The sequence below is a fragment of the Microtus oregoni genome, unplaced genomic scaffold, assembly GCF_018167655.1.
Source record: "Microtus oregoni isolate MIOR12 unplaced genomic scaffold, Mior012 000010F_ref0000083, whole genome shotgun sequence".
NCBI classification, from domain to species: Eukaryota; Metazoa; Chordata; class Mammalia; order Rodentia; family Cricetidae; genus Microtus; species Microtus oregoni.
Window position 1 is genome coordinate 11,951,415 of NW_024543069.1, and position 288,358 is coordinate 12,239,772.

General features: G+C 44.7%; 2 protein-coding genes and 1 pseudogene across 7 annotated transcripts; 2 read left to right on the forward strand and 1 right to left on the reverse strand.

Annotated features, from left to right (window-relative positions):
• The first annotated feature begins 10,935 nt into the window (after window positions 1–10,935).
• On the forward strand, window positions 10,936–28,815 carry B3galnt1 (beta-1,3-N-acetylgalactosaminyltransferase 1 (globoside blood group)). Of its 6 annotated transcripts, XM_041659359.1 has the most exons (5): window positions 10,936–11,159; window positions 23,046–23,301; window positions 23,705–23,770; window positions 25,256–25,403; window positions 26,709–28,815. In XM_041659359.1, exon 5 carries the CDS (start codon window positions 26,806–26,808, stop codon window positions 27,799–27,801), a length of 996 nt encoding a protein of 331 aa, XP_041515293.1. In that variant the 5' UTR covers window positions 10,936–11,159; window positions 23,046–23,301; window positions 23,705–23,770; window positions 25,256–25,403; window positions 26,709–26,805; the 3' UTR covers window positions 27,802–28,815. The 6 variants fall into 6 exon arrangements, with proteins under 6 accessions (XP_041515293.1, XP_041515292.1, XP_041515296.1 ...); XM_041659358.1 differs by lacking the exon at window positions 25,256–25,403; XM_041659362.1 differs by lacking the exon at window positions 25,256–25,403 and having other exon boundaries at window positions 23,046–23,259.
• Window positions 28,816–36,564: 7,749 nt separating this feature from the next.
• Window positions 36,565–238,549, reverse strand: Ppm1l (protein phosphatase, Mg2+/Mn2+ dependent 1L). Its single transcript, XM_041659137.1, has 4 exons — window positions 237,478–238,549; window positions 90,067–90,241; window positions 41,803–41,964; window positions 36,565–39,629 (listed from the first exon to the last, which is right to left on the reverse strand). The coding sequence occupies exons 1-4, from the start codon at window positions 237,874–237,876 to the stop codon at window positions 39,283–39,285; spliced, it is 1,083 nt and encodes a 360-aa protein (XP_041515071.1). The 5' UTR covers window positions 237,877–238,549; the 3' UTR covers window positions 36,565–39,282.
• LOC121453005 lies at window positions 146,017–147,173 on the forward strand (annotated as a pseudogene).
• Window positions 238,550–288,358: the final 49,809 nt, after the last annotated feature.

A 288,358-nucleotide genomic window follows, 5' to 3' on the forward strand; every position in this document is an offset into this window, starting at 1 on the left:
AGTTCAAACTTCTAAAGAAGCACGCGGCTACTAAAGTCTTGATTGTGAGCCTGGAAAATTGCTAGTAGGCTTAACTACCTGACGGATGCAATGATAGCTGGGCATGAAATGTGACCTCATGGTGCATGGTTTTCTCCTGGAATCTGTAGCCAATGGTGGGTTATTCATTTGCTTTGCCTCTGGGAACTAAGCAAATAGCCTGTCTTTATTTATTTATTTATTTTTTATTTTTTTGGATTTTCGAGACGGCAGGGTTTCTCCGTAGCTTTTGGTTCCTGTCCTGGAACTAGCTCTTGTAGACCAGGCTAGCCTCGAACTCACAGAGATCCGCCTGCCTCTGCCTCCCGAGTGCTGGGATTAAAGGTGTGCACCACCACCGCCCGGCTAATAGCCTGTATTTAAACCTCATTACAGCTTAGTGAGACACATACATATCTATGAGTGAGATGCATACGTATCTATGAAATATGTTCCAAGTTGTGGCAGAACCGTAGGGCCCTGGTTTCTTTGCCCTGGTAGCTCATAATGTCATGACAGGCTAGCTCAGCGTGGGGAAAGGGCGGAAGAACAATGGGTAGCAAAGAAGTAAAATGTGGAGATTTATGTCACAATTTGAAGTTATTTAAATCTAGAAAATCTGATACTGAAGTAACCATAACCTCTTAAAAAGTCCCTTGGTTGAATGTGTGGTAAAATCTGCCCCTTGGTTGTCTTCGTGGTTATAATAATGTAACTCCCCACTGAGAGGCAGGGTCGGTTTGTTTGTCTCCAGAGTGCAGAGAGACCTGATAACTTGCTTTGATGTATAAAATGCTGTATATATGACCTTGTGTGACTTCATGGCTGTGGCTTAAGAAGGTCACCTGATTCTGCCTGTCCTCTCCTGGATGAGGCCAGAGCCAGGCAACTTAACCCACACTGGACGATGAGAGGCTTCACACTGCTCACAGACGTGTGAGTGGGACTACCTGTGACCTTCAGCTCAGCTGATCCTCCGGTTGAGGGGATTACATCACGCTACAGGACAGATTCCTGAGATGAGCCAATGGTTAAAGATTACAGCTTCCTTTAGCTCGCAGTTTGGGGATTCTCCGTATATGGCCAACTGGTCCAATGGCTTTGGTGCCTGCATCAAGACAGTGCTACACCGCATTGCACTGGGGAAGAGAAAACTCATTCAAATCTCAACTTAAAAAAAAAACAAACCACTATTGGTACTGGCGGAGGGCCAAGCCTTTAGCATACATTGTAGATGCAAACCATAACAGAAACAAAGCCTAAAACATTTACCATCTAGTCTTTTAGAGAATACCTTCCCAGCCCTTAAATCCTTCAAGCAGAATGTAACTCTGTTGAACCAGCCCAGACAAAGGCAGAGAGAAGTCACCCAAACAACTCTCAGAACTGAAAAGTATTACGATGGGTGATGGTGACGAAATGACAATTTTGCAATCCTGGGGATTGAACCTAGCACCGTATGCACGTCAGCTGTATGATGAAACTTCTCCTGGGGAGATGCAATGCATGTCTTCTCAGCCCAGCTAATGTTGCCAAAGCACCAATACCACCAAAATCCAACCTGGTAAATCAATGAATTTTGTCGGGGGTTACTGACAGAAGCAGAATGATTCAAAGACAGCTGCATCACCAGGGTCCAAATCAGCATGGATGACAGCCCATCAAAACTGGGAACCTGGAGCGTACCGCACAGCCTGCAGGCAGCTCAAAGAGTGTCCTTCCTGAGTAGTCTCAGTCTCTTCCAGACAGTTCGGCTGGTTTCTGCTTTTTCCAGGCAGCTGGGCTGGTCTTCCTTGCCGTTTTTTCTTCTCGCAGAATCTTTTCTGCTGCTCGGGTTGTTAGAAGTCACCTTAGCAGTTGAGCTTCCTTCCATCCACTCAGCTTTCATCCGGTACTCTGGCAGAAAGGGACCTAGTGCATCTGGTCAGTTCCAGTGGTTGTCTGAAGCTAATTTGAAGTTGTTTACTTTCCTGCTTAAGGAGCCTCCTGCAGAGTGGAACGTTTCAATCTGGGAGGAAACTGTTACACAACAATGCCAGGCAAATACTCTACCACTGTTGTGGGAGAATTGTTTGTATAGCCATTCCACTGTGCCAATAAAGCCACCTTGAACCAAAGGACTGTGGTCAACGATTGGCTGGGATTAGTCATAGAGTTCTTGGAGGACTCAGGAGGTCTGCAGAGAGGACAGGAAGAGAGAAGGGGGGATTTCTGCTGCTGGTGGTTCAGGAAAAACGTGGAGAGAGGATCAGCTAATTGACTCTACTGTCCATGAATTTATCAGGTCTTTATCTCAATTTCTGACTCCTTAGTTTTGATTACACTGGAACAGTTTAGATAATCATTACATCTGGCATCCAAGGCATGGAATTATTAAACCATGCCAAGGCAATGAACCCTCTATGTCACAACCTCAGCTGCCTGCTGCTGCAGAGGCCAGCTTTGTCCCCCTCTCCACCGGCCCTCTGTACCTGTTTTTATGCATCCAGGGTTTTTTTCATTACAGTCTTTAAACTGCTACCCCTGGCCCCCAAATGCTTCTGGGGCTACCTGCCCCTCCACCAGCCTATGCCCTCACTTAGGGCCACACAGGCCTCCCCCAACTTCCCACTCCCAATCAAGTCATATAACAGCTTTGAGTGCTTCAGACAGGGTTGAAGACTCAGGAAAGAGGACCGGGTCATTTACTAAAAGTATACAAGGCCCCAAAGAAGTCTTCATTGATTTTGGGTTCTGTTTTTTTTTTTTTTTTTTAACAAAGATTGACTTCAGTTGTAAACAGAATAATATCAGATCCAGGAGTACACAAATATTAATTGAATCTTTGGCCTTTGAGAATGCTAATTCAGAATACAAAAAGGTAATTAGGCTTTTAAAGGCAAGATCAGCACCCATAGATGGACGGGTCCAAAATACAGCTGATATTAGATTTCGTGCTTATGAGGCTGTTTTGATAGAAGTAATTTCTAGAAATTTTAAGAAAAATCAAAATATCAGATTTTTTTAATTGTGGTAAACAAGGGCATCTGAAAAGAGATTGTAGGCAAGGTATTCCTAGAAAAAAATGAAATGTCTTTTGCAGAGATAATCCAAACTAAAGGCCCCAGTCCTCTGGCATTTGCCACAGATTCTGGATATTCCAGAAGATTGGGGCCTTTTGATTAACTGACAAACTTGTCTGGGTAGAACACTGATCTTTGGCATCCAAAATTACAGGCATTAGAACAGCTGGTACATCTGGGCGATGGTGGCGCACACCTTTAACCCCAGCACTCGGGAGGCAGAGGCAGGCCGATCTTTGTGAGTTTGAGGCCAGCCTGGTCTACAGAGTGAGTTTCAGGACAGGCTCCACAGCTAGTGAGAAACCCTTTCCCAAAAAGAACAGCTGGTACAGGAACAGCTAACTGCTTAAAGCATTGAAGAATCAACCAGTCCTTGGAATTATCCTTTATTTGTCATTAAAAATAAATTTGGAAAATGGAGAATGTTAACAGATAAAAGAGTCATAAATAAGGTGATTCAGCCAATGGGTTTTTTTTTTCTTTTTTCTTTTTTGGATTTTCAAGACAGGGTTTCTCTGTAGCTTTTGTTTTTTTATATATATTTATTTATTTACTATGTATACAATATTCTGTCTGTGTGTATGCCTGCAGGCCTCATTACAGATGGTTGTGAGCCACCATGTGGTTGCTGGGAATTAGTCATAGAGTTGGCAGAAAAGAAACTACAGGATGTGCATGCGGATGACTTGGATCCAGAACATTGTATCATACTATCTTCTATGCATTCTCCTACATGAATTATTTTATTTTATTTTATTTGGTTTTTCAAGACAGGATTTTTCTGTAGCTTGAAGCCTGTCCTGGAACTAGCTCTTGCGTACCAGGCTGGCCTTGATCTCACAGTTATCTGCCTGCCTCCCAGGTGCTGAGATTAAAGGTGTGCATCACCACTGACTGGCTTCCTACAGGAATTATTATGCAGAGAGATATAGTACTTTATAATGGATATGTTTGCTACTCAAACAGAGTAAAAATTAAAGTCCTAAGTAGAAAAGTTGTCTGAATTGATTCTGAAAGGAAAATTGAGACTGTCAATTAACAAGAATAGACCCAGCAGAAATTGTAGTATCTTTTACTAATGCTGAAATTTCCCCATTATGGGCAGAAAATGAACACTGGCCAAGAGCTCATAGTAATTTCTTGGGAGATATTAGCAACAAATATCCCCAAAAGCAAGAAACTTCAGCTTATAAAAAAGAATTAATTGGATTTTTTCCTCACCTTGTGCAAGAAATAACAATTTCTGGTGCTCCTACATTCTATACTAATGCCAATAAATCAGGAAAGGCAAGTTACAAATCAAGAAATTTAAAGAAATTTACACAAAGGACTTATGATTCTGTTCAAAAGTTAGAATTATATGCTATTCTCATGATATTATTAGATTTTTTCAGAACCTCTTAATATAGTTAGTGACTCTCAGTATGCAGAAAGAATTTTTTTTTAACTGCTAAATTGCTGAACTTATTCCAAATGGTTTAGAATTAACTTTGCTATTTGTTCAATTACAAGAAATAACCAGAAATAGAAATCAAACCTTGTATATAACATATATTAGATCCCATACAGGTTTACCAAGTCCTTGAGCACAAGGAAACAATTAATTTTATCACCTATTACTGGGAAATGTGCTAGAAGTCTCAGAATTTTGTAAGAAACACTATGTTTATAGCAAGATGTTAAAGAAAGAACTGTCTATCACTTGGCAACAAGCCAAGAAAATGATAAGGAAATGTCCTATTTGTTCAAACTCCACTGCCTGCAGGAGGTAACCCAAGGAGTACACAAAGAAATGAAATTTGGCAAACAATGTGTCTCATTTGCAGCAGTTGGAAAATTAAAATATGTATACCATACCATAGATACATATTCCGGATTTCAATGGGCAACTGCTTTGAATTCTGAAAAGGTTAATTGTGTAATTATACATTTATTAGAAGTTATAACCATCATGGGGATACCTGTACAAATTAATACTGACAATGCTCCAGCATGTCTCTAATAAAATGAAACAGTTTTTTACATATTATAACATAAATTACATTGCAAATATACCACACAATTGAAATCTAATCAATCCCTTAGCATGAAAACCAGACATGTCAAGAACACAAAAACCAATCAGTCCTTGAGCATGAAACCAACCAATCCCTGGGCATGAAATCTAACCAATCTCTGAGCTTGGTCTCAGTAATTGATATCCTACCAATTTCCACTCTCAAAATCTCCACCTTGGAATGCCCTGCCCCGAAAAAACCTGATATAAGTCCTGTACCTGTTCAGTTTGTGGCTAACCTTTTTCCACCCTGGCAGAGCAACCACACTCCTGGATACCTCTATTCAATAAACCTCTAGAATGAGCTTTGTTGCAAGGAGTTTCTTTTGCTTAAGAAGAGCAAAGTAGAGCAGAGATGTAACAATTTTCACCAGAGCAGAGCAGGGCAGAGCAGGGCGGCCAACACTTCTGCTGGGAAAACATTCCCTTACTGGAGCAGAACTGTTACACTCAGAGGAAGCTGAGAAGAGCTGTAACATTTCCCTGGAGCACAACGGATCAGAGCTGTAATAACCTTGCTCAGAGAAACCCTCCCCTGCTGGAGCAAAGTTGTTATGCTTGCATTAGAGAAACCTTTCCCCAGAGCAAGGACCGTAACACTTTGCTTGGGAAACCTTCCCCCCCCCACCAGAACAGAGCTGTAACAATCTGGTGTGGTCTATTTCCTTTCATTACTGTAGGGACTCCTTGGTTTCCGACTGCTAGGACACATTTCCCTTCTGAACTATACCTTGGCTTCCAACTGTCAGGAAACCTTCCTTTCGGAGCTGTAACACTTACATATATACCACTAAGTTATATCATCAGATTGAATTCATATTTGTATAGGCAGCTAAACTTTGGGACGGATTGTTCTGAGCATGGATAGCTGAATCCCCAGCTGTTAGATGCTATAAGTACAGGAGAGGGAGAGGGAGAGGGAGAGGGAGAGAGAGAGAGAGAGAGAGAGAGAGAGAGAGAGAGAGACATCTTAGGTTGTGAGTGTCTTCTCACATATTTTGAGAACTTAATTCTCCTCATCTGAAACCCCAGAGTCTTTGCATTGTAGAGCATTCTGGAAGTGCACTTACTAGTTATTCATGGATCATTAAAAGCACTTTAGAAATAGGTGGTGCTGTAAGTTTCCAAAAAGTAAAAATTTAATGTTAATATCTTGAGGTCCATCCCTTTTTCAGTATATTAACCCGTTTGCAATGGAGCCTGCCTACATTGTCAATAATAGACCATGCCTCTGTGAGGTGAGCTGTCAACCCCGATGGGTGAGGAACGGCTGTGATGGATGACTGTGTAGCAGGGCAGCAACCACTTTACTCTCTGCAAAGGGCACAGCTACCTACTAAGCCTGGAACTAAGCAAAGAATCACAACTGTGATTTAGATCCGAGTCCTTACACTATGCCAACGAAGTCCTGGCTTACGCTGCCAATGTTTAAACTTACTTTTGCTGTATTCCCACTTCAACCTTCAGTTCAATCCCTGTTTTCAGAAAACTTTCTGATGACCACAAAGATTTCAAATGTGTTCATTCTCCTTTTTTCTCTTGCAGTAAAGAACAGTAAAGAAACTGCCGAGCCAAGCGAGAACGAAATGGACCGTGTGTTGATTTTGAGCAAAGGGACAAGATAATCAGTTCTCCCCATCTGAATTTGGTTTTGCCTATGACAGTATGATATCTGATTTCCAAATTGTGTCCCAAACCCTAACCTCATCTGGTGATGATGTCCTTGCCTAGTCCTTTCACTTTCAATCTCGGACAGTCTTGTGCTTGCTTCTGATCATTAGAATGTGCTAAAACGTTTGCTACATGACTCGTGTGTGTGTGTGTGTGTGTGCACTCACATGGATACAGGTATACAAGGAAGCCAGAAGTAGTGTTCCTCAGGCACTGCCCACCTTTGTCTTATTGTTCGTTTGTTTTGTTTTTTTGAGGAGGGTTACTTGCTGGCCTGGAGCTCACTGATTAGGTTAGACTAGAAAGAAAGCTTCCCGTGTTCTGCCAGTCTTTGCTTCCCAGTGGGATCTGGGATCAAACTCAGTTCCCCTTGCTTGCACAGCACATTTTCCAACTGAGCCACCTTCCCAGAAACACATGACACTTGCCTCGCTGTTATCTTTCAGCTTGGCTTCAGCTCTTAGATCGTTGGTTTTGATGACGTTCAGATCAATTGTCAAGTGTAAGTGTAGAAATATAATCTGCTTGCACAAGTGAAAACCACTAATAACAGCCAATGATTTAGACTGGAAAAACTGTCCTTGTTAATGTCTTTTGAGTATTCCCTTGTAGTGGGGAGATGGTCATTGTTCATTACAGCACACTTGGCAGAGCTCTTGCCTAGCAGAACTTGAGAGAGTTTAAATGGAAGTATTTTTTTTTTTTTTTTTGGTTTTTCGAGACAGGGTTTCTCTGTGGTTTTGGAGCCTGTCCTGGAGCTGCTCTCGTAGACCAGGCTGGCCTCAAACTCACAGAGATCCGCCTGCCTCTGCCTCCTGAGTGCTGGGATTAAAGGCGTGCGCCACCACCGCCCGGCAAATGGAAGTATTTTTGACATAAGTCAGAGACCAGATGATTGAAGGTAAAGATTACATAGTCTTGATTTCTCTCCGCTATTGAAAATAGATATGGGAAAGCTGACCTTACATGCCTAAGTTAATATAGGAAACACTTGGATTTTGCCACCACCACCCCCTTTTTCTTTGGTTTTTCAAGATAGCACAACAGTCCGGGCCGTCCTGGAACTCACTTTGTTGGTAAGACTAGCCTCAAATTCACAGAGGTCTGCCTACCTCTGCCTCCCCAGTGCTGGAATTAAAGGCATGTACCATCATATCTGGCTAAGATTTTGTAAAATCTTAAAACATACATCACATGATCCTACAGAACATCACTGCTTTTAGCAGAAGTATTCACAGGTATTATCAAGAGGCCCCAACTGCACAAAAGACAGAGAGCTCTGGGACTCTGGAAGGAAAGCTAGCATTCAACTCAATTCTGATCTACCTCCTGCTAGGCTACCTGACGTCATAGGTGCCAGAAAAACCTAGAGGGTTATTATGCTACGTATCTAAGTACATGGGCTTGTTTCCAAAGTCTCATGACTGATGTCACAATTCCTTGTATAGAAAAGTCACAGTACCATGTGAAAAGGGACAAATGATCAGAGCTGGTTTGTTCAGCAGTGTCGGTAGGGTTTCAGTGGTGTGGACAGGGTTCTGCTTATGAAGACTCTCCCACCACATCTCCACAATTCCACGGCAAGTCTGCTCAGCAGAGATCATCCTGTGCGGGACTGACTCTCAAAGGCCTTGGCCTGCCTTAGCCACTGATTTGGCCCCAGTGCCTCTGACATTGTCTGGATTGGTTAAATGAAGCAAAATACACTCTTGATGGTTGATTTTCTTTTCTTTTCTTTCTTTCTTTTTATTTTATTTTATTTTATTTTTGAGACAGGGTTTCTCCGTAGCTTTTTGGTTCCTGTCCTGGAACTAGCTTGAACTCACAGAGGTCTGCCTGCCTCTGCCTCCCGAGTGCTGGGATTAAAGGCGTGCGCCACCACCGCCCGGATTGATGATTATTTTCATACTTAAAACTGTCACAGCTCATCTAAAGGACAGGCCACTACAAGTCCTAGCTGACCATTTTGGGAGGGTGACTGCGTTATCTACACATTAGTCTTAAGTACTCTCAAGTCCTGAAGGCGTTTAAAGCCCTGTCCTCCCAAGAATTTTTTTTTTTTTTTTTTTTTTTTTTGCTTTTTCGAGACAGGGTTTCTCTGTGGCTTTGGAGCCTACCCTGGAACTAGCTCTGTAGACCAGGCTGGTCTCGAACTCACAGAGATCCGCCTGCCTCTTCCTCCCGAGTGCTGGGATTAAAGGCGTGCGCCACCATCGCCCGGCCCTCCCAAGAATTTTTGAAATCTTCATTTGACAAATTACCTATTAACCACTTGTGGAGACCCAAAGACGGGAGCCTATTTCCACCTTGTCTGAAGGTCAGAGAGTTTCAGTTGTTCAAAGTTGTTGACGAGTGTGGCTGCACCCCCTGACCTGGTCAGGAAATTCAAGCCTACTTCTGCTCCTTATTTTGAAATAGGAAGTTTGACCTTGGGAGTGATTGCCTTCAGGACACTCGGTCTAGGGTGGGTTCACTGCCTAAACAACAGAATGCTAATGACTTGATGTCTCAAAGTATTAAAGCAAATAACTGTTCTAATTAACTGTCCTTTGTATCATGTTAAAGCAGCCTTTTGTCTTCCTCCCCTGTTGTGTTGGGGTGTAAAATTAAACAGATGCGTACTCACTGGAACTCCCTCCTATCCTATGTCTTGTTTTGTTATTTTCTTTTTTTTTAAACTTTTTTTTCCAAATATTTTATTATTTATTATGTATACAATATTCTCTTTGTGTGTATGTCTGCAAGCTAGAAGACTCCATTACAGATGGTTGTGAGCCACTATGTGGTTGCCGGGAATTGAACTCAGGACCTTCGGAAGAGCAGGCAACGCTCTTAACCTCTGAGCCATCTCTCCAGCCCTTGTTTTGTTATTTTCACTTGTGTCTTCTTCCTCTTTGCTATTTTCCTGATCCCCATTTTGTTGAAGCTGGTCTCTGACACCACTAAAGAGAAATACTCTCCACCCTTGCTTATAATGGAAAAAAAATTGGAAAACACCGCTCTTTACTTCAGCGGTAGCAGTTTTGAGACAGCCGGGATAGTGCTGAAGATTTCATATTGTCCCCCATGGGAAACAATATGAAGAGCACCATGGGCTGCATGAAGGAGTCCTACTGTTGCAACCAGCCTGTGGCTCAAGAACCAGCTTAAACTCTAGAGCTAAAGGTAAGTTAAAATCATGCCAGGAAGGCAAAACATGAGACACACAACTTCCAAAAGTACTGTCATGGAGGAAAACCAGGGAGATTCATTGAGGCAATATTCCAACCTTTATAAGATCACCTTCCTAGGAAACCCCTGTGACTTATCCACAACTGGGAAAGCTTGACTATGGTATCCATTCTAGGTGACTTTAGAGATCTCTAGTTTCTCAAAAGCAATAATGCTGATCTGGTCTGGTAGAAGTCGTTAGTTTAGGAAGTGCCGTCTGAAGCATCCAGGAAAGAGCGGGAAAGCCATTCTTGTAGAGTGTTAAGCTGTTGAACTTTGCATGCAGGTATGTAGGTGTGCACTGAAGAATGAATTCTTCCCTTTGCGGTGGAGGGAGGTCAAGCCATCTATGGTTCTAAAGCCGAGGCACCAGAATGAGTCTTTGTTTTCAGATGACTCTACTGAAGGGGCCTTTTGGCAAAAAACAAAACAAAAACCCCAGGAAGTTTTATTTTGGAATGGAACCACCTCCACCCAAAGTACGGAATGAGCAGGGCCAGTGTAGCAACACCCAGCTCTCTTGACCAAAGCCTGTTCCCTCCCTTATCCTCCCTCCCTTTATTTTCCTCCCCTCCCCTCCTCTCCCCGAGGGAGGCACTATTTGGGTGGGGACGACTCAGAGCGGTAGATGATTAAGTGTCCATAGGAATGAACTGTTTCTGGAAGCATTTGGGGGTGAGGGGGTGCGGGCTGCGTGCCAGCGACTGACTCCCTGAGCCTCCTACCCACAGGGACCTAAGGCACCAGGAGTGTCCTCAACCTTTCATTCCCCGCACTCCGAAATCCTGCCCAGGCTTCTTCTTTCCCAGTGAGCCCTGGGATGAAGTCCCGCCCTTTGGCTAAGCGTTTCAGGCAGCTAGTGGAAGATGGCACGTGCCACGGAGCAGGGCGTCTTAAGCAGATCTGCACTTCAGTCCGGAGCCTGCGGCGGAGATGCCAGCGCCCGCGGCCGTGGCCGTGGCCGTGGCCGACAACGGTGGCGAGGACAGCTCCGGGCTGCGGGTGCCGGGTGCTCGCGCGCGCGCGCGCGTGTGCGTGCAGGAGGCGCGCGCCGGGCGTGCGTGCGGCTGCGGGGAGCCTGTTGTCCACGCGCAGGAAGCGAGCGCGGCCAGCATCGCAGCGGGTGCCAGCGGCTCGCCGAGGTGAGTGCGGGGCGGGCGTGCAGGGAAAGACGGTTGGGCGGCGGCGGAGCGGCCCTCTCGGGGCGCAGCCTTCTAGGGACCGCGGGTCCGGGCTGCCGGGCCCAAAGCTCCTCTGGTCGGTCGCTTGTCGCTCCTCGGTGGAGTGCCTCACCAGGGCGAGCTGCCACGCCCTGGGCCCCGGCCACCGCGGCTGCTCTCGGCCGACTCTCGAGGCTCGGGGACAAGGCACCCGGGAATCCGGGACGCTTGGAAGAGCTCCGGTGCGCGTGGCGAGCCAGGCCCCGGGCGCTGTAAGCCTGGCGGCGGGGGGGGGGCGCGCGGTGGGGGGTGTGTGTGGCCTGGTTGTCACTGTGGCCGAGGAGAATTTGGGAATAGTGTCAGCGCGCTGGTGGACCCGCAGCAGGCCCAGAGGAACGCACATTCCTGGCAGGAAAGGGCCGGTGGTCCCCTGGGTAGGAGAGTGCTTCCTGGGGAGGGATGGCGGGCAAAATGGACCCTAGGAAGGGAATGGAAGATTTTGGCAAGAGGAAGGAGAAAACTCCCAAGGTTTAAGGCCTCGGAATTAATAAGAGATCCGAGTGAACCAGCAAAGCATTTTAAAGAAAATACTAGATGGAGGAGCGTGGAAAGGATGATGTCAGCAGCAAGCACAGATGGCTGTATTCGGTGGCTGTGACCGCAAGACTAAAAGGCAGGGTTTGATTTTGAACTGAGTAGGTTTTATTTTTCATACTGCCAGCCTTTGGGAGAAGCGGCTGCTTTCTTAGGAAAGGCGACTGCCAAGGAAGACATTGCCCAACCGTTTGTTTTCGGAGGTAGCACGAGTGGAATTTGCAATCTTCACCCAGAGAATATTTGTGTTTTGGCTCTGGGTGTTCCAGGCAGATGCAGGGGGGGTGGGGGGGTGGGGTCTGTGCTCTTTGAAGTGTTGACACCTCACAGGGAACTTGCGTCCCTCTAGAGAAGGGACCCACCTGGTACTGAGAGGAGAGTGTGGTGTTTTCTCTTTCACGTTGTGAGGTTTGTTTAAAATGAATGGCCGTTGGGGAATTGCAGCATTGAGAATAGAACAGTCCATTATCGAAACTGTTCAGATACAATTTTCGGTTTGCTCAAGGGACAGGTAGAGAACCGAGAATTGAAGAGAGCATCGAGGCCTATCCGGAAACGAAAAGCCTGGCTGCCGATGCATAATAACTTATCCTAAAGCAGTTTGCCGGGAATGGAACATTGCTTTTAGCTGTCGTAATGTTGCTGTTTTGTATGATACTTTAAAAAATTATTTAAAAAAAAACCAAAACAAAAAACTGTCTGTTCTGCCTACATGTGTGTATATATGTACGTATGTACGTATGTATGTGTTCCAGAGGCATGCCTGGTGCCTCCTGAGGTCAGAAGTGGGGCATTTCATCCCGTAGAATTGGAGTTACAGATCCGGGTGGATCCACCACATGGGTACTGGGACGTGAGTTCTAGTCTCCTACCAGAGCAACAACAAGTGCTCTTAACGACCAGGTCATCCCTTCAGCCCCAAGATGGTGTCTTCTTCCATTCAGTTGTTTGCAGGACTTGTATTTTAGCTAAAACACAGAATATGGAAATCTCCCCCCCCCCCCACACACATATATACACACATTTATCTAGTGGTTTCATCTAATCTGAAATCCTGTGAGTTTAATGTGTTTTTGATTTGAATTTATGCAGTTGGAAATGCCCTGCCGGGGGTGGGTGATAACCTACTCAGCCTCCAGCTCTACTCTGCCATGGTGAAGGTGGCATCTCATTTCAGAACATCCCTTTATTCCGTTTACACCTGTGTATCAATCAACTTGTCTGACGCAGTTGGCTGTGCTGTAGGAACTGTAGTATGGTGAAGGGCTGCATGGTATCATCTCGGGTAAGGTCAGCTGGATGGTCAAACAAGATTGAATGAACTTAACCAACAGATGCTTTCAGAACTACCGTTCAGCAGGCTGTTTGGCAGCATCTCCTTGGGGGTTGTGGGAAGTGATTTTCTTTTAATAAATAAAAGTTGTGTGAACACTGATTTGCCTTCTTTAGCAGGATTCTTGCCTTAGTGTGGATTAGAGGAAGGGGGATGGTAAAGGTATGAGTTAGGGCTGGGCCTGGGAGCTGATTGGAGCCCTGTGAAACGAAGGAGTAAAACACCAAAAAGCCAAGTCAGATAATAGCTGTCCTCTGTCATGTGTCCCTGACCCTGACCCTAGTTAACTAGGAAGTCAGGCCTTTTGCCTTCCCGTTGTACATACAGCCGAGATACCAGTTCCCATCTCAGTCTACCCTTCTGGAGCCATTGCACGTAGGGAACATGTTATTGGTTAGTCTAGGAACCCCTTTTCATTCTGTGACTCCTTTGGATCACGAGGGGAAAAAGACAATAAAATCTGGACATTTTATTGCTGCTTTAGGGGATGACTTTTATTTTTATTTTTTTTAATTTTTTTTTATTTTTTCGAGACAGGGTTTCTCTGTAGCTTTGGAGCCTGTCCTGGCACTAGCTCTTGTAGACCAGGCTGGCCTCGAACTCACAGAGATCCGCCTGCCTCTGCCTCCCGAGTGCTGGGATTAAAGGCGTGCGCCACCACCGCCCGGCTTAGGGGATGACTTTTATGGATTAGCTCCAGCAGGTATTTCCAAACTGATATCTGTTTGATAAATACAGTCAGTCCTTCGGGTGCCTAGGTTCTGTATTCATAGATTCTGCCAACCATGGGGTAGAAATGTTTAGAAAAGGTGTGTCCTAAAAATGTACAGATTGTGAGTGTTGCAGTTGTGAGAGGAAAGGATTCCCCATTGCATGCATTACAGCTCTGAGGGAGAGAGGTGTCCTGGCAGCCAGGATCCAAGGAACACCACAAAGTCACATGGCACAATAAACCTCACACAAGAGATTCCTAGGGAAAGATGCAAGAGGGTGGCTGCCTCTGCTCAGGCGAGAAAGAGCAAAGAACTAAGCAGGAGACGGTGTTGGGCAGGGCAGTGGGTCTCAACTTGTCCATCGCTCCTTGGAATTGAGCAACCCTCTGACGAGGGCCACCTCAGACCTTTGGGAAACGCGTATTTACATTACAGTTCATGACAGTAGCAAGATTGCAGTTATGAAGTAGCAATGAAAATGATTTTGTTTTCATGGGGAGTCACTCCAACATATCAAGGGGGAACTATATTAAAGTGTCCCAACATTAGGAAGGTAGAGAACACTGGTGGACGTTTTCTTGTTGGTGGAGCTTGCCAGGGTGGGGATTGGTGGGATTTGTAGTCTTGAGCTCGGAGTGAACTCAGGCATTGGTGGGTTTTTAAGCCCCAGAATTGAGCTCAGGCTTTTCACTCTCTAGGGCAGAGAGAGCTTGGCCACCGGAGTCTGGAGGCTCTGGGTCCAGCCTTTGCTGCCTTAGAGTGCTCTGTGGGTGGAGCCTGATAGAGTTCTGCAAGGGCCTGGCCACTCAGGTGCTCAGTCAGGGGCCTTACACACAGACATTCTAAATTATTGTAGTATTAAATAGTTCCTGTATCCTAGCGTAGGCTGTGTACTTTGCACCTTTATTGAGCATCAGCACAGTCGGAGAGCACAAACTTAGCTCCCTGCCCTGCACACCGGTTGCTAATTTAGGAACATTTGAGCTCGAGACGTCCCCAGTTTTCTCCAGACTGGTTTCACTCATGAGGTGCAGGCTAATCTTGGAGTCATGAGTCCGGAGACTCGGGGACTGGATGTGAGGTCTGACTCCCAAGCAGGCGCCTTGCTTTGGGAAAATGGGCACAGCATTTGGAGTTGAAAAGCTTCAGGTTCTAGGTCCATGTGTTCGTGGGCTGTTCAGGTCTTTGAAAAATCTAGTGTTGTAAAATGTTGCCTTATAAATTTGCCTCGGAAGTGCTATAGACTTCTACAGAGCCTCTTTCAAAGCAAAACAAAGAAATGAAAACAGACAAACAAAAACACAAACCCCACTCCCCGCAACATAAAGCCCTAACCTCACTACTGATAGCCAAGAGTGGAGTTTTTGTTGTCGAGTGTCAGTAACGGTGGCAGAAGCAAAATTAAAATTGTACAGGTATGCCAGCTCCTGCTGCTTTTGGTTCTGTCTGCTAGGAAGCCCAAGAACCCTGCGTACTCTGATCCCCAAGTCTAGAATAAAGCACCATCTTCAGGGTTGCTTTGACTATAACGTTCTTGGGGAGCAGGACATGATGCTTGCAAACTTTATTTAAAAGCCCACTCATCTTCCCAGCACACAGGGGCAGCAGGCCTCGGTTCCCATCAGGCGTGGACGAAAGCCCCCCTCCCTGGTATCTCAGATCACACTTGACTCTGGTGCTGCCGCAGCCGGCTGGGACTTCAGGAGCAGAGCCGAGAAATGGCAGCGGAATGATGGGATTTAAATTCACTCCCTATTGGAAGTGTGTGACCGTCTCAGGGAGTGGTGCTCAGTGTGGGTGTTTTCTGAAAGTCAGTGACTATTTCAGGTTCATTGTTTAAATGCAAGCAGGTTAGGGGCTGGAGAGATGGCTCAGGGTGGGGAGGAGGGCCGTGCATGTGGAGGGCCAGCGTTTGGTCCCTAGCACCCACATCCGGTGGCCCACAACCACGAGTATCTCCAGTTCCAGGGAATCTAATGCCTTTGGTGTCTGCAGGTGCACTCAAGTGCACATCCATACACACATACATATGGTTACAAATAAAATCTTTTAAAAGCTGAGCAATTAAGGCTTTTGTATAAACACGAAGCGTAGCTATGATGGGTTAGCTACATTCCGAGCTATCTAGCTTCTGTCTTTGGATGTGCAATTTTCCACTTTGTTCATAAGGAGCTTTAAACACCTCGCTCTCATCATAGAATCTAAGTTTGGGCTCTTTCGGGTGTCTCTGGACCGTCTTTGGAGGAACCCTGAAAAAGTGGGATGAGGTCAGTCAGATGCCAACTTTATTGTGTTCCAGGGCAGCTTATATAGTGCCTTCCCTGACTGATGGCCACGCCCTAGCTCCCAGAATCCTTCAGCTGCAAGCCACCAGAAACCATTCCCCTGCCTCGTGCTCAGAGCAGCTGCAAGCATAACAAGTTGTTTACTCAGGCAGGCAAGGGTTAGTGATTAATGAAGAAGGTTAACGAAGTCATCACACAAATAGAAATACAAAGACAGCTCACCTGCTCCAGTACCCAGACCACATTGGTAAAATGATGGAGAGGGAGAGTGTAAAGATGCTCAGTAGAAAAGAAAGGAAGTGTTTTTAATGTGAAGCTTTTATTTGCTCTGGCAAAGTAAAACATTTCATTTTTTTACGCTGTTAAATTAAGTAAATATACCAGTTGCTGTCTTGAGTAAAAGTCAGTTTCCCACGGATGCCCGACTGTGCCTCAATGAGGAGACAAATGTAAATTTACATAGTAGGCTGGAGAGATGGCTCAGTGGGGTGGACACCAGGACCGGCATGGTGGGATGAGAGAACTGACTCCCACAGGTTGTCTTCCGACATGTACCTGTGTGCACTGGTGTGCACGCATGACACACACACACACACACACACACACGCACACACACTGTAAAAACATTAAAGATATGCATATCCCTCAAAGTGTCTCAGTGCACACTACTATCCTGGGCATCCGATGGAAAAGGCTCCTGCGTTCCGTGGTTGCTGCAATTGCCTAAGGTAGGACTTGTAGCGATACAAGTCATGCCGGAAAAGGAGAAAGGAAACTCAGTGCAAAATGATGGCGGGGTAGGAAGAAAAGGACCGTAGGGAGCAGAGCGTGTGAGGACAGGAACCAGAGTCCACTTGCAGCAGCTGGATCTCCTCCAGGAGTGCCAGGGACACCGCGGAGGAGTAGGAGAGCAGGCACTTGACCTTCTGGAGAAAGCAGAAACCTGGGCCTCTAGAAGGCAGGCTAGCTGGAGGGCAAAGGTAGACCCCTTGGGGTTTATCTGCTGTCTAACCACACCGGAACATGCGGAATCATACCACATTTGGGATAGCTGCAGATTTTGTAAACAACAAATACAGTCATGTAAGAGCTAGGAGCATCGAGGGTGGGTGCCGATGGCAGCGGTGTGCCTACTGAGCTCTTGGGTACCAGCCCCACCCTGCTGTGTTCACGTGGTTGTCACAGAAGGACCCAGGCAGAAGGCATTGTTGTTCCTTTTCATAGAAAAATTAGCCAGTGCCTCAAAGGGTAAAAGATGTGTACAAATTGGTAATCGGAGCTTCTCAAATCCCCTAAGCCTGTGAGTCACTTAGGGATATTGTTTAATGGTACCAATTTAGGAATTCTGGGCCCGCGGTTGGAGCTCTGCGAGTCTCACGAGTCTCACGTGAGGGCTCACTGGGGTCATCTATCTGGGAGTTGAAAACAGTGCATCCCTTCACCCTCGGAAACTGAAGTGGTTGGTTTGGGGTGGAGCCTGGTCCCCGGGTATCCAGCAGTGTGAGCCCCGGGTCCACAAGAGTGGTGGTGGTCAGATGGCAGAGGAGTCCCTCAGCCAGAAAGCAGCAGTATGCTGTGAGGACAGAGGAGTGTGACCGCAGAGAAGAGTTATTACCTGTTCCAGAGTACAGCTTGTCAGATTCTACCTGCCCCTTTTTGTGATTTTGATGTGCGTATTCTCATTTTCCAACTATGTCTGTAAAAACTAGAAAGTTCGTGGAGATTAGCCCTTAATCTTACTCTTCCCGCTACTTCTACTTCCTCCCCTTTCTCCTCCTCCTCCTCCTCCTCCTCCTCCTCCTCCTCCTCCTCCTTCTCTTCTTCCTCCTTCTCTGTGCCCCCTTCACTTCATTTTCTTCCCTCACATAAAAAATAAAGAAGATGCAGAGGTAATGTACTTGAGTTCATCTTTTACCCTCTGATCCTCGCCGGCCATAGGCATCCAATTCTGAGCCCGCGAGGGGGTACTAAGGCTGATACTCAAGGCCCCTGATATTGGTGGGCCCACAAAAAGTCACAGGGACTCAAAGCTGAGCCGGGGAAACACCGATGCTGAGTCCTGACATTAAGGTAAAACACATCAGGTCATGACCTGAGGCTCTCATGACGGGAACCGTTGCCGGGCCTCAAGTCAGCAGGTCTGTGTAGACAGCTGCTTACCTTGACCTCAACAGTGACAGCTGGGTAGAAGGATCTGCCAGGTTCTCAGGTGTGACTGACAGAAAAGTGTACAGGTTCTGAGTTGGCCTGCTGTTATGAGCCTTCTTGTTTACTTTGGGAGAGGATCCCTCACTCATGAAGACTTGGACCCCATTTGCACATTTCTCGGTGGTGTTTTGTACAGACAAATTAATGTGAGTGTTCTACTGGAATGGACTTGCTGTGTCACAGGAAAAATAAAGGCTCAGCTTTACTGAATTATGTAAAAGGAATTGAGCTGATTTGCATTTGCTTCAAACTATTACTCAGAATAATTAATATAAGCCTTTTCAATGGGATGTCTATGAAGGTCTCCCAGGACCAGATTTCTCTGAATGGTTTCCTCCCTGCTAGAGACAACAAAAGCTGAAACAGATTCTTTTTTAAATAACGTAATAAACATGGCATATTATATCCTTAGAGAATACATGTTGAAATCTCAGAGAAGCCCTCCATTGGGAAGACAAAAAACAAAAAACGTAGTTTAGGTTTGTTTGAATTACTTCCAGGTGTTTTTTGTCCCAGGCATTTCTAAGATTACTGCATCTGTCTGTGGGTTAGATGCAGCTGCAGTTGGGCGTGAGCAGAAAGTGGGAGAGGTTGGACATTTTGGGCTCAGTAACTGAGATGCCCATTCCTTCTGTGAGAATGATTGAGACACTGGCATGCATCATGGAAGAGGGCAGGAAGGTTGTAAAAGCTGAAAGTTAGGTGTAAGGGACATGGTGCTTGTAAGCATGAACAGAACACTCCATCATGGATGGGAGACGGTTTCATGGAGCCCCACCCTTCCAGGAAGAACTTTTGGCAGTTAATATTACTGCAGGGAAGGGAGCGGGGTTATTTTCTTCAGTGGTGTAGCCACTGGCTAGGTTACCCACATCCCAGTAAATAACACCCTACCGCGTTTGCGTTAGTAAGGTGGCCTTCAATAAACAGCGGGTTAGGAAGAAGCAGAAGGTGGACTAGGTGGGAAGAAGGGGGTTCAGCAGAAGTGGGAGGGGTAACAGAGGGTAGTACAGTGTGAGTAGGACCTTAGTACACTGGATAAATATATAAAGTTATAGCCAAGCGTAGTAGCACAGGCCTTTAATCTCAGTACTTGGGAGGCAGAGGCAGGTGCATCTCTATGAGTTCATGGCCAACCTGGTCTACATAGTAAGTTCCAGGACAGCCAGAGCTACATAGTGACACCCTGTCCAAAAAAGTCAAAAACAAAACAACAACAACAACAACAACAACAAAAAACAAAAAAAGCCCAAAAGCCAACCAACCAAACAATATATTTATAAAGGATAAGTAAAGAGATTTAATAAAACATTTACAGCTTATAACATTAGAAAGTCTTTCACCCCTTCTCTGATCTACCCCTTTCTTCCCATCTATCACATGTCTCTTTCTGTTACTTTTCTGACATACATTGTCTTTTATTTCCACTGCTGTGGAGAGACACCATGACCGTGGCAACTCTTGTAAAGGAAGACATTTAATTGGAGCTGGCTTACAGCTCGGAAGTTTAGTCCATTATCACCATAGCATGGCAGCGCACAGGCAGACATGGGGCTGGAGAAGGAGCGGAGAGTTCTCCATCCAGATCAGCAGTCAGCAGGAAGAGAGAGAGAGACTGGGCATGGCTTGAGCATCTGAAACCTCAAAGCCTGCCCCCAGTGACACAACACACTTCCTCCAACAGGGCCATATGTACTCGAACAAGGGCACCCTTCCTGATAGTGACACTCCCTATGAGGTCATTTCAAACCACCACAAATATATATATTCTAAATTTTCTAATACAAAAGTTAGTATGACAGGGTCATTGAGGTGGCTCAGCCGATAAGAGCCCTACCAGCAAGCCTGTCACACTAGACTTACATGGTAGATAGGGAGAACTGACCCCACAAGTAGTTCTCTGATTTCCACATGTATGTGAGTACACACACACACACATACACACACACACACACACACACGTGCAGGAGAAATAAATGTAAACAATGTTAGTATTGTTTAGTCCACCTCTAATTTCTTTACTTCATATTGTCTGGGAGTCTTTTCATACCAGTAGACACAGGGTATCTTTGCTATTTTCGCAGAATGGTAGCTTTGCAATTAAGTGATTTCAAGGACATTTCTGGCTTCAGTTTTTCTGTAAAAAAGGCCATTTCCTTATCAACTAGGGCTATTGGTTTCCCGTAAACTATGCATCATCCTTTGAAGTGGGGAAAAAATGCTTTCTGGCCACACACCAGGAAATAATTTTCAAATTAGGTGTTGGTGACCCACTAAGTTGTTGAAATGTACTACATTGTTGATGTTCAGTTATAGATTAAAAAATAATTTACAATGTGATTGAGACCCTCTGTGGATTGTATTCGCAAACGTTTTGAGTTTCTAAAGAAGGTGTGTGTGTGTGTGTGTGTGTGACTCTGTGACTCTGTGTGACTGTGTGTGTGCGTGTGTGTCTGTGTTGCTAGAAGTTGAGTCTAGCAATCACAGGCTAGGCAGGCTTTCTACCACTCAGCTGTATCTCCAGTCTTAAACAGATTTTTTTTTTTAAATGTGTTTTCAAATTACATGAACATTGGCGTTCATGTTGTGGGTAAACAAGGTAGCCTGTGTTTTAGTGTTTTAGGATTGCCAAGGGGTGGGGAGGGAGCGATGGGGGCAGGACACACACACATACACACACACACAGGACATTGGCGTTCATGTTGTGGGTAAACAAGGTAGCCTGTATTTTAGTGTTTTAGGATTGCCAAGTGACATCCGTGTCTTAGTTAGGGTTACTACGGCTATGATGAAACACCATGGCCAACAGTGACTTGGGGAGGGAAGGGTTTGTTTATTTGGCTTACGTATCAAGAGAAGCCAAAGCAGGAACTCAAACCTAGCAGGAACCTGGAGACAGGAGCCATTACAGAAGTCACAGAGGTGTGCTGCTTACTGGCTTGCTCTCCGTGACTTGCTCAGCCTGCTTTCTTAAGAGCATCAAGGACCACCAGGCCAGGGGTGGTGACACCCACAATGGCCTGGGTGCTCCCACATCAATCACAAATTAAGAAGATGTCCTCAAGTTTGCCTAAACCCCAGTCGTATGCAGGCAATCTGTCAATAGAGATTGTTTTCTCTGAGATGACTCCAGCTTGGGTCAAGTCGACATAGAGCTAGCCAGCACAATATGTAACCTAGTATCAGGTCTTGTTGTTGTTGTATTTTTTTCTTTTTAAGTAAATGTTTGATGTAGCTTTAAAAACAAGTTCGGGGGCTTCTAGGACTCCTGTGGGCTCCCAGATCCTCTCACACTCAAATCCCTATCTACAATGGTGTCATATTTGCATGCAGTCTGTGCACACTACAGATTTAAAAGCCCAATGCAGTGTTTTAAAATGGGAATGCCTAGCTGTTTCTCAGTGTTTCTTAGAGAATAATGACAGAAAATAAGTCTGCAGGTTTTATACAGAAGTAAAGACATATCTTACCTTAGGGGCAGTGGTAGTTTTTGTGTTTTGTTTGTTTTCAGGGTATGGTGGTTTGAAAGAAAATGGCCTCAAAAGAAGTGGCATTATTAGGAGGTGTGGCCTTGTTGGAGAAAGTGTGTCACTGTGGAGGCAGGTTTTGAGGGATACTGCCGAGTGTCTGAGTTCACTTCTTGTTGCCTGGGTAAGATGTAGAACTCTCAGCGATTTCTCCAGCACCGTGTCTACCTGCCCACCACCATGTTCCATAGCGATAATGAACTGAACCTCTGGACTGGAAGCCACCCAGCTAAATGGTTTTCTTTAGAAGAGCTGCTGAGGTCCTGGTGTCTTCACAGCAGTAGAACCCTAAGTAAAATACAAGGAGAGAATTGCTTAGACTGGGTTTTACCCTATAGCCCAGGCTGGCCTTAAATTCACTATGTTGCTGAAGATTATTTCAAACTCTCAACTCAATCTTCCTGCTTCTACCTTGTAAATGTGTGTGTGTGTGCGCGCGCGCAAATAATAAAAAGTGGTCGATTTGAGAGGGAGTGAAGAGGACAAGGGAAGAGTGGATGGGAGAGAAAGGGTTGGAAATGCTATAAACACAGTACTTATGTGAGGTAGCTCAGTGGGTAATCGTTTGTCACTAAGCCTGATGACTTGAGCGCCATCCCCAAGATCCACTTCTCTATCAAGTCCTGGAAGTTCTTCTCTAGTCCCCAACCGTGTATGTACAATCAAAACCAACAAATAAGTGTAATTTTCAGATTTTAAGGCAAGGATTATTCGTCTGGCTTCTCAAGAGGGTCTGTATGCTGTTTCACGTAGAGCGGAAGGAAGTGGGATGTGTCCGAGAGCGCGTGTGCAAGGGGGGCTGAGGGAAGCCGAGAGGCCCGCTTTATCACTCCTGACTTAAGATGGCCAACTCATGTAATGTCCCAAACCAGCTGGAATCAGGACCCCGATTCCAGTGGGGTGTTGAGTGGGAGGAGCAGGGATGAGAAATAGAGAGAATGGGAAGACAAAAGCAATAGCTGGGGCTGGGGGTCTGGCAGAAGCTGATGACTTGCGCCAAACAAATGTTTTCCTTTTCCTTTTCCTTTTGGTTTTCAAGACAGGGTGTCTCTGTGTAGCCCTGGATGTCCTGGAACTTGCTTTGTCGACAAAGCTGGCCTCAAACCCAAATGCTTCTGCCTCTCGGGTACTGGCATTAAAGGCCAGTGCAAACACACCTGGCCCAAGAAGTTTATTAAGCACAACTTCTTATTTTATACTATCTGCAGGAGGAAAAAGGCCAAGGTCAGCAGAGCTCTGTGTTAGACAGCGTCGGCAGAGAGACCGTGCAGCACCTCCGACGGCTACCCAAGGACTGATAACCACAGCCCAGAGGGAAGAGTCGGGTCTCCAGAAGCTGCAGCCTTGACTTCTTCGAGGCACTGGCTTGAGCCCAAGACCAGCTTTGACTAGCCGGCTACTGGACAAGGACACAGAACTAAGGTCACGTTTGTCCTTTCATCGGGACCGCTGAGGAAGTCTTGGGTCAGTCTGGCTCCCCACACTGATGCTTTTTTTGTGTGTGATGTAGCTTTATGGTCGTTAGTTACCTTTGTGGGGGGTGCTTTCGTTGAACTCTGACCTTCACATACTTCCAAACACACATGCAATCACATCCGCATGGCACATAGAAAACAGAAGCCAGCTGCTGTTAAGTGCAAACGTCCATCAGTATGGGGCAGTAGCTCACCTTAACTAGGGGCCCACACAAAACACATGGCTAAAAAGAGATATGTCATATAGATACTTTGTTCGCGGCAAGTGTTTGTTTCTTTTCAATGCGAATCACTTAGAAAACATGATGTGAATGGCTAGTTTGTTGATTGGCATTTTCCTAGCACATGCTTTCCTGTTTCTTAAGTTTTAAACACTTTGTGTTTTGTTTTAGGTGTGAGCCTTTTACGTAGCATGTGGCAGAAATTTGGGCCAAGCTGTGAAAACCCCCGTGGTTCAGGTGAGCTACTGCCCCGTACTAATGTCCGTTCGCATTGACAGCAGCTGGCTTCTGTGATTTTCTTTGCCATACATTTTTCTCTGCTTTCCCCTTTTTCGTCTTCCCGTCAATAGCTGGCTTACTTGACTTGTTTGTTGTTTCCATCATTCAACTCAGAAGATATATGTCCATATTTATTCTTCTACTAGTTATGCTGAAGGCTTATATTATCTATTCTTTTTAAATTTCTTTAAAGTTTTTATTTTTTTTAAGTATTTTATTTAGTCATTTTTTATTATCTATTCTTTTTAAATTTCTTTAAAGTTTTTATTTTTTTAAGTATTTTATTTAGTCATTTTTATCTTAGGTGCATAAATGTTTGCTTGCAAGTGTGAAAGTGTACCACAGAGAAGGAGACCAAAGAGGACATAAGTTACAAATGGTTGTGAGCCAAGTGGTGGTGGCACCCAAACCTGGGTCCTCTGCAAAAGCAGCAATCGCTTTGAATCACTATGCCGTCTCTCACCCCAGTTTAGAATAGATTCTTACATATGATGGTTTTAGCAAAAACTGTGTTTATCCTCATCCTTATTCCTACTGAACAAAGTGTGGAGAGTTTCTCATTTATGATGTTCTTTTGCAGGCAGGTAGGGGTGTGTGTGTGTGTGTGCGTGTGTGTGTGCACGCGCAGATGTGTGGAGACCAGAAGTCAACATCAGGCCTTTCCTTCAGTTTCTCTCCAAATTTTTTGAGACTAGCTCCCTCACTGAACCTGGGGCTCACCAATTTACTTAAACTGGGTAGCTAGCAAGCTCAAGGAGTCTACTCCTCTCTACCAAGCCTCCCCCACTCCAGTGAGGTTACAAACGTGTGATACTGTATCTGCCATTTATGTGAGTGGTGAAAATCTAAACCAGGGTCTTCATGCTTGTATGGCAAGGATTTTCCCACCTGAGCCATCTCACTTTTACCTGGTATTTCAGTTTCAATTTGTGCATGTTTACTTGTTCATGCGAGTGCATGGGGGAGCCTGAGGATGTATTCTATCATCTTGTCACTCAGGAGGCAGCTTTCGCATGCATGGCTCCTGTGTTGGCAGGGCAAGCACTTAGTCAACGTAGCTGTCATCTTTCTACAGCCTCTTGGTTCTCCGCCTTCCTAATGCTGCAACCTTTTAATACAGTGGCTCCTGCTGTGGTGACCCCAACCATAAAACTGTTTCCGTTGCTACTTCATAGCTGTAATTTTGCTACTGTTGTGAATCATAATGTAAATGTCTGTGTTTTCCAATGGTCTTAGGTGACCCCGTGAAGGTTAAACCCTCCGAAGAGGTCAAGCCCCACAGGTTGAGAACCACTGCACTAGGTTCATTCTCTTCACTATATGAAAAAAATTATTTGTGTTCTTCGTTGTCTATTTCCATTCTTTCGGCTGTGATTACAAGTCTTTCGTATGTTTTAATAATCTCTGTTTTACCTTTGCTTCTTACATTCCTTTTCCCCTTAGAGTCAGTGTTTTTCATAGTGAAGAGACCCTTTAATAGCCAGTCTTGGTGGCCCATGCCTTTAATCTCCGAACTCTGAGTGAAGGCAGAGACGAGGCAGGTGGATCTCTGCGAATCCTACTCTTTTTGAGAATATTCTTTGTATTTCATGTGAGTACTCCAAAATCCACTTATAAAATAGGTACAGTAAAACCCATCTTTCTCAGCAAGCCGTTAGGTGGATGTCCGCTCTCAGCACCACTGTGAGATACCTGCACATCCAAACGGGCTTTTCAGAGCATGCCCCGGATTGAGATGATGTGTATTAAAACAGGAGAAAATTTAAAATGATAGAAATGCCATGAATGGTTCAAGGTCACACTTGTGGGGTACAGCTAAGACAGGGTAGCACTCAGGCTCCCAACCTCTACACAGGTTCAGCACCACAGTGGAACGTGGTGCCCTGTGGGCCCAAAATCGAGTGTTTTGTTTTTATTTACAGAGGCAACACAGACAATCCAAAGCAATGCATGTATAATCCCGTGACACACAAAGGAAGAGCGTGAGCTCCCAGCAACCCCAAAGACGAGACCGTTGGGTTGGTGGAGCACATCCTTGCTCTGCATATACGCACGTAGAATTCTAGGTGTTTATCATCCTCTCTTTTCAAAAGAAGTGTACATCATGTATACTGCTCCATATTTCAGTCAGTGATATGAATGTAGGAATTATGGGAAGCAAAATTGCAAGTAATGGGTGAAGGTATCCTGTTGAATGAGGTAGCCATAATTTCACTTCAAAGGTTTCCTATGATAGACTTTTAAATCATATTTTTTCTATATTATAATAAAGGACCCACACAGTTTTCTGATTAGTATTTAGGATGAATTGATAGCAGTGATGTTACTTGACTTGGACACAGTCTAGAAAGCCTGCTTGGGATACAGTCAGAGGCAAGCAAGACCCGCTTACGTATTGCAGCACAGTAGCCAAGATGCAGAACCCGTTGTAGAGCCGAGCGATGGGTTAGTGGATAAAAACAGTGTGGTAATCTACAAGATGGAATATTATTCAGCTAAAAATGTTAGAATCCTGGCATTTGAAGCAACATAAATAGAGTAAAACGAGCAAGGACAGAAAGACAGATATTTCTAGTTCTTGTTTGTGGAATATTTTTTTAGCTCTCATTTTCTTTTTTACTTTTAATTTTGAGTTCAGGGCTCTCCAGGTCACCTAGGCTGGCCTCGAACTTGTGATCTTCTTGCCTCATCCTCCCAAATAACTGGGGTTACAATTATTTGTGTCGAATGAGAGGTGTTGTTTGAAAATGATTCTTGGGTCTGTTTTAACCTGGGTCTTGCTCTGCACCCCCTGGGTGGTGGTTCATCAGTGTGTTAAATGTAGCCAGGCAGGCTGAGGTCAGACTGTCTACTGTTGATTGGGAGCTTTCTCTCTCCATTCTCTCCTCTTGACTAGATGACAGCAACTGACGTGTGCTGAGGAGGTGGACACTCACCGAGCCTTCGCTCCGTCTTGTAGAACCCGTGCCTTCCGTACTGCTCCACTGCTGTGAATGGCCCCGGCTGTCTTGACCACCCTTCTCAATAGGATGTCACTGCGATCCCTCAAATGGAGCCTCCTGCTGCTGTCCCTGCTGAGTTTCCTAGTGATGTGGTACCTCAGCCTTCCCCACTACAATGTCATTGAGCGTGTGAACTGGATGTACTTTTATGAGTATGAGCCAATTTACAGACAAGACTTTCGCTTCACGCTCCGGGAACATTCGAACTGCTCTCAACAGAACCCATTCCTGGTCATCCTGGTGACCTCGCGCCCCTCAGATGTGAAAGCCAGACAAGCAATTAGAGTCACTTGGGGTGAAAAGAAGTCCTGGTGGGGGTATGAGGTTCTTACGTTTTTCTTATTAGGCCAGCAGGCCGAAAAGGAAGACAAGGTGTTAGCGCTGTCCCTAGAAGACGAACACCTTCTCTATGGCGATATTATACGGCAAGATTTTTTAGACACATATAATAACTTGACCTTGAAAACCATTATGGCTTTCAGGTGGGTAATTGAGTTTTGCCCCAATGCCAAGTATATCATGAAAACAGACACCGATGTTTTCATCAACACTGGCAATTTGGTCAAGTATCTTTTAAACGTAAACCACTCAGAGAGGTTTTTCACAGGCTACCCTCTAATCGACAACTATTCCTACAGAGGATTTTTCCAGAAAAACCATATTTCGTATCAGGAGTACCCTTTTAAGGTGTTCCCTCCCTACTGTAGTGGGTTGGGCTACATTCTGTCCAGGGACCTTGTACCGAGGATCTATAAAATGATGAGTCATGTGAAGCCCATCAAGTTTGAAGATGTTTATGTTGGGATCTGCTTGAATTTGTTAAAAGTGGACATTCATATCCCAGAAGACACAAATCTCTTCTTTCTGTATAGAATCCACTTGGATGTCTGCCAGCTCAGACGCGTGATTGCCGCCCATGGCTTCTCTTCCAAGGAGATCATCACGTTTTGGCAGGTCATGCTGAGGAACACCACATGCCATTATTAAGGCCGTACTTCAGACGTCCAGGGCAGGGAGGGCTCAGAGTGCTGGCTTCCCACACTGAGACTCACGGGGAGCACGCCCAGACGGAAGCTCCGCGGCATAAACTTACTAGTGATTTGACTTCACAGACTTTCACGCGGACCCCTTAAAGGCGATGGAGGAGTGGAGCAACGCAAAGGGTTTTGCTAATGCAGTCAAAGGAACAAACGTCGTCTGGATGACTTAGTCTATAGATTATTATTCCTTAAGATTTCCCTGAAAGAAGAGCTGACTCGTCCACAGCAACAAAACCGTGCGGAGTTGTATTTATTAGATAGTCTAGTCTCATGAAGCTCAGCGTGGAGCTTCGGTGGTATTATTTATATATATGGGCGTGTGTGTGTATGCATATATACATATATACACATATATTTCTCGTAAAAGCTTTACTGAAGTTATATTGAAGAAAATTTCATTTGTATTGTTTTCATCCACAGGATACTTGACAATGTGGTATTTCCGAGTTATAAGATAGTATTTAATGTTATTTCAGGTTCCTAAGTGTTTAAAGGTTATGGAGACTTCAGTGTTATTATATAGTGAATCCCCGTTCACATTTGAGTTTTGTTTTACTTCCTCCACTCAGCAGTTCACCTTTGAAAGCCCCACTAATGTGATATCATAGCTTATTACTGACTGACAGCAATCTCCTGAGCTTTGTTGGATATTTTATTGTAGAAATATGGAGAATCAAAGCAAGAAAATTCAAGATTTCGTGCTTTTTTTAAAATGTAGTACAAATATGTAGTCAGTGTTTCTAGATGTCACTGCATTTGTGCTTTTTTTTTCCTCCACAGACCTTGGGAGTGATGGAAAATATTTCCTAAAAGCAAAGAGGCTAAGGTGGTATTAGAGTATGCTACAGCAGTGTCTGAGTTGGAAAGGGGAAGCAGAGGATCCACGCTGCTGCATTGTTAACCCACCCAGTGTGTTTTCTGCTTAGTGATCAACTTGTGAATAAAGAGTTTCCAAAAACAAGAAAAGCTGCTTCTGTTGTCACGAGCTCATCATTGAGACGAAAGTCTGAGGTCGAGTCTGATTTTAATCTCCTGTGCCTTTACAGTGCCGGCGTTTCCTTGCTGGACCTGTTCCTAAGGGAGAAAAGAGGACGCCTTGTCCACAGGTGCCAGGGATTAAGCAGCTTTCTCTCAGAGTTGATAAAGAACAGGTAACTCCTTTCTTACTAGTTACCTGGTAGTAAGAGCTCAAACCTTCCTCAGAAAATATAACCTCAAAACCCGCAGTCAGGTCCTGTGATGGCTGATTTATAATTCTGTGTGGAGACTGCTATGTTGCGTGGTTCCCTATAATGGGCCTGTGACCTTCTCCCTGGGTCATCAGTCTATGGGAGTCTCAGAAGACTCCCGAGTGTATGAATACCACCGTGTGTTCTTTAAGCTCGCGTTGCTTGCCAGTGATTGCCTAGCACCCTGCACCCGGTGTCTTCTCATACCAGGGCACAGGTTCAAGGGCAATCCCCAACTAGAACACACCATTCTTACGGAGATAAGGAAAAAAAAAAAATCACTGGTAAAAATTGGAAGCTAGGGCTCAGTAAAGAAACCACCGTCAAAAGAGCTCCATAATTAGGGGGGAAGGTTTTATTGTAGATAAATATCAGGAGCCATCTTGAGGGAGAGGGAGACTGTCATGGCTACCTCTGGGGACAGAGCGAGGGGCAGACAGCAAATATGGTGGGAGTGTCCTGCCAGTTATGAGGGGTTATGTTGCAGAGGGAGGAGGGCAGCTTAGTGGAACAGCCTGGGAACTACTAGCATGGGGCTCTGCCCTGTGGGGAGTTGCTTGAGTTCACAGAGAACATAACGGCTTTTGCTGGCAAACAGAAACTTTACAAGGTTTCTGAGCGAAGCTGAGTGTTTATGGGGTCAGTGTCCAGCCTGAGCTGAGCCCAGACTGCCATCTCGGGAATCCCACATCATTCTCTAATAGAACATTACTGCAGAGAGAGGAGTAGGCAGGGCTAGCTTTAGGTGGGGGAGAAGGATGGATGCTGTAATATAACTAGCCCATGTTAGTGTCTTTGGAATTCCTACATCCTTGCACCTTTTAATCCATCAGGACTCAAACTTGCAATCCTGTCACCTCACCCAGCCTCCTAGATGCTAAGATTATTGTGCCACCGTTCCTTGTAACTTCCTTAATGTTAAAGTGAGGCCTTCAGATTTGGATTTGGGGGTACTCAAAGACCAGTTCTCACTGGAACTCCTTCAAACTCCATCCGCTCCCTGGTTAGCCCAGTGTGGTTAACATGGGACCAGATTTCCAAGGACTTCCTTCAGATACTTGGCACACATCAACATTTATAAAAAGCAGTGGGGTTTTCTTAATGATCCTAGGTTTATTTATAATAGTAACGAGATGTGTGTATATGGAGAAGTCAGAGCGGTGTTGCCCGAATAGCTCCAAATCCCTGATCATCTAATCTTGAATAACTTTTACCGTCTTACACTGCTTTAGAAGCTTCCTTTGCTGTGCCCAGAAGATCCCAGGGTCCATCCTATCTCTTCACTGTTGCCGTTTCTTGCTGTGGCCCTGGAAGCCTGTAGCATGTCACTCCTTTCTCACGGGTGCCGCCATCCGTGTAAAAATGCCTCTTCCTTAAAGTAAATGAGAAACTGGCTTTCTCGTTCACATCCAAATATGAATGTTCATGGCCAAGAACGTGGGTTCTGGTTACCACAAGTGATGTGCTTTGCCAGGGAATACATTATATGAACTTTTGTGTAACGGGTCTAAGAAGGTCATGAGGCGTCGTGATGTGGGGGTCCCCTCTGTATGTTGTGAATACCATTAGTTAATAAACTGTCTTGAGCCTATAGCAGAGCAGGGTAGAACAGAGCTCGGCGAGGTAAACTCAACTGAATGCTGGGAGGAAGAAGACAGAGTCGGGAGAAGCCATGGAGCCACTGCCAGAGACAGACGTGCTGAAACTTTGCCAGTAAGCCACAGCCTTGTGGTGAGACATAGATGAATAGATAATTTTGTTTGCTTGAAGCAGGGTCTCTCTGTGTAACCCTGGCCAGTTTGGACCTCTGTAGACCAGGCTGGCCTCGAACTCAGAGATTCTTCTGAATGCCGGGATTAAAGGTGCCACCACAGTCAGCATACGTTTTGATTTTTTTAATGTTCCATCTTTCTGTTGATATACGTTGTTTTCTCATTAGGGCCATAGTTACCTTTAACTCTGAACACATCTGCAGCCATTCTAAGGTCTTCAAAGTACACCTTGTGAGCTACAAGGAGTTGGTTGCTACTGACTACTGTCTCTTGACTCCCAATCACATCTTCTTGCTTCTTTACCTGCAGTGATTTATTGATAGGCGATTGTCTTGAACAATGGGGTAATGTAAACACACACTACCCTGGACTGTTTTCTTCCTCTGAGGACTTCTGGGCTTTTAGTTGGAGGCAGCAGCTGAGTCATTCACTGACTATGCTGGACTTGGGGGCTTTTCTTTTTCTTTTTCTTTTTTTTTCCTTTTCTGTAGAGGAGAGTTTTAAGGGTTACTTAAGCCAGTCCGTGAAAGCCTAAGTCCCGTGCTCCTGGGAATTGTTGGCTCAGTTTTCCAATTTTGATTTCCTTGTAGCTCTTATCAACAGTTCGCTTTAAGCTCATGTGGACTAAGTCTGCAGTAGGCCTTAGCCCAGAGTGTGGGCTTTACTTCTGAAGCATGGCATACAGGTGTTAGCCATGTTTAGATGAGGGTTCTCCACTTCAGGTGATCAGAACCTGGCAGTCCTCAGCAAAGCTTCACCCCTGTACTCCCTTCTGTTCTCAACCTCTATAGCAGCTACTTCAGTTAAGCTATCTATTGCTCCGTGCAGTAAAGCCCTCAGCTGGACGCGTGAGGGATCTGTACATGAACTGTCAGCCCCTCCTCCATCATCTCTGCAGATTCTAATCTCTCTGCTTGCCCTGATCTACATGTCTGCAATGGCATCCTCTTCAGTGGACTCCAGCCTGCTGCCCTGAACTGTGATGCTCACGGGACAGCTTCCTCCCTCCCAGGTTTGCCGCCTTGGGCTTCCGGGAAACCGCTGTCCAGCATATTTGCCCAGTTTCTTAGTTGCTTACCGAGTTCACCTTAGCCGGTGACTAGCGAGTCCATCAGAGTTAGACGAGGAAGCCTCTCACATGTATTCTAACCAAGTGACAAAAGATACCATGTCATACTTTTCATTCTGTTAGAAAAATTCTACCCAGGAAAGGCGGGTTCCATTGTTTAATATCTGTGATTAATATTGGGAAGATCTTGCTAGGCACCTGGTTTGCCTTGGATTTATGCTTCTTCTGACCCAGAGTCTTGTGTGCTAGGATTACAAGGGTGAGTTATTGTGTCTGGCTCATGTTGTTTTAATGAAAAAGAGGAAAACAATCAAAGGCCACTTTTTATTTGTTTGTTTGTTTGTTTTTTGAGACAGGGTTTCTCTGTAGCTTTGGAACTAGCTCTTGTAGACCAGGTTGGCCTCGAACTCACTTACGTTGTATGCATTTAAAACCTTGCTGATGGGCTGGAGAGATGGCTCAGTGGTTAAGAGCATTGCCTGCTCTTCCAAAGGTCCTGAGTTCAATTCCCAGCAACCACATGGTGGCTCCCAACCATCTGTAATGAGGTCTGGTGCCCTCTTCTGGTCTACAGGCACACACACAGACAGAACATTGTATACATAATAAATAAATAAATATTTAAAACCTTGCTGATTTTGAACCATCGCCAGGCTCACTCCTGATCCCAACTGCCAGCAGCTCCTCCCGCTTGTGTCTGTTATGTTTAGGTGGCCTCCTCCCATGAAGTGATTTTTCTGTAAAACCCCAAACCAGCAAAAACTCAAAACCACCTATTTTCCAAACAGACATTAGAACAGAAAACGAGTCCAAGGAAAAGAATAGTAGGAGCAAACAGTTGAATAGCTTTAATGTGTTTGCCTTCTCTCCTCCAGCTGTTCATTTCTATACAACATAGAATTTAGTGATTGCATGAGCACAGCAGTCTCTACAATGTCAACTGTACCCAGCACATCATAGGGACCAAGTGACACGCCATGCATCTTGAGGGACTACATTGCCACCGGCTCTGAGCTCCTCCCAAACCCACTGCAGCCTTGTTCCTCACGTGTCTCAGAAACAAGTATCAACAGTACAAGTGGAAAGCTCTAAGTAGCCCCCAGCACTCTGAGGTTCCTGCAAGGTTTTGATGTGCAGATGGGTTTTAGGGATTGACTTCAGAAAGCCTGGTTGATGCAGCTGTCACACCAACGTGTGACTTCATCATTAAACACAATGTCAGGAGTTTTCAAACACGGCTGATACACTGAGGATCTTGGTGCCTTCTGATAAACAACCCCTTCTGGCATTTAAAGTAGCAAGGGAATGCTGCCAATGGGAAGAATTCCATGATGTCAAACGGATCTCAAGAACAGCTTATACAAAGCCAGCATTTCCACCGTCTGCATAGGCTGGTCTCAGAACTGTTGAGCTGGGGTACCACTCACTGAAACTACTGCGTAGCTAGTACAGTGTCTCTTTCCCTCTTCCTCTTCCTCCTTTATTAAACACTCGGCCCCACCTACGGTCTTAATCCTGTAGAAGCTGGTGAGGTTTCTTCTGCAGGTGCTCGTGATTAAAAACAGCAGCAGACTCCAGAGTCCAGCGAGAGGCTGGTTCTTACCAGTCCGCTCTGCTCAGGCAAAGGACTGTAACTCAGAGGTTCAAAGAGTTTAGGGAAAGGTGGGGTTGACAAACGTTAAAGGTGATGCTTCTTTGGTTAAAAAAAAAAAAAAGTCTGACTTTTTTGGTTGCTCCCCCATACAGATTTTACTATTCTTGTTCAAAGTATAAAACTTAAAATCATATGTTTAGAGCTTGCAATGTGCAATGCTAAGAGACCATTTATGTTATTATTGTTTAAAAAATCTGTCATTTACTGTTTGTTTGCATTCGAAGTTAAGTAATTGTACTCCTGACATATGCTAGCTTTCCAAATGACAAATTCGCCATCTACATAGTCAGTTGTCTTTTGGGGCATGAGATCATTACAGTTTATAGTCTCTTGAGATCAGAAATAGAAAAAGCACACGGCACAGTTCTCATTCCTCCCTGTCCTCACTTCTCCCACGCCCCACCGCTCCTTCCCTGGACCACGGCTTCTCCCTTTGCTTCTTCATGAACACACTTTAAATTACGAATGAGCTAATTAAGTTGTCCGAAGGATGCATGCTCACCCATTCCACATCTGGATTGTCTGGAGTGTTGTGAGAACGTGTGACTGATAAAGTTCCTCGTGGGCTGAGACACTGAGGGGAACCGGTAGATTTTCTTGCCCCTCCTCAAAACCTGCTAGCCCCAAGCTGCTACCAGAACCATTAAATATTCTGCTTGTGCTGGTTGCCGGTCTTTGGAGGCTTTCAAAATTCATTTCAGTGTGGCAAATGTGTAAGGATTTTATGGTTAGACAATATTAAGACTTGGGGAACAAACGGGAATATAGCCCTAAATGTGGTCTGTTGCTCTGCTTCATGCTGGTTTCCCGATGTAATTCTGAACAGCAGAAATGCCCCTGATGACTTGTCAAAATGAATAGCACATGCTCTCCTCACTGACATTAACTCGGATTCTACCGTGTAGTTATTACCAGATGCATGAAATGATTACAACACCTGGCTTAACATATGGAGCTTAGCAGTGGTAAATCAAACAGATAATGGACAAAGCCCCAGTGTTACTAAGAATCGCCAAAGCTTCTGTATTAGGGAACATTTCGAAACGTAACTATGGACCTCACTATACCAACTGGCCCTTGCCCTTTGCAATCTACAGCCTAGCCTAAGGGATGCTATTTTTAGTTTTAGTTTTTACTATTTTATATTGTATAGGTGGTATATCCCCCAAAATGTTGGATGCAATTTTAAGTTAGTGACTTTACCCCAGATTTACCACTTCTGTTTCACCCCTTGTTTTGGGGTTACCTGCCACAGCTTCCGAAGCAAACTGACCAGGCTGAGGATAACGGCTAGGGAAATAATGGCCAAGGCTTATAAGCTGCCAGACTTGACAGGGGCGTGTGTTGTGTGTGTGTGTGTGTGTGTGTGTGTGTGTGTGAGATGTGAAAAGACAGGATATGAATTTCAGAATGCATGAGCTCTGAGCTGCAAATTATTTCATGGAATCTGTAGTGAACAGGGGGAAGATATGTACTAAAATTAGCAGCTGACATTTCTACTATATATTTAAAAAGTTAAACTATTAAAAGTGATTAAAATCAAGTATGTACTTGTCCCATTATATATGTGTGTGTGTATATACATATATATGTGTATATGTGTGTATATATATATGTATACTATCTATACACACACACATATACTATCAACGATGAGAGAAAAATATTTTGGTTTAATCTGGAAATCAAAGACAGCTACAGAGGAACACCAAAGGCCGTGGTAGCACAGCTGAGAACTGCCCCGCCAGGCAAGGCCCCCGTTCCCTACTCACAGGAGGGAGGCCACATCTGTAGTTTCAGGTATGACTGCTGGGCTCCCACCGTCAATGGGAGACTCTTGTGGTCATATTAGACCCCAGCAGCCAGTCCTGATTCTGTCCTTAGCCGGGCTTGCAGGTGGAACACTTTGCTGTGGCTTACACACTGTACTGTTACTCATCCCAAAGTGGTGGTTAGGAGCCCGTTGAAATGTCAGGAGGGCTAGAGTTTCCTGGGATCGAGTTATTGGGGAAACAAGAAGCTCACAGACACTGTATTAGGGCTTTGTATGAATTTTCTCCTCTCCTGTATGGCATTTAGCTTAGTCATGAATTTATTTTAGACTATGAAGTATAGTTCCCTGACTCCCGTGACAATGAAACCATGTATTTGGAAAAACATTTCTAGAATATGTGTTATCCTGTATTGAGGGCCATTAGGCTCCTCTGTTCCTGCAAGGTGCATCCAGCTAGCCCAAAGGCCTCCATAAAAATGATTTAGCCAGAAGCAGCTCACATTTTACACTTTGCAGCCTCCATGGGGGTGGGCGGAAGCATGGGACCGGCGTCTTTTCCAGAGCTAAACGGGGATGCTGCTGTGACAGACCCAGGCAGTTCTGGGTGACGACTCTGGGAAGATTATGTAACAGTGGGCCAAAGGAGGGAAAAGCATTTCTGAAGTCAAGAAGAAGATGAAGTGAAACAACAAAAACACAGGAGAGACAAGGTGAACCTGGCAAAGGAAAGGGGTCACACCTTTGGCGAGTCTTTCGTGCATTTCCAGATACTCTAGGCAATAGTGGAGCCGGTTCCCTGGAGCCACTTCAGAGAGGGTCAGAGCAGCAACACTGGCACCCCCGTGCAGAATGTCCAAATCGCTACACTGTGTGCCACAAAGCATGCCTGAGATACCTAGCCTGCAGATGCTCTATGCTGCAACCTTCTCTTGGCAACGTTCTTGACACATACCAGATTCAAGAGGCCAGTCCCTCCAGGTCACAGCAAGGAAGTTAACACTGGCCACTGGGAGTGAGCACATACAGTCACGTGGTACTTCAGTGATCCAGATTGGCTGGGGCAAGTTGGTCACATTATAAAAAAATACAGATCCTGGGGACGAGCTTTGGGTTGTTCTAGGTTAGTATAGTTTATTTATATGATTAGGTAACTGCAAATGCAGTGAATCGTTAAAAACCCTTTCCCTGCCCTCCCTCCCTCCCCCTCCCCCACCTGAAGAGCACAAATTGCCAGGAAAGCAGCAGCGGAGTGGTTAGCGGGGCCTGGGACCAGCATCAGCTGTATTTCTGAAACACTGTAAAACCCTCCCGAGATTTGGCACCGTGGGGACGATTGGCAATTCGAACTCAGGCTGGGCAGGGAGTCCGGGCAGCCTTGGGGGATGATCCCCAAGCTTTGGCAGTGCTGTTGATGGAAGCCTCACACGTTCTCCCTCAGATCCATTTCTCCTGCAGCTAGATCCACCCTGCCAGAGCCGCTGGAGGACGGGGGTGGCCAGTGTGCCCAGCCACAACCAACTGCAGACTCCCCACAGCTGGACCCAGGTCAGAAGGAGCATTCCAGGAGGACACGGGGAAGGGCAAGGGTACTCTGGTTGATGTGTAACTATTCATCAAACCGCTACCATCCTGCTTAGCATTTCTATCTTTAAAAACGTCTACAAGCCATGGGGGAGGGGAAGAGGCAAGAAAGGAATAGGAAATTTATATTTATATATATGATATATACATATCATATATATATATATATATACTCTATTTGGTTGCAGTTAGAAATAAGTTATGTCTTCAGAGCAAAATTCACAAGCTGTCCATAGCCTCAAGTAGAAGGTTTTATAACTAGTGCAGGCAGCACCGCCCGCGTGCTCAAGGAATACCAGTGGGCTAATTTGGTATCTTCCCTTTTTTCTTCTTCACCAAAACCTTATTTCATTTTTTCTTTACAATAAATGTTTCTCAAATTATTTTTCCTCTTGTTTTATACACTTTTGTGTTAAGCAAATACAAAATCAAAAGAAGAAGTTGCCCAATGGACTGTCAAATCTGGAGTTTTAGAAGAGGCGTGTGGGGACTCTAGAGCATCCTAAATCAAGAAGCGTATCTCCATCACTTGAACCCACATCTGTTTCCTCTGTTACCCTTGACCCAGAATATACATCCATGTGTCTGTGTCGCCACAGGCCAGTGCACTCATGGAACATGAGAGAATGTACTTTGCACTAAAACATTCTGAAAAGCAGTAACTAAGACCCTAATTCAAATGTTGAAAACACAGGATACAAAAGTAAGCAAATTCCCTGGGAAACCATAATTAATTCTCAATGCAGTCAATGAAAAGCAAGTTCCTGGAGGAGTCGAGACAGTCTGCAGTCCCGGAGTCCAAGGTACCCTTTGTCCTCTGGGCTTTGGGCAAGCTCTGCAGCTGAAGGACAGGGCTGGGCAGCGGGGCAGGGATGGCTAATGGGTGGGCCTTGAGAGGCCACGCTGACAACACCCACCCTGAGAAAGAAAACCAGGTGGGCTCCGGGCGTGGGTCTACAGTGAAAATCGTGGTTGTTTGGGGCTGGTTCATTCAGTCAAGAAGGACAGCCTACTGTGTTCTGTCAAACTTATAAAGCACAGAGACCGGGGAAAACCCCGCAGCTTTGGTGTTAGGAAGGGCAGAGCAGCAACCCAGGCCCCCAGATAACTGTGCTGCACATCTCTTGGGGCTCTTGCTTGCATTCCCAGCCAGCTCTGCTGCCAGCGCACACAGGGCCCCCAGGAGCCGGTCTGCTATTTTCCCTCCAGGCTATCGCAGTCCGTTGGTGTTTGCCTGGGGAACGCTACAGGGTATGGACAGAGATTTGCAGCGAAAGATGAAAGGCCTTTCTCTTGCCCAAAAGCATGTCTCAGCGGTTTGCCACCAAATACCAATTTGGGGTGGCTGGGAACAGCACTTGGGCGATTCTAGGCTGCTGTTTCTCCCAACACTGTTGGAAAGACATGAAAGCCACCAGGATGGGCTCGGGAAGGCTGTGCGGAAAAGCAGAAGCTGGTGAGGGTGGAGTGGAGATTCCCAGGGCTCATGCCTGCCTCTCCTATGTGGATAGTGCATCTCCACGGGGGGCATTGAGACTGATCCCAGCCTTATTCCTCACTGGGGATGGACGGTCACCCTGTGCTGTCACGTGCTCGTCACCCTGTTTCATTCCTTTCTGTGGGTTCTTGGTGAAGTCAGCGGCTGTCCTTCACGCACTGAGGTGTGGGCAAATGGGAAAGCTGTGCTCCATGGGTGAGGCACAGGGCTGGTTAACTGTATCCGGAGTCTCCTACACTAATGAAGGAAGGGGTGGGGAAGGGGTGCTGTCTGGGGTGCAGGAAGCTGCCACCGACCCCCCATCCTCTCTGCGTTCCTCAGTCTCCAAGAGCAGGCAACAAATAATAAAGTGTTGTGAGTCTCCTCCACAGGCTGCTGGAGTACTGAAATCACAAGCTCAGAAGGGGAAAGTGTTTCTGCTAGGCGGAGGGTACCACCACCACATCGTCAGGAGATGCCCTGGCATGGTGCCTGCAGCTACAGGCCTGCCCTGTCCACGGGTGCTGAGAGGACACCCAGGAAGCTGAAGGACCACGGAAAAGATCATGAAAAGCACATTAAAGGGAATACATGGCCTACCTTCCTTTTGCCTCATATCTGGGGGTCGATGGCTACTTATAGATGCATTTCAAACACTGGCGAGAAGGGCTGGGGGGACACAGACTCCAGCCCCTCCACAGTGTCAGCCAGGGAACTCCCTGCTCACCACCTGGTAGGGATTCCAGGTTGCCAGGGAAGGGGCTCTTTGTTGGGACACATGATCCTAATTATAAATCCCACACCTTTTCCTACATTAAGAGAACAGTATGTCGAGAGTCCTCTGGTCTAGGGTAGCTGAGAGCCTATGGGGCTCACTGCTCTTCCGTTTTGCTACTATTCCTGAACTTCACCACCATGACTGTGATGTTGTCGGGGCAGCCTCTGTAGAAGGACTGCAGGACGATGCTCTTGGCTCCGAAGTGCGGTTCATCCAAGCGCTCCTTGATGAATCGGACTGCCTCCTCGTTGCTGAAAGCATCCCACAGACCGTCTGATGCCAAGATCATGAACTCGGGCTGCAGCTTGTCCAGGTCGAAGGTCAGGATATCTGGGTCTGGGATGACCACGTTGAGATTTTTCAGCGGATAATCTCCCAGGGATCGAGACATGGCTAGGATTCCCTGGACCCTCCAGGAGCCATTGAAACTGATGAATCCACCTGGAAGGACAAAGCACGTGAGCCGGTTAGCTTGCCCAGCCAATACCGCTCACACTTGGTAAAGTCTGGGTGGGCGTACCATAAGCTACATGTGGGCAGAGCCACGGGAGGTGCGCCTCCTTCCCCTTTGCCAAAGGCAACAGCATTTCGCTGCAGGACCTGGGATGGACCTGCATGCTCTCATCCTTGGCACCGCTAATGCTGGCAAGAATGCTGAGGGGAGAGCATGGGTGAGGACGGAGCATCAGCTTTAACAACGCACCACGGCCACTCAGTGATTGACATGTATCCGCAGCATGGGGATTCGAGGAGAGGGGCCGAGAAATGCCAAAAAGCAAGTGGACAGGCAGGGAGACAGCTCTGAAACAATCCGTGAGCCCACTCTCGGATGCACTGATGTGGGTCCCAAGCAGAACTGGGGTTAAGTAAAATCACATTTTAGGCATATTCAGTGACACCACCCCCCACCCCATGAGAAAGGCTCCCCTCTCGATGCTTCATCTTCCGAGCTGCCGAATGAGTATAATGTTCATCTTGTGGTATAGTGAGACCAGAAGAAGTTGTTCTGTATAGATCCCACAGCCTGGTGCCCGCCAGCACATTCACTCAATGTTATCTATCTATCTATCTATCTATCTATCTATCTATCTATCTATCCTGCCCCCTTCCTTTTTTCCTTTGAGAGGGGACTAGAGTCTCTTAGAGCGCAAGTTAGTCTTGAACTCACTGTATGGCTGAGGCTGGCCTGAATTTCCGATCCCTCTGTCTCTGTCTCTCAAGCACTAGGATCTTTAAAGATGTGCACCACTACTCCTGGCTTCTACGTTGCTTTCTTTAAAGGAGCTTGAACTTTGTTCCTTTACAAAGTTCTATCTGTCAGATATTTACTCAATATTTACACTGTAGAGGGGATTTTTTTTCAGGATGTGAAAATTATGTAAGACCTAGATTTTTCTTTTGAAAACCTGGAGGAGAGAGAAGCCACGTTTGTTAGAAGTCACCGGCATCCAGTGGTACTCTTCCAGGACTGGTTGGTGTCCGCTACCCACTGAAGCAAGGGAGAACGGAGGAAGGACTTCTTCGTGGAGTGACATCACAGAGCAGCCGTAAAGGAGCAGTGGGCAGCATAGCAGTGGTCAGGGGCAAGGGCTCTGGAGTTAGTCATGGTTTTCATTCCGGCCTCGTCACTCGCTAGCTGTGCGGCTGTGAACTTAAGTCTCCGAGGCTCCAGTTTACTGGCTATGAAGTGATTCTAACATAACCATCTTCCCAGAATGCATACAAACATATGTGGTGTATCAGGCTCGGCTCTTAGCACGGGGAGCACCATGAAAGGCAGCTGATACTGACGCCATCAGTGACACAGCAGAGACAGAAAGGCCAACATATATAACATCTGATCCAGACTGGCTGGAGCTTCTTGTCATGCTAAGCAGGAGGAACAGAGATGGCCTGACGTGTAGGGCCATAATAAACTCCAATAAAGATGATAAAAGTCACCGCCCTCCCTTAAACTGTCCTAGGGCAACTGAGTCACAGATGCACAGCTAGTCAGAATATGAGACTGCAGAGGGCTCAGCCCTAACTGGGACCTCTGGAGCATGTCCCCTCATCGAGGCAGAGCGGGCAGAAGGGGTCTAAGAGCCAGAGATGGTGGATGACTTCATGGGAGCTATTTCTTTGTGTTTGTGCGCTTGTGTGGTTTTGCACACAGTGGGATAGCTGCGTATATGAACTCACAAGAGTTGTGACAAAATGCACAAGTGGAAGCTCACGTCAGAGGGTTCAAGTGTGGAGGTGAGAGCCGCACCACTGCCTGAGAAGCCACTGGCAACTGAGAGCTGCTGGAAGGGAGTGAGCCAGCTTCTGTCAGGGTGCGGCCCTCGGTAGTCAGACCATGGTCCCAGCGGATGACCTCACATCTGAGAGTGTATGAGCAGAGGTCCAGTGATCAAATGGGACTTTCGACAGGGAAGGGCTGTCTTTGGCCATTCAGAGTGGCAAATGAAGTCCTCATCAATGAATAAGAAATGTACAGTATAGGAATATAAACCAGGTGACAGTCAGGTCATATTGACCCCGTGTGCTCCTGGGAAAGTGTGTTCCCTCTCCAGTGAGAACCTAGACCACCAGACACCATGGCAGCCTCCCTCCGGGGGGCTCACAAACTCACCAGCTCTCTTTATCCTCTTCCTCTCCTTCAGCTGGTAAGGCTTGTGGTCATGTGACAAGGGAATGGCGTTCCCATCCTTGTCGCACAAGACTCCTCGAGAATCACCAACATTGGCCACGGTGAGGTCTTTATCCGACAGTAGAGCAATCAAACACGTTGTGCCTGCAAGACAGAAGAGAGAGGGGGTGTGAGCAGGGGAGTGACTGACGTTCCCTTGTGTCTCCTGGTCACCAGACCCTTCCATCGTTAAAGCATCTCTCGCTAGGAGGGAGTGTGACTTCAGCTACTCCGGGAATGAGCACGGTTCGCTTCAACATCATTGATCAAATCTGACAGTTCATTTTCTGAGCCACGCTTCACCGTCATTAAACAGGCTAGAAGAACAGTATCATTGTCCTAAATCACTTTGTTTCTGCCACTCTTAATTTAAAAACACCACATTTAAAAGGATTAGAGGAGAATCACAATCAGTTTGAAGCCCTAGACAATTGGTACATGTTGTTGTCTGCTCATAGGCGCTCAGTCTCTGAGAGGTTCTAGTGACGAGCGTGAAGCTGGAGACGCTGGGGATGGGGGTGGGGTGTGTGTGTGGGATGGGCTCCTGAGGTAGAGGCAATGTCAACAACCATATCCAGTGGCGCTGTGACAGAACTGGCGGGGTCAGGGAAGGTCAAGCCTGAATATAGAAAGACTGAGGTGGTCAGAGCACCAGCTTGTCTGAAGCCCACATAAGACACACCAAGCCGAACTCTCCCCAGTTCCTTTCGAAATGAAAAAGAATAAAGCAAAGAGAATTGCGTGCGCAGTCTTTTGCCTCCTCCACCTGGCCTGTCCCCTGCCTGTCACTGTCAATGGTCAAGTGTCTGCTGGAAGGCACTGCTCACACTCAGTCCTCAGATCGATGGCTCTTTTCCTCATTGAAAAGCACTCCCTGGTCGTCCCTAACAGTTCCTTCCCCATTAAGAAAGTCGGAGTCCCTGATGAAAACGTAAACCGCATCTAAATAACATTTTAGTTTCTGCAGAGCTACAACTAGAGGGAGGGCTCCATTCTTAAGCAGGAAGAACAAATACAGGTTGGGCAGGGGCGTAGTTATAATCATCGGCACATTCAATTATGATTGTGTGGCATTCTGTTCTTTTTAGGTTAAAGAATGGTTGAGTGGGACTGGAGATGGTGGGACATGCAGACGGGTGCCCGTGCCCACCACAGCTCCTGTGTGCAGGTCAGAAGGTAACTTAACCCCAAACGGCTCGAAGACCTCAGCATAAAACCAGATACGCTGAGTCTGACAGAAGAGAAAATGGAGATGGCCTTGAACCCATTGGTGCAGGAAAAGACTTTCTCAACAGGACATCATTAGCACAGGCCCTAAGATCAACAATTAATAAATGGGACCTCATGAAACTGAAAGCTTCTGCATGGCAAAAGACGCCACCACTCTGACAAAACAGCAGCCTACAGAATGGGAAAAGATTTTTACCAACTACAGATCTGGTAGATAACTAATATATAAAAAAATAAAGCTCTCAAAAAACTAGATACCAAGAAAGCAAACAACCCAATTTAGAAATGGGATATAGATCTAAATGGAGATTCCTCAGAAAAGGAAACCTTAATGACTGGGAAACACTTAAATGTTCAGCATCTCTCTTTGTTAGGGATAGAGATACAATGTCTGTGATGAAACACTATGACCTAAAGCAATTTGGGAAGGAAGGGGTTTATTTGGCTTCTGCTTCCGTATCATTGTTCATCATAGAAGAAAGTCATGACCGGAACTCAAACAGGGTAGGAATCTGGAGGCAGGAGCTGATGCAGAGGCCATGGAGGAGTGCTGCTTGCTGGCTTGTTCAGCCAGCTTTCTTATAGAACCCATGACCACCAGCTTGCGATGGCACCACAATGGGCTGGGCCCTCTCAATCACTATTGCAAGAGCGCCCTACAGGGTGGCCTATAGTCTAATCTTATGAGGCGTTTTCTCAATTGTAGTTCCCTCCTCTCAGATGACTTGAGTTCGGGTCAAGCTGACATAAACTATGCAGCATAGCATCCTTAGCCATCAGGAAAACGCAAATCAAAACGATTTTGAGATTTCATCTTACACCTGCCAGAATGGCCGAGATCAATAAAAGAAGTAACAGTTTATGCTCGCTAGGATGTGGAGTAAATGGAACACTCATCCGTTGCTGGTGGGAGCGCAAATTTGTACAGCCACTGTGGAAAATGGTGGCAGTTCCTCTGGAAAATGAGAATCTATCTACTTCAAGATCCAGCTATACCACTCTCGGGCATACACCCAAAGAATACTCTATTCTACCACAGAGACACTTGCTCAGCCATGCTCATTGCTGCTCTGTGTATAACAACCAGACGTTAGAATCAACCTAGATGACCCTCAACAGATAATGGATAAAGAAAATGTGGTACATTTACATAATAGACTATTACTCAGCCATTAAAAAAATGAAATACTGAAATTCAGTAAATGGATAGAACATCTAGAAAAAAACCTAGGTGAGGTGATCCTAACCCAGAAAGATGAATATGGTATGAATTCACTTATATGTGGATATTAGCAGTTAAGTCTATGATGACTGTAAAATACAATGTCAGCTCTACGTCTGTTGGTATGCGAGCCAGGAACTGGGCTGAGAGACTTGAAAACATACAAACACAGAGACAGAGACATGGGTCACTTTTGATACAAGAATGCCAAGTTTATTGTGCTCAGGGGGAAGCTAATATAGGGCTCTGGCCAGGCCCCAGCTCTCGGGATATTTCAGCTGCAGACCCACCAGCCCGTCATCAAGGTCTCATGCTCAGAGCAGCTGCAGGCTGCCCAGAGCAGAGGAAAAACAATTTGTTTTGCTTAGAGCAACTGCAAGCACAGGAAAAACAAGTCACTCACAGGGAATTCGGGGTCCAGGGGTCCACAGCCCAAATAGCTCCCAACAGATGACCAAGCTACAATCAGTGGAACCACAGAGATTAGGCATAAAGAACTAGGGGGACAGACAGATCTCCTTAGGGAAATAGACTAGATATTTATGGCTAGATGTGGGGGGCTGTAACAGAAGGATCAAGTGTGGAGGTGAGGGAAGAGGAAGATGAGGGAAGGAATATGGGGAGAGGCAGCTAAAATTAAAGTCCATTTTAGGGGTTGTATGGAAACTTAATATAATAGAAACCTTTTAAAATATATACATATAAGAAGATGATCTAAGTGATATCACTAAAGCAATTTTAACGTCCTATAAATACACTCAAATAATCAGAAATCATGCCCCCCCTCCAAGTTTTTAATATTGGTTGAATTTCATCTGCGACTGCTTTTACTTCGTTCTAAGTATCTGCTTGGCTAAACTTGTCCAACACAATCAGAGGAGAAATTCTTCCGGCGGTATTTTAGTTTGGGTGGTAAACAGAAGCACTGATTTCCTGGCGTCATCAGGCATGTGGATGCATGTGACAGAGCTTATGGGCCTATGAGTTCTCTCTGCCCCTTTGCCCTTCTCCATGCTCAGGGGAAGGATGTCCCCACTAATGGCCCCTACATTATTTATACTTATGCTGTTAGCCTAGTTGATGCTCAGGTCATTGCAGCTTCTTAGCAGGCATTACCTTCTGCCTGTTTTACAGGGGTCCAGAGAGGGGATCCACCTAGCTGGGGTCTGGGCCCTTCCCCAACACCATCCTGCCAGTACAGCTCTTCATCTACCTAGTAGATTACTGAGCTGTCAGATAAGGGGGAGGAGAGTCATCATTGCAGCCATGAAACCACCTGAGATTTTATCCTACCGATGACTAAGAATCCCTGCAGGGTTTTCAACGGTATAGCATCATGTTGTGGGACATTTGTTTACCTAGGCAAAGGTGTGTTATGTTTGTCTATGTTGAGGAGTATTACTCTAACTATGTGAAAATGTATTGCATGTGTTTCTGCTGCCTTTGGTAACAATGTAAAGATGCGTTGCTGCTTCACCATGCCTGCCCAAGGCACCTGATTGGTCTAACAAAAAGCTGAATGGCAGGCCGGGCGGTGGTGGCGCACGCCTTTAATCCCAGCACTTGGGAGGCAGAGGCAGGCGGATCTCTGTGAGTTCGAGACCAGCCTGGTCTACAAGAGCTAGTTCCAGGACAGGCTCCAAAGCCACAGAGAAACCCTGTCTCGAAAAAACCAAAAAAAAAAAAAAAAAAAAAAGCTGAATGGCCAATAGTTAGGCAGGAAAGGGATAGGAGGGGCTGGTGCGCAGAGAGAATGTAATAAGAGAGAGAGGAGAAGAGAGAAGAAAAGAAGGGAGAAAAAGAGGGACGTGCCTGGTGCCAGAAACCAGGCAGTGTCTAGTCAGGCAGACATGAGAAGCAGGGAAGCAGGACATACAGAAAAGAAGAAAAGGTTAAAAAAATGTCTTGAGGCAAAACGTAGATAAAGAGAAACAGGTTAAAATAAGATCTAAGATAAGGTCAAGTGTTCATAACTAACAATAAGTCTCTGTGTCATAATTTGGATTGGTGGTCCAAAAAAGAAAGCCTGCTATGGTATCACAAGGATGTTTTTGTTTTATAAGGTTATTCCGGTGGCAACAGAAAAGTCACCAGAAGCAGTGTGGACAGACTGAGTTAATGAGGATCGGAATTAACGTGGTGACCACAGGGACAGAGGATGGCACGCGGATCTGAAACCAGACTGGGTCGGTCCATCAGGGAGGGAGGAAGGAAGAAGGGGTGCGGTTTAGAATAATGTCTCTATCTCCGGGCAGGAAACGGGTACTCCGTGCAACGCAGGGGTGTTTACTGTGAGCTTCTGGGAAAGACTTTGCTTTCCCTGACGCATACAGAGCAGAAAAGGACCACTTCTTTGGTTCAGGATTGTCCTGTGAGTTTTACTGAACAGGGGCAGCTATCTTGCAACTGAGGGGGACAGTCTAAGCATTAAAGAGTGGAGACGAAACAGCACACAGTCCCTGTCATTACAGTCAGCATGGGACTCCACAGTGGCGGCTCTGCACGATCTGGCCCCATCCCAACTGTCCAACAGTGTGGAAACTTCTGAGCCAGTGTGTCCCACAGGAGTTTGCTCTGTGAGATGATAAAGGTCCTTTCTGTTAGAGTCATGTGACGCAGGTTTAAGCTCTACCTCAGGATGCAGGTTTCAGTACTGCACTGTCGACATGAGCAAGAGCATCTTAGGCTTGGCCAAAAGTGGTTAAACGTAGGTGGCAGAAACAGAGTTATAGGTAGAGTTCTGAATAACCGGAATGTGTTCAGTGTCCTCTCTACAGAAAAACAGCAACGAGAAAAGTGTGTCCATATCCCACGCAGGGCCTGTGTGGATCTGGAGAAATAATCTATGTAAAAGCAATGCAGCACAAACCAACGTATTGTTTGGTCTCTGCAGTCTTCGCCCAGGGTTGCAAAACCATTCATAATATACTATTACTCAACAGGACAAACTACTCTGTTGCCAAGAAACTCCATAAAAACACTTCCCAGGAGAAAATGCTTGCAGTTGCGCTTTCTTCACTAAGACGGAGAGAAATAACCTTGATTTCCTTGGTTACAAGTTTTGACATAAATTGATTTATTCCATTCTGATGCTATTGATCAAAATACCAGGGCATAACACGATTCCTTAATTATGAACCTGAGGATGTTTTTATATTAGCAAGTTTAATTTTATTCTTCATGAGATTGTTAATTGGGAAGAGCTCTTAGAAACTTACTGTAATCACCTCACCTTACAGATTAAAGAAAAATCGGAACCTGGGTAGAGTGGTACATACCTGTGAGCTCAGCATCCTGGAGGCGGAGGGAGGATGAACAGGAGTGAACAGTAAACACACACTGAATGTGAGAGCGGCCTGCTCCACGGGAGGCCCTGTCTCAAAGAACGAGAACAACAAAACTCGCAGCAAACGTCTGGAAAAGTGAGTCTGCGCAGGGCAGACTTCAAAGTCTATGCTGAGTGAAACCTGGTGTGCCATCTGACCTTTATATCTGAGAAAATGGCACTACGGTCCATCCAGCTAACCTAGCCAGAAGCCCAGACAGCATGCTTGGTTTTTCTCCGTTCCCCAATCGAGCCGTCTAGGGCGTCACTAAGTGCTCTTAGCTCTAAAACACATCAACGCCTCCGGTTTTCTTGTTCACACAGTATTGATGCCTGTGTAGGCCACTGTCATTTTGGTCAGCAGGCTACATCAGGTGTCCAAGTAAGAAACAACAGTGGCAGATTCTGCGTGACCTGGCCCCTCTCCAATGGTCCATTATCACCTCCTCCCTTGTTCCAGGCTTCCCTTTGGTGGCTAGTATGCCAAGCCTTAGTTGTTTGGGGCCTTTGGATACACAGTTTCCCCTCTGCTGTTCTGTCCTTGATACTGGCTAGGACATCTGCTCTCGTCTGAGCTCAAGAAGGAGGTTTTCAGCGAGTCCTTTTCTGGGGGACTTGTCTCTTTATTTATTGCTCTCCAGCACAGCATAAGGTAGGTATCTTGTTTATTCAATGAAAGCACTGACTATCAATCTTGTCCTAGAGCATATAAGCTTCCCAAGGATAAATGAGGCTGCTTGTTTCCCTTGATCTAATGCTGCCTGCACTACTTACAGGCACTCAATATTACGACTGAATAAACAATCACCTAACGCTCTTCTCATCACCCAACAGGCCGTTCAGTTCGATGCCATATTGCACATGGCCTTCTAGACACGATCACTCAAGAAACCACTCAGACTTTTGTTTGTTTTGTTTTGTTTTTAACCCACTCAAAACATGATACCCCTCCAGTTGTGGGCACAGCCCATTCCGATAGGTGGAGAGATCATTCAGCCCAGGTGTGTCGCCATTCTTTCCTCTGACCCAGGATCCTGGTCTAGCGCAAAGGATCATGGGCGGGCCAAAGTGTCTTCTCCATCATCACATTGCTCAGACGAGCCAATGATTATGTGTTCAATGATTAAATAGGCCAAACCCAACTATCTTGAATTATTAGTCCACCCCCTAACAATGGCCCCCTACCCTATTGCTTACGTACTTTACTACCACGTAAACATGTGTATAATATACATGTGACAGAGAAGTTTTGAAAACATGAAGAGTTAACTGGGGGAGGGGATTTGACCCCTTGTGTTTGCTTCTTTTAAACTTTTCTGTATCGAGATAAATTTTATATGCTATAAAGCTGCAGCTCGTTCACAATAATTCATAATTCAGGAGAATATTTACTGCATAAACAAGGTAGTCAGAACATAAAATGGTGGAGGAGGAAAGAGCCAATAATTTGGGCTACAGAGAAGGAGCTGGCACAGATGGGAAAGGGCAATAATGATGGCGGGGCACTTTCAACTGTTCAAGTTCAGATTCGGATTCAGCCGTCAGTGCCGAGCTGCCAGCATCTCGGTGATGGAGGCATGACCTGCAGCTGTCTCTGTGTCACCTAGCATGGCTTTACATGTCTCTGGGGAGGGCGCCTGATCTCCACAGAGAAACACTCGGCTTTGTACAGCAGCCACACCATTTCCCCTTCATTCCCTGGAAGATCCCTGTACTCGCTTAGGCACATGTCAATAGTCTGAGGTTACCAGAACCCTTATTTTGTGGAAACTCATCTTTACTGTAAGATTTTCGCTAGGTCAATGGCTCCAGATTTTTGTCGCTGTGCCAGGGGTGGCAGTCTTGTTCGGTTGAAGAGAGTCCTGTGTGAGCCTGGAGAGATGGCCCAGAGGTTAAGAGCTCTTGCTGCTATTGCAGAGGACTGACGTGCACCTCCCAGCAGAGACGTCAGGGGTTGACAATTGCCCCTGACTCTGGCTCCAGGGCTCCGACAACCCTCTTCGCGCCTGTGGGCACCTGCACATGCGTGTGTATGCTAACACCCTCATGCATCGATACACATATGTAAAAGGAAACATTTTTCCTAAAAGAAAGTCTAGAGGAACGGACACACCTTATGGCTTTGCTCAGTACAGCCAGGGACACCCACTTACACAATGCTGGACTGCTCATGCTAATGACATTGCTGTAGCATTGATGTGGGAGTGTCATATATCAATCTGTTGATTTCATTGGCTAAGTAATAAACAAACTGCTTGGGCTCATAGCTTAGAACATGGGTGGGTGGAGTAAACAGAACAGAACGTTGGGAGGAAGAGGAAGTAAGCTCAGAGACTCGACAGCTCTTCTCTCGGGAGCAGACGCCTCAGAGAGACGCCAAGCTCCCGGCTCCTGGGCGATGAAGCTCTGACCCAGGATAGATGTAGGCTAGAATCTTCCCGGTAAGCGCACCTAGCTGTGCTACATAGAGTATTAGAAATGGGCTAGTCCAGGTGCGAGAGTTAGCCTAGAAGGGGCTAGATAGAAATGGGCCAAGCGGTGATTAAAAGAATACAGTGTCCGTGTAATTATTTCGGGGCATAAGCTAGCCAGGTGGCCGGGGTGCTGGGAACGCAGCCCCGCCGCTCCAATTACTACATAGCATGAAGTATGAAGAATGAGGAAAATTGCCATTTTGTTTTCTTTTGGAAAAAGAGGAATTGGCGAGTTTGGGAAAGGGATGGCAAGGGGTGGGAAGCAGGTGTGCAAGGAGAAAAGGGCAAAGACACAAAGTCAGGGCCACCACACCTCAAGGACTTCAGTGGCGTTCGTGATAGCCAAAGGGCCATTCTTTATACCCAGCATAGAGGAGCCCAGACATTTCTATGATCAAGATAGATTACTCTCTTTCTTCCTCCTCATTTTATGTATCAAATACTTTGCTTCGTGCAGTAAATATCCTTCTGAAATGCTGTGAATAAATCGTGCTTTTTATATAGCATATAAAATTTATCTTAATACAGAGAAGCATCAAAGAAGCGAACCAAATGGGCCAACACATTTCTAAGACATTAAGTCAGTTTATCTGGTGGAGGTCTGACAGTGAATGTTAGCTCAATAACACAATTTCAGAGCCTCGATCCACTGGGCTTAATGATGAAGAGAAACCATACTGGCAAGAAACATACCGGGGAAAGCGGAGGAAGCGGGTCACTGATGAACATGTCACCCAGGAATGCTAATGTCACTGCAAGCAGAACTTTCCAGTCATGCCTCCCCCAGCCGACGCGTGGTCACTTCTGTCCGGAAGCACAGAGGACTCGCCAGGTTGCTCTCAGAGAAGAGTCTGCCCTACCCCATTAGCGTAAATAATCTCTAGGTCTGTCAGCGGCTGACCTGCCTAAAGCTTTTCTAAAGTTAATGCGGAGGCCGAGGCAGAGCTGTCAGGACAGCACCTGGTCTGGAAGGAGAAGCAGCAGGTTGTGACCTTTCTCACTGTCCTCCTTCTTGTCCGTTTCCAGAGTCCTTGCAAGCCTGCTCCAGGTGTCCCCACAGGCAGGGCCTCTCTGCAGCCAAGGCTACGGACAAGAGGTTTGACTTAAGGTGTGGCTATTAACAAAGATATCTTGACCTAGGCTGTGGTTACTTGGTGTTTTGGGTATTAAGATCATAACCACTTTGTTTGTTCCTTGTACAATGAAAAAAGGTCATTTTGCTTTCTTCTCTTTTTGGATTGGGGTATTTAAAGATCATTAAAAATAAACACGGGTGGATTCAGTATTCACTGGATTGTCCTCCCAATTCTATTCCGCCTCTCTGTCTTTTTCTTTCGTATCTCCGTTTCTTCCGCCTAAAATTTCTAATCCATATGCCCCTACCCTGGAATGTGGGAACCCCGTCGAGCTGGACCCCGACCCCACACGGTGCTAGAGCAATAAAAATTAACGAGATACAGACAGCCCTTACCACCATGGTGATTACTGCCTATTAGCAACACTAAACCAGACACGTGGAGCCAGGACTGGAACACCACGGCATGCTGTGAGAGCCTGGGTGTGTGGTTGTTGTTACGGTAGAGGGGAGGTCTTGGCTCCGTCTGAGGGGAGGTGATGGGCAGGAGGGGAACTATAGGAAGGCATCAGGGAGGAAGTGAGACCTTACTTTCTCGGAAAATGCAATAGGGTGAGGCATTTATTCAGCGAATGTGGCTCTTGGCACAATAAAGGAGGAAGAGAAAGCATCTGTTGAATAAAAATGAAAGACAAGAGCAGCTTTTAAAGGAGGATTTCTTGATTTTTTTCACTTTCCAAATAAACAATAGAGCATATCCTGGCTTATATACTCTGACCCACTAATGCCAGCTCTTGAGTTCTGAGCTAAGAAAATAGGCAGGGATATAAGCAGGGCTTTACAAACAAGGGTTCACCTCACAGAAATGCTTATAGCAGAAAGAATTAGCTGAAATGGATAAACATAAGAATGTCAGAATGCAGTATAAGATACCACATGAAGATGCATTATAAAGACAGTGGCGTAGCATTTCTGGAGAATATGCATTGCTATTTTGTCTACAGTGCTTATGGACAAAAAGGAAAAACCAAAAATGTGTATTAAAATTTTAGAATATAGCATTTTTTTACTTAAAAAGAACTACATGTAAATTATGCTAACTGAATTTACTTCTATAAATAAATATGCATATAGATATAGGTCAAATGTTAAAAGATAACATTGGTTATTAAAGTAGGTTTTAAACATATTCAAATTTTTTTCTGAAAGCTTCCATATTTTTTACATGTAGTGAAATGATTTCCTATCTACCAAACTCAGCATGCTTAGGTTCATGTCCCTTGGTTTTAGCTATGTTCCTCCTCAGTGAGGGCCTTCTGCAATGGTTCACATTGTTTGGGTGTTTGCTTTTCCAAGGTAAGCCGAATGTCATTTCAGTCGTAGGAGACTGAAGCTAAGCAGATGAACACTGCTAACCCTAACTGTCTCTCTGGTGTCATTCTGGTCTTTGTGTTTCTAGGGAAATAGCCTCTATCAGGAAAGCCGGGGATACCAGAACTATGACTCATAACGAGAGACCAAAAGAGCTGTCTCCTGACACTACACTTCCAGACTGTATCACACCCCAAGATTAGCTGTTACTGCCCAACAAGGACAGGATGACCATGGGAGGCAAGGGAAAGTGGAATAGGCTAATTATGAAACACAATACATGGGACACCATGACCAGGGAGACACAGCTCCTAATGGCAGTAGCTGGTGAGCATATTACCATATGGACAGTAGCTGAGTGGATGCCATATTACAGGGTGCCAGCTTCACAGGCAGGAGGTGGCGTGGGAGGAGTTCCAGAGAGTCAGTCTCAAGCCAGATGCTAAGTCTCTCTCTCTCTCTCTCTCTCTCTCTCTCTCACACACACACACACACACACACACACACACACACACACACACATGAGCGTATGCTACAGTAGTCAGGCACTCCGCTTGTTGCACGTGCATTGCTGATTTTATTTTATCAATAGCAATCCTACAGACTATATGCATATGATTATGATCCTCTCACCTCCTTGTCTGCAGATAACGTATGGGAAGCTCATGACGATCACATAGCTTTTGGGCAGAAGAGCCAAGTTTTGAACTTTAAATCAAGTGCTAACTTCCCCCCGAGAGGCAGAGCCTTCCTAAGAGTGTGGGTGTAAGACTTTAAGACAATTCTGAAGCCATTTCTGACAATTCTGAATCCTCTCAGCCTCTGTGCCATAGTGCTTCCCCTCCTCCCCTGGGAACCAAGGACCTAATAGCTACACTCGCACGTACTCAGTTCCTGAACAATTACCCATATTCGCATGTTTTGTTTTGGTCCCCTGGGAAACGGGGTCAAAATGACCTCTTACCTCATCTGATCTGGCAACAGCTCTCCAGCCAATTATTGGTAATAGCCCTTTCGAATAAGCCAATCACAACCCCCCTTGCTTCTGTGGCCTTCTCCTTTAAAAGTAGCCTGTGCCAGCTCTTTGAGGTCTCTCGGCTTCCCGAATGCTGAGGGACCCTGTCATGACAGAATTAATAAAATCCTCATGCTTTTGCATCGGCTGTGGTGTGTGAGGTGGTCTCTGGGGGCGACTCCTCCTCGGTGTTTGGACGCTAGAGTCCAACATGGGAAAGAGGCATATCCACATGGGAGGCAGACAGCTTCATAGAAAGAGTCTTTACTCTTCACCCTTGCCTCCCTGAGAGAATACAAAGTATTGGTTTTGTTGTGGTTTGGGATATAAAATGGCTCCAAGGCTTGCATGCTGAAGGCTGGATCCTCAGTCTGTGGTATTATTAAGAAGTCATTGAGGAGTTGGCTCAATGGGTAAAGGTGCTTGCTGCCCAGCCTGACAACCAGGTCTTAATTCCTGGGACCCACACGGTAGATTGTTCTCTGACCACTACACATGTGCTGAGGCATGTACACACAGACACAGACGAATGTAACAAATTCTTTGGGGGGTATGGTAGCACATGCCTTCAATCCCAACACTTGCAGGAAGAGGTGGATGGATTTCTGTGAGTTTCAGGCCAGCCTGGCCTTATGTAGCGGGTTTTGGGGCAGCCAGGGTAACCCTTGCTTCGGGAAAATAATTAAAAAAAACAAAACAAAACAAAACAAGAAATCACTGAAGAATGTGGGCTCTGGTAAGATTAATCCATAGATTAATATAAGGATAGAAACCAGAGGTACGCTAGCCGAGGGAAGTCCGTCGGCAGGGATTGCGGTGGGGGGCTGCACTGTACTCAGTTACCGCTTTTCCCTGTTTCCTGGCCACAACCAGGTGTGCAGCTCTCAGCCTTGGCAGCTCATCACAGGCTCGGGATTAATGCAGCCAGTGACCGAGGACTGAAGCCGGGAAGGCAAATCAATCTTAACATTGTTTATCTTAGCGAGGAAACAAAATCAGAATCAAACCCCCATACCCCAGCTAACCTAGAATAGTGGTACCGAAGGTGGGGTTATGATGTAACTGCATATAATTATAGGCCCCAAAGGGTTTTGGGACTGGTTCTATAAAACGACAGTCCTGACTTTCACTCATCAAACGGGGCAATGGACTCAGGGAGCAAGAAACCAGCTCAAGATCCGTGGAACCCACCCGCACTTCCACTATTAAAGCAATCCCGGGGCTCTCCCAAGACTCCGGCATAATCTAGGCTGCTGGCATGAATGTCTACTGAGTAAAATGTGAAGGCTTTACTTTCCGGGCGTAAGAAGAAAGTCTCAGCAGTTACAGGCCTGGTAGTTTGCACTTAGGGCACGGGCTATGTGGCTGCAGCAGAGAGGAACTGGTGGGCAGAGTCCAGATGGTATGCTTTATGTTAGTGGTTCTCAACCTGTTGGTCTTGACTCCTTGGGGTTAAGCAACCCTTTCACAGGGGTCACCTAAGACCACCAGAAAATACAGATATTTACATTATAAGTCATAACAGTAGCAAAATTGCAGTTATAAAGTAGCAATGAATACAATTTTATGGTTGGGGAGTTGCCACAATGTGAGGAACTGTATTAAAGGGTCACAGCATCAGGAAGGCTGAGAACCTCTGCTTTGTGTGGATCTAAATCTCCTCTCTGTGGGTCCCACGGCTTCACTTGTGGACTGCAGGGGACATCTTTTTGAACTAGGGGCACAACCTCCATTTGTCTAAAGCCCACATCCTGGGCCCTGGTTCTGACTCACAACTGAGAAACAAGGCTTCTCACGGCCCCCGTGTACCCCAACTCCCCTTACGAATCCACTCTTGACTAAACTGGCTTCTGAAGTAATTCTTTCACTCATTCCCACTGGTATATTTTCCAGGCAAGAGTAGTCAGCTGACTTGAGCGAAAAGGTTTTTAACAATCAGTCATAATCCATGCCGTTGAGTTTTGTTTAAGATTCCACAGGGAAAACACGGCTCTTGGCAATTTTTTTTTTAATTTTTTAATTTTTTGGAGTTCTTGAATAAGCCAAAAGGTCTTCGGGAGAGGTCTCCCACATTGAATTGGCCCAGGCCCACAGAGAACACAAAAGTGCTAAGCAGCAGGGAACTGGGGAGGAAGGGCTTTCCAGTATGCAGCTGCTGCCAAGTTGCTGGGCCTTGTGCAGCCTCTTAAGGCGTTAGAAGCCCTAGGGTGGCATTGTTGCCGATTTTCAAGGTTTCGGTAGCTCTGGCTGCAACAAGATTCTTGCTGAGCTTCTGAATGGTGTTTGTACAGCCTCTGAACTCAACCGCTAGCTCGCCCCCAGCTGAAGTCACTCATTCAGCCGCTGGGCAGGTGGGCATTTAACAAGCACTTTGTGCCAAGCATGCTGGTAGGTGCTGGGGCTCAGAAACAAAAAGGCTGTGGTCCTTAGATAGTATCAGGGTGGGGGTGGGGGGAGAGGGACCGGTGAGTAGGCAAAGGGGACGGAGAACAAAAAAACAGCAATCCTCTTAGGGTTGAAACCGACAAAGAAAGCACAGAGCCCGGCCCGTGGTGCTAAGAGGAGTTCTCGGAACCAGAACCGAGATTGCCGGGATAGCTAGAAACTAGCTGGAGAACCCGTCAGGGAAGCTGCGTGTGTGACGTCCGTGTATGCGCTAGTACCCGGATGCTGCATGAGCACGGGAATATGAGAGAATTATCATTTCTTACACACTTGAGGAAGATTTTTACAATAAAGGACAACTGATAGTGTGAATCCAGATCCCTGTCAAATCCCAATACGGAAGTGTCTGACTTTGAGAAACGCCACAGCTCTTCAGCATGGCTGACTTGCAAATATCGATGGTGCCCTACACAAAACCCAAGAAAGCTGTGGGAAAAAGAAGCAGGTCCCCAAACAGACTTTAGATTGTCACAAGTCACCCATGTCCATGTTCTGGGATGACTGAATTAAGAGTGGAGATGGGGACTGTACACGGTGCCCAATAATAGCACCATAGAAAGAAAACCACGGTGTGAGTGTGCTCTCTGTGTTCAGTCCATAGGCTTGATCTTTTGATAGTCTTCCTTCCTGTTGCTAGGGAAACAAGCTCAGGTGAGTGTTCTACCATGGAGCTCTACTCCCAGCCCTACACGTTTACAACAGAAAGCCAGGAAATGCATTAGTCTATGTTTACAATGAGGATTCTTAGCTCTAAGGATCTTATTAAGTTCTATATCAGCCTCCAGATACAGCGGCTGATGTCCAGTAAGAACTCCTACGAAGGTGAGGCAATGCCTTAGCAATTCTTGCAACAAATAAATTAGACCACAACTTAGGAAGAATTATCAATGTATTGAGCTTACAATTTAAAAACAGCTTCGCTTATTTTATGTGTGTTTGTCTACACGGATGCCCATGTACCGTGTGTGTGGTGTAAACAGAGGCCCGAGGAAGGTGTTGGATACCCTGAAACTGGAGTTACAGAAGGCTGGGAGCCATCATGTGGGGGCTGGGAACTGAACCTGGGTCCTCTGCAAGAGCAGCCGGTGCTTTTAACTGCTGAGCCATCTCTTTGGTTCTGTACTTACATTTTTCTTAGTGTTGGAGTGTCAGTTACTGAAAGACTTATTTAAAGAAGAAAGCAAACACTTTACCAAAGTATTTCAATGAGTACTAGCAACTATCCAGCTAGTGCGCTTTTTAAACTGTGGTGAACTATGAATTCTCATAGCCCATAGACGGTGCTGAGATGAAAGATGTGCACCAGCATGCCCAGCTAGCAAAGTCACCCTTAAACACAACGTCCTGGGAGGATTTTAACCTTCAGATAGTTTACTCTGCAAAAGCACCAAATGATCCTAACATTCATTTAATACTGGTAGGGGGACAGTGATAAAATCTATCCTAAATTCAAAAGCCAATGTGAAGTCTTCTTACACAGCTTACACACACACGCACACACACACACACACACACACACACACACTTTGTTTTTATTTCCGGCTGAAGCTTTAAGTGAATGACTTTAGTTTTGGGACGTAGAAGAGCGGGGAAAGATTCAATGATTCTTGGCCCGCGTTTCTTCAGCTGTGACGGATGGGTTTGGCTAGTACTCTGTTTTTATATGAAAAACCCAAGCACCATAAACAAATTCTTTTTGATGGTTACACCTCATTTTCATCAAATTCATCTAATTTTATATGGGGTAAAAGTGGCCCAGGTGTGCAGGAGCTCGTGGTAGAGCCAAATTTGTCATAAAAGCAGATTATCAGCCTTCTGCTTAACATGGCCATTTCCAGACAAGGGCTGTGGTACAAGCATAAAATGCTCTAATTGCAGAACGCTGGAAGCACCGGCCGCGGAAACAGCTGCAGGCATCAGTCACAAATGGTTGTTTTGTGTTCCTGCCACTTCGGATGCTTCGGGATGGTGTTTCTGAAGTCATTTTCAACAGCTCTTGGCACAAATAGATGGGGCACTTGGGACACCAAACACAAAAGAAGTCAGTGGCAGCCGGACTCAAACTTACAGGGAAATTAAAATTTAAAATGAGAATTGGCTTCCTTGCTTTTCCTTTCTAAGGGCTGACTCTTAAGTCGGTTAAAAAGAAGTATGTCCTTTCTGAGTGGTAATTTCATGTTTTCCATAGGGAATCCATCTGACTGTGACCAAAGACCGTATCTATTACTCATGGATATTTATAAGGGTGCGCAAAACAAGGGAAAGAGTGGGTGTGTGGCCACGGGAAAAGGAGGAAGTTCTGCCTTCTCCCACAATGCAATCGCTTGTCTAGGCAGCAGGGTTGTTGCCGTGCCTAGTTTGTACCCATGGTTAAGCAGAGAGAGCCTCACAGATAGGAGTTTGCATTTTATCTCTGGAGTGTGCAGTACAGCAGTTACCCTTCTATATAAAAAAAGGGGGTCTCATATTTTATATTGTCTATTGTTAGAATTTCAGTAACCTATCTCTACTATGATGAGGGCTTTCCTTGGAGAGAAGTGGGAGGAGACATTTGGAGTGCAGATTTAAACTATTAGAAGCATCTTTCTTTTTATTATGAAGGGATATCAATACCAGTCCAGACCCAGAAGAGGAGAACGCTATGGAAATTCGTGGAAAGGGGAGAAAGGATAGACCAAGCCAGGCTGCAGTGGAGTTACTTAACAGTGACATACGATAAACATAACCAGCCAGGCAGTGGTGGCACACACACGCCTGTAATCCCAGCACTTGGGAGGCAGAGGCAGGCGGATTTCTGTGAGTTTGAGGCTACCTTGGTCTACAGAGTGACTTCCAGGACAGGCTCCAAAGCTACAAGGAGAAACCTTGTCTCAAAACACTAAAAAACAAAAAACAAAACAAAGCAAAAAAACCTCAACAACAACAAAATAAAGATGTAACCAATTCTATTATTGTAACAACTTACTGCAAAACTAGAAGCTTCAAACAATCCAAATTTATTATCCCCTGAGAGCTGGGAGTCTGGACCCAGCTGTGCTGGGGCCTCTGCTTAGCCTTCCAAAGCTACTGTCAGCGTCAGCAGAGCCGGGGGAGCTACCTGGAGTTGGTGAGCTTCGCCCAAGTTCCCTCAGGGTGTTGGCAAAACTGGGCTTCTTGGATGGAAGGGTCCCATTTACTCAATGGCTTTTGGCTGGGGTGGGCCCGGGGGCCTCCCAGCTCCTAGCAGCTGCTGACTTCCATTCCTAAGCAACCGGCAGCTTCAAAGTGAATCTCAGAAGATGAGACATCACCATGGGTTCTCTGCCCCATCACTTTGCTTAGACAGCAGAGTCTAATTAAGGGAGCCATCAGCCCTACACATTCCCAGGCCCCTCCCCCTGCTACCTGGCTCAGGTACATGAAGGGGCTATAATCTCTGATATCATTTTAGAATCTAGCTACCAGTGGGGCTGGCGTGAGGAAAGGCCACATCATTCACTAAGGGAAAACATTAGATTTTCCTCTGTAGTTATGTCAGACTGTTATTATTCATTAAAATGATGTTTCTCGGGCTGGCGAAACAGCTAGTGGATAATGGGGCTAACAGCACTAAACCTGATGACCTAGGTTCAATCCTTGGGAACCACGTGGGAGAAGGAAAGAATCGACCCCTGCAACTTGTTTGCTGACCTCCAAGCATGCACCGTGATGCACATGCCCACAGTAGATAAAAGTAAATGAAGAATACTTCTCTGTCTGCAGGTCAGGAATGCAAAAACTCATTTGCAGAAGAACTCAAATGACCAGAGCAAGGTGCTACAATGCTTTTAATTCTAGCACTTGGGAGTCTGAGGCAGGCCTGTGAATTCAAGGCCAGCCTGTTCTACATAGTGAGATTCAGGACAGCCAGAGAGCTATGTAGAGAGAACCTGTCTCAAAGGAAAGATAAATAAATAAAAATAGAAGCCCACGTAGTGGGAACCTAGGGCTGTGGAACTCGGGGTAGTGGTCTGGAGACGGTGGGTGTGAAATTCCTCCATAAATGTATTTTCCTTTGTATTTTCCTATTAAGAAGTCTGACCAAAACCTCACATTTCGAAACAGAGAGAAGCAACCTCCATACCTCATGAAGCCAGGGCCGTTCACCAGCCACAGGGACAGATACAGGACAATGGAAACATGCAGCCTTGGCGCACTATCTCCTGGCTTCTCTTTACAGCCTAACCAATACGGTCAGTCGGATTTATCCGTGTTGAGGTGTGAAGCTGCAACTGGTTCGCTTGCTTCTCTTCCTGCTGGTGAGTATGTTTTGTGGCTGTTGTTGTTCCTAGGTCTTCAAACTAAACATAAGTGGCCACAAATGTCCTTATAGACGTTTTCTGATGCAAATGTACGCTTCTCTAAGAAATACACATGGGGATGTAAATGGTAAGTCACGATGGGCACCTAGGATTCTAGTTTCATTTCTGCTGCTCTAATAAAGTACTCTGGTTAAAAAACAAAAGCAAAGAGGGCTGGAGAGATGGCTCAGTGGTTAAGAGCACTCTACTCTTCCAGAGGTCCTAAGTTCAATTCCCAACAACCATCTACCTATAATGGGATCTGATGCCCTCTTCTGGCATAAGGTCAATAGAGCACTCATATACATAAAATATGTATGAATAATAAATTTATAAATAAATAAATCTTTAAAAAAAACCCAACCAAACAAAAACAAAGAGCTTGCAGTACTGGGCTGGAGAGATGGCCCAGCAGTAACAGTATGGGCTGTTCTTCCAGAGGACCCAGGTTTGTTCCCCGGCACCCACATGGTGACTAACAATTATTTGTAATTCCAACCCTAGAGCATCTGACACCTTTTTCCCTCTGTAGGCAAACCCCATAGTTGTGTCCTGCCATAGAAAATTCTTATAAAGTCCGCCCTTCATAAAGAGACCCTACACTGACGTGGTAGATGTTAAAAAAAAAACCACCCATCACAAACGGTTGGGTGCAACTGATCGCCTTAGAATCTGATCAGTTTAATGCTTGCAACTCAACTAAATGTCCAGCTGGACCCCCAATTTCTGCTTTTTAAAAAACATTTAGATAAAATTTATCAAAAAAATCTTGCAAGTATAAGAAATATCACACACTGAAATCCACCAGACCTCAAGTCTCTAAGTTTTAATGACTAACTATACTGTTAGAATGGCCATTCTTCCACTGTCAAAATAGATTTTTATGTACTTATCCATCATCCAAAATGAAATTAGAACTAATGAAGCAATTATCTATATGCTCACTTTCATAATAATTTCTTCTTAGTATTATTTTTGAAGATCCACTAGCTTGTTTAATTCGTTTTGAGTTTAACTTGGTAACGGTGGTAAGGAAATTTTTCTAGGATTTCTTCTGTAAATTCAGATGTCAGATTTTTTTTTTTTTTTTTTTTTTTTGGTTTTTCGAGACAGGGTTTCTCTGTGGTTTTGGAGCCTGTCCTGGAACTAGCTCTTGTAGACCAGGCTGGTCTCGAACTCACAGAGATCCGCCTGCCTCTGCCTCCTGAGTGCTGGGATTAAAGGCATGTGCCACCACTGTCCGGCTATACAGATGTCAGATTTTTATTTGGAATAAAACGGACTCTTCATTACTATAGGTCATTTATGCTTTGCAAAAATTCTCCATTTCCTCCCCATGTGTATTCTATTTAACCTTGGCTTCCAGAATCAAAAGGATATTTTCCTTCTGTTTTTCATCCACTGTGGAAACCTCAGCAGCAGACAGCAACTGCCCTAGGTCTGGCGAGGAGATGCAAGCCATGATGCCATTTGTCTTTACGCAGCCAGGTTAGCACCTTTACATAAGGGACACAATAGGACACAGAAGAGGATGTGAGCGAATGGCCTTGACCACTGAAGTGCTTGGTGGCGTGTCGTGGTCCAGGTTTGCTGCAATGCAGTGCGCACAAGGACACTCATTCTAAGGGTAGAACCAAGTGACCTCCAGAGACGCACTAAAATGCCAGTAGCTCTTTTTCGGCTAGACAATAAAAACTCGGAGGTTTTTGGAAAACAGAAGATTAGGTGAGGAAGTAAACACAATACGAGCTCAGCATCCCCAGTTAAGCCGACAAGCTTGGAGTCTTAAGTTCAGCCTGAAGATGAATGAAAATGTACTATTCTCAACACTTCCTTTCCAGGAAGCGACACGCCAGAATGAAACCATGAATCCTCTCTGCTTTGAAATGAGACAGTCCACAAGCTTGTCCTCAGCAAGAAGTACCAGTGAAGTGTTCCAGACAGCCTCTTTCGGGATCTTTAAGACAGCTATAAACAAGAGGAAACCAGAGTGGACGGTGGCTGGTTCCAGCAACATTCCATATCCCTCTTCCCAGAGCGCAGAAGGCAGAGTCCCGTCCTCTGAATGATGACCAGTCCACGGGCAATTGGTCTTTTAATGGCTGTCTGGTTATTCTCTTGGAAAGTTTCCCAATCCTGGACACAGACAGAGTCAGAGCCACTTTAAAACGGGAAGAAGTGAAGGTGTTCTTTGACTGACCAGGCTGACCTGTGACCTGCTACCGCGGCCTCTTCCTGGTGTGTAGACAGCCTTCCTCCAAGCCTGCTTGTATTCTCCTTTGCCCCCCAGCAAGGATGCTAAGAAACAAGATTCTGAAACAAGAAACTGCCTGAGAACACCTGAAATCCAGTTGACTATTCCCTGCTCTCTCTCTTTCTCATGTCACCTGTTCTTTCTTCGGCATCCTGTATCTTAGTAGAACATCATCCTCCCACCCCCACTGCTGACCTAATTTAGAAATAGGACAGACAACTTACCACATTATAGTAGAATTATTTGTTTGAATATCTGATTCATCCCCAAGACTAAAACTTTCTTGGGGGAAATACGATGGGCCTCTCCTACAATATAATACCATGCAATACCACAGAAAATATTTAAAACAAAGACCACAGTCTAGTGCAGTTAACTAGCTGGGACAACACTATTTCCTTTTCTCAGTCACCCAGAGGTCTCCAGTCAAAGAAACAATAGCATTGGCAAAGCTTCCGTAACTCATTATCCACTTTGCACAAAATCTTGATTAAAAACAAAAAAAAAGCAGGATAGTGATGTAGAATGTATTTCATGAGGTCAAATGTCATATTGATAGAACTGTTTCTCCTGGTGACCTGCCACCAATTAAAGTAACAGTCGGACTGTTTTCAGAACACAAGGTTCCTTTCGCAGGACTTCCCCTAAACTGGGGATTGTGGGTAGTCTATACTCTTCAAGGCAGGGTCCCTTTCCACAAGACATACAATCAAAGGGAAGGTTCAGACTGGTTGATTGTCGCTTACAATGTTCATCTCTTCATAAATATAAATGTCATGTTTTTAATCTAAGTTCTATGCAGGACCATATTTGGCACAGAGGCCAAGCTCAGTCTGTACACTGTACACAGACTGAGTCATTGTTAATTAGCCAGTACAAACAATAGCTAGTTTGGTAAAAGTTAAAGCAAAACAACAGGAGACCCAGAGAATCCAGCTGTGCAAAAGGCCTCAGCAGGAGCTAAAAATCCCCTCTGCCTTGAAAGGGAAGGCCTTGATCTGACTCAGCTGGGCCCAAGAGAGCCCTTGTATAACAATGGGTCCCAGGCAGTTGGCCTTTGCGCTAAGGCAGGGGATTTAATCAAGGAGCCAGCTGGGGCAGGCAAGCAACGACCAGCCATCGAACACCTTCTGATCAACCCTCTCATCACAGGGGTGAAGGGAACCCATCTGCTGGGAAATCCTCTTTAGGATTTCCTGCCACATTGAACAAATGGCTTTCCTTACAACCCTGGTCTGATGAAGGAGGCCTTGCACATCCTGGTAGCACACGCACCTGTCAGAATGCTGGCCTCACTAAGGTGCCTAGAAAGAACTGCTTAGCTTTCTGGTTGGTTTGGGAGCCTCCAGGGAAGGGCTGATCACCAGCATTGCCCAGAAGACAGGGTTGGCAAGAGGACAGCAGGGCCACACGGCCAAAACCTGGGGAGCAGGATCGTGTGACTCATAACACTTCGCTAAAAATAGACTATGTGCAGCTAAAATGTGCATTAAGCTGTTTTAATGTCTGTCCACGGGAAGATGTTCAAGAATTCATTTAGCTGTGTGCCCACTCCACTCTCTCCTCTGATTGCTCCTCCTGCTAACTGCACTCTACGTACAGAGTAATGGCTTCCTAATTTATAACCATGACCTTTCACGCGTATGAGTTCTCTCTCCGGCAGCTCCTGCACATGGAAGTGAAGGTATCCATGCACCAAAGAAAGCTGGGCGGACCGATTTCCTCCCTGAGGAATGGCGTCATTCCAGCTGCTTAGAAGGCAGCACAGGCAAGCATCGCCCTACAGACATCATGACCGGGAGGTGCAGGCAGGATCGAAGAGGAGGGAGAGGCAGTGCTTATATTCGTGTCTGCTATTATTAAAAGTCCTGACTTCAAAGAGGAAGATGGCATCTGGCTTTTTGAGCTGACAGTATCGATTGGCTCCCTAAATTAGAGCATACAGACACATAAAACAACGGACGTGAATATTTTCCACTTGGGAGTTGGCGTCAGAAGTAGTTGCTCCTGGAAAATGACACGCCGAATTGGAACATTTTTTGTAACACACTTTTAGGAAATCATGAGTGGCAGAAAGCATTGCTTCCTGTGCTTAACTAAGAGGCCAGTGTGAGGCAAAATGTTTGGTTTTAGCGAATAAAAGGGTTTCAGTGTAGGACATATCTTGCAGCTGGTTCTAGGCTTTTCTCTTTTTTTAAATCACCTTCTAGTTAGAAATTCTAAGCTCTTTGGAAGGAATGGAAAAGGACAATCTATATGTAGCTACTTTGAGCCACTGCCCCTGCTTTCCTGGATTGTCTCCGTTTTACTTGCTTATGTATGTATGTATGTATGTATGTATGTATGTATGTATGTATTTTTATCTAAGGTCTCTATGCAGTCCTGGCTGTCCTGGAACTCACTATGTCGACCAGGCTGGCCTTAGACTCACAGAGATCTATCTGTCTCTTGAGGGAGTCCCTGCAGGTATCAGACGGGAAAGCTAACCTCAAAGAGATAAGAATGAAAACCAGGTGCAGAGTGACATTGTCAATCTGGGTCAGACTGCGGGGAGTTTAACATCAGGCAGGTCACTGTCGGCATATTTAAAACACAGTACAATTTGGGCAAAGGTTTCCAGGCAACCATCAGTTCAATCAGTCCAATTCCGGGTACACAATAAAACTTAAGGTGTGACTTAGAAACTCCATTTCAAGGTACATGTGGCCATGATTCCATAGTTTAAAAGGCCTAGAATCTAGTGTGGTCTCTGATCAAGGTAGCACAGAGGTCAGCCAGCCATAAAGTACACGTGACATCTAAGGACGGGTAACGGTCCAGGGAGGGAGAGTCTGGGATAAGCATCTGCAGTATTAGGTGGGTGAGATCTGCCTCCACAGACAGCGACAAGGTCACCAGGCTGTTAATGAACAGCCTGCACCCTCAGCTTTCTGCACGGAATGCAGGTATTTGATTTTTCCCTCCTCCACTGAGGAGACACCCCTGCGTGAATAACATTCCTGGTTCTCTTAGTGCTTCTCTGTGCTCCCAACAGTCCCTGATTCCTAGCTGCCAGGAGAAAAGGTGTGTGCTACAAGCCTGGCTCTTTAAAAGCTTAAAGTTACATTTATTTATTTACTATGTGGGGCACACATGTGCACACATGCAGGCCAGAGGACAACTCCCAACAGTCATCTCTGTCCTTGTGTGGATTCTGGGTCTCAAACACGGGGCATCAGGTTTGGCAGCCGATGCCTTTTCCTGATGAACATATCTCGCCAGCCCTTGTCCTCATTTTTCTACTTTCCCTTCTGCAGTTTATTATTCCTATGGCCAGTGTCACTTCTCTGCATGTATCCTCTGGTGGCTCTTGTCATGTGCACAGTAAAAATCTAAGTCAGTGCTCTGCTTCCAACTGTTGGCTAACTCTTCTCCTGTTCTGGGACATTTAACCATGTAAAGATGTGTTACATTTGTTTACGCTGTGGAATATTTCTTTAACTGTGTGAAGGTGTGTTATATTTGTTTATGCTGTGGAATATTTCTTTAACTGTGTGAAGGTGTGTTATATTTGTTTATGCTGTGGAATAGTTCTTTAACCATGTAAAGATGTGTTACATTTGTTTATGCTGTGGAATAGTTCTTTAACTGTGTAAAGATGTGTTACATTTGTTTACGCTGTGGAATAGTTCTTTAACTGTGTGAAGGTGTGTTACATTTGTTTATGCTGTGGAATATTTCTTTAACTGTGTGAAGGTGTGTTACATTTGTTTACGCTATGGAATAGTTCTTTTTTTAAAAATATTTATTTACTTATTTATTTAGTATACAATATTCTGTCTGTGTGCATGTCTGCAGGCCAGAAGAGGGCACCAGACCTCTTTACAGATGGTTGTGAGCCACCATGTGGTTGCCGGGAATTGAACTCAGGACCTTTGGAAGAGCAGTCAGTACTCTTAACCTCTAAGCCATCTCTTCAGCCCATGTGGGCTGTTTCTTTAACTGTGTGAAGGTGTGTTACATTTGCTTACGCTGTGGAATATTTAACTGTGTGAAGGGTGTTACACTTGTTCCTGCAGCCGTTAACGATGTAAAGATGTGTTCCTTTGGTTTATGCTGCATTTGTTTAACTATGTACAGACAACTGCATGTGCTTCACCTGGCCTGCCTAAGGGACGTGATTGGTCTAATAAAGAGTGACGGGCCAATAGCTAAGCAGAGAAAGGATAAGTGGGGCAGGAGGGCAGAGGGAATAAGAGAAGAAATTTAGGTGAGGGGGGAGGGAGGAGGGAAGGAAAGATGAGAGAGAGAGGGACATGCAGTGAGCCAGAAGCCAGGCAGCTGCCAGACAGACACATAATAGAACATACAAAAAGGAAGAAAGAAAGGAATTAAGGAAGAAAGGAAGAAAAAGAAAGAAATCCCCAAGGCAAATTGTAGATGAAGATGAAGAGAAACAGGATAATCTAAGTTATAAGAACGAGCAATAAATAAGAGCTAAGATAAGGCTGAGTATTCAAAACTAGTAAGTCTCCGTGTCATGATCTGGGAGCTAGTTAGTGGGTCAAAAACAAAGAGCCTGCTACAATATGCCTCTTATTCCACGTTACTCACTCTTTCTAACTATACGGGCCTTGCTCTTCCTCAAATCCATCGAGCTGTTCCTGAATCCAGGCCTTTGCCTCTTAGATATGGACACCCATCATCATGTTCCTTCATTGTTTTCAGACACCAGCCTAGCTTCAACTAAGACTCCGGCATTCCTCTTCCTTGCTCATTTTCTTAAGAGCCCTTAGCACCATTTGACACACGTATGCCTTTGCTAATATCTACCTTCCCTCAGTAAAATGGGCTATGGGTGTGAAGATTTTGTTCTTTCTACTGCTCAGGAACTAATGGCTAGACTAGAACCCAGCATGTGATATGTGTGTAGTAACTATTAAGTGACTGGTTGGATCTGTCTGAAAAGTAGCTAGAAATGGCACACCAGCAGCAGGAGTGAACTGACCAAAGGGTCGATTTCTAGATGTCACGTGATGTGTAAAAGCCATATTCAAGGGTGAAAGAATGCAATTCTGAGAAGCCTTTTAAAGCGTCGTTGCCGTCCATCATTCACTGATGACCACTGATGACCTCATTAGGCTTCAGTAGACAGATCCAAGTCAAGCATCACACACATGGTCCCGGTGAAACTAAATGAGTCACAAAACAAACCCAAAAGATACCAGGGAAAGAGATTGGTGGGGATGGAGGGGAGCTGACAGACAGGAGGGAGAGTAATAAGAAACTATTATATACATGTTTGAAATTGTCAAACACAAAATTAATCAAAAAAGTATAATATAAACGTATGTCCCCTTTGTCATTTTTAAGCACACAATTTTAGTCGTAATCACTGCATCCAGACTGTAGGGTAACTAATCTTCAGGACCATTTCATCTTGCAAAACTAAAATTCTATTCACAGCAATTCCCTATCATTTTAGTTCACACACACACACACACACACACACGCACACACACACACACACACACACAGAATCATTGAACTTTCTCTTTCCGTGATGTTGACTCAGGTAAGCAAAAACACCATTTGTAACTGGTTTTATTGCATCTGCAACATAGCATCAGGGTTAATCCACACTGATCACCTGATGGGGTTTTTTCTTTCTAAAGGCCAATGTTTTATTATAGGTAGAACAATATTTTCTTTATTCTGCCATCTGTCAGTGGAAACGAGCTGTTTCCATTTCTTGGCTATTGTACATAATATTGCAACGAACAGAGCTATGCAAATACCTCTTCAACAACCTTTGGTTTCTTTGGTTATTTGCTTGGAAGTAGGATTGTTGGGGTGATAGGGAGCTTCTATTATTTGAGGGACTTCCAGAGTAATTTTTGTAACATTTTGCTAATGGCGTTATATGTGGTCTGGTTCCTCCACATCCTTACTGATCCCATTTTCTGCTTTTGTGGTTAGTAGGGGGCCCTCATGTACGAGGTGACTGGGGTTCAGTTTGCATTTCTCGATAGTACCTTTTTCTTAGTACATCTTCTTCTCTGTCTCCAACACACTGCTGAACTGCTTCGCTGAGCTCCGCTCCGTTCTCCTTAGCCCAACCAGGTTCTTGTGCCTCCTGTGTGTCCTTCAAGGCTCCTGCATTGCTTCTGTCTTCCAACAAAGCTTCTCTGTAAGATCTCTCTAGAATTACAGCTTCAACTTTGAATTCTTCACTGGGGACAAGCAGCTGGAGCTCTGAGCTCCAGTTTCCGACTCTTGACCTCTCTCTCATTCCGTACTGAAAGCACATGCACTCGAGTATTTCTCCATCATCATAAAATGGTGGAATCCAAACAGACCTTGCAACAACCCATTCCTTTCTGTGACCTATTTATTCAACCATCTGCTCAGATAGCGAGCGTTTGCTGGATGTGTGGAATGAGTCAGAACCTTGGGTGCAAAGGAGCATAACAGTTCCTATTTTGGAATATTTTATTTCCTTAGCAGAGAAAATTCCTGTAAACCAGTCCATAAATACAAATAGGCAAGATGTGGAAGCCATGTACACCATCACTGGCCTCAGGGAAAGGCACTTCTGGTGAGCCAAGGGCATGCACTTCTGGTTTGGTTTTGATGCTGAACACAGCAAAACGATTCAAGTTACATCCGATTCTGTTGGAGGTGGTATTGTTGTCAGGCCGGTGAAGGTCACTCAGGATCGTAGCTGAACTCAGGAAATTATGGGCAAGGCATCTCGGTCCTCATCAGAGTTGAAACAGGAGGGCAGATGCATCTAAGCCAATAATTAGGCCCTCCACAGCGGCAGCCTCCTTAGAGGGAGTTAGCAGAGGCTGTGGAGGCAGCCAAGATGCTAGAAAGCAAAGCCACAACACAGACAACGCAGGGAGCAAGGGCTGGTGTCAGAATCCTCATTTTCCTCAGGGCTCAGCTATGTGGATTCTGGGGAGCAGGGACTGGTTCAGGGATTCTTATTTTCCTCAGTGTTCGGTTATGTGGATTCTGGGGATCAAGGGCTGGTTCAGAGGTCTTTTTCCTCTTCATGGTTCAGCTCCTTACATTCACAAACACACAAGCCCAAGGCAGATTAGTCCAGTGAGCTGTGGTTTACTAAGTACAACCAAAGAGCCTTAATTAAACCTTTGTTGATTACAAACTCTAGAACCAGGCTGACCTTCATGGAAACCGGTTTGGACACTTTCACATACCATGCATGGCCTTGAGCGAGTTCTAGAAACTTTTCCTCTCATGCTTCCCCCATCATTCTTTCTCCATGGGAGGGGGGGCTGTAAGGACTCGATCAGCTACTAGACGTGGAACACACGGAAGAGGGCAGGGACTTGTCACGTGCTGAAAAACCATCATTAGTGCTTCCACACTTTACTGCACGTCGAGCCTAAACTGCGTTTGCTTGCTTTAAAGCACACAAGTGCATCAAACTTGGTGAGGTCTCTGCTGAGAAACATGGCTGCTTCCACGAGCGGCCTTTTTCAACTAACAGAAAAGGAAATCTGTGGGCTGACAAGGTGACCCAGTGGGCAAAGGCCCTGGGCAATAATAGCCTGATGACCTGAGTTAAGTCCCCAGGACCCACCTCCCACAAGGAGAAAATCAACTCCCCCAAGTTGTCCTCTGACCCCACATATGCCATGGCACATGCTCCCCCCACGTGCAATTAATAAAACGTAAGTAAAATTCGTAAAGACAGGGCTCCATTAATTTGCTAGTTGAGTTCTTTATTTAGGAGCTATTCATCTTCCTAACTCGATATTAACATATATAGTTGTAAAATAACTTCCAAGTCAGCCCCGGCAGCAGTAGCCGTGCTCGGATCCTGTGAGTTTCTTCCGAGTACCGACAAACAGCACCTGCCTTATAATGGGATCACTTAACAGCCAACACGTCCTCTTCACTAAAACTGACTTCACGAAAATGACTTTGAACAGACTTCTCATACTGTTAATGCGGTTATGTATCTATGCTCAATTTCCTGAACTGTCATCCTGGGGCTCCAAGTCTCCCCAGACATCTCTTTAAAGAAGCCTGTCAAAAACGCTCCTTCAAAAAAGTTTCTTTTGAATTCGGTGACCCTGATGAAGGTGATGCTAAAGTCATCTTTATGATTGGCTACAAAGGGGAAAAGGGAGCCAAGAGGAAGAGAGAGGCACAGGAAGGACAATGACAAGCGCCCCATGGGTGAACCACGTCTATGTCTTTGTTCTTGCTCTGTTATCGTAACTACACTTTTTGGTATCTGGCAAATAAATACACAGGCTAGTTGAGGTGATAATAAAAACATCAGCAACTCGCAAGGCACAGATGCCGAATAACTAGAGCAGATGTTGGCTGTAAGCAGCTGGAGCAGCGAGTCTCGGGTGGAAATTGATCTGCAGTGCTTGCCCACAGTATCTGGCCAGTGGAGGCACCTTTTCCTGTGCTGTCTTCTAGGTAGAAATTGTAATGTGGAAATGTTTTATGACAGAGACATTTTTCCAATAACTGTTACTTGTTTTGAAAGCAAGGACTACAAAGGAATTTGTATACAGGCCTTTGAGTTCCAAATTACTTTCTTTCAATTCTTCAAGTGCATTCCGTGAGACACGTCTGAAACTTGAGACCTGCTTGGCAAGGCTCTCAGCTGCTCTGGGAGCTGCTAGGCTCTTCACAGCACACACGGTTATGCTGAGATCGTCAACAATAGGCTATTCTTGCTAGCCCAGAAGAAAGCAAGCAATTGAATACTACAAAAAGAAAACTGCAAAATACATCTTCCTGCTCATCCAACAGACCTTTTCCCATCAAAAGAACCTGTAGAGTCACAATGAAGCCAGCTACCAACATCCAGAATCTTCTGTCTCGCTCAAACCTGAGGTTAACCTTATGAAGACAGTAAGTCATAAAACTAGCCTGCTTGGTATCTGGCAACTAGAAACGGTAGCCTATGACATGTTGATCCAGCTGGATCCAGCACAGATCGAGAGCCCAACACGTGGTTTTCTAAATTGCAGTCAGCATTCATTCTCAATAAATAGCATTGTCAGCCCCCTTTCACTCAATATAAAAGGCCTGAAAGTCATCTCCCGTGGCCGATAACACGCCGGGGACAATACTCATCATTTTAATAACTAGGAGGAGGCACAGTATGCCTCCTGCGACAGACACTGGAAAGTCTATACCATCACTTTCCCAGCTTCCCTTACCATCTGGGATGTGGGATATGACCTCACTAATTAGGTCACCTCGCCCTAAGTTCCAAATCCGGAGAAAATAGCAGAGAGTTCTACGGATGGCAAAGAATTCTTCCAAGGACTGGTTTTCCAAGCCATTTTCCAGGAATGACAGGGCTAGCAAGCCTAGCCCTCAGAGTCGTTGATGGTCCTTTCCTCCCCAGTTTGCTTTTGGTCATGGTGTCCCAGCACATCCCACGTTCTCAACCGCTATAACCTTCACAGGACGGTGCTGGGGTTTAATGCAGAACCTCGTCAGTATTTGCACGTTCGAGCTCACTGCTGCTCGATTCACAATAGCAAGGAAATGGGGTCAGCCTAGATGGCCATCGACAGGTTCGTGGATAAGATCTTGGTACATACACACCATGGAATTTAATCATCTATGGAGAAAACGAAACTATGAATTTTACAGCGAAATGGGTGTGAGAACACCCAACTTAGACAAATACCACATGTTCTCTCTTATATGTGGATCCTGTGTACGTGTGTGTGACAGAGGTGAGAGAGAGATCATAAGAGAGGAAGAGGAGAAAGAGTAGATTTTATAAAACTTGAAAGGATGCCACGAGACGGGGAATGGGGAGCTTTAAAAAGGGATCAGAATGACAGAACACGTGTGACCTAAAATCAGAAGGGGGACACCCAGGAGAGGACACATGAAGGTGTGCAGAGAGGAGTAGGGCAGGATAACCAACAAAAACAATATATATATAAACACACACACACACATATATAACTTAAAAAAGTGTATTGTCTTTAGAGACAGGTTTCTTGCTATGCAGCCCCAGAGGCCTTGAACTTGGAATCCTCCTGCCATGGCCCTCCAAGAACTGTGATAGTAGGTGTGTACCACCACACTCAGCTTTAGGTCTTACTGTATATCATAAATGTGGATGGACTAACAATTGAGATCCTGGTTTCTTGAGGCACGGACTGACAACATTCAAATCTGGGCTTCCCCTCTTCTTAAGTAGCAATCTCAGGCCGGTTAGTTAGTCTCCCATTGCTTCTTCCATCAGGGCTGCTGAGACAACAACATCTTCCTATGTGTGAAAGCCTGAACTATATCTAATGCCACCAAGGTTTGGCTTACGGCTGTCACTGTTAGTTACAATGTAAGAGGGAAGCAAGTTGCCTAGCCGTGAGCGGCAGAGAAGCAAGTAAGCCGGCACACCGCGCCTTGGTCTCCTCTGTTCTTTAGCCTGAGCTCCTGCTTCTTCCAAATCGTGGACTGAGACACCAGCCAAATAAAGCCTTTCTTTCCCAAGAAGAAATATCTGTTTTCTGTCCAGATATTTTACCACAGCAACTGAAACGAAACTCAACAACTCAGAGAGATGACATCACTTACGCGGACTTACCCCGAAACCGTTGTTTCTAGAGCAAGTTTTGACCGGGGATGTTTAGAATATCTGGGGAAGGGCACCGCCGGTTCTCACAATTACAGGGGGTGTCCATGAGATTTAACTGGAAGGGGTCGAGGATGTTCAGGACTCTGCAGTGTGATGGACAGTCCCTACAGACCATCAACTTTTCCACTTCCCACACAACTATCAAACAGCAGAGTGTAAAACTGTTCATAATCACCTGCGCCTTGGGCTTTGCATCTCGACGGAGGGAGAGGGTTTGGAAAGGCGTTATTATACGCCGGGTTTTCCAGGACTGTAAGTACTGCACAAATGAAGTTGCACTTCTGCCGTAGGACTTTAAAGAGTTGTTTGAGCCTCGGAAAAGTCACTTCCCTGATGTCATCATCGCTCACGGTACTGAGCCGTCACAAGCCTGTCCGCGTCACAAGCCTGTCCGCCGTCACAAGCCTGTCCGCGTCACAAGCCTGTCCGCCGTCACAAGCCTGTCTGCTGTCAGTCTGCATTTGTAGCTGCCACGCTTGTCCCCAAGCTGTCCTCCCAGTCAGCATCTAAGTCCAAGAAGGTGACAAGCCCACCACGACGCCCAGAGTGCCAGCGGAAGCTGAGTGTTTTCACAGCCAAATCCCTCCAGGTTACTACTCATTACCTTCCGTTTATATTGTTAGGATAACTTCTGTTTAGCTATAACTTCCGTTGATATTGTTAGGATACTCTGGTGAGTTTGAAAAACATTTTATGCATCTATGAAGCTTATATCAGGATAGTATGTTAAAATATGTTATTAAAACAAAGAGTCAGTTATATAAAAGGAAGAATTATGACTTCAGAGCAGGGAGAAGCACAACGATAATTTTTCCTGACGGTTTCCCAACGCAGAGGAGGCTGATACAGGGTAAGTGTCCCATGTGTTTTTATGGGACCTGGTACTGTAAACCTGAAAGATGAGAGGAGAAACGAGCAGGTCTCAGAGGTGGGACACGTCCTTCTACTCTGGTTGCCAGATTCTTCCAGGGATTACTGGGTTTTCAGGCCGTTTCCTCTTCTCTTTCTCCTGTCAGGAGTAACAACAGTCACTTTGCTCGATACAGTGGGCTGTATATCAGATGGCTACAGCTCGGTCTTCCCCTACGCTGGCAGCAATCTTTTTCTAGTTGAAGGTCCCCATTGCTGAAGTGTCAAAGTCTCAAACTCTGTTGCTCATGAGTGACACATGCAGAACCCGCTTATGGGGTCACACTCCCTCTGGCTTCTTCTCAGGCATAAAGAAGCAGACAGCCATCTTTGCCTGACCGCAATACCCGAGGAGAGCAAGCAGGCTGCTGGCGCACAGAGCTCCCAGGGAAGCTGTGATATCAAAGGCAAACTATTCCATTCCAGTAAGTTTGTTTCCGAGACCCCGAGAAAGGCACTTCACTTCGCTGTGAGTTAGTGCCCCAAGCGGAAAGGAAGATTAGAAAACACTCTCTTTCTTTCTTGTCTTTGAGCTGGTAGCAATCCCGCTCCGACCAGAACTGTGTTTTCCCACCGCTTACTGCCTCAGGATGCGCAGCACAGCGAAGCGGATCAGTTAAGCGGCTGGAGACCTCAGAGGGAAGGCGCTTCAATGTGGCTGTTTATTTTATCGACTAGGATTGACAGACCAGAGGCCAAGGAGAGCTGATATCTAACATCTGTTTCAGGAGGTGCAAATCTCTAGCAGCCGTGCGGGGGCTCCATCTTTTTTTTTTTCTTTTTTCTTTTTTTATTTTGCTCAAGGTCAAAATGGATTTCATTTTAAGAATGGGGTTTATTTTCTGATATCATTTGCCAGCTCTCTAACCTGAGCACTCCTGCGCCTCTGTGGACCATATAGAAACATCAGTAAGGCAAATGACAGGCTTTTGACAGCATCTGGGCTTGTAGAAACAGCCCCTGTGTGTCTCTCACCCTGAATCTGCCCCCTCTCTTGCTCAGGTTGTTCACAGAACGATCTGAGATGCCACCCTTGGCGGTGTCTGCGCTGGAGGTCACATTCATTCTTCTCCACCACTGAACTAGAAGGATTTGCATTTTTCATTCTGCTGAATTTGACATCTTTTCCTTTGCCATGACTGAGAGGCCCAGAGGATCTAATCTGTGGGCTAGGCTGGGGCAGCCAAATCCTGCTTTAAGAAAGGGAATGGATAATCCAGTGTGGGGATTTTTTTAAAAAATATTTATTTATTTATTTATTTATTATGTATACAGTACTCTGTGTGTATGCCTGCAGGCTAGAAGAGGGCACCAGACCCCATTACAGATGGTTGTGAGCCACCATGTGGTTGCTGGGAATTGAACTCAGGACCTTTGGAAGAGCAGGCAATTGTAGTAATAAGGGCGGTGGGGCTGCGTTCCCAGCACCCCGGCCGCCTGCTCAGCTAGCTTATGCCCCGAAATAATTACACGGACACTGTATTCTTTTAAACACTGCTTGGCCCTTTAGCTCTAGCCCTTACTGGCTAATTCTGATATCCCGATCAACCCATCTCTAATAAACTGTAGCACCGGTCTTACCGGGAAGATTCTAGCCTATGTCCATCCTGGGTCGGAGCTTCATAGCATGCGTCTGCCTGGGAGCGGGGCATGGCATCTCTCTCAGGCGTCTGCTCCCGAGAGAAGAGCTGTGGAGTCTGACCTCACTTCCTGTTCCTCCCAGCGTTCTGTTCTGTTTACTCCTCCCACCTAATTTCTAACCAATAAAATGGGCCAAGGCAGTTCCTTTATTAGTCAATGACCTTCCTCCATCAGGCAATAGCTCCTAACCTCTGAGCCATCTCTCCAGCCCCAGTGTGGTGATTTTTAAAAAGCGGCTGGAAATACTTCGACATTCCTCCTTCAAAGGAGATGCCGCCTCAGCTCCCTCTCCTTGAATCCAGGCAGGACTGGGACTGTTCCTAAGAGTGACAGGAGACAGGAGACAGCCCAGTCCAGGTCTTACAATGCTGTGTGATTTTTCTTCAGCCAAGAGTAACACTCTTTGGGTACCACTTCTTAGGACAGAGTTTCTCAAGACACTTCTTCCATGAAAAGCATGGATCAAATGGTTCCTATGCTGTCAGGCCCTGTGCAGGTAACTCTGGCTAAGAGACACTGTGGAGTCCAGTTTGTTTCCCCACTCTAGCCCAGGGGCTAGAGATGACTGAAGTTTTCCCAGGTGAGGCCAGGGGAAGATAAATAAAACTTCCCATCTGCCTTGACACACAGAATCCACATGCATAAGAAAATGGCTACACTTCAGAAATCTGGAGTCGCCTAAGATGCGGTAGTAACTGAAACAACTTTCCAAACCTTCAAGGAAAACAAATTATCAGGGTTCCAATGCCCCAGACATTATGTGGGGGAACTGTATTGAAGAAAGCTACTAATAAATGCTTGCTATCTCTACTCACTGGAGAGAGAAAGCACTCGCTAGAAAGAACGAAAGGAAACAAACTCCCAGTACAGCATCAAGAATGGCTGTTTTTAAAGCTATAAGCACTGCCTTCAAAGGGTAGAAAAGGCTCTTTTAAGTCATTTGATTTCATCGTAATGATGGACACCTTTAAAAAGGTCAACCCACACTGTAGTGAGTTCTTCTATGCATCTTAGCAATGAAAACTATCTGTGGTGATGCTTGAACTAGCCTCTTCTTTAAGACAAAAAAAGATGTCTTAAAGTAGCATATCTTCATCTTGACTGAGGACTACAGCCACTTGGGAAGAATTAAACTAAAAAAAGAACCCAGCTGTTTGGGCTTCCACTGCTCAGGAATGACTTAGCTGGGATCAGCACCCCACACTTCTCCAAGGTGATTCTGGGTGTAATATGTCACAAAGATTGGGAACTGTTGCTCTAAAGTAGGCTTCCTTCTTCCTTTATTTCCTTCCTTCCTTCTTTCTCTCTTTTTCTATCATTCTTTCTTCCTTCTCTCTCTCTCTTTCTTTCTTTGGTTTTTCCAGATATGGATTTTTTTAAAATGTAGTCCTGGCTGTCCTAGAACTCACCTTGTAAACCAGGCTGGCCTTGAACTCAGGAATCCACCTGCCTCTGCTTCCCGAATGCCACCACGGCAATAAAGTAGGTTTACAGCCTTAATGACAATGACATTTTTGGTCAGACAAGTTTTGCTGGGGGAAGGTGAGGAAGGAGCTGGCCTGTGCACTTTAGAATGGTTAGTGACATCCTTAGATTCTGCCTGGTAGAAGCCACCAGCTCTGCTTCCAAGCCCACACAACACAGGTGGCCTCAGATCCTGTGAAATGTCCTGTGAAGCTGGGGGCAGAAATCTCCCTTGCAAGACCAGCCATATAATAAAGAAAAGGCTGTTGTATAGTAAATCTACTTTTATTATCAGTGGTCAGAAAACAATTCCTAATCAAAAGCTAAGGCAAACAGAGCCTCTAGTGAATGCAAGGCAGTGGGCACCAGCAAACAGAGTCTCTGGTGATCACTAACCCACAGAATGCACAGAGCACCCTAACACTTAGAGACAGGAGAAGGGCCCGTGTTCAGCACAATTCCAAGCATCTGCTTACAGATCAGCACAACCGAGCCAATCACTTTCTCAGGGATGGGGAAGAGGATTTGACCACATCTGTTATATCTGACCTCATTTCATTTTATGTAACTTTCATATTCCTCCCCAAATAATAATCTGCTAAAACCTTGTCAAAAGGCAACTATTTTTAGCTAAACCCATCTTCTTTGGTGGCTGTGCAATACTGATTTCCCTCCAGGGGCAGGCTTATAAGGAAGCAGAGTCAACCAGAGGCCTGAAGTTACTAGCATTCCAGAAAAAAAAAGGGGGGGGGGGCGCTCACATCTAATCGTATTCTGAGAATAATCTCAGAACTGTGTGCACTCTCTTTGCAAATGCAATTATATCCAGCCCATAGCCCTTCAGATGTGACTTTTCAAATTTCATTTATTTATTCTTTCACGATTCCATGAATAAAGATTTGACCCTATTCACCCTCATTATTCTCAGTCCACCACATTCCCACTGAACTCCTTCTGCCCACGTCTCCTCCAGCTTTAATACCTGTTGTATTTCTTTTCCCTGTGTGTGTGTGTGCTCACACATGTGTGCACGCTCCACTGCAATGAATTAAGGGAGACATAAAGAAATTCAGTTGGAACTGAGCTTGGAGCTTCCTCTTCGTTGGCTATCTTTCATAATGCTGGGGGAGCAGGGTCAATGTCTTAAGTCTTACCCAGCTATGGACCTGCAACACCAGCCTAACAGCCAGGCTGTGCCCACTGGTGCAAAAGAGGAGTGACTGCCATGGGAAACCAACCACTTTTCAATTGGACTTGATGTCTGTCCCATTTGAGGGGAATCATGCCTTGTGCCACAGACTTGGTCAAAACACTGCAGCTAGGGAGGTCATAGGACCTGGGGTAGGGACGAAGTGGGCAGACCACCTCTGATGTTTGCCTAAAGGACACCCTGGCAAACTGCTTTGGGGGCACACCCTGCACTGAGGAGAGACGCTTCTCTAGGCAGTACATGGCTGTAAACACGAAGACTCCCGGTGGGTCAAAGAGATGAAAACAAATGATTGTTTGGTGCTTGGTCCTATATAAGACATTTTTATCATTCCCCACAAGCCTTAAGGAATCTGAGGAGGCGGGTTTGGGAGGAATGTAAGAGAATAAATTATTAAGCCAGGAGTGCTCTTTCGATGTGCAAAAACTGTTGCAATCAGGCACGCAGCAGCTGTGAGCACCTCCACAAGGTTGTCAGGCGGCCAACAATCTTTCTCTGAGGAAGGGGAAGGCCTAGGGAGGTCCCAGCCCTCCCTAGGGAGCTACAGGCAATTAAAGGTTACTGTGGATGGGGGTGAGTCACATTCCTCAATGACACAGCCACAGATAAACTGCCCTTGGCTCAAGCCACACCCCCTTGCTCAGGTGAGATTTGAATACACAACCTTGTCTGCAAAGACACAGGGACGAGTTTCTGTTTATGAGTCAATACATGGGCAATGATTTGCTACTTTACCATGGGCTAGTTCATCTTGGAGTCCTCAAAAGGCTGTGCTCATGGCAAAATACACATTAGCTCAGAACTTAACTCACCCAAGGCTTTCTCTACTCCCTAGTCACTAGGAAGATTCTGTTAACTTTCATTTAAAATGAAACAAACAAAAAAAAAGGAAATACATATAATGAAGTTAAAAATATAAGCAATATACTGTCATCAAAAAGAAAAGTTAATCTTTTCATAATTTTTCCATCTAGAGTAACTGCGAAGAGTTTCTGATAGGTGACCACTTCCTTTTTATACACGTATAAAAACACACGCCTAAGTTGTAAGCCATAGCTCACTGCGTTGCTAAGAACGAAGAGCCAGCTACCCGAATTCATTTCTCAAAGAAATGATCAGCCAAGTTTTTTTGTTTTGTTTTGTTTTTTTTTTTTTTTTTTGGGTTTGAGCTGAGTAGCTGTCCTGCTGAGCTGTTATATCAAGCAAAAAACACCTGTTCCTTTCACATTCTAAATCTACAAGGTTGTCTATAGATGCATTTGAGAACCTTTGTTAAAAGGAGTCTATTACAGGTGCATGTAATAAACAGGTAGGACCTCAAGTAAAGAGTGCAGCAGGGAGCAGGGAGAGCCAAGCACACCATTTAACAGGAGGTCAACAAGGTAGACAAACAATTGTATAGCAAAAAACAGGAGTGAAGGGCTTTGGAGAAATAAGAAGCTGAGAGTACAATGAAAAAGAATACTTAGGCTCTGTCTGGCACCTGGAAAAGCCAGAGGAGAAGACAAACAAAAGAAGAAAAGTCACAGCTTTCCGAGTCAAGAATCAGAAAGGTAGACAGACCCAACAGAACTTCATGGAGGCTTTCAGCAGCTACACTAGGACATGGGGATCCGAGGAAAGAAAAGTACACTATCTCAATAAAGGACAATTATTCCTTCTCTTTAGCATGGCTTACGGTTAATCTGCCTTTCTAGGGGTGGCCCAACTGAACTAACTCATGTTTTGGGTGGCTTGGAGTGCTACTGCCATCTACCAAGGCCAGAGAAATAACTTTCCCTAATGGAACTCCACAGAGCCCTAACCAAAGCTGCTGTAACATCCTCCCCTCTAAAGAGGGAACCCTAAAATCATTGAGGAACCTGACCAGGATTACAGTGATGGACCGGCCTGCCTCCACTTTAGGCTTAAAAGCCATCTTTTAGTAAAGACAAACTAGGCTCATTAGGTTTATGTTTTTTGTTTTTTTTTAAAATATTTATTTATTTATTATGTATACACTAGTCTGTCTGTGTGTATGTCTGCAGGCCAGAAGAGGGCACCAGACCTCATTCCAGATGGTTGTGAGCCACCATGTGGTTGCCGGGAATTGAACTCAGGACCTTTGGAAGAGCAGGCAATGCTCTTAACCACTGAGCCATCTCTCCAGCCCCCCCCCTTTTTTTTGTTTTTTGTTTTTTTTTTAATATTTATTTATTTATTATGTATACAATATTCTGTCTGGGCTCATTAGGTTTATGACTAACCCTCTGTTTCTCAAGGATTGGGCTATTCCCCACCTGTAACCTTAACTACAAATGATTCTATACTGTTCCAGGAAACAGCAACCATGTCTTGTTTCAAAAAAACTATTATAATCACTGTGCAACCCTACCTTTGTTTCAGAAGGTTGTTATGACTACCTACTGTTATGACCACCCTGCAACCGTGTCTTTGTTTCAGGAGGTCTTTATGACTGACTTGTTCTGCTTGTTCTGCTACTGCAACCCTATTTCGCCTGCCAAACCCTCCACATGGAAACCTCCTACCCCTGAACTATAAAAACCTTGTCTTCCTCACATCCGATGCTGACCTCTTAACCCTGCCTTAGGTAGAGGCAGCCTATGTACACGAATTTAAAAAAAATAAAAGCTCGCTTTAATTAATTTGGCCATGATAATTTGGGTTGGTGGTCTTTCTCCTTGAATCTTTTGGATGAATAATAGTTCCCAAACATTTCTGGCTACCAGCCAAGACAGGACTTAGGGCATTTCTGGTTTATGGCCAAGGACATAAATTGATGCCCCTATCTCCAAATTGCCTGTTGCATGTCTACCTCATGCCTTCACCATTCCTGCCTCTGGAGAGGTGGCCCTACCTGCCATTAGGAGATAGGTTCAACAATCTACCTGGCTTTTTTAGGCCGAGTTAGGCCACTGTGTGGGACAGATGGGATAGTCCTGCATTGAGCACTAGACTGCACATATTTACATGTTACACAGAAAATGTAAAAAACAAGCGACTTACCTAAGCTGTTATAAAGTAGAAAATGACCACAGGGTGAAGTCACTTGCATTTGGTAAATAATTCTTTGAGATTCCACCTTCTGGTCTGGGCTGGGGCACTTCTTACCCACTGTCTCCCATTATCTCTGTCTGACCTTACATTAACTGCTAGCCAGGAGGCTACCTGAGCCTAGACACAGCCTTGGTCTATCATTTGCTTTTTCCCCAGGAATTACACTGACTCCCGAAGAACCCATCCAGCACAGGAGCACAGGCAGATCAGGAAGGGACATGAGTGATGTGTGTGGCTCCTGACCAATGTGGGGATAGGAAAGCAGCTCAAAGGCCCTGGGTGTGATCCATAAGCTTCTTAAGAACGTAGCTCTGAAGCCTGGTCTACAAGAGCTAGTTCCAGGACAGGCTCCAAAACCACAAAGAAACCCTGTCTCGAAAAACCAAAAAAAAAAAAAAAAAAACCAAAAAAAAAAAAACCCAAGAACGTAGCTCTGAGCCGGGTGGTGGTGGCGCACGCCTTTAATCCAGCACTCAGAAGGATCTCTGTGAGTTTGAGGCCAGCCTGGTCTATAAAGTAAGTTCCAGGATAGCCAGGGCTACATCGAGAAACCCTGTCTCAAAATGAGAAAGAGATAGATAGATAGATAGATAGATAAATAGATAGATAGATAGATAGATAAAGAAGGAGGAGGAGGAGGAGGAGGAGGAGGAGGAGGAGGAGGAGGAGGAGAAGAAGAAGAAGAAGAAGAAGAAGAAGAAGAAGAAGAAGAAGCAGCAGCTTCATTCTGCTTATTAAACAGAACTTTGTAATTTGTTAGGTTCCTCTTTTTACCCCGGCTGTCAAAGAGCTGAGGAGAAATTGGGGAACTCATTACAGAGCATTATAACATGTGTGCTGCATTGTTCTCTGTGGTTAGCACATTTACTTTGTGCTGTATGGCTTTGCTTTTCTGTCTTACAGTATTATGACTATTAACTATGGAAAAATCATACCTTTAGGAAACACATCAGTTATACATGATTAGAAAGGTAATTTATGCTCCTTTTTTGAATGAAATCAATTGAGCTCTGGCAAGGAAGAAGCACACTGTAAAGAATAATTCATAACAGCAGCAAAGATTAGCAATAAATTCAGACCCATCCTCCCAGCTCACCTGTCCTTCCCCACAGCTCAGACCCAGCACCTGACTAGAACCCGGTCCACAGTACATGTACATGCGAGTGGACAGTGGTTTCTAGCGATTTCTCTGTCGTTTGCCGGCTGCTCTTGGACTGATGACTACGGGATTATAAAAGCACATTCAGGAGCGTCTCAAGGGTACACACGACAAACACTCTCCATCACGCCGGCCTCATTAGAAATGGCCTAAGCCACACAGCAGAGACAAGGCCATTAACTAACGAAATAAACATAATGAATTCCTCTGGCCATTAGACAGTGACTTGAAAACAATGTATCTCCCAGGGCAATTTACCAAGAGAAATCATGAGTGTTCAGTAGCTGCAGAGACTGAACTCAACAGCACACAGATGACTTCAACGGCAGCACAGTCCAGATCTTCAAAGTCTGGTATTCAGCCCGAGGACGCTTTTGTTGGACTCTCATACAGTAAGAGGACAGTCTGTATATAAGAAACCCCGTCATTAAAAACTCATCTTATTTTTCTCTACAAAGTAAAGGGCTCGTTCTTAACTTGCATCATCTTAAAATTCGTAATATGCATTGCAGTAAGCCCACAGAATGTTGGCTATGGAAACTCATCAGGGCACAGAGAGAGACAGGAGGGCATTCCCGCTGTAGACAGAGCCAGCTACTCGGCGGGAGTCACCTGGTCCAAGTATTTTCCTTGATGTGTATACGGTTTTCCTTAGTCCTTGTAATCAAATACTTCATCAGAGACAGGTAGCAGCTCTACTTCTCTCTTGTGGCAAACAATGACAACTTGATTAGGAAGATAAACATAGCTCCAGCCCAGGTGTCTTAATCACCGGAGGTGACATTTGCTGATATTCTGAATCTCAGTGTTAATTTGTGGCAGTTCACTCAGCAGAATTCGTTGAAATTTGAAATTTTCATCTTGCCCCCTCCCCCCCATAAAGTCTGCACTTTATAGTTTCAGAGTGTATTTGAAGCTTTCTATTTTAAAGACCAGGAAGCAATTGAAAAATGAGAACTGATTTTCTTCTTTCAAAACTCCCTAATCAGACACTTTTGCAAGATTCAGTTGGAATTATAATTTTTCCTGTGTTGGGAATTTCATAAATGAACAGGCAAAGCTGATCACATATTAATGCAATCTAATCAAACTCATTAAAATTAGTTGGAGAGAAAAGCTTAGAACGTGGTAGGTGGCAGAGGACAAGAGCAGGTCTGTAAGGCCATTATGGTTCACAGTCACAGAAGCAAAAAGCGAGCAAGCATCACTCAGAGCCTGCCTTTAAAGTGTTTAAAATGCAGCCGGCATTAACATTCACACTGAACAGACAGTTCAAAAGACTTACGGGCACTTTTGGGATTTTCTGATTTATTGGATTTACTGGATCAAACCTTCCCAAACCCCGTTCTTCCTCCTCTGCCCATTTACTGGTCCCTGCAGTACCAGTCCCACTGCGCTTACCTGTCCTGTTTCTGCCAGCTGTTGTTTTGGGAGCTTCCTACACCACGTGTGGACAAAAGCACCCACCCACACCACCACCACCACCCCACACACAAACACACTTAGGCAAATACTCTTTATCCTGAGTGAAGGACCCATTGTCACCTGGGTGGTCTAGTGGTATGTCAAGCCTGACTCGGGTGCTCAGGCGGTCAGCTTAGACAGAGGAAAGACAGAGTCACCTATTAAAGCCGGAAGAGTCTTAAGAAACCAAGGCTGCTATTTCACAGGGGACGAGCCAAGCACAGACACTCAGTGTCCCACCTCTGAGTCACAGGCGTCGGGTACTTTTCAAGCTGTGAGACTGTTTCCTATTTTACAGGTAGGAAAGTTTAGTTATTCCTCTCCATCACCTTCACCCAGCACCAAAATTAAAAAAAAAAACAAACAAAAAAAACAGGTGTTTAAGATCCTGAATATAAAAGAAAAATGAAAAATAAATAAATCAAATACAAATTGGCTTTGCTTAAAAGTTGGAATAAAGGGACCCAGTGCACAGCTCAATCGGTAAAGAACACGCCTTGTAAGCGTGAGGCCTGGTCCTCAGCGCTTGGGTGGAGGGGAGGGGTGGGGGCAAGAATTAGTGGCCAGAAAGTTCTTGGTTTGTAAGTGAATCCTGGCCACCTGTTTTCTCCATCCCTTTCACGTGGCTAATAACTAGTTACATTAAAAAGTCTCTCTATATGGGGATGAGAATTGAAATATGAATTAAAAAAAACCATTAAAAGGGGAAAGGCAGAGTGACTGTCACATAGTTACCCAAACAGGATGCCAACCATTATAAATAGTTTATAAATTCACGGAGAAGTAAATTCAGTGTTAAATTTTGTAAAAAGATATAAAATTGGGCATAAGGAACTAAAACTCAGCAGAGGAAAATGGCTAGAAGGAAATGCACTGAGGGCATTTTTCCCTACTTTGAGAATGTCCCCAAATGTATTTCTATTACCCTTATAATAAAAAAATAAGTCGGATTTTAACGGTTGGGCAGAGAACCAGAAGCTGGTAACACTGCATAGTCAGGACCATGCGTCCCTTTAAAAGTCCCTTTTGGGTCCTGTTTTTTTTTTCTCCCTTCCACGTTCTCTAGTTCCTGTCAGGAGTTCCTGAGATGAGACAGACTTGACTGAAGATAAAAGTGAGGAAGCCTCAGTGTTTCCCTCCCTCAGGGCCTGTTTGAGATACAGCGGAGACACTCAGTCCTCTGTCAGAGTGAAGAACTTCCTGCAAAGGGCTGTTACTGCGCTTTCTAAGATGCTCTTAGAAAACCTGGAAGGGCCCTAAATAATTCTCTGTCTCCTTCAGGGTCTAGGTGACTGGGTGTGTGCAGTCAATGGCTTTTAGACCGCTGATTACGCTGACACTAATGGCTCAATTAAAACACAGATGTAACTCTCAGGTATCATCCATTTCAAGGGGAATAAAGTAATCTCGGTAGGGGGGAACCCTTCAGCTACTTCCTAAATTGCTAACAGCACATTTCCCTTCCTCTTCTAAAAGCCATTTCTCCAGAGAGCACACCCTGTCTGGAGTGTCTTCTCCAGTCTCACTGGGGAGCTCTCAGGCATTTCTAATGTAAACCTCCATCAAGAGTCAGTCACAAGGCAAAACCCGAAAACCTGCAGCTTCTTCCCCGTGGTCCTCAAGTCTTCTGGGGAAGCTGTGTGACTGCCTGGTACCTCTAAGGGGATCTGCGGGTCTGCTTGACCTGAGGGCTCAGGTTCACACAACCCGCAGCCAGCAGAACTCTCTCCTCTCCCAAGTGTTACTGCTGCATGGCCAATTCCCACACCCAACCTGTCAGATAAGAAATAAAAACCCTTGCTGGTCTGAGAAGAGAGCTCAGGAGTGGAGAGCTAAGCTGAAGTCCAAGAAACTGCTGTTTCGAGGCAAAGAGAAGCAAGATGCTACCACCGGGCACCCTGCAGGCCTGATAGGGGAGCAGGCCTCTCTGCTCCTGTTGCCGGGCTTCTGCTCCAAGAGGCAGGCGCAGACTCAAGCACCTTCAAATAAAGATGGCCCACCGTCATCTCAACCCCTCCCACACAGAGAACGACAAACCACGGTACTATATCCTGAGCAAAGAAAACCATAGGTTATGTACTTATTCACGCACAAGCAACACAAGACAATTAAAAACAGAACAGAAGGTCCCTTCCAGAAGCATAAATAATAAACAACAGGGAGAAAGCTTCTCTCCTGCCCGCTGTGGTAAAGAACAGCACCCAGCGGTGCTTCCTCGGAGGCCTCGGAGGGTGGAGTGCTGTTTCAATGGTTTTCACCAATCAGGTCATCGTGCTCCTTCCTCGGCGATCTTCCCGTGCTAACTCCAACACGTTAAAATGTGCAAATAATAAATACTTCAGTGTAAACAAAGGCAGTATTAGATCAGAAAGGATGCATATTTCACATTTACCATTGGTAATTGTCAATGAAAGAATCTAAAGCACCTTAATGAGACCCCACGAATGACAGCTCAGAACGTTTTCTTCCAAACATCCCGTGGCTTTCCTACGTCTGATTTGAGTCGTTTTTGAGACAGAGTCTCCAGCATGAGTCTGGCTGGCCTTCTGATCCTCCTGTCCCCATCTTCTTTCTTTCTTTCTTTCTTTCTTTCTTTTTTTTTAAACTTTATTTAACCTTATTTCATGCACATTGATATAACGATGTTAGATTCTCTGGAACAGGGGTTACAGACAGCTGTGAGCTGCCATGTGGTTGCTGGGAATTGAACCCAGGTCCTCCGGAAGAGCAGTCAGTGCTCTTAGCCACTGAGCCATCTCACCAGTCCCCCCCCCCCCCCCCCCATCTTCTTTCTAATTGGTAGGTTGTGGCCACGGACCAACGTGCAGAGCTGCAAACGCTGCTTTTGTTCGATGCGTACAATTAATCTCACTCCCCGTGCAGCACCGATTATTTGCATATTCATGTGCAAATACAGGAAAAAACGGTGGGATTGTCTCCTTTTACTCAGCTAAAAATGACACCGGCAGCAAGAGAAAGGCCACAGAGCAAACACGAAGTTTGCATCCACCTGTGGCCTTCAGAAAGCACAGCTACGCAAACTTTCCACCTCAGGAGACCAGAAGCATCATTCCAGAACTAGAGGGTGTCCATGAGACCATATTCATGCTATCAATTTACAGGAAAAACGGGCTTTACAGACGTTTAGTTACTTGAAGCCACATATCTGGTTGGCAGCAGAGTTAGGCACAGAATCTCTATCTTTTGTTTCTACAGTCCCCACAGTGACACCACTCAACAGGTGGGCAGGGACCTCTTGAGTGAGGCGTGTGTCCTTCTAACAGGGGTTTCAGAAAGATTTGCTTGTCCCTTCTGTAACAGAAATTTACAGGCAACCAACAGCTGTCTTACAATGACACAATTCATGACCCTGAGTCTGCCGATGCCTTCATCTTGAAACTGTCATTGTTCTATATGATAGGAAATGGCTTCAGCGCGATGTCAAATAACAACAACGTGTAGGGTCCAGGTGAGACGGGAAACTCTGATGTGTTTGTCATGTCTGTAAGTTCTGTGCCGAGGTCTGGATGCAGTTTCATCTTTCCCCTGTTTTAAGACAAGGTCTCTTATAGCTCACCTCAAATTCATTTCCTTGCAGAGGAAAACCCTGAGCTTCTGGTCCTGTCTCCACTTCTGGAGAAATGGGATTATAAGTACATTCTACCAAGTCTGGGTTTGCACACATCGTTCTTGCCTATTTCCCCAATCTTTGATGAATGTCAAGTTGCTGGATATTGGATATCTGGACTGTGGGTAAACAAGGTTTTAAACTTATTGTATTTAAAGGAAAAGAGAAAAAAGTTCATTTTAAAAAAAGGCAGGAGCAGGGGAGGAGAAAAGGTTCTGAGCCAATACTGTAGACAAATGTTGAAGTACTCCCCCCCCCACACATTAATTACATTTGAAACATTTGGAAGCCACAGATGGTGATAACTGCCATTGAATCACTCAGGTTGACACTGCAGTGGGTGAGCAGTAAGGACAAACCGACCTCTCCAGAGACTAGGGTATTCCTAACTAACAATCCATCCCCCCTCACACTGGGACAGTGGAGTTTAAACTGTGAGGAAGCAGAAGCCAAGACAGCATGGGAAGAGGCCAACTATGAAGGATCTTGGTGTGGGAGGGTTATCTCACAGTACTGGATGCTGTGAGCTTCTATTCTGGATCCTTCTTTTACGATGCAATAGCCTTCTTCTGAGTAGCAATATCTTTTTCTATTTGTCTTCCTTTAGCTAAACCAGTAGTGCATGAGCTATGGAGGAGAAGGGGACACTGTCACTTATTCATCTGCCCGCATCCAGTCTTCACCAGACCCACCACCTGCTCAGACAGACAGACAGCAGTGACCAAAGGCGAGCAGAGCTCAGGCTCTGCTTTACATAGATGTCGCTTAGTTTCTCACAGGTTCTAAACACACTCCGAAAAACTTTGTCTCCCGAGCAAAGAGGCCCTAACACCACCTTAACATGGTCTGAGAGACTGGAAGGATCCAAATCTGGCCTTACGCAGCATTAGTGGCATTAATCAGCCATATGAATTCTAAGGACCTCATGATCAAATACCATATCCCTTATTATTAAAACAACCCAACGGAAGATTGGCTCAATTTTATGAAATGAAAAACAGAGGTTCTAAGAGATTAATGTTCTAAAGATCAAGACAGCACTAAGCCTGGAAACGTGGACCCTTGGACTCTCGTGCCTGGGTTTATTCCTGCTGCTTCCTGATTAACTCTGCACTGAAGGATTTGTCTCTAAAGGCCAAGGCTAAGAGCGTGCACTTGTCTGAACACGCCGCAGGCCCTTCTGATGCACAAGGCTCTGGGTTTATGTGGCACTGGGATCAAACCAAAGTCTTGGGCATGCTAGGCATGCTGGGTAGTTTGTCAGCCTGACACAAATTAGAGTCACCTGGAAGGAACAGCCTCCTTCAGATTGGCCTGTGGCATGTTTGTGGCAACGTTTTTTTTTAATTTTTTTTAATTTATGGTTGACATGGGGGGTGGGCTCAGCACATTGTGGGTGGCGCCACCCCTGACAAGGCCCTGGGTTACACAAGAAAGCAGGGTGAACAAGTTATGGGAAGCAAGCCAGCAAGCAGTACTCTTCCATGGTCTCTGTTTCAGTTCCTACCTTGAGTTTCTGCCTAGACCATCCTGAGAATGTGAGATGGAATATACCCTTTCCTTCCCAAGCTGTTTCTGGCCGGCATTTTATCACACCAACAGGAAACAATTTAGGATGCTGGGCAAACACTCTACCAACTAAGCTACACCCTAGCCTTAAATTTCACTTTACTAAATGTTCCAACGAGTCTAAATAATATTGCACTCAATATCAATAAAACTGGCTTTAGCTCACGGACTATATAACAGATAAAAACGGTGTGGTAAGGGCGTCTGCCCATGGCTTTGCTAAGTCCCAGTGGAGGGGACAAAGGGTCTGCAGTCAACCAAATGTCTGCTGTGGGATCAGAGAACAGACGGCATTTCAGTTGTTAAAAACAGAAGGCCGAATCCAGCTAGAGCTTCAAGGGGTTAAACAAGTACTACTTGGGAAAACACAATCTCTGATATTAAAAAGAAATTACCCAAATCAAACAGAGCTGTCCACCAACTACCGGATATAAAGGTCTTCATCGGGCTTTCAAAACCGAAGTGACTGCAGGGTTAGAGCAACGGCAGCATAGCTGATCAACGGGGAGAAACACCCCATAAGCAAGAGCTCACAGGGACTTGATATACATGAGGGCCATTGCCCGGAACTGCGGGGAAGAAAATCACCAACAACTGGTAACATCGAGTCCAATTCGCCCTTAATCACCTACTTCAGAATAAAGGCATTCTGGGGAGTGGTGTGTGCGTGTGTGCATGCGTGTGTGTGTGTGTGTGTGTGTGTGTGTGTGTGTGTGTGAATGTAATAACACACATACCTGCTTCGTCATAGGATACCGTCAACTTTTCCAGCATTTCTCGGTCTATGGACAGGATCTGCTGCTCCAGAATGCTTTGGTAAGACAGAACACTGTTTTCTTTGTCTTTCTCATAATCCTGAAGATGCTGCTTCAGCGCCTCTGGGAGCCTTGATTTTACGTATTCGGCTGCAGTCTGTGGGTAAACAGAGAACGTCATCAATACCTCTCGCCTTAGGTTTTCCTTTACCTTCAGGGTCTACAGCGAGAACTCAGAGCACTTCAGGTCCAGCCGCCAGACACACATCTTGCCGCTGTGAGTCTTAGACTGCACAAGTGCAGTAAGATGTATCTTCACTCTGTCAGACCCCAGACCTCTTTGAGTTTTCTATCTCGTTTAAAAGACGATGGATTCCAGGTTTACAGAGTTAGTACTATGAGCTGAAGGCCAAAATTAGGATATGATTGGTGGTCCATACTTGAAAACCCAGTACAAGGTCATCCTGGCTATAACTGTGAGTTCAAAGTTGGTCTAGGCTATATGAAACTGACTCAAAAACCAACAAATATATCAAAAAATCCACATCTGCGGCCACTAAGAAATTTCAAAGACCCTGATAATGATGATCAATCTAGTTTGGGCCAAGAATAAAGCAAAGACCCGTCCACATAGTTTATAGTCTAAGTCCTGTTAATTGTGAAATATTTAAGGTATGGGCTAAAATTAAATAAAAATCCCTCACATTCATAGACTAGAGGAATATTATTATTAGCCAAAGTGATCCATGGATTCAGTGCAATCCCTGTCCACAGTGATCTATGTATTCAATGCAACCCCTACCCAAAGTACCAAAGATATTTATCACAGCCATAGAAAAATATCCTAAAATTCATATGAAACACAATCTCAAATATGTAACATTAACAATTTTGATTTCCAGATTGTAGAAGCCAGAGGGGTCAAGGACACCACAAGAAAACTCACAAAAATCTACTAACCTGGGCTCATAGGAACTCACAGGGACTGAACCAACAACTGGGGCACCTGCATGGGACTGACCAAGGCCCTCTGTCACAGCTGTGTAGCTCGGTCCTCTTGTGGGACTCCTAACAGTGGGAACAGGGCCTGTCTGACTCTATTACTGACTTTTGGGACTCTACTCTTCATACTAGGTCACCTTGCCCAGTCTTAATAAATGGGGAGGTGCTTAGTCTTACTGCAACTTGATATGCCATGTTTTGTTGATACTCATGGGAGATTTCCCCTTTCCAGAAAAAGAAACAGAGGAACGGGTTGGGGGTTAGGTGGGGTGAGTAAGAAGGGGTATGGGAGAGAGAGGCTGGGAGGGCAGGAGGGAGGGGAAACTGCAGCCAGGACGTAAAATAAATACATAAATAATTAAAAAAAATACAGGAAAAAAGAAAACAAAAACAAGCAGCTGATTTTCTAGAACTAGAATCCATGGTGGTTATCGGGGTGGGTAGTGGGGGATGGAGTGGGAGTTATTGTTTTTTTAAAGAATATCTTCTCATTAGATTGGAGAAGAAAGTTTCAATAGTTCCATAAAGAGGGGTGACCATAACTAATACTGGTATATTGTATTCTGAAAAGTGAGCGTGGCTGTTGTGTATGACGTGGTCATCACTGAAAGGTAATTTTTGTTCATTTATTTTGTTTCGTTTTGAGACAGGGTCTTCCTCTGTAGCCCTGGCTGGTCTGAAACGTGCTGTATAGACAAGGTCAGGCTTAAACTGATGGATCTCCCTGCTTCTGTCTCCTAAGCACTGGGATCAAAGGCATGGACCATGGCACCCCGCTGGTAATGTCAGTCAGTTAGGGTTAACCATTCAACAGTGGATATAATTTCTGTCAATTGAAAAGAAAAACAAAATATGTGTACTTTAAAATATAAACATACATGCATATATATGTCTTGTGACTCAATACAAGGTCAGAGAGCTTCTCTGTTTACAGAATAAGATGATCTATATTCTTTGGAAAATATACAACAGGTGCTATGTATTGGCCAGGAAGAAACCATGAAGGGCTGATATGGTTAAAAGCAAAGCTATTGAACACAAGAGATGCACATCTCTTCCATGTAAAGCACACACTCCTACACATCAGTATGACGAGACAGGGAAAGATACATCCCAACCGCAGAAGGTACTTCCTCCTGCCTCTATTTCAGGAATGCTCTCACGGTGGTTTCAGTACTGTCATTTAAATTGTATTTTCTTGTAACCTTCCATAGCTTTCCCCTTAAATGTTTCCATACCTTACTGTGGAAGGAAACTCTCTGGACAAAGACAACTGGCGTCCCAGAAGGTATATATACTGGAGAGTGGCGGGCAAGCTGTGTTTGGACCACAGAGCCGCTAACAGTAGCGTCCAACACTTATTTCCAGATTCACAGTTGAATTCCCTAAATCAGATGCTGAGGATGTTACAGCTTCAAAATATCACCAAACAGTGCTCACTTTCTCTGCCAGCCAGCAAGTGCAGAACAAATAAAATTATTCCATAAAATGTAAATGAACTCGGCAGTACATTAGCATAACACATTGAATTCTAGATTTTATTAACAAGTTTCTCCTGACATTAGACAACAGCATCCTGACCCTGCAGAATAACTACATTTAAACACACTACCCTGCGAGTCAGTCAACATCTGTCTTTAACAGTTGTGTTTGTTGGAATATTTATGAGACATGAGAAAGGGCCCTATAATTTATCACATTTTAAAATATTGATCTAGTCTTTATTACTGAAAGCACACCACATTATTTCCTCCCAGTTGTGCCCCCTGACGGTGTTTAAAATGGAATTTACTCTCCTAATTCCAATCAGGCTGCGGGTCTCAAGAGTTTCTGTAGCGCACGCTATTAGGGCTACACTCTGGCATTTCAATTCTGCAACTTCACATACACAACTCTTGCTAGAGATTCATCAGAGGAACAGAAGGAGCCAACTCTCAGCAAATATTAGATCCTGGTGCAGTATTTCAAGGACCCGCTTTACGCCGAGTGACACTTCAAATGGATTCGAACGGCAGCTAGCCCTTATGTTCCAGCAGACGCTTCTGTTCAAAGCACATTTTTAAACGAGACGGGAATGATCTCATAAATAAAAGAAAACTCAAAGAATAGTCTAAATTCAATTTTTTTACCGACATCCTAAAAATGAACTGGAAAAAATTAAAATATGGAATTACTTATCTACTCTTTATTTCCTTTGAGATTTATTTATTTTATGTGTCTGGGTATTTGGCTGCTCTTGCCGAGGACTGAAGTTCAGGTCCCAGCACCCACATGGTGGCTCACAACTGTTGTCTATAACTCCAGGTTCAGGGAATCTGATGCCCTCCTATGGACTTCAGCAATCAGGTACACACGTGGTGTAAACAAGGACACACAGGGCAAGCACTCATACAAATAAAACAACAGAGAGAGAGAGGGAGGGAGGGAGGGAGGGAGAGAGGGAGGGGAGAGAGAGAGAGCAGCAAGTGCTTTTAATGGCTGAGCCTCTCTCTCACCCCACAGATGAACCTTTGAGAAAGTTTCATTTCTGATATTGAAGGTCTGTCTAGAGAAAGGCTGACTCAGTTGTTGGACACTTATGCAGTGGGGCATCATGCAGCTGCTAGATGTTAGGAAGAAAAACTCACATGAGAACGTGTTCACAGGAAAATGAAGGCCTTACAGCGGTGTATTTACTACCTCTGTGCGGGGGGAAAGGGGCTGCGCCAACGGGCATCACTTGTTATCTCGGTAGTAAGCGTCCAGGTGGCTTAAAGGAGTTTTCTGTATTTACTTTTCTGCATATTCCAGATCCTATAAGAATATCCCTCTGTGCGGGTACTAGTCTGGCTATTGTAAATGTATCAAATGTGTATTTGATTCACAACTGTAATGAGTTTTAAGGATAGGACAACAGGCTGACAGAGGATAAAATTAATTTATACTTGGTTACACAGTGAGCTGCTGAAACTAGATTTTACACACACACACACACACACACACACACACACACAATTTTAAAACAGGAAACAATGTTCATTTGACAATTGTGTTACCAGGTAAAACAACCCCAGAACGGGATCAAGGCAATGAGAACCCACGAGCCAAGTGTGGTGGCAGGTGGGAAAGAGATATTTAAAGTAAATTTAATTTTCCCAAACTGGATGCTGACATTCAGACGTTAAGCACGATGAGAGAGAGAGTGAAAATGGACGTCACACCTGTCTGTCGGCATTCAACAGCAAATCTCAAAGCCCCACCCCACATCAGTGATCACTAGGGCCACCACCTGCAACCCCCGTCCCCAAATCTCCACAAGCGAAGGGTGTTTGACTACTATAACTCTGAGGGAAAATGTCAGGTCAGTGAGTCTCGTCAGTTTCCAGGAGGGCAAAGTTGCTTTTGGTAAGCGACGGGGAATAAAATCCTGATAGTGCAGAGTCCCCATTAGCAAGAATTTCTAAACCACTTGGTATTTTTTTCCCCTTGGAATTTACAAAGATCAACTGGCTCCTCTTCTCATCCTTTGTGGGTTTAAACAAAATGAAACAGGCTTCAGATATTTCTAACTGAAGTATGAAAACACATGCCATCTGCCAGGTCCCAAGGAAACTCCATTTCCCCAGATTCCAAAAGGCAGTCCAGATATCCAGAAACTCCAGGCTCCACCTGGATGATGGAGGATTCCTGATAATGTTAGCAGCATTCCTCAGGAACTTACGAAGCTGCTAATTCCCTCTACCAAAAGGAGCTGTTTCCCTCCTCAATGGCTGAAGAGACAAAGATTATCTGTGGTGTCTATTAGCGTACCAAAGTTCATGCTAACCTCCAGGTTCCCTCAGGACCACAACTGCACATTTCTGAGTCTATTCTACCCTCCTAGCCCTTCTCACCTTCTCCTCCAACCACAAACTCCCTCCAGCACACCGGCTTCCTTCCCCGTTACTCATTCTCCTTATAATCCTGCTGTTTCCTGTATGTTGGCTCTCCCCTCACCACCCGGTCTCTCTCACCCACCTCTGTCTGTCTGTCTATCTGTCTGTCTGTCTGTCTGTCTCTCTCTCTCTCTCTCTGCCCCTGCTTCTCCTGTGGCTAGGTCCAGCCTGCTGGCTATGCTCAACCTACTTCTTCCTCTCTCTGCTAGGAACTCTTCCAGCTGCCTCTGGGTGTTCTCTTTCCCACATCTACAATAAACATCTTCTTAGCCATGAGGAAACGGTCTTGTCAGCCGTTTCTACACCTACCACTATAATTTTAAAGGAGAGGAAACCCTCAAGCACCATTGAACGGAATGTGACAAAAAAAAAAAATCGATAGCAATTCTTTCCATTTATATTTGGGCTGCAGAGACTCCTAAGCTCAAACACACAGCACTGTCGCTTCTGCTAGATGCTGCGAATAGACATGCCACCTAAAGCTGGATCCAAAGGAGACGGCTGTAGTTAGTGTTAGCTTGGCATAGCCTGGAGTCATCTGAGAGACTTGCCAAACGAGACAGTGTGGCAGGTATACATGTGAGGGACTGTCTTGACTGTGGGTGGCAGTATTCCCTGGGCAAGTGGTCCTGGCTGCATAACAAGCTATGGAAGGGGCTGAAGAAATGGTCCAGCACTGAATAGCATTGGCTGCTCTTCCAAAGGACCTGGGTTCGATCCCAAGACCTACATGGCAGCTCATACTGTCCCTATCTCCAGTCCCAGGGGATGCCATGACTTCTCCAGGCTTCTACCAGCACTGCACACACAGACAACATGCACGCATAGAAAAAATAGAATAAATAAAAAGCGAGGTAGGCATTAGCATATGCGTGAGCCAGCAGGCAGCTTTCTCTATGGTTTTTGCTTCAAGCTCCTGCTTTAGTTCCTGGCCTGGCTTCCCTTGATTATAGGCCAAATCTTAAGCTGCAATCAGAGTGTCTTCATCATATTAACAGAAAGGAAACCAGAACAGAGACTTAAAAGCAAAGCAGCTGATCTCCACACCAGATGACAGTACGTTCAACAGTGTTCTCACGCACAAACGCTAGATCTGGCCCTCGGGCCCTCAGATCAATGAGACTCTCAGTGACCGAGCCTGGCATGAGAAAAACATAGGAAGATAAAAAGAGACATCGATCCTGAAAATATTGATCTGGAAAAGGACTGCATACGGGAAAATGACAGCTTGGGAACTGTGGCCAGGTCCGCAAGGATAAACCAGAGAACGAGATGGAAACCCTTCAAATTCTGTGACAAAAAAAAAAAAAAAAAAAAAAAAAAAAAAAGACAATGTAGGAAACAGGAAGGGCTGCTGCATCTAGTGCTGTCCCAGGACAGACCTGAAAAGGGTGGTGGGGAGGGGGGCATGGATGAAATGAAGAAACAATAAACACATAGCCAGACACGGAAAAGCAGAGGTTGGGGGGCCTGGACGCCCTGAGAAAGCACAGCAAATTATTATATGCGGTCGAACAGGGAGGCGGGTTGTTGCTTACAGCTGAGCAGGGAGGCAGAGTTAGTACAGACAGATAAACAAGGACGCAGGGTTGCTGGAGTAGCTGGACGGAGGAGGCAGGGTTAGCTCATTTAGTAGGAGCAGCTTCTGTAGGGGAGCAGTTTTTAGGCCACCAGCAGCGGGGGAAAGTTGGGGTCTGAGAGAAAGTGATTGTAACACCATTAACACTGGCACTCGGGCCGCGAGATGAGGCTTTGCCATCTCCTACTGGGTCTGACACTTCGGGGTCTTGCACACGGCTGGCTCATGCCAACAGTGCACACTCACCCAGGATCTCTTCCGCTTCCTACACTCCCTACAAAGGAGCCACATCTCACTACAGGCAAGGTTTCCCTGCCCTTGAAGGGACGCGGATGTGTGCGCGCCGATTTGGCAGCAGCCAGTACATGGCCCACACATTAATTCTCTGAGGTCCACATCGGAATCCATCTTTCTTGTGGTAACATATCATTAACTCTTGACAGGTGTTCTTTGGCTCCAGGCACTTTAAACAAAGTCAGAGAGAACGTCCTTGCCCACCAGGACAAGGACAGAGAGCAGGGGTGATTTCTCTGCCTGCCAAGACTGTCGTTCTTGCCATTTTTCTTCTTTGCTACTTCTAACCTGGAGAGGTTATTCAAGGAAAGAATCTTTGAAAGACCATCTTGTACTCCTAACCTCATAACTCTTCCTCAGGAAAACCAGGACCCTTCAAGAGATGGTACCCAGGTGTTCATCGGAAGCACGACAATGAAATATCAAGTCTCCAGCAGTTCAAGATTGATATGGAGAGCCAATGCTGCCCACATGAGGATGCCAGTCAGGGGTTGTGTTGGGAGGAACCCAGCATGTGGAGGGCTGGAAACGGCATAACATACTTAACGTGGAAGCTCAAGTTCTTATTTAAGCACTAAAGGGATGACTGCTATGTTATACATCACTTGGGGCAACCCCCTGGGATTCCTCATAAAGCAAACTTTTCATTAACTTTACCAGTCCGCTAGCTCGTGTTTCCTATGAGGTCAGGTTCACGTGGTAGGTAGCACCAAGCATGCCGGGGCATGTATATATAACTCTCATCCCACGCACTAGAGTGCGGCTTCCTAGCTCCAGATGGCGCTTCTTATCTATAAAAAAGACGACACCACCCCACTTTCCAGATTTCTGGTCTCTAATTATTCTAAGACATAATTAGCCAATGTGTCAAACAGTATCCAGCCATGAGTAAGCTCCTCTTGTTATTTTGATCAAAACCTACATTTAAACGCTCAGGTTTATTTTCAAAAACCTGTTTACAGCCGGGCGGTGGTGGCGCACACCTTTAATCCCAGCACTCGGGAGGCAGAGGCAGGCGGATCTCTGGGAGTTCGAGACCAGCCTGGTTTACAAGAGCTAGTTCCGGGACAGGCACCAAAGCTACAGAGAAACCCTGTCTCAAAAAACCAAAAAAAAAAAAAAAAACAAAAAACAAAAAACAAAAACAAAAAAAACAAACCTGTTTACAGACTAAAAAGTCGAGGTTATTTCTCCACAACCAAGGTTCTTTGCTCCTCAGTTACCACACATCCTCCAGGGAAAGGTTAGGAATTCGGCAGTAAAGGTCATGGCAGTCGGATGGTCCTTCCCTTAATTCTGTTTTGAGAGCGTGCGCGCGCGCACACACACACACACACACACACACTTTTAAATTCTAAGAGATGGCAGTGGAAAAATCGCCACCTTATCAGCCCAGCACGCACGCATCTCCTGAGCAAGGAAGCAGCGTTCAGCCAAAATTGTTGGGCTAAGTTTTTGGGATGGGCAAGTTCCTATCTTTACAGCAGTCTTACAGAAGTCATAAAAAAGAAACGGTTTCTCACTGTACACACTTGAGATCTATAGAGGAAAAATCCAAAGCAATATTTATTTACAGAGAAATAGGTTTCATATCTCAAAAATTATGAGGTTTATTTCTTATTAAATTTCCTTCCATTTCTGAATCTCGGCTATAAAGCTCAGGGAAACATTAACTTCCATAAGTGCTACTCGAATGTATTCTAGAAAGTTCCATGCATAATTCTTCCTGAAAATGCCCTTGGGGATTGAGAAAGCCAATGGGACTGTTACAAATAAATTACAAAATACTCGTGAGTTATTAATCAAAACGATCGCATTCCAAGGCTATGACAGCAGAGCAGCCCCTGGAGGACTTTGTCAGAACACACATAAAATAGTCTTGGCTTGCACCCGCTATTTATACAGGAACAGTTCCAGAGGACTCCTACTGGGCCTCACTTGGCTGCTACCCATAGCTACCTCCAGGAAGCAGGCGTGACCAGGGTGACAGGGAGGCTCCAGATGGGATGGGCTGATGGCCCCCCAAGAAGTGCTTTCAGGACCAGCATTAGATTTGGGGTCCTTTTATTCCGAATGGAGTAAGACGGGTTGGACTTTCTGTCCAGGGAGCTGGTGACGATTTTATTTAGTATCCCATGACTAATTCAAACAGAATCCCCACCCTCCAATCATCTTCCTTTTTAGCTTTCTCTGATGCCTGAAATTCTGACCTTATAGCTTCGGTTTTTGTTACTGCTAAACTCTCCTCTATCAGCAATCAAGTATTTTTCTGATTTTGAGGGAGATGTTTCAGGGGGCAAAGGCACTTACTACAAGCCTGATGACCTGAGTTCCATCTGTGGGACGGCAGACCAGGGAATGAACTTCTGCAAATTGCCTACCGTGAATGCTGCCCTCCCAAGAAGTCAATAAATGGAACAACAGATATTTTTTTTTAAAAAATTAAATATTTTAAGGAGCAGTTGTGAGTTAAAGTAATGATCAGTTTCAGCGTAGGAAGGGAGACTGCACAGCAGAATGACGCTCAGGGAAAGCCCCAGGAATAGGATAGGAAAAGGAGCATGAAGATCAAGAAAGACAAATTACCTACTCCGACATTGAAGGTTGAGCAGCTCGCTCTACCTCTCACCCTGGACCCCCATCTGAGCTTGTTTGAGGATATGTGACATTTGGTAAATTCCGCCTGGTTGAAAACCACACTCAGAGGCATCTGTTGGAAAATCACCGAGTTTCCCCTGGACAGCAAGGAACCACCTCTTGGGCTGCCAAAGTAGGATCCTCATAAGAGTCAGCCTCCCTCGCCTCGATGACCACAGCACCTTCCACTGTCTGAACTTCTAGTGCGGCACCAGCTGCTTCACAGGGTCCCCATCCCCCTGCTTCACAGGGTCCCCATCCCCCTGCTTCACAGGGTCCCCATCCCCCTCTTTCACCTGTGTGGGTTTTCCTAACCATCCAAGCAGGCATGCCAGAAGCAGGGGAAGGTAGGGGTACTCTGAAACAAGGTTTAATATGCTGGGAAAGGCGATATGAGGTGACCACATGGGAAGATTTAAAAAGAAGAGGCCACAGTGTATCGTCTGTTCCTTCACTGATACTATTTGATGTGTGCTGCCTTAACCCACTGAGCCATCCTGCCAGCCCACGATATTTTTAATTCTTATAAAAAACCCCGACTATATGCCCTGATATTGCTGCAGGGCCTCGGTGCCACAGGCTCCTTTCTTCTGTCATTTAAAAATGCCAGTCTGCGAGCCTCAGAACGCCAGCCCTTCCTCCTCCGAAGCAAACTGACTATCCTGGAAGAGCCAGGCAGCACAGAAATGCCTTCCCAGCAGCTTGTGGGCAGTCAGGCCATCCTTAGAAAGCTGCGTGGAAACAGGTCACAGAGTGACCTCCAGCAAAGCACCCTGACTGCATCCTGGCACGAAGAACTCCTCCTGCCCTCTGCCAGGAGGGGCTGCAGCAGGATGCAGGCAACGGGAAAGGAAGCTGGGATCACCAGCAGTAATGTGTAGCTTTACACACAGGACTCAAAAGGACATCTTATTTTAGCAAAAAGAAAAGAGAAGAAAATTGCACGGGAAAGCTGTAATTTCGGCAGTGAATACACCTGCTATGTAAATAGAAAACGGCACATCCTTAGCTCTGATGAGGCAAACTGCTGTAGACCTTAGAAAGAAAGGATCCCCACTGCCAACTCCAAAAGACCACAGCTAGATGGGTTGGTGCACAGCCAAGAGCTAAGGCTGCATCCTTCCAGTTCTGTTTTTATTGTATGCGCCAAATGATGCTGCCCTAGATGCCGGGGATAAACGGTGGGGGAGGGGCACCGGGCCTGCTCACAGAGAGTGCCTGTGGGTTGGTGAGAGACAAGGAACCTCGAGCTAACTTAAGTAAGGCTAGTCTTTCAGGGAAAATAACCAAGAAACCTAACAGCCTGGAGCAGCCTGAGGCTTCCTGAGAGGGCAAGGCTTGTGCCAAGATCTAAATACGGTCAGGAGGTTCACAGGCAAAGGGGATAAGAAAGACAGGGCCGATGGCCTGCGACATCCATGCAACTTTTAAAATAGGAGTAAACTGGAGTCACAAGGAAACGAAATTGGTAATGTTACAGGCAGAAGAGGCTCAAGACTGATCCCTGCTCAGAAGTGTTGGGGAGAAGCCATTAGGCCTGTAGAAGAACAAGTGGGGAGTGGGGTGAAGGGTAGGGGCGGCCACGAAATGAGCGGCATGCTCCGAATAAAGCCAGCAACTTTCTACTTGTTAAAAGAAAAAAAAATATAGTTCCTGGCCTTGTCATTAACATGGATTCATTATAAGAAATCTGAATTTAAAACAAACGTAGGCCCCAACAAGCTCTCGCCTTCCTATTTTCCAACCATTTTTCAATTTGTCTTCATCTGCTCACGGCTGCTTTTTGTCAGCCTTCGCCTCCTTTCGTGGTTTCTGGGAAGCTGAATTTACAGCATTGGCCATTTTGCCACATATAACAAACCCATGACACATCTGTTAAAGCAGTTTATTTTTAAAGTCAGAAACATTGTTTTCTGAAAGAAACTGGGCTAAAAAAATTAACTGGTAAGCGTCAACAAATTTGAACTACTCAAGCTTTAAATTTCTCATTTGAAATGGCAGCAGAATTGGGCTAAAATGGACTTTTCTCTATTAAGAAATGTGTGGGCGCTCCCCCAGTAGGGTAAGAGAGGAGTGGTTTCAATGTGCAGGACAGAGGCCCCACAGGCTCCCCTCTGCAAACCCCCTCACTATCCTCTCACACAGGTCCTATTGATCAAAGCGCTCCATCACAGAGAATTTGAGAAAGCCAGACAGATTCAAATATAGGATGGCCCAGTATGTCCCACTGTGGGCTGGAGAGATGGCTCAGCAATTAACAGCACTGTCTGCTCCTCCAAAGGTCCTGAGTTCAATTCCCAGCAACCACATGGTGGCTCACAACCACCAGTAATGAGATCTGGTGCCCTCTTGAGGAAAAGACCTGGTCAGTGGTCCTCATCAACTTAAACCGTGAAACCCAACACGGCCAAGTTCAACTCATTTTCAAGTTCAGTATTTCCCGCTGTGAGAGACTCAGTTTCCAAGAGGAAGTGCAGTTGGAGCATTTACGGTGATGGCTTGTGTTGGGGCAGAGGCATGGTACCCATCTATCTGCCTGCCTGAGAGGAGAACTGGAAAAACCAGAAGCAAATCCATTCACCCTTCTGGTGGGCAGGTCAGCCAGGCTCCTAAACAGTCAGCTGGTGTGCTGAGGGCTAGGCCGGAGGCTCTGTGCTTAGTGCTCTACATAAAGTACTGCGTTTAACCCTCGCGACAATCCTGCCAGTCCACGCTCAGCCATGTCCCACTGGTGTGCCCGCACACACACCAGCAATGCTTTCCTCTTCAGCAAAATCTAGACCTTCGTAAATACTTGGCGCAGCAACACCAGCAGTCACAGGCTGAAAAACGTGATAACACCAACTGACGCTAGGGGTGAAGTGGACACACAGAACGCGTGTGAAGAAGCCTTTTATCTGTGAGGGACGAATCAGACACAGCCTCTGAGTTTGGCATGCGACACAAAGAAATAAAAGGGAGCATCTGCATAAATCACGGTATCATTAAAATAAATCAGAGGGAGGATGAAAATAATGCCCATGGCAGACGTTGTCTTTCAATCAAAGAACATGACAAATCATTTCGACAATCGAAAAATCATCTCATTTCCAAGACAAATTGTACCCCGACATCAGAGAGGAAAACCATCGATCAGCTGTTAATAGGGCCAACCTGAGAATTCTGAAATAGTTTCCTCAACTGCAGAAGACAAAATTTTAGATGCACACATCGCATTTAAAAAATACCGTATTTTAATGTCTTCTTCCTCAGAACCAGATAAAGGTCCTAGGTCTTTTCTAGTTTTCTAGTTAAAAAGAATCGAGTTTGGATGTGTGTGGAAGTCCTATGACATTTTTCAAATGATGTCTCTAAATGGTAGCTTGCCTGCATCATACCCCATTGTGCACAGGCATGGGGCAAAGAGGACTTCTGTATTAGTATGCCACCTATGACAAAAATGACTTAGAAACGGAGCCCCTCCTTGATACTGTAAGGCCATCAGTGGAGGGAACACTTAGGAATGACAGTGGCATTCACAGCTCCTGCAGGGAAGTTTGGTTCTCATATTATCCTGATCCCTCTGTGAGAAGCCGCTCTCTCCATCCGTGGGAAATCTGGCTTTAAAGAGGCTATTTTTGTGCACATTATTAACCCTCAAGAGTCGGGGAAGGTTTAGCTTTTTTTTTTATCCAAGCACATAGACTATAGTTGCTATTTTAAAAGTTTACATCCTGTTGTTTTTTAGATTTAGGTTTTTGTTGTTTGTTTGTTGGATAAGATCTCACGATATAGCACTGGCTGGCATGGTATTTATTTGCCTCCAACTCATAGAGATCCTCCCGACTCTGCCTCTTGAGAGCTGGGATTAAAGATACTGCATCACCATGCCCAGCTCCTGGTTCATTTTTAAATGCTCCAGATGTGTAAAAACTTACTCCTTAGCTCTGCTGCTGAGGCCCTGCTGCTGGAGAGTTCTGCAGTCAAGGTATCTCAGTTCCCTGTTCTACTACCAAGACTCTGTCCTGCTGTCCCTGACGCCAGCCATCATGCCAAAGAAGAGTAAGGCGCGTGCTCGTGAGAAACGGCGCCAGGGGCTCAAGGATGCTCAAGCAAAAGAGGCAGAGAAAGCAGAGTCACCTGCTGGCTCTGATCAAGCTTCAGGAGATGCTAAGCCAAGCACTTCTACTGCTGACTTCCCACAGCAGTCTGAAAGCTCAGCACCCAGCAGCACTGCCAGCCAGGGAGTGACCCATGGAAGGTCTGATAATGGTGACCAGGGCCAAGGGGATGGAAATGAGCGTTCCTCAGGGGTTCTACTCTGCACTAGAAGCATGCAGATGGATCTTATGACAAGGAAGACGGGAATGCTGATGGAGTACATGCTTCTTAAATACAAAGTGCAGCAGCCCATGAAGAGGGGAGAGATGCTCAAAGTTATCCACAAAAGGTTCAAGGAACACTTCCCCGAGATCCTCAAGAAAGCCTCCTATCGATTGGATGTGGTGTTTGGCCTTGAGCTGAAAGAAGTCCAGCCACATGGTCAAGCATATGAGCTTGTGAGCAAGTTAGATTTCGAGGATGATGGAAGTAGGATCAATGAGCTAGGTGTTCCTACCAGGGGCATTCTGATTGCTCTCCTAAGTGTGATCTACCTAAAAAACTATTGTGCTGCCGAGGAGGATGTCTGGTATTTCCTGAATGCATTAGGAGTCTATGATGCGATCATACACATCTTCTTTGGGGATATTAGGAGGGTCATCACTGAGCAGCTAGTGCGGGAAGAATACCTAGAATACCGTCAGGTTCCTAACAGTGATCCTCCATCCTATGAGTTCCTGTGGGGCCCAAGAGCCTATGCTGAAACAACCGAGATAAAGGTGATGGACTTTTTAGCCAAGGTCAGTAAAGCCTTGCCTGGAGTTTGCTTATATCGTTCTGAGCAGGATTTGATTGAAGAGGAAGAGAAAGCCCAAGCTGCAGCTGCAGCCAAGTCTGGCACTAAAGGCAAGGCCAAGGGACGTACTAAGACCAAGTTAAGTCGTCCTACTCACAAGTGAGGTATAAGGTAGCCTCTGCTTTATGATTGAAAAGGTCTGTTCACCTTTTTCAAATAAATGGTTGAAAATCTTTTGGAGGACTTTTAGCAAAATTTTAACTTGGGGTTAAATGTACACAGATAAGTTTTGTAGCCAGTTCCTTCACTGCTGTTTACCAAGTTGGGAGCTCAATTTTTTTGGATTGATTTGAAATACAGTTTACAATTTGACATGTTCTAAGGATTTGATGATGTTCATAAGATACTATGGAATTAGATTAAGAAAATGGTGTGTGAAATACAAAGAAAATTATTCAAAAGTGTTAGGCTTTTCAGTGAATATTTTCTCTTAGTCCTTGTTTTCTTGGCAGTGAGTCAGGGACGTAAACTGACTTTTGTTTCTGATATTAAAATATGTGTGAGAAATTAGCAGAGAAGAAGATCTCTTGTTTTAAAGCTTCATGATTTAACCAAACATGCACTGAATATCTACTCTTTCAAAGTTGTCATCCTGTGTATTGGAAATGTTTGGTAAAAGAAGCGGGAGGTCTGGGATATGCAATGATATTTTCTCTAAGAGGCTCTTATTATTGGACAGAATGAAGTAAGATCTCCATTTCCTAAAGAAACAATAAAAGGGGTGATGTCTTCTTCAACAACAACAACAACAAAAAACTTACTCCTTAGATACATGGAATATAGAAAGTAAAGAAACGTGAATTTTGAACGCAGGTACACATTTATCAAAATTGAGAATTTCCCTTCGGTTTCACATATTCTAAGAAAACGTGGCCAAACGACTTGACTAAAAGCGGTAGCTTTGGCGCTCTGTTCCAGAGGGCACGGATGGCTGTGAACGTGAGGGATGCCTCTAAGCTCCAACTGTGACCATGCGCTCTCTCTTCTAACCTAAACAGTCCTACGTAGAACGAGACTGCTACCGTGTCTTTCTTGGTTCTTTAGCAGTTTGTAAAAGTGTCAGGCATAGCCAGGCGGTGGCGGCACATGCCTTAATCCCAGCACATGGGAGGCAGAGGCAGGCGAATCTCTGTGAGTTCGAGGCCAGCCTGGTCTATAGAGTGAGTTCCAGGACAGGCTCCAAAGCTTCAGAGAGAAAAAACAAAACAACACCACCAACAGAAAAGTCAGGCATTTAGTCATCATGTAGTAGATGATCAATAGATATTTTCATGTAGTAGATGATCAATAGATATTTTCTGAATAAGTGGAGCAAAACTCAGTGTTAACAGAGACATTCAATCAGTGCATCCTAGATCACACAAACTAGGAAACAATGAGTAATATTTAATAAGATATGTGTTACTGGGCAAGTTAATGTTTAACATTGTTCATGGTTGACCAACCCCCTAATATATTAGGAAACCATACACAAAAGAGAAATTACCATAAAGTTTTGCCATAGAAGGCTTCAGAAATATGCTAAGAGACAGGAAAAACTTCCATATTCATGAATCTGCCACAGGCTTTGAGGTAGGTGCTCCTGGAGCTACCCTTTCATCCACCAGGTGGCATTGAAGAATCAGGCAACGGGTAGCACTTCTGAGCTCCCCTGGATGGAAACAGGAAGCAAGTGATGGTGGTCTTTATGTTGACTAAACCAACAACTGCCAACATCTTAAACTATGGCGAGCATGGGACTGGCTGAACTGGGTTTTACAGCAAGTCTTATAATTCATTTGCATATTCATTTAGTATTTACTGAATGTTTACGATGTTCCAAGGATGACACTGAATGCAGAGAGCTAAAGAGTTCTTGCCTTCAAACACCCTGAAATTTAAGGAAGCAGATAACCTATAAATAGATAAATACAAAGAACGTGTAATCAATTATCTAACTGAGATGCTTGAGGAATACTTGCCTAGCGGGATATGCAAGCCTGCTCTAGAGGAATGAAAGGAGTTAGCTAAGCAAATCAATAGTGCTGTGGTCTAGACTTGAGGGGGTCCCCAAATAGACCAATGTGTTCAAGGCTTGGTTCTCAGCTGGTGGGTAACCACTGAGAGATAAGGGACATGAGTGCTAGGTTCATCGGCATTGCAATTCATGCATAGTGGATGAGCTGCGGCCAAGTGGTAGGTTACAAGGAGCTGTGTCACAACTGGGTAGCATTCAAGGCAGAATTCACACAGGCATAGAGCTAAACTGGGGCTATAGGAAGAGGTGTTATAGGGCCAAAATCAGTTGGATGTGGGAGTGTTTGGAGGGAGGAGGAAAGGTGAGGGAAATAGAACGTGAGGAGGTGATGGGGAACCTCCTTCAGCAAATCCTACCGGTGTGCGCCACCTCCTTCAGCAAATCCTACCGGTGTGCGCCACGCAATGGTGTGGGAAGTCCTTCTGTATATGTGTTGCTTTTATTGGCTAATGAATAAAGTTGTTTTAGCCAGTGGCTTAGCAGAATAGAGTAAGGCAGGAATTCAAAGCAGGGATAGAGGAGAAAGTAGGCAGAATCAGCAAGAAGCCATGTAGCTGTCTGCAGGAGCCCGCTGGAACCTTGCTGGTAAGCCACAGTCACGTGGCAATACACAGATTAATAGAAATGGGTTAATTTAAGATATAAGAGTTAGCCAGAAATACTCTTAAGGTATTGGCCAAACAGTACTGCAAATAATACAGATTTCTGTGTGATTATTTCGGGTCTGGGCAGCCCAGGAACGAACAAGCAGCCTCCGACAAGGACCTAGCATCAGGTTAGAACCAGGTGAAAATGTTCAGGAATTTTAACTAAGATCATAGATGATCATTAGTAACAACTACTATTCACTGGAACTTTCCATATGCAGAACAGCAGACTAACACTTAGATATCCTATCTTCTCTCTTCCTTCTTCTGAGTCCTAAAAATATATAGTATTTTCCATACCCACTTCTCAGAGCCTGGACTGCTCTACTCTTGGATATTCTCAAACGATAGGTGTCTCTCCAACAACCACACACTTTAAGAAATCTTAGTGGGAATTTTGGCGTGCTAGGCAACATTCTATTCCAAAATAAACCATGGAGTCCTGGACAAGACTAGGAAACCTTGGTTCAAAGTCACATTGCAATCGGCCTATTCTATGGCTCAATGTACCTGAACATAATCATCAACCCAGATGCCCTTGGTTCCTTCCTATTTAACAGTGGAGTGAGGTACTGGGAAAACAGAGGATTAAGATTTTCAAAATTCCCTCTCAACTTAAGTTCTGCTCTATGAAATTTCTTTTCCTCTACCGTCTACTCAATGTTGGAGGTGCTGGAAGTGGTGGTGGGGCAAGTTATAAACAATCTGTAAAACCTACATGACCTGGATTTAGCCAGAGGACTGACAGATAAATTGCACAGGAAAAAAATAACATCTTTCAGGCCCTGGTGTGACTGCTTTGCTTGGATCATACTAAGTGGTAATCTCTCAAAGTTCAAGTTACACTCTACGAGCCTAACAAACAGAAGGCACAATGGTTATCCCAAAGGCTAAAAATGTGCCCATTGGTTTATGGGTCTCTACACAGCAGTTTCTCCAGAAATTCTACATAACTACAGGGACTTAGCCAACCACTGGCACTATGAAGCCATTTCTGAATTAACAGAGCCAGTGACAAGGTCACATGGCTTCAAATACCTGCAGTCACATTAGTAATAGTGAACCAACCACTGACTAAGTAACAGAGATGCTCTCCGAGCCTTAAACGTGGCAGAAGAAGTGACAACCAGTGTGACTGATTCTCAACAAAACAGACTGTTGTGGCAACAAGCAGCCAGGGCAGAAAAGAGAACCAGTGGCTTCGTGTAGGGAAGTACTGTCAAAATCTCAATACACTTACTATTTTGCAGCAAGCACTTGATACCAGTCCTTTTTTTTAAAAAAAAAAAAAAAGATTCAAAGAAACCATACACTTTGAATTTCATATAGACCAGATCTATGGAAAACAATGTTGAATTACAGTCTAAATATCAAAATAACCCTAGAAAGTACTCTGAAGTTGGAGCGTTATAGCTCCTATTGTCTGGTAACCATGCCAACGGGTGACACTTTGGGGCACAAAATACTTGGGAGTGAGAGTTTTTAAATGGTAGAAAGTGCAGAAGCGGCGTAACCGGGCTAGACTCCATGCTCCCACTGCAGCAGGGAAGGTCCTTACAGGGTTCTGCACTCACCGTTCTCCAGACGTCCTGGGTGACAGTGAGAGGGCTTCAGTTGGAGAGGACTACAAAGCAAATTCATATTATTTACTAGCTCCTGAGAAACACTTCATTAAAACTTAGTAAAGCTGCAGCTTTCTTTTAATTCCATGAGATTGTATGAATAAATTCTCAAAGACTTAATTAGTTCCAATAGTTCAAACAAAAACTGGCTACAGCTGGGCGGTGGTGGCGCACGCCTTTAATCCCAGCACTCGGGAGGCAGAGGCAGGCGGATCTCTGGGAGTTCGAGGCCAGCCTGGTCTACAAGAGCTAGTTCCAGGACAGGAACCAAAAAGCTACGGAGAAACCCTGTCTCGAAAATCCAAAAATAAATAAATAAATAAATAAATTAAAAAACCCTGTTAAAAACTGGCTACAACTAGAGGTGGAAAAAAAACCAACAGAAATATTTTAATGACGATAAAAATGTTCCTAAGTCCTACGGCTTCTACACATTGACTCTAGGTCAGGCACTAAATCAAGAACCGTGTGTGCACGTCCTCTAAAACCAGGAGAGACCGTGTGTGCACGTCCTCTAAAACCAGGAGAGACCGTGTGTGCACGTCCTCTAAAACCAGGAGAGACCGTGTGTGCACGTCCTCTAAAACCAGGAGAGACCGTGTGTGCACGTCCTCTAAAACCAGGAGAGACCGTGTGTGCACGTCCTCTAAAACCAGGAGAGACCGTGTGTGCACGTCCTCTAAAACCAGGAGAGACCGTGTGTGCACGTCCTCTAAAACCAGGAGAGACCGTGTGTGCACGTCCTCTAAAACCAGGAGAGACCGTGTGTGCACGTCCTCTAAAACCAGGAGAGACCGTGTGTGCACGTCCTCTAAAACCAGGAGAGACCGTGTATGCACGTCCTCTAAAACCAGGAGAGACCGTGTGTGCACGTCCTCTAAAACCAGGAGAGACCGTGTGTGCATGTCCTCTAAAACCAGGAGAGACCGTGTGTGCATGTCCTATAATGGCAGGAAGGGAAAGATGAAGGGCGCAGCTCAAAAGGTGGAGTGCTTGCCTAGTATGTACAAGCCCCTAGGCTTAGTCCCCGGAACCACAACACACACACACACACACACACACACACACATACACACACAGAGAGAGAGAGAGAGAGAGAGAGAGAGAGAGAGAGAGAGAGAGAGAAACTGAAAGGGAAAAACCCACTTGGCCAGCACAAAATACACCAGATTTATTCATCAAGCCCAATTCACTCTATCAAACATTGCACCGCTAGTACTACCGACAGGGCAGGTGCCACCTGTGTGAAATGACAAAAAGAATGTGAGAGAGAACCTAAAATAATAACATAAATGTGACAAATGAATTGGATTCTCCCAAAACGGGAAACATAATATCATCTATCTTGTTATTTATTAAGTCCATTTGGGAACTATTAACCTCATTATTTATAATGCTTCTTCCTATTTTGTGTTTTGTTGTTGTAACACTATTAACTAACCAGCACAGTTAATCAAGCCTCCATCCAGCACGTTAAACGGTTTTGTGGATGCTGAAGCCATATTTCAGAACACACCCATAGAAATATTAAAGGAATGAGGAACATCTGAAGAACTCTATCCACTTAGCTGCTTGGAAAGACACCTGCTTAACTTTTTCCTGTCATTAGCCTGATACCCAAGGCTGAATGAGTTTTGTACTATTAAAATAATGCCAAAAAATCAACAACAAAAAAATCTTCCCAATGCCCTACGTAGCATGGTTAACTGTAACATAGAAGGTGGGAACATGGGGAGGGGGCAACCCAAACAGCTGGAAAAACACTGAAGTGACTCACTTCAAAGTCACAGATTTGTCCCCGGTGTTTCTTCTGCAGGGCCTGCCCAGCGTAGGACACAGGCTGGAGAGCGAAGATGGCCAGGGACACAGCAGCTGGCTCTACCAGCTTTGACAAATCTGTCAAATGTTTTCCTGATTTTTTCACAGCACAGGAAACAAGACCCACTGCAAGTGAAAGCTGGTTTTTGGAGCAGATTTAGTACACAGGCCCAGTGACATTTTCTAGCCGCGGAGCAGCCGGTAATTAAATATCAAGGCATTAATGGCCTGGCTGGCTCAACGAGCTGTGATTTGAGGCCCTAAAGGCTCCATGACTGATGCTCGTTCTCTTCTCAGGTTTCTGAGGTGCACAGCTTTTTGCCCCAAGACAAGTCAGCTGGTCAAAACCAACAGGGAGCTGCGGCATGCAACCTCTACTTTCTCAGGGCTTGCTCAGTGTTACCTAAATATGTGCTGCCTTTGCATTTTCTGCAGTCTTTGCAGCAATGCAGCATTCCTGCCCCTGCCAACTGATGCATTAAACTACACTAAATCGAACCAAAGGAGGCAAGCAAGCATGCGCGCACACACACAGAGACACAAACACACAAACACACACACAGAGACACAAACACACACACACAGAGACACAAACACACGCACACACGCACGCACATGCACACCAGTCTCTCTCAGCTTCTACCCTCTTGAAAGTTTACTCTGGGTGTTGCAGGTCACCCGCTCTTTACAGAAGATGAGACCAGAGAGTTCACAATGGATCGGGATCTCCACTCCATCCTACGGAAAGAGATGAGGTGATTGCCACTACAAAGTTCACGCAACTCATTCTCACTGAAAGAAGCTGTACAGTCCCTGAGGACTAGCTGTCCTTGTGGCCTCAATGGAAAAGGAATTTCTCCATCAATTCTCTTTGAGCAATAAGAGCTAAGAGTGAGAGCCTCCCCAAAGCTTCCCTCAGTCACCTGGAAAGTGAGACCAGCCTTGTGAAAAGGAGGCCCTGTAGGGCTCTACAAGTCTATGTGGTCCTAGCCACTTCCCCTTTGGAGGACAATATCCCCAGCTCCTGGTGTGCCTGGGTTATATGTCGTTGCCTCATTACACTTGTGCGTTGGGGGCATCGAGGCTTTTGACATCACAGAACTCCCTTACGAGTCTGTCCCTAACTGTGTGCATCCAAATGGCACCCTCGGCCACTAAAAGGGAAGAATGCAGGAGACATTTCAATGCCATGAAATACCTACAGTATATGAAACGGGGGCAGACTACAACGCTATGCATGGCCATCAGCAATGGTGCTTTTCAGGGCAGAGGAACTACATGATAATTTTGTTTTCTCCTCCAAGGTTTTGTGTTTTTAGGATTCCTACAATGACTGTAAATTACTTCTCTAATAATATAACGTTGAACAGAAAGAAAAGAACAATCAGCTAAGCCAGCTCTTTTTCCCAGAGAAGAAATAGGGAAAAGACTGAACATGTAATCTTCTCTGACATTAGCCACTTAAGTGTTAACCTTCCCTCTGCCAATTTTTTTGACTTTGGTCACAGCAGGAAACTTAAAAAAAAAACTCTCTGGCACAAGGAAGAAGAGGGCAAGAAAATAAAAGGGTACCACTGAAAATGGAAGTCTAAAAATGAACAGTGCAACAAGATTTACACCAGAATAGCAGAGGACGCTAAGAGGCGTTCCTCTAGAGCAGGGCTTAATGGTTTCCACTTTACAAAATGCTGGCAGGCTAACCAACTCTGCAACCACACAGGTGCAGAACCAGGGTTATGAGTTGATACACCACAACATCCACCCCATCTGTGACCTGCTGGAGCATGTGAAGGGACCGGTCCTGCAGATCCAAAGCTGCAGGGTCTCCACAACACAGATAACAGCAGGATAGCCAAGAGGAGTCCCAGTGAGGATCCAGCATCAATAGTGCAGCAGAAACCAGAGGACTGGAACCAGACCAGTGACTCTCTGCAATGAACATTTGCAAGTCACGGCACACAGACAGCAGGTTTACTACGTGACTCACCGTGTCACACTACAGGTTCCATGACAAGATTGATCTTTCCTTTTACTTTTTTCTTTACTCTTGCATTTTATTTGGGGGTGGGAGGGTTGCAGTGGCAGAGGCCGGATATGAAGGGATGGGAAAATGAATGGGATAGAGACGCACGATGTGGAAGCCATAAAGAATAAATAAAAAGAAAGTTAAAAGATTTTTTTATTTTTTTACTTTTTTATTTATTTATTTTTTTTCGAGACAGGGTTTCTCTGTGGTTTTAGAGCCTGTCCTGGAACTAGCTCTTATAGACGAGGCTGGTCTCGAACTTACAAAGATCCGCCTGCCTCTGCCTCCCAAGTGCTGGGATTAAAGGCGTGCGCCACCACGGCCCGGCTAAAAGATTTTTTTTAAAAAAACTAAATAATCACCTAGATTTCTTATTTTTCGTATCCCTAGCTTATCAACACACAGTGAAAGGGAGTAACGAGCTGACGTGGGAGACGTTTGCTCTTGTTACACTGTAGCTTTAGAGGGAAACAGGACGGACTCTGGAGGAACAGGATTGATGGCCTATGGTACTCACACGATTAGGATGAAGGATCCCTAATAGCTCAAGCTTCCACCAGACACATTCCTCAAGAGGCACATTTACTAAGAGAAATTAGGCCATTTACAATTCAAAAGCAAAAAGTCATGCATCAAAGTCTTTTTTATAGAGATGGTCTGAAGTCATTTTTCCAACCACTCCTGGCTTGGGACCATTTCAGAGGGAGAGAGAGAAAGTTGGGTGGCACCCCAGAAAAAGCAGAGGGTCCGCAGCTGTGAGGGCGGAGCTTCTAACGCAGGAGAAGCTGTCCAGGCACCAGAAGAAATGTTCACTGCTGCTCATTGCTTATCTGCATGCTGCAAAAATGGGTCAGCTGTGGCTCATTTCCAATCGACCACCCAAACCCCACAGTCCTCCAAACACAGAGAAGACGGTGCCACCCAAAGAGGAGCAGTGAGTGTAATGATTGTTGTGTTTCTCACAACAATCATTACAGTGAGGAATGGTGGCAGACGGTGACGAAATGCGGCAAAGGGGCAGCTCCAGCTCCTCTTCCCTCTGTGGGGCTCTCCGCCCTTGCCATCGCTATCGCTTGTGGTTAGACATCTGGGGACAAACTCCTATCCAAGTTCCCCTTCGCCTCTCAAAGTCACTTTAATTGCCTTGATCTCTATGGGGCTTTATTTCTTTAACCGTTTAAAAGCTTATCTAGGATCAAGTAGATAGCAAGAATATCATAATGATCAAGAAGGATCTACTCAAGTTATAGCATTTCAAAGGAATTAAATAAAAATGTGTTTCCTGTACTATTTCCATCACAAACCAGCTGTAGTCAAGTTTCCGTAAAAGCTGGTATTCAGTAGAAACACTAGAGTATTTTTAAAATATGGTTTTATTAGAAAATAAGTGTAGATGTGATGTGCTTTTACCATTGCAGCAAAAGCTGAACAGAAACTGAATTTCATCCTTAAAGAAAACAATCTTTTAAAACAAATGTGAGGTTCCGTTCTACCTGTTTCCAAGGGAAGAACACTAGCCTATAGAAAAGTCAGCAAGCAGTACTTACTTCTGCAATTTTTACTATCTTATCTTCACAGCTATTTCACAGATGAGGAGACTGAAGAACAAAATTATGAAATTCCCCAAAGTCATTCAGTGGTGAACGGTGGAGCAGAAACTCAAACCCAGATCTTTCCGTGCTTCAAACAACATGTTTTCCTAATATATACGGTGGCCTGGGATGTCTAACCTTAGCTTGGGGATGTAGCTCAGTGAAAGTATGCCTGCCTAGAATGCTCAAGACCCTGGGTTCAAACCCCACCCCCACCACAAAGCAAGGATACACACACACACACACACACACACACACACACACACACACACACAGAGAGAGAGAGAGAGAGAGAGAGAGAGACTTAACCTAGCCAGATATACTGTTAAGTTGTGCATTTGGATCTAGACACAATGAATTGAGGAAGAACAGTTCATTATTTAATAGACTGAGATCACTCACAAGTGTCAACACTAAAATCAAATGACAAAAATAATCATTTTATCAGATGTCAGGTTAGCAGACAGCATCTTTACCAGCTCAACCCATCTCACCGGCCCTGGAACCTCTCTTTTAAAAGATTTCCTAGATCAGAGACGTGAACATAGACTAGACGACCTCTAACGTCGTATAATGGCATAGCAGGTTACTAGCTGCTTCTCACAGGAGCCATTTATTCTCCTGTTTAAGTCACTCCATACGTACTCACTGAGCACTGCTACCCAGGACAGGCCTGGCACCCTCCTCTTACAGGATAGCTACTTGTAGAGCCCCAAACCAAACAAATCCCTGAATCACTTGGTAACTGACCGACATGGGGGGGGGGAGGAATTAGCATAATCAATTCACATCATCCCCAACAGAAACTAACCAAAGATGACTGCTTTCACCTGATTGGTGATGGGCGGTAACAAAGTTTTTCTTACAGGCATGCTAATCGCTAGCACATACAAGGCAGAAACAACAGATGTCACAAACCCAAGAGATTTTTTATGGCATAAAAAAACATAGCTTCTAACAGCTTCACTGCCAAAAAGGATGTCTCCAGTTTACCAAGCAAAGCCCTCAGCATCGGGACGTAGATACCGCTATAACATAAGGAAGGGCGTCAGACAGCGAAGAAGGGTGCCAGGCGGCAGATGGAGGGTAACACACAAAAAGGAGGCTCGCAAAAATTGTAGAGGCTGAATTTTGGCGCTCAGCACAGCTAGGCAAACAGCTGCTTTTTACATCCCCACTGTACCGCTCCGTGCCTTTAAATCTGCACAGCACGCATCAACACTCATCAGAGCAGACCACGCAACTTCAAAGGCACAACTAGAAATTCTTTTGCTTTCCCAACCAACCCTACTTCCTTGAGAGGGCTCCTGCTTGCACGAGATAACACGGCCCAGCTTTGATGGCGGGCCTCTGCCAACGGAGGTGTATTAAAGTCGCACAGGGGAGGGGTTCTTATCTTCGCTTTCGGTCATGTGCGTGGGGCTTCTGGCAAAAGCAGAGATACAGGCAAACGGTGTCCTGTCCTATCATCGGCTTTTAGAGCATCTACTTGCACACCACTGACCTGAGGTAGAGAGCATAAGGGCTCTTGCTTTCTTGATTCGTTTGCAGACAGGAATAATACGTGCTGCTAGGCATCCTGGGAGGATCAATGATTATTTATAGGGCTACACCGAGCCCCTTGGAATAGATTTGAAATAACACAGCGTAAGTGCATTGCCTCTTTGGGGACTCCCTCGGCAGTCCAGGCTCTACATATCTAACAAGCCGAGCAAATTCGGAAGGTTCTGGAGACTGCCACCATGAGGACCCCATTTCTGGGTCAGAATGGCATGCGACAACAGTCCCTTGACTGTCTACCACTCACGCCCTGCAGAGAAGGAGTGATCCGCTGAGTTAGGAGTGTGCGGAGGAGAGAGACACCAAGGCAGGTGAGAACTAATGTTGACCTCTGTGTGATTCTTTGGGACGTAACGGATGCAGGACCAGGCAGGACAGAAAACCTCAGCCAACAAAATAGCCGACAGGACAACATACCCAAGAGAAAGTCTAAACGTGACTACTTCCCATCATCCATCATAAGTCAGAATTTAATTTCTATCTTTAGGCTCACTTTGCAAAAATCTCACACTTGACCTGTTTGACCCCATGGCAATATCACCCTATTATAACAGATAGTCCACAAGTGCTGCATTTAACTGAAGGCATATGCCAATACCTCTATCAAACCTTGAAATAGTATGTTTGCCAAGAACCAACTAACCATTTTTGTAGCATATAAGCTTTATATAAATTCTATTATATGTTTTCCTAGGAAAACATGGGTGGTGTCCAGTGATTTCCACATCTGGAAGTTGCCCCATCATTATCAGGATGGATTTGGTTGACTCTGCCTCATTCTCCCTATTACAGGACCTTCAAACGTTGTAGGAATGACCTCCTTTCTGGGCTAGACCCCCTTTCCATCCTGAGACGTTCACAACAGAAGAGACCAGGAATATCTCAAAGTTCTTAATGCTCTTATCAAATATAACATTGCCCATACTGCTTCTGAACCTCCCAAGAATATTACATTACTTTATGTCTACAAAATTGCCAGGCTTCAGACTGTTTCACCTTAGCTTCGGTCACGGTTTATGACCAAGCTCTGCAGGAACAAATTGAGAATTCCAAAGAGCATGAGCAACCCTAACAGAGACAACGCCCTTCAGCATTTGAGAGCGGGCAAAGCTTACCTATCTTTTTTTTTGTCTTCCTTTTTTGTTTGTTTTTGTTTTTTGTCCTAGACCAGACTGGCCTCGAACTCCCAGAGATCCTCCCGCCTCTGCCCCCCCACCAGTTCTGGGATTAAAGGCGTGCACCACCACCACCACCCAATCTACTTTCTAAAAGAATCAAAAACACAGGCTCTAAATGAAGACTTTCAACAGGACCCTTGCAAATGCGGTGTGCCTCTTCTGCTACAGAAACCGTAGGTTTCGATGCACTTCATGGATTTTGATAGAAAAGTCTCTTTGGTCACCCAAGAACCATGCTGGGGTCTTATCTGTTGCCATCCTGTCCCCATGCCTGAATATATAACCAGCCTCACATGCATTTGAAAGTGAGGGGCTACTGAAGAGGAAACTGCTATTTCCACACCTGATTGCTTTGCTGTCTTGTGTCTTAGCACCATTTCCACGCTCTTGGATGTGAGGAGATTTGGGAGCAGTGGTAAAGGAAGATTAAAGCCATTTCTGAAGCGCTACTGAAGTGAGCCCACTTAAGAACCCAACCCCTTGTGCAGTAGTCTGAAAACCTGCTGAAATAAAGCCACGTTTCGTAAGTCATCTTGAGTGACTAGAGCTTCCGAATCCCTTCACTAGAATGCCTTCTGAATCACTCAAGAATCACAAAATAAGCCGGGCGGTGGTGGCGCACGCCTTTAATCCCAGCACTCGGGAGGCAGAGGCAGGCGGATCTCTGGGAGTTCGAGGCCAGCCTGGTCTACAAGAGCTAGTTCCAGGACAGGCACCAAAAGCTACAGAGAAACCCTGTCTCGAAAAAAAAAAAAAAAGAATCACAAAATAAAATACGACTTGTAGGAAGCTCATTTACAGTAACCTATTCAAAAAATATCTTCAATGAAAATAAGTCAAGAAGGACTCACTCTAATGGCTTCTGTGCTATATGGGTCAGGTTCCTGGCTGGCTTTAAGGGAGTTGCTGATCTTACGTGATCAAGTGTGATTTCCTGTGTGCGTGAGTCTTAGAAGGCACAGCACCTTCAATTAAAATAAACATCCAGTGGACAGAGTATTGTGGGAGGTCCTTCTATGTGTTGATTTTATTGGTCAATGATTAAAGAAAACTGGCTTGGCCTATAGCATGGGAGGAAGAAGGCAGAGTTAGGAGAAGCCATGGATCCACTGCCTGAGAGAGACGCTAGGAACTTCAGCTGGTAAGCCACAGCCACGTGGCTATACACAGAATAATAGAGACGGGTTAGTTTAGGATATGAGTTTAGCCAGAAATACGCTTAAGCTATAGGTCAAACAGTATTGCAAATAATATGGTTTTCTGACTGGTTATTTCATGGCTGGGCGGCTGGGATGAACAAGCCACCCTTCTCATTACTACAGAGGGTAAATACACTGTTTTTAGGTGAGCTTTTACTTTTGTGTGTAAGATTACTTTTAATTAATTTATTTTTATCTTATGAGTGTAGATGTTTTGACTGCATGTATAAAAAATATATATATGTGAGCACCATGTGCATGGCAAGCACCCATGGAGGCCAGAAGAGGGTGCTGGATCTCCTGGAACTGGAGTTATTGGACAGTTGGGAGCTGCTGTGTGGGTGTTAGGAACCGAACCAGGTCCTTTGCAAGAACAACCAGTGATCTTGACAAATCAACCATCACTTCAGACCACAATAAGTTGAATACCAGTCATCTCTAAATTAATTCTATAGCAACTCTTGAATGGCATTAATTTAGATATAGAAAAGAAGAAAATTAGTACATTTGGTAGTCTACTCAAGAGAAATGAAGTCCAAGATTTAGGTACCCCTTTACATAACCCTAAATTTCCCTGGTAAGTTTTGTTCAACCTCACTTGATCATATGCTTTATGAGGAAAAATTTCATGCCTTTTAAAGCTAAAATTGCATTCCTTTTGTCTTGCACAGTGCCTGACATATGGACAGTTCTAAAAATACTATTACATAATTCTGCTTGCTGTCAATGCCAAAAATACATAAATCCTTCCCATTGTACTGCTGTGGGAACCACGAACATGACCTAGTTCAACTTGCATCGTTTGAGTGTTGGGGTTGTGCAGTCCAAGGGATGTAAAGGCACGTGAGAGCTCATCTAGTTCAAAACTCTTCAGGCCTAGAAGAACCTCAAGGATGTAAGCTAGGACCCAGAAGATAGACCTCAATGGATAGTGTGGTTTTTGTGATTAGCCAGCTAACCTGGCTAGTTTTATGTCAATTTGACACAGCTAGAGTCATCTGAAAGGAGGGAATCTCAGTTGAGAAAATGTCTCCTTAAGATGTGTCTGTGGGGCATCTTTTAGTTAGTGGTTCATAGGGAAGGACCCAGCCCATTGTGGGTGGTACTATCCGTGGGCTGGTGGTCCAAGTTCTATAAGAGGGTGGGCTGAGCAGACCAAAGGAAGCAAGTCAGTAAGCAATTCGTCTCCATAGCCTCTGCATCAGCTCCTGCCTCCAGGTTCCAGCCTTGTTTGAATTCCTGTCCTGACTTCCTCCAATGGTGGACTACAGTGTGGAAGCGTAAGCGGAAAAAACAAAACAAAACAAAAAAACAAAAACAAAAACAAAAAAAAACCTTTCCTCCTCAGATTGCTTTTTGGTCATGATGTTTCATCACAATAGTAGAAACTCTAAGACAGCAGAACTTTATTACATGGGAAAAAATCTAAGTCCAGAGACCTTGTACATACAAGAGTAGGTTTCTGCTTCAAAGTCCTTGAGAGAACACGACAAAATGATTGTAGCTAAGAATCTAACTGACATCAGCTGGAAATCTCTGGTCATAAGAAGAAATAGCTCCGAACTATAACCTTTGATGACTTCCTCCAAAGGTGGTTTGTCATACTCTGGGTCTCTGCAGCTCGAAGACTCTAACCAACTGAACTGCCTAAGGATAAGTACTCTTAATGAACAGATATAACAACTGCCTTCCTTAAACGAGGTTGTATTTTTATGTCCTAAATACTCAGAAAGTTCTGCTATATGACAAACATTTTTTTTAAATAAAGCCATTTCCTATTCAGGATCTACTCACTCTTGACATTTTATGTTATTTAAGACATAAGATTAAAAATGAGGCTCATTGTTATTTATTAGATTTGAATGTATTATTATTTACAAACCATTGACATTTAAAACCAGGCAATTTAAATAAAAAGGGAAAGGAGATTTATTAAGTTTAACATAGCTGAAATGTTTTATTAACTTTGCAAATGAGATCAAACAGAGACAGCCTAAAATTAATATTAAACTTGGGGGCTGGAGGGATGGCACAGGGGTGAAGAGCATTTGGTGCTCTTGTGGAGGACCCTGATATCATTCCCAGTATCCACGGTGACTCACAGGCAGCTGCAACTCCAATCCCAGAGGATCTGAACTCTCTCCGGGCCTTTGTGGGTACTGCACACACATGGTGCACAGACATACATGAAGGCAAAACATGTATACGTGTAAAATAAAATTTAATGTGTTAAATTTTACCTAGTTATAAATAAAAGAAAAACTAAGCTTTGGAGACTGCAACAAAAGACACACACACACACACACACACACACACCACAAATCCTAAAGAACTTTGAAAACAAAAAAATCTTGCATTCTTCCTCATCCTCACATTTAGCCTACTGACTGCCCCGTCATTATGGCCGGAAAGAATAAATAAGGTTCCTCCAGCAATTTAACAGCCTAACTGCAGGCTCTACCATAATTGTGCAGGAAGGAAGATTAAATGTTAATTGGTTTTATTGCTTTTGTTTTTTGACACTCTTAGAAACATATTACAGTGAAGAAAGACTGCTTAAATATCAGGAATTTAAAAAAAAATTTTGCTTAGTGAGAGCCGATCCGATTTTCTGTGTCTAGCAAAACTGAGAGAAAGAAAATAGTGTTTCATAAATCTGGGATACAGACTAAGCAAGATAAGGCTGGAAAGATGAATAAATATACAGTAAGATTGCAGTTGGCACCATGGTACTGTCTGACAGGTGTGGCTTCTTCCAGGCTGCCACAGGGGAGTCCGTAAGCACATTTTCATTTGGTAACTAGAGCTTGCTGTAGTCAGTTTCTAGCACGATGTCTGGGCACAAGGACAGTGACTGTAGAACACTAGCATTTTGTGATAGAGACTCACCAAGCACATCCTTCTACTGTTAAAGGGGGACCCAAAACAAATACTATCAGGCTGCACTTGTGTGTGCACATGTGAGAGAGAGTGGGGGAGAGAGGGGGAAGTGGGTTGGGGAGAACACAGATTAAAAGGAGACAGGAGGTAAGAAAGAGAAAATATTTTTTATAAAGTCTATGGGGCAGGGTACACAGAATCCTAAGCTGTAGAGCAAGCATGTCATGGTAGCTTCTGAAAAACAATAGAGGGGACCAAGAATAGGATGTAGCAGGACACGGAAATCAAATGTATAAACGTATCTGGTGAGTTCCGGCTGTCTGGAGGAAGCCTGTAATCCATCCATGGGGAACAGGGAATCTTACACTGTCCCCCCAAAACCCAGTCCTTCTGAGCAGGAAAAGCAAACAGGCTTTGTGCTCCTGCTTTCTCCATTTAGCTCCTACTGTTAAACTCCACCACAAAGGAAGAGACATGTGGAGGAGGGATGAGAGCCCAGAAAGAGAAAGAGATGGGCTGAGGGTAGAACTGGAGCCTCCCAGGTTGGGGCCCTGGTCCTTATTTGCCACAGAATTTCAGGGGCTGTAGACTCCTGAGAAGGACAGTCACGAGCAGCTGCGCTGATTGGCCGCCTCTCATGTTGCATGAGTCTGGTGTTGGAACGGGCTTCTTGAGGAAGTCCTCAGCATCCACTGGGGCCTGCAACCCCTCTAGGAAATGGTTTTATAGTGGCCTCACTGAGAAATAACATCATTTTTTTCATGCAGGCTCCTATAGCTGCTGCCAAGGCTTATGTGTCTGCGGGTCCCTCTCCACCCGCCTCTTTGTGTTTAATAAGTACCGACACAGAAAAAAGATCATGAAGGTTATGGGAATCATCTTTAATATAAGAACACATAAGCTCTGGATAAGGCCGGTAGGATCCTCCTGTGTCTGAAGCTGATGAGAGGAAGAAAACTCTGTTGTGTTTTTCAGTCATACAGGGATCACCTCACCTCCTGTTCATTGATTTCTTATAGTCAAGGTAATAGAGGCCAAAACGCAAAGTCAGGTAAGCCCCAAAATTTCTAAAAGTAGAAACACTTTCTCAGACATGTCACTCAACAGGTTGCATAGCAACTCAATTCCACAACCAACAGGCTATTTACGGTGCTACTCAACTGGGATTCCTTTGATACTTCTCATACCTGTAAGCGATAGTGGGGTGGGAAACCAAATCCATCCCACTAAGTCACTGGCCTGTGTATGTGCTTGACTCCAGTGAACCCAAAACTTACTGTCCTGTAAGCCCTTCAGTGACAGCCAATAGTACACGATGTCGGGGAAGACCGGAGCAAATGGCACTCCCAGCACTCAACAATCCTAGCTCTTCGCCAACCTTAAGCAGCTGTTCTCCAAGCTTCTGTGCCTTACCGGGAACTTTTAGCTTGGAACAATGCACAAACGTGACTCTACTCTCCCTGGGTCCCTGTCCCAGTCCTACACCCTGGCCAAAAGAGAAAACCAGAAGCCCTAGCTGACGTGTAAGCCCCGTGTGTGGCTTTGCTTTACAGAACTCCTTTTCATCATTTGTGTGTAACGCTGAGGACTGAACTCAAGGGCCGTCCACACACTGGGCAAGTGTTCGGCCCCTGATCTACACCTACAGCCAGAAGGGCAAGACGTTCGCAGTTGGAAAACTAAAGCTGGGCCGGGGCAGTGGCTTCGTGGCTCAAGCATGAGGCCCTGCTACGGGACCCCTAGAACCCACATGGGACCAGATCTAACAGTGTGCAGCTATAATCCCAGCACTCCCAGAGGACAGGAGGCAGGAAGAGGAAAATTCTCTGCAGGCCTGCAGCAGCACCAAGAGGCTGTCCCAAAGTGAAAATTGCAGACAGAGAGCCAGGACTGCCCTTTGACCCATTCATGGAAAATGGCAGGGACAGACTCTCACTGCCACAGAGGATTCCCCCATCTTGCTTTTTAAATTAAAGTTGTTTAAGGAAAGGACTCGGTGCTATCTATTTCAAAGTGACTTTCAAATTGATGATGGTCTCTTTCTTGACTATGAGAAGGAGAGAAGCCCTGACCCCCGAAGCTCTGCTGTCTTCACCACGCACGTATTCAATCCAAGTGTCTTCCCGATGCCTAGAAATGGAGCAAGAAGCATATGGGAGCAAAAGCAGCGACTGAAGTTAGAAACACGCGTTTCTCAAGGGGGTTGCAGAGGGAAAATTTAGAATCTAAAACTGGCACTCAACTGGCAGATGTCCAAAACAAACAAACAAAAACCCAAAGAATGTAAAGCAGACTCCAGAGGGAACTGAAGAGATAGGCTGAAAGGCTTCAGGACGAAAACAGGAGATGCAAACGGTAAAGATGACAACCGGAATATTGTAATGTGTTTTCTTCTATGACGTTTTCAGCTGGCGTTGACATCCACACAGTGACTGCAGCAGCACCCCGAACTTCATAATCTTGCAATAAATGTTTCACGATTTGTACATATAACTACCAATACACTGTAACTATCACTTCCCGTCAGTTCTGCGTGACACACGTTAATACTTGCAAATGTGGCCCAGCATGGATCTTCATATCCCAAGGGAAGGCCTAGGAGACTTAGGAGTGGTGTATTGGCATTAGTGGAGGAAGATCCCACGCCAGCGTCCTCGTATCTCTTCCCATTTTATAATCCTCTCTATGGCTGGGATTAAAGGTGTGCACCACTGGAATTAAAGGCATGCAGTGTCTGGTTTCTATGGCAACTAGTGTGGCTACTGGGATTAAAGGTGTGGTACCACTGTCTAGTCTGTAAGGCTGACCAGTGGGGCTGTTTTACTCTCTGATCTTCAGGCAAGCTTTATTTTTTAAAATACAAATGAAGCCAGGTGGTGGTGGCGCATGCCTTTAATCCCAGCACTCGGGAGGCGGAGGCAGGTGGATCTCTGTGAGTTCTAGGCCAGCCTGGTCTACAAGAGCTAGCTCCAAACCTTGTCTGGAAAAACCAAACCAAATCAAAGAAAACAACAACAACAACAACAAAACAAATGAATTGCCACTACAGTTCAGGTTCAGTGACAGACCCTGCACCCTCCCCGCTAAACATGCAGCATGTGACAAGACACCTAACATTGACCTGGTGCTTCCACATGCACAAATGAACCCCCCCTACACACACACATACACACACACACATACACACACCAACTCTGAAGAAAGGATTTACTCATAGAACACGTTAATTTATCCCCTGTGATGGTGAGCAGGGTTGGACACAGCCGTGGATATGCAAGGGCTGTGTAAATGCAACACCTACGTGCCTAATGGATTAATTCCTAATCAACTGTAAGAGGCAAGGAGCCGTGAAGTCATGCATTTGCAGAAACAGCAGAGGGAGATCATCTGAGTACCAACATGCCTGAATTACTACATTAGGAAGAGCTGAGACAGGGGTTTAGCCTGGACCCTGGAAGAAAGGGGTTTGGTAGCCAGAACACTCCAGATAAACTTCTGAATTTCAGTTCAGCCTTTTTGATTACTATTAAAACCACACCACGCCATCAGCATCATTCAGGGTTTCCAACTCACTTAACATAGATTAATTGAATGAACCAAAAAAGTCTTTCCCACTAGCTACTCTGCACTCAGACATTCAAGACCCCCACGCCCACATTCAGCAGCGGAATTTGCTCTGGGGTGGGATCAATAACAAATGTTGCACATGTTTGGAAAAGCGTGGTCAGAAATCTTGGGTCCACTCTACATACACCTTCTGGGTTCCTCTACTGGAGTAGATGCAGGTGCTAATTAACCTTTGGAATAGTCCTCCAGCACATGACAAGTCACACAGCCTCTTGCTTACCTTGTGAAGGCTGGAAAGTAATGCTAAAGTTTGGCAGGAATTCAAGAATTAAAAATGGGGGAACCGAGAAAAAGGGGCCTGAGGACACTTAAGTGTACCCCATCAATCAGAAGGATGAAAAGTGGACTCACAAGTAATTCAGATCAGGCTGGGAGGTCCGGATCTTTCACAGAAGGACTTAGGGTTAGTTCAGTAACCACAAGAATGTACATTCAGTAAAAGGGTCAGTCTACAAAACTCTGCAAAACCCTTGGCAGTGTAAGAATGTAATCATTACAGTCTGAGGTCCTGCCTTTCATTAAATACATAACACATAACCTCTCCCAGGTCTCATCACTTGGATGGTAGTATCTACTCTATAATGTTAATAATCTTTCATAAGATTGACTTGCGGTTTTACAAATCTGACATTGAGGATGAGGTCATTGGTATTAGAAGAGCATGGTTGTGTTAATGGTAATACAATCCTCATTGTCAACAAAGGACCAGGTTTTCCTCATCTCGGGTGAGTGAATGCTAACTTGTTCTCTGAATAGGATACAAAAGAGCCACCATGTTGAAGGCACTTAAAAGAACAGGTGTTACGGTTTGAATGTGAATGTGGACAGTCCACACCAGCTTGTGGGTTTCAGTAGCTTACCCTAGCTGGTTATGCTGTCTGGAAAGGGATGGGCCAGTGGGGCAGGCCTCTGAGGGTAAGAGCTCAGTGCTGCCTCCTGGAAGTCTCTGCTTCCTGATTGGCAGGTTCCCATGACCCTGGGCCATGGCATGCCTTGATGGACAGCAGGCCTGACACAGAGCCCAACCGCCTCCCTCAAGCTTCTTCTAGGTGTTCTGTCCCACTGAAAGAAAGGCACACACAAGAGTAGTTTCAAATCTCAGTTCCTGGATTCCCGAGTTCAAGAGAGGTCTTTTAGTTTAAAAAGAATTACCTTGCCCCGGTATTTATCAACTTAATGACCAGTCAGCCACAGCCTGTAAACTGCCTCATTTAAACATACCTCCAACTGAAGAGAGAACTCAGCAGGGACTTGCTACTCTTGCAGAGAGGACTGGGGTTCAATTCCCAGCACCCACATTCGGAGGCTTGCAAGTGCCTATAACTCCAGCTCTAGGGGACACGATGCCCTCTTTTGGCCTCTGTAGGCACTAGCACTCATCTGGTACACATACAGATGAGATGGCAGGCGTGCGCGCACGCGCACACACACACACGCACGCACACACACACACACACATACACACAGTAAAACAGTTCAACTTTTTCTTCAAATACAGAGTCACAAAAATGACGACTTCACAAAAACTCACTTAGCATATGCAGTTGTCAAGAAGTTTTTTTAAACATATAGATACAGATATTTAGAAAATAATTGACTTTAAAAATAACAAAAACCATAAAAATAAAATAATTAATAGAGTAAAAATGAAAAATTAACCTTTAACTCTGAATGCATTTTTAAAATTGGGAAACCATTATAATACACAGTGTTGTGGCCATACGGTCATTTTGGCTTTTTTCATTGTTGTTTTTGGTGGTGCTAGGGATCAAACCCAGGGTTTTATGTAAGGTAGGTGAGCCCTCGACCACTGAGCAACTCCCCTGCCTCATAAGTTCAGTGTTTTAAATGAATAGCCAGGCTCTTTTACGACTTTTGACTTGAAGAGACAAATGGTTACTATTTCTGACAAAATCTGACACACTGTGACGAAGAGAAACAGGTCCTTCAGGGACAGAAGCGTTGCTCTTCCCAGGAGCATTACTGGTAGGCAGCATCACCTCGCTTCCATAAATTTGCCTTCGGATTCTCTGCAGAACCAGCGTGACTCCTGCGAATGCCGTGGCCTCTCCAACCCACTCACAAGAACAGAATTTAAAGTCCCTGCAGGGGGACTAAATTTACAAGTTGCTATAAACACAGTTCTTAAGTCGCTTAAACACAGCTCTACTGCTGACTTCTAAAAACTTTTCTCTCTAGCTTCTATGACGCCTACGGTCCTGATTTTCCTCTTAGCTCTTTGATCTCTGTTTTCTTTATGGCCTTGTGTGCAACTTCTCCTTAAATGGTTCTCACTCTGAGCTCCCTCCAGGGAAAAGGAATCATTTATCCCTACGGCTTTAAAAATTACCTTTGGTTCAGTGCGCCATGGTGGCAAACAGCAGCCTGGTCCATGTGTGCGTTCCCTGAGGGACTCTGGAGATGGCCCTTTCCAACAGATGTTCCTGTCTGTAATGCCCACAAGCTAGTCTCTAGATAGGTACATGTGGCTGATGCCTCTGGGAAGTCCCAGTGCATGGTGGTTGGGGCTCACACTCTAACCCATTATGTCTAACCACACAAGCTGCAGAACAAAGATCATGTGGTTGAGGCCCTCCACAGGGACAAGTTCAAGTGCTTGGCTGAGAGAAGATCCATATTTCAAAGCAGTGCTGTATCAGGATAACATGGAGGAACCTGAAGCCATGGTGGCTTGGGGCAGTCCATCACAGAGGACTGTGGAGTCAATACATCCCCAACTGTGGTCCACTGGACAAGTGGTGGGCTCTGAGATCATGAGAGCCTCTCCTGTGCTTTCCCTTCCTGAAGGCACACTCACCAGCAAATCCCACTTCCTGTCTTAAAAAGCTGCCTTCAGGGTAATATGTCTGGTTTAGATTCCTGTCCTTAACCCAGACAACTTCTTGATTCCCTAATTAAAACAATCATCTCTCAAACTCTATTAGTTTAAACTTTTAAACTTTCTTCCAAAGTCAGATCTTCCCTTTCTATTGTCTTTTAGTTAATGGTAGTAACTATTCCAACAGTTACCACACCCCCCCCCAAAAAAACCTCATCTACCGTACATTCTCTTGGCCCCTCTCTGCCATTCTCTTCACCCCCAGTTAATCCCTTACTTTACAAGTATTTTTTTCTCCCCTTCTCAAAAGAATTTTTATTAGGTATGTAGAAAAACTCAAAATCCTCAGCAAAATCCTCAGAGGCTTGGCTGACAGCCACGCCCTATTCTCAAAGTCCATCTTCCCCCACCTCCTTCCCTGGCCACTGCACTACCCCTGGTCATTCATGCCTAGGTTCCCTTTGCATCCATCCTCTGCCCTCTCGTTGTGTTTGCAGTTTAACTAGGTTGCTCTTTGTTATAACACCCCCTAAGCCTAAAAGGATTTCTCCTCTCTTTACCAATAACGTGGCCGTCAAACCTCAAGGCTCATCTTGAACACTAGAATCTCTCAGGTCTCTTTCTGCATTCCTATACCGTTGCCCGAATCACATAGGATTACAAGATGCTGTCGGCTACTGTTAAATGTTTATGTGTTAACTGCCCTCAGTGTCTATGCCTACGCCGTTCGTCTTCTGTGCAGCCATGATAAGCAGACAAGCCTCCATAAATATTTGGGGAATTTGTAACAATCTTTCCTCTGTACAATGTTTCTAAATATAACATGTGCCTTTAAAAGAAAAGTCAATGACGCAAATTAGAGTCTTCTCCCTTGCAGCCCTTTCCCTTCAAGTTTATGAGTATTTATCAACAGGAGTCAAGGAAATGGGTAAATAGTTATCTAACAACGTTGTTTGGACGGCCAATGCTGCCTCCATTTCTTATCACTGCCAATGTAACAGGGACCCATATTCTTCTGTAGGTCAATTACTATCATGCACTTACTCTCACCTCCCAACAGGATCATGAGCTAGGACCAAGCCTTCAGCCCAAGAGTCTCTGGAACACATTTATCAGGGGGCATCTGTAGTTAATTTTTTTTTCTCTTTGGGGACCCACCACCCAGCTCCCACATAAATACATGGAGACTTAATCTTACTTAAGACTGTCTGGCCTTATTGTGGTATATTTCTAGCTAGCTTTCCTAACTTAAATTATCCCATTTCTCTTCAACTATATTTTTGCCTCTGGGCTTTTTGCCTTCCTTTATTCTATATATTTTCTTTCCTTCTTAGTCCATGACTGGCTGGGTGGCTGGGAAGCTGGCCCCTGGTGTCCTCCTTTCCATCTCCTTTTCTTGTTCCTCTTTTCTTCTTCTTTAGCCTAATGTTCGCCTCCTATTTATTCTCTCTGCATGCCAGCCCTACCCATCCCTTCTCCTGCCTAGCTATTGGCCATTCAGCTTTTTATTAGACCAATCGGGTGTTTTAGGCAGGCAAAGCAACACAGCTTTTACAGAGTTAAACAAATGCAACATAAAAGAATGCAACACATCTTTGCATCATTAGGCAAATATTCCACCAAATAAACAAATGTAACACATCTTAAACTAATATTCCACAACAGGTATCACCCAGCAACTGAAGGGAGCAGATGCAGTGACTGGCAGCCAAACACTAGGTGGAGCTCGTGGAACCCCTTTAAGGGAAGGCAAAGTCTGAAACTTCTCTTCTCTATGGCTCTTCCTCACTGTGGACATGACTGTGTCCCTGTTCCACGTGAACTGGCTTTCTTGCCTGTCATCAGCTCCTCTCTGTTTCTAACGTGATTGCTTCCTCAAGTTTGGGTTAGTGACAGTTGCCCATCGCGGGGCAATACTATTATCCTTTACCACATATTCATAAAGTTGTTCATCAAGCACAGTGACAACAATTGAGGAAGGAGTTTAGTATCATAGTTTATGATGAGGATGCTAAATCTTCACAACTTTACCAAGAGACAAAACTGCTAGATTGTCATTGAAGAGAAATGAGATACACTAAAAATATAAATATAAAAAACCGCACATAGGTTTGAGATGGTGTTACCATTAATTCTTGAACATAGATTGCCTCATTATTCTTGGATTTTGGGAACTGTTTTTACTTTTAAAAAAATCTAGTCACGGCAATGAAGAGTTCATTAAATGAAGGTAAACAGATTTGAGTTAATAACGATGTGTTTTCTCCAATCTTCACCTGCTTATCACTCATTGCCACATTTTACAAAGCCCCAGAAACCTAGTGTTTGGCTGTGGGTCTCTGCTCCCATGAGTTTCTGGATGCTGTGTCTCAGATAAATGCTCCCCAGAGACTCCTGTGTGGAAAGCTCCGCTTTGAATGTCAGGAGAACCAGATCAGCGCCACCTACAGGGTGTGTGAACAAGTGCACATTCAGTAACGCTTCTCCTAAGGATGTGAGCATGGACTCCACAGAGCCATCTCTCTGAGGTCATTTCAAGCTGTGCATACACCATTTCACACTCCAGCATGTTTGCTTGCCTATTCTGGCGCACCATAATGAATCTCTTGAAGGAAGTATTACACAGTGCTTAAAAGCCTGGGCCCTCACGCCTACCAGACCTAGGTCTGAATTCCAGAGCGGTCATTTCCTAACAGTGACAACGTGCAAGTTACCCGTCTCTCTGTGCTTCTCTTTCCCATCTAAAATGACATCCCTGTTGCAATACTCTTTCCATGAAGACAGACAGACAGACAGATATTCTGTATGTATGTTTGTATGCTACATATACATATTGCTGCACAGGCCAGAAGAAGAATATACATATTGCAACCCTGGGAACTGGAGTCACACCTGGCTGTTAGCCAGCATAAGGGGGTGCTGGAACCTCGGTCCTCTGGAAGGGCAGCCAGTGCTCTCAAGCACTGAGCAACACTTCAGCCTTCGAGCTCTGAATAAATGATACTGATAATGCTGTTGGCATAAAATGCATTCCACATCTGGTTAGCACCAAGTCACAGGCTCCACCGAGAGTAGAAGAAAAGCACAGGAAGGAATGGTTCGTAGGGTGCTAACACATCGCCCAACATCTGGTGCCGATCTAGGACACTCCCTGGGATGGTTCTCCACCAGCCGCACGCTGCAACCCTTTCATCAGGTCCTGTGTCATGGTGACCCCCGACCATAGAATCATCTCCTTACTATTTCATAACTTTGCTACTGTTATCAATTGTAATGTAAATATCCGATATGCAGGATGTCTGGTACGTGACCCCTAAAGGGGTCGTGACCCAGAGGTTGCATACCGCTGCCCTAAACAAATCCTGTTTAAACAATCACTCGGTTTCCAGGCTTCACGGTCTAGGACAGAATTCCAAAGAATGTACAGGGGAGTAAATTTATACAAAAACAGAAAACCTGTATAAAACAGAATGAATGGTAATGTGAAAAAAGGATTCCCTGGGGCTTTTGTTGTTCTTGTTGTTAAAACACCCAGCTTATAGTCAGGCATGGTGGCACACACCTGTAAATCCAGGACTCAGCGCTGAGGCCTTAGGACGGTGAGGAGTTTGAAGGCAACGTGGGCTATAGACTGTGTTCTAAGCGAGGCTGAGCTACACAGGGAGACCCTGAATTAAAGAAAAGGAAAAATTCTCCACATCCTGTTTTAATGAAATTATTTTAAAAATAAAGTTTTAAAGATAGATTTACAGGCGAGGAAAGGGTTAAAAAATAAGGTGAGCATTAAAATTCTCCCCAAAGAAAAGCTAGGGTCCAGAGTGTCTATGTCAAATAAGCGTTAGAGAGAAATTACCTGAAAACGGGTGACGATTAAAATATGAATGGTGTGTTTCTTTTCATCAGTGTCTGTCCTGCAGAAAGCTACTCAGTCCGAAGATACAGAAGCATCTTAAACTTGGAAAACATGCCTGGGTGATACTGTAAGAGCTTTGCGTGGCTCTTGTTGTTAAGTCTGTTCTCCTGGGGGTCAGGTCCCCCCAAACAAGGCCATCTGTTTCCTTATGAGACAGGGTCTCCCTGTGCAGGGTCTCTCTGTGCAGCCCAGGCTAATCTGACACTCACCAGACGGACCTTGAACTCACAGAGATCCACCTGCCTCTGCTTCCCGAGTGCTGGGATCACAGGTGTGTGTCACCACACCTGGGAAAACCTTGTTTCTACTTAGCATATATGATTATGTTCATTTTGTTCAAGAAAAGGGACTTCGCTGATAGATGGCCTCCGGTGAGGAGTTCCTGTCATCTTCGTTGGCCCTGTTCTGTCTTTGTCGTGTGCTATAGACAAATGACTTACTTTAGTATTTCCTATTCACTGAATACGCTGTGCTCAATCTCAACTGTTTTGTTTCCAAACACCATGTTTTGATTTTTTTTTGTTCGCTGTCACTCCACCCACAGATTCAATAAATAAACATAATTTTAAAAGAAATGAGAACACAATATTCAAATACGTCAAAACAACCCTCTTAGGCTTTCTGAAGGTTAACACAAGGTTTTCTTCAGAAGCAGCCGCAAGAGGGCGTTGGTTTCCGCTAGCTGGAAGAGCCCTAAGGTTTTGCATTATGGAGTTCTAGAACAGTATAGGAACCGCGACAAAAATTATAAACAGCAAATTTAGAAAGTTCAGTGCAATGGCTCAGAGAGTATAGTTACTTGGTGCCAAGCCTGTCAACCTGAGTTCTATCCCCGAGACAAGCAAAGACAGAAACTTTGTATGGCTCCTGTTTTGTTCTCCGACCGCCACACGTAGCCTGTAGCACCGTGCGTACCCACACACTAAGTAAATGCAATAAAAACATTTTTTACAACTTATGTAAATAAATGCAAGGTGCCTGACTGTCTTCTTCTGAATGCAGGCACGTTGATGGTGCAGGAACTCAAGGCTGAGATGCTGCAGAAATACAAGCAGCTTTTGTGTCATTTTCGGAAACCTGTGTTTTGCTTATGAGTATATGACATATACAATCACTTGTATTTCTTTCCTGATATAAAATTAATATGTATTAACATTGGAAAACATAAATACAAAGCATATTAAAAAGTCAGTAAAAAGCAACTGTAACCTTTTGCCCCCAAACAGCTATGAAACTTCTGATGTATTTTCTTCTAGTCATTTCCAGTACATATAAAGATTATACCAAATTATTGCTTTGCATTCATTTTCTCCTCGCTAAGAAGCTGTGAGAATATCAAATATCCTCGTAAAACTACTTTGCAGCTTTTTAATATTTTACTGCACAGATGAGCCACAATTTAGTGCTACTTATTACACAAAGTGCCGTCACAAAACCTATGGGATGCAGAGCTTCAGCCTCGGTCGATACAGGAAATGTCTTCGTTCATTGATGTTGAAAGGAGTCTTAACAACATTCCTAAAACAGAACAGCCACCTGGCCCAGGACAGTCCCAGGTGATGTTCACCTGACCAATGCCATCAACCAAAGCTTACCTACAGCAGACCCATCCAGATGGTTGCTGGATTCCCTTCAACCTGAGGCAAAGATGGAAACAAGGCTCTACTGGGGTATATGGATGGATGGATGGATGGATGGATGGATGGATGGATAGATAGATAGACGGACAGATAGATAGGAGAGGTAGGTAGGTAGATAGATAGAGATGATAGATAGATAGATAGATAGATAGATAGGAGAGGTAGGTAGGTAGATAGAGATGATAGATAGATAGATAGATTATAGATAGATAGATAGATAGATAGATAGACAGACAGAGAGGTAGGTAGGTAGATTAGATAGAGATAGATAGACAGACAGACAATAGAACTGATATAAATATATCAGTACCACCCACACATAGCTAATGATATTATACACTTATAATTCATGTTATGTAATGATTTCTATTGCTGTGATAAAAACCTCAAACACAGACAACTTAAGGAAGAGATAGCTCACTCTGACTTATGGTTCTAAAACAGTTAAGAGTTCATCGTGGCAGAACCAAGGAATGACAGCAAGTGGCAAGCAAGCTGAGAGATCACATCATCTGTAACCACAAACTTGAGACAGAGAGTGAATTGGAACTAGGGAGAAACTTGAAATGTTCAAAGGCTGCCCCCGGCAAAGTACTAACTGGGGACCAAGGGCTCATATGTCTGAGCCTGTGAGGAACATTTTGTCATTCCAACAACCACAGTCCTGAAGGAAGTAAGATAGACATCTGGCCATGAAATGAACTTCTACAGAGAAGGAAGAACCAGGAACCCAAAACAATTAATTAAGACAGGGTGAGGAAGATGGGGACAGGCCGGAGTACATAGAACTTTCAGGGAGGTGGAGGCAGCTGGCTTCCATATTGGCTGTGAAGGGACAAAGGTAGAAAACCCAGCAAGGAAGCTATGTAATGGCAAAGGCAGATGATAGTGTCAAAATAGGGGACAAAGTAGGGGGAGATTAAAAAAACGAGGCCTGATTCTAGATATGCCTTTTGAAGGTAGAACCTGTGAGAATTTCAAATGAGTTTAAGAGCCCGAGGTTTTATTTTTGACTAACTGAAGATGCAGCTGGAGGTACCCAAATGCCAGAGATGCCATCTAGTGAGAGAAGAACAGGACAATTCCGGTTTCGGTGAAACACGCACCAGGACTTCAGTTTTGGGCATATGAAATCTGATATATAATTAACTATGATAATATAGTTTAATTTTAAAAAAACCAAATGGAACAAATATAAGGGTTTTATGTACATCATAAGCACAAATTTATACATACTAAAACATACTACCAATGGTATCAGATTAGAACTAAGGGCTGGGGACATAGTTTAGTGGTAGAAAGTCTGCCCAATATGCACAGGATCTTAGCTTCACACTAGTACCACTGAGGACAAAGCATAGAGATCCAGCTAGCACAAAATACCAGTGTGAAATTGTGAAATCCTTACCTGAGCCTCCATTAGCTCAGACAAAGATAGAAGACATGAATTTATGGCATTTGCAGAAAAAGAGAACTTGGGATTATCAAGTTAAATAAAATAAAACTACTAAGAAAGACAACTATCTTGTTTTCTCCAATAGGCAGGATCTAGCTTTAAAGAAAAAAATTTTTTTTTTCTTCTGAGACTGAGTTTCTCTGTGAAACAGCTCTGGCTGTTCAGGAACTTACTCTGTAGACCAGGCCGGCCTCGAACTCACAGATCCGCCTGCCTCTGCCTCCCCACTGCTGGGACTAAAGGCGTGCGCCATCACCACATGGCTGGGAAAGAGATATCAAAACAGAAGCGGGGTTATTTAAAAAGAAGAAATGCAAGACAGGAAAAGGGGGGTGAATTATATTCAAAGCACATGTTTGAAAAAATAATAAAACTCATTATTTTCTACAATTTAAAAATAAAATTTCAAATGAATAAAAAAGTCCTTTTAAAAAGCTAAAGATATGAAGAGCAGAATGATTTCATTAGTAAGCAAGTCTATACCTTTGAACTCTTTGGAAAATCATCTATATGCAAATATTCATTTCAAACATGTATGCATCATTTATAAAAAATTGTTCACCTAACTGTCCACATAGCAAATCTTAGTAAATTCGTCAACTAAGAATGGTTCAGGTGTTTTTCTGTATCACAAATCAGTATGAATAAACAGTAACTTACAAATAACAAATCTAACAAATTCAAAATTATGCTAAGATATGAGCCAAAAAGAAAATTAAAGCTAAAGTTAAAAATTCTTTGAAATTTTAAAATACTATATAATCGCTATAATCCGAAGCACTATACGCCACACCTAAACAATGTGCTTAAAGCTGTACGTAGAGCGGAAACTAGCTCCTCACTTTGAAATGTTTTCTCTCATTCTTTCTATTTTCTGTTATTAATCAAATTGGCTCCGTGTTGGCACAACCATTCTACTTGGCATTCACCCTCTGTGCCAACTCCACCAGCACCTTCGTAAAGCCACTGCACTGGGGACCAGCAAGATGGCTTGGTGGCTATAGGCACTTGCTGCCAGGCCTGTGTACCCGAGTAGTAAATGTGTGGGAGGGGCCAGATAGGTCTAGGACTGAATTCTAGCTCGGCCAGATACCCAATCTTCCTCATTTATAAATAGGGTCTGGTATCATCTATTAAAGAGGTTTGCAGGATAAGACCCCAAGCACAGCATCAGGAGCGTGGTGCTGGGTCAAGGGAGAATATTATAACTACTGCAAAGTAAGATGAGTTAAGAAAACAGCCTGAGATTGCTAGCGTCGCGGGCTTGGGAGCTAACCAACTTACCATACCCTGGTCCTGGCCCGTTATTTACTATAACCTGGAGCAGGTTAATTCATGTCTCCGAGTCTCTCTCTCCACACCTGTAATTCTGTAAATGTGTTAAACTAGAAATTGGGAACACCACCTCGCAGAGCGCAGGACGCAGTGAGTGCTCCCACAAAGCAGCTAATAGCACCGCTTCCACTCTGCCACAAACGCAGGTCGTCGTGAGGTCTGCTGAGGTGCCAGTCTGATACGGAGGTGCACACCTGTGGCCCTGGCCCTACAGAGACCGAAGCAGAAGGATCACAAGTTCAAAGCCATCCTGGCCTACACAGCAAGCAACTTCACCCAGGCTGCACTGGGAGCAAGTTATCGGTGCGGTAGGGCGAGCTCTGAAAACATCCAGATAGGTGACCGTGGTTTAGCAGGGGGCAGAGTAATCGAAGCCTCACAATTAATACGCAGTATCTCATCAAGTTCTCTTCTCGGATAACCCATTTAAAATCCTTTTCATGAAGTCAGATCATTAAAACCTGACACCAGAGGAATAGCTAAGAAAGCCCTAAGCAGGCCCCACTTCTCATTAATACAAATTAAATCCCAAAAGATGCATGGTTCTCCACCCAACACTGTTGCTACTTACTGAATTTCCCTCTGACCTCCAAGCATCAGCTATGAATAAGCCGTTGTTTGGATTCTGACTTTGCAGCTGCCTTTGAGAATAAGGCACCTTGCCGTCTTCATTGTTCAGAATGGCTCTGGTTCAGCAGATCACTCTGTACTTCATGCTTGGGGTCGTGTAAGATTCTGCATTGTAAAAGAGGAATAGGTGTGGCGGGAATGCAAGTCTGGCCCGTTATTCTTTGCTGAGGACTTTTGTCCCTCCAGTAAATGATACAGGTATTGCTTTTTTTTTTTCTTCCTTCAAAAGTCAAGGCTAAAAGCTAAAATTCTTCATGTGGTTCTCAAACACTCAGGATTACATGTAAGGTACGCCCTCTGTATTAAAACATCACTGCTAGTCCATCTTATGGACACTGAGGGGTCTCATTAAATTACACCCAACTTGAGTTTCCTAAAGTGGGGCCACCTATAAAATAAATTAGTAGTTATAAGAATAAAAAGAAAAGAGCCCCAAACTCGTTTAAATTAAGCTGTGAAGAGTATAGCGCTGGTGAGTTCCAGGGCTTCAGTGGGCTGCTTAGAAAGCTTGCAGACGTGTTTGTTGCAGGGTTGGGAAGATGGCTCAGAAGGTAAAGGCACCTGCGCCAATCCTGAAGATCTTAGTTCGATCCCAAGGACCTACATGGCTGAAGATGAGAACCAACGCCCACAAGTTGTCCCTTTGATCTTCACGCTTACACTGTGACGTGGACAACCACACGCATCACACATATACAAAGCACATGTTAAAAATATCTATTAATGATTAGCCTTAGCTCCCCGTTGGGATCAGAAAAATTAATTATAAAAATGAATTATACAACTTACTTAAAATGGTCTTTAAAAGTCTAGCAGATTTTTTATTTGGTTTTAACAGGAATGAAGGTTGAAATGACTGAGAAACTCACAAAGTCAGGTTTGTACTTTGGGACCACAGACCAATCTATCTGGGCCATGGAGGAGGGGTAACCTGGGTCTTTTTGACTTAGGCCTTCTGATGGCCATGGAGGAGAGGTAACCTTGGTAACCTTGACTTAGGTGTTCTGATAGAAAAGTAACATTGACTTTCACCTTCATATTTTGACATCCAGAGACTGGTTTGTGGAATCAGGAAAATGGCAGATGAGACTAAACAGCAAGCTCTGCTTGTTCATGTCCCAGGGATAGTACTGAATAAAAACGCAGAGTGAGCAATTCCAAATCCTAGCCGGAGGAAAGGCTGTGTGTAGGAATATCTCAGAGACAGAAATCTTTTTTTTTTTTTTTTTTTTTTTGGATTTTTGAGATAGGGTTTCTCGGTAGGTTTTTGGTTCCTGTCCTGGAACTAGCTCTTGTAGACCAGGCTGGCCTTGAACTCACAGAGATCTGCCTGCCTCTGCCCCTGAGTGCTGGGATTAAAGGCGTGTGCCACCACCGCCTGGCTCAGAGGCAGAAATCTTAACAGCACATGCATATTCCTACAGGTATTGCCCTACATGGCTGTCTCCAAAATTCTGTAGAGACAGAATATTGGTCCCAAAAAACTAAGGGGAGATGTTACGTCCAATAGGAAGTACATGGATCTTGATGAGAGGAATGCAAGCTCGGAATAGTCTGAGGTTCTTGGCCAGGAAATTAGGACGTCTTGCTTCTGAGAGTTGCTGCAGACAGCCTTCTCTGTCTATAATACTACGATGTTACGTTCAATGTGCAATAATTGGATAAAACCTATTTTATAGCAATGACATAAAGGCATGCATACAAACCAGAAAAAGTGAAAACCAAACACTGGAACTTTTAAAAGAATACAGATATGTCTAAGCCAGGTATGGTGGCACGCGCTTTTCATCCCAGCCCTTGCGGGGCAGAGACAGGAGGATCTCCAATTCCTGAGTGAGGTCAGCTTGAAATAGAGAGCTCGTTCTAGGACAGCCAGGGCTATACAGACAAACTCTGTCTCAAAAGGAGAGAAAGAGAGAAAGAAAGAAGGGAGGGAGGGAGGAGTGAAGGAAGAAAGGAGGGAGGGAGGAAGGGAGAAAGGGAAGGAAGGAAGAAAGAAAGAAAGAAAGAAAAGAAGAAATGTCTAAAACAATCATGATTTCTATCTTTTTCAATGAACTGCAGGAATCCCATGACAAACTGTAATCTTCTTCACCCATAGCGAAGACAGTGTGTAAAAGCGTATCCTGTCTCCAGTCTAAGAGTTGAGTCTGAGAAACACACATACGACGTGAGATGCTGCACCAGTCACAGCAGAGCCTTCCTAACACCAAGCCAAACTCCCAACCCCATACCCTGCCGTCCCTTTGCTAACACGCTTGCATGGACATTTTTCGTCACAGCTTTTTATAAAATCTTTTACTAACAAAAATTTAACCACTGGGGAATGGGGGAGAGGACCTTAATTAACGATTCACACAACTGATAAAGAAGGAAATCGAATACCCTAGGTCGGGTCAGTAAAGGAGTTGGGGCAGAAAGTAGGAGCCTAGAGAAGGTGAGGCGGGGTCCTGGCAATCCTGAAGTCCACCAGAACTGCTGGAGACCTACGCGACTCCTGCTCTCCCCACCCCCGCACACCCCCGCACACCCCCACCACCCCTAGGATGATGTGGCGAGAGAAGGCCAAGGTGAAGGAGAACAGACCAGCAGCACCTTGGTCATGGGAAGAGAGCCTCCAGGGAGGTGTCACCAGGAGCTCTGGAAGCCGAGGTCCTGAAGTCACAGGAAATGAATGCCACACACTGAACTGCCCTCTGTGAGACTAACACTATTTTTTAAAAAATATATTTATTTATTATGTCTACAACATTCTGTCTGTGTGTATGCCTGCAGGCCAGCAGAGGGCACCAGACCCCATTACAGATGGTTGTGAGCCACCATGTGGTTGCTGGGAATTGAACTCAGGACCTTTGGAAGAGCAGGCAGTGCTCTTAACCGCTGAGCCATCTCTCCAGCCCCCACTATTTTTTAGCTGTGTAAACTTGCTGAGAAGTTCTAACTAAAGGTGCCTGGTTTTGACTTGATTTCATGGCATTAGAAATCTTATCCATTAAGCATTCCTCCAATAGTATTTGAGGAAACCCTAAAACATCCATGAAAACGGCCCTCTTCCCGTTTGAAGGCTTCTGTGCCAGATTAAACCATTTAAACCTGCATCGTGGTGTGGTTGGTAATTAGCTTTCAACGACCATCCAGCTGAAGTCCAACTCCTCGAGTTCACGGTTGTTTACTGGGGAATGGTTCCACAGTGACGATGCAAGCATTAGTCACTGAAGATCACTGTGAAGGGTGTTACCAGCATCAGCTCCACAGGGTCGCTCCCATCCCAGAGACAGAGCTCACACGGCAGGTTAGTCTCTACTGTCTATGGAGAAGAAATGAGGCCACTTGTCATTTCTTAAACGTCTTTGCTTCCCACTCTCCATTCCTTTGTAGTGAGGTTCAGGCATGCCCGTTAGGTAGATGCCTGTACTCACAGCAATTAGGGGGAGGAAGCAAGAAGGTGACAACTCGTGGTCATCCTTATCCACACAGTGAGTTCAAGCGCAGCTTGGGATAGATACGTAAGAACCCTGTCTCAAAAATAAATTTTTTTAATGGTAAAGGAAAAGTTAAATAGATTCAGGACCCATGAGATCATTTAACACAGCACTATACAGCAATATATATTTATAGTTCTGTGTGGATATATTTCCTATTTTAAAAGACAGGGAATGAACACATCTTGTTCCCTATCATGAAATACATCTCCTCACGAAGTTCAGCTAATTCGGTAGAGGAGTATCATGTAGCAAGGAGCTTTAACAGCAGCGCTTCACAGCACAATGACAAACCCACGTCCACGCTGTTAAGAAAAAACAAAACAAAACCAAGTCCATTGCCAGCTTTTCTTTACCATCCCCCTGTACCCCTTCTGATATCCCACTTATAGTAGTGAATAAATGTACCTACCGGAACTCATGGAACCTGTCAAATGCTTGCTCTTTGTTGTAGGTCAACTATAACTCGATGAGGTTGACCAAAATTCTAAAGCATGCATTTAAATAAAGTCCCAGGTCAAATGCTCTCAGACTGAATATCACTAGACTCAAAGGCAGCCACGGTCTGCTCGGTGCCAGCACATGAGTGATTAAGTACTGCCGCCCACACAGCGTCTGACATTTAATGAGGAAGCCGCGGGAAAGTAGAATGTGCTTCACACTATGATTAATATAGGATAACTATATTTAGTTTCTATTTGAACATTTCCCCTTCTCTCCCTACCCCTGAACCCTGCTGAGGACGTGGTAGAAATCCGAACGCTAAAAATCATCAAGTTTTGATGAATGAAATAGACGGGAACAAGACAGACCCTTCTAGGACAAAATGAGCCTACCTCTCCCACTGTCATTTTTAAACTGGTTGTAGTTCATTTAAAGTCAGATGACATAAGTAACCTCTGAGGGTGGCAGCAGAGTGAGCCGGGGATAGCAACGATGTGGCCTCTTCCTTCGTATGCTTTTATCTACAGTAGCGAGAACCATGTTCCTCCAGAGAGGAGTGTTCAAATCCCACCGCTATAGTTACAGATGAGCATATGTGACGAGACCTTATTCGGAGGCTGGGTATTCGGAGATATAATAAGTAACATCAGGCCATAGATGATTGTGGTGTGCTTAATTACAGAAGCCCTGGGAAACTAATACAAAGCTTTCAAATTTTTATACGGTGTAACTGTACTACCTACTCAAAAAGCAATCAAATTAAGGAAAACAAGTTCTGCTTTTTTTTTTAAAAAAAGAATACAGTTGAGGGGGTTGGAGAGATGGCCCAGTGGTTAAGAGCATTGCCTGTTCTTCCAAAGGTCCTGAGTTCAATTCCCAGCAACCACATGGTGGCTCACAACCATCTGTAAAAAAGGTCTGGCGCCCTCTTCTGGCCTTCAGGCATACACACAGACAGAATATTGTATACATAATAAATAAATAAATATTTAAAAAAAATAAAATAAAATAAAAAAATACAGTTGAACAACGGCCTTGAACCTATGACATAAATACCCATATTTTTCCTCAAAGCTTTGTCTATTCCTTCGTTTGCTCATTTATTCAAACGTAGTGCAGGCTCCACTGAGCACTGAACGCAATCGTCTAGCTAAGATCCTGAAGAGCGCATGTCAGGAACTTTCTGTCCTTCGGGATTGTGTCTACCCAAGAAATAAACTTCTGGGAAAACATGGTAGCCACCAATCCTGAAGGCTCAAGTCCTGGGAGTTAAGACCACCCTTTCAAGAGTTCCTTGGCCATGTGTACACCATAGACGACCTTTGTCCTTCCCTTTACTCAAAGAGGAATGATGTGGAATTCATGGCTATCACTTGATAGGTGTGTGGACACAATTGAGACAAAAGCCACCAGAGACTATAGTCATTAGGTGTACACATGACTTAAAATCCCACTACAAACACTGAAAACAATAAATACTTGTTTTTTTTAAAAAAAGCAATAGACAATACTTGAAATATAGGCAATTTCTGTAATGACTGTGAAAATGTGAACAGGACATGAGCGAGTCACACTGGAGGTCCCTCTGGCTTAGGAAGAGGGGAAGGGCATCTTAAAGTTATTTGGGAAAATACTATCCGAAACAGAGCCATGCACAGATCAGGCTGGGCACACTTCCTCACACTGTCCTCTCTTCTTCCCTGTCCTGGCTAGTTTTATGTCAAGGGAGTGGAGAAAGAGGGAAAATTAAGAAAAAATGGTAAAGAAAAAAAGAGTGTCATCTCTTGGAACCAGGGCCTCTTATTGGTAACATATCATTTAACATGCATCTTCACATTAAAATTAAACATTTGCTTTCTCATTCCTATAATTTGCAGCATAATAGCACAGTACTCTTCAATACCTAATTATGAATATGCATTAATACTTTAAGATAGAAAACATTACCTCACAGAAGCCTATCTTTAAATGCTTCTGCAATGCGGGGAAAATAAGAAACTGCTCTCTTTATTAAGAATTAGATGCAATCACGTGTTTCAAAAATTACCAGGAAGTAAGACCAAGACTCACTGTCTCACTATGAAATAACACTGCGTTTCACTATACCCATAACTCTACCATCAATGATCTGAGAGGAGGCCCAGCCCAGGGCTTTGAGGTGGCCCTCCTCGGCATCGACACCGTCTATGGCCTGCTGGAGTATGTAAAGGTCCCATGGCCCCATGAGTGAGATAAATAATCTTTTAACTATATGAATACTGAAGAAATCAGAGAAAGCGACGACAGGATAAGATCTGAAGGAGGTGGGGCTGGGGGAAGGTAGGAATAGGCACAAGGAAGAGAAAACGTTTCTGCCTGCTCGAAATGCCCAAAGTCAACCTGACCTAGTCAACCGTTGATATTGGCACACTGGGAGTTGGTTTCAGCTAAAAACGGAGACAATTTAGAAGGTTTTATATTGCTCAAAGGGGTACGTGATAGAAACTTTAAATAACATGAATCTAAGTACAGATTCTGTGCTTTGGGGGGAAAAACCCCACAAGACACGATTTCCCCAGGAATATGAAGTAGTTGGAAGACATATTTGAGAGCAGAACAGTTTGCACTGCTGCTAATCTGATAGCAATGAAAGCTCCCACTCCCCTGCAGTAAAACTTTATGATAAAACTCCATCCAGAGGATAGAAAAACGATGCTGCGTTTACTTTCCAGAATATGTACACTCCATGAGCACACATTCTTCTTCAAAGCACAGAACAGCCCCTTTCCAACAAGCTTGCTTGCCAAACCCTTCACCTTTAGTGATTTCTGAAAGATCTCATTTCCATTTTTCCAGTTTCATTGTATTCAGCCATAAACCTGAAAGTTCATATTTACTATTTGCTTCTGGACATAATCAAAATAACTAATATACATCATGGAGCACAGGGGTGAATGGAGGGAAGAAGGATTACAAAATTAAAAAAAAAACACCAAAAATCTCTCGTGCATGCTCTCTCTTTTTCTCTTTCTCTTCAACAGAGACACAGACAGAAGATGACCATAGGCACAGCAAGAAGGACCACACTAGGAACTGGTCCTCTGGTATTTTGATCCTGAGCTTCCTAGCTTCTACAACTGAAATAAATAACACTCCCAGTGTGTGGCATTCCAGGCAGATGAATACGTCTCAATCGTAACCTTTGCAACAATGCTTTCACCCAGCCCAGTATTTGCTGAAGAGTGTCAATGTATGTGTGAACGGAATTACCCATGTGCAATCCACACGGACCATCGTGGTAGCCTACATAAGCAACTGGAGGTCAACATCCAAAAATAAAGGTCATTTTCGTGAGGCAGACCTAACTGGAAAGCAAGAGAAAATTGCTGGATTGGATGAGATCAGGTGTGTTCAGGATGACATAGCCAGAGACAGGAAGATGCTACGTGGGAAATACACACTGATACCTAAGGCTCCTTAGCTGAAATGAGTATCACCCCCAGCTTGCCATAAGCCTGGAAGTGGGAAAAACTCTACAGGTCGCAACTGTTAAATTTCTTTCAGGCCGAGAATGAAGAAGGTTCTCTGCTGAAAAGTAAGCTATCCAAACACCTTTTAATTGTGAACAGTTTTTACAGACCTGTACTAGCCCACACGCTAAAGATAACTTTGGGGGCGATTACCTAGATCTAGGTCTCTGCAATGAAATTCCAGAAAAAAAACTTTCAGACCGACAAAAAGGAAGCAAGGCTTTGTCTGTGAGCAGGTTCCTGCAGAGTTAGAAGTTCCAGAAAGTGGCAGTGGCGTCTTTCTCTGTGGCCAGTTAGCAAATCCAGCCCTTTCCTCTGTGGTTCTCAGGCTATGATTAGTTGCCTAAGTGCAGAAGTCGCTCCCAAACCATACAAAAATAGCAGTGGCTTTCTGTCACAGCCAGGCTCAGGCTGCGGCACTCAAAAGCAGTATGAAGTCTTTTCTCATTCTCTTCTGTGTCATTAGGGAAAATGGGACCACACCCTCCCAGCATGGTGCCTCAACCGCTATAGCTGTGCCCACAGAGAGCCCCCGCACTAAGTGGACTTCTGGTAAGTTGATGCAGGGTTGCCAAGTTTTCAGAGGCCCTGCTGCTTGCTAGGAAATCAATTCATCTCCATAAAAGATTCAGCGGTACCCGCCTAGAGGGATAATACAGCATCTGCAGCGATGTGCGGAGGACTTTCAGAGACCAGCTTGGGGCTCTGGCGAGAGGCACAGAGACATGGAAGCCTCCTCCCATTGTGTTTGCCGGTGTTCTGCTGTAAATCAGCTCGGCTCAGGAAGCAAGGCATGAGTGGCATAGAGAGCGCTGAAGTAACCAGGGTCTCCCTAAGTACCGCTCTCACCTTCCTGTTCCAAATCAAGCCGAGGCCAGCACTCTTTGCCCCCGTTCCGTGCTACCAAGTGTGACGGGAAAATGCACACATGGACATAAAACCAGAGTGGCTCCACAGGGTCCCTCAGAAGCCCTCAAACTCTGGAGCTCCCTTTACAAGCCATTTAAATAGGAAGCACTAACAGCAAGGGTGTTGACGTTAAACGCTCGACAACTGGTATTAGAGTTACTTTGAGTTGTTTGGGTCCAATGGCTATACTTCCAGCAACTCCAAAGCTGGGGGAATGCTCAGCCAGTGTTGAGAACTAGACTACAGACCCAGAAGCCAGGTAAAAGGCTTGATAGGTGGAGCAGGACGCCTGCTGTTCCAGCACTTGAAAGTCTGAGGCAAAGCAAGTGAGCTGCATCCACAGATTTTTGATTCAAGGGAGAGATTGCCTCAATAAGTAAGGTGGAGTATTAAAGGAAGATTCCTGAAGCAAATCTCGTCTCTATGAACACATGAATATGCCAGTACCCACGTGAACATGCATACATATATATGCACACCATCTATACAAAATAAACGCGGTTTAATGTAAGTAAATGTTACCAATTAAACAGGTCCCCATACAATTTTTGTTTTCACACTTTCCCCAACAGGGTAAACAATATACCTTAATAATACTTCAGGACTAAGTCTCACACCAAATGGGAGGTGTAGAAGTGTAGTCTTTCTGACTCAAAGCGAAATGTGTAGAACGGGACAGTCAGTGTGAAGAACCCTTTTTAAAAAAGAGTGTCAAGAAAGAGAGAAGGAAAAAAATGTGGAAAGCTCACTCAGCCACTGTGCATATCCAGCATGGCCATTACAAACACCCAGACCCTGAGTTGGTGCTTCTTTGTCCTGGGTTTGGGTCCCAGTCACTAACGACGTGACCCAGACAAGTCTCCCTTTAACTTCATGCCAGGCACTAGGCTACGTGCATGCGGCCCTTCTTATTAAACACTGCATAGTGCCTGGCATGGAGTTGGACTAGCTGGGTCCTATTCCTCTCGAGAACCCCAACTAATATAAACAGTAAAGCTCTGTAACCTTACTCCCATCAAATAATTTTACAATATCGGTAGAAGGGACATGAAATAATAAAACGGAAATGGGAGAACTAAATCAATTAAGTCCACCCCATATCAGTAATCCTGTCTCTAAATAGAAAGTCTGATTCTAATAAAGAGTATAAACTGGCTGTTGACGGTGGGTGGGTAGACACTGGAGGCTGGAAGGGCTGCCGGGATTCTGAAAAAAAGTCCCTTGAGTGAGTGATCTTGACCCATCACATGGGTCATTTCGAACCAAGCATCGAATCACCTCGGTTTTGGTTAGATCCGTGTAGAGTTCTAGCCACTGGGGCGGGTGACTCAGAGTGCAGCTCCTGCGAAACCCGGCATTGTCTGGTTTTAGATAAAGACCCAGGCCGCAGTTGCTGTGGGATTCCTAAACGATAGAGTTCCGAACTGCAACATCATCCCACATTTCAACAAGATTCAAGACTTTAGTGACACTTTCCACAGACAATTTCATATTATTGTACACGGCCTAGACTTTGTCATAGCCAGAAGAGAGATCAATGAAATATCTCTTCTAAATTATGAAGATGGTATGCCGGATCCCATTATTGTTTGGGTTAACACGGAGGGGCTTATTGGGATGCAGAAACTTTTCAATTATCCCTTTGATAGATGGGAACAGGTTTTAAAGGAAATACCCAGCTGATTTTGCCTGGAATGACTACTTGTATTGAATGCACACTGAAACTTTATCCGACACAGGTCAACTTCCCCATGTATATCATTGCATCTATGTCGTGGCCACTAGAGGGGCCACAGTAGCCTAAAGAACAGCCTTCTGGAGATGGGGTACCATTAGATGGAGATGACCCTTAACATAGTCAGTGGATTTTCCATACATCTGAAAGAAAATGTCACAATATAATATTAGACGTCTTCGCTACAGACTCCTTCAAGGGGTAGTAAATTAAACATTCCTGTAGTACATAGCTTCTCCAAATGCAGTCATTGCAATCAAGTGTTTTAAGACGGCCACAAGTACAAGCATTCCTCTTATTAATAAGCTTGCATCCAATGATGTAGACGGACTGTACACATACACACTGAAGCAGAGAAAAAGGAAAACTGCCCTGCTTGTAACCAGCGTCCTCAAAACAATCAGTATTCCCTGTCAACTAAACTCCAAAAGGTTCTAACCTTGAGTTCTAAGACTATCTCACCAATAGTGCTTCTCTGCAAATGAAGTCTCCAGCTACCACAGGCACATCAGAGGAGGAACTCAGGACACACCTACAGTCAGTAACGTCAAGTGAAGAACACACAAATCTTTGCAAGTCGTTAAAAGAAATTGGGACTCAATGGACAAGTACTGGCTGCTGCTAACATCATCACAGCAGCCTGTGCTATTCAAACTTCATTTTACTTAAGATATATAGAGAGAGATAGAGAAATGTATATTTATTTAATTTATATATTTATATAATTTATTTACTTAAAAATATATTTACAGATAGATAGATCTATAGATAGAGTCTTAGTTAGGGTTTCTATTTCTGTGGTGAAACACCATAACCAAAAGGCAAGCTGGGGAGGAAAGGGTTTATTTGGCTGACACTTCAGCATTGCTGTTCATCACTGAAGGAAGTCAGGACAGGAACTCAAACAGGGCAGGAAGCTGGAGGCAGGAGCTGATGCCGAAGTCATGGAGGGGAGCTGCTTACTGGCCTGCTTCCCATGGCTTGCTCAACCTTCTTATAGAACCCAGGACCAGCAGCCCAGGGATGGCACCACCCACCATGGGCTGAGCCCTCCCCGACTGATGGCTAAATGAGAAAACGCCTTACAGCTGGATGTTCATTAGTAATATGATGACAACGAGGCCCGGAGAGAAGAAAGACTACGAGCAAACGCACTGCTTCATCAAAGCAAGACGAGCGCCGTCGCATGTGTGAGTCTGTGATTACGGTCAAAGAAAGGAGTCTTCAGCTTGCATGTGAACACACACGTGTATGAAAATGTATCCTTAAATGGAAATGAAGAATTAAGTTTTAAGAGCATTAAATATTACAACATGACATCTAGAGTCTATCAAACACAGGCCGTTTATTCATTACTACTCATATAATTGCGGCTATCCAAACGTGTATTAATTATTCCAGAGTTTAATTTGTCCACTGTAATTTGTAGACAGTATTATGGCTTAATGCCTGTGCGTGAAAATAGAAAACATTTGTCTTTATTTGCCATGCCACAAAGGCCAATATGCACAATTTTAAACCTTTGCTGTTAAATTTATGTTTAGACAGTCATCACTATTTTGCAAAATTTATTAATAAAAATTGTACGTTGTCAAAATAAAACCCAAAATGGCTTAAAAGAATGACAGTGTTTATTGTGTTCATGAATCTGTGGTCTGGACAGGGACTCAAGACAGTTTACGCCTGCTCCACTCCACGACAGCTGGGCCTCCTTCTAAGCTGCAGCTGGGAAATCATGTGATCTCTTGCTCACTAACCAATTGACTTGTCCCCTAAGCCAGGAACATAGCTGGGGACCAGAACAGCTGGGCTCCTCTGCCGTTCTCCTGCCATCTTTCCCTAGGATCTATCCTACACGTAGACTCGGAGTGCCTGGACTCAGCGCTCCGCCATGTGTTTTCCGCTGCTGTAAAAGGTTCTTAAGACACGTTACAAATTATAAAAAGGGCCCAGTGAGATGGCTCAGTGGGTAAAAGGACTTGTCGCTATGCCTGGAGGCCTGAATTCAATCCTGGCGACCTACCTGGAAGAAGGGAACTAGCTCTGACGAGTGGCAGGCTCTGTGGTAGAGTGCTCCTCCCACTAGGAAATAAATAAATGCAAATTTTTTTCCCAAAAGAAAGCTTTATTATTGCTCATGTTGCCTTCAGCCCACAGTCAGCTGAAGTGATGCTCTGGACCCACGCCAAAGCTTATCTCAAAGGGGATGATGACAGACAATGCTATTTATGTCGTTGAATTGGGGAGGGGTGAAAACAAGGAAGAAGTTGGGGTCCTGATATCCCCTTAAGGCGCACTCTCTTAGTGACGGGGCTTCTTCCTCTCACCGACGAGCCACAGGTGGGCCAAGAAGCCTGTGACACACGGCTCTTTAGGGTTACTTATTTCTAAAAACCATAAAGGAAACGAGGCCAGAGAGGAAGTGGCGTTGCCTTTTATGGTGTCGCTGAAGAACTGGCATCCTTTCCATCCCTCTATGTTCCATTGGTTCACCTGGGTTTAAGGAACGGGAACACGAACTCCCACTCCTCAATGGAGGCGTGTGAAGTCACACTGCAAGAAGTTACCGGACAAACAGGATGTGTACGGGTGGGACAAATGTTGGAACAATGTTGGAAAATATGATCGGCCGCGGTTACCTTACTTTTCATAGTATACTGATGAGGTTTTTGATTAAATATCATAGGAACCAATTTTGGCAGGCTAACAGGAATTTTCTTATTTTTTTATTTTATTATTTTTTTAATGTATTGAGGACTATAAAGCTTGAAAGAAAAGGTGGAGGACTGATCTAGAAATGAACCAGGATTGCAAGAGGCTGGGAGGAAAGCTGGGAACAGAAGTTAACAGATCTTTGTCATCACTGCTGTGGCTGACCGAACAGTGATCCCTGGACTCTTGATGTCACCAATAATAAGAGAACAAACTGTCAGTCTCTAGGCCGTGCCCTCACACTCTGAGGTCTCAAGTCTGACCCCTTCGGAAAACGAGGTCTGCCGTCCACGGAAGCTCACAGAGCACAGGTTTCATTTCAAATAAGAGGCTATCCTAGGCTATAAGAGACTCTGTCTCAAAGAAATATTTTCTAAAATAAAAAAAATCTAATATAATTTCAAGAGAAAAAAAAACAACAACAACAACACATGAACCAATTAATATCCAAGAATTTTACTCTGGGTGTCTGGATGCTATCAATATTCTCCCTAAATCCCTCTCTAAAACATAATGCTTTACTATTTGCCCCCTAAGCCTGACAGCGAACATCCAAGATTCACACTTCTGAAATCACTGAGTGCTTGCTGACACTTGGCTTCAGTGCACACTAAAAGCCCTTATCAACTTTCAACACGGAAGGAGGATCTCAGTTCGGGCAGTGACTTATCTCTCTGGGAAGACTGTCCTGAGTCTGCTGAGAAAAGATCTATCTTGCACAGAACACAGTGTCAGTATTATGGATCAATGAGAACAATGAATAACTGGAAAAGAGACGCTTCAACTCAAACACAGAAGGGAACGTTTCCTAATCAGTAGTCACCTTCTGACTTTGTTATAGAATCTACAAGAACCTTGGGGAAAGGGGCATGCTAATAAAATGATTCAGAACGACAACTAAAAGTAAAACACTCTTCAATATTGTAAGGAAAATGGGTTTGGAGGGAAGGAGACAAGAAAAGAAACAGCTAAGGGCTACGGGGCCTGTTGACTGGCAGTGAGTCATTACATCTTAGAACTGGAAGCGACCTTAAGGTGGAAGCCACCATTTCACACCAACTCAAAAGCTATCCTGGGAGGATCAGAGAATCTGCAACCCCTTTTAGATAAGTGTTAATACAGACAGAGAGGTAGGTAGGGAAGGACAGGGCAGAGGAAGAAGGGAATGCTTCCCAGTCAGCCAGTCCCCAGTCCGTGCAAAGAGCGTGAAACAGTGAGCTCAAAAAACTAAAGACCAAACTGTGCCCAACTTTAAAAAGACATCTGCAAGCCGATCTAACAGGGGAGAATTATTAGTACATTTACTAATTAATATACTTTAGATGGACAGTTCTTAGTTCAGCCACCAAATGAATACGTTTCAAAGATCCCCTCTCTGCCTTTACAGCTCTGTCTCAGCTCTTCCATCACTTAGAGTGGAGAGCAGCCAATCCCCGCCTAGAACAGAACACTTGTGGTGCATCAGGACTTCTGTGAACCATCTCAACCTTCCACCCTGTTCTTTTTCAGTAGCTCAGCTATGTCCCTTCAATCTCTTCCTCTTTAGTTTTTAGGTACGACCTTTACATGATTCTCGATTCTTTCAAACTACTGTCTCTTCCTACTCACGTTCAAATCCTACACAAATAGACTGAAGCAGTGCCAAATATAAGAAAATTATCTGTAAAAGTATAATAGCATACTCTAAAAATGAATATATATGTATGTAATGAATAATAAAAATGAATATATATATGCGCATTTGCATTGCTGGACTGAAATGGGAATAAAAATTTCAAAGGATCCTAAAACAGATCTTTGGATTTCAAGTCAACTACTTTGAAGTTGTGTATTTAAACGTTCAGATTTTGGATCCTATCAAAAGGTCATACTATTTAATTTCTGAGAAATTGCAGATACATGCTCAGTAAACTAGAAAGGTCCCACTTCTCTACCAAGATTTAAAAAGAAATCTTTCCCACAGCTGCCCTTGCTTCTAAAATTATTAATTCAGGATTTGCCAAAGGCTAAAACCATGCTTCCACATTTAAGTGAAACGTTACAGAAGAGGAATTTAAATAATCCTCTATTAATTACTCTGTTTTCAAAATTTTTTATGTAAAAACCTCTCTTCTGTGGGAGGCCTTCAGTAGGTCTAATTACCAGCTTCAGAACAGCCAGTTATAATTATAACACTTCAGATTCAAAGTTGTTAAAGCCAGCCATCCGAACCATAGCAAAGCAATGACCATGAACCATTAAAGGTCATTGTTGACCACAGAGGCACAGTGATGTCCCCAGCACTTCGTCTGGCTCTCAGATTACTGTGACATCTTCAGTTCTTGATTTACTACAGATTACTACACTCTACAAGTCCCAAAGCAAGTAGCTCTTAATATAACGGCTTTTTGAAAACATATAATAAAATAAAATCTGGCGTCTCTACTGTGAACTAAACAATCTTGTCATGGTGTTGCTGTATTCTTGGAGGCCATTTGGAGGTCAGTTTCCTTCTTCTGTTTGGAAAGGAAGAGGGGAAGAGTTTCCAAGGACAGAAGAGCTGCCACCGCCACCACTGCCACCCTCGAATGTGTGGTCTGCCTTCATAAGATTTGGCATCATCCTCGTCTAGAAGGAGAGGCAGGAGGAACTAGAAATATAAGCCCTCTCCTGAAAGCAATGCCAAATTGTGCCGCCACGGAGATAGATGTCAAGAGGACCACATTAACAGCAGGTGGTGAAGAGGCACAGTAGTCAGGACAGCATGAGACTCCACAACGGTGGACAAGCCAAAGCCCTCCAGCCGCAAAGCCTGCAGCCCGCGTCAAGGCTTCTAAGATCTAAGCAGCTGCACTCTTGACAGCTGTCTTAGAACAAAACATTTCCACAGCCGATCATGTTCACAATTATTTGACTTTTATTCATTGATTTTTGTTAACTTTGATACAGGATCTTATGTATCCCCAACCGGTCTCCAGTTGGCTATGTAGCGGTGGATGGCCTTAAACTTCTGATCCTCCTGCCTCAACATCCTAAATGCAGGGCTTATAGGTGTGTGCCACCATGCCTACTTTAAACATCTTTCGAGGGCAGGAAATGAGCCCAATTTACACACACACACACACACACACACACACACACACACACACACAGAAGGGGGCAGGAACTATGAGAAACCATAAGTGAAACTATGAGAACTATCAAAAAATTGAAATTCTATTTTCATGACCCTAACATTGCTCCTCACATCCCGCTACCACTAAAATCATAGGCCATATAACCAATGGGTCTTACAGTCCAAGATAAACAAGAGCTCTATCTTGAAAATGAAATTTGAAACTTCGATAGACACAAAACACCATAGATACTATTAAAACAAGGCTGAAAAGAAGTTTAAGATGTGCCTGACATATAGTTGCTATTTTAATAACTAGATGCTTTTACAAGCCACGTCAAAGTTGAACAGACGGGGACAATGGGCAAAGTATGTGAGTGTGAAATTTACAAAAGAGAATGTCTGTTTATCGCTGCTATTGTTGCAGCTGTAATTTCACACTCCTGCCTTTACCCTAAGGGTCCTAGTTTAGGCTGGAGAAAAAAACAGAAAGGAAAGCATGTTTGCCCCACATACCACCCGTCCACACTACCAGCACGCGCTTGTTAAAGCCCCTTCCACACTTTGTTCTACTGGATGAGGGAATCAAGGACACACACAGGTGGCCCGGAACAGCTGTGAAGGCGGCCCAACACAGAGCCACAAAATCCCTCAAAATCCAATTTCTGCTCCTGCCGCCGCCTTTTGAAGCTTGCTGGTGTTGGCAGGCGCCGTCCTGCTGTGACATCAAAAGGCAGAGGTAGAAAGTGAAGAGGCAGCTGAGATACAAAGCCCAGATTCCAAGCATGAGGCTCCAGCATGGCTTCTGATCAAAACACATTTCCAGAACTAGTTAGATAATAGACATACCCCAAGAACCAGGAGGTGGGCCATGACGTTTGAGAGCCATGGCAGGCACCTGACCAGTGAGGAAATGGGACCTCGTTTCATTGAGGCAGCCGTGTTTGTCCCCAGCTCTCAGATTTCTCAGTGCTGGGTGCAAGTTTCTCTTTTGGAAAAGCAAACGTTAACCATCAAATTAAATATGTTTGATTCAAAGTACAGAGAACGCGGTGGTACCTGTGAGGCATGATGAAAGAGCAGAATTCTGTGTTCTGAAACACGCAGTCCAGCTTCGTCCACTCTCCTAGAACAGTATTTACATCAGAAATAAGTCAATCCCTCTTCTCCCAAATTTCAGGGGAGGCCCTGAAACCTGACCCCATTCCTTAGGGTTCCCCCTGAGGAATCTTGGCAGGGTATCCTAAGACAAGCCATAGTCCTGAAAGTTGGTTTGTATCTGCTGCCAGGCACCCCTCACCATAGGATAAACACCAGGACCTTCCTTCGTCAACAGTGGAACAGAAAGACTAGGCAGTGGGTACCACCTGCATATCTTCTGAAGAAGACAGGTCTCCAGCCCCTTTTGAAAGTGTCGCATATGAAGCATGCTCACTTTGCTGCACAGTTTTGTAACAACTTGACACAGGCGGGAGTCAATCGAGAAGAAGGATCCTCAATTGAGGAAATGCCTCCATGAGATGAGCTGTAAGCAAGCCTGTGCGGTATTGTCTTAATTGGTGATTGATGGGGGAGGGTGGTGCCATCCCTAGGCTGGCGGTCCTGGTTTCTTTAGGGAAGCTGGCTGAGCAAGCCAGCAGAAGGGAGTCAGTCAGCAGCTCCCCTCCAAGGCTCTGCATCAGCGCCTGCTTCCAGCTCCTGCCCTGCTTGAGTTCCTGCCCTGGCTTCCTTCAGTGATGAAGAGTGCTGTGGAGTGTAAGCTGAATAAACCCTTTCCTCCCTGAGTTGCTCTTTCGGTCACAGAGTTTCGTCACAGCCATAGAAACCCTAACGAGGCTACTCTGGCACGCACAGCTAGGTTACAGAGGATGAAGACAGCATGCCCCCTTCAGTCCCTCAGTAGTGGAAGCTGATCAAACATGCATGCTTCCTCATGGCCTGGTCACAGACCAGCCTACTCTTTCAAAATGGTCCTTTTCTTCCCCTCAGGGAGCAAACTGCAATCCTGCATGGAATCAAATGGTTTGTGTTATTTAAGCCGAATTTTGATAATGTTTTATAATATATAATATATAACGTGACATAATTATATAATGTCATATTATTATATATAAGGTAATAATATATTATTATATATAAGGTAATAATATGACATTATATAATTATATCACATTATATATGATTATATCATATTATACCACATTATACTTTATAATTATATAAGTATATAACATGTAATGTGTTATTATGTTATCACATATAATGACATATTTTATGTTATATATATATTAATTTATATATATAAACTACACACATATGTATATGTAGGTTTTTTATTTTCTTTTTTTTTTCAGGACAAAATTTTCACAACTCATAAGGGAGAAAGATAGGAGGGGAAAAGATGAGAGATGTCAAGAAAAGTTGTCTGCAGAGTAATAATATTTTAATAGCATCTTAACAGCACAGGAGAGAGAAGAAAACCCAGTTGAGGGCTGTGTATGTGCCCTTAAATCCGAGATAAAGGAATAGAAATATAAACAGTTTAGCAGGTCTCTTTGTCCTGATGCAAAGACAGAATATAGACCCGATTCTAGGCCAAAGTATCAGATAAGAACCTGACTTAAGATTTTGGCTGTGTCAATTATAAGGTTATGGGTACTCTTAAGTGTTCATTAAAAATTCAAAACGACCAAACAGTTTCCAGTAACTGCATATTATTTGCTGATTGCCTTTCTTCTCAGTTCATTATGAAGTTGTAAATTGATTCTAAAGAATATAAAAGGCACTAAAAGAAGGCTCTTGTTTGAGTCTCGAAATTACCCTGAGTGACTATGAATTAGAAAAAGAGAGGTAATCAAATGTCCTATCAATTGTTCAGAACATCTCCCGAATAAAGATACGGAACCTAGACTATAAAGGGGCGAACTATTGGCCTTGAGAGAGATGGGTCACAGCTTGTTAACACAGTATCATAAAAATCACATTTTGTAAGAGATCTTGAAAATTATTCGAGGCTGCAAAACTCCAAAGGCATTTGATGCCTCTATTACATGATATATATCATCGTCATCTGAAATACTAAGAATTAAGTAGTAAATATGCAGCAATTCTAAAGGAAATATACAGATGCCATGAAGTGTGGAACTGAAGCACGATTAATAAAAGCTCAGGGTCAGAAATTGGGGTTCAACCTGAAGATCTGAAAAGCAAAACAGCCAGCCACTGGCTCTTACCTCGACCTCAATCTGAAATGGCGATCCTGCCTCCAGGAATCTCAGAATGAAACTGTGTCTGAGAGCTGTCTCCCCGCATCTTATGTTCCTTTCTAGAGTTGGGATTAAAGGCGCGCACCACTGGGATTAAAGGCATGCACCACCTGGTTTCTATGGCAACTAGTGTGGCTTACCTGGTCTGTAAGGCTGACCAGTGGGGCTGTTTTACTCTCAGATCTTCAGCTGGTCTTTATTAAAATACAGTTGAAATGCCACTACATGGGTCTTTTGAAGAGAAGAGAATAATATTGTAAAGCTCTGTCCTGTTTTTCTAGAGCCAGGCTTCAGTAGGCAGAGTTGAGCAAACAGCTCCAGGGGCCCTAATTTATAAACCTAGTATGTGGGACCACCCCATCAGTATTGGAGCCCAGGGTGCCATTGCATGGCCATTCGATTTACTATCAAAGACAGAGAGGAGATTTTATAAGTGGGATAGGGGGGCTTGCTGTGTTGAAATTCAGATGTGTTTTATCCAGGTATCTTTCTAAGCATGGTGGGGTAGGGGGTGTGGGGTAGGAGGTGTATCTTCTTATTTCTTGGAGGAAGATGAAAAAAAGCCACCAGCAGTTTTCACTCAAAACAGGCTTACTGAGTCTGTAAGTTGATCTTATTGAGTAAGATCAAATGGCATGGGGACATTCTGTGCATAAGAGAGACACCAAAACACATTTTTAGGAAAAAATGCAATTGTCCTCCACTAACTCCGGATACCAAGATACACATTTAATATTACCAATTTGTTTAGTAATTCACTACGAATCCACTGTGTAATAAATAGGTATCTATAATCACTATTGATGAGTCGGTACAACTCACTGAAATAAAGAATTAACTAAAGTGTATTAATTTGATAAGCCTATATCACTCACTCAAAAGAACTGACTGCTTAAATCTGGAAATCTGATAGAGGATACATTTGGCAGAACTAAATTCAAATGGAGAGCCATGATTTTAGAACTAACTGAAAGGGACTAATGACTGCACCAGCCATGGGCATTAATTTGAAAATGGCTTCAGGCTACGCAGTCTTGTAATGCTGTCTTTAAGGTCAACAATGAAGTACCCCTTTGACTTTCCTACTGCCTACCACTACCTCAGAGATGCAGAGCGCCCTCTAGGGTTGGGTGCAGTCGTTCGGGTGTCCCCTCCATCACAGCCTTTATGATCTCTTCAAGGAGTCAAAGGCTCCCTCATCTGTCACTGCAATGAAGCCACTTTAGAGCCTGTTCCTGGCCTTTGCAAAGGAGCTCGGCTCCCGCTTCCTGATACTCAACACCAAGGCTGGATGCGTCAGAATGAGTGACACCAATAAGCAGCATGAGAGAACTTTTGAAATTTGATTTTCAAAAACCCTTCCTTGGCAAGTTTTCAGTAACTTGTATAAACTTAATTTATGAGTTGTCTCCATCTGCAGATACTACCTGGGCGATTACAGTGTTGGCGTAGTTTGCCTACATGACACTGGGGACAAAAGCCATAGTGACAAAGCATTCTACCATTGAGGTACATGAGCAGCTGCTGGGCTTTTGCCTCAAGTTTGGACACCAGCTAGATGCAAGCTCAGTTATTCAATCATTAACGTGTATATATGTGTTGGGTGGAGAGGAGCATACGGCGGCCCGAAGTGGACATCTGGTGTCTTCTTCTAAGATGCTCACCTTGATGTGTACTGAGGCAGGTTCTCGCTGAATCGGAGCTCTCCACTCCCACCTAGTCTTGCAAGGCACTCAGCCACCGAAATCCATATTTTTTAATTCATGGCCAATTTTCCTACCTTCTCACAAAGTCTACATTCATATTAATATAGGGCCTGTGGTGAAACATGCGATATCGTCCCAGCACTGAGGAGACTAAGGTAGAACAGCAAGTCTGAGGTCAGCCTGGTCAACGATGAGAAAACAACAACAAAACCAAATGAATTTGATACTTTAAGGCTTCTACAACATCCTGTGCTTTACTTCCTGTTGCAAATAATGCGTTCTGTCTAAAGCCCCATAGAAATCAAGCCTTAGCTCTGGGAGATGCAAGTATCTGTAGGACATTTCCTTTTTATCTTACTTGTCCATGTATGTCTGGGACCTGACGGAAAGTAGATGCTCAAACACCACATCTGCCAAAGGAACTGACGGAGATTTGAAACCAGCTCTGCCTGAAAGGAGATAACGGGATTGCTGTGGGAGTCTACCTTTGATTTAAATCTCCCTTCACAGAGCGGTCAGGAAGACAAATGAGATTCCCAGCTCTCTTTGGGAGTTGAATATTTAAAGAGAGTCTGCAGGACCCTGGCAGTTCAGTGAGAAGGGTAGCCAATCTAATAAACTATTCTGAATTAGGAAAGAGATTCTGTGGTGTTCAGGAGATATATGGGCACCGCCAGAACCAGTTTCTTTATGTACCCAAGGGTGGCTCATCTACCCGCACTCTCCTGGCTCATCCAACCGTCTTGGCTAATCAGTTGAGTTAGCTAACTTGCTTCTGAAGAGGTGTTCTTAGCCAGGTTCACAGATCCAAAAGGGGCTTTGTAGAGGGACGTGCTTAACATCTGGAATTGCGTGCTTAGCATCTGGAACAGCGGTATCGAGAATGGTGAGCTATGAGGGTCCTGGGCAGGATGGTTAGAACAGGCTCGAGCTGGGGGGTGACTCTGTGGGTAAAGCACTGCTGGGCAAGCATGCGGACCTGAGCTCGGATCCTCGGCACCCGTGTACAAAGTCATGCCCAGTGACACGTGCCTGCAACTGTAGCCCTAGAAAGGTAAGACAGTAATTCTGCAGTCACTGGCTAGTTCCTCTAGCCAACTGGTGAGCTCCTTGTCTCAAACTATAATGTTAGGAGTAAAAGAAGACCCCTGAATCGATCTCTGTTCACAGGCATGCATGTGCTCACAAAGTGCACACACATGTACACCATCCTCCTCTGGCCATGTGTATACACATGTGCAAATTTACACATACACACCATTCTCTGGCCATGTGTATACATGGATACAGACATATACAAACACACACACACACAAATTTTTACTTTAATATGTACTATTTATTTAAAATAAAACTATTCTAATTTATACTTATCATAAGTTGACAAAACACTCAACACATGAAACTATGACAGGGGAAAGTGGAAGAATGAAAGTCACTAAGGTATTTGGTGGAGGAGAGTGTCTATGAAAAGCTAGCAAATGGATATACCAAGTGTCAATCAAAATTAGATGTGTGTCCTCCTGCTGTGTAACGATCTGTCTGATATGTGTTTCTTAGAAAGCAACAGCTTGTCCTCAGTTTTTTTTTCTGCTAGGCAGATCTATAATTTGTAATAAATTGGAAGGAAAATTAAAGCAAGAGGTCTTTTTTCCAAGTGTTTTTAATAGTCATTTTATTTCTGTTGCTATCTCACTTATTCTGTTTTTGTTATTACTCTCCTGAATATGACCGACCATTCTGGCCTATAATCATTCCCAAGCACTGAGACTTGTTTGTGGATTTGGCAGAATATTAGGGTTTCAAAATTCTGTATGTACATGTGCATGTATGTACACATGTGTGCACAAGTGTGTGGGTGCAAGCACATGGGTGTGTGTGTGTGTGTGTGCATGAGCACATGCACACTCAGGAAGGACCTGGGGGTGGACACAGATACAAAACTTCCTGTGAGTCTTTTAGGGAAAAATGCCCCACTAAATAGGACCCAAAGCAAGGAGGTGATTGGCTATCTCAAATACGAAAGAAAGGAGGTGATTGGCTATCTCAAATATGAAAGAAAGGAGGTGATTGGCTACCTCAAATATGAACACAAGGAGGTGATTGCCTATCTCAAATATGAAAGCAAGGAGGTGATTGGCTATTTCAAATATGAAAGCTGGCCCCTCTACCAAAAACTTCCCTCCTACCACTAAGCCAAAATGTACCTGTCTTCACACGTCCTCAGCACCTTACATGTTTTACAATAGTCACTCGTGCTACACTGATGCTGTCTTAGAATTTAAGGATCACCCAAGCCAGATTTGGTCAGTCATCTACTTAAAAGTTAAGCCAAAAGTAAAAGGCAAGGAAAAGAGACTTATTCAATGAACCACCTGGAAGAGATCCAGTAAACTCCCATGATGTGGGATGTCCTTTTGTTTATGTGTTCCTTTTATTGGCTAATGAATAAAGCTGTTTGGGTCAATGGCTTAGCAGAGCAAAGGCAGGTGGGAAATCCGAACAAAGATATATAGAGTAGGTGGAGTCAAAGGAGATGCCATGTAGCTGCCGAAGGAGACAGTGTTCGCCGAATCCTTACCAGTAAGCCACAGCCTCATGCCAATACATAGATTAATAGAAATGGGTTAATTCAAGATGTAAGAGCTAGCTAGAAATATGCCTGAGTCATTGGCCAAAGAGTGTTATAATTAATATAATTTCTGTTGGGTCTGAGCAATCGGGAAATGAATGAGCAGTCTCCTACTACAAAAGAAAAAAATCAGTCTCCATTTACACTCCAAGTATGTCTTCAACTCCAGGGTTCTAGGGTGAGATTTAAGTTTAAACAGAGGATCAGGGATATGCACTTGTAAGCAATATCCACCCACCACTGATCCATCACTGCCTGGGCTTCAGCCTCATCCTGTGAGGTGTTCTGAGCTGTCAGAACTGTGAAGTCTCTTCCCTAGAGACACATTTCCCTCTGACCTGTCCCTTTCCCTCCCAGAGCAGAACGTTCTTGCGGAAATTCCCATCTGTTTGGAGTCAGTCGTTCCAATCACCTGACAGTCACACTGAGAGACTGAGTCCCTTTAGAATATCTTCATTTCTGCCACACCAGTTAGAAGAGTTGATCACATGCATTTTGCTAGCTGTTCAATGACTGAATCAAAAGGGGCTCCCTCAACCGAAGAATGGATAAAGAAAATGTGGTACGTTTACACAATAGAGCAGTACACAGCAGAAAAAAATGGCATCTTGAAATTTGCAGACAAATGGATAGAGCTAGAAAACATCATATTGAGTGAGGTAACCCAGACCCAGAAAGACACATATCATATGTACTCACTCATAAGTGGCTTTAAGACATAAAGCAAAAGCAAAAAAAAAAAAAAAAAAAAAAAAAAACAAAGAAAACCAGCCTACAGTTCATTGCAATTTGCTGGCCTGATCTGTCACCTGGGTTCCCTGTTCCCTGTCCCTTTAAAAGATAAGCTCTGCTCACTCTCAACCTCCCCCAGCTTCCTCAAGCTGATCTCCTATCTCCTCTGCAGCCCCCCTTCTTCTAGAGTGGCACCTTCTACCTCTCTCCTTTCTCCCCATTTCCCTCCTTTTACCCTTCCTTTCTCCCTCTATAACCCACTAAATAAATTCTATACACCCCCAAAAAGGGGGCTCATGTAAACATTCCAGAGAGTTCCAGGCATTTCTTTGAGGAAGTCTTTGAGGAAGTCATCTTCAGTTACCCTAAGGAAGCTTTAATCAAGCCAGTCTGGTTTCAGGTTACATTTTTTTTTTCTCTCCATGTTTGGGGACAAAAGAATTTGGTTTTATTTCTATTTCTAAAAATAAAATATTAAAAGTGCTTGGGAGCATGTAAAATACCAATAGTCATTCTTCTTCATCTTCATTTCTATCTATCACCACCACCACCATCATCATCAGAGGAAGAGGAGGAGGAGGAGTAACATCCACACATATGCCACGGCAAATCCCTAACTCCTGGGAACGTGGATCCTGGAATTGGAACAGGATTCAGATGTGATGAACTAAAAGGTTTTAGATTCTCTTCCTGGGTCATCTCAATGACCCAAGACACCTATGGGGGCACAGGGCCCTAATACTCCAGAGGCAAGAATAATGGTACCTGGATTGGTACAATCCTATATCCACATTCACACATCAATAATCCTAGTAGTTTGGAGATTAAAGCAAGAGAATTGCAAGTTACAAGCCAGCCTAGACTATGTAACAAGTTGCAGGCCAGCCTGGGCTACATAACAAGTTGCAGGCCAGCCTGGACTAATAACAAGTTGCAGGCCAGCCTGGCCTATAAAGCCAGACTTTGTCTCAATGAAACAAAATGAAAAGAATGTCAACTTCAGAAGAATGGAAACAGAAACTGCAGCAATGCCATTGCTGGAAGGGAAGCTATGAGCCAAGGAATGCAGGCAGCTTCTAGAAGCTGGAAGGCAAGAAGTAAATTCTCCTCTAGATCTTTCAAAGGGATCACCAACTAGCCTTGTGAGGGCCATTTTCAGAAGCATCATCTTCAAAACTGTAACAATAAGCTTGTGGCATTTGTAATTTATTAAGTAACAGTAGGAAACATTATAATCAATACAGTGGGCGTGGTGGTGGATGCCTATCATCCCACAACAGGAGCAGGAGGTCATCAGTTCAAGACCAGCTTGGGTTAGACTGCAAGACCCTTTCTCAAAAGAAATAGAAAGAAAAGAGGGAAGGGGAGAGTTGGAGAGGGGAAAGGAAGAAGGGAAGGGAAAGGAAGGGAAGGAAGATCACAGACTACGGAAGGAGCTCATTACATTTAAAACGGCTTTGAACGTTTGTTATCTGTCCTAAAGTAGAGGTCATGCACTTCTTCATATACATGACACAAAAGAATAAAAAAGCAAAATGAGTAAGTGTGTCTGGAAGCAAGACTGATAGACGGGGAAAACAATCAGGGCTGGAAAGACGGCTCGGTGGGTAAAGGGCTTGCTGCACAAACGTGAACACCTGAATCTGTTCCAAAGACCTGTTAAAGGGGAAAACACAAGCAAGACTGCACATGCTTGTAATCCAGTGCTCAGAAGGCAGAAGCAGGAGGGTCCCAGCAGATCCCAGCTCAGCCAGCCCAGCCTCGTGGCAAGCTCTGGACTAACGACAGCTCCCAACTCAAAAGCAACACCGAGAGTTCCTAGGGAAGGACACCCAAGGTTGTCCCCTGCCCCAAACACACACACACACACACACAAAGAGGGGCGGGGAGAGAATGGGAATAATTCATCAATTGACAGGCGTGGCAGGAGAGATGGCAGCCTGCTGCTTAAGGATGAGTCCAAAATCTCAGCATCTACTTCTCGGTGAGAGAGTCAGCACCTATAACCCAGGGGAGGCAAATTTGCGATGATCTGGCGCTCTCTGGCCAGCTAGCCCAGTGCAACCAAGGAGCTCAAGATTGAGGGTCTTCTGTCTCAACAACAGCAACAAAATGATAATAAATATGGAGACAACCAACCTCAGCCTCTGGCCTCCACACACATCTTCACACACCCACATCCCGTGTGCACACACACATACACACACCTTCACTCACCCATATCCCCTACACACACCCCAAATCCCCTACACACACATAAACATACCTTCACATACACCCATATCCCCTACACACACATAAACACACCTTCACACACATCCATATCACCTACACACACACATACACACACCTTCACATATACCTATATCCCCTACACACACACACACACACACACGCATGCACACAGTCAGTTGGAGAACGTATCTAGAGAGTATAGGCCACAAGACCGACCTCATCTCCGCACTATAATGGCATGGATTCCTTCAGACTGGAATTATTCGTCTCTTGTCTGCCACTCCAAAAGCTTTAACATCCTTAAGGTCAGGGACCACAGCTTGCAGTTCTCTATGCTGATACTGGCAGGGAGGAGTAAACCACGGGGACCGTGTAAACGGATGGAATCCACACAGGAAAGGAAAGCTGCACCAATGAGCTTCAGAAAAGCACACGGTCCAGCTGTAGCACAAAAGACAGGAGAGGACTGAGCTATTTTGTTTTATTTTTATTTATATTGAGCTGGCTGCTTTTCGGATGATGTTTGAAGACTAGCTTTTCAATTCCACCTCTGAGTCACCGAGTGTGACCCGGTGGATCTAACCAGCAACACAACCAAAACAATTTCAGTTGCATGCCGAAGCAGAATTCTGGATTTTTAGCCTAAGCCTGTGGTCCTTTGTTGTTTTTATTTATCCTCTGAGGATTTCACACTGTGCTTTTCGAGCATATTCACCTTGACTCCTCTAGATCCCTTCCTATGTACCTAACCACCCCCAAATTCATGACATTTTTTTCTTTATATTAAATAAAGCCCACCAACACCAATTTATGCTGTTCATATACTCACGGGTATGGGGCCCTCCAGTAAAGTGTGGTCCACCTACCAGGAGCCAGGCCCTTAATAAAAACTGATTCTCCCTCCCCTAGAAGTGACCAACTGGCCACAGCTCCTCAGTTAGTGTGATGTTCCTTTCCCCTCCACGCAGGGATGCTGGTGGCCTATGCAGGTCTTCTGCAGGGAACCCCAGCTGCTGGGAGGTCCTGTCATGTCCAGGGGACATTTTTGTTCATCCCTCCCTGTCTTCCCCAGTAGCCCCTGGATGTCCTGTTTGTGGCTGAGCACGCCAATGACACTTGTCTGCATTTTGCTCGTTTCTGAGCCTGTGTTTAACACCATCCATGGCAGAAAGAGACTTTCCTATGAAGGGTGTAGGACATACTAACCTACAAACACAGAGACGTGCCCAGACTTCAAGATACACTAATCTACAGACACAGAGATGCGCCTAGCGTTTTCTATCAGGAACACTCAAGTCCTTAATTCTGTTCAGGCTAAGGATGTAACGTGTCAAATTAAAAAAAAAAAAAGTGGCTTGAAGAGTGGGTGGCTTGTGTCTCAGGTCCACACTCCAAAGAACTCCCAAGAAAGGAACTGAAAACAAGAAGAAATGACCTTTCTGAAACATTTCCATATTTTGCCTGGGAGTAAAAGGCAGTTTCAGAAAGGCATGATCTGGACAGCCTCTCTCTCTACAGTGACAGAGACTTAAAAGACAAAACCTCCATGTTTTGTTTGCTGCTATGGGGCAAAAAAAAGGAAAGAAAATGTAAAATAAAATTCCAAACTACAGTTTTCGAAGCCTCACAAAATACTATTGGACAGCCAACTATAAAAATGCTTTGAGTAATTCAATGTCATTTAAGGAAAAAAAAAAACAGGGAGAAAGAAACAGTAATGAAAGAAGAAAACCCAGTGTTCCTAGCCCAGGCTTCCAGCCCTGCCAGGATGGGATTCCAGGAATCGTCCTTATATTTCAAATCTTGGAACTTCCAAGTGGGCACGTCCTAACCTTGTCATGGACGGTCACTTTTGCCTCACTCCAGGATGGGGAAACCACTTTCCAATCAACCACACCAGGAGAGGCGGCAGGAACGTGCCAACTGGCTCTGGCCCTTTGAGAAGGTTTCTGAATCTCAGGAAAACATGGGCTGCCCAGGCTCTCGGCTTCACTTAAACTAATGGAGCCATATAAGAGGGTCAAGACATCCACATGCCTTATACACCTACAAGCAAGATCTCTCCCAGCAAGCCAGCACCACCTGCCCAGCACATCAGTGATACCCAGCAAACCAAGCAAGCTGGCAGGGCAGTGCGGACTCCCTGCGCCCTCTGCTGCAGCTGGCACATGGGATTTGTAGTTGGAAGTGTTATATCTTGACAATGCATCTTCCCTTCTTTCTCAACACTATGGAGGGGGAAACACTGTGTTGGCCTCTATAAAAAACAAAATCAGAAACAAATCTACTACACACAATCTTTAGTTCCACAATACTTTGCAAACATGCCCATAACATATGTGCCATATGGATTATGTCACTGACCAAATTTTAATCTTGAATAAGCTATTTTTAGTTATATCAATGATCTTCAATTATTTCCAACATCTATTCAATACAACCCAAATGTATCTCACTCAGTAGTTTCTTGGTGTAAAAATGATGGTAAAATAGTTCTTAGTGTTTTATGGATTTTTATATCTTTGGACTTTAATGGTTGAATGAGTTCAACTAGAAGTGACACTGGGATTAAGCTCTTTTTCATGTTTTCTACTTTTTATTTAATGGCATAATCACAGCGTGAATAATCAAAATTGGGCTTGTTACGGAGAAAAATTAAGGTTGCACTTTTTTTCATCTTAATTTAAATTATGGTTTTAGAAAGGTATATTCTTAGACTAGGTATACTGAACATATAATAAAGCTTATGGGTCAATAAAGATGGGTAAAATGCCTGTGCTGTGGTCAATGGCAGTCCTCAAAAGGATCCACTCTACTCCCCAGAACCCATTACTGTTACCTTATCTAGAGAAAGTATGTGATCGAAGTAACCCTGGATTATTTACTGGACCCCTGTGCAACCAGAGAAGTTCAGACGAAAGGCAATGGAGGCTGGAGTCAGGCAGCCACCGATAAGGAACGTCAGGAGACACCAGAAGCTGAACCAGGGACTTCAAAGAGAGCCAGCCCCTTTGTTTCAGACAGCTGGCCTCCAAAACTCGGAGACAATCTATTTCTACTGTTTTAAGCTTCCGAGTTTAGGGTGAACCAGTACCGTACCCTGACGAGTATCTGTTTTCAATTAGCTGGAGAAATGACGCTCTCCTGGTGAACTCTTAAGGACATCACATCCGGAGAGTACTGCATACGCAGAATTCTGCAGCAAATCACCTCACGTACAGACGACCAACTTTCCATAGACCCCCACTGGAAAAGCACACTAAGAAACCATTGTTGCTGACTCCACAGACACTGGCCCCGGGCGTTGTGAAGGGAACGAGCTGGGTAAGCACCTCCTCACTCAGCATAGGGGCCTGTCTGCTCTCAGCTACATGCTTCCTAGGAAGAATGAGGTCAAGAAGAAACGAGCAACCCCCTCTGTCCTGAATCAATGAAATGCATGGATTTTATGGGGGGACAGGAATAAGGCAAGTGTGGAGAAACTCTTTTCAGTCACCTCCTTCAGCCAAGGAGTCACCATGTCTCATTACATGAGGTGGTATTGGTACTTCCATGGCTAGTCTTCTTTGGCTGAGGGAAGAAGTCTACCCAAATAAGATGGGTAGTGGCGGGTATTATGTTCCTATAAGTCACAAGACAGCCCGGGAAAAACTCAGCCGCTCCGGTTGACCTGGATGCTCAGCGGGCGGCAATTCTCCAGCTTCTGATGTCACCATGAATCTCGCTGCTCCAAATGGTTTCTTATCAACACTTTCCTTCTGAGGAGGATAATGGCCGCATCCTCCTTTATGAAACACTATTCATGAACATTAAATTCAGAGTTCAATACATCTAATCTTCATTTTCCCTGAATGCTGGAGCTGAATTACACTTGATGGTTCAGACAATGACTTTTATCTATAGAACAGATGGGACCTTTTCTTTCATCAGAGCTCTCTAATCAGCTAGCCCTTAAGGGAAGGGGGCATGATGTTAAAAACAGTAATGCAGGCTGCAGAAAGCAAACCCAGGCTCCAAGCTCCAGCGAGATCGGTTTTGGGAATAAGAGTCTTGGAATAACTGCCCACCTTCCTCTTCCTTTCCACTTCCTGACTTACACTTACTGGTTTGTTAAGGATGGGACCCTTCCCCACACCACCTGGCAGCTTTTTACTATGTTCGTGCATGACCTCAGGCATTCTCTCTGCAGACGTTCCCTTCTCTGAAACTGGTGGCCATTCTTCCCACCAGGTAGGACACAGAGCAGAAGAAACGCCTTCAATATATGACTAAGCTATTCTTCTTTTCATAGGTGAAATGTTTACTTCTCCCAGGAAGATCTAATTTCCCAAGGAATAATTTAGTTCATTGGAAAGCATTGTGCTGCTAAATGACCTCAGCCAGACAGCCTCTGAGGCTACTTTTTTTAAAAAGTTAACTTTTCTTAAAGGACTCATTTAATTGCCTATTTCACCATACTGGGCCTCAGGTTTGGACATAGCCCTTGATTTTCAAAGAAAGGAAGAGAATAAAGGCTTTGGTGCCCTTTTATTATCCCTAGATAGATAATCAAAAAAATGCATCTCTATAAATAACTACAGATTAACCAGAACAAATGCTGCCTTTAATTTTTAATCACCTCTCAGGCAAGAAACTGCCCTGTGTCCTTCTGAATGATGAGGTCTCATCACCTTACCCTCCAGTCTGGAAAAAACTCATGACTACAAAATAAGAGAAATTTAATCTTTATGGGTGCAACAGGTACAGGTCTATGTCCTGCAGGCGTCTGCTGAAGCCTCCAGGTTCTTGTGTCCCCAGGTTCTTGGTCAGCGACGGGTCAGCTCTGGGGACCTGCTCTAAAATGGTACCTGCAGCCATAACATAGTAAGAACACCATGCTTGCTTGCTCTCTGCCCCAGTTGCCCAGCACAAGGCTTCCAATCCCTTTGGAATCCCCAATGGTTATGATGTCTTTTGGTATGCTAATGAGATGACTGGTGGCGGAGGGGTCCCGCACAGCCTCTCTCAGGGCTGGTCTTCAGGGCAGCCAACCCTGGGTGACCATCTGGGACTTTAATTTTTGCTAGCTCCCAAAGTCAGGGGCAGTGGGGACAGGAGATTCTGGATATTGACCTAACTGTTCTAGTTTGTTTCTGTTGCTGTGACCAAAAGCAACTTAGGGAGAAAGGTTTTATTTGGACTTCAGCTCCAGGTTCCAGTCCATCAGCAGGGGACTCAAGACGCTAGGCACGTGTATCTACAGTCAAGAGCGGAGAGAAACAAATACACCCATGCTGACCGCTGGCTGGTAGCTTTGGCGCTCATCTAGTTTCCTCCTGTCCTGGGTGGCTAAGAGTCCACTGGGTCTTCCTACATCAACTAATAATCAAGATGACTCCCCACAAACATGCCCACAGGGCAGCTTGATATAAACAATTCCCTGCCTTGAAAAATTCAACAACAACAACAACAAATGTGTTTTTAACCTTCAAGGAGAAACTTTTTAATTACTGCAAGGATTCCATTAGATGCTTTTCTATCCAAAATCTTCTAATAGTACCGTGAGACACTTTTATAACAAGAATCATTTTGTTCCTTTTGTCTGTGGGTGCTAAGGACTGAGCCCAGGGTCTCACACTTGCTAAATATGTCCTTCTGAGGTACACACACCACTGGGGAGAAATGGTAATTTGGTTTACAATAGTCATGTTTTGGCAGATGGGTTAACTGTTTTCTGTAGTGGGGAAATGAAGGTGTTCCGCATTCTCCCAAGCTCAGTCTCTCTCTCTTGTGCTTATTTTTCTTCTTTAAAGGCTAATAAAGTAGAAGATTGCTTCCCAAACGTAATTCCTTCCCAGAAGGAAAACAAGCTCATAGCTTAACTATTGCATCTGTGAGTAGCACTTAAGATTTTAACCTAAAAGTTTTTATTTAATTGTTGGATTCCAATTCAGCAAGTTTTATTGGCACTTCTGGCACCTTTTACAGAAACCAACTCAAAGTGGACCGCAGAATTCAACGTAAACTGTTAAGCAACAAAACGTTGTGGGGGTATAAGAAATCTTTATAATTGCCTAAGAAATCAGTTCAAAATGGACCACAAGCCTAACTGAAAAAGCAAAACGTGCTTCTTCAAGGCAGTGCTAGACACCGAGGCCGGGGACGCACGCATACTCTACCCTTGGGCTACACACTAATCCCCCAAATTCTTACAACGAACACCGAAATAAATTTGCAGCTGTAAGCTAGACAGTAGTTCTTAGATATACCACCAAATGCATATGAACCAGAAATAGTTTAATCAGTAGACAACAAATTGGGTCTGCTGAAATTATAAATATTACAAATGTCACTAACCAGAAAGTAGAAGACACCTCAAGGAATGAGAGAAAATATTGGCAAAGAATGTATCTAACAAAAGGATTTACATGTAGAATATATTTTATAAAATCCCTTTTACAACTCAATAATAAAGAGATTAAAAGTCAAAGCTTAGTGGATAAAAGTATAAGCCTGTCAAAATGAGTTCAGCCAGTGGGTACACACACACACGCACACGCACACGCACACACACGCACACACACGCACACACATGCACACACACACACGCAAACACACACACGGGTGTGGGGGTGCATAGGACATGCAGTGGTAGGCACCTAAAATCCCTGTCATCCCACAGTAAGATGTGGGGCAGAGACAGGAGAACTACCCAGAAGCCCAGAACCCCAGAAATCAGCCTGGCCTCAGCCTACATGTCCATCAGCAGAATCAAATCAGAACCTGCCTCATCAAGGTGAAAAAGGGAGAACCATTTTCAGAAGCGGTACCCCACCACCGTGAATGCAAGTGACACACATACATGAGATAAATCTTCAATTATTAAAATGGGCAAAGGAGGTAAGCATTTCTCCAAAGAAGTGTACTATATGAATTATTTCCATGGGTTCATTCAATACATAGGATGCATGCTTACATAAACTGCGCACAAATACCGCAGCGGTGTGATTTACTGAAATCGGATGGCTACCAACTAATAAATAACAAAACAAACTGTGGCCCAGCCAGACCATGAAACATTACTGTGCAATGGAAAGGTATGCTACGACACAGGTGAACACTGAAAGCACACACAAGTGAAAGAAGTCAGCCACAAAGACTGCGTACTGCATGAAACCATTGCATAAAATGTATAAAATCATCGAACCAACATGCACAGTGGACTAGCAAGTTGCTCACGTAAGAAGAAATGGAGAATGGCCAATAATGGGCTCCAGGGTTCTTTTACAGATGATAAGAATGTTCAAGTTAACAAAGGTGATAGACAGCTGTACAATTCCAAGAACCACTGTGTTGTGCATTGTACGTGAGTGTTGAGTCTGTATTCCATTTCAACAAATCCACTCTCAAAAGGCACAGGAGGAAATCTTCATGACCTAGAAGGTTCTCAGAGCTGACAGCGAAGGCATGACTCACGGGGTAATGACTCAAACCAGACCTCAGAAAAATCACGGCCTCTTTCTCTGGAAAAGACCATGTAAAGAATGTAAGAACCTGTAAACTAAAAGGAATGATTTGCAATCCCAACAAAGGCCAAGTACTTAAAACACTGTTCTTAAGTTCTCAAATACCGCAGGGGCCGACAACATCTGTAACTCCACCTCCCAAGGATCTGACATCCTCTCCTAGCTCCCTTGGGCGCTGCATGCATACACTGTACACAAATACAAGTAAGCAAAATATGCCAACACATATAATTAAATTGAAAATAAATAAATCCTAAAAAAAAAATACCACACATCAATCGCGCATATCAGGTATGTGTGTCTCATACGTTCCTCTATGACACAGGACATCATCCAGAGTCTGGTTGTCTATGCAGAATGACTAGGTCTTAAAAACTGCACCCTAGGCCCAAATGTTTATCAAAAAGAAAGCTAGGCAAGGGAAGAGAGGAAAGGAGGGGCACAGAGAGGAAAGGAGAGGGAGAAGAAGAACGGGATATATATACTTCCAAAACACTGACAGAACATTCTTAAAATGGCAAAAGTAGAGTTAGTTCTTGCCAGGAAGAAGCAGCTACGGCTAAAAGGGGTCACACATAGGAGCCGTCTGTAGACAGAACTATTCTAAATCTTGATTGTGGAAATAGTCTACACGTGACTAAATTACTTAAGAGCGCATGCACACACGCACGCGTACACATACACTAAAAACTCGTAAAATCTCAGTAAGGGCTGTGGATTGTACTGCAGCTACTTTCCTGATCCGTTGTTTATGCGAGATGCTACCGTCAGAGAAAAAAAACAGGAAGAGCACCTGGGATCTCTGTGCTGTTCATCACAGACACATGTGAAACTATAATTATAGCAAAAGGAACTTTCAAACGTGTAATTCAGCCTAAGGACCCAAGCCATTGTTTTCTGTAAACAGAGGGGGGAGGTAAGGTCTGCCCCGACAATGGGTAAGAATCACAGAGCCTTTTCACGTGTGTGGTAACTGTCGACATTTCTGCTCTTCCTGTGAATAGAGGACAGACCTGTCTGTTCTCCTCACAGCTCCAGAGCAGCAGTAGAAGGCGACATGGGAGCAGATCAGTCAACTTGACTGCACTGGGCGAGTCTAGCTGTGAGGTGCGTGCTAGGGTGTGCCATGATAATATCTCCATAGAGATATTATCTCCTAGTTAAGGAGTTGGCACCGTCAGTGCGGTGAGGGTCCAGGAAAGGGAAAGGAGAAGGAACCCAACAGGGTAGGCTTTCTCCCCCCTCTGCTTCCTGGCAACTCTGCACCATCTGGCTTCCCTGCTGCCATCACAGTCCCAGGGACAAGGGCGCCAGGCAACCAAGGGCGCAACTGTCTGAACCATGAGCTAAAATAAACTCTTCCCTTATTCACTTGTCTGTGTCATGTAGTGAGTCACTACCACTAAAAAGCACCTACAGCCAGGCAGTGTGCACACTGTTAGTCCCAGAACTTAAGAGGCAGAAACAGGCAGATCTCTGTGAGTTCAAGGACGGCCTGGTCTACAGACTGAGTTCCAGAACCGCCAAGGCTACACAGAGGAAACCCTGTCTCGAAAAACAAACCAAACCAAAGCAACTACCTACACTCTGAAAAGGAATGACGGTAATACCAGACTGAATGACTACAGACTAAATCTGAATCTCTTTAATGGGAAAGCAAAACTGTTTGACAGTTCTTTCAAAGCTGAGGTAAAATATGAAATGCCAAGGAAATATGTAAGATGACCACATCTCCTCGAGGAAAAATGTCATAATAGATTGAGCTTCCACGGGGTCACCAGCCACATCACAGAAGCAGATTAAACGGTTTTGCAGAGACTATCAGTTATCCATGAAAATCTCATTTTCTTCTCTTCTATAGTGGAGGCTATTATTTCCCAGCCTCCACTGCAGTCATGTGACTGAACTGTAGCCAATAGGATGACAGAGAAAGTAACCAGAGAGCCGTGTCTAGGCCCCTAAAGCACTTTACTTTAGGTCTTTTGTTTTCTGTGTTTTAAGAATCCTGGGTTCAGTGGAAAGGGGTTCACAATGCTCCACCCAGCCCTGAGAAATTCTGGGCAACAATTGGTTGCTGGAGAGGGGGCAGACATTTTCTTCAGTGGAGCAGCCACCAATGAGCTATCCAGGCCCCGCAAATAGCCCCTCACCCACGCTCACACCAGCAACCCTCCCAAAATCACTTGCTGACAAAAGCAATAACAATGACTTAAAAAATGCAGGAAGGTCGAGAAGAGCTACTTAAGAGCATGGGATCAAGGGAGATGACAGAATAGGGGAACGTAGAGTGACTATAACCAGAGCACATCATATACACAGAAACATCATAATGACATCCAGTACTGTTTGTAATTAATATGTGCTAACCAAAACCATCTCTACTGTGGCAGAAAAGTAAGTCCAAGACAGAAAGCAACACAACATTAAGAAAAAGATTCCCAGTGTTCCCACTTAAGGGCAACAGTCACAATTCTGCAGACTGCCCGGAAGAGGCCTTCTGCTGGGCTGAGTTAGCTGCTCTGATATTCGTAACAGCCCTGCCTGTAAATATAATCCTCTAAATTAGAGGGGAAGAAGCCAATGCTCAGACACCAGAAGAGCCAAGGACCTGAGGCACTATTGCCCTCTACGCTTCTCTAACTTCTCCCTACTTCAACGGGTCTCAAAAGGTCTATGGACTAATGGATGCCCTTGAAAGCCTATCTGGAGTTTTCTACAATTTGTATTATTTTAATTACGTGTGAGTATATGCACATGAGTGTGCTACCTACAAAGACTGGAGAAGTCAGGTCTCCCTGGAGCCAAAGTTTCGGGAGGTTGTGAGGTGCCCAATGTGGGTGATGGGAACTGAACTTGGAACCTGTACAAAGGCAGCATGCCCTCTTAATCGTTCCCAATCACCTCTGCAATCCCATCTATCTGTATTGTCGCCTGGAGTCTACTGCTCTAAGTCTCAAAGGTCACTGACAGGAAGAGAACAAACCTACTACAGGTTCTACCCAGGGGACTCAAAACATGTGTGATTAGTCCGCAATACACTCATGTCACCCCAGGAGTAAAGGCACAGGGAGCTTTCAGAATCAGGTTCTTCTGGCCCTAAAGCTTGTACTACGTATGCTCTGCTTCCCTATAGGCAAAACTCCTGCTACTGCAGACAATATTGCTTAGAACTTACAGGTTCTAGGACTTGGAGAGAAAACTCAGGAGTTAAGGACACTTGCTGCTTTGAGAGGACCCAAGTTCATTCCCTGAACCCATATCGGATACATCACAACCACCTGTAACTCCAACCTAAGGGATCTAACACCCTCTTCTGGAAGCCAAGGGCACCAGCACATAGGTGACATATACTTACACAGACATACAAAAAAAAATAAACCTTTTTTAAGAGGTCTATGTCATAGCAAGAGCTTGTGTTTCTTAATTAATACCATTTTAATCATTTGTAAGATAGGAGGTGGGCCAGAAATTTAAAACAAATTAAAAAATACAGTACTAGGTATTTGGAGAAATTCCTTTGTAGTTTGACTTTTTAAAGCATTCAGCAAGCCGAAAACTACTCAGTAAAAAACAGAAGAGAGAGCAGAGGGATCCAGACATTCCTGATGCAGAGTTGTATGCCTTTGGGGTCTAAAAGAGCCAGACAGATACGTATTTAAGCAAGGAGGGAAAACACATACAGCTAACTGGTGAGTTAGAACTAGGCCACGTCTCGTTTCTGTCCCCACGTACTTAATTTAGAACTCAACTTTAAACCAATCCTCCACAGGCCAGGTCCGGCCCTTCCATTTGGCACCTGGACATCGGACTTCTGAGACAATCTGGAACAAATGAAAATAGCTCTGGGTATTCAAACTCTCACACAGTAAGGAAAGTCATCTTTGAGTTAATGCATTTGGGGACTGAAGAAAACTCCAGTCTGGGAAGAGAAAAGGAAAGGGAAAAATGAAGGCAAGCAGTGAGTTCCGCCCCAGTCAGAGCAGAGGATAAATTCGTTTCCTCTCTATCTTGCTTCCAAGGGCTCATGGGTCCTGCGGGCTTCTCTGCTCTAACTAAACTGGGAAGCGTTTAAATTGTCTACTTAGCTTTTGTTCAAGAACCTTCACTGCTAACCCACTGATGGCAGGGGGTGGGGGATCTCAATAGTGTTGTTTATCATGATTGCCTGTCAACCTGGCATGGTCTAGAATCCCTGGAGATGGAGCTCCATCGTGTCTGTGAGGGGTTACCTAGACTGAGTTAACTGGGGTAGGAAAACCCACGCTAAATGAGAGCAACACCATCTGCTGGACTGACGTCCTGGGCTGAATAAAAAAGGACACCAGCAAGCATCATGCTCCACTTCCAGACTACAGGTGTCCTTGACTAGCTCCCTGCTTCTCCTGACCTGAGACTTCTCCATCTTGATGGACTGGACTCTCCAGCTGGAAACCAGAGTAAGCCTTTCCTTCCTCTAGTTACTTTGCCAGGTTTTCTGTCCCAGCAATAAGAAGAGTAAAACACTACCTCTGGGGCTTTAGTCCAATTAGTCTCTATTCTCCTTCATTAGTCTCTATTAAAGTCGAAAGGAAAAACCCATGAGGAAAAACACATCTTTGGTCTAGCCACCAATACTAACGCCGCCAGCAGCCCATCCCACTCCTCCACCTTCCCTAAGTCCTTCCCATCTCTAGGGACCAGCCAAAGTCTCCGCTTCCGCATGAGTTCTCTAAAAGTATCTCGGGAAGCATGAAAAGTCCCCTCCAGAAATCGAGTGCCGGTTATGCAGGCTCCTAAGGAACGATGCCAGCTGTTTCTCTCAGCACTGGCACGAAATACCAGGTAAACTTTCCTTAAAGGAGAGGGTCTTTACTGTGGCTCACAGCTCAGGAGATACAGTTCCACCCGACTTAAAAGGCACGGTGGCTTAAGTGAGTCTGTGACATCAGGAGGAAGCCGAGCGCTTGGCCAATCAGAGCTAGCCAATAACCTGCAACCCCCGCCCTGGGACCCTACTTCCGCCAGCTAAGCCCCACATCAAGAAGGGTACCACCGGCATCCGGAGATGAAGTGTTCAGACACATGAGTAAGGCTCATCCCTGCATCTCTCCTGAAGTGGATAACCTCCCCCAGGGCGAATTATCCTTGAACATTACTAACAAGGGCAAATTATCCATGTCCATTCTTTATCCGTGTTCGATACAAAACACCTAACCAGGGACAAATAAATGTTACCTGAGCTTCAGCCAACAGGATTTTAAAGGTCTCCTACCAAGATGCTGAATAAAAGGCTGTGTGTAAGCCCAAGGGAGGGGGTATACATCTGCGGAGAATCTGAACATTTTACTAAACTAAAGATAAGAGTCTCTTCTATCTCTTTAATCAAACACAACAAGAGGAGGCCGGCTCTGTTAGCCGGCCAGGAAACTGTAACTACTGAACACAGCACTATCTGCACCTGAAGAAATCAGCGACAAGAGACTGAAGAGCGGCAAGGATTCCTTGCGCGACTCCCCGTAAAATACGACGGTGCCGCACCCTGCAGCCAATGGAAGGCAAAGATTTCCAGAAGCTCGTCCCAAGACGAATTCATATCCGGGCAGAAAGAATTTTCCTACTGTTTTAAAAATACTAATCAGCTTTCCTCTCACTCTGTGCTGAAAATACAAAGTCGAGCTACGCGGCCAAGCACCATTTCTTATTTGGAAACACAGCTCTATGGGCAGTCTCCTTGTCCGCAGTCCGAGTGGGAGTGTTTATAACGTCCTATTACTCTGTGTGCTGACCTTTCATCTTCTGAAGAAAATCTCGGGGTTCACGGAGTTCTCTCTGTGAAAACAGGGAAGGGCTCTAGACTGGGTCCATCCGTTCCCCAACCCGGCAAGCTGGACTTTAAAGCTAACATTTCCCTGCCCCAGCATCTCAGGTATTGGGATTTCAGGTGTATACCATCGCACACAGTTTCCGGATTCCCTCTTAAGTGAGAAGTGAGCGATCAGAAGAAAAGAACGGGGAGATAACAACAACAACAACAAAAACGTCTTAGATTCGGGCAATTGTAGACTGACTCACATTAAGTAATCCAATTTAGCAAAATGAAATTCCTAAAGTTCCATCTCTGCTTGGACAGACTGGGGCTCTGTGGTGGTTAACCTCAGGCATCAGCGCGACTGGAATGGTGCATTCAGGTAGCAAGTCAAAGCATGATCCCTCAGGATTGCTCTCATAGCACTTTGGGGAAACATGCATAGTCAACGGGTCAAGGAACAGAAGCGCTTCTTCCTTCACACTATACGGATGCCCTACAATTGACTCCGGGCCCAGACAGAGCAAAAATGCAGAGGCTGGTGACTTCCTGTCTGAGTGACAACATTTGTCTTCTTTTCATAATATTACCCCAGGTTCTCCTGCCCTTGGAATCCAGGATGTACAAGAGAAGCCCCCGCCCCCCGCCCAGGTCCTTAGCCATCAGATACAGCCTGAGAGAAACGCCAAGAGCTCCTCTGGTTCTAAAGCCTTTGAACTTGGACTGAATCATGATTGTTTTGTTCTTGAACTTACAGACGGTGCGCTACGTAATTCCTCGGCCTCTGTAATTATGTAAGGCAGTTCCTTAATAAATCTAGCCAGTTCCTAGCTGCCTGTGTCTCTGGACACATTAACTGTAGGACCTGGGTTTCTGTAGACTCGAGAACATTTAGGTAAGTCTTATGAAACCCAAGGCAAACTGGGATTCAAGGAAAATTTCCCCAGACTGACTAGTACACACCCCTCCCCCAGGAAAATGCCACAAACACCTCAATTGCAGTCTTACCACGGACTGGGAGGTGTGAATATACCATCGCATTTCCCAGAGGCATTAAGAGGGAACAGTCTAAGGTGGCTGCCAGCCAATGAAGTGGAGAATCCTCCTTACCATGTGATCCTCTTGGATACCTCATTCCAAAACTAAAGATTCTGGGAAAGTTGTACAAAGACATAAGTTTGTTTTCACCTAAGTCAGCTCTTCCCAAACTTTCCCAGATGCTAGTTCCATGGGATTGTCCCTGCCCGCCTCTGCAGTCTATGTCTCAGCTCTTGGGGTTACAGGTGCCTCAGCTACATGTACCTTTTAACTTGGGTGCTTGGTATCAGAACTCAGCTCTCGGAGCTATTAGGTAGCAAGCAGTTTACCCACCGGGCCATCTCCCTGACCCCACTCCCTGCCATTTAACCAAGTTTTCCTCTCATCTGTTACAGCTGCGAGTTCCAAGGACCCTGCCCTTCCCTGGGCAAATCTACGCCGCAGGCTCTCCAGCTCCTACGTCTGCTTTGACCTTCCTGCAGCAAGGACAAGCAATCCTTTCCCAGACACAAGGGGAGCTGCTGGGTGGTGGAACGCTGCCAGAGCCATGACCCCAGGGCTATGACCCCAGTGCTATTCAATGAAATGGGCACGAAAAGAGAAAGCAGTGGAAGTATTTAAACACCAGAATGGAATCCTGCTCGTAGACTCCCTTCTTTACCGGGAGAGTTTTGCTTTGACAGGGGCTTAAGGCCAAGGAAACTCATTTACTTGTCTTTACAAACTCATGTTTCTATTCTCATTTATCACCTACCTAGGACATAAGCCTGTAACAGCGTCCTTTCTCTTTCTTGTCTTTTTATTAGTAGTAGTAGTATTAGTACTATTCCTCTCTTCTCTAGACATTCAGTCAATAGATCGAGCTGGTCTCGCGGCTCCCCAGACGATGATGACATAGGGGAGGCGCAGATGGAACGAGGCAGCTTTTTCTCTATTTATGATCCCTTGACTTTAAAACAAATTGGTAACAACATCATCGCTAGGTGCATCTGCCTTTTAATATGAAATCAACATTCATAACTTTTTCCTCCAAAGAAACCAATGTTTCTTTAACAAGCAAAACACCAGCCTGCACTGCAGTTCAACAGAACATTTTCTAGGGCTTCCACAAATCCTATCACATGAAACTGGTTTTTTGTTTTTTTCCTTTGTAAAGTCACTAAGAGATCAAAAGGCCTTTAAATGGTTAGCATGTTGGTGGTAATGAAAAAGCACTTGCTAACTATAGCTAGATTAGTGAAGCCACTCAGTAAACGCGGAAAACATCCAGCCAATCTCCAATCCACATACAGGGTGAATAGCATGGGACCCAGATGAAAGGAGAGATGGGACACTCAGATTCGGGGTCTGGCTCTGGAGTGGGAGACTCACTTAGATTTTCTACATCTGTGGAGTGGACACCAGAATTTTTCAGTGTGGAAACCTTCAGCACAGCCCACACATATCACAGATGACGTTCAGGTGGGAGGACTCACTCAAGGGCCCACGGAGAAGTGCAGGTAGTTCCCAGTGCAGAGCGTGGCTGAGGTCCTGGCTCAGCACTCAGGCAGCTGAACTGCCTCTTCATTTCCTTCCGAAGAAAGCAACATGTATATTCCGATGCAGTTTCCTACTTCCTAAGAACACGTCTGGAACCATTCAGGGTTTAGTTTCTGTGGTGTGACTGCCTGTGAGCAATAGAGTGTCCGCCTGTCAGAATCAGAGCCAAGTAGGTATTTCGAAGGCACAAGCCTTTAATCCCAGCACTCGGGAGGATCTCTATGAGTTCAAGGCCAACCTGAAATACAGGTTTACAGAGCAAGTTTCAGGACAGGTTTCAAAGCTACACAGAAAAACCTTGTATAAAAAAAAATTGTGTTAGAATTTTGATGGGGATTGCTTTAAATTTGTAGATTGCTTTTGGTGGAATGGACATTTTCACTGTTACTCCTTTCGATTCATTAGCATGGGAGATTCTTTCCATCTTCTGATATCGTCTTCAATTTCTTTCTTCAGTGACTTTAAGTTTTTATCATACAAGCCTTTCACTTGTTTGGTTTAGAGTTATTGGGACTGGAGAGATGGCTCAGCAGTTAAGAGCACTGATTGCTCCTCCTCAGGTCCTGGGTTCAATTCCCAGCACCCACACGGCAGCATAGAACTGTCTATAATTCCAGTTCCAGGGGACCTGACACCCATGGAGAAATACCAATGCACATAAAAATAAAAATAGAGGGCTGGAGAGATGGCTCAGAGGTTAAGAGCATTGCCTGCTCTTCCAAAGGTCCTGAGTTCAATTCCCAGCAACCACATGGTGGCTCACAACCATCTGTAATGAGGTCTGGTGCCCTCTTCTGGCCTGCAGACATACACACAGACAGAATATTGTATACATAATAAATAAATAAATATTTAAAAAAAATAAAAAAAAATAAAAATAGAGTTACTCTAAGGTATTTTCTATTATTTGAGGCTATTGTGAAGGGTGTTGTTTCCCTATCTGTTTCTCAGTCCATTTGTCATTCATGCACGGAGGGCCACTGCATTTTGTTAGCTAATATTGTAGCCAGACACACGTCGGAAAGTGTTTATCAGCTGTAGGAATTTCCTGGCAGAATTTTCAGGTCATTTATGTATATACTATCATATCATCTGCAAATAAGGATACTTTGATGTCTTCTTTTACCATTTGTATCCCCTTGATTTCCTTTAGTTGTCTTATTTGTTTTAGATAAAACTATCTTGGTGAGATATGGAGAGAGTGGGTAGGCTTGTCTTGTTCCTGATTTTAGTGCAGTTGCTTTGAGGTTTTTCTCCATTTAATTTGACATCACCCATAGGCTTGCTGTATGTTGCCTTTATTATGTTTAGGCATGTCCCTTGTATCCCTAATCTCTCCAGGACTTTGATCATGTAGAGTGTTGGGAGTTTGTCAAAGGCCTTTTCCGCATCTAATTAGATGATCAAGTGATTTTCTCTTTCAGTTTGTTTATATAGAAGATTACAGTTACTGATATAGGTATACTGAATCATTCTTGAATATCTTGAGTAAAGCTTACTTGATAATGGTGGGTGATCTTTTTTGCAAGCTCTTGGATTCGGTTTACAAATATTTTACTGAAAATTTTTACATCTATGTTTCTAGGGGAAATTGGTTTATAATTCACTTTCTTTGTTGAGTCTTTATGTGGTTTCGGTATCAGGGTAACTGCGGTCTCGTAAGATGAATTGGGAAATGGTCCTTCTCTTTCTATTTTGTGGAATAATTTGAGGAGTACTGGCATTAAGTCTCCTTTGACAGTCTAGTAGAATTCTGGGCTAAAACCACCTGGCCCTGGGCATTTGGAGTGGGGAGGGTTGGGAGACTTTTAATGACTGCTTCCATTTTACTAGCAGTTACAGGTCTATTTAAATTGCTTAAATGATCTTGATCAAACTTTGGTAAGTTCGATCCAGATAATTATCCATTTCTTTTAGATTTTCCACTCTGTTGGAACATAGGTCTTACAGTACGCTCTTATGATTGTCTAGACTTCCAGGCATCTGTTGCCATGGTCCCCTTTTTTGCTCTAGTTTTGTTAATTTGGATCTTCTCTCCCCACCTCTTAATTAATTTAGATAAGGGTTGGTCAATCCCATTGATTTTCTCAAAGAATCAACTGTTTTCTACATTGATTCTTTGTACTGTTTGTTTCTGTTTTATTGATTTCAGCAATGAATTTGATTATTTCTTGCTGTCTGCTCCTTTTGGATGTGGTTTCTTCTTTTTGTTACAGACCTTTCAGGTATGTTAAGTTAGTAATACAAGATCGCTCCTTTTTTTTTTTTTTAAATGTAGGCACTTGGTACTATGAACTTGCCTCTTAGAACTGCCTTCATAAGTTTGGTTATACTGTGGATTCATTTTCATTCATTTCTAGAATGAATGGATTTTTGTCTTGACCCTTGTTTTATTCAGTAGTGATATGTTCCATTTCCATGAGTTTGCAAGCTTTCTGCTGTTTCTGTTGCTGTTGAATTCCTCTAATCTGTGATGGTTAGATAAAATTCAGGGTGTTATTCCAATTTTCTTTTATCTGTTGAGGCTTGGTTTGTGTCCTGAGTATGTGGTGTCAATTTTAGAGAAAGTTCTATGAGGTGCAGAGAAGAAGGTATATTTTGGGTTTGGGTGAAATGTTCTGTAAATATCTGTTAGGTCCATTTGGTTTATTGGTTTATAATGTCTGTTAGCTCCAGCATTTTTTCTGGCTAGTTTTTGTTTAGATGACCCGTTTACTGGCGAGAGTGGGATACTGACGTCTCCCACTATCAGTGTGTGAGGGTCACTATGTGATTTAAACTATCGTGTTTTTACAAACTTGGGTGCCTTGCATTTGGTGCATAGATGTTAAGAACTGAAAAGTCCTCTTGGTGGATTTTTCCTTTGATGAGTTTGTAGTGAATTCCCCATCTTTTCTGATTAGTTTTGGCTTGAGTTGCCTGTGGGGTCTCGGGAATACCTGCTGGAGTCGGGGGCTGGCATGAAGCAGTGAGTGGTGGGGGGAGGCTCAGAAAGGGAAGATCTGTGCGATCGATGGGCATGGGAGGAGGGAGACAGCAGCAGGTGTTTTGCTTGCTGCAGGACTGGGGATGGGACCAGGGACTGGATTTGGAGGAGCAGAGGGAGAGGTGAAGATCTGCAGTTAGCATGATCATAAATCATAAATTACTTTTTAACCACACAGGTACTGATGAGCATCCATGGGTTCTCCAGGGCAACATATGGTGCTCGTTTTAAGGAAGGAAGGGCATTCAGATGCATCCCATTAAACCAACTTGGGTGCTGTCCAAGGTAGGAGGAAGCTGCAGTGGATACAGTGTAGCCAGTCCAGTTCTGCCCCCAACACCTAACACCACTTCTGGCGTGGAACAGGAATTCAGAGAGTGTTGATTTATAATCTGTGCTAAAGTGGGTGATTAGAGTGGGTCCTGAGTTCAATTCCCAGCAACCACATGGTGGCTCACAACCATCTGTAATGAGGTCTGGTGCCCTCTTCTGGCCTGCAGGCATACACATAAACAGAATGTTGTATACATAATAAATAAATAAATATTTTAAAAAAATAAATAAAGTGGGTGATTAGAAACGTGTCTCAAATTGTTCTTAAATACACATGTCCACTGCTACAGCAGTCATATGCAGGCTTAAAAGTAGGAAGTTTAATGGCTATTTTGGGCAGAATGTCATGAGAAAAATAGAATAGTTCCATCAAGGGGAAAAAGTAAGAAGAAAAGGAAGAAAGGAAAGAGCAAAGAAGGAAGGAAGGAAGGAAGGAAGGAAGGAAGGAAGAGGGAAAAGGCTTATAAGTCAATTTTGAAGTCTTAATGTTCCCTACTACAGCATGTACAATTGTTGACTAGGTTAGAATCTGCCCGACCATTTCATGTGGTTGTCCATAACATTCCCTTTAGCATGAATTCCTCACAATCTAGTTTTGAGAGCAACAATGGGCAACTGTGACTGGACTCCTTTCTCTTCCGTAGGCATCCAAACTTCTCTAATCCGCTTAGAAACGTACAACTTTGCCTGTGGATGTAGCTCGGTTTACAGAGTACTTACCCTTGCCCCAAATAAGAAGGGCATTGTAGCATATGCCTGCAATCCCAGCATTTAGGAGGTGAAGGAGAGAGGATTGGAAGTTCAAGGTCATCTTCAACTACACCAGCAGGTTGAGGTCCGCCTAAGATATTCCAGTCCCTGTCTTTAAAGGAAACAGTTCCAAACACCATAAACTCTTTAGGGTGAAATGGAAACAGACACTGCCCTCTAAAAAATGGCTTCCCTTCATAGGTTCATACTACCTCAAAGTTTTGGTTTCCACTAGGAGAATTGGTAATTTTTCTAAATCAGCTTAGGCTATCTCTTTCTTGGTAATAATACTGAGGAATTAAATACTGAGCTAGCAAATATGAATCACAAGAACCATAGATCAAAGTGTCTTTCAGAATCAGCAGGCAGAACGACTTTAAGGCCACTAAGAACGTTGATGGCAATGCCAGAAAATACTTAGGTTTTGTTTGTTTGGTTCCGGTTTTTTAAACCAGGATAAAAGCCACTGCACAAAAATACATACAGAGAGCCAAGTTATCTCACAAAGCCAGGATTTATGGTGCCAGGCATTGGGACTTTCGGGCTGTTTTCTCAATGGTCAGGACTTGAGCCCTATTGATGTGACAGGCCAAAGTGCTTGTGTTTTCCTGGCTGAGAAGGAGCTGCCAGGCTCGAACCTTTGTAGGCTAAGCTGTAGAGTACGAGTACGTGAAAGAAACTGATAGATTGGGAAAGAGCAGGGAGGGCATGCTAACGGAATCTAAACTCTCTCTAATGGAGAGGAAAATGTCTGTATATTCATCCCCCGCTCCCCACCCCTGATACACCAAAGTGGCTTCTTAGTAACTGCCTCCCAAGCCCTTCTTAATGTTCAAGTTCATCTCTGCCAGAAGACGAGACGAGCTGACAGGCTACAAATGCAATCCTGTTCCAGTCTGCCCACCTGCAGGATGAGAAGGGAGCTGCTGAGGCAAAAATGAAACAGAAAGCCCTGGAAGGGGACAGCACGGTTTAAAAAACAAACAAACAAACAAAAAGTAGGCAGGGAAAAAGAAAGCGCTGTATGCCGGTTACTCAAACAGGAGAGGGAAAGGCACCCTCTCTGGCAGGATGAATGGGTTATCTGCTCGCCTCCTTACCCACAAGGCCACTCTGTCTAATCAGAGGATGTGAAAGGGTTGCACCTCTAACAAAGTCTGGAAACGCCACTTCAAACAAGAGAAGGTGCTTGCCAGCTGAGACCTCCTCTTCCATCCACTCAGCCGTGACTCGCGGTCATGGAGCACTCAGGGGTGCCAGACAGAGATAAATAAAAGTGTGGTGACTCTGAGACTCAAGTGGAGTTTTAATAAGCAAAAACACAAAGAGAAAGAATTACAGATCAAAGAAACACAAATAATAGGTGGGGGGTAAACCACACGGGCAGCAGCAGGCAGCAAGGATTGCCATGATCTAGGGCCTTCCACTGTTTTTCCTTGAGTCAGTGAGTAACACACCACACATCCCCAGTGTAACTCCTAGGCGCTTGGCATACTGCTTCTTTCTAAGCACCAGCATGTAGTGGGAGGCTGCTTGCTGGTTCCTGGCCACTTAGCCCCGAAATAACCACACAGAAACTGTATTAATTAAATCACTGCTTGGCCCATTAGCTCTAGCTTCTTATTGGCTAACTCTTACATATTAATTTAACCCATCTCCATTAATCTGTGCATCACCACGAGGTCGTGGCCTACCAGCAAAGTTTCAGCACATCTGTCTCCGGTGGTGGCTCCATAGCTTCTCCCTGACTCCACCTTTCTTTCTCCCACCATTCAGCCTAGCTTTCCCTGCCTACCTAAGTTCTGCCTTACTATTGGTCCAAAGCAGTTTCTTTATTTATTAATGGTAATCACAGCACACAGAGGGGACTCCCACATCACCAGTATCCTTGTCTATGTTAAAAATGACGACCCAGCTAGGGGCACAGAGATCCAGCATCAGTTGGAGATGAGGAGCTTGCTCTGTTTTGTTTAATAAGGCATCTTTCTCAGGGTTTCTGATGATTTGCTCCTTGGTTATGTTCGTTGATGTCTGGAAGCCTGCTACAACCAAAGGTATGTGTGGTGTTTAGGTATGGCTTAATTTTCCATGACTCCACCCACCCCTGTGTGCAAAAGTTTCCTTTTTTTTTTTTTTAAGGTCTGGGCAGGTTACAGAACCTAAAGAAAACAATGAAGAAGATTCAAGAACTGCTATAGCATAACTGTGTGTCTCCAATATCAACATGGCTCCCTCCTCATCAAAAACTATACTTCCTACACTGAAGAAATGTCTGCTAGCCCCTCCCCGTGCTTTGCTTTCTCCTTAGTCCCCATAACCATCAACCCTACCTCATCTGCCTATCATCTATTGTCTATCTTCCAGATATAGGGAATAAGAATTTTTAAAAAAAAAAAAATTTGTCAGCACTGCCCCCTCCCTACTTATAATCATCTCTGGCACACAGTAGGAGTCTACACGGGCTATGAGAAAGCATGCCGATGTGTGAACTGCAGGAGATAGTCCCGAATCTAAACACTCCACTGCACTGTCCCCATAAACAGTCCCCTAACTAGATCATGTGTCATGAGACTTAGGCTCTCGAAGCCGGGAAAAGAGTCAAGCAAGGCACAGAATCCGTGCGTGGGTGGGCCAAACCGTTGATGGTGTGGAGGCCTGAGAGATATTCGAGTGTCATACTTATTGTGCACCAAGAAGCATTAAGCCACTGGGTAGGCAGTTTGTGTACACATCTCTTTCAGCACTTCATCAGCGGGACGGTGTGTGCAGAGGTCTGGGTGAGAACATGCTCCAACTGCCATCCCTTTCACGGTATTGTGACCTGACCCATGCTTTTACACTTTCTAAGCTGCCTTAAAGAGATGTCTCCCTGGATGTGAAGGCACACATTTCCCCCGCTGCTTCAACACCTGTCTTTGAGGTGGAAAGGACACAGAAGCCAGCTGGACTCAGAGGCTGGAACAGAAGGACCAAAAGCCTGAGGCTAGCCTGGGCTACACTGGGATCTCCAGACCAGCCTGAATGACAGAGGGAGATCCTCTTTCAAAACGAACCAACCATATAAATGAAGCACAGAGAAATTTAAATCCTTACCCTAAAATACTTTCTCAATGCTCACTTTGTTTTTCAAGACATGCACATCCCCAAAAGAAAGATAATTAAAAGAAATAAGAAGAAACATTAGCAATGTAGCCATTACTTACTAATGAATATTAGTAAAAATAATCCAGAAGGAATACTAGTAATATTTCCAGAGAAGCCTCTTTAAACAACACAGTTCTTTTTTTCGGAACTAGCCAGTGATAGAGCACTTGAAAGGACAGCGGAAAGAATTCTTCTGACAGCCCGTGTGCAAAGGCGGACTACATTTGTAGTTGCAGAATTAACTCCCCCAAGAACATCAGCAAAAGTAGCCCTCTATGGTCAAGAACCAGAATGGGAGGGAGAGGAGCTGAAGAACGAGGAACTAAGGCAGCTGAGCAAAAGGAAGAACAATGGGCTCCAGTGAGGCGCACGGCGAGCTGCTGGCTCTGGAGCTGCACTCGGTCCTACACAAGCCACCATTGTTCCTTTCTGTGTTCTCCTTCTTCCCCACGTCACGGCTCTCCTCGGCTCTGTTCACTATCACTGTCATCTCCTGCGAGTTTTTCTAAACCCTGATATATTTGTTCAATTATCTGTAGACCCACAGGCTCTTCATCAAATTAGCTGATCTCTATTTATAGCCGAGAATTCTGGACAGGGGATCTAATGAAAATTCCTGAGAGTGACAAAACTAAGTCAAATTACCCGGTGCTGTTTCCCACCCAACGACGCTGCCACTCCTGAATACATTTGTCTCAATGCATGTTATAAATACACATACTTTTATAAATGGCGCTTTTAAGTTAAAAAACAGACTGAGTTGTATTCAGAGATACGGGTGAGATAAGGGTTCCACAGCCTATTCCAATATCTTATTTCAAAACAGAGAGAACTCTGAGGGGAAAAATGATAGAATAGATCTAAATGCTGATTCTATCAAAAGAGAATTCATCTGTACCTAGTAAATGCAATCGCACATAATTTGCTTATCTATTTTTAGCAATTACTATACAAATTACCAAAGAAATTCATCATAACAAGACTCAAGCATAATTTTTATTACTAATATATCTCCACAGTTATCTAATTCACATCCTATTTCATTTACTATACTCAAATTACCAATTGTTTTGATGATGGTTTCTAAAGATTATATATATATATATATATATATATATATATATATATATATATGAAATAAAATAAATAGCATCAGTAAGCCAGGACTAAAGACCCAAACTATATTCTGAACTATGACAAGATGCCATATTAAGGCCCGAGACACAAATCACCATTCTTGAAATAATTACAGTTTGAACATCCAAATGTCCCTACCCTGAAATGTCTGTTACAAGAGGCTTCTCACTTAATTCGTCTCAAAGATGAACTTTACTTTGGTGGGGCTGTGCCAAAAAACAGGTATGCCTGATAGTCATGCCAAATATGGATAGTCTGGTGAACAAAAAGAGTGAACTTACAGAGGGGTCTGGCGGGTGTTACAAGTCTAGCAGAGAGCTCGCAAATGAAAGCGGGCAAGAGTCTAAGCACCCTGTGAGTCAAAAGTCGAAGCAGAAAGGCATGACCTTTCCTACAAAACACAAAGAAGAAAACAAACAAAAAAATTGACAGTTGCCTGTTGTAAGAGGTCTCTTGTTTTGTTCCCTGCTGTTCAGCCCCGAAATAATCACACAGGAACCATATTATTTGCAATACTGTTTGGCCAATAGCTTAAGCGTATTTCTGGCTAATTTATATCTTAAATTAACCCATCTTTATTAATCTGTGTATTGCCACAAGGTAAAGTTCCAACATCTGTCCTCAGCGGGGCTACATGGCTTCTCTCTGATTCTACCTTCTTTCTCTCAGCATTCAGTTTAGTTTTCCCCCACCTAGCTCTGTTCCGCCCTGCGATAGGTCCAAAACAGTTTCTTTATTCATTAATTGTAAACACAACATACAGAGGGAAATCCCACATCAGTTGCCAGCTGCATCCAAAATAAGAAGGTATAATAATCTCTACTCACACCATAGGAACTGGCTTCACCCTAACCTGTTTATATCAATTACTACACAAAGCCAAAACTTACATGCATTTATTTCTCTTCTGATGATAAAATGACATCACAAAACCACTGGCTTAAAAAGTGCCCACAGTGAAATGCTCCTCCCCCTCCTCACCTTGTCCTGTTCTGTGGACTTGACCAGCACTGCCAGGCAAGCAGGAGGATTATACTGTGTGCTACTCTCAGTGACTACAGAAAAAATACGTTCTTCTCTAATGTCTTCCATTAGCAAGAATGCAAAGGAAGTTAGTGTCTGCCCTCTGAGGTTAAAGAATGCAATAATGTTTGAACTCATCTGCCCTAGTCCTGGCGCATGGCAAACCATACAAGTGGCCGCCTAAGACATTCTAAGGTAAGATGTAAGAAAGCAGCATTTTATAAGTCATACTGATCTAATGTTGGCAATTTCATAAAGTTCAATCTAAGATTCATATCAACCATCATGATCAATTTATTCGGACTGTTAGTAGCAATATTTTTATGTCCAGATTTATGAGCTTTACACCATTGTTTTAGCTCCTAAATGCTTTGATTTCAAATTGCAAATACTGAGAAGAACAAATTACTCCATCGTAAGTACTCACATATTTGTCTGCCTACCGTGTATCTTCCTATGAAGGTATGTTAAGGGGGCTTAGGAGATGACTCCGTTGGCTGGAGTAAGAAGACTTGAGTTTGTATTCCCAGCACACACAAAAGCCTGGCACAACAGCGCAGATCTGTGAGCCCATCACTGACGGGCTGGGATGTCTGTGAGCCCATCCCTGACAGGCTGGGATGTCTGTGAGCCCATCCCTGACGGGCTGGGATGTCTGTGAGCCCATCACCGACGGGCTGGGCTGTCTGTGAGCCCATCGCTGACAGGCTGGGATGTCTGTGAGCCCATCGCTGACAGGCTGGGCTCTCAGGCGTCTGCTCCCGAGAGGAGAGCTGTCTAGTCTGACCATCGCTGACAGGCTGGGCTGTCTGTAAGTCCATCGCTGACAGGCTGGGCTGTCTGTAAGTCCATTGCTGACAGGCTGGGCTGTCTGTGAGCCCATCCCTGACAGGCTGGGATGTCTGTGAGCCCATCCCTGACAGGCTGGGATGTCTGTGAGCCCATCCCTTACAGGCTGGGATGTCTGTGAGCCCATCCCTGACAGGCTGGGATGTCTGTGAGCCCATCGCTGACAGGCTGGGATGTCTGTGAGCCCATCCCTGAGAGGCTGGGATGTCTGTGAGCCCATCGCTGACAGGCTGGGATGTCTGTGAGCCCATCGCTGACAGGCTGGGATGTCTGTGAGCCCATCCCTGACAGGCTGGGATGTCTGTGAGCCCATCGCTGACAGGCTGGGATGTCTGTGAGCCCATCGCTGACAGGCTGGGATGTCTGTGAGCCCATCGCTGACAGGCTGGGATGTCTGTGAGCCCATCGCTGACAGGCTGGGATGTCTGTGAGCCCATCCCTTACAGGCTGGGATGTCTGTGAGCCCATCGCTGACAGGCTGGGATGTCTGTGAACCCATCGCTGACAGGCTGGGATGTCTGTGAGCCCATCCCTGACAGGTTGGGATGTCTGTCAGCCCATCGCTGACAGGCTGGGATGTCTGTAAGTCCAGTGCTGAAAGGCTACACTGGAAACAAGCACATCCCTGGAGCTCACTGGCAAACCATTCTAGCCAAAGCAGTGAGTTCCAGTCTTAGAGAGAGACCTCATCTCAAAAGCCGAAGTGGAGAGCAACTGAAGAAGACAGCGGACACAGGCATGCACGCACACACACACACACACATGTACATGCACCTACAAAAATTTATAGACACCACAAATAAACAGATAAAGTTTTCTTTTCTTTTTTTTTATAAATTTATTTATTTATTATGTATACAACATTCTGCCTCTACCCGCATGCCAGAGGAGGGCGCCATATGTCAGTACAGATGGTTTTGAGCCACCATGTGGTTGCTGGGAATTGAACTCAGGACCTCTGGAAGAGCAGCCAGTGCTCTTAACCTCTGAGCCATCTCTTCAGCCCCAGATAAAGTTTTCGAGATGTGTTAGGGATAAAGAAAGCCAGTCTACAACATCAGGACACAAGAATGTCATAAACAGATGAGCTGACCACAAGGGGTTGTGTGTGAGGTGTGTGTGTGTGTGTGTGTGTGTGTGTGTGTGTGTGTATTTGCCACACAGTTAACAAGCTGAGCTTTTACCATACTTAAAATGTTGTTCCAGCCATGGGACTTAGAACGGAATTCCAAATAAAGGAAAGTTAAATTAAAATATGGATGTTTACATATTCCATAAGGAAGAATTTCAAAAATAGTAAACTATACTTGAAATAAAATGAGTCTCAAAACAGAATGGATAATATGAGATCAACCTTAAAAGCACAGGAAGCAAAGGCAAAAACTGACAAATGCAGAGGTTATATCACACTGGAAGGCTTCTACACCACAAAGTCAACACTGGAAGGAAAGGGCAGAGACAATACACAGAATACGAGCAAAAAGTTGCAATGTATAGATTCTGGTAGCTACCCCAAATGTTCAAGGCATGTCAAAATCCTAACAGCAAAAATTAAACAACCCACTTAAGAAACTGGCAAAATGCCTAAGAAGACATTTCTCAAAGAATACAGAGATACAAACAGGACTATGAAAAGATGTTCACCACCACTAACTGTCAGGGAAAGGCGCATCGAAACCACAGTGGCACATGGCCAGTATTCAAAACACTGAAGATAAACGCTGGCAGCTGGGTGTAGTGGCGCACGCCTTTAATGCCTTTAACTCAGGAGGCAGAGGCAGACAGAGCTCTGCGAGTTCAAGGCCAGCCTAGTCTACAGAGTGAGTTCCAAGACAGTCCGTGCTACATAGTGAGACCCTGTCCGAAACAAAGATAAATGCTGGTGAGAATGTGGAGAAAAAGGACCCTTTCCACACAGGTGACAGGAACATAAATCAACACGGCCATTACAGAAAACAGTATGGAATTTCTCAAAAATTTGGAAGATCTATCATAAGGGCCAACTGTCCCGGCATTGGTTCTATCCACAGGAAAAGAAATCGGTTTGTCAAAGAGTCAATTGCACTCCTGTTTACAGCAGTATTATTCCAACAGGACAGAAAGGGACTGAACCAATGTCATCAGCCGAGACGTACAAGACACAATTTTATAATTCTATCAGTCGTAAAAGATTAATAGAGTCCTGTCATTTGCAGCAACGCAGGAGGAATTTGATATCAGTGTGCTAAAAGAAATCAGCCAAGTACACAAAGCCAAGCAACGCGTGGAGTCAGTCACCGGCAGACATTTCTAAGAGTTGATCTCACGGAAGCCGAGAATGTGAACAGTAAGGCCCTAGAGGAGCGTGGAAAGGTTGACCAGCGGTCACTAAACTACAGCTAAAGATAAGACGCCCTGGTCTGCTGTCACACAGCACACAGAACAATGCTGTGGTGACCATTTCAAAAACTACAATATTAAGGAAGCTTTCACTATAAAAACATGATAAATGCTTAAGAAAACACAACACACCATGTGGACATATATTAGACATTATGGTAACATTAATATGTGCAACTTTCATGTTTTATGTAATGGTTAGAAAGAAAAGCTATAAAAATGCATGCTTAAAAAGATGAGCCATACCAAGACCTGAAGTGGAGACAGTGGAAAGGGCTTATCTCCACACTAGAACGGAACTGTCTGCTCTTCTCTTTGGTTTTTCTCAGAGTGACCAAGGGATCCAGGGCCCCACCATGCTGTGCTCTAAACTCCCTTGTCCTCTTTGAAGGATGGAGCTCTAAATACATAACATGTCCAGACACAGGACTTCTGCAGCTCCCCATGGAGCCACCAATGAGGTTTCCAGTGACGGAACCTGATTCCCGGCCATGATCCCAGTAGTGGAGTTACACTGGTCCACCACACTGTCTCACTAGAACTCCAAACATCAAAGGGTTCACTTCTGACAGGTGAGGAGCAAGGTTTAAATCCTGCTACGGAAGACAGGCTATAAAATGAACAGGCTGACATCTATAATATTCCAATCCATGACCTTTCCCTCATAAAAGAATTTCTTTGCTGGGAGATGGATCAGTCAGTCAGTGTTTGCTCTGCAAACATGGGGAGTGGAGTTCAATTTCCAGACACCACATGGCAGAGCTGGGCATCTCGGCACAAGCTCGGAATGGAAGGGTAAATGCAGACAGATCCCTGGGTCTTGGCTGGTCTGCCACCCTAGCCTAATCAGTGAGCCCCAGGTCAAGGAGAGAGCTTGCCTCAAAAAAACAAACTCAGGGCTGGAGAGATGGCTGGGCATCTAAGAGGTTGCACTTCCAAGAAGACCTGTTCAGTTCTCAGCATCTACATGGTGGCTCACAATCATCTGGAACTAGCGCCCTCTTCAGGCTTCCAAAGGCACCAGGCACGCATATGGTACACAGACATACATGCAGTCAAAACATCCATACATATTTTAAAAAAAGAAATCAACAAAACAGAAAAGGAATGGTAGGTGGGGTTGACAAGGATGAGATTAATCAGAACACACTGTAATCACTTATAAAATTGTCTAAGAACAAACTTAATAAAGAAAAGGTGGGGGGGGGGCAAACCAGTAACACCTAGTGCTGTTTTCTAACCTCTCCATGTGTACACACATGCTCACACAGAGAGAGATTTTCCTGCCCTAACACTAATGATGATTTAAAAACAAAGAATTAAAAATACCATCAGCAGTACAACTGAGTACTTTTAAATATTCTCTTAGTTTGTGGCTGCTGTATCAAACCCCACAGACTGAATGGCTTTTAAAACCGCGTGTTTCTCATTGTTCTAGAAGGGAAGAGACTGGAGAGCTCCGTTTTCCATGCTGCAGACCACCGATCTCTGACTCTATTCTGCCGTTGCAGAAGAACCTAGCAAGCTCACTCCTCCCCACTCTGTTTACCTGGGCATCACTTTCATAACCTAATCACTTCCATCTCCAAATACCACGGCATTGGCAAGTGCAGTACAATCATTTATAGTCTGCACCGCCATCTAAGAGCATGAACCTCACTTTGCACTAACATCACACAAAAAAAAACTAATTTTGAGAATTTCCCCTTGCTCCAGCCACCTGTAATCAAGAACAACATTAAGAAAAACCAAAAGAAGTAAACAAGTGGAAGAGAAAACAGCATTCACTGGTGTCTTGTGAATAAGAACTCCCGTGAATTTCATCTTACGGAAAGCTTTTCTGGCAACCTTCCAGGAGTCCACTGCCTCCACAAATTATGCATGCTAATTTATGCAAAGCAGGCTCTCCTTTTCCCTGGAGATAACAGAAGATAGTTCCATCTTACTTTATGAGGGTGACTTTTCACTTTGTCTAACTATGGAGAGGCAGGTTCTCAAAAAACGAGCCAGGCTCACCAGCTAAGACATCCTGTGATTAAATTCCCAGGTTTCCAGTACTAACAACACTTACATACCAAGGGGTTGAAACTTAGAGAGGAACAGGGCAATGGAATGGTCTGTGCTTGGGTGAGGGGAACTCTCTGTAGCCTCTCACACAATACCCCCCAGAGAAGCACTGGCCGGAGACCTCTGGAATGTGGTACACAGCAATGGGATGATAATTTAATTCAATTAATTTAGAGAAAATTTAGTAGTATCTAGTTAAGTTGAAAATGTATATATCTTACTGCCAGGCACCTTCGTTCATACAAACATCCTTTAAAAATCTCTCGCATTTGTACACAAGAAGACAATACCAAAAAATATTCACAGCGGCACCGGTCACAGCAACGAATGTGAAGAGGACTGACATGTTATCACCAGAAAAACAGATGAGTCCATCATTCTCAGCCTAAAATAAAGACTTGAGATCTGAAATTCTCTAGCTCTATGTCGCTTAATGTTAAAAACAAAGATTATTTTGTATACATGCCCTATATCTAAATACATGTGTTGGTGAAAGAGACTCTGCCACAGTGATAGTGCAGAATAGTCAACCCCACCCTTACCCAGGTAACAGTGCAGAACCGTAAACACACACCTTACCCAGGTAACAGTGCAGAACCGTAAACACACACCCTTACCCAGGTAACAGTGCAGAACCGTAAACACACACCTTACCCAGGTAACAGTGCAGAACCGTAAACACACACCTTACCCAGGTAACAGTGCAGAACTGTAAACACACACCTTACCCAGGTAACAGTGCAGAACCGTAAACACACACCTTACCCAGGTAACAATGCAGAACCGTAAACACACACCCTTACCCAGGTAACAGTGCAGAACCGTAAACACACACCTTACCCAGGTAACAGTGCAGAACTGTAAACACACACCCTTACCTAGGCAACAGTGCAGAACCGTAAACACACACCTTACCCAGGTAACAGTGCAGAACCGTAAACACACACCTTACCCAGGTAACAATGCAGAACCGTAAACACACACCTTACCCAGGTAACAGTGCAGAACCGTAAACACACACCCTTACCCAGGTAACAGTGCAGAACCGTAAACACACACCCTTACCCAGGTAACAGTGCAGAACTGTAAACACACACCCTTACCTAGGCAACAGTGCAGAACCGTAAACACACACCTTACCCAGGTAACAGTGCAGAACTGTAAACACACACCCTTACCTAGGCAACAGTGCAGAACTGTAAACACACACCTTACCCAGGTAACAGTGCAGAACTGTAAACACACACCTTACCCAGGTGCTTACACAGGCACAATAACCCATCTATGTGTACTGTGCATTGTTCTCTATACACAAAGGTATGAAAAGGTTTAATTTATAAATTAGGTACAAATATTGACAATAAGAAGAATGTATAAAAGTATTAAAATAGAATTGTTATTAAAATATTACAAAATTACTTTAAAATTATAAGTTGTTATTTCTGGAATTTAATATTTTTCAAACCACAGTTGAGAAAAGTTAACTAAAATCTCAAATAAAGAGATACTATTTTTAGTATATTTTCCCTTAAACCCAATGAGAAAGTAAACATGGTGGCTCACACAGGTAATTTGTACAGGTGGAGAGGGTGAGGTAGGAGGGAAGCCAGCTTGTGCAAGGCCAGCTTGGGCTACATAATAATTCCCAGGCCAATCAACGGCTTCCAAAGAAAAATAAATCATCTAGCAGAGAGAAAATACAGCATGTTCCTAACCCTTTGTAGATAGCGATGCTAACCTTATAAACGTATAGAATGGGACCCAGCAGCCGCTGGAAAAGGCAGCAGGGAGACACTAAGTCTGATAACGGGCACCAAAACAGAGGGGAAGAGTTAACTTTGGTTCTTCATTAGCATAGTAAACTACAGGCTAAAATAATCTATGAAAAGTATGAAATTCCCAACGCATGAAAATGATTTTTTGAAGATATAGAAATAGTTATTACCCTGACCTTATTATTACATTATATATAAATATATATTGCTAAAATACCACAATGTACACCTCTATAGGTCTAGAATTACTTTATTCAGAATACTATCTTAAGTTCATGACTTGTCATCTACAGCATTTATGACGATTAATTTATACTATTTCATTTCTCCTCACCCACCATACAGCTTCAGCACTAAGTTACCAAAACAGGAATTGAATTTTCACTTTTAATGAGGCTCTGTGTGTTAAGGTAAAAATTGTGGTGATTCATTTTTTAAAAACCGGGCAGAAGTCAGAACTGTGCACAAGCAAAACAAAGGCTTGCTTTGACTTGTCTCAAAATATATCAGCAGTTACCACATAACAATGGAGGAAAATAGCCTGCTGGGGCCAACAGAAGCAGGCCCGAGGAGAGTAAAAATAAAATCAGATTATAACACATAATTATATTTTTCTGTAGTCTATACTGCTTTTTAGTTTTTAAACTATAAATTGGTTATCCAAGTCAACACTTTTATTGAAAGAAATACACAGCAATGAGCTCGGTACATCGGTGAACCCCAGACAGGAGAAGGCATTCCTACTACTAGGAATGTACTTCCCTATGCTACACACAGGCTTCCAAACAAAGACACGGCCCCAGCTGACTGATGCTCTAACTTCACACAAAACATGCCCAGGACTGTTTTCATAGGCTTATATGGGTTTCATAGTCAACACTCCTTAAAAGGCAGTGTTGTCTCTGCTCTAATCCATCACCTGTGCTTTGTGGCTGACACTGCCAAAGTCAGTGTCCTTACTGCACCCTGCTCTCCTGGCTTCCGGCACTAAACGAATCCTTTCCTCTTTGAGCATCCCCAGCACCTACACTTCTGCTTTTCCCATGCTATGCCTCCTCCCCTCTCTACATTAATTTCTCTTAGGAACTTAAGAGATGGCTGTGCAGATAAGAGCATGTACTGATCTTGCAGAAAGCCTCTGGAAGTTTGAATGCAACTGCCCCCCCCCCATAAGCTCACAGGGAGTGGCACTACCAGGAGGTGTGCTTTGCTGGAGCAGCTATGGCCTTGTTGGACCATGTGTGTCACTATTGGGGGAGGGCTTCGAGGTTTTCAATGCTCAAGCTATCACCCAGTATCACGGTCCACTTCCTGCCTTCTGATCAAGATGTAGCCAGCACCGTGTCTGCCTGCTTGCCACCATGTTCCCTGCCATGATGATAATGGATTGGACTTCTGAACTGTAAGCCAACACCTCAATTAAATGTTTTCCTCTGTAAGAGTTTTCAGGAGTGAGGCATCTCTTCACAGCAACAGAAACCCTAACTAACACAGAATCCAAGTTCAGCTCCCTCCCAGCACCCATGTCTGGAGGCTCACAATCATCTGTAACTACAGCTCTAGAAAGTTTGGAGCCTCTCCTGGCCTCTGGGGCCACCTGCTGTTCCATGTACATCCCCCACACACAGACATAATTAAAAAAAGAAAATGTATCTTTAAATCTCTTTCCATCTGCTAACTGCAGTTCTCCTACACAATAGAGTGATGGATTACGTACATTCTCTGGTATTAACTAAGTCTCATGGTTCATTCCTGCGTCTCCACTTCAGTCTCGGCTTCTGCTGTCTACTCTAGGCTTCAATCGAGAAGAGATACTCACTGGTCACTATCTCTTCCATCAAGATATGTCCACAACTGAATTTCCCTAAACCACCCTGCCACGGGGACATCAAACTCCCTTTCTCAGTTTCTGTCTCCCATCCATGATGTCAGTTCTCTTAAAGTACTCAGATAATTATGAGATCAAGAGATAAAAAGTCAAATCTCATATATGTGTATATATGGCAGTATATTCTGTTTAAATTCTTTCTCTTGTAATTATCCTTTTATAATTTTCTACCGGATTACATTCTCTATGTCAATGTCATCAACATGAATTTATAATCACTAGTAGCTCTAATCATTTTATTAATAAATATTCAAGTCTACCAATTTAAAAAATTTTTTTAAAAAAGACTCAGGCCTAACAGAACGGGGAGCAAAAGGAAGGGAAGTTAGCTGTGGAATAACTGTGTAGCCAAGGTTCTCATGTTCAAGATAAGGTCAAGGGTGAAACCAAGCCTGCTCTCAGATCTGATAGGAGGGCCTCATGGGAGGGCAAAGCTGACTTGCTGCCCACTGAGGCAGCATGACATCACCTGAGTCCGTCCCCACATTCGCCTCCGCCTCCCCATCCCATCAGAAGCTAGACTGGGCCTGGGGTTTTCCACCAGACAGAAAAGAACTCTGTTCTTGATATAAAATTAAAGAATTTGGGGACATTTTTAACACAAACCAAAAATACCCCATCATTACAGAGCCTGTATTTAGTAGATCTAAAAAAAAAAAAAATTAGATTCTGTGACTTCCTTAAAGCTCACATTTTAACTATATTTTCTTAGGCTGCATTTATGTCTTCAGAAGAAATGAATTTTCTTTCCCATTTCATTACATGGCTCTGAAGTTTCAAGGGGGAAAAGGGTGTAGCAAACCATGCTCGTCGAGACCTCAGTTGAACAACCACCAAAATCGCTGCGGATCGCTGCTACACTCAGGCTTCTACACACCCGTCCTCCCATCTCCCAAGGCTCCTTAGTCTTAGGAAGGAGAGGGCCCAGACCTTACAGCGGCAGAGGCAGGGGAAGCTTCAGGTACAGGCCAGCCTGAGCTTCCTAATGAGAAAGCCCAGTTATTTTATGGAAGTCTAGATGTTTCTAAACAACTAGTCTCTTCCAGTACCGGGAGCTCTATGGAAATGGGGGGCTATAAGTACTCTGACAGCATCTTCTTGTGAGAACACAAAAAGCAAAGGAGGCACGTGAGCAAAGTGATCTTGGTTAACTGAAGGGTACCTATTTCCATAACGAGTCTTATCGTTTTAAACACGTGATCCTTCCTAAGGAAGAATAAGCCAAGGCATTTTGTTTGCTGCCCCGGTCTCTAGCCACAGAACTGATGGAGGGCCCTTACTCAGAGCTCTGCCTCAGGCAGCATGTAAAATGGTTTGACTTAGCAAATAACACTTTCTCTTTATTTCTTCTTCACCCTTGCCCTTCCCTTCAGTGATATCCGGGAAACCTGATGCTCCTCACGGCTTCCGGGAAGAGTTTCTCCCTGCGGAATGTCGGATGTTTCAAGCCAATGAGAGCAGTTATGCCCTGAGAGAGTATTTACTGAACAAAAATATGTCAGCCCTGGATGAGGCGGGTTTTCCACAGCTCTTTCCATGCCAGTCAGGGCCCAGGGCTCTGAAAGGCAGCTATAATGTGCAGGCATTTCTCAGTCTTATTTGGCCAGGAGAAAAGTTAGGCTCCACAAAAAAAAAAAAAAAAAAAAAAAAAAAAGCTGTCCCTGGAGAACGTTCTACTGGAATGGAAGAATGAGATGTGAAGTATGACTGGGAAGAAACAAGAAGTTGGGCACATGGGCTGCTGTCTGTGGGAGGCCAGAGACAGCGCCTTCAGTCTCTGCCACTGGGGACCCAGCAGGACTCAGTGGCCCATCTAGACGTGAAGACACAGCCCTGCAGGGGGAACCCAGGAAATGAGGTCTGGGCCGAGGAAAGAGGCTGCTCCCTGAAGGGAGATGGTTAAGCTCCGCCCGCATCTGTTTTTTGCTTACTGTTATGTTTTGCTGGTTTTCTTGTTTTATTCTGCCTTTTTTTTTCTTTTGTGGTGTAGGGGAGGCCAACTCAAGGCAGCATGCACACGGGGCAACTGCTCCTCTTGGGAGCTGCAGCCACAGACCTGCACCTTCCTCCTGAATGTTGTCTTTATTTTATTTTTGGGATCTTAGCAAGTTAAAACATGTTTCCAGCTACTGTGTAGAGAGAAAAAAAGAATGCTCTTGAAAGTCCAAAACCTCCTCTTTCCAATTTATCTAAAGTTCCTCAGACATATGACGAACACTGCCGGCCCGGTTCACGTGTTTTTAGATTTCACAGGTGCACGCTGGCGAACTGACGGAAGGATGGCTTCCCGGAGAAGGCACGCACGCCATGCTTGCGCAGTGCGTGCTGGCGTCTGGCTCAGGCTTACGCCCTCTGCTTCCCACTCGCCCAGGCAGAGGTAGTAGAAAGTAATATTTGGGGATTTGAAATTTAAATCTGTAGCTTAAATACCCATATGAAGCTAAACCAATAGCTTAGCTCGTTCTCGATTTCTGACAGGATCCAGAATATTATTTCTATGTTTGTAGAACAATGTTAAAATTGTATTGATTTTAGCTTAGAAGCAGAATGTCGGCCAAGACCGCTGCTCTTTAATAACTTCTTTAAAGCTGCAACTCGGCTGCTGCGAGTTTGGAAAACTTTAAAAATAGAGGATTTGGGGGCCAGCGAGAGAGCTCAGGGGGTCACGGAGCTTGTCACCAAGATTGGTGACTTAAGTTTAGTCCCTGGAATCCACATGGTGGAAGGCGAGAACAGATTCCATTTCTGACCTCTCCCTCCCACACACCACATACACCCACCATTCCCACATACATACACACACACGATAATGTAAAAGAAATCCTAATAGGCTATTTTAATCATGATGAAATACAATATCATAAAGCTGGTCACATTAGCATTGCTAAGTGCCAGTGGTATCAATAAGAGACAGCTCATATACAGAAGACTTCAGTTTATCAAAACAATGCAGAAAAAAATTCCCCTTAACCAACAAAACCATTGATTAATAGTAGGTAAACTATTTATTAACAGTAGCTAAGAGGACAAAAAAGATCCTTACAAACATGGAAATAACATATTAGCAGAGGTGAACTATCCCGGGGAAGGTGCTCCAGAAATAACCACGATCTACACATCCCCTCAACAGAGCGGCACGCAAGCTCAAACCTCGCCTACTAATGCGGCTCTAAAGGAGCAAATGACCCAGACTCGTCCCTGCGAAGCCAGGCAGAGCATAACTCACAGAGAGAGAACTTCCCAGTCACAGATTTCCAAGTAGCAAGCAGAAGGGCTTTTCCTGACATCACACCCACAGCCTCAGCCTCTGCCGAACAGAACCCGGACGTTCTCATGTCAAATGCCAGGCTTCTGAGACATCTAGGTACGAAGCAGAAATGCTGTGGATTCCCCCTCTACACAGAAATAAAGAGGAACATCCCTCACCTGGAGCTACTGCTTGAAAACAGCAGTGACGGCCTAGGAGCGGGGCTGTTGAAGAAGATCAAACCCCACGGAGCACAGCCGCTTACATGGGAATCACAGCTCTCTGGGAGCCTGAGACAGGAGACCTGCTGAGTCCGGGGAAAGCCACCCTGCGCAAGTCGGTGAGAGCCCACCCCGAAAAGATGGGCCAAATTATTGTTTACCTAATTAATTACACACATTGTCTCTAATAAGGACAGGGGGAAGGCATGAAGAGATAACGGTCTTGACTGTGGATCACCATCAAAGGCCCAAATGCCTGTATACATTGAAAGTCCAAAGACATGAGCAACTGCAGACCGCTGAGGGAAACGGAAGGCATCAGAGACAGCGAGCAAAAGGGATGCGTCCCTGTCAAGGCCTGAAGCAAGCACCAGCTTTGGAGGAGAACCAGCAACACTGCCCACTAAAGCTTGTTTTGGGATTCAGACATTAGGACGGTGGTCACTTAGGGCCACATCAAGAGTGGTGCTTTGAAGAAAATGGCTCCCATAGGGAGTGGCACTATTGGGAGGTGTGGCTTTGTCGGAGTAGGGTGTGGTTGGAGGAAGTGTCTTACTGTGGAGGCGGGCCTGGAGGTCTCATAATATGCTCAAGCCATGCCCAGTATTTCGGACCACTTCCTGTTGCCTGGTGATCAAGTAGGACTCTCAGCTCCAGCACCACGTCTGCCTGCACACCACCATGTCCCACCGTGATGATAATGGACTAAAGTCCTGAACTGTGAGTGAGCCACCCAATTAAATGTTTTCCTTTATAAGAATTGCCATGGTCATGGTGTCTCCTCACAGCAATAAAAACCCTAAGACACAGAGCACCCAGCAAGTCCTGGGACTCATGAAGGTCCATTCACAGACAAATCAGTTACAATCTTTTCACAGTTATCCATGTAGTATGGGCTTTACAGGTGGCTTACTACATTCAAATAGACATATTTATGTATAGAACGAGATCGAGGATGATCCTGAACTTCTGATCCTCTCAGTTTTTACTCCCTAAATGCTAGGATTATTTTTTATGAGGTTTTATGTGGTTTTGGGAACAAAATCCGGTGCTTTTTTGGTGCAAGCTAGGCAAGCATGCTACTGACTTAACATATATATCCCCAGCCCTGGTTTACTAATTTTTGACTGAAAAATTATCATCTGTTCATACTAAGCACATGTAAATGGGTCACAACAACCCCAAAGAAGCTGGCATTTGCAGGATGTAAGTTAATCCCCTGGGTTCTCCAGAGAGAAGTCAGGAAGATTGGATGCAGAAGCTGCACTGTCCAGTTCTGAAACCCACAACTTCTTCTCTTCCATTGTGCTGACCCTAACAGACAGAACTAGGAGCGGCCAAACCAAGCTCACAGAGGGAACGGCTCGTGCACAGTATACTAGTAAACCTTCCTTGCCCTGTAAAAGACCAAAGAGTAAATATCTGGGACTTCTTCAGCTAGTGCAGGATTGTTTTGGTGAATGACCAGTATTTGTCCTTTAAAAACATAAAAACCACTCTAGGCTCTCAAGGCTGCACAAAAGCCGGCTGCAGGTCACAGCTCCCTGACCTCTGGAAGCACAGCCCAAGCAAGGCTCAATAGTTCTGATCTGATGAGAATCACAGCACTGATCCAATGTTGTAATTTATCACTGCTTTACATTTAGAGATGGGGGATATAAGCTCAGCATCAAAGTGTGCAGGGGGCAGGGGGCGGGGAGATCAACCTTAGACATTCAGTGTGCTCCATTATTAAGTGTAGAATGAGAATAGAGGCCGATCACTAAGATCCCTTTATTAGAATAGTGCCCGGAACTATCACGTACTTCTTTATTTCCATCCTTTGCATATTCCACCTTGGAATATTAATATTCATATGTCAGTGAAAATCAATGCTTCCCTCAATCTAATTAGGGCCCACTACTTTAGAAGGCTGTAACATAATGAACGATTTAGGCTGACCAGGGCTCTTTCAGTATGCTCCAAAGTCTCTAGGGAGCTATTATTTGAAGTGACAGAAAGAGTTTCCGTTTGCTTTGTGACATTGTAAAACTGTCTTTGAACACTCCTCGAGACCTGCGAGCACCATCGAGTCCACCCGCAGATGTGGCAAATTGGATCCAGCTCACCAACACCAGGGACGTATAAGATTCATTTTCAATGGCATTCAAATACTTCTCTGCAGGGCAAAATCACCCACAATGCACTATCCCCCTTTATCTTCCCTTTGGATACTAAACTTGTGCCCAGGATTTGCATGTGAACCATCCATAAGCAAATATTTGTCATGTGACCTGGAATTTGGCTTGGTGTGGGTTAAGCAACTTTGGTGCCAGGTCTAAGAGTTTCTGGTTAAAAATATGTTCAGCTCCGCTGATTTGTGCCTGGCTGCTTCATAGCTACATAGTGGAAAAAGAAGACAGCCTCTGGGGACTAATTTAATAGCAACAAATGTTATTTTCATTGCTGAGCTAAACAAATTGGAAACAGAAGACTCTCAGGATTCCAAAAGCCACTAACTTATTCCACAAGGCTATACATGAAACCATATGGCTCACGGGTCAAAAAATATGGGCTGATTTATTGACAAGGGCAGCTAGAAAATTGGGGCAGAGGAACAATAGAAGCTATTCCTGGATTTTGACCCTTTTGCCCAGTGTTATAATCCCCACTTGAAGAAAATCTGGATCATGAAGAAGGCCTGGCCCAAGACCCACTAGTACACATGAAAGAGAGACAGCAGAAAGTGGCCAAATGCAAAAGCCAACTAGAAATGTGTGGTCGACAAGGCAAGGTTCTCGTTTGTCCTGTATACAGAGAACGTGGTGAGCTCAGTCACAGGGTAAGAGACCAAGCGAAGAAAGGGAAGACTGAGCCTTGGACTTGGAACTATGCTAGAGATTTTACATATGGCGGATCATGTCACCGTTACAAGCTTACACAACCAGAAGTAGCACCCCATCTTCCAGATGAAGAATTAAGGCTGAGGATAAAGCCACTTCCAAAAGCACATGTAAGAATCCCCGGATATACCATTTGATCCTGAGCAGCTTTAGATCAAGCCTGCCCTCGTCACTCCATCACGTTGCATCCTTCAAAGACAAGGTACCAAAATGTAGCATAGAGCCGACAACATTCAGGCATCAGAAAGGCGGGCGGTGTTGTAAGCAAAAGGACTCTAGGCTCAGACCGGGACTCTACTGTCTCACGGAAGAGTGACCGGTCCCAGATGCCACAGTTGCTAAAACTGTCCACTTGTCAGCCACAGCTTCACAAAGTCAGCCCTCAAGGTCTACGACTGTCAATAGAGCCTAGTCCATCTGAGCACACAGTGGGGCCTAGGGAAATCTGAGACGAGTTTGCGAGACAGGAATCTAGGAGGTGAGCTGCCTAAAAATGAAGGCCAGATACCACCAGGGAAAGGACCGAATCTGTTCAAAGACTATTTGTTTGGGATCCAGATGGGCCTGAAAACTCAAGTTGGCCCAGCCTTCAGGTGAGAAATTCAGTGTGGGGACAAGAGGGAATGGGGGCTGAGCGCTATGAGATGGGAGTGAGGTTCTTTTTCTACTGCAGGGAGATGACAAACACCATCAACTTCTATTCCCAAGGCTCCATCTACCACCAACTGCATTGCCAATGACCTTCGCAGAAGGTCGAATCTTTACAATCGGAACAGATGGAATCAGAATAGCAACCCAAGCAATCCAAGAAAAGAAAGAAAGGAGCGTGCCACAGTTAGCTCGGAACTTCATATTTCCAAACAGCAGCCCTGAGCTAGCAGAGACGAAGCCACGAGAGCAGATTGAGGGAAGGGCGCCGGTGCCAGGCACACTGACTCTGGCAGCTGCTATCTCCCCTCCCTTCGTGACAGCACTCTCTCCCTCCTGTAGGCGACTGCCACTTCTTTACCTAGGTCATCTGATCAGACGCCAGTTCCCTGATCATTTCAGGGTGAAGGGAAGGAAGCTGGCAGCAGAGGCAGTAAGCAAGAAAACAGGTGTCCACCCAGAAGGACAGAATGGCCCACTGGCAACCTTCCCCTCCCATCCAGAATGGAGCTGCTGGGCAGCTCCGTGGAGGGAACAGACATTCCGAACCAAGCCCTGATTCCGCAGGCCGTGAAGGGAGACCCAGCTGAGTGCACCAGACTGCCTGATTAATCAACTCCCTTCTCCACTCTGTGGTGGAAGCTCACATAATTGCATCCTGGTGTCCCCAGGTGACTGAAGGTGACAGCCAGGCCTGGCAGAGATTTGAATCTGGCTCTTCTGTGCTGACTGTGTCTTCTTCCTGGTCATGTGATGTCACTGAGTCAAGCTTAGAAATAAGTCAGATGGGGTCAGGGGCCACTAAAAGGACTGACCCCTAAGGGCTGAAGTCCTGAACCCCCTTCTTCCCACAAGGAGAATTCCGCTTAGAGAGGGTAGAGTCAGCAGATTCCTCTTCCATCCCCCAGCCTCAGCACAGAGGGAAAGGGAGCTGAGAGAGCAGACCAATTCTTAGAAAATCTACATTACATTAGGCAACTGCTGCCGGATTTGATGTCAATTAAAGCACTTTTATTGGTGAGACAAACAGGCACTGTGGAAAGATGGTTTGCTGCAGATACAAAGATTAATTGGATGAAATTTTTTCCAATCATGGAGATAAAAAAGGAAGCTCGGGGCATTTTTCAGTCACCAGCCTTCAGTGCTCCTCATAAAGCTCTCGGGGAGAAATCACAGCTAATACCACGACGCCACAGTCTTTATGAATAAGAAATTATTTTCTTCGGTTGTAAGTCTCCAAAACTCGGAATTTTTAAGGCAAATGCTTACTGTTGCATTCCCAGTGGAAACAAAATTAAGTCACCACCCACAAAGGGAAAGAGGCTAGAGATGCAGCTAGACTGGCAGCGGGCTTGCCTAGAACTGGAGAAGCCAGTTTGAGAGCCAGCACCTGGCAGGGAAGTTCAAGGTCATTCTAGGCTACACTAACAAAATGGAAGTTAGCTTGGGTAATGGAGACCCTGCCTCAAAGATAGAAGGACGGATAGACAGACAGACAGACGAAAATAAAGATCAGATGAGCTAGTTCAGTAGGTGAAGGTAGTTGTCATGCAAGTCTGCCTACCTGAGTTCGAGTCCCAGAACCCTGAAAGGTGGAAAGAGAGAATCAACCCCATAAAGTTGTCCTCGGACCTCCACATGCACACCATAGCTCACGGACCCGTCCCACAGAGGTGGGGCACGCACAGAAGCTGCTTTACCTCCGCATACTCAAAATAAAGGCAACCCCAGTTCATAAATGTATTTTCAACTCTTTCATTTTTTCCCCGCTCCTGAACCTTCTCCAATCAAGTCATGAGGTTAGGACTGATGATTTAATTATCAGACAGTGTCGCTGGCCATAGCTTTCACCAAGTTAAGACGACCTTGTCCCCAGTGTGCACCATACACAGCTAATGGTTATTTTTATTTATCTGGATTCTAACTAGCAGTCCCCGTATAAAACAAAGAAGGATGCGCACATGCAAAAAAAAAAAAAAGTAATTAGTGTTGGAAAGTCAATAAACGCCTTAGCTAATTTGTAGAGTGCCTGGAAAATAAGTCACTTGAAATTTAAATCAAAATGCAGAACAGCAGAAAATGGCACATGGCTATGCACCATAAACTACCAACATGATAAAAAGCTGTGGATGTGCGGAACAGAACACTGCTGATGAGCTATCCGCGACCAATAGTGCATGCAGAACATGGGGCTGTTGTGAAAGAAACTGATCCCATTAGGATATTTGTCTACTTGGTTAAATGCCCATGTGCCACCCGGGGTAAGTAAAATGTTCATCAGAGGTACACGTTTACTAAAATAAGAACCAGATATTTAATCCTTTTATTTGCCTCTCTCTTAATGTGATAAACTGACCGAAAGGAACTTTGGAGGGAAGCGTTTATTCGTCTTAACGCAGCAACTCAAGCTATGAAGCTGAAGAAAGGCACTGGGCAGAGACTACAAAACTCCACTGCCCCTGGCTTGCTTAGCCGCCTTCTACAACCTTCCTCATATAATCCAGGCCCTGCTGGACAAGAAGGACATTGCCCAAAGTGGCCTAGGCCCTCCCATATCAGTTAGCATGCAAGAAAACGTCCCATAGACCAATCTGATGGAGGCAATCCTTCAACTGAGGTTCCCTCTTCCCATGTCTGTGTTAAACAACCAAAGCTACCTAGGACAAACCCTAAATGAAGTCATGGTCATTTAGCCAGGCGGAGCAAATGAACGTGATCCTAGCACTCGGGAGGACCTGAAGGAGGACCAAGAGTTCAAAGCCACCCTCCACTACATAGGTTGAGGCTAGCCTGGGATCTATAAGATCCTGAATCAATAAAATGAAACGAACAAAATAAATCACAGACAACTGCCTTTTTTTTTCGATTACTCTTAATAACTCATAACCTTGGGTACACAGCATAATTCCTAGGGGTTTTTAAAGCCCCAATTCCTAAGCCCTATGATCAAAGGGTATGCTTATGCTAAAACTGGCCCCAGCGGGTACCCAGGTGATTCTCACCTGTAGCTAAAGCAGAAAATTACTGCCTTTAGCAAATATGTCAATTAAAATAATATATTGCAATCCTATTATGTAGCAAGAACTGTGAGAACTTGCATAAATCGAAGTGTAGGAAGACAAGCCTTATCTTCAAAGGTCCCCGGTCTAAAGGGAGAAAGGCCATGTAACTCAACCTGAGAGGGCAGCGTGCTAAGAGCTCTATCTGAGGCGACAAAACAGGAACAGGGACCTTCGCAGAGGGTCATCTAGCAGAACAGGGAAGAGGAGGAGATGAGCCTGGGGTGGTGGCACCCCAAATAAGCATTCAAATGAGTCTCACAGGGCAGGTAAGAGCCAGCCAGGAGGGACAAGTAGGGAAGGGAATGTCAAAAGGATTAGAACGGGCCAAGGTTCAGAGCTCAGCATGTTGTTCATACAGGTGAGGTGAGGACGAGCACGGATACTGAGGGGAAAGGGCTGGGGAGATGATCCAGGGTGGCAAGAATGCGGGGACCAGTGATGACGCATTGGGACAAGCAAGCTGCTACACACAAGGCGGATGGTAGGGTGGGCTGCCCAAACTACGGGAGTGGCAGCAGGGGGTGGGGAGCTGTTGCTTTCCTAGCTCCAGCCTACGGAAAGTTCAATATTGACACAATCTCCAGACTTGCAAAGGATACTCAAAATCTAGCTGCTGGGTGAAACTGCAGGTTTTAAAATCTGACCAGGACTAATAAATGGGTCCGCAGGCCAGATTCTGCCTGGAAGCTGCAGGCACCGGCTACACCTTTCCTAGAAAATCGCTGGAAAGCTTTAAAGGCAAGGAAGGTGGTGTCCAGTGTAGACATTAATAGATTTCCAAGTGTATTTCACTGCAGCGTTGCACAGCCATCCGACAGGCCCAACAGTGCCAAGCTTATCACCTGGCCATGTCAGGGAGTTCTGAAATTAACCCTCTACTCCGCGAGTTGCCAGACTTAATACAGGACCATCTTACAACCATAGGAAGAAAGAATTTTAAAAATCACAAATATCCAGATGCAGGTAACAATCACACTTCCTAGGCTCCGGGGTGATGTCAATTGCAGTGGGCTCTGAATTACACACACTGGTGGAACGCAGAGGGTGGTAATCAGAGGCCCGGATGATCGTCTCAGCGGGAACAGAGCCAACAGTCCCACAGGGCAGTCTGACAGCAAGGGGGTTGAGGAGAGAACCCAGGGATCACAAAAAAGTCACCCAGGGCCCAAAGAGGACTTTGTTTCCTGAGCTGGATGCTAACTCTGGTCTCCTTCCCAAGGTCAGTTTGTCAAAACGTAAGGGGAAAGAGAGGTTCCTTTCGCAGCATGGCTTAGGGCCAAATACTGCTGGGGCCAACTGTATTGGCGAATTCTTTCACACTTGGAAGTGAGTGTGTCTTTAAAGTCACAAGGGAAATAAAGCTGGAGAGGTAAACAGAGCACTTGTAAAAGACACTCCAAAAAAAAAAAAAAGCCTCTAAAAATACACTTGTCTTAAACTTGAGAAAGGTGTATTTTACAAAGACAGCTATCTACATACAAAATTGGGAATATGTAAGTTCATAGATTTGATTAAGGAAAAAATAAAATTCAAAGTAAAAAAATCCCATCTATTTATTAAAAACATCAAAATGAGCAGTCATAAGGCATCCATCCGGGATACCTGGCTACAACTGATTCTCACATCAAAAAAGTGACCGAAGTTCTGTCCAAGAAAGGACAGACACACCGTTTATTTAATAAAGAGGTTACGGCTTGATTTTTTTTCTTCAAGTTTTCTCAAAAAGATAAAACATGTAATTACCCTGTCTGGTAAAATGCCTGCAGTCTGTGTATGCCATTCTCTCCCTCTCCCTCTCTCTCTGTTTCCTTCTCTCTCCCTCTCCCTCTCCCTCTCCCTCTCCCTCTCCCTCTCCCTCTCTGTCTCTGGAGTAGGCGGAGCTTGTCTCTTAAAGGGACCCTTGCACCTGCCTACAGTGACACAGCAGCCACAGGACCCTGAGTGCATCCTCCCAGGTGACAGGGGCCAGCATATGCCTGAATCCTAACACATACTACCTAGGAATATTTTTAAGATGCCTAAAGGTGGAGGAGGGAAAGTTTATTTGAATATAAAAGCTAAAAGCCTAACATGGAAAACTGTTCTCCATACGTCAGTTGTTATTCACAGTTAATTAGCTAAATAAAAATAATAGCGGTAAAATCACTCAGATTGTTCTCCAGCAAGAGCACAGTCCCTACAGAGTGCATGTATGTATCCGGCCATCTAAATACAAGCCTTTCAGTTTTCATTAGATCTTCTCTACACTTACCTGGCAAATAATTGTAATTCTGTTTGTTTTTAGGGTTGACAAGGTCTCACTGCACGGCCCGAGTTTCCCTCAAACTCATGTTTGCATGTATGTGCATTCGAGCATGTGTGTTTGTATCTGTGTGTGTGTGTGTGTGCGTGTGTGTGTGTTTGTATCTGTGTGTGTGTGTGTGTATGCATGCATAGGCCAGATATATTTCAGGTGTTGCTCCTCAGGAGCCACCTTTTTGGGGTTTTGTTTTGTTTTGACCTGGTTTTTAAATAATTTTAAATTTGTTTACTAGTTTATGTGTGTGTTGCCTACATGTATGCCTGATGCCCACAGAGGTCAGAAAAGGGCATCAGATCCCCTGGAACTAGAGTTCTGGGTGTTTGTGAACTACCATGTGGGGGCTGGGAAATCAGCACAGGTCCATCGCAAGAGTTGCAAGCGCTCTTAACTGCTGCGCCATCTCTCCAGTCCCTTTCCTGCGCACTTTCAGTTTCTCCACTGAGAAGGGTATCAAGGACTCTGACAGCCAGCTGAAGGTCACAGAGAGCTGATATAAATAGAGCACAGGTCACAGGTCTGTTTTCCCAATCCACACACAACAGTGACCTACAGGCAGGAATGTTAACGATGCAATTAAAAGTTCTCTAAAATTAAAATTGCTTAAAGGAAAAAAAAAAGCCTCAGAAGAAATTGTATTTTCATAGAAAACACTGAAGACCCAAGTGGTCACCTACAGACCAATATCATCTCAGACTATTTAAATAATGATTATTAAAATCCAGACATGCATCTTTTTCTTGAAAAACTCAAGGAAAATGTGTCGTGACTAGTGATTAACATTCATCCGCTCATGTATCCGAGCAGTGTTTACCGAGTACCACGTGCAGGCCACGTGCTATACAGCCACTGAAGATGCGGTAACTAACTGAGTCCTCGTCAGGCCCACGTGCGTGTGAACAGAGATAAACAGCCAACAAGCTCTGTGACGTGAGATAAGCAACGTCACTGAGGCAGGAGAAAGAGAAATACCATCAAGTAAAGGGCAAATCCTACTGTGTGTTCAGTGGCCAGGCAGCCTATCCTAAGGGTAATGCACAAGTGGTACCTAAAGGAAACAAGTCATGTGGACATCTGCCTGAACCCAGCCAACAGATCAGCACATGCCAGGGCCCCAGAGCGTGAAGATGCTGAGACATGACAAAAGGGAGCAGGCGGAGGGAGCCCATGAGGGCTGGGAGAGGACCTCAAGTGTGAATCCTAGACTGTCTGAGGTATTTGTAACTGACTGGCTTAGTGGGTGAATGGTAAGAAAAGCAGAGAGTCAAAGAATGGAACTGCCTTGCACTAGGTTCCTATTATGGACCCAAGTACCCAAGAGAGGACATTATCTAATTTAATCACACTCCATCCTAAAAATGGGGAGGCATCATATATACCACCTCTCTTACAGACAAGGCCCCCAGCCAGTAAAAGGGCAACACCAAATTTAAATGCAGAGCCTTCCAACTCTAAAGTTCAAGGCTGCTTCTCCAAAAATGTCAGCTAAGAAAGAAAGACCATTCCCTCACAGGCCCTCAAAAGAAGGCAACGGAGGCAAGCGGTGTTTGCGGGTCCCATTTAGCCTCACGTCACTTTCATAGAAAGGCAAAGAGATGCCGTACACCTTTGCCTACAACATAGAGAAAATGTTCAGAGAAAGGAAGTACACGGCTGCACAATTTGGAGCTCCCAAGCCAGGGTTCTCCCATCCTCCCAGCTTACAGTTGCTGGGAGAGGTGAAGAGCAGTCCCGGGAGCTGGCTGGCAGAAAGTTACTTCCTTTCTCCAAGAAAAGTTCAGGTTTAGGGACTCAGATCTTTCTCTAAGAACACAGACCTGTAGCACCACTGCTGGAGGAGGCTGCTTGGTCGTTTCCTAGTCGCCCAGACTCCTGAAATAATCACACAGAAACTATATTATTTGCAATACTGTTTGGCCAATAACTTAAGCATAACGCTAGCTAGCTCTTCTACCCTAAACAAACCCATCTCCATTAATCTGGGCATCACCATGAGGTTGTGGCCAACTGGCAAAGTTTTGGTGGGCTCCAGCTGAGGTGTCTGTCGCTGGCAGCAGTTACATGGCTTCTCCCTGACTCCGCCTACTCTCTCTCTCTCTCTCTCTCTCTCTATATATATATATATATATATATACATATATATATATATATATATGGCTTTACTCTGTTAGCCATTGGCCCAAAGCAGCTTCTTTATTAGCCAATGGCAATAAAACACATTCACAGCATACATCCCCTCCCACATCACAAGACTTTGCAAAACTTCTGAGACCCAAGACTGCAGATCAAAACTCCCGTGCAGGGAGTACTGTGAGGCTGGGTGGAGAGATAAGTGAGCAAATGTTCAAAATTCCCTAAAAGTAAGAAGAGTAGCAAGAATAAAATTAGGCAGTGCTGAGCTATTAGCTTCAGCTTAGCCTGTAAACTGAAGATGCTGCACTTAGATTGGCTACACAGCCATTCATTAGTGTGTTATTCCACGAGATTGAGAAATATGATAAAGGGGCATAAATAATTACCCTGTTTTATAGCCAGAAAAAAAAAACAAAAAAAAAATAACATCGGTGGTGATGTAAGCTGATGCCAAGTTACGGTCAAAATGGGGTCCTCCGGGATATGCTAACGAAACCAGTAGTTCTGCCTGCCATGCAATTAACTGGCCATGTTTGGAAAAATTCTGCTTGCTACAATGCAGAGCAGGTGAAGGTCACTACTGAAATCTAGGAGCTGAGGCCAGGGTTGTGCCCAAAATCCTACAGGACACAGGACAGCTCCGCAATAAAGAGCTAGAACTAGGCACACGGGAGACACATTGCCTGGTACCCATGGGCCCTAGGTTCTGTCCCCAATACCACAAAAGATAAGAGAGGAGGGAGGGAGGGAGGGAGGGAGGGAGGGAGGGAGGAAGGGAGGGAGGAAGGAAAAATGGATGGAAGGATGGATGGATGGAAGGAATGAAGGAAGGAAGGAAGAAAGGAAGGAAGAAAATGAGGAAGGAAGGGAGAAAAACTCAAGCCCCAAATGTCAATAGTGTTAAGGCTGGGAAATCTTAGCCTAGAGTTACTAAGAAAGGAGTACTATATCTCTGAAAATAAATAAACTGGGTGAGCCACTAGAAAAAAAAAAAAAAACCTGACAAATGAGAAATATTTTTTGAGATTTAAAAAAAAAAAAAAGATAAGAAAATGCATTGCCCAAACTGCCCTGTAGGTGGTACTTTGCCATTTTTATCTGATTTTCAAATCCTTAGTAACACCTCTGCCTCCATAGAAGACTGTTTAACTTGCAAGTCGGTGAATTCACCTGCCAGTGCTGAGCAAGCAAGCTTTCATTTCCTTCCGACAGATGAAGCCAGCAGGGCCAGCCTGGGCTAACTGCCCAAGTTTCCCCGCTGCCTTAAATCAGATGGTTGCACCCTAGGTTTCCACACAGCCAAGAGAATCCTGGGGCCAGGGGATGCTGCTTGGGTCAACCACCCGGCCAAGAACTTCAGGCTTCATAATGAGGGGTTATGTGGTTTTCGACATCACAAGTTATCTCGCTCCCTGGTTGGAGCCCTGGATGGATTTAAGCCTCCTTTCCCCTTAGGCCAGCTCTGTCCAGTGAATATCAGCCTGGAAGGGTCGAAGAATTGGCATATGGCTATCATAGGAGAGTCACTGGAGATGGGACGGCTGTCAACAACAGGGTAATGATAATTCAGAATGCACTGTCCCCAGGACTGACTCTAGAACAACGGGAAAATGCTCCCCTCACAGGCACAGGGCCCGAGCGTTCCGTACCCGCCCTCCCCCACCCAATTAAACACTTTCTCCCACTTATCAACTGTAAGCTTTAATACAGTTATTATATTTTATTCCACAAGTAATTTGATAACCCAGACCATACATAAAACCTGAATATTCATAGATACATTGCATGCATGCATACATACGTACATTCATACATATATCAAAAGCTGAATATTCTTTAGGGAAAAACCAGAATACTAATTTCTAAAGTTTATCTTTTAGATATCAATCCATGGAAGAATTATATTTCACACAAATGAACACATTATAGGATTTTTCTGAGCTGGATAAATGCTATGCCACTTCACACACGGAGGACTTCCGGCTACACTTCCTTTCCCAAAGCACACTGAGGATAGGCCTCTGCTTGTAATTCAGCAGGAGCACCGCAAGTCATGACCTTCCATGCCCCAGATCAGGACAACCTGACGACACAGCCCTCCACCAAAGTCCCTCCCTCTAATAGTAAGCGCTGCCTGCCTCTAACTTCACGGTCCCTCAGAGTTCACTCGTCTGAAGAAAGGCTCCATTCTCTGTGGTTCCATTCTTCTCATACTTGAAATTTTCTAGCACTTGATTGTATTTTCCTAACAGATTCTTCAAATCATTCTGTTCGCCTGTACCGAAAACGCCTTCATCCAGCCCAGGGATGTAGGTAAAGGCAGAAGGCATGAACATCGGAACGCCTCAGATTCAACCCGGAGCACTCCAAAAGCAACGCAGAAAGAAAGAACACCCTTTCTGTTACTACACCCTCCAGAAGGCGGACCATACCTCCCCGGTGCTCTGTACCTAGTGACTTCCATCAGAATAACACGGTGCGGGGGCCAGCGAGATGGTTGAGCAGAATAAGGCACTAGCCACCAAGGCTCGAGATCTGAGTTTGATTCCCCAGACCCAAACAGGTGGAAAGAGAGCACCAACTCCCAAAAGTTGTCCTCTGACCTACACAGGCAGGCCACACACCCCTTTGTTCACCCACAAAACACACACATAGATAAGTAAAGTAAGCAAATAAATGTGATAGTTAAAAATATTAACAGGGTGGAAGGGGAGGGACACGGGGGCAACTTTACAGGGGAGAAAGCTGCAGAGAACTAGCGCATTCAGGTTCCCATGGTTACCACGAGCAGTTTGAAGTACCGTTGATACACTCTTGAAAAAAAAGCATCAAAGAATTCCAAACTAAGGTACATTCTACAATGAACCTTCCTAGAATCGGAGGCATGGGTTAGGATGGTTGATCCACCCTTGGGACGCAGAAGCTGTACCTATGAGATTCTCCAGGACTCCGTCTGTACACTCCTAATTGGCTGGTCCTGGTTTCTGTGAGTTATTCAAGTGAATTACTGAACCGAATGGTTAGTGTAAACCCCTATCAGAAACAGGGGTGACCCAGGAGCTCTAAGAATTAGCAGCTGGCATCTGAAATGAGAAGAGACTCTCAGGAAACTGTGCGGCCAACCTATGAAACCTATAGTGCATTAACATCAGGTACCCAACCTCAAAACCACACTGCAATTATGGACGTCTGTTTATTAAAATACTGTACATACAGTGGTTCAGTAGTTTTGACAAATGTATCGATAAACACCTAAGATATTAATCGGAAAAGCTGGGTATACACTACTATCAGAACTCTACCGTGTTTCTAAGTTCCCTTCAAATCCAACAACTCTAAAGTTAGAAGTGAAGGCTGCAGCCAGGAGGTGGGGGTGCACACCTTTAGTCCCAGCACTCAGGAACAGGGGCAGGTGGATCTCTGTGAGTTCAAGGCCAGCCTGGTCTAAAAGAGTTAGTTCCAGGGCAGGCTCCAAACCACAGAGAAACCCTGTCCTGAAAAACAGAACAAAACGAAACAAAACAAAACAAAAAGAAAAAGAATAAAAGAAGTGAGGGCTGGAAAGACAGCTCAGAGGTTAAATGCACCGCGGCTGTTTTTTCAAAGGACCAGAGTTTGATTCCCATCACCCACAAGGCAGCTCACATCCATCTGTAACTTTAATCCCAAGGGCTCGATACCATCTTCTGGTCTCTGAAGGCGCCAGGTACACACATGGTGCACAGGCATACATGTAAGCAAAACATCCGTACACACAAATAAATAAAATTCAAAACTTACTTTTTCCAAAATATACTTTTCACTCTAAGCTGCATTAAAATGAATATTTAGCAAAAACCTGTTAGTCTTTGCTTATCCTGCTGTGCTACTATATTTGAAGAATTATCATAAACTAAGTGGCACTAAGAAAATAATTAAAAGTTAATTACATAAGCATATTACTTTAATCACCTCTCATTAGCTAACACAAAAATTAGTTATGCATAGTCGGCCACCTACACCTTGGTCCAGAAGCCATTTACCTCGCTGTACTAGAGAAGAGAATGCTTTTCCTTTGTTCTCGCCGAAGGGCAGGATAACAAATGTTGTCCAGTGCACGCTTACGCTGGACTATTATACAGGAGCTCACAGTCACAGCCATGGAATAAATAACACAGACCCACACATCTCAGTACGGGAAGTTCCAAGCTCAACAACGTAACACTGAACTCCAGAAGCTGACCATAACATCCCCCAAGATCAGGCACTTGTTGACAGCTCCATCCTTCTCCTTCTAGAATAAAACGAACGTATCGCCACCTCTCCACTAGCTGGCCCCTATGCCAGGAATGTTCTTCCTCCAGATCTTAATATAGTTAAGCCCTCATAATTCCAGTCTCAGTAAAATGTCACTTTATCCAAGAAGCCTCTTCTTGTCTCTACAACCTAAATAAGCATATTTAATGTCCTACCTCTCCTATTTATACTTTGAATCACATTGCTAATCACCACTTGACATTTTCTTATTTTTTTAAAATATCTTTCTTTATTCCCTACTAGGCTCAAATTTCATGGTCTGGATATGATGAGTGAACACCTATAAATCCCAGGACTCAGAAGGCGGAGGCAGGAGGATAGCTAGTTTCAAACTGGCCTGAGTTACAAGATATGACCTTGTTTTCAAAGAAATAAGCAAACAAAACCCAAAAAGCAAGCCATGCCTGGGTGCTATTCTAAGTCCAGCTCCTAGAGTAGTGCCTGACATAAAGTAGTTCTTAATGAATGGGTCTGGAATGAATGGACGGACGGATGGATGGATGGATGGATGGACGGACGGACAGACGCATGGATGGATAAAACTTATAATTGTACAATAATACTAAAATGTGAGTTATTAAGGGAAAAAATAAGAAAAGAAACTGGCATGCTAGGGGATTGAACCATCATTAAGAAGTCTGGTAAATTCTAATTATGTCCCAGGTTATTTTAATCCATAATCTCATTTAAATCTTCACAAAACTCTACAAGTTACTTATTGTGTCTGTTTATTATTTACAGATGGGATTGGGAGAGATCTTGTAAATAGCTCAGCATCAAAACTTACATGGCTTCACATCCCTCTGATGCTAAAAGTATCCTTAATCCGATCCTTTGATAAATAAATTCAATTGCTTGTTACACACACACACACACACACACACACACACACACGCACTTGGGTGGCGGGTTTTCTTTATTCTGTTGCTGACGCTGCTGTTTGGGTGATACTATGGGCTGAACCCAGAGCCTTTCTCACGTGTGCCAGGCAAGCACCGTACCACTGACTTCCATCCCCGGCTGTCACATCTTCATCTTTAGTAGTCGGGCTTTATTTTGTTTTACTTTGGGTTGCATTGTGGGTATGCTGCTTTGGTTTGGGATCAAACAGAACACTGCACATGTAGGCAAGTGCTCCAGCACCGAGCTACACCTGCAGGTCCCATTCATTCACTTTATGGCTGCCTCCGTGACCTCAGGACAACTGAAGTCTAGCACAAGGCTGAAGCTGTGACCATGGTTGTGACTGTAGCCTGAATCAAAAGATCAGGAAGTCCAGAAAGACAGTTGTGCTGGGTATAATGATGTGGGAGTCCCCTCTCTGTGCTGTGATTACCATAAACGAATAAAGAAACTGCCTTGACCTGTTGATAGGGCAGAACTTAGGTAGGCAGGGAAAACTAAATGGCATGCTGGGAGAAAGAAAACAGAGTCAGAGAGTCGCCATGGATTCGCCAGAAACAGATGCTGGGAATTTCACCCGGTAAGCCACTGTCACATGGCAATATACAGATGACTAGAAATGGGTTAGATTAAAATAAGAGTTAGCCAATAAGAAGCTAGAGCTAATAGGCCAAGCAGTGTTTTAATTAATATAGTTTCTGTGTGATTATTTCGGCTCTGGGTGACCAGGACAAACAAGCAGCCTTCTTGCAACAGTATAATGGATAAAAAGCTCTTGGTGTAAGATGTCAAGTCAGGAAGACCTGCAAGTAGGGCAGCCCTCAGTCTTCTCCTCCAGGCCACCACCTCTCAGAGGCTGATGTTCAAGAATTCACACATAACCATCAAGGTCACCTACAGAATGACTGTACTGTCATGTCTAAGAAACATCACAAAAGAGATGTAAAAATGGCAGAACTATGTCCTCTACTTAAGAATCCCTTTTGCCAGTGTTTCTATCTCTTCTAGCACCCCCTTGCCTTCCTGCACAATGTGCCCAAAAAAAGGGGTTCTCTTCAAGGAAAAGTTCTTTGAATGAGAAAAGTAAGTAATGCCCTCACATTCCCTCCCTAATATCGAAACGCTGTTGTAGGTTAAGTCGCGTACAAGCCAGGAAACCGGTCACACAGCTTCTGTTTTTAACACTGCACTCAGCTCTTCAGGTGTCAATAAACTCACTGACCCTGCTTCCCTCTGAGCTGAGGGACTCTGTTCTGTGGCCTCTGAGGCCCTGTGGGGACACCTCAGGCTGCTCTGTTGGCGTTTTCTACTGCCAGTGACAGTGGAATGTGTACAAGTAAAAGGCCTTTAAGCCTCTGTACTGGCTGAAGCATTTAGTTCTAATGAAAATGAAACAGGACTTCAAAGAAACCACCTAGAGCCCTGCCTGAACATCCTACAAAGAGCGCCTAAAAATAACTCAACGGAGTGGCTTCAACCTGAGTACCATCGTCCTACACAATTTCCTCTCCAACGCGGACGAGAAAATATGCAAGTTGTTATATATAGAAATCAGAATGCTGACCCTTGAGGGAGCCAGATACAGCTGGTCTCCCAAGAATAGCATCCGCCATTCCTCTGTGCCCTCCCTGTATCCTGACTCTGCCATTCCAAAGTGCAGAACCAACTGAAGGGAAAATTCACAAGTAACAAAACCCTCAGAAAGTCTACCCTGCAGTGATACCTCTTATCCTCAGAAGACATCCACTGCATAGCAGACTCTCTCCTGTCTCCATGCTTTCCAGAGGCTATATTCCCAAACACGACCTTCTACCCCAGTGCTTCTCAACCTTTGGCGTGCGACCCCTTTGGGGGTTGCATATCAGATATTTGCATTATGATTCATAACAGTAGCAAAATTACAGTATGAAGTAGCAACAAAATAATGTTATGGTTGGGGGTGACCACAACACGAGGAACTGCATTAAATGGCTGCAACATTGGGAAGGTTGAGAAACACTGGTCTAACTGAGACCCCTAAAGGGCTCAGATCCACACACTCGCTACTTTTCAAACTGGCCAACTTCCCTTCTCAACTTACTTCCTCTCGGCACATACTTACATAAAACATATTTGCGAAGAATTGTCTACATCTTCACCCAGCTAAGATGTTTAGAGGCTACTGTTAAAGAAGCAGGTTTGATTTCTATGGTGCTGAATGGGATCAGTAAAACTCAGAATGCTAAAACTGATCATCTACATTCACACAAACAAAAGTTTTATCAAACACAGAAACAGCACATCACTCATGAATACAAAAGTCATCAAAATACAGTGATAACAGCTGGAATAATTAAACGGACATCGAAGCCTGACCTCAGAAAGTCTCTTAGCCAGGAAGCTGCCCGGGTGGATACCACCACACTATCGGCATGGGCAATTCCACTGAGCTGTAAATACCTGGGACTGTGGGGATTTAAAATAAGACAGCTTATGCGGGGTGCATGAAATGTAGTGAGAGAAAAACTACGCGCACCGACCAGCGTTGCCATCCGTCAGAGCTGGGAAGTGGAGCTATTCTGGGAAAGCAGGGAATCACGCTAAACTATTTCACATTCATATTGCTGATGGCTCAAAGGTTAAAAGTAATGAATACATTAAAATACTAGAAAAGTAACAGGTCGTTATTATCTCTAAATATGAAACTGCTTTCTAAATAAGATATAATATCTCAGAATAATAAACTGCTATATTTGATGGCTTGATCTTTTTTAGCTACAAAGAAAGAAAAAAGCAATGTTGAAGCCAAAATATGATTAACAAACGGCAAAATATACTAACACATATATAAAGAGTACTGCACATATAGCACTGTCTGCGAAAGCAAACACCCTGGGGAAATGCCAATGTCCATCAGCAATGAGTAGTTAAATAGCAGTTCATCTGTGTAATAAAATACTATGGTAATTTGAAAGAAAATGTCCCCCAAAGGGAGTGGCACTATTAGGAGGTGTGGCCTTGTTGGAGGAAGTGTGTCACTATGAAGGTGGGCTTTGAGGTCTCATATGCTCAAGCCATGCCCCGTGTTCCAGACCACTTCCTGTTACCTCCGGGTCAACATGTAGGACACTCTGCTACTTCTCCAGCAGCATGTCTGCCTGCATGCCACCATGTCCCACCATGATGATAATGGACTGAGCCTCTGAACTGTAAGCTACCCAATCAGATATTTTTCCTTTCTGAGTGTTGCTGTGGTCATGGTGTCTCTTCACAGCAGTAGAAATCCTAAGACAAATGCTGAACAGCCAGTAAAAGGAACTCAGCAGATCTCCAGAACATACTGAGTGAGAAACACAAGGCACAGAAGCTTCCACACAGCTATTTACTTAAAAGGAAGGAGAACTTGAATCAAACAGACATGTTTGCACACACTTCAAATGTCATCCCAGAAACAAATGGAAATTGATAATGATGGTCCCCTTAAGGAGTTTGGAGAGAATTCAGTTTTTTTAATATATTTTTATGCTATGTATATGGGTGTTTTGCCTGCATGTATATCTATGCCCCACTTTGGGGAGGCCAGAAGAGGGCATTAGATCCCTTGGAACTAGAGTTACAGCCAACTATGAGCTTTCACGAGGGTTCTGGGAGCTAACCCAGGTCCTCTGGAACAGCAGCCAGTCCTCTTAACCACTCCACCATCTCTCCAGCCTCAAGAATTTAATTTTATGCTTTGTTTTGTTTTCCAGGACAGGTTTCTCTGTTGATAGCCCTAACTGTCCTGGAACTAGCTCTTGTAGACCAGGCTGGCCTTGAATTTACAGAGATCCATCTGCCTCTACCTCCTGAGTGCTGGGATTAAAGGTGTTCACCACCACTGCCAGGCCAAGAATTCAATTCCTTTATTGACCATATTTTCACATTGTCTGAAATTTTTAGCTTCAGTGTTGTATATTACATAAAGTGATACATCTTTCACATTACTCTCAGACTTGCAAGGTTTAGGAAATCACAAGCTTTTCTTTAAAAATGATTGTTTCTTAGGCTGGGAAGACAGTTCCACGGGTCGAGGGCTTGCCACACAAGTGCAAGAGCCTGCATTTGATGGCCAGAACCCACACGACAGGGTGAGACAGTGCAGGACTGGAAGACCAGTGCTCCTGAACCGAGACAGGAAGTGGAGGTGGGAATGTCTAGAATCTCACAGGCCAACTAAGCTGAGGTACGCAGCAGTGAACAAGACAGCCCGTCTCAAACATGGAGGAAGGCAAGAACCCACGTCCAAAGCGGTCATCTGACCTCCACACGCATGCATGGCGCCCGCAAATGCCATGGCACACGCACATACCCACTCACATATACACACATAAATATATACACTTATATACATACAAATATTGTTTTACAAATATTTAAAACTATTATTTCTCATACAAATCTTAAAATTTTGCAGAACCTTCAAGGTGTTCTCAGAAGCAAATTTTCTAAATGTTTCTTTTCCTCTAAAACTGTGGATAATTAGACCATTAAACACGATAGTTTAGTCACAGGCTTTATATAAACTCTACGTCTAGAGTAAACACACACTTTCTAAAGCCTTGGGGGAAGAAATAAAGAATAAATGAACTGGGTAAAAAAAGAACACATGCCCCAAATCTAAGTCTTCAGATACGAGAAACAACTTAGCAGTTTGCCAAAGTCTGAGAAAAGTTTCCAGTGACCAAGAGAACAATCACAGAGCCAGACAAACTGGTCACAGGGGACCCTTCAGGGCCACTTTCCGGAACAATCACTGCTCTGTCGTCCCATGCCCAGTCTGTTGATAGGCACACCTTTCCTTCACCCTCCGCATTCAGTCTTGAGATAAGTCTAAGAGGCGAGCATACATCACCACTGTAAACTAACCCCAACTCGACACAAGGACTGGGAACATAACAAGGTCCTGCTAATATAAACCAGTCAGGTGGTGAGTTTGCCCTTCGGAAAGCATATTGGGGGGGGGGGGGAGGAATTATAAATTTTTAAGAAACTCAATAATTATTAGGTCCAACTTTTTGTGGATTTTTTGAAAGGTGAGCTTCAAATTATGCTTATACTTTAGGCTATACTATAGATATGCTGGACTGGGAAACAGCATATGTTAACCTCATTCTACACTGCACGGCATGCTCGCCGCTGCTGGCTTCTTCCCACGGGCCTGCTCGTATCCATTACAGCTCCTCTATTGCGGAAAGTCACAGACATAAATCTAGAAGTCATCTGGCCTGGAGTCTTACAAAAGTTAGGGAGACAGCCCAGTGGTTAGGACTGCTGAGTGTGCAAGAAGGTGAACCTGAGTTTGGATTCTCAGAAGCCACATAAGAAGCCAGGTGTGGCCGGCTGTAGGTGACAAAGACAGGAGGATCACTGGGACTTGCTGGGTGTGAGCCTAGCTGGACAGTCAGTGAGAGGTGTCTGGAGGGAATAAAGGCAAGGAGTGAGCCAGAAGGGTGCTCAACATTCTCCTTTACTTGTACACACATGTGTGTAGGTACCACATATACCCCCCACCAGATCACACAGAGAGTGTGTATGCGCTCCTCTCCTCTCTATTTCCTCTCTATTTCCTCTCTCTCTCTCTCTCTCTCTCTCTCCCTCTCTCTCTCTCTCTCTCGCACTGATTTTTAAGATACTTAGCTCTTAAAGAATACACATTTATACCATGGCTCAGGAGTTCCACTGATCATACAGAGGCCATAGTGAGTCTTCAGAAAAAGTACTATTTTCAACAACCACTATTTGGGAAAGCAAACTATGTTAAACTTTCCATCAGTTGTAAACAGGCTTATATCACAGAATTACACAATTCAGTAACAAGCTTTTCTGAAGGACACTTAAGAATCACGAACAGGTCCGGCAGATAATCTAGGACGAAGCATAGACGATTGGACTGCGAATGAGAAGCGAGAACAGGTGACAAGGAATGCCAACCCAACAAGTCCTCTAGGATGTGTTTGAAATCTTCTTCACATGATATGTTACCTTTAAAATAAGAAAAACACAGATTCAAAATCTTTTTAAAATCTGAAAATTTTTAAAATTTAAAATCTTTTAACGGTTTGTTAAAAGCCAATCGTTTCGGTCTAGAGATAAGGCTGGTGTTTTAGAAATCAGCTAAATAAAGGCACGGTTTATACTTGCTTTTCAACAGATGGTCTAACAGAGAAATGAGTGTAAGCCTGACCACACAGACCAGAGGGACCCGACCTCTCCATCCTGAAATTCTTTTAATGCTCATGGCCAGGGCTCTGCGCAAGCTGCTATGCCCTGGGAATGACCTAACTCCGACAGCCTGCCATCCTCGCAGGAGTATAGCATGGGTCTGTGGTGCCGGAAACACACATCCCAGTTCATTTCCAACACACACCAGATGGGACGAATGTCTCTGCAAAAGGCCAGCACCGCAGCTGTGGCACTGAAACCAGCAGATCTGAGGAAGGTGACCGCCCATGGGCATCGGGGTTCTTCCTACAGCAGGAAGATGCTCTGGATGAGGCCGGGGCTGCAATGGTGCAACCTCATGAGCACATTAACTGCATACTTTAGAGGGGTGGATTTTATGCTACGTGAATTATATCTTAGCATTTTTTTAATATTCAATACTAACTCTAACCTTTTCTTCCTTCCTTCCTTCCTTCCTTCTTTTCTTCCTTCCTTCCTTTTCTTTTTCTTTTTTTCAAGACAGGGCTTCTCTGAGTAGCAGTTCTGGCTGTTGGCCTCAAACTCACAGAGATCCACAAAACTTCTGCCTCCCAAGTGCTGGGATTAAGGTGTGCGCCACCACCGCCTGGCTCCATACTTACCCTTAAAATCATTTTATTTCATCTGAGCGTGTTACACGTGTGCACACGAGTGTGGAGGCCTAAAGTCGTCGACGTCAGGGGTCTCCCCGGACCACTCTCCACCGTACTTTGTGAGACAGTCTAACCCGTTGGTTCTGCTAGGCTGGTTAGCCGATGTGCTCCAGGGACCCACCTGTCTCTGCCTTGCAGCCCCCAACATCAGGGTTCTAGACATCGGCCCCCGAGCCCAGCTTTTGCGTGGGTGATGTGAACTTGGGCCCTCAGGTTTGCACAAGCATTTCACCGTCTCAGCCACCTCCCCAGCTGCCAGAATCTTCGGTTATTTGAAACTCTAAACCACAGAGGATGCTCACACCTGCAGTCCCAGTACTCAGGAAGCTGAGGCTGGAGAATTATCGTTGAGTCTGGGGCAGCACGGACAATGTAGTGAGTTTCAGACTAACCTGGCCTACACAGAGAACCTGTCTTAGCAAAAAACAAAACAAAAAAAAAAAACAACAAAAAAAAACAAAACAAAAAAAACCTCTCCTGGATAAATAAAATAAATCCTAATAAAAAGGATAATAGCCAAAAATTGAGCAGTGGAATTCTGAAGATACATATGGAAATTTAGCACAGGCAAACTGAGTACACACAGAAAGCTGGAAGAGACACACACTCTAGGTGGGCAAGTTCCCAAGGTTTCCAGCATTTCTGTGTTCTCTGTTTTGATTCTGAAAGGAAAACACATAAAGGGCCTTCAATTCAATTCACAGTCTGTATTTCTTTCCCTGAGAAGCCGCCTTTTGAAAACTTCCCTCCAGTGTTCTGAACATGCCCAGACAGAAACTGGGCAGACACGCGGCAGTCGTGGCTTCTAGAAGGTGCTTACGCTTCGGCCTAATCACCTCCTTGTACTCAGGAGATGAGTCACCCAGCGCTGTAGCCCCCTCCACCACAGGATTTCTTTCTCCTTATGTCCTGGGCTTTGACTGTTAAATGCTTTTTAGAGAGGACAGCTAGAGGCCTGTGCAGCTGGGCCATTTACTTCCCTTTTATTTTCGTATAATAGACAACCCTGTGTTCAGCAGACTTTTGTAGTTTGAATAAATAAAAGCAGAGAACACATTACCTATTCGTAGAAGAACCACAGGATCACTCGGTCCGACTTAACAGCCCCAGGAAATTCCTTTCCAAGAGACATGCTTTTGAAAGCAAAGGGGATAAAAATGCATCTACCAAGACCATTCATAATGTTCGACCTGTCTACTATAGCTGTTAAGAGTTTGCACAAAGCATGAGACATTCCACATGATACTAAAGAAAAATACTCCCCCCCCCCCAAAAAAAAACATAGTTTGCAAAAGAGAACAGGAACAGAAGATGGGAGGAGTGGTCATAATCTATTTCTTGAGCTGAATGTTGAGTCAGTTCACTGTGTAGAATTTTGCTGATTGTTTTTTGAATGTATGTATTTCTATAAAAACTAAAGAGCTGAGCATGGTGGCCACGCCTTTACTCTCAGCCTCCAGGAGGCAGAGGCAGGCAGAGCTCTGAGTCTGGGGCCAGCTTGGTCTACATGGTGAGTTCTGGGCCAGCCATGGACTCTGCCTCAAAAGAAGAGAAAGAAAAAAAGACAGGAAGGCAGGAAGGCAGGAAGGCAGGAAGGCAGGAAGGCAGGAAGGCAGGAAGGAAGGAAGGAGAGAGGGAGGGAAGGAGTGGAAGAAAGAGGAGGAAGTGAAGAAAGGAATGAGGGATAGAGAAAGAGAAAGAAAAGAAAGAATAAAAGCAGTCGGAGGAAACTAGATTGGTGACTCTGTGGTCAGAGCACTGACTGCTGTCAGGGGGGCCAGGTTCAGCTCCTGCCCCCCAAGGCAGCTCACAACCCTCTGTCTCTCTAGTTCCAGTTCCGCTGCCCTCTTCTGACCTCTGCGGGCACCAGCCATGCAAGCGGTGGACATATCTACATGCAGGAAAGCACCCATACACATAAAACAATAACAAATAAAGCCTTTTTAAAAATGCAAATAAATAGATGGAATTTAAATTCATCTCTTCACTAAACAAATTTCAGAATGATGATAACAGTGCTGGAGAGACGGCTCAGTGGTTAGGAACACTTGCTGTTCTTAGAACATTTCCCAGTGTCTCCATGGTGGCTCACAATCGTCTGGAACTCCAGGTCCAAGGGCATCTATCCCCTCCTCTAGACTCTGCGGGCGGTTAGCTTAAAAACAGCACACATAAGTCCATGCAGGCAAACATTCATATACAAACAGAAAATAAAGGACTGGACCATGTAGGCCTGGTCCTATATACACACCTGTCCATATAGGCAAACACTCATATATGTACATAAAAACAAAAGACTGAACCATGTGTATCGTGTGTGTGTGTGTGTGTGTGTGTGTGTGTGTGTGTGTGTGTGTGTACGGCTGAGGAAGCTTCGATTACACAGCAAGAGCCAGTCTCAAAAGAGCAAAGTCTGTGTGTGTGCCAGTTCGTCGCTGGTATAATCAGTGTTGCCTTGTGCTGAGTCTAAATCCTCTACACCGTCAAGAAGGAAAGAAAAAGCCCAAATCAAACTGAGCTGGGAGTACAAAGCACAAAGGAAGGAGGTGAGGGGAGGAGGAAGAAGAAAAAGGAAGCAGAGGGGCTCAGCACGAATGAAGACTTGACGCCGGAGAACCACACACGAGCACACAGCCTGCAATGCCCTCACCACTCACGGGAGCATGTGTTTACCCCGTGGCAGAGAAGAAGACGCTGTGCTCACAATGCATGGGTGACTTTCCTAAGATCAGACGGCTGTGAAGGACCCTGAATTCAAAGCTATGTCTCCAGAACTTCGAAGGCCATGCTGTCTCCAGTCCCTTCCCAGGCTGCCAAAACAGGTTAGACCTGAATGTCCCATACCAATGCTCAGCAGAGTTGCCAGGAAGGCAGATGAAGGGACAGAATGCCCTCTGCTCTCTCTTCTGAAAACACTGGAGAATAAAATCCCACTCAGGCCACAAGTCACAGGGAGGAAGAAAAGGTAAACATCAACTTCCTTGTACTCTGAGTATAAATTGCCAGGCTGGTGCCCATCTCTAAATTCCCTCTGGCATCGAAGCGATGCCTGGTTAAAAATAACACTTCTAATATGGCATTATCATCATCTTTGCAAACCGACTTTTAAAACCATCAGACAAATTCATCTTACTACTAACTCCAAAAACTCATATTTATCCTGCTTTGTATCCTTGGCTGAAACTTTCAGAACAAATTTTCTCAAAGTGTTCATATACAGAAAGACATAAGACATTCTTCTTTTTTAAAAAAAATGCCTATTGGTGCCTGAAAACCTCAGACTATTGCTCATTTACTCAACTATTATACTGAAGGTACAGAAGTGGTACTATTAGCCAATCTACAGACCCACATGCAGAAGGATGAAACTAGACCCTCGGCCTCTCTGCACCAAACTCAGCTGAAATTGATAAAAGACCTTAATACATGTCCTGAAATTCCAAAAGTTATACAAGAAAACACTACAAGACAAAGCAGAGACTGTCTGCAAAGGACAAAGGACTTCAGTAGTTCTGGAAATTAGACCAAGAACTGAAAATGGAGTCATGTGACAATAAAAAGTGCCTGCACAGCAAACTGAGTCAGGAGAGAGCTTGCAGCCTGGGAGAAAAACTTTGCTAGCTGCACAGCGGTTGGTGAGTTAACGTCCAGAAATTACAAAAATTCCAAAAAATAAATACCAAATATCCAACTAGTCAATCAATAAATGGACTAATGGAATGACCAGATGGTTTTCAAAAATAAAGTATGATGTCCAGTAAAGACATGAAAAATATTGAATAGCTATAGACACCAGGGCAGTAAAAATTAAAGCTACATTTAAAGTCTATCTAAAAGAATGGGTACCATGAAGAGGAAAAAAGATAAAAGCTGTCAGATAAAAATTGGCAATAATACAAGGTGAGGGGCCCCTTATACACTGCTGGGAACATAAACTGTGTACAGCCTCTATAGAGGCTTCTCAGAAAACTAAAAACAGCTACCCGTGGCTCGGGAGGCAGTGGCATGTGGATCTCTCTGGTCTACGAGGTGAGTTCCAGGACAGCCAGGGTTACAGAGTGAGACCCTGTCTGGGGAGGGAGAAGGAAGAGGAAAGAAATTGGGTAGAGGATTAAAGATAGAGCTTAGTAATAAATTACATACTTACTTAGCATGCACACAGTCCTGGGTTTGATCCCTAACACAAAGAAAAAGGGTGCGTGCGCGTGTCTCTCTCTCTCTCTCTCTCTCTCTCTCTCTCTCTCTCTCTCTCTCTCTCTGTGTGTGTGTGTGTGTGTGTGTGTGTGTGTGTGTGTGTGTGTGGTTTCAATACAAAATATCCTGACGGGCTTAGTCCCTACTTGCTGTCAAAATGATAAAGTGATCGGACCATGAAGGTACTAATTAACCTATCAATGAGTTCACAGTTAAATACCCAGGTGGAGGAAGTAGGTGACCAATGGCACACCTTTGGATGGTATATCTTGCCTCAGTACCCTCGTCTCATGTTATTGGCTGCCATGAAATGCAGGTATCACCGGCCTGACCCTTCCTCCATGACAGTCCTTGTGCCGTGACATTTCTACTTTGCCATAGATAAAAGCAATGAAGCCAGACTGAGACCTAGCTGAGACCTGTGAAACATGACCCACTACAGATCGCTCTTCCTTTAAAAGGGTTTTGGATTTTCTCAGAGACTTCTGTCATGGTGCCAGGAAAGTGACTAACATTCCCATCCAGGCTCTTTTGAAAACAGCATTACTACAGTACCTCCCCATCACTACAGTATCCTCCCATCACTACAGTATCCTCCCATCACTACAGTATCCTCCATCACTACAGTATCCTCCCCATCACTACAGTATCCTCCCATCACTACAGTATCCTCCCATCACTACAGTATCCTCCCATCACTACAGTATCCTCCATCACTACAGTATCCTCCATCACTACAGTATCCTCCATCACTACAGTATCCTCCCCATCACTACAGTATCCTCCCATCACTACAGTATCCTCCCATCACTACAGTATCCTCCATCACTACAGTATCCTCCATCACTACAGTATCCTCCCATCACTACAGTATCCTCCCATCACTACAGTATCCTCCATCACTACAGTATCCTCCATCACTACAGTATCCTCCCATCACTACAGTATCCTCCCCATCACTACAGTATCCTCCCATCACTACAGTATCCTCCCATCACTACAGTATCCTCCATCACTACAGTATCCTCCATCACTACAGTATCCTCCATCACTACAGTATCCTCCCATCACTACAGTATCCTCCATCACTACAGTATCCTCCCCATCACTACAGTATCCTCCCATCACTACAGTATCCTCCCATCACTACAGTATCCTCCATCACTACAGTATCCTCCCCATCACTACAGTATCTTCCCGTCACTACAGTATCCTCCCGTCACTACAGTATCCTCCCGTCACTACAGTATCCTCCCATCACTACAGTATCCTCCCATCACTACAGTATCCTCCATCACTACAGTATCCTCCCCATCACTACAGTATTCTCCCATCACTACAGTATCCTCCCATCACTACAGTATCCTCCATCACTACAGTATCCTCCATCACTACAGTATCCTCCCATCACTACAGTATCCTCCCCATCACTACAGTATCCTCCATCACTACAGTATCCTCCCATCACTACAGTATCCTCCCATCACTACAGTATCCTCCATCACTACAGTATCCTCCCATCACTACAGTATCCTCCCATCACTACAGTATCCTCCCATCACTACAGTATCCTCCCATCACTACAGTATCCTCCATCACTACAGTATCCTCCCATCACTACAGTATCCTCCCATCACTACAGTATCCTCCCATCACTACAGTACCCTTTCATCACTACAGTATCCTGCCACTATGAAGCAGTTTGCCAGACTTCCAATTATGCATGGCAGTTAAATTTTCTAAATCACTTTTCTGATCTTAAAAAGCAAAGAGGCTGAAAGAGGAGGATCTTGAACAAGGGGCCGACCTGTACCTGGAAACCAAGGGAGCCTTCGTAGAACCATTCTACTTCATCAGGATGGTGACAGCTCCATAGAAAGTTGAAGCCCAAGAATTTTATTTGATGGATCACCTGCTCCCAGTGCTGAGAAGTTTACTTTCCAAATAAATGCTCTTAACATAAAATAGGTAACCTAAAACCATTGTGTATATCAAAATGGACAGTATTCAAATACGGAAAACACAGTGAATGGGTTTCCGGGATGACGGCTGTTGACTGAAGTCTGATCTGAGCGACGAGGCCACCTACTTGTCTCTCATCTAACTCTGCAGTTTGCTCCCTCTGAATCATTTACACTCGTGTCCTTCTACACAAACTGTTATCTTCCCCTTCTCCCTCCAACCCAGCCTCAACTAAAACACCAGGATACCATGGATGTCAGGTTCTTCTCACAAGTATCCCAGATTATTCCTGTAAGCTCTCTCAGACACACCAGTACATACTTAGGCTGATGGGTACCCTGTAGCCCTCAGATTCTAAACTACTTCACCTCCCCAGAGTTAGACAGAGCTTCCTGAACAGCTGGGGACATAACTCCGTGGACAAAACGCTTGCCACACAGGCTTGTGGGCCGGAATTTGGATTACCAACACCCACAAGACAACCAGGTAGGTGCGATGGCCCATTTATAATCCAGCACTCAGGAGTTTTGTGGGCAGTTTTGACAGGCAGTTTTGTGGGCAAGCTGGCCAGATAGATGGCCAAATTAGCAAGGTCCAAGATCAAGGAGAGACACTGCCTCAGTAATTAAAGTGCAGAATGATCCGCCTGACATCCACTTCTAGCCTCTAGATACATATTCAGACACACATGCAAGAGCGAGTGTGCGAATACACGCACACTGGGAAATATACATGCACATTAAACACACACACTTGAGATTATACATGCACATCACAAACACACATGCATATGCGCACACACAAATGCTTCCTATGGGCAGAGAATACACTGACTCATCTTTGGACATCACGCAGCTGAACCCTGTTTTCCACACGTGGAAGACCACACAGATAAAGGCTGTTGAAGCCGTTGAACTGGCTTTCTTACTGGTTTAGAAGATGCACAAAGTCAGCCGGGCGGTGGTGGCGCATGCCTGTAATCCCAGCACTCGGGAGGCAGAGGCAGGCGGATCTCTGTGAGTTCGAGACTAGCCTGGTCTACAAAGGGAGTTCCAGGACAGGCTCCAAAGCTACAGAGAAACCCTGTCTCGAAAAAAAACAAAAAAAAAAAACAAAAAAAAAAAAAACAGAAGATGCACAAAGTCATAGCTAGTCTCCTGCATTCACCTGCCCAGATGCTCCCGAGAACAGAAGAACAGAAGAGAGGACCTCACTGAAGAAGAAGAAGAAGAAGAAGAAGAAGAAGAAGAAGAAGAAGAAGAAGAAAGATTGTTTTGAAAAATGTTAACGAATCATTTTAAAGCCAAAGTCATCTTTATTTTCTCTTAGGCCCTAAAGCATTTCTCCTCAGTAAATCCCCGGGTCTCTTGTACACCACAGTGGGAGGGCTAAGCATTACTAACCTCAGTTGTAACGTCTGAAGAGCAGACTGTACCATGTGTAATTTATCTAGTTAGAGCTATATCTTATTTCAGAGGGAGCCAATGAATCTCACATAACTACATGCAATACCACGAGATAATAAAGTGACATATATAAAGGGAGAAGGAGAAAAATGGGACAAAGGGAAATTGAATGTAGAAAAGATAAGCTATCCCGGGAGTGAGGTTAGCATGCCAAATGAACGCATTCTATAAAGGTCCACACTTCTAGAGGACAGAGCTTTGGCTCAGCTCTTCCAGCAGCAAAAGATACAGGATGACTGGGTTACACGATTCAGTACCCTTAAGATGTAAACAAGAAGGTAGCAGGGTCTTTACAGAAAGGGCACTATGTAATGCTCCAAAATCCTCAATAACATCCTTGTGGCTGATCTGTCACGGCTTTGGAAGACATTCCTCATAACAACCAAGTGACAGCACACGCTGGAGAAGGAGTGCACACGCTGGAGAAGGAGTGCACACACTGGAGAAGAAGTGCACACACTGGAGAAGAAGTGCACACACTGGAGAAGTGCACACACTGGAGAAGAAGTGCACACACTGGAGGAGTGCACACGCTGGAGAAGGAGTGCACACACTGGAGAAGAAGTGCACACACTGGAGAAGGAGTGCACACACTGGAGAAGTGCACACACTGGAGAAGAAGTGCACACACTGGAGGAGTGCACACGCTGGAGAAGGAGTGCACACGCTGGAGAAGAAGTGCACACGCTGGAGAAGGAGTGCACACACTGGAGAAGATGTGCACACTCTGAAGGAGTGCACACGCTGGAGAAGAAGTGCACACACTGGAAAAGAAGTGCACACACTGGAGAAGGAGTGCACACACTGGAGAAGAAGTGCACACACTGGAGAAGAAGTGCACACGCTGGAGAAGGAGTGCACACACTGGAGAAGATGTGCACACTCTGAAGGAGTGCACACGCTGGAGAAGAAGTGCACACACTGGAAAAGAAGTGCACACACTGGAGAAGGAGTGCACATACTGGAGAAGTGCACACACTGGAGAAGAAGTGCACACACTGGAGGAGTGCACATGCTGGAGAAGGAGTGCACACGCTGGAGAAGATGTGCACACTCTGAAGGAGTGCACACACTGGAGAAGATGTGCACACGCTGGAGAAGGAGTGCACACGCTGGAGAAGGAGTGCACACGCTGGAAAAGTGCACACGCTGGAGGAGTGCACACACTGGAGAAGTGCACACACTGGAGAAGTGCACACGCTGGAGAAGTGCACACGCTGGAGAAGGAGTGCACACGCTGGAGAAGGAGTGCACACGCTGGAGAAGTGCACACACTGGAGAAGAAGTGCACACGCTGGAGAAGAAGTGCACACACTGGAGGAGTGCACACACTGGAGAAGGAGTGCACATGCTGGAAAATACTAGCAGCTGTTCCAAAAAGAGACCCAGGTACAAAGCTCCTTGTGGGTCTAGACTCCATTCTGACTAAAAACCCTGAAATACAGAGGCTGGATACACCACTTGACTTTGAAAATAAACAAAGTTTTATGTCGATGTCTGCGATATGTCTACAGTTTTGTGACATTCTCAGAGGAAAGGCTGACTCAAAACAAGTATTACTGATGAAAATTAAGACCTGGGTGCCTGGATCCTGCAGGCAAGCCTATGTCGTTTCTCAGCTGAGCCTTAATCTTGCACACAAGCCTACATGCTCTCTCATCTGATCCTGAATCCTGCAGGCGAGCCTACATGGTCTCTTATCTGAGCCTGGATCCTGCAGACAAGTCTACACGGTCTCTTATCTGAGCCTGGATCCTGCGGACAAGCCTATAAGGTCTTTTTTCTGAGCCTGAATCCTGCAGGGGAGCCTACATGGTTTCTCAGCTGAGCCTGGATCCTGCAGTCAAGCCTATATGGACTCTCATCTGAGCCTGGATCCCACAGACAAGCCTACACGGCCTTTTATCTGAGCCTGGATCCTGCAGGTGAACCTCCATGGATGCTCAGCTGAGCCTGGATCCTGCAGGGGAGCCTATATGGTCTCTCATCTGAACCTGAATCCTACAGACAAGCCTGTATGATTTCTCATCTGAGCCTGGATCCTGCAGACAAGCCTACACGGTCTCTTATCTGACCCTGGATCCTGCAGGCGAGCCTACACGGTCTCTTATCTGACCCTGGATCCTGCAGGCGAGCCTACATCGTTTCTCAGCTGAGCCTCAAGACTGGAACACTTGAGGTACGCTCTTGTCTGATAGAAATTCGAACGTTCTCAAGTGATGTGTCAAGATATATGTGACCTTTAATACAGGAATGCAGAAAACAATCCAATCACCTAGATAGATTTTGGCTAAAATTGCAAAGGATTGGTGGGTTTTCTTCTATACAGTACTTTAAAAACAACAACAACAACAAAAAGACAAGATGCCTTTTGCCTGCAGGTAAAATTATAGGTAAACGCACTACCAATAATTTTCCTAGATGATATATTTTGATTTTTATTTGTTCGGTTGGTTTGGTTTTCTGTTTGTTTGTTTGTTTGTTTGTTTGTTTTGAGACAGGGTCTCACTACTTAGCAACTCACTGTGTAGACCACATTGGCCTTGAACTCACAGAAATTCACCTGCTTCTGCCTCCCACATGGTTGGCACTAAAGGTTTGGGCCACCATGCTCAGTCCCTAGATGATGTTTTTGAAGTATAAAACTAGCACCTTTCTCTCTCTACTGACACAATCTGAGCTTCCCTTGTAACCTTTGGTTGTTTTGATAGTATGTTACACAAGAAAATCACCGCCATAGCTGCAGATACATTCACAAGCAGTCAACCATCTGTCCATACTGTGGTGGATAGAATGTTTCAAGGGTCCAAGAGAATAAAACTAAGAGCCTGGTCCCTTGGATCATAGAGATGAAGCTCTTTTAGACTTTGAACATCCAAATGAAGTCCTAGCCATCCAGTCTAGTTTTCAACACAAGGGCGGAGATGCATTTGTGCAAGAAAACAACAACAACAAAAACCTTGCTGAAACTCAACTCATAGGAGGTTGAAGTACTAATCAGACTCCCAATTTATTAATTGATCCAAGGGAATATTCCTTTCCAGTAATCAGAAAACATCAACCTGATTCCAGAGTGCTACTTTCTCAATGTTTGTAGAATCCTTAAATAATAATCAGAAGTTTACCAAATATTAGAAAGAGGGCACAGAGAATGTGAGGAACGCCTACTAAATTGGTTATGGGTGCCCAACGAAAGCTATCACTCGCACAGGCAAACCATCTCTCCCTTGGTTGCCACTGCCTCACCATGGCAGACTTCCAGCTCTTCTCTCCATTGAGTACGTCCAGCTAAGACACACTACAGCTGAAGAGGATTCACCTTACATGTATTACTGTCCCCCATTTCTTTTTGGATAAAACACTCCTAGAAAAAGCTGCTGAAGCAATTGGCCCAAGGTTACGGCAGCTACTAAGTCACAGAGATTCTAAGTCAAAGCACACAGGGCATGGTGGCTCAGGCCTATACACTCAGCATCGGGAAGTTAAAGGAGGGGTGGTTTAAAAGATTGCTCTTGTGTCCCCAGAACACCATACTTTTACTTTTAGTCTAGGAGTCTATCTCTCTTATTAGTCTGAAATTCCTGGGGAACAGAAGAGGTGGTCAGTCATCCCGAGAGTTCTACAGATAAACATGCAATTTTTGTTTTATCTGTCCAGTAAAAAGACCAACAAACCAAAAGTCTCAAACTAGCCATAGAGCCTTAAGAAGGTCACAGTGTCTCTGGCCATCAGCACCTCATCTAAAAAACAGGATGAAATCAACATATATGGATGAGATACACAAGGACATGAATATGTCTCTTCTGAATCTCAACAGTACTTTAATGGCTTGTCTTATCAGTATGAATTATCACAAAAAAAGTTTAACTTATTTACCCTCTGTGCTGTGTGTGTTGTGTGTGCTTGTGTGCATGTGTATATATACAACTCATCGTTCAGGAAAGGCTCCTTTTCTGAAAGGATGTAACAAACATCCAAAAAGTCAAACAGTGGCACCCTCCTCTGGTGAATGTTAAAGGAGCCAAGAACACAAACAACAAGACCTAGATGGTGGGATCTTTTTCAAATGAAGAGCAAGAGAATGAAAAAGACAAGAGAGAAGTCACTCAGTAGTATCTGGTATTATCCCAATCCTAATAGCCACCTAATAATGTATTTATAGCACTTCCTAGTTTACCTTTTTAAGATAAAACAAAGTCAAAGAGACCTGACTGCATGTGATAACAGGGGCTAAAACAATTGCTCTGTTTCCGTGAGGACTGGTGTCGTTAGCTATTTTACAAACAGCAAGCATTTTAACAGAAGGAGCAATAAGAAACATTTCACAGTTTGGCTAATAGTGGTCATATTCTCAGTTAAAACTTTCTTAAAATGCAATGAAAGCTGCGTACATGTAGAATGATGAGTTAAGGGAAGCCTCCAGCACACCCTTTTTTGGGTGGTGTATCTACCCCAGGCACTGCTAGAAAGTTCTCAACTGAAACTTCCGGCTCTGCAGCTCCCAGGTCTTCAAAGACTCCAGTGAAAAGATTCTAACAATCCAATCACAAGCGTGAGCCCAAACCATGCCAATATGTCCTATCTAGACAAGCACAGGCCAGTGTTCTACAGCTCGGATATTCCACCAAAACTTCTAGAGCTGTGCTTTCCAAACCCAGAGTCAGATTACCAACAACTGTCTTACTATAGATAGAAAATAAACACGTTTATTAAATTATTGACAGGGGAGAAAAATCACATAGTTTCCTTCACCCCCACTGATTTCAGGCACATAAAATGGCATTATGACTCAGTCATTACACTGTCACCCTTGGGACTCAGGTATCTTTTTGCACAGTGTGCAGCGTCTCCTATCTCAATTAGCATCCCGTCTTTCAACTGCTCTGTGGTCAAGGGGAGGAGCACTCCAAACCACCCGAAGACTTCAGAAGGATAATGAATGAGAAACTTTCATTCTGAAGGACCCATTACAAACAGGCAGAGGGGATGGAAAAAAAAAATGCTTAAAGTCTAATTCCAGTCTTATCACCTAAGCTTTGCAACTGTTTGGCATTCTCGGCAAAGTTGGCAGGTAGGCACCATACCTGGGCAAGATACGCAAATGATGAGTGAAGAATGAAGATAACCAATCAAAAGCTTCCTCGGTGTTTACCAAAACAAACAAAAACAAAACACTGCTGGACCAAAGAACAAGCAAACACCAAAGAAGAAGAAGAAGAAGAACAAGCCTTAGAGTTCCCAGAGGAGGAAGATGGGTAAGAGTGTGGTGGAGAAGAAGAGGCAGAGAAGGAGTAGGTGATAAGGAATGCTGCCAAGAAGGAGGTGGGGGAGTGTGATGCAATCCAAACAGTTACAAGTGTCCAACCGAGATAGATGTCAGGACAACGGCGCTGAGCTTTGCAGCCACATTTTAACACTCACGGCGTCTGGGCACAGGCCCAAGGGCAGGACCTCCAGGAAACCTGAGATTCCACACTCCCCAGTGTCAGAAATTTGCGAGAAAGACCTAAAGCAGGCTTTAGCCCATTTCCTGCTCCCAGATTAAACCCCTAGCAAAGGGCTATAGAAGAAAAGAGACATCGGTCTCCCCAAGCTGGTCACTGCACAGAGGTCAAGTGTGGCCACTGCCTGCTCTGCGCACAGCCACCTCTCCAAAAGCCAGGCAGTCAAAACCCACCACCGGGGAGGCATCTCTGATCCCTGTCCCATTGCACCAGCAAAGTTGACAGACTTGGGAAGAAGCGCAGCGTTGCCGCTGGGGGTCCTTCCCTAGAGCGAAGGAAATGAGAGAAGTCGGTTTCCTTCACCTTCACTGAGTCTATCCAGCAGATGCAGGCTTCTTCCCTTTAGGGGTGCACTGAAGGCACCACCGTCTTCCTTGGCAGCTAATTCGCCTCAAACCCTAGAATTAGGACAATGAGGCCAGAGGACAAACAAAGTTCACTGGATATACTATTAGTTCTCCCCGGAAAACTAGCAGTTATTTACTGGCATCTGACCTTGGTAAGTTTGTGTTAAAGCCGCACGAAATATCCAGTGTATGTCTCGGCTACACTGAACGCTCGGTCCCCAAGATCTCTTTGGAGGGGTCTTGGCAATTTAAATGACATCTGTCATCCCAGGTCATCACCACGCCCCTCTCACCCAGATCCGACCCCGCCACGCACGCGACGCCCGGTTATTTACACGCTCACGGACCCAGAGAACTCCTACCTCGCCGCCGTGCCCATCGAAGATCCCGAAGATGGACGGGTGCGTCTTGTTGGCCAAATCGGTGAGAACTTCGAAGCGATCTTCCATATGGTCTCTCCGGCCCTGGATGGAGTACACCGCCACATTATGGCTCTTGAACTCCCAGGTCTTGGAAAACTCGGCCTCTAGCACATCAAGTCCTCCAAGGCGATCGTTCTGCATAATCTCGGCCACCTTGCCCTTCACCATCTTCACCGCGTCCCGGCTGGACTTGACGATGGTCTTCACTTCGTCGGTGTGGAAGAAGTAACTCCACAGAGCCAAGCTGATGCACAGCAGAAAAAGCGTCTCGGGTCTCAGCAAGAAGTAACGCATGATGCGACCCAGCAGAGACAGCAAAGTCATTGTATCCTCTATCATTTATTATCCCTAGAGCCCCAACCAGCAGCAGCGACGCGCGCCCCGCAGCTCGCGGGGTCCGAGCTCTGCGGGCACAGCCCGCAGGGACTGAGGCGAAGAAGCAGCCCGGGCCGGGAGGATGAACCCACGACGGGTCAGAACAGGCGCCCAGAGCGATGGCAGTTTCCCTTTTGTCTAGGCAGCCCCGAGGCCCGTGCCCGCCGCCCGCGCCGCCTTCCTTCCCCGCGCTCTTTGTGAGACCGCAGCGACGGCGGCGGCGGCGGCCGCCGCGGGTGCCCTGGGTGGGCGACAGCAATCAAGTTAAAGTTGCGCCGAGCCGGTCCGCAACGGTGAACAGGATTTCGGGGAGCCGACGCCCGCGCGGTCCTTTTGGGGGTACCCCCTCGCGATTCCCGGGAGCAATCGGCAGGTGAGGAAGCGCAGGGCGCAAGAGCCCGGCGGCGGGCGAGCGTTGCACGTCCCCTCGATCGCCGGTGCCGGCGAGCGTGGCGACAGCGGAGCGCTGCGATTTCGTCACACACCCCGGGGGAGCCCGAGACAATAAAAGTTTTGCGGGCGCCTGGGCAAAGGCAGGGAGACAGCGAGCCGGGAAACGCAGCACGATGGGTGCGGAGCCACCGGCAGGCTCTGCCTGCCTCTCCCCGGCACCTCGCGGCTCGGCTCGGCTCGGCTCTGCTCGGCAGCGCCCGGCTCCGCTCGCCCCGCCCCGCACGCGTTGGCCCCGCCCCGCCCCTGGAGTGGAGCTTCTAGACCGCGTCGCGCTCTCACCCGACTGGGGGCCCTGAGGAGCTCGCTGTGGCGGACGCGCGTGGGCAGCAGGCAGGTCGAGGCGAACCGCGGGGGGGTGGGCGCGCGTCCAGCCGCCCAGCTCCAGCTGGTCGTCGGTTCTGCTTTGGGGGCCGGCTCCCGGGGACGCTGTGATAGGGAAGAGACTGCACTGAACGCTGGTTTCTCGGGCGACGCGGCTGCTAGCTGAGGAGCCGGGAGCTGCACGTGAACGGTTCCCCCTGCGGCACGCTGCACAGTGGTGCCGTCCACGCCTACCCCTTCCTAAGGCTAGCAAGATGGGACACATTTCCCCCGGCTCGCGAATCGAAACTGGGTGATTAGTTTGGCCACAAGAGGCTGTCGCCAACGAGGCCCGCCTGGATCTCCCGAGCGGCGGGACGCGGTCCGGGGCCCCAGCAGTTTTGCCCCTCGGATACCAAAATCGGGGACCTCAGAGCCGGAGATCGGGTTTGTATGGCAACCTCGGGAGATCCAGGAAAGGCTGGCCTCTAAAGATTGGGACTGTCCTGGTCGCCACGGAGTGTCCTCCGCGAGTGACTCTCCCTGCGGTTCAGGTTGGCAGTCTTCTGGAGGCTCCAAAGTGACAGCTACCTCCTCAGTCCTCGCAGAAGTTGAGGACAAGAGTATAAACAAGGGTGGACCTCGGCAGGATAACTTGAAATGTGGTCAAGGGCTGGTCGCCTGGAAAAAAAAAAAAACGAACAAGTGACCTTTAAAGGAAAATTTCCACTCTCTCTACCCCTGTCCACGAAGAACGGTGCTGATCCACTGGACTGGCGTTCAGGCTTCCAGATACCCTCCCAGCCAATGTGTCCCCCAAACTCTTCTGTTTTCTTTTGAGCCCAATTACGTTTTAAGCTTTAAATATAAGTTGGGCAGTGGTGGAGCAAATCTTTTAATACCTGCACTTGGGAGGCAAAGTGGATCTTTGTGAGTTCAAGGCCAGCCTGGTCTACAAAGCTAGTTCCAGGACAGCCAAACTGTTACACAAAAAAAACTTTGTCTAGAAAAACCGTGTGTGTGTGTGTGTGTGTGTGTGTGTACACTGGAAAGAAATAAAACAAAATGTTCACAGTAACTAAGTAACTATAACAATTCTCATTTTCTCCTTCAGATTTTTGTCTATTTTCCATAATTTCCAAAGTTTAACAAAAACCTAGACTTCCCTCACGACCAGAAAAAAAAGAATATCAATTTAAGTGGCACATATATGATCCCAACAATAGAAACATAAACAAATATGAACTGTTACGAGTATATTTTTGGAAACTAGAATGTGGTCTTCAGTATAAGCTGGGACAAAAGGTGAGTTCCACCACGCCTGGCTGCAAAGGTTTTTAGATGTAGTAGATGTTTCCATACACAGCAATGTTCTAATGAAGGTAGAGAGCTGTTATCTGTGTCTAGGATATAAGGAAGTTAAGGCCCAAAGGTGTTAAATGTCACAGTACAGCAAATAAGAAATTGAACCCAATTCTCATCATGCGTCCATTAATTGCCAGTGATACCGAGATGGTTGGTATAATTCTTATCTGATGACATTTCAGTTTATCTTTGTTACAGAAATCTCAACAGCAACAAAAACTATGTGGATTCGTATGCCACACATTTGGGACGAGCAGAGCTCTGTTAGTATCCGACACAACTACAAATAAGTTGTCCTTCACCTACACAGTAAACACCTAAAAACCCTGTTGCTTAAGTGAATTTTTTTTTCTGAATTTCACAGGAAAGAAAGAGGTAGTATAAAAGGCACACTGTACAAGTACTTTATACGTACAAGGAACTCAGTAATGAACACTGAGCTAATGGCAGTCCTACGTTTTCTTGAGATAGAAGAGTGACAGTTACTAGGTAAAGACTGGAGAGATGGCTCTGTTGGTGACATGCCTGCTGCTCATGCCCACTGAGTTCAGATCCTGTCTTGCTTAGAGTGTCTGTTACTGAGAAGGGACACCATGACCACAGAAACTCTTATAGAGGAAACCACTTAATTAAGGCTGTCTTCCAGTTCTGAGGTCCATTGTTATCACAGCAGGAAGCCTGGCAGCACCCAGGCCAACATGATAGAGAGGGAGCTGAGAGTTCTGCACCAGGATCCACAGGCAGCAGGAAGTGAGAGTGATACTGAGCCTGGCTTGGACTTCTGAAACCCCGAAGTCCACTCCCCAGTGACACACTTTATCCAACAGGGCCACACCTCCCAATAGTGCCACTCCCTGTGAACCTATGAGGACCATTTTCATTCACATTACCACAGATCCCAAGACTGTGTCAAAAGTTGGACATGCACCTGTGGTCCCATTGTTGGGGAAGTGGAGACAGGTGTATCTCAGGACTTGTTGGCCAGTCCAATGCGTAAGCTCTACATTTAGTGTGAGACCCCATCTCAAAAAAATATGACCAGTAAACGCACTCTCTAGTATGATGTTTCATTATGTCCTCATCAGTTTTTGGTTTTGCTACCTTATACAAAGTTAAAAATATTTAATGTGGTTTACCTTCTCAGTCTGTAGGTAATGAAAGTGATAAAAAAAAAAAAAACCTCTGACATAGAGGTTGGAGAGATGGCTCGGTGATTAAGAACACTTGTTGCTCTTGGTGAGGACCAGGTTCAGTTCCCAGCACCCACACGGTGGCTTAAACCATTCAAAACTCCAGTTCGAGGGAATTTGGCGCCCTCTTCAGACCTCCAGAGCACCAGGCACGCACACAGCACCCAGACATATGTGCAGCCAAAACACTCAGACACATAAAAGTAAATAAACCTAAGAATGTTTTAAAAGAAAACCAGTGGAGAAAATTTCAAATCATGTAGAAATTCTCTGCACATTTTAAACTTGTCAATTATCACTTTGAATCATGCTCTCATTTTTTTTTATCATTTCTATCCAAATATATGTTTGTGTTGAAGAGGACTATGTTGGACACTTTTTCTGACATTCTGCAGTATATGTCTCTATATGTAAGCCTTTCCAATTATACACTGTGGTGCAATGCCTGCCCACTCGGGGCTCTGTACACTCTCACCATCAAGAAAGACGTGACCGTTTGTAAAAAAGAAAATCAATTAGCTTTTGTCCTCGTTCACGAGATTTTGGCCTTTCCGAAATGCTGTCTTGCTGTCCGTGGTTTTCTAACACTTGCCTTTTCGCCCACGCCGTATTTCCGGATCCTCGCGTGTTGTCACGGATAGCTGAAATTCCATCCATTTGCTGATGTATCACCTCCCGTCACTAATACACTCCTCCTCCTTACAGAAGTAACAGGTGGCTAAGTTTTGGGGTTTTGTTTGGGTGAATGATCTCCTGAATTTCTATGTGTATTACCTCATGGTGCGCATGTGTAAAAGTCTATCCAGGCTATATCTGGGAGTGAAATAGCTGGATAGTAGGGAACAAAAATGTTCAGCATTATAATATAATTTAAAATGTTTCTGAGAATGTTATTCCTACTTACAGTCCTACCGAGTGTTACCAAGCACCTTAATGCAAGCGACCATGTACATTCCGTCATAAAATCGGTTTTCACTACTGGTCCTTTCAGTAAATAAGTTGGCATGCCTGTAATAGCTAAGCCATATGAATCTTCAGCGCGTCTTCTAAAACATTTCCAGATGTGAAATTTGATAATAAATCTTAGTGTTGAGTGGTATTAAGGGGGCAAATGGATGCTTTGCCACGAGGTGAAGAAATTTAGCTTCGCCACTAGGAAAAGAAGCTCGTCGTTTTCATTAAATGTAATAGCACATCAATTTGGACTTATTTCAATATCCCAGGTGTTCTGTCAACAAAGGAAGAACTGATGTGAAAACACTAACGTTCAAGTGCAGCATAATTTGATTTTACTGTCCTCAAGAAGCATAAGATTGTTTTCTACAGCCCAGGTCTTTATATCAGCCACAGAAATAGGTCACGGGCACCTGTTTTCTGACTAAAACGTAACCACTGCCCCGAAACTGGTCCTGTAAACCCCTTTCCCAAGAAACCTTCATCCAATTTTTCTAGTGTTCCCCCAATAATCTTCTAAAAGTTTACCAAATACTGACGTTAATTTGAGGCATTTCTTAATTTTGTATCCTAGTTAATACATACCAATGTTCTATCCAATTTAGAATATGAAGAATTATGAATAATTAATTGCTTGTCAGTGCATCCCCTGGGAACAAGAATAGCATGGTAGGGAGACACAGATGTCTCCTTCCCTCTATGTAGTAGGTAATTTTTTTTTTCTTTTGAGTAATACACAATGAGAAATGTAGCTTCAAGAGCAAAGCTAACTGCTGGGTAGTCTACCAGAAGGAGAAGACACTAAGTCAAGGGGATTGTTGGTACAGGGGCTGGAGACACGTCTCACCGGTTAAGAGCAGCTCTACTTCTCCAGACTACAGCTTAGTCCCCAGCATCCATATGAAGTAGCTCACGACTGCCTGGAAGGAGCTTCAGAGTTAGCCTACACCTTCTGGTATCAGGTCCTATACATGCACAGACATGTGTGCAAACACACATGAAAAATAAAACAACCAGTTTCAAAACAGCCGCTGATACTTGACTGTGGGCATGTATCAGAAGGAGAACGCTCGCTCAGCAGATGTGATGGTCCAATCACAAAAGCCCTGCAATTGGGGGCTGAATGGCTGCGGGACTGGGTGGGACAGAAACTTTTGTCTACAAGCTCCTGCCTCCAGGTTCCTGCCCTGCTTAAGTTCCTGCCCTCGCTGCTTTTGATGATGAACTATATATGGAACCAGGAGTGAAATAAACCCTTTCCTCCCCAAGTTGCTTTTGGACAAGGTGTTTCAGCACAGCAATAGTAATTCTGAGACAGTTTGATACCTTCCACCATGGCTCTCCTCCTCAGTTTTTGAGACAAGGCCTCTCCACCATGGCCGAGAGGAGAGTTTCATGGAGGAGGACAAGATGTCTCTTTCTCACACAGCAAAGGAACTCACCAATTGAGTACATTGGCTGGCCAGTGAGCTCCCGGAACCCTCCTGTCTCCACCACATAGAGGCTCTGTTTACAGCCACAGGCCTCCATCTTTTTATCTGGGTCCTAGGGATCTGAACCCATGTAAGCATGTTTCCAAGGCAAGCACTGTATCAACTGATCCATCTTCCCAGCTCTGATTTAAATTTAAATGCCTCTCTTAGTCATTGTTCTATTCCAATAAAGGCTGCCCTAATGCTTCAGAAGATTCTGACCCCTCAACCCCAAAAGGAACAAAGTAGAGATCACCTTGCCTGTCACCTCCAGAGGTAAATCTGGTTAAAGTGTCTTCTGTTTAGGACACACAGGAGAGGCTGGCCGAGCCTGCTGATCTGGTGTCAGGGATCCATATGAGATGTCACTAGACTCCCCCGATCTTTTCAAGTATATATGTGTTGGCCAGCCCTTTACTCTGTGTGTGTGTTCTATGTGTTTCTGTCAGTTCTGTTAATTGGAGAAATATCTAAAATAGATGGGGGAATTGTCACAGGACTGGGACCATGCCTGCATCCACCCCTGACTGCAGGTTCAGGGGCTGTGCTGTGCCCACACTGCAACCTCCCTTTCTGCAGCAACTGCAGCTGCATCGGTGTTGGTAGCTGCTGCTGTAGCTATGACAATGCTGGTGGCCATAGGGGCCGAGGTCCACCATGGCCCAGAGGAGAGTTTCATGGAGGACAAGATATGTCTTTCTCACACAGCAAAGGTCAGGAACTTCTGTGAAAATCGTTGGCCCTCTTTTGGAGTCAGGCAGCCCATTGACAGTTCAGGCTGTCTGAAACATGAAACCACAGACACCCTGGCCAGTTTCCCTGAATCGACCTGTGGCTTTTTGTGGTGCGAGAGACATCCCCACCCTGGCTTAAGGCCTGTGCCTTCTTGTTGGGGACCTCAATCCTTTGGGCTCTGCCGGGTTGCCCAGCTGCTCTCTCAGCTGTCCTGCTCCCAGACTGCTTGCTAGCTTCATTACATGGCTTCAGCTCACAGACCTGGTCCCTGTGTGGAAGTGGGGAGGGGCCCCCTGTCATCTAAGTGGAATGCATGCAGGAAGGGAGAAATGGTCTCCTTCCCCTCCTACCCCTGTCTGCTTTGAGTAACTGGGTGCACCCAGGCGAAGGAGAAGCCCTCTTTCAGAGTTCATGGCTTCTTTTCAACCAATGACTCTGTATACTTGGAAAATCCAAAACCTATCATTCTCTGCAAACAGTAGAAAAACTGCCCCTGGGCCTAAAAGGGAAATCAATGATGAACCATGCAGCCAGGATGAAAACCAGGAATGTGGGAGCTACCGTAGTTACTTTAACTGAAATGAGGTGGGCCCAAGCCTGAGCCAGACACCTCAGCCCAGAGAGCAGAACTGACCCAGGCTCTCCAATGGAGCAAAGGAAAGTCCATCATTCTATCTGTGGCATTACCAGCATGTATGTCCATGATACAATCTACGGAGAAAGAGGCCTTATCACCGCTGGAGGAAAGGACAGTTAAAACAAAGAGAAAATCTTGGCCCTCTTGAAGGCTAGTTGGCTTCCCCTACAAGTTGATATCTGCCTTTGCTAAGGACATCAAAAAGATGACTCCCTTGAGACAAGAGGTAACTGGCTGCCCAACAAGTGTCCCTAAGACCAGTGAGGCCCGTTGATATTTGGTGACACACCCTGACCCAGTCGCCTGAGACTCCATGGTACAACCAAGAAGAAATAGGGGATGCAAAAAAAAAAAATATGGACAGCTTGCTCCCACAGTTGATGGAGGACACCAGAGGGTAAGGTCTTTCTTCAGAAGCAATTGACAGGACTCTGGTAACTGACTTCCGACAGGCTATTCATCTGGGGTCCACAAAACTCTCTGACCTGCTCAGACCGAGGTACATTATGCCTAGACCGTGTAGTCCAGAGCTAAATGTCAGGTTAGTGCCCAAGTAAACCCAAAGCAGAGAGTCCTTACCCAGGAAAGAGTCCAAAGGAGAGGCCAACACCCCAGCAAGAAATAAACTACACTGAGATCTAGCCTGCTGCAGGAGGATACTAGCTAGCTTTTATAGAAACCTTTTCCTAGTGGGTAAAACATTTATAACCATACTGAAACTGCTCAAATAGTAGCTAAAAAGCTTCTCCAAGAAGTGTTCCCTGAAACTGGCCTCCCTCTAGCAAAGGGGTCTGACAATGACCCAGCTTTCAATGACAATCTCTCAAATAATAACTAAAGGTTTAGACATCGGTTGAAAATTTCATTGAAATTTTCATATAGCCCACAAAATTCTGAGCATGTAAAAAAAAACAAAAGCAAAACTAACAAAACTCTTGTTAGAATCCAGTGAAGGATGGATAGACTTCCCTATTTGATTTGCTCCGAGCCCACTGCACCCCCTAGAGGAAGGGATTTGCCTCAATGAGACTATGTTTGGAAGATGGCCCCACCCTGCTTCCCCAGCTCAGAGACCAGCAGTAGGAACCGTTCCCTCCTGGAGTCCTGACAGGCCCGGTAATACACCAAGGGGACTATTATTCATCAGATGGTTTCCTTTCCACGTGGTGCGCCCTGGGTTACTTCTGAGTTCCCCCACAAGTTCCAGCCTGGAAACCTTATATGGGCGACTAGAATCCTACCTGAAGCAACACTAAAAGCCACCAATATCTCCGATGTCATTCTGTGGACCATCCACACCCAGCTAAAACCAGAACCAGAGAGTTCATAGCCGAACTATCCACTGAGACACAACCCACCTTCCAGATAGATTTCTATAACATATTGCATCCAGAGGCTACTAGAGGGTGACTGGCTGACTCCCGAGCAGGAGCATGCCCCCAGGGCTGTGGGTACACTGGAGAAGAAGCACTGACCTATCCAGAACTATGCCTGCCCAGCTGACAGCCTCCCAAGCTGCCAGAAAACAAGCAAATACCATTATTCTTGATGGGTTACTAAACTGAATCCTCCTAGGGACACACTGATCCCTTCAAAACATTGCTTATGGCCATAGGCAATGCAGTCCCATAACCCTGTGATCTAGGACCTGTCAGAAAACCAAAATCATCATTGAAAAACTGGTAGAACCTGGGGAGTAAAGTTACACCGACATAGTTCAGATTTGGACAGAAAATTCACTGTCCAGAAGAAACCTGTACCTAGAGTCATGGGGCCCAGTAGCCTAAACCAACCCACTTGGGACACCTGAAAGATGAGAGCCGTAAGATGGCAAGCCCTGAACTTCATTTTCCCAGGAATTCCTTTGGTAACCTCAAAAATAAAGGTTTAGGCCAGGCAGTGGTGGCGCACGCCTTTAATCCCAGCACTCGGGAGGCAGAGGCAGGCGGATCTCTGTGAATTCGAGACCAGCCTGGTCTACAAGAACTAGTTCCAGGACAGGAACCAAAACCACAGAGAAACCCTGTCTCGAAAAAACAAAATAAATTAAAAAATAAAAAAAAAATAAAGGTTCAGAAGGCAGTGGAAGCCAGCCTCTCGGTGTTTGGGATGCTAACAAGGGTATAGCATTCTTAACTAGACACAGGGCAGAACTACAGGCTATACTTGAACCCTAAGACTCCATAAGCCCCACTTCCAACCCTAAGAGCTGTAAATGGGAACAAACTAAGCTCGCTGGAGGAACCTCCAGGAAAGAGTACCTGTTTACTGTCACCAAGATACCTCGTAGATATTCCCCCAATGTAGTAGTTGGCTGGCTAATAAAGACTTTCTATAGGTTTAAACCGAAGCCCAACTAGTCTTCTTTGGTGGAAAGCCCACAACATTCCAGCATCTTGGGGTCTCCAGCACAATCCAGGCTTCACCATCACAGTTTCACACAAAGACCTCTCTAGGCCTCCATGCAGGGACACCTCCTGGTCTCTGTGGCTTTTCTTAGCCTTGAAGAGAGATTCCACAACCGCTTTCTTGTATCCTTGTAGCTAAAGCCAGAACCATGTGGCAGAAACTGGAAGTTTCTGCTTGTTTGGATTTGAACTTGGCACCATGGTTCAAATACATCTGTATCAGTTTTCTGCTGTTAATGGTTTCTTTCATTTGCTGTGGGATAATGCTTTTGTACGCTGTAAAGATTTGTCGCTTGTATTTGTTTCATAAAATGCTGATTGGCCAGGAGCAACCAGACTAAGAATTGTTGGAAGAGAAAAGGCCAGATGCAGTCGCCACCCAGATGCAGAGGAAGCAAGATGATAATGCTGCACTAAGAAAAGGTACCAAGCTACATGGCTAAACATAGACAAGAATTATGGCTTAATTTAAGTTGTAAGAGGTAGTTAATAATAAGCCTGAGCTAATAGGCCAAATAGTTTATAATTAATATAAGCCTCTTTGGGATTGAATGGCTGCAGAACCAGGCAGGACAGAAACTTCCGCTTACATTCACTACTTAAATTTTTCTTTAAATCCTTTTCACAAGTTGGAAGTTGAGCTAGACGGGTTCTTGTCCTGAGGTTATCTCTCCCTTTATTCCATTTAGCATCAAGCTTTTCTCTGAACTTTTTATCTCTGTGAGCACAGGACTTGGCTCCAACAGTACATTTCCTGGAGCCCCTTCCCTCCTCCAACTGTACCTTTTATAACTTTCTTTGTTCAGTCTGTTTCTTGTCATTGTAGATCCACATAAGAGTGACCACCAATGACCACGTGTCACAGTCAACACTGGGCTGTCCTGAAGTCTCCCCTGCTAATTCCATTCGTCCAAAACTCTTCCATTTGGCCTCAGGCAAATTTCCAGGACAAGTGCAAAAATAGCCACATTCATGCAGGAAATAGTTCTTAGCTCCTCCTCCAGCACCACGCCTGCTGCCATGCTTCCTGCCTTGATGATACTGGACGAAACCTCCAAAACTGTAGGAAAGTCCCCAGTTAAATGCTTCTTCTGTAAGAGTTGCCTCGTTCATGGTTTCTCTCCACAGCAATAGAAACCCCAAGACAAATAGGTTTTTAAAGCTATTTTTTTTCATTTATTATATTTTTTATAATTTATTGTTTTTAATGGAGCTATACATTTTTCCCACTCTCCTTCCTCCCCCCCCCCCCCCCCCGCCTCCTATGTTCCCAATTCACTCAGAGGTTGTGGACTCTAGGCTGGTTATTCTTTGAGGCAAACAGGTTTTGCTCCTGAAGGAATTTGTCTGTTTCAAACAAAGGTCATTATCTGGTGGGTACAATCTGTCTCTGTTTTTGCTCCTGCCGTCTTCCCATTTCACTTCCTTCAGCTCTCTATGGCTGTGGATCCATTTGTTCCCAGCGAGTCATTATCATCTGTGTCTTCCAGTGATTGACCCTGTGAAGACTCCTCATGCCTGCCCGGCTCTCACAATGCCTGCTTAGAGAGTGGTGACGTCTCTGAGGCAATGGTGAGCAGGCAGAAGCCTACGGGTGAACAATTACAGCTTCTCCTCCCTCCTGCAGGTTAACGTGCTGACTCATTTTATTTCAACCAGTGGAATCAAACCTAAGCAAATAAGTAAGAGCCAACGATAATTTATTTAACTCTCTTAATCCAAAAATGAGTGGGCTAATTTTAAGGTATAATTCACCTCAGAGATGAAAAATACCTCTCTCCTGGGAGGTGGGGAAAATATGATTTTATAGAAGTAAGAGAAAACTAGGGAAAAAATAGAGAAATTAACTGGTGTGAATTTTTTAAATTTTCTTTTTTTCTTTCTTTTCTTCTCTCCTTTCTCTCTCTCTCTTTCTCTCTCTCTCTCCCTCCCTCCCTCCCTCCCTCTCTTTCTGTTTTACTGTGTAGCCCTGGCTTTCCTGGAACTCACTATGTCCATAAAGCTGGCTCAGAACATGGGCTATTGCTCCTGTCTACACCTCTACTTCCCAAGTGCTAGCATTGCAAGCATGAGCCACTACACCTAGCTCAGAGTTTTATTCTTAGGTATCAGCATCTAACTACTTAACTAAGCCTTTCTGCTAAAACCATCTTCCTCCAACTCAGCACATCTTTGTAGGCTCGTGTTTTCTCTGCTCCACTCTTCCTTATCCCCCATCTATCACATACACCCAAACTCTCAAGGCCTGAGTTATCCCGTATAAAACCCATGTGTGATCCCATATATAACCTGTGTGTGATCTTATATATAACCTGTGTGTGATCCCGTATATAACCTGTGTGTGATCCTGTATATAACCCATGTGTGATCCTGTATATAACCCATGTGTGAGCCCGTATATAACCCGTGTGTGATCCTGTATATAACCCATGTGTGATCCTGTATATAACTCACGTGTGATCCTGTATATAGCCCATGTGTGATCCCGTTTATAGCCCATGTGTAATCCCATATATAACCCATGTGTGTAACCCTGTATATAATCTGTGTGTGTGATTCCATATATCACCTTCCATATATCACCCATGTGTGATTTCATACAGAACCCATGTGTGATCCCATACATAACCCATGTGTGATCCTGTGTTGATCCTGTATATAACCCATGTGTGATTCCATGTATAACTCATGTGTGATCCCATGTATAACCCATATGTGGTCCTGTATAAAACCCATGTGTGATCCCATGTATATCCCATATGTGATCCTGTATATAACCCATGTGTGATCTGTGTATAACCCATGTGTGATCCCATGTATAACCCATGTGTGATCCTGTGTATAACCCATGTGTGATCCTATGTATAACCCATGTATGATCCTGTGTATAACCCATGTGTGAACCTGTATGTAACCCATGTGTGATACCATATATGACCCATGTGTGATCCCATATATATATATATATTTATGTGTGTGTGTGTGTGTATGTGTGTGTGTGTGATCCCTGGAAAAGGCAAAGCAGAGACAGTGAGAATCCACAACGAGCAGGAATTTGTAACGAACACTATTGTACAATACAATAACAGTGGATGAATGCCATTGTGAATGTGTCTGCGTGGAAACCTGCAGAATGTAGACAGCCCAAGAGGGCCCTAATGGAAGCCTTCCTTGTCAATGGTAACAAAGTGTCAAGGTGAGTTCACTGACTGGAACAGAAGCGGTGGCTGTGTGTATAGGCTGGAGGGATACATAAGAAAACTCTCTACTTTCTACTCCATGAAGCTGTTAGCACAAGTCTGACTTAGAAATATCTGTGTGAAGACACACATGCACACATACACCAGAGTTATTAGACAAGTTATCCAATCTGTGTTTCAATTTCCTTAGCTGTTAAATGGAGGTAAATTTTGTAACTATTTCACTATTTTATTTTTTTCCTTTTTTATTGATTTTATTGAGCTCTCCATTTTTCTCTGCTCCCCTCCCTGTTCACCTGTTATTTTAAGGATTGCCGATCTAATATGTATAAAGTGTTCACGGCAGAGTCGGGTACACAGTATTCGACTGATAGGACCAGGCTGTTCTTACGTGGAGGGGATTATTAGATACAATACGTTTATGGGTAGCTCTTAAACTGATTAGGAAGTGTTAGCACTATAAAGCATAAAGTGTTATGAAGATTTTTAAAAAGAAAGAAATCATGTAGCTGAAGGGATCTGAAAATCTTTATTTTGGGACTTGGGGCATGGGAAGGTTTTGAAATACAGCAAAAAAGAATTTAGGGTCAAAAGGATAGACTCTGGGGTCAGCGATACGGCTCAGACACAGATGTTTATCTCTGAGCCGGACAACCTAAGTTCCAACTCCAGAACCCATGTGGTAGAAGAAGAGAACAGACTCCTGCCAGTTGTCCTCAGACCTCCACAAGTGTTCTGTGGCCCAAATGCACCAACATACAGGCAAAGTAATAGTAATAACAATTAAACAAAGTCGATCACTCTTGGCTATCAGAGGCTTCAGTATACGTCACACTAATAAACAACTTTGCGGTTCTTTCTGAAAGGCACGTCAGCCTTATCACTGCTCATTCACTGATCATGCCACGCCCATTTTTGTGCAGTCTTTCCTTGAAACTGGCTGATGCCATCTGTAATTCTGGGCAGAAGAGTTACAATTCTATAAAATTAAAGCTTAAGTCAATGCAAATTTAGCCCTGGGGTAGCTATGACAGCATGAATACTGAGTATCGGAGGTCATGGCATCCTATATAACATAACTACACCTGAGACAGATGGTAGGAGTCACGGTGTCTGCTCTTGGGAAAGAGGAAGTCGTGAGTGAACAGAGAAGCCTCCCTCTGTCAGTCCTCTAGCCCAGTGTCTTTGAAAGGAACCTGGGACCGCCACAGAGGACCCAGTCAGAGGTCGAAGTGAAGGTCTGGTTTCTATGGTATGTGTTCCTCGTTTTTAAAATTTTCATCTTCACAACAGAAGTCTATCTTGCTGCTTGGGAGCTTAGGAGAGAAGTACTCTGTTTGGCATTCATCCCAAAGATTAACAGTGAAGAAAACTTCATCACAGGTCTCAAGGGAGGAAAGAGAAGCCTGAAAATTGCTTCAGAAGTGTGATTTAATAGTGGCATGTTTCTAAGCCATTTTTTTCTTTTTAAAAATTTAATGGGTTGCATAAAAAAGAAATTAGCCCATTTGGTTTTGTTTTTATTTTAATGTTTAGTGTTCTAACCTTGTAGCTTTGATGCATACACGCACAAATGAAATCACAATCTCGCTTCCCTCTGGGGAAGATCCCCTCTAAGTTGGGCTCTGGGTAGCTAGGGTCCCCTTTCCCGGGAGGGCACTGACAGCTTGTCCAGTAGTATTGAGGTACCCCAAACTCACCCTCCTTTGATATGGAAGGACTGTGGTTGGGGGAAGAGGGGTTTCCAGGAAGAAAGACCAGGGGGCAATGAAAGGATAGGTGAGTTAGTGAAAACCCACCTCCCCAGCCATGACCTTAGGAACCCAGGGAAGAATCTAGTGTCCAAACTCAGGATTTATACAGTACAGCCATGTGTAAAGAAACAGAGCACAAGGTCACACACACCACACTGTTTCCCCCTGGATGGTTTCAAGGAGAGGATTCCCTATGACCCTGGTCAACAATGCTGACAAACCCTCTCCCAAGGACTGAGCCTTAGGGAGCCCATCTTATACCATGTAAGAATCTCTGTGTGTGACTGACTTGTGTAAATTTTTACAAGATTTTTGAGACAGGATATCACTATATGCCTACTATGTAAAACAGGCCAGCCTCAAACTCACAGAGACACCCCCCCCCCCGCCTCTACCTCCTGAGTACTGGGATTAAAACCACGTGCACCACACCCTACTTAGAGATGTATTTATTTTTATTTTTTTAATTGTATATGTATGGATGTTTTGCCTGCATGTATGTCTGGGCCCTACATCTGTGCCTGGTGCCCAGGGAGGCCAGAATAGGCCATCATGTCCCCTACAACTGCAGTTACGGGATAGTTGTGAGTCATCACGTGGGTGCTGGGAACTGAGCCCAGGTCCTCCGGAAGAGCAGCATCTCTCTAGCTCCAGGATTTTGTTTTTATGTATGTGTATTTTGCCTGCCTACATGCATGCATACATATGGTACATATACATGCAGTGCCCCTAGAGGCCAAAAGAGGGCTTCAGAACCCCTGGGACTGGAGTCACAGGTGGTGTGAATAGCCGTGTAAGTGCAAGGCAGCTTGGGGCCCTTAATGGAGGGGCTGTCTTTCCAGCTCTTTGTGATTATTTTTTGACATGTAATTCACTTAACTTTTTTGTTTTTTTTTTGAGACAGGGTTTCTCTGTGTAACTTTGGTGTCTGTTCTGGAACTTGCTCTGTAGGCCAGGCTGGCCTTGAAATTTGCTTAGCTTTTATGTTTAGTTCTAATCACTGTGGGAGATGGGCATATTATAAACATCATTTTCAGCTCACTGTTTTCGAATGTGATAGAGTTGTTTGCTATTGTCTTTTGAGATAGGATCTCACTGTGTAGCTCTGACTGGCCTGGCAGTCCCTTTGAAGAGGACTGTAGATGATAGCCCACGTGGCCTTCGTTGAGGTACCCTTCACCAGTGGGCCTTTCAACCTGTCTTGCTTTCACTGGGCTGTATCCACGGAACCAGGGAGCTCTTTATGGGACAACTTTATCCCCCTTTATTCTTAGAACCCATCAAAAAACACAGACACAGCTGCCAAGTACCTCAGGGAGCCATTTGTGAGTCTCATTGATAAAGAAAATACCAAGACAGAAGCTCCGTTTCTGTTTCCTCCGGTCTGAATCCGTTTACTGTTGCTAGCACATACGAGAGACATGACACATGGCCACCGAGTTCTGGCTGCATGGCCAGATCCTCCAGGCAGCAGGCTGTTAAGGACATCTGCTGGCATCGGTGTCCGGGTGGAGGAGCTGGCACTGGAAGACGTAGAGACAGCTCCTTCAGTAAGTCCGACACTATTCGATGGCGCCGTTGGCGGAGAGCCCACATTGCAATCCATCTCCAAGTCTGTGCTGAGGTCAGACAGTGGCGGGCTCCTTGTAGTCATTAACCAAGTTCTGTAGGGACAGTAAGTACCAAGACAGGCCCAGGCCCGGAGACATACGCTGCTGGCTCTGCTTTAGCGGGAGGATTCTGAGAGCCGTCCTTAGATGCTGGGTAAGATCTGGGTGGTTTGTGTCTCGCCTTCCTTCGCCACCTTCCACATTCTGAATTAAGTCGGGGTGCTGGTTTGACAGGTCTGCCAGCCCATCTGCCGGCCTCCCTTCGGGTTTTCTCTTGCACAGGTGTTTCCCCTGATACAGTCCTTCTGTGTTGAGCCGCTGACGTTCTGAGATCCAGAATAAGACACTAAGTTGGGAACCACTGCTCCTCAGGTTGCTGGGCACACGGCCTCAGAAACAGAAGGCACTGTAAGAGTGTCCCGTGTAAACTCTGGATGAGTCCCCCAGCCAGGCGGCTGCTTTCTGATGACGGGCCAGCTGTTCTTATAGTCAGCCTCCAAAAAGCTCTGCCATATTAGCGTCTCAGCCTTGATCCAGCTAAGCAGTAATTGCTCTCTGCAAATAAAGCAATCGGCTCCTTCTATACTTTCCCCTTTCCACTGAAGACTGAAAAACACTGGTTTTCTGTAGTATTTTTTTTTTTTGCCCAATTGAGAGGTTTGCTTGTTTTTAAACAAAGCTAAAAATATTTCTAGGTTTTAAAGCTGTGTTCACTGTCACAGCGGGGTCCCAGCTACAAACCAGATAAAGACAATGGCATTCAAAACTCTTACACATAATTGTATACAAAAGCCTTAAGTTAACCATCTTTCTTTAAAACAAACTTCTTTTATGTGTATACATGTGAGCCTGTGAATTTGTATGTTCCGTGTGCATGCAGGAGGGGGAGGTGGGGGCATCTGAGCCCCTGGAACTGGAGCTACAGGCAGCTGTGAACTGCCAGGTAGGTGCTGGGAGTCGAACCTGGGTCCTCTGGAAGAACAGCCAGTGTCCTTAACGCCTGACCTATCTATCCGGCTCCCAGGGGTCTTTCTAGTATGTTTCAAGGCATCCCGATTGCTGCTCTTAATTCGCTGTATTTTGCTTCCTACTCCAAGCTACTTTCAAAAGAAAAGAAAGCCAAATTTGTTGTCCCCAGATCCCTTGGAATCCATATGTAAGCCAACACAACACAGAGCCTGTGTAATTTATATTTAACTGCAATGATCATGTTTTCATATAATTTTCCTATCTGAAGCAGAGAGTTGGTACAGGAATGTGCAGATGGCAGTGTGTGAATATGGAATACAAGTGCTGCAGACATTGCCATCCCTGAAACAGTATCGCATCTTCAACATAAGGACTTATGTGCCCTTTTCCTGAGTATCCCCCTCCTTCAAGCGCATTTGGCTATTGTTTAGGTCATTCTCAAGCGTGACCTTATCAGATGCTTTCCCTATCTCCATGCTAGCTCTGTGCTGTATTTTCTCACAAAACTTATCAACCACATGATACACCATTTGTTATTTGATTTACCCCTAAAAGAATATAAGCTCCCTGTATACACACATACAGACGCAAACACACACGCACGCACACCAAGTCCATGCCAGAACAGTGCCCTAACACAGGGTAAGTATTCAATAACAATTTGTTAAATAACTTGCAGGACCTTCAGGCGATATACACTTTGTAATGTTTGTATAGAATGAAACGATATCTTATATGACATTATAAATGACTGCACTAATATGCTTATTCCTTTCTAATACAAAGTTTCACTATGTTGGCCAGTTTGGTGGTTTGGATAAGAAAGGCCCCCTTAGGCTCATATATCTCAATACTTAGTCACCAGGGACTTCTTGACAGGATTGGAAGGATTAGAAGGTGTGGCCTTGTTGGAGGAAGTGTGTCTTTGGGGGTGGGCTTTGAGGTTCAGTGTCTCTTCCTGCTGCCTGTGGATTGGGGTGTAGAACTTTCAGCCACCTCTCTAGTACCATATCTGCCTGCGTGCTGCCAGGTCCCCTGCCATGATGACGATGGACGAAACCGCCGAAACTGTAAGGCAGTCCCGACTGAATGTTTTCCTTTATAAGAGATGCCACGGTCACCGTGTCTCTTCACAGCAATAGAACAGGGACTAATCAGATAGTGTGGCCTCAAACTCCTTATTCTCTCGCTTCAGCCCCTTGAACGATGAGATTAAACAAATGTAACACTGTACCCAGGGTAACGTTTTCTTTCTTTCCTTTTTGTTTTGCACTTGCTTATTTTGTAGGTGTAGGGGAATATAACTTTGCATATATGAGCATACATATGGAGTTCAGAGAACACCTCAAGGGAACCAGCTCTCTCCTCCCACCATATGACATCTGGGGACTGAACTCAGGTCAGCAGGCTTGTCCACAAAGTGCTTTTGTCCTTGAGTCATCTTGCCAGCCCCTAAGTGGATTTCAGACAGATAGTTTGTCTATGGAAATATAGTTTGGAAGTGCATATTGATTTCATTATCTTCGTATTCTAATAAAATTTCCTTCAGTGAATGTTTCGGAAATGCCATCAATAATTGCACTCGTGCCCAATTTGGGCTTATTTCTCTAAGTGCTTCACTCTGTGTTAGCTCGTTCCAGCCTCTAATAGCCTGGCAGCATGGCTATTACCCCGTCTTCCAGATAAAGAAGCCAGGGCAGAGTGAGTTTGTCATCTGCCCAAGGTTACCCAGATAACAAAAGGCAGAGGCAACAGTCAGCCCCAGGATTCCAGCAGCCTGGGCTCCACCCAAACTGCCTTCTGCAGACTATCGGTCCACAGGAGAGGAAGACTGCTGGCTACAGTCAGGAAAATATCAGGGTTTCCCACTTTCTGTACTTTCTACTTAAAGTGAGAGCTTTGCAGTGGTGTGGTTCTTCAAGTGCCCAAATTATCCTTTCTGAAATTTCTAGAAAAGGGTAATTGTTTAAACCATAGACCAGCAGTTCTCAAACTATGGGTCACAACCCCTTTGGGGGTCAAGCGACCCTTTCAAAGAGGTCACATATCAGAAATCATATATATCCGATATTTACAATATGATTCATGACAGTCACAAAATTCCAGGTATGAAGTAGCAACGGAAATAGTTTCGTGGCTGGGGGTCACCATGACATGAGGTTATATTAAAAGTGCAGCATTAGGAAGGTTGGGAACCACCGCTCTAGACCATCTTAAGACATCCGTGGGGAATTATCGTTGGTTGCTGCTCTTCTCTCTCCACTAAACAGCTTTCTATATACAAGCTGCCTCATTCTGAATTTGCAGACTCACCCTAGCCGTTCAGGTAAAGGTTGCATCTCTATAATAACTTGTAAGTGTTCCCCGGAGAAGGCAGCAACGTCTCTGCAGCTTGGGACAAGCCTGGGCCTCACCTGCCTGGGGATGTCCCTGCGGGAGGCCCCACAGCAATCACACCCTGGCACACGCAGTTTTCATCCTTGGTTTTATTTGTCGTTTCTTGTTTCCTTTTTGTTTTTTTTTGAGACAGGGTTTTTCTATGCAGCCCTGGCTGTCCTGGAACTTGGTCTGTAGACCAGGCTGGTCTTGAGCTCAGAGATCTACCTGCCTCTGTTCTTAGTTTGTGTTGGTCTAGTCAAAATGATAATGACCTCTGTGGGCACCAGATGCCCTTCTGAAATAGACATCACTTAAAAAAAATTTTTTTTTTTTTTACTGATTCCAGATATCTGATAAATTTGGGAAATGGATTTTGTCTGATTATAATGTTGTCTAGCATACTGGAATTTCTGCCAAGTCCATCTGGGAAAACAACTTGGCAGGTTGTCCAAGTTTCAAAAGCAGGTGTGTGAAATAAACTTCAGATTGACAGGGTAATGAGTACGGAGGCCAGGCTCGGATGACCATCGCTTGCCACCAGGCGCCGGGCACTAGGAATCTGTGCAAACACCGGCTGTGGGCTTACAATTGCCTTTGCAAATAGCTAGTTGTGTTTCCTGCCAATTTTGCTTCGTTCTCTGATGCAAACGGCAGATGTGCCAGTGAGTGTCTACGAATCTGACTGAATTGCATTGCGTTCTTTTTTTATCCTAGTAATTTTGGATTTCAGAAAAGTGAAGGTGTTGAAAAAGAGTTCACAGATTTCAAAATTTCCCATTAACATTTTTTTAAAGAGCATAGAGTTTGACATTTCTCCTGAAGCAGCTGCTCAAATCACTATTGATTGCCTTGACGTACAGTTCCAGAAATAAACAGAAGTCCTGTCTCACAAACGTTCATGCTACGATTTAGCAAAGGTTCTCTGACTTCACTTTCCAAACAGTTAATCAAATCCTGTACTTTCATGTAAATCTATGGATTTAATATCATTGGTTATCCCGTATCATATTCCACTTAAAATAAAAAAAATCCAAACACATCTTTAAAAGTCACTTTCCAATGGTTCTGAAGAGAGGCTTTCTTACCGGGAGGAAACCTAAGCTGAAGAAGCCAACATGTGGAGGAGACAGCGGAGCAATGCGCAATTTCTATAGCAAAATCTTCTGTGTGGGGGTCACTCAGTGTGGTTCAGCCAAAGCCTGAAGACCTGAGTTCAGTCCCCAGAACCCAGGCAAAGCTGGAAGAAGATGAGAGCTGACTCTATGCTGTTTTCTGACCTTCACCACGCACCATGACAAACCCCCCGCACACACAATGTGACAATAAATTATTAGAAAGCCCCTAGATGCAAACACCTGAAGACTTCCCTTCTCACTTACAGGAGCCAGCGCATTCCTTTCCGTTTAGGTCTGAGCTGTGTTCTCTATAACTTGCAATTTAGACCTTCCTATTGATAGGTGTGGGGAGTGGATGAAGTCCTGAGTGAATGTTCATTGTTGCCATGGACACAAAATGCCAAGGACCTCAGTGCCTTATATGGGAATTGGCAAAGCCTTCCCCAAGTCAGGCTCAGGGAACTGTCACAACCTCCTCTGGTCCATATACAGATGCTGACAATACGTGCAAAAGCTAGCAACCATGCCCTGCTTCCTCTGGAGTGACCGGAACCAGGGGCTGCTCTGCTGCAGACACCTCCGATGGATAGTAGCCAAACCGGCCTCCTTATTCGGTTGTACACAGCAAAACTGCTTTTTCGTTCAGATGTATAAAACACGCTTTATGAAGTTTCTGGGTTGCAATTGTTGTAAGTGCCCTTCATCAGTGTGAGGGAAGAAGGAAGGGAGGGAGGGAGAGAGGGAGGAAGGAAAGGAAGAAAGGGAAGAAGGAAGGAAGAGTGCACCTTTCATATATTTCTAAACTAGCCTTCATGTTGAGATCCAAGAACACTGTGATGCACAGTATGCTTTGCTCAAGACTTCATCTGCCAATTGGCTTTGATTCGACTTTTATAATATCATGTAACAGGAAGTTCAAAGACAATCCTGACTTGACGTTGGTTAACTAACGAGCTCAATGAGCTCACTGGAGATCTGAATTCATTCATCTTACCTCTCTGTGTCCTCAGTGAGCTCACTGGAAATCTGAATTCGTTCATCTTACCTCTCTGTGTCCTCAGTGGGTTACCTTATTCCAGAAAAGCCAGCAGAGGAGACAGGCTGATTCTCAGAAATGCGCACCAGACTTTGCCTAATGTTCTACTGGCTGACACTGGGTCACCAACCAACACAAGAACAAAAATGATTGGGACTGAGTAAATCAAGATATGTATTTGGGGACTCAGGAGACACCCCACCTTTTCTATATAGATTGCTAACTGACCATCTGAACAAGACTCGGCTCTTAACAAGAGCATTGTAACCTCTAAGCATTTACCATGACCATCAAGATTAATCCAGACACCTATCACAAACCTGTTTATAGTCTACCTTGAGAGGTTTTCTATTGAAAATGTCATCTTATAATGAAAAGAAAGGTAAATTGCTAAATGTCAAATTCACCTTTTTATTAAGCTATTTGTTAAGCTATTTGGATGGTTTTTAAGGGCTAAGTCGAACATCTAATAAGTATGATAATAAGTATATTTATTAGTGACCCCTAACCAATCTCATTAATTTTTAAAACTTTTTGAATGTGTATGTTTTCTCTTCTCTATGCCTCTCTGCATCCTTCTCTTCTTTCTTCTTTTTAAAATTAGTACACATCCATTATCTATAATGTGCTTCACTATGGCGTTTTCATGAATGCACGTAAATTATTTTAGTCATTGTCACCTCCGTTGTTCTGTCTTGTCCTTTTCTCTTCCCAACTTTCATGTTATGAGTGTTTGTGTATGTGCACATGTGCATTCCTGTACCAACTGTGTGTGTTTGTGTGTGTGCACGTGTGTGTTCATGTCCCAACTGTGTGTGTTTGTGTGTGTGCACGTGTGCATTCATGCACCAACTGTGTGTTTGTGTGTGTGCACGTGTGCATTCATATCCCAACTGTGTGTTTGTGTGTGTGCACGTGTGCATTCATATCCCAACTGTGTGTTTGTGTGTGTGCGTGTGTGCATTCATGTACCAACTGTGTGTGTTTGTGTGTGTGCACGTGTGCATTCATGCACCAACTGTGTGTTTGTGTGTGTGCACGTGTGCATTCATGTACCAACTGTGTGTTTGTGTGTGTGCTCGTGTGCATTCATGTACCAACTGTGTGTTTGTGTGTGTGCTCATGTGCATTCATGTACCAACTGTGTGTTTGTGTGTGTGCTCGTGTGCATTCATATCCCAACTGTGTGTGTTTGTGTATGTGCGTGTGTGCGTTCATGTCCCAACTCTGTGTGTTTGTGTATGTGCGTGTGTGCGTTCGTGTCCCAACTGTGTGTGTTTGTGTATGTGTGCATGTGCATTCATGTTCCAGTTACTACTGCTTTCATAAGCAGGGGTGAAGGATTATTCAGAGAAATATCCATACCTCACCAGCAGTTATATTACTCAAGAAAGTGTTTCCCCTTAACTACCAATTGTTTTGGAAAAAGTGGGCCTTATGAGCCCTGTTACAAATGATTCAGTTCATTATCTCTAAGGACATCATGACTGCCATGCCTGATCAATAATATTTATTTTAGTTAAAGTTCTATTTCTATGAAGCGACACCATGACCATGACAACCCTTATAAAGGAAACCATTTAATTGGAGTTGCCTTACAGATTCAAAGGTTTAGTCCATTATCAGCATATTGGGGAGCATGGCAGCATGCAGGCAGACATGATGCTGGAAAAGGAGCGGAGAATTCTACACCTGGATTGCCAGGCAGCAGGAAGAGAGAGTGACATTGGACCTGGCTTGAGCATTTGAAACCTCAAAGCCCACCCCCAATGACACATTTCCTCCAACAAAGCCACACCTACTGCATCAAGGCCAAACTTCCCAATAGTGTCATTCCCTGGTGAACAAGCATTCAAATCTATGAGCGTATGCGGAACATTCCTAGTCAAACCACCACAACATTAAAACACAAGTTTCTGAATCCAGGTGGATTCAACACCAATGACATTAACAGAGAACAACTCATTAAAGCAAGATGCATCACAAATATCAGCATTTTCTCAATGCCTTCTTTAAGAAAAAGCTGGGATCCAGACAGTGGTATTCTTCTCAGAAACAGGAAAAAAGACTTAAATTTTATAAAATATCACAAAAGACCCTGATTATTTTGGATAGCCAAAGTCATACTGAACAAAAAGATTGCTACTGGAGGTATTGCCATACATGACTTCAAGTTCTACTACAGAGCCATTATAATAAAGACAGCACAGTCGTGGCACTGAAACAGGCACATGGATCAACGAAATAGAGGAGACGACACAGATATAAGACCATACGAATATAGCCACATGATTTTTAATAAGGATGCCAAAGTACATATTGAAGAAATACAGCCATAGAAGTCAGTCAGTGGTGGCATACACCTTTAATCACAACACTAGGGAGAGAGGCAGAGGGATCTCTGTGAGTTCAAGGCCACCCTGAGCTACCTGAGATTGAATCTGTCTAAAAGAGAAACAGAGCTCACACAAAGGTGATCCTACTACTTGGGATCATAGGTCTTTAATCCCAGCACTAGGGAGGTAGAGACAGGAATGAGTGGCTGGGCAGAGAGATGAATACAAGGCAGGAGGAGACAGGAGCTCAGATGCAGTCTGAGATGCAGTCTGAGGATGTGTGGAGACAGCAGCAGCCTGAGAATCTGTAGAGACAGGATGGCCCCTTTGGTCTGAGCACTGGTAAAGGTAAGAACTCCCTAGTGATTGACTGCGCTGCTTCGCTGATCTTTAAGCACCAGCCCCTAGACCTGACTCCAGGTTTTCATTATTAAGAATAATTAGAATTTGTGCAACAGTCTACATGAGAAAATTAAACTAGATCCTTATCTCTCACCATGCAGAGAAGTCAACTCAAATGCATCAAAGATCTCAACACAAAATTTGAAACTCTAAAATTACTGGAGGAAAGAATATGGAGTACATTTCAAGATATAGGCATATTTGATTCCAGCACCTGGGAAGCAGAGGCAGGAAGTTCTCTGTGAGTTCAAGACCAGCCTGGGCTATGTAGTGAGCTCCAGCACAGGGCCAGGTAGAGTTATCATGCCTCAATCCCCTCTCCCACAAGGATACAAGCACAGGACTGGGTCTCAAGAGCTGAGGGCACTCATTGCTCTTGCAGAGGACCTGGGTTCAATTCCCAACACCTACATGGTGGCTCACAACCATCTATCTATAATTCCAGTTATAGGGGATCTGATGTCTCTTTTTCTGGGCTTTGTAGGCACAACACACACACACACACACACACTATATTCCACCGTTCTCTGGATTCTTAGGATGTGTGTGTGTGTGTGTATACATACATACATATATATGTATATATATGGTTCACTTACATATGTTCTGGCAAAACTACCACACATGAAATAAAAATAAATAAAGCTTTGAAAAATAAAGGCATAGTTAAGGATCTTCTGACTCGGACTCTAATATTTAATGAAATAAGACCAATAACTGACACTTGCATGAGTCTTACACAATTTAAAAGCTCTGTGCAACAAAAGAAACTGCCTGCCAAGTGAGGAAGCAACCTATAGAATAAGAGAAAATCCCTACCAGCTATACTTCTGCCAGAGGATTCGTACCTAGATATGAAGAACTAAACTTCACTATGGGTATAATTGATAAATCATCAGGAGTCGGCCTCATTGTCCAGTTAGCAGAGTCATAGTTGTGGCTTCTCCCCTAGTGCCCATGACCTGCCTAGTCACACATTCTTGGCACTGATTTTAGTACAAGGCATGGGTTTCAAGGTGTAGAGCCAGTCTTAACTCCAGTCAGAAGGTGGTTGGTTACTCCCATGACACTGACACCACTACTGCACCAAAAGTCGTATTTTGTGTTTTGCCAAGTCAGCCATTATCATAGCTCCCAGGATTCACAGTTGGGTAGGATGGGTGGAACTTTTATATTCTAATAGGAATGTGTTACCCTCTTTGGATTTGTTGGTCAGTGAGGTCCCTCAGACCCCCAAATATTACAGGCTATGGTCCATGCTCTTGGTTACCTTCCACAACTTTGTGGTAAGACCCTATTATCTATGACACCACACACTTGAGTCGTAGAACACAGAGAAATCAAGCTTATACTCACCTGGAAGCTTCATCCCTACAGGATAGCCTTCATAGTGCTGGAAGCTGCTGTGCACAGTCCCAGAGGAGAGAATTATCATTGCTCTTACTGTGTGTGCATGGTAGCCAGGGGAGACACACACAGGCATACCCCAAAGTAATAAATATTAAACCACAGCCAGATTCTTCATTACTAGAATCTATTCTGAAGGCTCAGGAAAACTCCCATACCAAACAAGATAATAGAACTGAAAGAAAACAGTACATTTCACAATCTTCATAGGCAGGCAGGCTAATAATCTCAAACTACTTTAATAACCATTCTGTGGTACTGGCCCACCGTTTATTAAAGAGACAGGAAGAATCTGGAGAACGGTGCTGGGTGAGATGGCCCAGCATGGCCTCTGTGCTCTGAGAGCCTCATCTTGGGCCCCACACATTTACATCTCCAGCCCCACCCCTCAAGAAAACAAAGTCTCCACTCAGCAAACAAGTGCCAGGGGCTACACATCTTAGAACAATTATTAATGAGAGACCTCCGGGAGGCCTCCTCAGCCTCGGGACCTCACTCCTTCCCGTCTTCCTCCCCTCTGGCCACCCAGCCTCCTACTGTCCTTCAGAGTCAATGTGCTTCTGTCTCTTCTCTCTGGTGTGGTCCCCCTCTTGCCCGCCCCCCTTCTCTGCTCAGAGTCAGGTTGACAGACGTGCTCCGATCTCCCGGCTCACTGCATGAGTGTTCTTCGCGGCCCCTGCCACTATTTTATACACTGATTATTTATTGCTCTCTCCACCGCGGGAACCTCCTCCACGAGAGCAGGGCCTTTGACTTCCTTTTATTCCCTAATCATCACTCGCGGAATGATAACTAACATTCAGGAAGCTCCCAGTAACTATTTTAATGACTAAGTGAATGGATATTTTCCAGCTGCCTAGTCTTCTCTCTAGGAGAGATTTTCACAATAGAATTTCCCCTGGCTTTCACATTAGTGGTGTGAGCGAGCGTATAATCCAGAGCTGTGTGGGAGTCTCCAGCACCTGGAAAGCCCTGGAGGTGTCTGTTTGCTAAAGAGAGTAACATCCATTCATTCACCTAGCACTTCTAACTCTAAGATAGCTCTCTTATGAGTAGCAGGTCTTAGAACCACTGATTTTGAACTTATTTTAACTCCAATCTCTATTTTGTTCAAAGGATGAGCAAAAGTATACAACATGTAAAACTAAAAAAAAAAAAAAAATGCTATACTCCAATTCTGTTCCCCTGAACTTCCCAAAGGAACTTTAGAGGCTCCTGAAACCTGAGATCACACACCACACACCTGGGACATCTTTCTCCCCATATAGATGGTTCTGGTTGATCTCTTAACCCAAGAGCCTCCTGAACACTGTGTGTCTCAAAAAGTAACTAACAACTTACTGGTATTTAAGACAGGAGACTATGCCTGACTCTGCCTCCCAGGTGCTGGTACTTAAGATAAGTGACGCCATGCCTGACTGTCCCTGTCTTTTGACAGATGTCCCCTGCACTTGTGTAATCCCGAGCCTGCTAATCCTTGCTCAGTTTCCACAACATTTACCAAAAGCTTAAGATGTTTGAATGCAGGGGACCTTAATGTAACACTTCCATTAATGAAACGGAAGGGAAAACCTACAAACTCTAAGGGTCAATACATTATCATTGTAAAAAGCAAGTGGGTGGGAGATGATAGGGAGATGGCTCGCGGGTAAAAATGTAGACTGTAAAAGCACTGGGACCTGGGTCCGAACCTCCATCCAGCAGTCATTTAAAGAGCAAGGCATGGCCACGTGCACACCCTAGCACTGTGGGCAGCAGAAACAGGATGATCGCCTAGGCGTACTGGCCTCCAGCCCATTTCCAGGGTCAGCGAGAGACCCAATGCGGAGAATGATACAACAAGAAGACACCTGGGGTCCTCCTTTGGCTTCCGTGCACTCACGGGCACACACACTCCCACGAGTGTGTCATGCTGCAAACACACACGCACACACACATGCAAGCACGCACACGCGGGCGCGCGTACACACACGCGCGCATGCGCTCACACATGAACTAAAGTAATCAGAAATGAATATGATACCAGTCTCACCAGGCTGAGGTAACATCACAGAAATAGCTGTTTTGCTGTCATTTTAATCACATGCCCCAACACGCTTCCAGCAGAAGCCTAGGTCTCGCTCCCAAAGTGGCTGCTTCTTTGTCCTCTCACTTGATCAGAGCTAGATCCCTGGGCTGACTTTAGACGGGACTACAAGACTTCCAAATGCCAGGACTGGTGTCACCAGTGAGTAGCTCTCTCTCTCTCTCTCTCTCTCTCTCTCTCTCTCTCTCTCTCTCGTTATTTGTAAATTTTTACGTTACCCACAAATATTATATTTATGAATATGTCTATAATTTATCGTTAGTTTTATTTTGCTTGATTTTTGTAGTGTATCAGTTTGAACTCAGACAAGCCCTGTCCTGCTGAGCTACACACCCAGCCCGGACCCATTTTATAATCCTATTGAATGACCACACTCAACTCTATGACCACACTTTAACTACATAGACTTAAGTATAATCCTTACTGATTCTATCTCTGGCTATTTCTTATAAATCATGGATTTGCTTTTAATCTTCCTTGAACTAGTTATGCTGACTCACATCTGATTGAGATAACTTGTGCAAACACTTTGTTTTTAATCTGAAAGAGGGCATAGTTTTTACATTTATAAAGGTTAAGCTGGGTAGGCTGGATGTTCACAATCTTAGGAGAAAATCCATCCACTGTTTTCCGGCTACTGAATGAGAAGTTCAAGATCAATCAGCATCATTTCACTGAGCCAGAACTCTTCTCTGGGAAGTAAGAATAACCTCCACTCTCACCTGCTTCAAATCTCAACTCAAATGTAGCCTCCTTACTGCTTAGCATGTGTGTGTGTGTGTGTGTGTGTGTGTGTGTGTGTGTGTGTGTGTTCGTGTGCACACACACACACAACATAGGTCCTGGAGACTGAACTTAGGCTATCAAGCTTAGTGGCAAGTACCTTTATTCCCTGAGCCATCTCCCCGACCTCCTTCAACTTTTCTTAATATCCATTTCTAGAATTTTCAATTAATTAAAACCAAAAGCAGTTCAGAAGTACAAATCTAGATAGATTAGCATTTCCATTTTCTCGCTGCTCAGAAAGTTATCACAGACCTAACACTGAAGACAACTGACCTACTGTTTCCATTCCTATGGCTTAGGGGTGAGCCCTGTCTACCCAGCTGTGTTGCTTTGGGCTCTCACACACTGTAATCACGGTACTGGTTAGGCATCTGACTGGTAATTGGCAGAATTCCTCCCCAGACAGTGGTGGGGCTGTGGGTATGACCGAGAGCTAACAGTCTACCAGCAAGGGCATCCCACAGCTCTTAAAGACCGTGATCAGCTCAGACAGTTGATCCTGTCTGAGGCCACAGGCAGTTCCCTGTCATGTGAAGTTTCCTAAACAGGCCTCTAACCTCAGCACATTAGCAGAGAGTGGTGTTGTGGGTCACTGACCTTCTGGCCTAGAAACCACCACCCTGCAGAATTCAGCCGCATCCTCTGGCGAAAGGATCGTCCCAGCTGGGCTTGTTGACGGTTTCCACCCCCTCAGGGACAGAGGCAGGGGATCAGGAGACCCTTTCCCGAGTGTCCAGCTTCTCCCTCTGACCTGTTGTACACAGTCAGCTTAAATTACATGTTGGCCAGGGAAAAACAGGGGAGAGGGCTCCATCTATGAAACTTTGGGGAAGCCCTCATCCCTGCCTGGTCAAGTCTTTCTAGGTGTGACCTGACGTAAGGGGAGCGTCTACATCCCTTTAAGTATCCCCTCAACTATGCTGTGTAATGAGGCCCAAAACACTCATCCAGGCTCAACACCTCAGTTTGCTGCTGACCTTGGGGTAGACAGTGTTTACGTCTACTCCAGGGAAAAAGTTTTAGTAACAAGAGACTATAGAGTAAGTTTACTAGAGGAGTCTTCAACAGCATATGTCAATCATAGGATCACTTCCCGCCCCCTTTGTCACATTCTCTTGGTTAATGGTTAGGAAAAAATGGAAGGTGTGCTAGCCATCTTTCTAACTCTAACGAAAGCTCTGGGTAGATGAGCTTCAAGGGAGCAAAGATTGGGTCAGTCACGGTGGTGCACACCTTCAGTCCCAGCACTTAGGAGGCAGAAGCAGGAGGAGATCTGTGAGTTCGAGGCCAGCCTGGTCTACGTACAGTCACAACCTCCATAGAGAGCTCCATCGACACCCTCCCTCCACACAAAAACAAAGGAGCAAAGGTTGCTTAACCTCATGGTCTCCGTTCCTGCTGCTTCATTGTCTCGCTCCAGAACTCACAGCAAAGAAGATCACGGCAGAGGAGACCCTTTAGCTTCAAGGCCAGAAGGAGACTGAGGGGAGGAGAGAGAGATGGGAGGAGAGGAGGGCCAAGAGTCCAAATATTTGCCCACATGGCCAGCTTCCTCCTGCTCGCACGACCCGTTTTCAAACTGTGCAAGCTGAAGAAGACCTCGGGGACCATGGGTCTTTGGAGAGCATTCCACATCCAAACTGTAGCGGAGGGGTCATGAACAGAATGGAACTGCAAGTGACAGGGATCGTGACGGTCACACAGATACTGAGTAATGGTTAGTAACTGACCCTGACTGAACTGAGATGTCCCCTCCTCCTCTCCCTATCCCCCTCCCCCTCTTCCTTCTCCTCCTCCCCCTCCTCCTGTACCCTTCCTCTTCCCCTTCTCTCTCCTGCCTCCTCTCCCCTTCCCCTCTTCTCCCCCAGCTTCTCTTCCCCTCCTTCTCCTCCCCTCCTTCTCCCGCTTCTCCTTCCTCTCCTTCTCTCCCCCTCCTCTTTCCCCCTTCTCCTCCCCCTTCTCCTGTATCCCTCCTCCTCTTCCCTTCTTCTCCCCTCCTTCTCATTCTCCCCCTTCTCCTCCCCCTCCTCCTCTCTCCCACCTTCTCTCCCTCTCTCCCCCTCTTCCTGCCCTCCTCTTCCTCATCCCCTTTTCTTCCCCCTCCCCCTCTTTGTCCAGCTTTTTTTTAAAAAAAAATATTTATATATGTATTTATTATGTATACAATATTCTGTCTGTGTGTATGCCTGCAGGCCAGAAGAGGGCACCAGATCTCATTACAGATGGTTGTGAGCCACCATGTGGTTGCTGGGAATTGAACTCAGGACCTTTGGAAGAGCAGGCAATGCTCTTAACCTCTGAGCCATCTCTCCAGCTTTGTCCAGCTTTTTAAGACAGGTTTGCGGGGCTGGTAAGAGGACTCACCTGCCTGATGACCTCAGTTCAAAACCTGCTCCCATTGGTTTTTGTCTGAGCTTCACTGTGGTCCCAAATGGCAAAGCCGGCCAGCTACCTCGGCCCACTCCTCATTGCCTTCATCCCTCTGGACCTCCCTCTCTCCACAGGGTGTGAAACTTTCTGTTTCTCTCTCTTTCACACTCCACCATGTATTTTCTCACCACAATAGAGACCATTGTCAGGCGGGCAGACTCAGGTTTTCTCCTCCTGACCTCTGGCCCCAGACCGGCATGTGGCTCTTCACCTCCTGCTCAGTCTTAGAGGCCCGTGTGTGTTATTTTCATTGCATGCTAAAAACGGTTACAACGCTTCAACCTGAAAGAGGTTTTAAAAACTTTTATCTTTTTTATTGACATAAAAAATTATTTGTATTTATGGGATAACGTGTAGCTTTTAAATTCCCATACAGGAACTGGAGCCCTGGCTCAGCAGCTAAGAACACAGGCTACTCTTACAGAGGACCCAGGCACAGTTCCTAGTGTCCACACTGGGCAGCTTACCAATACCTGTGGCTCTGACCCCGAGAATCCAACACCTTCCTCCTTCTGTCCTTCAAGGGCACTGCACAGAACATGGACATGCATGTGTGTGTGCACGCACTCACACACACACACACGCGCACGCACACACACTTTCCATAATGACAGCTCTAATTCACCCCACAAATAGTGTGTAAGTGTCTCTTTTCTCTACATCCTTGCCAGAACTTGCTCTCCTTAGTCTTTTGGTACTAGTCACTCCAATTGGGATGAGGTGATGTCTCACCGTGGTTTTGATTTGTATGTCACTGGTGATTAGCAGTGTTGAGGTTTTTTGTTTTTTGTTTTATTTTTTTACATGCACTTGCTGACCATATGTAAGAATCTTTTTGAGAGATGTCTACTTAAAATTACTTTGTATTATTAAAATTGGATCAGACTGTTTTGTTTTTACTTGTTTGCCATTAAGTTGTCTGAATGTTTCTCTCTCTCTCTCTCTCTCTCTCTCTCTCTCTCTCTCTGTGCACATGCAGATTACAGAAACGATGTCTAGTGTCTTGCTCTATAGCTCTTCACCTTGTTCCTTCATTTTTCTTGCTGTTGTGTTTTGAGACATCGTTTCACTAGGTAGCCCTGTCTGTCCTAAAACTTGATATGTAGACCAGGCTGGCCTAAACTCACAAAGACCCACCCACCTCTGCCTCCCAAGTGCTTGGAGTAAAGGTGTGATACAATGCCATTTTATTTGTCTATTTTTGCTTTTATGACCTATGCTTTTGAGGCCTAATTTAAAATGTTTCCCCAAGACCAGTGTCATAAAGCATCTCCCTCTATGTTTTCTTCTAGCCCTTTCACTGTTTTGGTCTATACTTAAGTCCTCAGGCCATTTGACCAGATTTTGATAAATAATGAGAGATAGATATCAAATATATATGAATCTCATTCATATATATGTGTATGTATGTATATATATATACACCTAATATCCCTTCATCTTTTTATTTAAAAAGACTGTCTTTTTCAGTGTTTGTTCTTAGTAGACTGGTCAAAAATTATTAACTATAGAAGAATGAGAAAAAGAAAAAACAGAAAAACAGACAGACAGAGGAAGGAAAGAAAGAAAGAGGAAAGGAGAGAGGAAGGGAAGAAGGAAAGAAGGAAGGAAGGAAGGAAGGAAGATAGATAGATAGATAGAGAGGGAAGGGCCAGGAGCCATGTGTAGCAAAAATCCCAGCACTCAGGAGGTAGAGGATCAGAGATTCAGGACCCCACCTTGGCTACATAATGAGTTCAGTTCCAACCAAGGATACATGAGTGAAGAGAAAAAAACATAGGGCAAAGGATACAGGAAGCGCTCAACAGATGGATTTGGGGGAAGCCAACATGAGGCAGATATGACTGCTGTGTGTATTTACACAGGGGCCCATTTTTGTTCCTGTCATAAATCCAGTAACATGTCTTCTATTGTAACACACGGAGTTTCATATCTACTGTGCCTATGTATTATACAGTACTAATACATAATATATTTTCTATAAAATATATTTATACATAATATAATAAATACATAAATATAATAATATGCGTGTATATATTAGGTCATGTTGTGTTAATTATATTATATATATATATTAGTGATAGTAAATTTCCATTTATTTTCTCTCCTTTTGCATCAGTGCATTATTCTGCCTTTGATTTAAGGAGTTTTTTAATAGAACATTTTCTATTTTTAAGACCTTTAAAGAAACGTACTTAGGCGATGGTCATTGCTGCCACCTTGTGGAGCAGTGAAAGAAGTTTCAAATCCTTTGGCTTACTCAGCACGCCCTCTGGCTGAGGCACTCACTGCCTCAATCTATCCTCCTGTAGAACTTAAGATAAAGAAATGCATTATGTGTTCTCAAGAGCATAGCACTGTCATTTGGACAGCATAAGTCACTAGACTGTTGTCACAGATGGCAACACCCTTCTTGGGCGGATTAGCAGAGGACCTCAGAAGACCTTCACAGAGTCTGTGACCCTGTCTGAGGAGCCAGGCTAACACCATTTGACGTGACTTTCTGCTATAAAACCGTTTCCCAGGCAAGATTTCCTGCCCATTCTTTCTTGTCCTTTCTCGCCAGCCTGAAACACAAGGGAACACCAGGACTTACTAATCTCTGAACCTCAGAAGAAGCCAGAATGCCTCTCTGGGTGCACTCTCTGGAGGAACCCTAGCTGGACTGAGCCTGGCAGACACGTCTGAACAGAGGCTGCTCATTCATTCCCAGCCGCCCAGACCCTAATAATCACACATAAACTATTAATTACAAAACTGCTTGGCTTATCAGCTCAGGCTTCTTACATATTAAATTAACCTGTGTATCACCACGAGGCTGTGGCTTACTGGTAAGGAGCCTGCGCAGTGTCTTTCTCCTTTGGCCCCCACGCAGCCGCTCCTTGACTCTGCCTACTCTCTCTCTATACCTCTGTTTAGGTTTTCCCACCTGGCTTTACTCTGCTCTGCCACAGACTGAAATAGCTTTATTCATCAACCAATAAAGAAACACATATACAGGACATCCTACACCAAAGGATAGGCCTTGCCCTTCCCCCCTATTCCCTCTGCCTTGCTAAATACCCTGAGATTACATTTCTGAAGCTAGCCACCGAGATCTCTTCCCTTATTTGGCCACTCCCTCCTCCTAAGGCTGACTACCAAGTCCCAGCTATCAAAGTATTGAAGTCCAGCTATCAAAAGCCCCCCTTTGGCTCACCTAATTAGCATGCCCAATCAAAATGAAAAACTCCATCCTACCAGGGGCTTCTCCTTCCACCATTTTCCTGTGGGCTGTGTCTGTCTCCCCTCTCTCTGAGGCAGTCTTTTTCCCTCAGGACGAAAGCCCTTCCCCCCTCTCCCTTATTTCTTTCCTTTTTCTCCCTCACCCTCTACCTCCTATGTTTGTCTCTTGTTCCCTGCCCTTCAACCCTCTGGAGCAAATAAACCTCTGTGTTGAGAACTTGGTCTTGGGGTGTCTTGAGCAGATTTTGAGGTCCCTATTCTCTCCTCCTACTTTCTCTCTTCTGTGTGCAGAAGGCAGACCAAGAGATTCTGTCTGTATCCCCTCTTCTGTCCACTGGCTTCCAGTTCCACTCTGATGATATGGGGATAAGGCAATATGGACAACAGATTTGCAAGGAGCGGGGATTGGCGTACTTTTGCCCAGATTTCCTCCACCTGGGCCAACAGGGACACGATGTTTCTGGCAATTCAGGGTCCAATTTACTCTTCCTTTGCCCTGAGGCAGGTGGGGGGTATTGCCTTAATCCTTGTGCTTTTTTCCTACACTAGACTCACATTTTCAAAATAATTGCCTCAAAACATATTTTTAAAATTATTTTTAGTTATGTGTATGTTGGGCGTGTGTGTGTGTGTGTGTGTGTGTGTGTGTGTGTGTGTGCGCGCGCGCGCGCGCGCGTGCGCATGCAAGGGCCCATGGAGGCCAGAAGAGGGGAGGAGATCCCTTGGAGCTGGAGTTACAGACAGTTGTGGGCTCAGGGTTAATGCAGTAACTATTACCGTAGAAGCCCCTTACCTAGACACGCCTGTGGGCTCAGAGTCAATGCAGTAGATACTGCAGTAGAAGCCCCTTACCTAGACACGCCTGTGGGCTCAGAGTCAATGCAGTAGATACTGCAGTAGAAGCCCCTTACCTAGACACGCCTGTGGGGCTCAGGGACAATGCAGTAGATACTAAGGTTGAAGTCCCTAACCTAGGCACGCCTGTGGGCTCAGGTTCAGTGCAGTAGCTATTACAGCATTAATTACCAACCTGGGAAACCGCACTATCTTGCTTTTAGTGCATAAATTCCCTTCTTGCTAGACTTCAGCCCCTAGCAATTCTGGTTGACATCACAGAGCCCTGCTTTACGACAGGATGTCCCCCTGCCTTCAGGGAGCTTTTCAAATAAATGCTCCTGGACTCTTTCTTCCCAGGGCACTCTTTACGGCCTCAGTGCAGAGTGTGTCTGATAGAACCAAGGTTACACGTTCCTAGGCCTTGCATAATGAATTCATTCTAATATTTCCTATGCCGAGAACCAACTCAATATCATGCCAAGGAAATTGGGGAAATTCTGTTTTATCTGATATTGGCTTTTATCATGTCAATGAGTCATCACAGAGCGCTCTCAGAACCAATATCCTGGTGTCCCTGCCAGATATTAAGTGCTGAGCCGTGAGTAAGCAGTCACAGGTCAACGATTCTTCCAACCCACTGCACAATCTTCTCCCAGAACAGCACAGAGACCCACTCACACAGAATGTGTTTTCCTGCCTTGTTCCCCTGTGCGTATTAACAAAGTCCCGCAAATCTATCAACATCCAAGCTGTTTCCCCCATGAACTGTGCTCATATTTCATTTTAAAGACGTAGTTCACTTTAAAGAGCTGACCCTGGTTACAATCCCAGAGGCAACAGTGTGAGAAAGCTGGTGGGTCTCGAGGGGAACCAGCCTCATCCTTCCAGAACGTGCTTTCTGTCAGCTCATGGGGCATTCTCCCGGCACAAGGGCTTCCCTTCAAGAGAGAGTTTTTCTCTGCCAGGTAGTAGACTCAGGGAAATGGATTGGATCCTCAGATTCATCCACCAAACATGTCTATCCCGAGTCTCACGGCACCTGTTTTCCTGTCAAGCTCTGACTGACGTGAGAGCTTTGTCTGAAGGTAAAAATCCAGTCCCGTGCAGCCCCTGCTACCCTCGGAATTAGGTCTGAGCCTCACGCTCCACAGTCTGAAGATGAGGCGGTGGGAACACTGGACAGGTTTCCAGGCTTCAGCAGTTAGGAAAGCCACACAAGGACTGGAGAACGTCCTTGGCACACCAAGTGTGAAACTGTCTGATGGAAGGAGCGCGGTGCTGCAGACAGACCACGGATTGTTCTCACATGACACCCCCATCCCCATCCCCACACCCACCCTCCGCTTGCTGTTCGCATAGGTGACCCAGGTTTGGCTCCCAGAATTCACTTAGAGTGGTCTGTAACCAGCCTCCTCTTCTCTCCTCTGCAAGCACGCATGTGGTGCACACACATACAGACAGACAAAGCACTCATACACATAAAACAGAAAAATATGTCTTAAAAAAGCTATTAGCACAACTCATGGGAGCTCCATGGGCATCTGCACCACCTGCACAAACCCACATGCATGCAGACACATGCAAAACATTTAAATAAAACTTAAAAATTCAAAAATAAAAGAATATACATTGTAAGGTCAATGTGATGGCTCAATAGGTAAAGGTGCTTGCTGCCAAGTCTGATGACCTGCGTTCAGTCCCCGGGATCCACACAGTGGAAGGAGAGAACTGGCTCCTTCAAGTTGTCCTCTGACCTCTGGAGGTCGGAGATGCATGCACATGTGTACATGTGTGCGTGCACACAGACACACAGACACACAGACACACAAATTAACCAGTAAGAAACAATAGAATAAATATCTGAAGATAAAATCATGACCCACATACAAATTTAAAATAAGCATATAAGCCAGGCGGTGGTGGTGGCGCACGCCTTTAATCCCAGCACTCGGGAGGCAGAGGCAGGTGGATCTCTGTGAGTTCGAGACCAGCCTGGTCTACAAGAGCTAGTTCCAGGACAGGCTCCAAAGCCACAGAGAAACCCTGTCTTGAAAAACCAAAAAATAAAAAATAAATAAAAATAAAATAAAATAAGCATATATCAGAACCTGTGCCAAAGGGTTTCTTATTTCATCAGTGATGAAGGGAAGCAGAATACACAACTGATTTAAAGGACAACTCAAACTGATAATACATATATTCAGGTAGATGTAGATAATATTTAGATGGTAGATAGGTGATCATAGAGAGAAAGATAGATAGATAAATAGATGAATGACAGGTAGATCAATGGTGGATGGCTAGGATAGATAGAAGGATGGATAGATAGATGATAGATAGATAGATAGATAGATAGATAGATAGATAGATGACAGGTAGATGAATGGGTAGATAGATAGATACATAAGATAGATGGATGATAGATAGATAGATAGATAGATAGATAGATAGATAGATAGATAGAATGCTGGAACATCTTTACAAACAGATGCAAAACTGGCTTTCCCCAGAAAGGCAAGAGACTGAATCAGTTGTCCCTTTATTAGACAGACTCATTTGCACATTCATGGATTAGATTTGTTTACATTGCTTTCTGTTATGTTTCATTTACAAAGTTGTAAAATCAAAGGAGGACTGGGGCAAAGGCCAGTGGCAGAGCACTTGGGTTTCATCTTCAATAGCGAAAGAGAAAGGGAGAGATACCCAGAAAAAGTCATAAGATACAGTATTCAGCAATCTTTAAATTACTTGTTTCTGAGGGTAGAAAGATGGTTCCAAAGTTAAGAGCACTGGATGCTCTCCCAAAGGACCTTGTCTCAATTTCCAGCATCCACAAGGTGGCTCACAAACACATCATCTTGTCAAATTCCTATGCCGTGTCCTCCGATGTCCAGAACATAGGCTTGCTAGTGATTTAGTTCTTAATAGCGAAAAGGGCAGAGATGTGTCGTCCTTCAATATTCTAAATGAGTAGAAAGTTGTGACTGGGCATCATGATTGAGTCTGCCTTGGTTAACGTACTCAGGGGATGAGGAAGGTCCCCACGGGCTCACCATTTCTGCCTGAAGAGAAGGTATAACTGTGGCCAATCACTCCCGTCTTGGACAGTCGGCCTAGTTGTGTACATAAAGAAATTAGGGTATAATTATTGCTTAAGATTTCCCTGTATTAATATTAAAAGATAAGGAATAACAATGGGAGCCAGTGAGATGGCTCAGGGGTCAAAAGTGCTTAACACAACTCTGCCTCCCTGACTTTGGTCTCTGGAACCCACATAAGAATAGAAGGAGAGAACTGACTCCCACAAGTTGTCCTCTGATCTCCACAAGTGTGCTGGGACACAGGCGCCCTCCCACACACATACACACACAGTCACATGTAAGACAAATAAATATAGTAAAAATAAATCAACATTAATAATTATACTATATCATGAAATCTTCTGATCAGCCTGGGGTTATCAGTGTTTCCTTAATGAGTTCCCATAAATGCCAACTCAAAGTAAACTAGCATGAAAGTTTAATTACTACATTCAGTCTGTTGAGAGAAATGGGCAATCGGGTAGCAATTTCCTCTGAGGTCAAACATTCCGTCTTGGAGGAAAGCGTCTCGGGACACAGAATGTTCCAAAAGGAAGTGAAGCATTCCACCCTGCCAGGAAGTATACAGTTCAAAAGCCTCAGGAAGTCCCTGAAACTGACCAGACGCACTAATCCACTCCATCCCCCAAGCCTATATGAACTGTAAGGATTGCTGAGAGAGACTCTCAGACCTGTAAGCTTCCTGGAAGAGGCAGAGAGCAGCTGAGCTGTCTGGAAAAGACACGATGCTCTCCAACCTGCTGAGCAGCCCGCAGGATGTGCAGTGGGTTTCAGGTCTCCAACTTTTGTGAGCCATCACCCGTGCTGGCTTGTGTGGACTTTTGGTGATGAAGATGTCTGAGTTATTTCTGCTCCTGTAAGTAATCCCTTATCCGTATCCCTTTAAATTACTTACAAAACACATGTGTTCGTCTGTTGTCAGTTCCCTATCTGGGACGAGCAGACATGTGTTTACATCTCCCCAGGAATAGTGTCATAGAGCAACGATTTCTCGTTTGATCTTTTGACATCCTGAACACAGCCTGGAGGTTCCCCCTCTATTACCTCGCTCAGGCTTGATGTCATATGAATAATTGCTGGAAAATGAAACTATTTTTAACACCGCTATGTAATTCTAAGATCTACCAGAGGTCTCATTGTTTACACCCACCTCACGGTGCCTGGTGCTTTTAAGTATGTGATATTGTGGGTTTTCTTTTCCCATTTTCATTCCTTATTAGCTAATGTTGAATTCTTATTCTTATCCATGATAACACTGCCTTATAACACAGGACCATAAAATTCCATTTGGTAATCAAATTTCTGCTGACCTTCTGAGTGAAAGAAGATCCAAATTCTTCCCCTCTCTGGCCCTTGGTGCTTTAGCTGTGTCTACCCTGCCAGCCCATCCCAGTCATCGCTATTCCCAGAACATAACCTGAATTTGCCACTGTGGCTAAAGTGCCAGCGTCCCCTTTGACCTACTTGTACTTCCTTCTCATTTTGAAAGGCTAAACCCAGACGGCTCCTCTGCCAGCGCTTGCTGGGACTCCTTCAGCTTTCAAAATCAAAAACCTGCCCCGAGCAAGGAGCAACACGTCTGCTGAACAAGTGATTTTCAAGTTTCATCCTTAGGAACGCAGATGGAATTGATACCCTAGAACGTATTATTCTCGTTTTGATGTGACAAAATGAAAACTAAAGATTGCTAGCATCTTGGAAAAGCAAGTCTCTGCTAGTAGCCTTTGGAAATCAAGTACAGAAAAGACTTGACACACAACTATAAGTGAAGGCGGTATATATTCATATATACAAGCTGAGTGAAAGAGGGTACCACTGAAGAAATGCTCGTTGTCCAGATGCTCCAGGAGACCAGTCCTTTCAAGTTAACAAACACATCTGGAATGTCAGAAAGGAAGCCAGGGACTGCTCAACCACACAGAGACTCAGGTGTCCTTGGTTTCAGAGCTAATTTGAGAAATGGGTGGAGCCACGGTACACTGTATTTAGAGTTCCAGAAGATGTATTATCTCAGCTCCCCAAATTTTTTTGTCAGTTTTGTGAAGTCCCAGGGGCCAACCATATACTCACACATTGGCATAGAGTTGTCAAGGTGGCTATGAACCAGCTACTCCTTCAATAACAGCTTTTGTTCCAGAAGAATATTCAAAATGTTATCATATATTACAGCAGTGATAATGAAAATACCAGTTTACCCACATTCACAGGGGTCAACACAGCAAAAGACACAACACACTAAGTGCCCAGGTCAGAATGGAGGGTCTGGGAAGGCAACAGTGTCCCCTAATGACAGAGCACGGATGAATAAGATGTCACAGTGGGGAATTCAGGAGCACTCCCGGGCTTTCCTAGAAGAAAGCCCTGGTCACAGTGGGGACGGCAGAAAAATGAGGTTAGATGAACAGCAAACAGGCCTATGGGTGGATCACAACAAAGCAAGCTCAATGTGGTTCAAATCCCCAAACAATACACTGGGAAATTTAAAGAACAAAATCTAGCCTACTTATGTTCATTTCTTTACATTTTCATGGGGTGTGTGTGTGTGTGTATTGGGGGTGCAGCATGCTTATGGAGGTCAAAGAACAACCCAGGGTGTGTCTGCTCTCTTCTTCCGGCATGTGGGTCCCAGGGATCTAACTCAGGTTGTCAGGCTTGGCAAGTGCATTTCCCTGCAGACGCATCTCATGAGCGCCTCTGAAAACTGCCGAGGATGTGTTGAGGGCCAGGGGGAGGTCAGTAAGACTGGAAAGCATCGGTGTTATCCACAAATGATTTCATGCTCAGACCAAGACAGCGGTATTAGGGAAACTGGAGGTTAGGGCAATCCAGTTTGAAGCTGAGTCCAAAGATCTTGCTGAACCACGAGTGCGAATTCACTTCCTAATACTTCTGCCGATGTATGTGTGCACATTTGTCAGTAAGAAGATTCTCCAAGATCGGCAGGATCCCTTCACCAACGACCTCGGCTCTTACACGTGCTCACTTTATATCCGCAGAAACTTGTAACGGTGCCTATTTCGAATAAACTATGAGATGATACAGGCCGGAGAATGGATGGAGGGCAGTAAGACAACATGTGTATCCATCCAGACGTAGGACAGGAGGTCATGCCTTCCCTCGCCCCAGCACAGGGTAGCACCTGCGTGCCGTCTGAGCCTGGCCCATGCCGAGGCTATCAAAGACAGCTGTCACTAGGGCTGAACTCTGACGAACAGGACAACTCACGCTCAAGGCCAGCCAGCTCGTCTAGCAAAGCTTCCGGGAGCTCTGGGCAGGGAGGTGGGAACGCCCATCGGGTGACGTCAGCACGCAGCGAAGGCCGGCTGGGCGTGACATCAGTGTGTCTCCTAGGGTCAGCTGCTAGATACAGGTGAAAGTAGTTAGTGGCTGCCCTAAAGTCCACTAGCGTCTGTTGCGCCTGCGTTCCCAGGCAGGAACTTTAATGATTTTTTTTTTCTATAAGAGGAACGTAATCGTCTCACTCGTGCGATGATTTGAAAAGTAAACCAAGTAATGCCCGTCAGCATCTACGCATCCCTAAAATGTCTCGGTTTCCAGCAGAATGGCAGAGCCAGAGACTGTGTCTGATTTCGAGCTAGGCACTCAGGAGAGCCAGGACACGGAGCCCTAGCCGGAAGCCCGGACAGTAGGTCCTACCACACACAAGGCGAAGGCAGCTGAGCACAGTGGCTCTTGCCTGGAATCCCAGTCTTCGGGAGACTGTGTCTGCAGGAATCATCCTCGGAGTCCAAGCTACCTGGCCGGTTCAAAGTCATCCTCAGCTCCAGGAGACCTTATCTTGAAAGAGTGAGGGCAAAAACCGCGTGGCAGGGCAGCAGTCTACCCAACACACTCATTGGCACCTCCGGAACCTACGTAATTTTTTTTTCTTTTAATCAGAATCTCCCTTTAATTCTCGCAGACTTTCAGTCTGGAATCCAGCTGAATCCACACCTTCACGTCTAATCAGGCACATGTCTGACTAGGCACTGAGTCAGCCTCATGTCCCTTCCCTGGTATCTGTTCCCCTAGATCCAGCATCACCAAACGTTCTCTTACTCCTTACCACGTATTCAGGGATTAAGAAACATCATTTACCGTCACTCACAAATCATGTAACTCCCGAAGCATTTGCAGTTTTACCCCTTTCCAGCGCACAGTGGAAATACACTGCCTAGCAGCAAAGAGGAGCCCGGCTGTGGCCCACTCTGTCCGCCCTGTCACCTGAAACACTGCAGTTAGCTGTCGCGTTGAGGACACTAGGACTCCTTTTCCCCCCCTCTCCTGCCTAGCAAAGGTGACTTCTGAAATGGTGTCCCTGTAACCTATCAGGGTCACCGGATGCTTAGAGAGGAGCCGTTACTGGTCTTTGAGGGACATGCACTTCAGGAAGACCTACACTTTCTTGTGTGCACACGCAGACCATTGTGCACAACCATAGGTGTCATGGCACATACTAGTCTCTTCTGACCCAATAACAGACACCTTCAGATGTGAGCAGAAACAAATTTCATCCCTGACCTCGTGGACCTTGTAAATGTGAATCTTGTCATGTCCTGTTCCTGGTTAAATCTTTTCAATTGTCTCCCTGCTGTTTGGATGATAAGAATTTAAACTCTTCTCCTTTAATTTTTTTTCTAAAGGTTGATTTTTTTGGGAGGTAGGTGTGTGTGTGTGTGGGGGGGGGGTACCAGAGGGATCTTGCCCTGTCTGTACTCAGAGAAAAAATGTTGCACAGAGTCCAAGAGGAATCTCAACAGAAGGCTTTGCTAAGGTTTCCCGTTCAGTCTGGTAGGGGTAAGCCAGACCCTTTTTAGCCAATCACAGTTCTACATGGCTGTCCCTGCTTCTTCCTGCAAATGGACAGTTCTACCCGAGTCTCCAGGTTCTCAGTCTGAAGATGTCCCATCTTATATAAAACTGTGACCAAATAAATTGGCTATACTCTTCTCTGACCAACCTGTCCTTCGGCATGAGGCTGTCAGCAATAACTTTATATGATAGTAGAAAAGGGCTCGCCCCCTTTCCTGCCTCTATAAAGCCCTACCTAGAGTTGAACCAAAGCTGCTCTGGACTTTGGTCTTCTGCCCTATCTCTTCAAGATCATAGAGGCTTGGCTTTCACTAGGCTGCCAGTGCTTTCGATGGGAGATGGGAGTCAGAAGACCACATCTACGGGAACAGGCCAACAGATTTCTCCTGTTTTCACAAGATGTGAGCATAATGTTTGTATTAGGAACATCAGCTTTCTTCTACAATATATATTATAGCGTTCGCTCTCAGGAAGACATTTGATTCTTTCTCCCGAGGCCTCTTTTAGTGGGCAGTGCCAGTGAGCTGCAGCCACACAGCGACGCGTGGAAGGAGTGAACGGCATCTGACTCACACAGATGTGCAGGTGGTGGTTGTTAGCCCTGGGAGAAAGAGGAAAAACAGATGCATGTCAGGGTTCCATGGCTTTTCACCGCAGAGTCCGTCTTCGATCACAGGCAGATCTGGGAGGTGCTACGGGGAATGGCTGCACGTATTATCCTAATGAGTCAAATGTACAGAGTCAATTTGTGATTGCCAGATAGCGCCTTTCAATTCCATCATGGTCTCCATATTTTCAATTCAAAAAAAAAAAAGGAGCCTTTTCTTCCTCCTAAATGTTTCTTTCTCTTGCTCCTTCTTACATTTCTAATAATATCACCATGGGCATAATGGATTTTTTTTGCTTTGTTTTTTATTAATTCAATGTGTTGCAATCCATTACAATTTGTATTTGTTTGTATTTATTTATTTTTGGAGGCTCAACACGATGTCCGACTTGCCTAGCGGAAGGAAGGCCCTTTTAGTTGTCCCCGAAATCTTTTGACCTCCCTACCCTGGTTTCTGTTCTGTGTAACAGATTCCAGGCTCAGCTGACTCTTCCCCCACTGCAGATCTGAACCACCACTTCTTCAAGGGGCTCTGGCTCTTCTCGGTGGAGACCGATACCGAGAAACCAGGTTTCACACTTGAGGTGTGCTTGCCATCGCCTCTGCCCCTTTTTCTTTCCCGTTGACACGTCCCATTGTTGGGCTAGATGGTATTTCACTCTGGAAGTGTACCTTTAGACAGGCTCCAAGTGAGTCACATTTAGGCTATCCTGGGATTTCTTTTCTATTTCAAATAGCGAGAAACTGTGCACATCTGTTGCCTCAGGTCAACGTTCATGAATCTTGGAGGAAGATTCCCCACAGGGAGTGTGTTAGATTAAAGGAAAATGCAAATGGAGTTCTGCTCCAATTTGTCAAACTCCGCTCCACAGGGGAGATGGAAAAACATGTGCATGACATGAACTGCACAACACAGAGACTAGTTTATAAGGGGCCTTGTGTACTTGAAAATCGTCGGAGAGATTTTAAGTGTTCTTATCATAAACAGTATATGAGTAATGAATGTGTTGATTAGCTCAGTTAGTCATTCAGCAATGCGTGCCTGTTTCAAGACACAATGTACATCATAAAGATATAGGATTTTTATTTACCCATTGTAAAACAACTTTTGTGGCTCTTTTACATTTATCTTAGAAATTTAAGTGTGTGGGCCTGTGCACGCACACGTGTGTGCAAACGTATGTGGACATGAATGCAGGTAGCCTCAGAGGTCAGAAGAAGGCATCTGATCCTGTGGAGCTGAGGCTGCATGGAGTTGAGCCTACTGGTGTGGGTGCTGATTCTCTAGAAGAGCAACAAGGGTTCTTCACTTCTGAGCCATCTCCCCAGCCCACCAAATTCTCTTCTAGAATGGGATCTCAGTTATACTCTAAAGGCCACAGTTAGTGTTTTTCACAACTAAGGTGTCTGAGGATGGAGGGAGAATGTGGTAGTTTGATTGTACCTGGCCCCCATAAGCTCATAGGAATTGACACTCTTAGGAGCTGTAGCTTCATTGGACTGGGTACGGCCTTGTTGGAGAAAATGTGTCACTGAGGGGGCAGGCTTTGAGGTTTCCTATGCTCAAAATATCGCCCAGTATCTCACCCAACTTCCTGTTGCCTGCAAGATGTAGAAATCTCAGCTACCTCTCCAGCACCACGTCTACCTGCAGGCCACCATGCTCCCCACCATGATCATAATTGCCTGAATCTCGGAAACTGTAAGCGAACCACCTCAACTAAATGTTTTCCTTATAAGAGTTGCTGCGGTCATGGTGTCTTTTCACAGCAATAGAAAAGACGGATGGGTCCATGGTTAAGGGTGCATACTGCTCCTGAAGAGGACCTGAGTTCAATTCCCAATACCCTCCTCAGGCAGCTCACATCTGTAACTCCAGCTCCAAGGAGATTTTGGGTCTCCAAGAACACCTTTATATGCAAGTATATACCCACATACAGGCAAACTAACTCTCACAATTAAAAAAAGAAAAGAAGGCCCAGCACTCGGGAGGCAGAGGCAGGCGGATCTCTGTGAGTTCGAGACCAGCCTGGTCTACAAGAGCTAGTTCCAGGACAGGCTCCAAAACCACAGAGAAACCCTGTCTCGAAAAACCAAAAAAAAAAAAAAAAAAAAAAAAAAAAGAAGGGCCAAGTGTGGTGCCACACACCTTTAATCCCAGTCCTTGGGAGGCAGATCTCTGTGAGTTCAAAACCAGCCTGGACTATATTAAGTTTCAGGCCAGACAGGGTGACATAGAGAGACCTTGTCTCAGAAAATAGAGAGAGAGAGAGAGAGAGAGAGACCTCATAAGTAAAATAAATTATTTCAAAAACAGTTGAAGTGGCTGCATGGCTTTGAGGGTCTTCCCTGTAATTGGATAATTACCCTATAGAGTTGTCTGAGGATACAATGAGACTACAGAAATGTCTAGAAGTTCTAAAGTTCGAAAACCTTAATGCATGTTTTTGTAGTTCTAAACCTTGGTCACGGTGACCCAATGTGCCCGTACATTGTACTAGTTCTGATCTTCAAAGGCTTTTCTCATATTCATGGACTTGAAACAAAATTTTTAGGATATTCCTTTACACTCACATTTTATATAGACTATGGGGATTAAACAGCTTTTAAAAATTAGCATGTCTTGTGTTTGACAATGAAAGTAATACCTGCTCAGAACACAGAAACGCGGAGGTTAAGGCCAAGAATCCTGACTTCAAGGTCATCCTAGCCCACAAAATGAGACCTGGTTGCAAGGCAGGAAAGGGAAGGGGAAGGAAAGGGGATGGAGATGGCTCAGTCAGTAAAGCCCTTGCTGAGAACCCGAGTTAGATCCCAGAACCCAGGTAAGGAAGCAAAGCAAAGCAAGCAGCACACAACTCCTGGAATCTGAAACAAGAAGATCCCTGGGGCTCGCTGGCCAGCTAGTCTAACTGGCTGGGGAAGCTCTCTTCATCCAATTAGACACTCTCGAAACAAGAAATGGGGATGGAGAGATGGCTCCGTGCTTAAAACCACTTGCTGCACAATCATGATTTCAAACCAGCACCTATAATAAGCTAAGCACCCTGTAAAATGTCTATAACTCCAGCTCTGAGATTTGATGCCCTCTTCTGGTCAAATGTCCACTCCATCTCCCCCGACACACACACACATAAATAAAATAGCGCCAGTGAGATAGTTTTGGTACTTGCCTTCCAGCCTGAAGATTGGGGTTCAGTGCCACGGACACACACAGTGGCAGGAGATAAATACCAACTTCGAGTTGTCCTCTGACTCCCCACAAACGAGTCATAGCATGTGCACCCACCCCCACCACCCCAAACACGAAATAAACAAATTTAATTCTAAAGACAAATAAATAAAATGTGTCTTTCCAAAAGCAACAAGGTGGAGAGAAACTGAGACCTAACACCAGTCTCCACAGGCAGGCGTATATCCACATAATATTAGTGCTCTGTTAGGGAACAGTGACAGAGGAGCTAGAGGCAAGGCCAACCGAAGCTGCAAAACAAGACCTTGTTACAAGAAGGAATGGTGGGGGGCATGGAAGGAGGGGCAGGAGGAAGAGGGGGAAACTCGATCTCACTTTTTGTGCTCACGCCACAAAGTTTAGAAAATTCTAGTTATCTGTGGTGAAACTGCCCAAATTTTTTTCATGGTTTTATTTTCTACAGAAATTTATACAAGCTTAGATAAATGATAGATAGACAGATAGATAGATAGATAGATAGATAGATAGATGAAAGATACATATGTAGTTAGATAGATAGATGATAGATAGGTAAATAGATGATAAATAGATAGGTGTGTAGATAGATGATAGGTAGATAGACAGACAGACAGACAGACAGATAGATAGATAATAGATGATGGGTAGAGATAGATAGATAGATAGATAATAGGTTTTAATTTGGAATCAGTGTGTCTGCACAGATTAAATTTTAGAATGAATGTAAACTGTATCTTTTGCTTTTAAACGACCAGAAAGGAAGCGACACGAGAAGGAGGGGTTTCCTGCGGTGGAAAGCAGATGGTATCCTGCCACCACAATCTCTGGTGTTCTTTATTAACAGATGAACGCGAGCCAGGAAATGCCTCAAAGTGAAAGAAGCTCAACCTGGTTTAGAAACACTATAACACTTGGTGTACATTAAGTTTGCTATACTAGAGCAGTTAACATTTTTTTCTAATGCAAGTAAATACTTATTTTAAAGCTATTTCTTCTGTGTATATATTTGTCACTCTTTTTGGTAAAAAAGTATGGAATACATAAGCCCACAATTAAATGTCCTCAGTTACTTTTAAATATTTGTGTTTGTGTGCGTGTGTGCGTGGTGTGTGATTATATGCATGTACATCATTTGTGTACATGAACCTTTGGATGTTACAAGACAGAATCAGATGCCCTGGAACTGGAGTTGCAGACAGTTGTGAGAAGCCATGTGGGTGCTGGGAATCTATCCCTGGTCCTCTTCAAGAGGAGCCAGTCTTCTTAACCCTGGAGCCATTTCTCCAGCCCTGCATTCAGCTACCCTTGAGTGGTGAAGCAATGGAAAGCTAAGGAAGAAGGGAAGGGGTTTGGTTCTAGGCAGGAGAGGTACACCAGGCATCTCTGAAATCTCCTTTTCAGATAGTTTGGAGGTTTTTGTTGTGGGTTTGTTGTTTGTTTGCTTATTTAGTTGCTTGGCTGGTAGACTGGTTGGTTTCGAAATAGGGCCTCCCTAGCACTTACTGGCCTGGGACTTGCTCCGTAGACCAGGCTGGCCTGGAGCTCACAGATCCACCTGTCTCTGGTTCTCAAGTGCTGAGACTAAAGGCGTACATCATCACACCCAGCCTGCCTTCATTTGAACCTCGGAGGACTATAAATACTCTATAAACTCAAAATTTTTAAATAATATTAACACAAAAAGTAGAAATAAACATTAAAATTCAATAAACAGCCTAAAATCAGCGTATCTATAAACCCAGTCACACACAAGAATCATCGCGCATGACTTTTAAACAGGGCATTGTGATTAAGGACAGGGGGAGCTAAAAATAAACCTTGGCTTTCCCTGAGTGGCCTTGCTGGAGCTGCAGTGCTGGCACAGGGGTTCGGTAAACACTTTGTTGTGCTGGAGGACAGCACAGAGAAAATACAATGACACTTTTGGGAATCAGGGGAGGAGAGGAGGAGGCAAATAAAAAATGGATACAATAAGGAAAAACTTGATGGTATGGATTCGGTGCAGATAAGAGTGCACACACACATACATACATATCTGCATGCATACATACACACATACATACAGATATGCATAATACACACACACATATACACACATACATGTGTGTGCATGTGTGTGTCCTTGCTTCTGCTTTTTCACATCTCCTTCAACCAGTGACAGGTGTTCAGTAAAAATGACCAGAGAGTGTTTGGTTGGAAGGGTCACGCCAGCTCCCTGGTATCCATATATATCCAAAGAGTCTAAAATGTTTGGCTGGGGGGGGGGGGCTTCACCCCATCCCCCTGGCAGCCATATATGCAAAGAGTCTAGAATGTTTGGCTGGAGGTCAAAGGCCCTTCTTTTTTTTTTTTTTTTTTTTTTTTTTTGGTTTTTCGAGACAGGGTTTCTCTGTGGCTTTGGAGCCTGTCCTGGAACTAGCTCTGTAGACCAGAGCTGGTCTCGAACTCACAGAGATCCGCCTGCCTCTGCCTCTGCCTCTCTGCCTCTCTGCCTCTCTGCCTCTCTGCCTCTCTGCCTCTCTGCCTCTCTGCCTCTCTGCCTCTCTGCCTCTGCCTCTGCCTCTCTGCCTCTGCCTCCGGGGTGCTGGGATTAAAGGCATGCGCCACCACCGCCCGGCTTCAAAGCCCCTTCTCTGGAGTGGCTTCAGTCCAGACTCCACCTCCAAGAAAGCCTGCCAAATGGTGACCCCTCCCCAGGGAGGGTCAAAACCACTCCCACGGGCTATTTAACCCCCCCCCACACACACACACAGAGAACAAACAGGTGGTCTCCCAGTTTTCCACGGCCTTTCAGGTTCTCCTTCCCCCACCCCGTGTTTTCTGGGGGGGGGGGGGGAGGACCTGGAAGCACTGGCATCCATTAAACCTGGGTTTCTTGTAATTCGGTTTGATTTGGCTTATTACCTCGGCAGAGAGGTTTGTCGGAGAGAAAAATACTTAACAGATAGCTTCATTGCTTGGCTTCTAAATACATTCCTCAACAAAAGAGACCAAATCTCTTTGGAGAAAAGATTAATTCCAGCACTACTTGTACTACCTTGCACTACTTGTAGCAAGTACAAGGTTAAAATGGGAGAAAACCTCTCAAGTGTTGTCTCCCAAGTAACCCTTCCTCGCTTGGGACCTGTTGTTGGATATAAGAACCAGCTTAAAGGGGTTTTTCCACTGGGAAAATTTGGGAGTCTGAGCGTCTACGAATGATGTCAGGAGAGCACACTGGAAAGGTTTCCGTGAAATGAAGGGTTTGATCTACCACGCGGTTTCTCAGGAGGAGGCTAAAGTCAGGAGCCCAGGGAAGAGAAGTCTTCCTGCAGCCTCCTGCAACCTTCCTGCAGTCCCCTGCCTGAGCCAGCCAAAAAGAACAGCTGCAGGGTGGAACTGTGGGTCCGGAGAACTTCCCTGGATGGAAGCATGAGCAAAAGGAGGCGAAGAAATCAAAAGGCTTTTTGCCAGGGAGAGGGGCTTTCAGCCCTTAGCTGCCAATGAGAGCAATAAAAGTTCAGTGTTTTCCTGTCTGTGTGAACTTGGAAGAGAGAGCACATCTGGGCCCTGAGCAACTGGGCCACAACCTGGGCCACTCCAGTGTGGAGGGAAGAATGGCAAACACACGACTAGCCCCAGCAGAT

Coding starts and splice junctions, on each gene's coding strand:
- B3galnt1 (XM_041659359.1), top strand. CDS start 26,806: ATGGCCCCGGCTGTCTTGACCACCCTTCTCAATAGGATGTCACTGCGA.
- Ppm1l (XM_041659137.1), bottom strand. CDS start 237,876: ATGATAGAGGATACAATGACTTTGCTGTCTCTGCTGGGTCGCATCATG. Junction 90,242..237,477: donor TCGATGGGCACGGCGGCGAG/GTAGGAGTTCTC, acceptor GTTTACCCACAG/ACTGCAGCCGAATACGTAAA. Junction 41,965..90,066: donor GGTATCCTATGACGAAGCAG/GTATGTGTGTTA, acceptor TCTGTCTTGCAG/GCACAACGTGTTTGATTGCT.